This window comes from Phalacrocorax aristotelis, chromosome 21 (genome assembly GCF_949628215.1).
Source record: "Phalacrocorax aristotelis chromosome 21, bGulAri2.1, whole genome shotgun sequence".
In the NCBI taxonomy this organism is placed as follows: domain Eukaryota; kingdom Metazoa; phylum Chordata; class Aves; order Suliformes; family Phalacrocoracidae; genus Phalacrocorax; species Phalacrocorax aristotelis.
The window spans coordinates 4,931,739-5,164,555 of record NC_134296.1 but is presented as its reverse complement, the minus strand read 5'-3'; the positions used below and the strand labels follow the sequence as shown (position 1 = coordinate 5,164,555).

At 57.8% G+C, this 232,817-nt stretch overlaps 8 protein-coding genes across 30 annotated transcripts; 4 read left to right on the top strand and 4 right to left on the bottom strand.

The window, feature by feature from the left end:
* The first annotated feature begins 5,951 nt into the window (after positions 1 to 5,951).
* On the top strand, positions 5,952 to 58,490 carry PLEKHA6 (pleckstrin homology domain containing A6). Of its 8 annotated transcripts, XM_075115975.1 has the most exons (28): positions 5,953 to 6,018; positions 6,646 to 6,703; positions 37,282 to 37,362; positions 37,535 to 37,649; positions 37,743 to 37,847; positions 37,966 to 38,038; positions 38,565 to 38,665; positions 40,955 to 41,130; positions 41,361 to 41,849; positions 42,244 to 42,754; positions 43,225 to 43,311; positions 44,158 to 44,211; positions 46,427 to 46,507; positions 48,013 to 48,081; positions 48,518 to 48,598; positions 48,858 to 49,007; positions 49,511 to 49,606; positions 50,048 to 50,159; positions 50,317 to 50,456; positions 51,204 to 51,353; positions 52,726 to 52,852; positions 52,984 to 53,093; positions 53,387 to 53,569; positions 53,742 to 53,906; positions 54,156 to 54,289; positions 54,430 to 54,572; positions 56,206 to 56,329; positions 56,831 to 58,490. In XM_075115975.1, exons 4-27 carry the CDS (start codon positions 37,548 to 37,550, stop codon positions 56,319 to 56,321), a joined length of 3,555 nt encoding a protein of 1,184 aa, XP_074972076.1. In that variant the 5' UTR covers positions 5,953 to 6,018; positions 6,646 to 6,703; positions 37,282 to 37,362; positions 37,535 to 37,547; the 3' UTR covers positions 56,322 to 56,329; positions 56,831 to 58,490. The 8 variants fall into 8 exon arrangements, with proteins under 8 accessions (XP_074972074.1, XP_074972076.1, XP_074972078.1 ...); XM_075115973.1 differs by lacking the exon at positions 44,158 to 44,211 and having other exon boundaries at positions 5,952 to 6,018; positions 37,535 to 37,847; XM_075115977.1 differs by lacking the exons at positions 44,158 to 44,211; positions 46,427 to 46,507 and having other exon boundaries at positions 5,960 to 6,018.
* Positions 58,491 to 59,991: 1,501 nt separating this feature from the next.
* Positions 59,992 to 61,892, top strand: GOLT1A (golgi transport 1A). The gene is made up of 5 exons (XM_075115214.1): positions 59,992 to 60,103; positions 60,760 to 60,851; positions 60,961 to 61,139; positions 61,306 to 61,369; positions 61,555 to 61,892. Exons 1-5 carry the CDS (start codon positions 60,079 to 60,081, stop codon positions 61,591 to 61,593), a joined length of 399 nt encoding a protein of 132 aa, XP_074971315.1. The 5' UTR covers positions 59,992 to 60,078; the 3' UTR covers positions 61,594 to 61,892.
* Positions 61,893 to 67,651: 5,759 nt separating this feature from the next.
* On the top strand, positions 67,652 to 72,900 carry REN (renin). The gene is made up of 9 exons (XM_075115284.1): positions 67,652 to 67,775; positions 68,396 to 68,552; positions 68,683 to 68,806; positions 69,018 to 69,136; positions 69,293 to 69,498; positions 70,720 to 70,842; positions 71,454 to 71,598; positions 71,708 to 71,806; positions 72,229 to 72,900. Exons 1-9 carry the CDS (start codon positions 67,675 to 67,677, stop codon positions 72,388 to 72,390), a joined length of 1,236 nt encoding a protein of 411 aa, XP_074971385.1. The 5' UTR covers positions 67,652 to 67,674; the 3' UTR covers positions 72,391 to 72,900.
* Positions 72,901 to 75,605: 2,705 nt separating this feature from the next.
* ETNK2 (ethanolamine kinase 2) lies at positions 75,606 to 85,837 on the top strand. The gene is made up of 8 exons (XM_075115398.1): positions 75,606 to 75,888; positions 79,781 to 80,040; positions 80,510 to 80,647; positions 81,822 to 81,964; positions 82,074 to 82,157; positions 82,606 to 82,775; positions 83,481 to 83,554; positions 83,729 to 85,837. The coding sequence occupies exons 1-8, from the start codon at positions 75,613 to 75,615 to the stop codon at positions 83,799 to 83,801; spliced, it is 1,218 nt and encodes a 405-aa protein (XP_074971499.1). The 5' UTR covers positions 75,606 to 75,612; the 3' UTR covers positions 83,802 to 85,837.
* Positions 85,829 to 130,779, bottom strand: SOX13 (SRY-box transcription factor 13). Of its 8 annotated transcripts, XM_075115392.1 has the most exons (16): positions 111,063 to 111,223; positions 101,803 to 101,909; positions 98,424 to 98,501; positions 93,373 to 93,574; positions 92,645 to 92,750; positions 92,380 to 92,466; positions 91,840 to 92,012; positions 91,142 to 91,210; positions 90,855 to 90,969; positions 90,693 to 90,775; positions 90,451 to 90,610; positions 90,107 to 90,216; positions 89,881 to 89,977; positions 89,649 to 89,792; positions 87,785 to 88,001; positions 85,829 to 87,653 (listed from the first exon to the last, which is right to left on the bottom strand). In XM_075115392.1, the coding sequence occupies exons 3-16, from the start codon at positions 98,459 to 98,461 to the stop codon at positions 87,380 to 87,382; spliced, it is 1,875 nt and encodes a 624-aa protein (XP_074971493.1). In that variant the 5' UTR covers positions 98,462 to 98,501; positions 101,803 to 101,909; positions 111,063 to 111,223; the 3' UTR covers positions 85,829 to 87,379. The 8 variants fall into 8 exon arrangements, with proteins under 8 accessions (XP_074971493.1, XP_074971495.1, XP_074971496.1 ...); XM_075115394.1 differs by lacking the exons at positions 101,803 to 101,909; positions 111,063 to 111,223 and adding an exon at positions 130,698 to 130,779; XM_075115395.1 differs by lacking the exon at positions 98,424 to 98,501.
* Positions 130,780 to 133,141: 2,362 nt separating this feature from the next.
* SNRPE (small nuclear ribonucleoprotein polypeptide E) lies at positions 133,142 to 135,863 on the bottom strand. The gene is made up of 5 exons (XM_075115606.1): positions 135,711 to 135,863; positions 135,541 to 135,567; positions 134,491 to 134,553; positions 134,171 to 134,249; positions 133,142 to 133,429 (listed from the first exon to the last, which is right to left on the bottom strand). Exons 1-5 carry the CDS (start codon positions 135,762 to 135,764, stop codon positions 133,374 to 133,376), a joined length of 279 nt encoding a protein of 92 aa, XP_074971707.1. The 5' UTR covers positions 135,765 to 135,863; the 3' UTR covers positions 133,142 to 133,373.
* Positions 135,864 to 136,039: 176 nt separating this feature from the next.
* ZC3H11A (zinc finger CCCH-type containing 11A) lies at positions 136,040 to 155,360 on the bottom strand. 5 transcript variants are annotated; one of them, XM_075115862.1, is made up of 19 exons: positions 155,215 to 155,360; positions 149,436 to 149,491; positions 148,019 to 148,071; positions 147,434 to 147,635; positions 147,125 to 147,244; positions 146,234 to 146,357; positions 145,611 to 145,814; positions 145,168 to 145,284; positions 144,554 to 144,631; positions 143,989 to 144,099; positions 143,172 to 143,234; positions 142,809 to 142,904; positions 142,529 to 142,594; positions 141,474 to 141,974; positions 140,726 to 140,799; positions 139,714 to 140,035; positions 139,226 to 139,395; positions 138,736 to 138,803; positions 136,040 to 138,170 (listed from the first exon to the last, which is right to left on the bottom strand). In XM_075115862.1, the coding sequence occupies exons 4-19, from the start codon at positions 147,485 to 147,487 to the stop codon at positions 137,912 to 137,914; spliced, it is 2,427 nt and encodes an 808-aa protein (XP_074971963.1). In that variant the 5' UTR covers positions 147,488 to 147,635; positions 148,019 to 148,071; positions 149,436 to 149,491; positions 155,215 to 155,360; the 3' UTR covers positions 136,040 to 137,911. The 5 variants fall into 5 exon arrangements, with proteins under 5 accessions (XP_074971963.1, XP_074971964.1, XP_074971965.1 ...); XM_075115863.1 differs by lacking the exon at positions 149,436 to 149,491; XM_075115864.1 differs by lacking the exon at positions 149,436 to 149,491 and having other exon boundaries at positions 155,234 to 155,345.
* A 3,121-nt stretch (positions 155,361 to 158,481) lies between these two features.
* ATP2B4 (ATPase plasma membrane Ca2+ transporting 4) lies at positions 158,482 to 210,420 on the bottom strand. Of its 5 annotated transcripts, none has more exons than XM_075115867.1 (22): positions 210,280 to 210,420; positions 188,099 to 188,550; positions 183,462 to 183,659; positions 182,292 to 182,549; positions 181,389 to 181,514; positions 181,117 to 181,242; positions 179,221 to 179,256; positions 177,419 to 177,580; positions 177,084 to 177,298; positions 176,750 to 176,992; positions 176,389 to 176,630; positions 175,835 to 176,069; positions 174,499 to 174,678; positions 174,135 to 174,222; positions 173,886 to 173,992; positions 172,003 to 172,194; positions 171,684 to 171,897; positions 171,044 to 171,255; positions 170,565 to 170,672; positions 170,004 to 170,186; positions 167,692 to 167,781; positions 158,482 to 162,117 (listed from the first exon to the last, which is right to left on the bottom strand). In XM_075115867.1, the coding sequence occupies exons 2-22, from the start codon at positions 188,292 to 188,294 to the stop codon at positions 161,812 to 161,814; spliced, it is 3,717 nt and encodes a 1,238-aa protein (XP_074971968.1). In that variant the 5' UTR covers positions 188,295 to 188,550; positions 210,280 to 210,420; the 3' UTR covers positions 158,482 to 161,811. The 5 variants fall into 5 exon arrangements, with proteins under 5 accessions (XP_074971968.1, XP_074971970.1, XP_074971969.1 ...); XM_075115869.1 differs by lacking the exon at positions 210,280 to 210,420 and adding an exon at positions 193,806 to 193,886; XM_075115868.1 differs by lacking the exon at positions 210,280 to 210,420 and adding an exon at positions 193,110 to 193,295.
* Positions 210,421 to 232,817: the final 22,397 nt, after the last annotated feature.

Here is a 232,817-nt window from a genome sequence, read left to right as displayed (position 1 = left end):
GGGGGAAATGAAGTCTTCTAAAAGCCGTCCATTAGTCTTGAGGGTATAAAGTATTAGAGCCCATTAGTAGGAGGCATCCATCTGCCCCTCCTGCTAATGCTCACGATAAGACTGTTAGCGATAAAAACACTGGCTGCTTTGCAGCCGCCCCAGCTGTGGGAGCACATTGGATAGTCATTGCTTTCCTTGCCTGTCTGTTGTCTGCAGGACGGTATGCGGCGTTTTGCTAGGCACATGAACTGTCTTCTCCGTTCTTCCTCTTGCAGTCGCTAGGTATGTGCTTCCCACAAGAAAAAAAACCATCCAACAAAACCTCTGCCTGTAGAAATGTATTGTTTGGGGGATCCAGCTCCAGCAGGCTGGACTCGAAGTTTTGAAGCGACTGTGGGGAAGGAGGTCATTCTCAGCACTGTTTTCTGCGTCAAGGGACAAACCTGGTTTGCCCTAGCCCGCCAGCCGTAAAGTGAACCTGCTGAAGATGAATTCCTGCGATCTTTGTCACAGATACAGTCTGGACAGCTATGGATGGTGCTATCTTAAGGTAAATCTAAAAGCCTGTCTTTAGGGAAGATAGCTGCCACGACGAATAACTGATGGATGCAGAGCAGGGCAAAGAAAGGTCCTCTTGGAAAATAGGGCTTCAATGCTCGATGGGCCTGTTGAGGTTTGTGCAATGGAAGCAGCATGTTTGACGTTGCTCTGGAGCAGCTCTTCCTACCCCACTGCTGCGTGACAGCCCGGCGTGCGCTGCTCCTTGCCCCATGGGAAACGCCAGCTAGCTTCCTTCCCCATCGCCGAGAGACGAGGCACCTCATCAGAAACAGAAAATAGCTACCGACTGCAGCCTTTTTGCATGCAAAGAGCAGCCTTTGGCTGCGAGCGGTTGGGATCCGGTCCCAGGTCTCTCGCAGGGACTTTGTGCTGAGGAGAAACAAAGACCCAGTGGGGGCATTTGGATTCAGCACCTTCTCCCCTTCTCATACACCAGGCTTCTTGTTTCAGGCTTGCTGTTTCAGGTTGCTGGGGTAATTTAGGCCAGATCTGAGGTTAAGCAAGGCTTCTGGTGACGGGGAAGCAGGAGCAGGTTAAAGAGATTTCACTTCTGGAGCTGGAGGAGGGTGTTACGCTGGCACCTTTCCACGCCTCCTCCCATTGCTGGCTGGTGGGAGCTATGGTAACGAGCCGTCCATGGGTTTGGACTCCATGGGTAGATGTGGGAGCGGTGGGTTGCTGTGCCTGGTGGTAAATGTGTTACTCAGATTGGTGATAAAAGGCTGTTAAACATCTGCTTGCAATCTGGGTGTCTGGGCTGCAGCGTACCAGCCCGGTAGGATCCACTGAGCAGCACCCACCAGCGCTCCCGGCAGCGGCGTTCCCTGGCACCATTTATCAAATTACAACCAGTTTACAACCAGACATAAAGTATATGAAGCAATTAGGCTTTTTGCTTAGCAACTCCCTCTCGCTTGAGGTGGTTACTGGTCCCTGTGCTCGAGCTGGGAAAGCCGAGAGGGAGCAGCGTGCTCCCGCCTGCCCCGGTATTGCAAAGCACGGTGCTGCGATGGCCATCGTGTCCCCAGCCTGGCTCCCAGGTGGGGCCTTCGAGCAGTTGGAAGGGCAGTGTGTGGAGTAAAGGGGAGGGAGGAAGATAACAGCCTGAAGTTACGGGGGGCAGACTGCAGGCTGTTATGTATTAACAGTCGGGGAGGGGGCACAACGTGCATCTCAGGGTGCATCGGGGGGGTCCACTGGAAGCGCCTGGCCGACTCGCTCTGCAGCTGCTTTTCTGGTCTTGTTTCTGGGGAAGCTTTTGTCCAGGAGATGGTGCCAGAACCGTACGGCAGCGTGGGACTCGCAGCTGGTGATGCTGCTGGGGCCACTGCTCACCCCAAGGCACTTCTGGCTGAGTGGGTCCCCTGGCTGTCCCCCCCTCCCACCCATCCCTCCGCGGTGGCCCGAAGGTGCTCTGCCACCTTGCTCTGGAGTAAGCATGAGGGCGGGACGGGCAAATGTGGAGCAAGTGCAATAACCATCCCTTTCTGTGCAGAAACGCCCTGTTCTGTGGCATTCCTCACATCTGACCCACGAGGGCTCCACGCAGGAAACTTCCTCAGCCTTTGTTTGCCTTCCTCGGCAGGGCAGGTCACCCACAATGGGCTGGGAGCTGGGTGTCAGGCAGCAGCCGGGGCCAGATGTCCTCTCTGACCACAACTAAGCCACAGCGGTGCCTGTGTCACGCCGTTGCTCACCCAGCGCAGCCCTTTTCCGCGTGCTTCGCTCCCTTTGTCTTTTGTTCTCCGTGTGGTCCCACCGTGGCTTGAAGCGAAGGGTCAGCGCTGCGTGGATGGAGCAGGAGGTGGCTGCTCTGTGGGGACCATGGTGCCGGGATGCTCCTGGCGTGTTGGCAAGTGAAATCCTTCTGCCCAAACCTGCCTCTCACATGAAGGGTGACCTGGTGTCCCTGGAACTGCCAGCAGCCAGGTGTCTCCAGAAGACGGCCAATGTGCTGGGACTGGTTTTTGCTATAGCAGATCCATCTGCTGAGCTTCTCCGTCTCCTCCCTGTGCCAGATCCTGACACAAATTCATTTCCCCACAGGTGGGCTTCTGCTTCCAGGATGGTCCCGTGGGAGGCCGGTGGCTTCCCTGTCCCTCCGTGTCCCTGCTAAAGGAAGGACACGGTGCTCAGGGCAGAGGTGGCGGTGCCTGATGCTGCAGGAGCCTCCACGGGACCATCAGCAGAAACACTGAATATGGGTGGTTTTGTGAGGAAAGCCTCGGTGTGTGCCTGCTTGCTGTCCCCTTCCTTCCTAACCTGGGTGGTTGTGAACAAGGACCTTTTAAATCAAATGAAACAAAAAGCCCCACTGGTATTTCCCCTTTCAATTTCCATTGGATTAAGATATAAAGAAATAAGGGAAAAAAATTCTCTTGTGGAAAGCAATAAAAGCTGATTCATTTACCTGGCAGGAGAGAGCCTGGAGCTGTTCGGGATCCTTGGCTGAAGGTCCTACAAAGTCCTCCAAGAACCTCAGTGTTATTTACCCCGTGGGCTGAGCCAGCTCCTTCTGCTCTCTGATGTTAGAGTATGATTAGTCGGTCCCTTGTAATTGCCATGAACAAGCGAGGGGGACCCTGAGAATGTGTATGGTCAGGGAACTGCATCCCTCCCTGGGGGTTACTAGAGAAGGAAGGAAATCTTTTAGGATCAGATGAGCTTATATGGCATGGACCCTTATCCGGCATACCCTCGGGGTACGTGTGAGGGTAACTCCACAGTAATCGGAGAGGTTTTGCCCTGGGCTGGAAGGTGAGGGCCATGCACAGTGAGGTCCTAACCCTGGGACGGCACAGCGGGCTTCTTTGGTTCTGGTTCTCTTAAGGTTTCTGTTTCACGTCTGTATAAATAAACTGCCACCAGTTTTGAAAGCTCGGTCCTGAAAGCTGTGTGATGGTGAGATCGCAGGGGAGTCTCAGGAGCGGTGCCTGGTGTCGCTCGCAGACCCGGGAGCCCGAAATGTTTGTGCTGAGGAGTAACACCGTGTGCGAGCTGTGGCTCTGGTTAGAGGCTGCTCCCAGTAAAGAAAACCCCATCTGCAAGCAGCTGCAGAGGCAGGGTGGCCGGGACAACCCGCTGTTTCCAGTGCCGTGGTTATCCCCGCCGTGCCTCCCCCAGCACTGAAATGGGATTAGGGCAGTTTAGGAACAGAACTCTTGCTGCATTTGACTTTATAAAACTGTTTCTGCCTTAAGCCAGCACGTGCCACAAGCCATCTCTCTGGTCCAGGGCTGGCTGCGGGGATTTCCCCCAAAAAACACAATGGAAACAGTTTAACGTGGCAGCTTTGTCCACAGGTGCCTGTTTTAGGTGAGGAGTGACATGTCCTGGCTCCCAGGTTGAGCTTCCCTGGGTTGAAGCACCATCACACCGACCTGCCTGTGTTCTCCTGAGGTTTGGCCACAAGCATTTAAGCTCCCGGATTTCTTCGCTGCGGTTTGGCTGCTGCGTGCAGACCCTGCGTGGCTGCAGAGGCAGAGCGGAGGCAGGGGCAGCAGAGCTGCCTCCCTCGGGGTCATGCCATGACCTCCCCAATCTCGGGGCGCATCGCAGCATCAAAGCCCTGGGAGTTCCCGTGGTCGTTAATCGGGTGGTGATTGATGTTTAGCTCTGCAGCTGGGTTCACAGATGGTAACGTGATAAGGGTGGCAATTCCCCAGTCGCCCTGGTGTGACCGTAACCTGACTGGGGCAGGCAGGCTCAGTGCAACGCTATCTGTCAGCCCAAACCCAGGCAAAAAGCCCAATCTTTCAGAAAGCCAATATATAATGTAATCCTGGCGAGCTGTGCTCTGAGCCCCCACAGGGGTTCCCCCAGGGAAAGCGTGGGGGTCTGAGTACGTGCTCGCCTGTGCCATCCTCAAGCTGCATCCATGGCGCAGGCAGGACACGAGCTTGGCCCACGGTTTGCAGCCAAGCATTTATCCCACAGAACAGAGCTTCCCCAGGTGAACTGACGCCGAGGACCGTAGCATCGCTCTGTGTTATGCCGGGGTCCCATCAGATGCTCTCCCAACAGGCTCATTGGGACTAACCAGACATGTTTTTCCTACCCAGTGGTTCAAAGAACTATAGGAAGAGCCTTCCCGAGGCTTCAGGTGAACTGGTTTCCCCAAATCCCGGCAGGGAACCGCTCTGATGTGGGGACTGCGCTTAAGCTCGGCAAGACAAGCCCCTTCCTCCCTGCGTTAGGGACCAGCTCCTTCCTTTCCACCTCTCAGGCCTCTCCTGAACCAGCATCTTTCTCCTTGTGCCATGAGAAGCTTTGTAAAGGCGCCGCTGAGGCACGAGGGCAATTGCCTCCTTCACAGTCACCCAGCCCAGGTGCCTCCCAGACCCCACCTTTCCCCTTAAAAGACATTTAATTGACGGCTAAGAACAAGCAGAGAGAAAATACCCATTGGGCAGCTCCGAAAGTGCTGCAGATAATCATCAGGGTGCCCTACATACTGCCTCGGCTTGGCTGCGAGATCAGACAGGGAGAAGAATTTGACATTGTTTAAAATGAACAGGAGAGGGAAGTAACAACTCCATAATTACTCACCCCGAGTTAATTGACGGTAATTACACTGAGTAGGCAGTGGAGGAAGCTGTGACGGGCTAGCCCCGGAGAGTCATTTGGAGAGCCGCGCTGTGGTGCTGGGAGGGTGCCCTCTGAACCCCGTCTCACAGGCGGGGTGGCAGCCCGGCTCCGAGAGGGTTAAGTTGATGGGTTTGGTTGGGATTTTTTTTTTTCCCTCCCTCCTAGGTTATTTGCAGCAAACAGAGTCTGGGTGGAAGGTCTGAGCTGAGCAAGTGTTTGCTCCTGAGGGGACCGGGAGTTGTTTGGCACTTGCCGAGCCGGGTGCCGTCCCTCCGCGCAGCGCGGGGCCGCTCTGCGCCCGAGCCCCCCGGCTGCCGCCCCCATGGCGGATGACATCGACTGGCTGGACCTGCCGGGCAGGTGGACCTACGGCGTCTGCGGGGACGGGCGAGTCTTCTTCATCAAGTACGGTCCTGCCCGGCAGCTCGCGCGGAGTGGGGGCTGCCGCGGGGATGGGGTTTAAGCTGGGGTGCGGGGGGAGCCAGCTGCATGGCTGGGGGGCTGCAGCGAGTGGGGGGCTTATTCCGGGCTGGGAACAAAGGGTACCCCTTGCTGCAAGCCTCTGGATCTGACTGCTTTCCTATCACACATGGTCATCTCTCCTTTCCCCCCACTCCTCTCTCCTTGGGGGTCACCGCTGTCCCAGTCTGGTGGATGTTGTTCCCCTCTTTCCCTAAAATATGGTTCTTCCGTTCCTTTGGCTCAAAAAGTCACCTGTGTTGCAAAGACCCTTCCCCAGCCACAGGAAGGGGGTCCCTGGGCCCCCGCGGGTGCTGACAACCCCACTCCTTGTCTTTCACAGCGATGAGACCAAGTCCACAAGCTGGGTACACCCCGGAACAGGCTACTCCATCCAGAGCGGGCACTTCTCCTGCGCCGGTAAGGGATGGCTCCCAGGTGTCTACGTTTGCTTTCTGCCCTCCTCAGACACTGAGCAGGATGTGGAGATGTGGAGTGAAACCCTCCAGAAATGCAATGGAGTCCCCAAAAAGCTGAGCCAGCAGGAGCTGCCCTGTAGCCGGGGAGGGTTGGGGGACTTTGAATGACGTGCGAGGTAGTGCTGCATCTCTTGGGCCTGGGGTTTCTCGCTGGAGAGATTCTCAGGGGGCTTTTAAGCGGACCCCTTCCACAGAGAGACTCCCTGTGGTCTCTGAGACCTGCCGCTGATGGGGAGGAGACTCAAAACACTTTAAAAATACAATTTAAGCATATGAGAGCCAACCACAGCAGGACGCAGCACCTCATGAGCGTCATAATCATCCCGTGACTCCCTGCCCATGTGCTCCTGCCCCCCTCTAGTGCTGCTTCCTGTGAAGGGGGTCTCCACGGTTCCCTTCTGGAGAGGTGGGGCCTCTGTGCAACAGCGAGTGTTGCGAACCATCCAGCCGCAGATGCTTTGGGCAAACACTCTGTTCCAGTGCAACACCCCAGCCCGCAACAGGGCACCGGCACAGGGGCTGCGCAGGGCGAGGGAGGGTGACCGCTGCTTCTGTCCTGTCCTTCCAGGGCTGCCCCGAGGCTGGGAGGTGGACACCACAGCACATGGGGCCTTCTACTTCATCAAGTAAGTGAAAAGGGACTGGGGGGACAAGCTTCTGCCTCCTGCTCCTGCTCCCTGGGCATGTCTCTGCCCAGCGGATGCTGCTACCAAAATGCTTGCGAGTGCAGTGCAGGCTGCTGTAACCCGGTCTCGTGGAGACCCAGAGCAGTAAAGACGTGCTTTTGGAGGCTTTGGAGCATAGCAGTCGCTAGAGGATGGAGCCAGGGTCTGTGCTGCTAGTGCATGTTGGGCTTGGGCGGGTGGGTGCCTGTGGCCCTGCTGTGGCTCGTCCCACGCTGCTGCGGACGTGGCCGTGACAGTCTCGCGGCCCCAGCAGCTGAACAAACCCAGAGCTCCCGCTGGCGTGGGAGAAAGCAGCGTGTCGGGCTTGGTAGACATGCAAGGGGCCATGTCTCAGAGGCTGCTTGGATGCTGCAGTGATCGAGCCCTGCATACTTGGGCACGGTGAGCTTTGGCAGAGGGCTAAAGCTCATCCCAGCATAGCAAAGCGGGGCCAGGCTGGAGGTACCTGTCCCTGTGAGGCCGTGGCAGGCCCTGTACATGATTAGCAGGGACCAGACCCCACTCCGGGCTATGTCCTGTGCCTGGATCCTGCAACCAGCGCTGCTGGGGCAGGTGAATCTCGGCCCATCCCCTGCACCCAAGGGAGCTCCTGTGCCATGTTACCGTTTTAGATGCAAATGTCTCTTCTGAGGGCTCCAGGAGCTCCAGGGTGGCGTGGGGGAGCCAGCCAGCCCCCCGCCCTGCGTCATCCCTTGGGGAAACATCCCCTGAAGCCCAGTGGGGACTTTCTCCAGGGCCCTGCAGCACCCAGCCCTTATAGGAGGGAGCCTCGTGGTGCAAAAGGTTCCTGAGGCATGCACTGCCCAGGGCAGACAGTGCAGAGCTGGCTGTGCTTGCCGGGATAAATGCAACAGGAGCGTAACTTGGTGAAGGATCTGGCCCAAGGTGTTGCTCCGAGAGCCCCGGTTCATCCCAGCAGGTTGTTTCCCATTGCATCTTGCCCCCTCCCTGCCTCCAGTCCAGGAACCGGGACCCTGAAGGGGTGATGTTGGTGTCTAGACAGGCTGAGCTCCAGGCTGCTGCCGCCGCCTCGCCGCGCCTCGCGCAGGGCTCCAGGTCCTGCTGGGTGAGGGTGTTTCAGATGAGATCTTTGAGCCCGTCCCTATCTGGCACATACGGAAGCTTCTCTGTGTGCTCAGACAGCAGTAAACCCAGCGAGAGCAAAGATCCCAAGGTGGGCTGAGGGCTGGAGCAAAGCACCGGGATTATCCGGTCTAATCTGTTGAGCAGAGCCAAGGTGTCCTTGAATCAGCCCTGTGTCTGAGTCGTGCAGCCACAAACGTCGCTGGGAGTGGGGCTTGCTGGGCAAGGGCTGTGGTGGTGAACCTCCCGGTCAGGTGAGAGCTGCATGCCTGCAGCACGTCTGCAATGCTTCTCCATGGCAGGGACCGTCTTTCCCTGCAGTCAGCCATCACGGCGTGCTCAACATGTTACCTGTGCTTGTGGTTCCCAGTGCACCGTGCCAGCTGGGAATGCCGCAGCTGAGCAGGGAGAGGGTCGGGGCTGGAGGTGGGGGGCTCCGACTGGGAGCTGCTCCCCCCAGCCCCGGCTGTCGCAGGCTGCGCTGGCTCCTGCCTTTGCGACAGCACCCACAAGGTGGCATTGAGGCTGGCGCAGCGGTGCATGCCCTGCACATTGCTGCACACATGTGTAGGGCCCAGCTGCGGAGAAGGGGCCCGCTCGCCTGCTGGCTCCCTACGATGCTGGGCACACTCCCACCTGTGCCAGCCTGGGGTGCGGGAGGGCAGCACCCAGCCCCGTGCCCCAGCTGGGTGCTCCCCTGGGGACGCACTGCTAGTAAAAGCGTTCTTTTCCACCCTGCTCCTGCCTCCAGCTCTCTGACTGCGGAAGGAAAGGCCCCACTGTGTCTGTGCCTTCGGGCTGAGATGCGGCTGGGAGCTGATGTGGCAGCACCATGCACCTCTCATCTGTGCGAGGGGTTAGGGAACAACCAGCCCCCAGCCTGGCTGGGCTGCACACGCGGCTGGTGCTTAGGGCTGCCTGGCTCGGCTGGGGGGGGTCCCCGAGAGCAGCGCAGCTCCCCCCTTGCTCATGGGCTTCCTGGGCTGTTTTTTAGTTCTTGGGGCTCTCCTGGGCAGCAGGAGGGCAGTGGGGTGTAGAGCCGTGCCAGCGGGTCCCCACTGCCTGCGGAGCAGGGGAACGGCTGGGGACAGTGACCTTGGAGAGGGAACGACGGCGTGTAACTTTGGGGATGCGGGGGTCCCTCTGCTGTGGGCTGGCAGGGAGGGAGGGGAGGGAGGATCTCACCCATTGCTGGGGGGGAAGGAGGAAGGATGCAGGATGCGCAGCATCCAGTGAAAGCCCCTCCCCAGCCCCTAATGCCGTGTGGCTAATGGGGGGATTATAGGATCAAAGGCAGCCACCAGTTTTTCCTTCCTGAGAGCCCACGTCCCTCCCCATGCCAGCTCGGCTGCGGAGGATGAAGGGTCCCTGCATGCTGTGGTGTCTGTGCCCCCAGCTGCACGGGCTGGGTGCAGGCAGGGTCCCAGCTGTGGTGCCTGGCAGCTCTGGCAGGCAGAAATAGGGCAGTGCCATAGATCAGGGCACTGTGCCATTGCTGTAGGGCTGGAGTTTGCAGCTCCCCAGTGCCTCTGCAAGGGCCCGGCTCTGCAGGCCGGGAGTCACCCTGACATGGGCCAGGGCTGGGGGACCTGAGCAGGGCTGGGGAAGGGTCCTGCCAGCCCCATCTGAGCCATCGCTGACCCTTGGCACTGCTCGAGGGACCAAACGGTGGCCTTTGTGCTCCAGAGAACAAGCTGTGGTTGTTGAGCTGTTTTGCTGCCCGTCCTCCGGGTGCTGCATCCTCTCCCTGCGGGCAGCTCTCCCTGGGGTGCAGAGCCTGGGGGTGCTGCCTGGCCCTCTGCAGTGGGTCCCATGGGCCTGGCTCGGAGCTAACGGGCTCCCCTGCCCAGAGAGATGCAGGGTGCAGTGGGGACCGTGGTCCAGGCTGTCTCCCTGATGCTGGGGTGCAGTGGGGAGCGCGGTCCGGGATGTCCCCCTGATGCTGGGGTGCGGGGGGGGGGAGTGCAAGTCCCGGCTGCTCCCCCAGGGATGCAGGGTGTGTGTGGGGCGGGGGGGGCAGTGTTGTCCACCCCCCCAAACGCTGCAGGGGGAGCCGCACGGTGATGGCCCCCCACCAAGTGATGCTGGGGGGGGCGGTGCTGTCCCCCCCGGGGCGATGGCGGGGGGGGGCGGCGGGGCGGGGGCGGCAGAACCCCCCCCCCCCGCCGTGCTCGGTGCCAGCCCGGCATCACGTGCCGCTCGGCGGCCCCCGAGCATGCCCAGCTCCCGCTCGGGCTCGGGCTGCGGCTCCGGCTCCGCTCGGGATGGGGCTGGGGCTGCCCGGGAGGATGCTGCGCCCGTAGGAAGCGGGGGGGGGTCCCGGCCGCTGCCCGCCCCGCACGGTGAGTGCCCGCAGCGCGGCTCCCTTCCTCCTCCTCCTCCTCTTCCTCCCGGGCGCTGGGGCGGCGGGGAGGGCGGCAGAGCGTCTCCCCATCGGGGACGTGTGCCATGGGGCAGGCGGGAGGGGGGCGAGCAGTGCAGGGGGTGCTTGCTTAGGGGAGGGTGGGGGGGACCTGTGTTCCGGGGGCGGGGGTGTCACGGCCCCCCCGGGGTGCCCTGAGCCGTGCTGCATGGCCAGAGCGGGGTGCGCTGCGGGGGCCAGCACCTCCCGGCTGCCCCAGGGGCTGGGGGCCAGGCTGCCCCTGCACCCCCCCCACCTCCTTCCACGCTTTCGGTGAGAAATGGGGGCTCCCCGAGCTGTCCCCGCGGCGTGTTTGTGTGCTGGCTTGTGTCCGTGGACCCCGCTCCCGCGGGCTGAGGTCCCCCGGGCTTGGACCCGACTCTGTGCACAGGTGGGCAGCACCGAGGCTTCGGGAGAGACCCGGCTTTTGGAGCCCTGGCTCAGCACCCCCAAAACCCTGTGACTGTGACTAGTGGCTTGGGTGGGCCAGACCCCCCCAACCCTGCATGCCGGGACTGGTCCCCGTGGCTGGGCACTTTGCTGAGGTCGCAGGCAAGACGGGCTGTGATGGATGGAGCCCGAGATGTCGTCTGATGCTTCCCAGGGACCCGAGCTCTTCCTTCGGCTTCATGGCTCCTGTCTCGCTGCCCGCTTGTTAGCGGCGAGCCAGCCTCTCCCTCCTCGGCAGAGAGCAAGAGCGAACCGCCCTGGGGATGTGTGTCGCCTGCGAGATGCTGTGCTTGCTTGGCCCCCCCTGCATCGAGGTGTCTGGCAGTGCCGGAGACGGCGCGTGAGCCGCAGCCGCTACCCTGAGCAGTCAATCGCAGCTTTGTTGCGCCGCTGTTAGATCTGAGGGAACAGGGTTTGATTCATCACATGATGGGGCATGTTTAATACGCCACAAGTCTATTAAACCCCAGCGGAAGGGGCTGGACTGGCTGCCCCGGGCCATTCTCCCCCCAGGATTCAGTGGGGACCCAGCTCCAGCCACGGTGCCCCACTTCAGAGGGAGGTCCAGCCCCTCCATCTCCTCTTTGCAGGGTCTTTGCCATCCTCCAAGGGCTGTGCTGTGGCGTGGGAGGGCCGAGCCCTGTGTGCACGGTTTGATCCGTACCACCTGGCCCCACCATCCTGCCTGTGACGTGCGCCGTGGTCCCCTAGGTGCGGGGGGCCGGCTTCCCCCTCCAGCAGGCTGCTGGCGGCTGTGTAATCCCTCTGTGCAGGGAGGCAGGAGGGAAGGTGCAGCGGGGAGTGGGTGTGTGGCTATCCTGGGGTGTGGGGGGGTGAAGGCAGACCTGCCAAGGAACAGGCACAGAGGGGGCCAGGGTGGTGTTTGCTGGGGGAGACATCCTTCCAGGCAGGCAAGGCTGTTTGCGGCGCTGCGTGCTGCTCTGCAGCCGGGAATCAGCAGCACCCGTTGGTTTCTCCCACTTCTCCACGTCAAGAGCATCTGCATCTCGCTGTGCATCCCGCTGTGCATCCCCGGGGCTGAGCGCAGGGCAGGAGCTGGGACTGCTATTCTGCGCACCATCACTCCCAGTATGGCTTGTCCTGTGGTGCACAGTGTGCACAAGCGTGTGCGCAGACATGCACACACACTGGGCTGCGGCTGTGCATGCAGCCACTCTGGTTCCTGCCCCCGAACCCTGCCCGTATTTCCTTGTGGGGGAAGAGAGCTCCTGTCCTGCTCCCATCTGCACCGGTCTCTCTTGTCCCCTTCAGTCTGCCAGGAGAGAACGAGGCTTCCCCACCATGGCCCCGAAGGAGCCTCCTTCCTTCCTCCACCTGGCAGAAGCCATGGCTGAGGGACACCCAGCCCCATCACCCACCCCAAGCCAGCCCCTCGGGGAGCCAGAGCCGGGATTAGGACTCCCAGATAGGGGGTGGCTGAGGCATTAAAATTCTTGAGCGTCTGCTAAAAATCACATGGTGAGCACAAAGATTGGCCCCATTGGCTGGTCTCTGCCTGCCTCGGCTGGAGCCAGCCTGGGGGGAGCAGCCCCAGCACCCCCAGCCCATGCTGGGGAGCATGGTGGGCCGTGGCCCCCATCCTCTGGCACTGGGCCACCAGCGCCATCCTGGCTCCAAGCACCCCGTCACCCTGCCCATCTCCCCGGCTGTTCCCTCGGGGAGAGAGGCTGTGGTGAGGGGTCCCTGCTCTCCTGGGCAAAGCCAGGCGCAGGGGTCCCCTGGGCAAACCCCACGATGGGGCAGCTCACCACCTGGGTTTGGGCTGCTGGGGCTGGCACCAGCCTCACTGGAAACCATGTTTTCCTGCCGAGTTCCCATAGAAACCAACGGGAGCAGCCTCTGGGCTGGCGGGATGAGGGAGAGGAGGACGGGCAGGAGCAGGCAGGAAGGTGAGCTCCAGGCCTGGCGCTGCTCAGATGAAGCGACTGCACCGGGTGCCGGCTGCTGCGAGGGTGCCAGCAGCCGTGCCTGCCCCGGGCTGCTCCCCGCCACGGGGAGGATGCACCAGCATCACCCCATCTGCTGGCTGTGGCTCCCCGTGCCACGGGATGCGTGTGCATGGGTGCATGTGTGGGTGTGCACACCCGTGCACGCCGCTGCGCTGCTGCTCTGCAGCCAGGCCTGGCGTCGGGCGCAAACACCGACCCAGATGGGCAGCATGGGATTTAATCCCTCTCGAGGCTGCTGGGGCCGCCTGAACCCGTAGCAGCTGCGCAGGGTCTTGGGTTATTTTTTGCTCTGTCTGTGCCCCTGGGAATCAGCTGGGTTGGGCATTTCTCCTGTCTGTCTTTGCTTGCGGGAGGGGAAAGTGCAGCTCTTTAGCTGCTCCTCTCTCTCAGGCATTTGTAGTAGCATCTCCCCCTTCTGTTTTCCTTAGCTTGAAACACGATAATCCGCAGCAGGCACCAACAGTACATTGAGGAATGTGCCGTCTCCTCTTTAGCCTCATTTTTCCCTCCGCGCCTGCCTGGGGAAGCCCTGCTCCGGAGGCAGCTGCACAGCCCCTTTCCACCGCCCCATGGGCAGCACCGCGGTGTGGGGAGATGGGTGCCTTGTGCCCTGCCAGCCCTCCTCTCTGAAAACACGCCTGATTTCATGGTGCTGCTGAAGAGCATCCCCCAGCATGGGACAATGGGTAGACAGGAGAGCAGGGGTGACTTGCAGGGGGGGGGGGTGCACACACGCTCTGACCCCCCTCCCTGCAGCCCTGCTTGCTCCTTCCAGCGTCCAAAGCTGGAAAAAATCCTAGAAATGAATTGTTTCTGTGCAGGCAGGTTAGGGCCCTCCTGGTTTCCAGTATGGTTCTGGTTTTATTTCAGTTTTCACTCTGCAGCAAAGCAAAGAGCCTGGCGAGAGCCCGGCGAGGGCTCCCTGAGGAGCAGCGGCTGCAGGGTGAGGTTGCTCCGGCCGTGGTATGCAGGGAATCAGGTTGGATGATCCCGGTGGCCGGTTGTGCCCTTAATCTGTGAATTCACCAAAGCTCTTTAATAAAGATTCAAAGTCACCAACTTCTCAATTAAGGGATGAGACAGCTCTTGATCCATGTTTCTGGGTCAGCTGGAGAAAGGCCATTTAAGACCTGGGTGATTGCTTTCCTTTGATGTTTCTAAAGGAGATGACTTTTGAATAAACGCCTTGCCAGCATGTGCTGTGCAGGAGGGAGTGTGGCGTGGCCACCTCCGAGGCAGGACACAGCCTGGAGTCCAACCCTGGCTGCTCCCAAGTCACGGGCCGAGCTGGGGGAAAGTCTCTCCTCCTCTCCCTGCGGAGCGTGGGTGCTCCCTGCCACGCGGTGCTGGGTGACGTCCTGCTCCCCTGGGATGCTCCGGGCAGTGCCGCCAGCCTCGCAAGGTCCTGCCGCTGCCGTACTGCTCTCTGCAAGGTGCAGGGCAGCCTTGCAGCGAGGGCAATAGCACCCTGCCCAGCCCTGGCAGGCTCCCTTGGAGCAACCGAGGGGCTCGGGGAGGTGGATCAGACCCTCCTGGGGCTCAGCACCAGGGCCATGGGTGGTCTGCACCCTGCCAGGGCCCCCTGCTCTCTAGGGTGCTTCTAACCCTCTGTTTACCTCAACAACAGCGGTTCGCATGGGTGTTAATTGCAGGAGCTGGCAAGGGACTAATTAGGGGATAATGAGACGGCTTTTGTGTGTGCCTGGCATCCTGTCGACAAACGCCCTGCGCTGTGTGGGTGATCCCCCTGTGCCGCGTCGGTGATCTCCCTGTGCCGTGTCCCGCTGCCCCATCTCCCTGGCTGCCACGGGTGCTGCCCCGCTGCCCCAGCCTGGCAGACTGCAGCAGCTCAGGGTTTTCTTCCACCACCCCGTGTCCCCACCACACTGGGTCTCAAAACAGCCGGTGATGATGCTCCTCTGATTAAACCAGAGGAGTTCCCGTCCGGGTGGCAGCTTGGCTGCTCTGAGCCCCCAGAGTCCCACTGGTAATTAAGTGGCCGCCAGAGCCTTTGCAGCGCAGCCCTTTGTTCTCGGAGCAGGGAGGCAGGATCCGGCTGACGCGGGGCTCAGGCTGCCCCCTCCACTGCCACCGTCTCCCCTCGCCAGGTACCATCCCTCCCCATCCTCGCAGTGTCCCTAGTCCCCCAGGGACTGGGTTTGGGGACTGAGGCTGGGGACTGTGGCTTGTCCGCACGCTCGCTCGGTGACCGAGCAGAGAGCATCCTGCTGCATCCTCCCACCGCTCCAGCACCCATCTTCCTCCCGCTGCCGCCGCCGGCGCGAGAGGCTGTTGTTCCTCTCCTCCTGCCTGCAGTCGCCGGGGTCTTGGAGCCAGCGCTCGCCGCCGAGGCTTCCTTACGTAACCGCCGGCAGCGGCAGCAGCGCAGCCGCTCCGGCAGCACAGGCAGCTCGGTGCTGCCGAGGCCTGGAGCCTCGCACAGGCTGCTGCCAGCCAGGTAAGGGCCACCCCAGCACCACACTGGAAATAGGCGCGCGGCTGCCGGCACCGGTGGGCTCGGCTGGGGCTGGGCTGAGCGGGAGCTGCCTCTCCGGCTGCAGCCGGGGCAGGAGTGCCACCCCTGCCCCACAGACCTGGGGGATGATGTGCCGTGGGTCGGGCTCCCGTCCGTGGCTGGCACCCGGCAGAACAGCCAAGACCAGTCTGGCAGTGCTGGCAGCACCGGCCGCCTCCCAGGCCTGCTCAGCCGGTTCTGCACCAGCCGGCGCAGCGCGCCGAGCACTCGCTGCTTCCCGGGACACCGGCCGGGCGCCCGAGCGGTGGAGCTGCTGCATGCCTGGGAGATGCAGTGGGTGCCGGGCTCAACACCCTTCCTGGGGTGCTGGGACCCCGGCAGATGGACTGTTTTTGGTGCTGGGTGAGGATGGGAGTATGTGTGCCTGCGGCAGAGACAGTGCTGAGCACAACATCCCAGGCTGGAGGGGAGAAACTCAAAAACTCCATCCCACTGGCATCGCCCCCAGCAGCCTCATGCCCCCTGCTCTGGGCCGGGCTCCCAGGGCGGTTTGGAGGGACCCAGCTGCGGCGGGAGGCCCCAGACCCTCTGTGGCGGGTGCTGAGCTGCAGCCGGCGGGTGGGTGGTGCGGTGCCTGTGATCCGGCGGGCGAGGGGTAATTACAGCCCAGAGCCGGCTGGGTTCAAAGGGCTCTGCCGTTGCAGGTGGGGCTGGCAAGTGTGAGCCCGGCTGCAGCTCGCCGTGGGCTCAGTGCGGTTATTCACTCGTGCCGGTGGCTCAGCCCAGCCTCTCCTCCTTCACTGCGATCTCTGCCCCTTGCTGTGGTTACGGGAGGTGAATCCACCCCAGCTCTGCAGGGATTTGCTCCCAGCCCTGTAAAACCCTGGGGTGATTTGGTGGTGTGGGGGTTGTGTGCTCCTCAGGGCTGGCGGACGGGTGCAGGATGAGGCCAGGTGTGTGGGGCAGTGAGACAACGCTGCCTGTTTCCAGCTGTGCTGGAGAGAGCAGCTCATGCAGCTTTAGCATCCCCGACCCACCACAAGCGTGGCTGGATGCAGCTCAGCTCCCACTCTGGGCTTCTGCTCTCCCTTTTCACCCCCATACTTGCGGTCCCTGGAGTCACCATCGCTTGTCACTTGTCCCCGTGTCCCCCTGTGCAGCTGTCCTTGGGGCCAGGCTGGCTGCAGGGGTCCCACGGCCACGACCCATACCCCAGGGCCCTGGCAGGGGGCTGAGCTCTGCCCCCCCTTGCAGGGGGATGCTCGGGGGGTGGGAGGTCCCCCAAAGCCCCGGCCCCCGGCCATCTGCTTGATGCACTGAAACTAATTTTCTAGCCTTTATTCTTCCAGAGAATTTGAAAATGCGATTGTACCCTCAGGGCCCAGAAAGCAAAAGCAAATCAGGAGATATAAATCTGCTGGTTTCGCCTGTGTCTGATTATTTTAAAGCCAATTGCACAGTGCCAGCCTGCCAAGTCCGGGGTGTTGGGGGCTGGGGGGACCCCGGGTGGGGGCAGGGTGGGCTGACGTTCGCCAGCTCCCCCGCTGTGCCGGTCTTCCCGCAGAGTGTTCGCTGGATCTGCCGTGCGAGTGCAGGAAATTTTTTTCCCTCTTTTTTTTTTTTTTTTCCATTTTTTTTTTAAATGCATGTTTTGTGAATGTGCAAATGCAGTGACCTTTCGCTGGGGCCGCCTGGAGCTTCGGCTCTGGCTGCCGGCTGCTCTCCTGCTTGTCAGGGAGATGAGGGTTTTGAGAGCTACGTGCAAACTCCAGGGCCTCTGGGCTCCAACACTCAGTTGCAATCGTGGTGATGAGTTCCCAGAGGGGAGGAAAGAGCTCGTTTCCCATCTCTCCCCGTGTGCCCGGAGATGCCAGGCCCTTCACCAGCCATCAGCGCTGCTTCTTTGCATCCCATCCCCTTCCTCCCCACGCCTCCTCCCTGCTAGCTGCAATCTGTTATTGGTGTGACCTTGTCCCCCGCTGCCATCACAGGAGGCTCCGGTGGCAAAACCTCTCCCCGAGGGTCCCTGGCCGTGGGCAGCCGGGGACTGGCCCGTGGTGCCTCAGGGGGACGGGGCAGAGCACAGGCTACCGGTGGGGATGGTCTGGCTCCTGCCTGTGACCACCAGCCCTTCATGCTCCCAGCAAGTTGTCCCCTTCCCCGGCATCCTTGGGCACGGCGATAGGGCCGGTGGCCGCTCGGGTTGCGGACAGGCCTGCGCTAGCCCCCCGCAGATAAGGGCTGTGCCGGCGGGGACCCGACAGGAATGTTATTTATGTGGTTAAAGTTCACCTGCTGTTAGGAGCCGTACTGGGCACATGCTCAGGGGGGGTTTGGGGTGGCCCCAGAACAGGGCTGCCCTGTCCCTGGGGTGGCAAGGTGGCCCCAGTCCAGGTGCCACTATAGCCCTGGCCCTGCTGGGAATGGGTGCTTGGGGCTGCTCCGGCTCCCGGGAGGATGCTCATGGTCAGTGGGGTGGCACAGACCCCAGCTCCCAGCCCGGTGAGACCAGGGCTTGGCCAGGGGAGGGCGGCGGGATGGGGCTGGTGGGATGGGGATGCTCCTCGCCAAGGCAGAGCCGGGGTCGGTGCTTTTGGGGCAGGGGAAGCAGCTGGAAGCAGGATGCCCAAGCGCAAGTGGGGAAACTGAGGCACAGAGCCAGCATCGTGGGGATTTGAGCCAGGGACCTCTCTCAGGCCAGATGCCTCCCTCTGACACATGCTGTCTCCTCCCCGGAGAGCTCCTGAGGTTTCATGGGGTGAGCGTGCGTGTGTGTGTGCTCCTTTGCACGCGTGCACTATCTGGCACCCAGCAGTCCCATTTCCTGATCGGGGTTTGGGTGTTACCATCATATAATTAGTCTGTAATTGCCCTGTAATGAAGTAGCAATCCTGTGGCGGGGCTGCACTTAAAAGGGCTTCCCCCGCCCTGGGCTGCTCCCCACATCCCCCCCCCCCCGGCATTGCACCCAGAGCCCTGTCCTCCTCCGCAGGGTGCTGGGGTGGGTGGGTGCCTGCCCATGGGTCAACACTGGCTCCACTCCTCCTGGGAGCGGGATGGAGAGATCTGGGGCAGGACGTCCTCAAAGAGGGGTCTCCCATGTGCTTGCCTCCTCCTGCCCTGCTCCTTCCAGCTGGTGGCACTGGGAGCACTGGGAGGTAGCATGTCCCCGTAGTGCCTGTGCCAGCCTTGCAGGCTGACCCGGTGCCTATCAGCACTGCCTTTCACTCCCTCCTGGCCCCGGTCCCGCTGCCTCCAGGGCTCTTTGGGGATTTCCTCTGCCTCGCCTCCACTTGTTCCCGCTGGCACGGCCGCCCCGCTAGCGGCGCCCAGCTTTGCCCGACCTGCGGCCACCGTGCCATGCTCCCGCATTGCCCTGGGGGAAGAGCCGCCCCATCCTGACCCCATGTCCCCCCCAGTGCCACCGGGTGAGATGGGGGCTCCTCTCCCTTTGTCCCAGCCTACAGGGCTGTTTCCCTCCGGTCCCATTTAAACCCCCCCACCCCGCAGCCGGAACGGAGAGTGCTGGCTATTAATAGCCTGGCACGGATGCTGGGAGGCAAACATGCGTGGAGGGGGGGTTGTTTTGGTCTTTTTTTTCCCTCAATCCTCCTATTTTAAAGGCCAGGCTGGCTCCGCTGGAGGTGGGGGTGCCCACGCGCTGGCAGATTCCCTTTGTAGATCCTGGGAATGGGACCGAGTGTGCCAATCCACCCCACCCCTTCCCCCCGCCATGCCCAGGCGCTGCGTGGCACTGAGTTCGGGTGGGAGGGGGAAGGGGCTGGGGATGGGCGGGCACCCCATCTTTTGGGGTGGCCTCAAGAGGCGCTTTCCCCCCCATCCCCCAGGGTGGATTTGCATCCTCCCGCCCTGGGACGAGGTGCTGCCCTGCGAGGGATGATCAGCCCTGGTTCTGGGAAGCGCAGGCAGGGGTGATGCGGTGAGAGGCAGCGAGGAGGAGGAGGAGTCATCCGAGGAAGGCTCAGGTGTGTGTGCCAGCCCTGGGTAAAGTCCACATGCCCCAGCATCTCTTCTTTCAGGTTGGCTGAGCTGCAATGATTAGCAATTGTAGTTTTTATTGTGAGCCTAATGCCATCGGGTTGTGTGCGCCTCTCCCCTCCCCGTCACCCCCCGCCGCTGCTGCCAGGTTTCCCCAGAAAAATTGTTTGATTTGGGGTGTGGGTTTTGTTTCTCTCCCCCTGCCCCCCGTCAAGTGGATTGTCTAATTTGGAAACAACAAGCAACCATCGTGTGTGAATGTAATGAATCTTTTAAAACTCATCAGTGTGAGAGGTTGTGTGCGTGCCACAGAGGGGGGTTGGGGGGGGTGTGTGGGTGTTTAGGTGGTGCAGCACCCCTCAGCCTTGGGGTGCAGTGCCAGACGAAGGGCTTGTGATAGCAATGAGGCTGTGTGGGGCCTTATCTTATCCCTCCTGCGCTGGGCTTATCACCAGACATGCTTGTGCTGCAGATAAGCAGGACCTTGGGTTCAGGCATGAGTTGGCAGGGGGGAGCGATGCTCCGTGTCCTGGCACGGGTGGGCAGCAGGGATGCACCGTGGGGACCAAGTCCCCCTACTCCGGCTGGGGGCACCGGCGGGGGGGTCCCTCCGTGGCTCGGCTCCCAGGCACCTCGGTGTGCAGGGGTGGGAGCACGAAACTGCCGCGCTCCCGCCAGCGGGTGGAGGATGTGCCTTTCGTTGGATGGTGCAGAAACTGGGGCTGGGAACTGCACATCAGGTTTGACCCCGTCCCTTCTTCACTTTAAGCAAATGAATGTGCACAAACCCCATTTTTAGGCCAAGATGATGACTGTGGGCTCATCTAGCTGCTTAAGTAAAAGCGGTATATTCAAAATACCTGAGAAGGAGCCCCCAGCTTCTCTCCCCAGCCCCAAAATGTGAGTCTGTGCCAGAAGGAGCCCTGGACCTTGCTGGTGGTCTCTGCTCTGTTCCCAGTGGATCTATGGTTTGCTGGAAGAAGGCCATTTTGGGTGCTTGCTGGGCCATGTCAGTGAGCACTGGAGGAGCTGGAGAGGGGAGGTGTTCATGCAGAAGTGCTGCCCGGCGCCAGGGCTGCTTGCAGGGCACGGTGGGTGCTGTCCCGGCGGGCCAGGAGGACCCGTCATGGGGCCAAAGTCCCTCAGGGTGGCCCTGGGGAGGAAATCCCTGCCCGAGGCCGTCTCATCCCCCTCACGCCCCGTCAATCCAGGCCCTCCGAAGGCAAATTTGCTCTTCCAAAGTACCTTTGCAAGATGCTGGGGGTCAGGGTGCTGCATGGGGCAGACCTGCCATGCTGGTGCCTGTGCCGGGAAGGGTCCTCGTGCTGCGGTGGAGTTTTGGTGGGTGCCCCGGTGGCAGCCCTGCGGGGAATGAACGGCAGAGGATGCCTGGGGAGCTGCGCAGCCGGGCTGGGGATCGGCATGTCTCCAGCTCTTCCTCCCTACCGTCAGGCGGGGCGTAAGAGCTCCGGAGGCAGGTGGCTGGGGCGATGCCCTGCCTGCAGCCCGGGCCTCGTGCTGCCTGCTCGTAAACAGGCTGTTATTGTTTGTGCGCTTCACGGCAGAGCCCCCAGGCTGCTTGTGCAACCGGGGCGGGGAGCTGGCTCAGAGCACTGTGGGGCTCATTGCACCCCAGATGGAGACTCCTTGGCTGGATCCAGCTCCAGGAGCACAGGGAAACTCCCAGACATGAGCTGCCCCTTCTCAGCACCGAGCTCCCCAGCACAGGGATGCCACGTGCAGTTGTGCAATGGAGAGGTCCTCATGGACGTGCACGCCAATACCCTCTCCATGCCACAAAGCGGCTTCACCCCCAGCAGGCAAAGCAGTTTTGGGACTCCCCCTTGCTGTGGGCAATGCCCGGGACCAGCCCCATGCCCCTGAGGTGCACTGCATGGCCCTGCTCACCCCATGGGCTGGAGCTGGGGTGAAGCAAGCAGCCGTGCATGCAGCCCAGCCTCGCCGATGGTATGTGGCTGCCCCGGTTCTGGGCTGTAGGTGAGCCTGGAGAACTGGGAAAAACAGGGCAGGGTTTTGTCTTCTTGAGTGTTTCCTCCCGCTGGAGCAAGTGCAGCCATGGCAGTGCTGGTACGAGGGAGTCCCATGGTGGCACGGTGCGGCCGTGCTCTGGGTGTCAGCCACCGTGGCCCTGGTGAGCAGAGGGGTTCAGCTGCGTGCACTGCTCCGCAGAGATGGTGACTGGCACCCACCACCCTGGGTCATGCACATGGCATCACTGCCCATCGCTGCTGGGTGAGAGGCATGGAAATTGTCTGTGACTGCAGGCACCCCGTCAGATGATCCAGCGTGGTGCCGAGTCCCTCTGACCCATTTTATGAAGTTAAAAATGCACTATTTGCTTTTCCCATGTTGCTGTTTTTAGCACCCAGACAGGTGGTGCCCGGCCGGTGCCCACCGCTGGGTCCCCGCTCCTTTCCCAAAGCACAGAGCCCGCTCCCGCTGCCCGGAGGCAGAGCTGTCCAGGGAATGAAAATACATCTGAAGCACAACATAAACCAGTGTCAGGCGTCTCTCTGAGCCGGTGCCAGTGTGGTTGGGGCCAGGACTGGCAGCAAGGGGCTCTCGGGCAGCGGTGGCCGCCGGCTGGGCGGCGTGGCCGTCCCCGGTGCCTGGCGTGGCCGGGAACAGCGGGAGTGGCGTGAGAGCCGGCGTGCACTGGGGGTGTGTGTCTGTGTGTGTGTGTGTGTGTGTGCGAATGCCTGTTTATATAGGAAGGAGCCAACCTGCAGTTTCAGATTTCAGACCTCCCTTATCAGCCAGGCCTTCCCTGCTGCACTCAGACGTGGCGGCTCTCGGAGGCAGCTGACGCTTCTCCCCCTTCCCCGCCAGCCCGGGGCTCCCCACCTTGGCACCGAGCTCACTGCCCTCTCCACAGCCGGCGTTGTGGCCCCGGCAGCGCCCGGCGAGCAGGTAGGCTGTGCTGGCTGTGGGGTGCTCTGCCCTTGCAGCCTGGCCCATGGAGGGGGTAAGAGGGGGACCACGGGGATAGAGGAAGAGGTCCCAGGGCTGGAGCGAAAGCGATGGAGATGCTGGAGGGGTTTGCGCTGTGCTGGGGCAGCCAGTGAGTTGGGGCTTTGCTGGAGGACAGCCACAGAGCTGCTCAAGGGCTCACGAGGAGAGGGGCTTGTGGATGCAGCCCTGGACATGAGCATGGTGGAGGCATTTGCACCGTGCCCACAGGCGAGCAGCACATCCCACCAGGCACGGGCATGGGCATGGCACGCGGGAAAACCCGGCTGTGATCTCCCAGGGGTTAAACTCTTTGCAGGGAGCTAAATTGAAGGTGTGGCAGCACAATAAGGCTGGCACGGCTGGGAGCGGGGCAGAGGCACCCAAGCGCATACACACAGCTCTGCTTCCAGTCGGGATGTTGGGTGAGATCCTGCCCACCCGGCGGTTCATGGCTCGGAGGGGTCGTACCTGCACCCTGTGCCATGGGCTGGCTCTGAAGCCTGGGGCAGCCGCTGTCCCTGCCTTTAGCTGAGCTGGCTGGGAAATCATGCTGCGATCTGGAAGCACTGCTTAAAATCGCCTCTTCTCCTGGGGGAGAGACCCAGCTGCATCGCCTGCTTTGTTCTGTTTAAAGAGGTTTTTCAAGAATGGCTTTTTTAAAGCAACCCTCTGCTGTACCCTGCTATACCCTCTGCTGTACTCTGCCATGCCTCACTCGGCTTTCCCAGAGCCTGGAAAAGCCCCTTCCTCCCCAGAACCTCCAGCTTAGCTGCTGCTGTCTTGCAGAGCAGCGAGAGGCAAAGCGACACCAGCACCCCACAAGCACTGGAGGATGCTCCAGCACCGGGCAGCGGCGGGTGCTGCGGCCCCTGTTCAGCAGCTGGCAGCAGTACGTGGCCGTTGCAGGTCTCCTCTGGGCTTTAGCATGGGATGGCTGTGGTTTCCATCCTGTTGGCGCCCAGCCGTCTGTGGGGATGCTGGGGAGATGGGGGTGATCTCCTCGCTGCTCTCCAGCGCTGACAGGGTGGTGGGTTCATAGCTGAGCGTGAGCCTGGCACCAACCTGCTCCTTCCTCCCTATTGCTCCAGCGACGGTGGGCGAAGCACCGGCCTCCAGCCCGGAGCAAAGCGCTCCCTCCTCCCAGCAGCATGTCCTTCATTCCATCCCAGTGCCGCAGGGCCACTAATTAATTTTGTGACAAGGAGGGATATTTAGCACCTTCTGGCGATGCCCAGCGTAGCACAGAGCTGGGATGTCACCCCTGTGGTCCCTGCGTGGTGCCTGCTCTGTCCTGCTGGGGCAGGGAGACAGAACACATCGGGGCAAGTCGAGTGCATGGCTGGCTTTTTTCCACTTACTGGTTTCCTAAGGAGTTGAGGTTTGTGACCATGCACCCTTGTCCGTTCCCTTGATTCCCAGTGACTGCTGGGCCAGGTTGGGCTGGGGACACTGGCCTCCACATACGTGGAGAATTCTCCCCTGACCCAAACCCAGAGGAAAGCAGGAGCCACCGTGCTGCAGGCGCCCAGTGAAGGGATCTCCCACCTCTCCGGCACCCGACTGCTCTTTTCATGGGTATCCAGCCCTCTGGAAACTCAGCACAAGCCTCCAGCTCTTCCCAGTGCTGAGCAAACCAGTTCCTTTTAAAGGGCAGCCACCGTGCTTGCTCCTCTCCACTAACCCTGATGCAGCTCGCCGGCCCCAGCTGCCTGCGAGCATCCTCGGGGGGACGTCGTGGGCAGGTGCGTCGGCAAAGGGCTCATCTGGGCTGCGCCGGCAGTGGCAAAGGCATCGCCAAGGGCCCTCGCTGGGCCGGGACTCAGCTCCAGCACCAGCCCAGCTCAGCGACTCCCATCCCACCGGCTTCCCTCCCCGGGCATGGCAGCGGACACGGGGCTGGGGCCGGAGGCTGCGTGGCCGGGCTGGGCTGCGCTGCTGCCGCAACCCGAAGGCAGCATCTCCCCGCCGGGGCGGAGGGAGGGCTGGGGCGGTGTTTATTTACGTGATACTGGGGAAGAAGGGGGAACAGGCAACAGGCTCGCTTGCAAATGGGATTTCTGGGAAGTGGAAAGCTGGCATGCGTTCAGCCTGGAACTGTCCTGATTTCCAATTGGAAACATCCCACGGTGACTAAACTTCATTCAGGGGAAGATCTCGTTCTGCAGAGCTGACGCCGCACTACTAAACTCGCCCGCGGCGTTTGCACTGTTGCGGAGGTGGCTGCGGGGAGGGGGACGAGGAACAAGACAAGGGCTGTTGGTGGCACAGAGGCATGCCCTGTCCCTGCACTGGCTTTGCACCACCCTGTGAGACTCTGAGGGTCCAGTCTGGAGGGGTGTGGAAGGTTTGCAACTCCCTTTGCTTTTCCCCCAGCAAATTCCTTGCTTTTCCCCTGCAGCTGCCCCCTGGGGCTGCTGTCGGCTTCATGCACTAATTAGGACGTGGTTGGGAAGCTGGGAATGACCAGTGATTCACCAGGATGCTGGTGAATCTGCCCCCGCCATGGCCCTGCCACACCAGGGTGTGGTGGGCTGGAGATAGCAATAAAACCGGGGCCATCCCATCTGAGGGCGGCAAGGGAATTGCTGCACCCATCCTGGCACTGCTGCTAATGGCCGGGCTGAGTGTTTGATGGCAGGTGGAGAAGGCTAACGGCTCAATATGGCGAGCACCTGCAGGTAGCTCTTGGTGGGTATTGATAGGAACCGGACGGCATCCAGCCTGACCTGCCCGCTGGAGGCTGTGCCCCAGGATGGCTGTGCTGGAGATGGGAGCTGGCAGACCCCCCGGGGCCTTGGTCAGCTGTAGTTTACAGGACCACTGGGATTTGGTGCAGAGAGCCCTGACATGCTGATTTATCTCTGCCTCCAGAGACGCATTCTGGCTGTGTCAGTTCGGCACAGGGCTTGGGGTGTTGGCTGTGGTTGCCCCCCAGGGATGCCCTGTGCCAGAATGGTACCACTGCCAGAGGTGGAGGCAAGCTTGACAAAGGCAGCAGATGCCAAGCCTGTGCCTGGGTCTAGGGGTGGGCCTGTGCATGCTTGGTTTGGTCTGTTTGCTTAAGAACAAACCTCCTGGTTTGGGGGACCTTTGGTTCCCGCTCTGTTTGTACACAGAGGCCGGCAGTATGGGCGGCTCTGGGCCTGGGGGCTGTCGGTGCTGGGGCCAGGAGGAATTGGGGGCAGCCGTGGGTACCAGGCTCGGCTCCTGCCCATGGTGGATCCCTGCCGTGGTGGCTCTTTCTGGGCACTTGGGAGTGTTTTTGGCCGCTCCGCATGTTGCGCCCGCTGGCACGCACACAGTGGGTGCTCTCTGGGGCTGTGGACCAAGCTGCAGATGGGTGCAGGGTCAGAGAGCCTCGGCCAGCCCCGAGCTGTCCAGAGCCTGTGCTCGCCCTGTCCTTGGGAGCTATTTGGTGCAATGCACTTGCACAACTGAGACATGTATGCTGTTGCATCACAGCTCGGTTACAAGCTGTTCCAAGGCCTGCAAAGGTACAGGATCAGATCTAAAAATGGAGAGTTTCCCCATATACCGCCGTCACACCCATGCCGACGTAAGGGAGGCGTGGCATTGCGCGAGGAAGGCAACGGGGACAGCAGTTGTGCTGCTGGGGAGGATGACGGGCTGCCCCTGATGACAGCCCTGGCCGGGCGAGCTTCACTGCGGCGCAGAGGGCAGAGCTGAGCTGTTCCTGCCCAGGGGTAAATCCCCACGGGCACACGTGGCCACGCTGGGCCATCTTGCCCAGCAGAGCATGGTGAAGCCTGGGGATGCATGAAACTCTTTGCAGAGCTGTGAGCGGCCGCTGGCCTCCACCCAGCCTCGCCGCTCCGGCAGGTGTGGGGCTCCGCACCGGCACTGCACTGCCAGCTATGCCAGGAATGTGCCGAATTCGTCGGGACTTGACTGTGGGAGGTCGGGGTGCAGAGCAGCTGATGAGTCACTTGGAGGGCTGGCAGCGGTGCAGCGAAGCTCGTGAGCTGGGGCGATGCCAGAGCTGCCACAACCCCCTAAGCCAGAGCCTCCCCAAACCCAAATGCCCATGGGAAGCGTGCTGGCAGCGCTCTGCCGGGGTCTCGTGGTGGCAGCGGTGCCATGCAGGCTGGTAACGGTGGCGTTAGCAGAGCAACGCACTGTGGTGTGCCCCCTGCACCCTAGGGTGCTGCATTTATGACTTTATTTTTCATCTGTATGAGTGCAGCCGTTTGCTAAAGCACTGGAGTGAGCAGCCTGTGGGAGATGTGACAGCGGAAAATTGGTAATTTAGACAAAAACAATCAAGAGCCTCTGCAGGGAGTGGTACAACCTGCCGTGGTGATCGAGCCCAGGCTGGGGCTCGCCCCAATGGGCTCGGAGGCAAGTGGGAATAGCAGCGCCTGGCTCTTCAGAGCCCCAGGACCCACTGCCAGGAGCAGAGGCACCCTGCCCCAGAGCATCGCTGCACCCTGCTCCGGGCCCTGCGCCCTCCAAGTGCTCCCAACTCGGGGTGTTTGCAGGGAGCTTGTGGCTTTGTGTCCCGTGTGGGTGTGAGGAATGGGAAATTAAAAAGCTGTGCGGGTGTGGGGAGCCGAGCCCCGCTGCCAGTGGGTATTATCAGCCACTGTGTCTGTGCACAGTTACAGCTCACTCCCATCTGTGGGGTTTTTAGCCATTTGATGGTCTTATATCATGATTAAAACCATCCCCGCCGCAGCCCTCCGCTTTCCAGCCTGCGCGGGGTGGTGCCGTGCAGATGTTTGTCCAAGGCTATTTATGAGCGCTTGCAGCCTGGACGCCCCCGGGGCCGCAGCCGGGGCTGGAGAAGGCGAAATTCACTGCGTGTCGGTGTCCGAAAGCCAGAGCTGGGCTGCGGTGCCAGCGGGGCATTACGAGCTGTGAGTACCTCCAGACCCGTGGGAGCCCGTGGGAGCTGGAACGGGGATGAGGATGGGGACTGAGCCCCTTCTGTGCCCCTCTGCATTTGGAGGGAGACACGGCGGCTGCCGCGGGCTGGCCAAGCCGGGAGGGCCTGGCACAGGATGCTCCTGGGACAGCGGGGCCGGTGACACTGGCTGGGCTTGGGGCCAGGGGGGATAGGGGTTTGCTCCCCAGGTGCCCTCTCCCCCCGGGGCTGTGCATGGGCAGAGCAGAGCTCTACCAGCTCCTGGCAATCGTGTGGCTGGGGGTTAATCATTGAACCCCTTCGCAGGCTGGATAACGCAGCCAGTGGCAGAGGGGTGACGGGGACATCTGTCCGTCCACTTCCCAGACCTCAGACATAGCCCCTGTGCTCCTTCTCCAGCGCCGGGTGCCTGTGCCCCCTCTCCGTGGGGATGCACTTGGCAGTGATCTGGACAGCCCCGTGGGTACTGCAGCGTGCAGGAGACCCTGGTGTCAGGGTGCTGGCAGCACTGTGTGCCAGCTGAGCGGCAGCCTCGGGAGCCGAGCCGGCCCCCGGCACAGCCGAGAGAGCCAAGAGCCGCGGCTGGGTTGTAAACACGCTCAGATAAAGTTACAGCCATTGATGTTCCTTGAAAAGCCGCATGGAGGGAGAGCTCCAGGGACCCCTGAGCTGAGAGAGCCAGTCCTGCCCCAGCTCCTGCAATGAGGAGGGGGTGGATGTGCCTCCTGTCTCTGTGGGCAGCGGTGGGGGAGCAGCCCCCTGCCCCGCTCCTCTGGGGGCAGAGGGCTGTGGGGCTCAGCCCCCCGAGATGGCTGCTGCTGGCTGCGCCCAAGGATGGGGGACATTGGGGCTTGCCCGTGGCTGAGCTGCTTATGGCCCAGATGGATGCAGAGGCAGGATACGGCCCTCGGGGCTGCACAAGGACACGCAGGGCTGCTTCTGGGGCCCATGCTGCCGAGGGAGCGGTTTGGGGTGCATAGATACATGGTGCTGTGGGGACAGCTATGGGTCCATGGGGTGTGCAGAGCCCCTCGGAAACCTCTTTGCATCCCCGGCGGGTTGGGCTGCAGTGGCCTGCCGCACCGCCGTGCTGTTAAAGGGGCTTTCAGTGCGAGCAAAGGATGCCTTCCCATGCTCGTCCCGCAGCGGCACAGTGCCGAGGGGGTTAAGGCTGCCGGCAGCTGCGGTGGCTGTTAATGATTGATACCAATGACGGTCTCCGTGGGCTTGGAAGGAAATCATCCACCCTGGCCACACGAGAGGAAGCGGCGTGGACGGAGGGGACGCGCGGTGGCACCGGTGAGTGCGTGTGTGTGTGTGTGTGCATGCAGCGTCGGCGTGGAGCCTGGCCATGGCACACGTGGGCCATTGTCTGCGGCTGGTGCCCGGAGGTGGCCGAGAGCAGCCGGGGACCGGCTGGCACGGTGATGGGTGCAGCTGGAAACGTGGCTGGCGCAGAGCGCAGCAGTGAAGGCACCGCGGCGCCCGGCGCCGTTGGGATGCTGGGGTGATTCCCGTGCGCTTAAGCAGGTGCTGAGGATTTGTCGCAGCAGTGTTTCTCCAGCGCTGCTGCCATAATCCCAGCTCCTGACCTGACCTGGCTGGAGAGGGGCTGTGGCTGGGTTTGTTTTGATGCCTTGTACGGTGATTGCTTACGACAGGTAATTCTGCCCGCTGGAAGTGGTTTCTTAAAGAGCTTAGCAAGAGGTTTAAACCCTCCAGGTCTGGGTCCGGTTTGCAGCTCGGAGGCGGCGTTAGTGGATTACCTTTGGCAGAGGTGTCGCGGCGGCCCAGGCACCTCCGTACCCCCCGGCCAGGTTTTGGTGGCAGCGCCAAGCCCAGCCACGAGCCGTGGCCTGGCCACCCCGGCCCCCTGCGGCCCCAGCGCTGGGCCGAGGGAGGGGGAAGCTCTGCAGCCCCACAGCGGTTCCAGGTTTGTGGGAGGTCTGCAGAGTGTGGGGGGAGAGGCTGAAGGATTGCATCCTGATCCGATAAATGCTCTTGATGTCTCATACTCACTCACCCATGCTGGTGCCCCATGCCTCTCGGTGTCTGCCGTGGTCCGGCTTGGTGTGCTGGCATCCTCCTGCTCTGGACCCTCGCCTCCGAGCCCCACAGTGTGCATTTGCATCTGTCCACGACTGATTTCATCCCCACTGGTCCCCTGGGGGTCTGCTCCTGGGCCACCCTGCAGCTAGGGAAGGATGCTTGGCCGGTGATGCCAGAGGAGAGCTGCCAGCTGCTGTTGGGCTGCCCTGTCCCACGAGGACATGGTGGCTTGGGGAGCCTGGTGATCCCGTGCACATGGGGTTTGGCTATGCCCCCAAGAAGGGACGATGGAGCAACATGGTTAAAGCAGGGACATACGCTCAGCACTGCCAGGGCATGGACCATGTCCTACTCTGCCCTGGGTCCGGGCCCACCCTGTCACACCACAATGACACTCCCCAGATATTACCCCATGTATATGGGATGCTGCTGCGCCTGCCCCAAACCCTCCATCTCCCCCAGCAGCATGTTTTGGCCGGGCCACCCCTGCGGGCCATGCCTGTGATGGAGCCAGGGTTGCCAGGGAGATAAAACACAAACTCCCTGTGCTTTTTGTGCTTTTCCCTGACCCCAGCTGGAGTGGGAGCAGGAGACTCGCCCTCCCCGAGACCGGTGACGCTGGCTGCCAGCAGCTGCTTTGTTCTCTGGAAATCCCCTGTCTTCCCCCTGCTCCCTGCCATCCCGCTCTGCAGTGCCGAGGACAGCGGGGGCTTCTCTTGCTCTTCATCCCTGTGGACTCTGGCCAGCCGGGATGTCCCTGCTTGGGGCCGCTGCCGCTCCTGCGCCAGCCCAGCTGCGTGGCGGCGGTGACGTTGCATGCGTGCTGTGGGTGCGCGGCAGCTGCCATCTGCCCTTGTCCAGGACTTTGCCCCGGCTCAGCAAAGCCGGCACAGCAGCTCTGCTGCTTCCCAGCTGGATCCAGCTCAGGCTTTTCTGCCTTCCCTCCCAGCAAGGCTCCCATGGGGATTCGCAGGGTTGATGGCGAGCATGTGCTTACAGAAGCAGGTGGTAAAGCCTGGCCTGGCTGCAGCGCTCACTGGCTGCAGCCTCTCACACCGAAACCCTTCTGAGGTGCACTGAGCAAAGCTCTCTGGGAGGAGGCTGCTTGATCCAGGGAGGCTTTCGCCAGCATCGGTGGTGGGCAGTGAGCTGGGATGCTCTGGCACCGCAGTGGCGGCCGACATGTGCACTTTGTCACAGGGATGAGGTGGCAGAGGGGATGGCACGCTCCCTCCTGGGGCTGCATTGTAGCAGCACCCAGCACAGGCAAGGGCAAGAGACAAAATTAACCCCAGAAGGAGCTGTGCTGGAGGGGGAGCACATCAGGACCGTGCCTGCGGGCACCATGGTTCAGGGCGTGGGTCCTGCTCGGCTCTGCCCCCGTGCCGGCACCGAGCCGGGCGCAGGAGGAGGCCGTGCGTGTGCAGGAGCCTGGTTTGGTTAGCACGGAGGGCTGTGCTGCCTCCTGGCCCCCGGCCCTGATGGACGCAGTGCCGGAAACGCTTGCTCAGCTGGATGGCGGGGCCGGGATTAGGACAGGGATGAGGTTATGGAAGAGGAGCGGCTGCCGGTCCCTGCCGTGCCGGGAGCTGCGGGAGCCAGCCAGCCGGCAGCACCGTGGGGACGGGACGGAGGGAAACCTCAGTTCTCAGCATGCGGCTCTGCACTGAGGTCTGGTTTTCGAGTGCCCACAAGCAGCTTTCTTCCCAAAGGCTGATCTTGCTGTGAATCCAGCAGGCACTGGGATTTCCAGGGCTGCCAGCCGGCTCTGATGAGCCTGTGGCAGTGCCCAGCCAGGCACAGGGGCATTTCTTGCAGCTCTCCATCCCACCTTTGCCTCCATCTCTTCTTCCCCTGCAAACTTTTCTCCCTTTGCTGCCCTCTCTCAGGGCTGGCATGTAAGTCTTATAAGTCCAGGGCAATTCGACAACGCCAAGCAGCATTTCCCACCCGGTTGTGGCTCAGGCTTTTGGCCAGGGCTGGGACTGGCACAGGATGCCCCGTGGCTGGCTCAGCCCTGCCGAGGGTGTGGGGAATGCACAGGGCTAGCTTTTATTTTCTCCTGCTTGAGCCATCCAACGAGGGTTGAAGTAGCTGCAGCGATGGAGCAGCCCGGGGCCTCGCTCGGCAGAGAGCTGGAGCTGGGAATGGCCCCGCACAGAGACGCTGGAGCAGCCAAGTTGCTGGCACTCGTCCCCTGGCTGCAGCGACCCTGCCAGACCCACTCGCACTGCGCCTGTGGAATTGAATTTAAATATTTTTATTTTTTTGTTCCTGTTGCAGCTCGAGCACGCGCTGTGCTGGCCCGGCGGGGCAGAGCCAAGCCCCCTGCACCCCCTGCACCGAGCGGGGCGGCCCTAGGGGCATGGAGAGTCCATTTTATTAGTGCATTATAATGCATTTGTTCCTGCCCTGCGCTCTACTTGCAAGATGGGACTCGGCAGTTTGCACTTGCTTATCTGACAGCGGATTTTCCTCTGCCAGGCCCCTCACAGGGGCCATGGGTGATGGGGTAACCCCATGTCCCTTCCCATGGGTGCTGAGCGCTGCAGTTAACTGGAAGAAAAGTGTTTTCAAGGGCTCCGGTCAGAGGAGAGGCATGTGGCTCGGGAGGAGGGAGAGAGGTGAAGAAAGGGCTAGAAAAACAGAGGAAGGAGGCCAACACGCAGGGCGTGTTTGGCCGGTGGCCACGCAAGCCCCTTGCTTGGGAGCTGCCTGGATGCTCGCCCCGAGAACATGGGTAAAACTTCCAGATGAAGGGTTTTCACTATCGCTTCGGAGAGGGGTTGCAGGCAGCCTTGGCCGCCTGCCTCCTCCTCCTGCCCACCACGGTCCCAGGGTGGCAGAGCCCAGCAGCCGCGATGGTAACCCCTGCATCCCAGCAGACCCCCGCCGAGGGGCTGGGGCGATGGGGGCGGCAAGGCGCCTGTTGGAGCTGAAATTCGGGTTGGAGCGTGGGAGGACAAGGCGGTTGGATCCCCGTGGCATGCAGCCAGCCTGGGAGCTGGAGGGACGCTGTTAGCTGCGGCGAGCGCTCAGAGGGGAGCCCGGCAGCTCCGGCATCGTGCCCCAGCTGGTGCAGCCTGGGCTGGGCTGGTGGGCAGGGGGTGGTCGCGCACCAGTAGCCCCCCTGCCCAGCTGCTCTGCTCTGGATTTAGGGCTTGGCAGGCTCTGGTGCCTGAGCAGTGAGCCTGCGCCTCCCCTCCTCCCGCCTGCTCGCCGCCCTCACAGCCGCCAGATAACAGCCAGGAGCCCTGACGCCCCAGGGAGGGCCGCGGCGTGGGAATGGTTCCCATTGGCTGATGTCTGCTGCATGCTGTGGGGTTTTGGGGGCTGCTTGGGTGCATCCAGCCAACCAAGCTGGGCTTGATGTCTGCTTTTGCAGAAGACTCTCCCTGTGCCCCACACCAGCCCTCAACAGGCTTTTTCCAGCCCCTCCTAGTGCATCTCCCCATGAGGAGGGGTCCCAACGCAGCCAGACAGGATTCCTGCCCAACAGGAGCACAGCTGGCATCACCCACCAAAGCACTTTTGGCCCATGGCAAGCCACACTGGGGGCTCACTGCTCCCTGCACCCACTCCCCCAGAGCTGACTGCCAGCACCCTGGTTGCACCGAGCCCTGGCGTGGGCTGGAGCTGGGAAATCACTCCCTCCTGTCACCATTTCACCTGCTCCTTCCCAGCTGGGGCGGCGTTAACTCTCTCGCACCCTCAGCTGCAGCCGAGAGCAGCTATAAAGCAGCCCACCCTCCTGCCTGTTGCTCTTCTGGCATGGCTGGGTTGCCCTCGGTGCTGCTCCTGTGCTTGCCACAGGGCGATGTGGATAGGGAGTGGCACCTACACACCGTGCTGGTGAGCATGGGGGTCCTCAGGCTCTGCTTGGGGATGTGCCCCAGCTGTGGTTTGTGGCTTGCTGGAAAGCCATGACCTTTATGGGCTGTGGAAGGGCAGTTATTCCATTTATTTCCTTCTTTTACTCCTTACCTTTATGAAAATGCAAGAGGAGGTTTAGGAGGTTTTTATTTTATGTTTACCCTGAGGAAAAGCACCAGCTTTTCTGCCCCATGGCTCTCCTGGGAGGTCTAGGGGAGCCCCCCCCACCCCTGAGCTGCTGTTTGGAGCCCTGAAGCGTGTCCACTTGATCGGCTGTGGAGGATGCCGTGTCCCTCCCCACTCCCGGATACTAATGACTGTGAAATAGCCCAGCTGGCGCAGGGAGAACAGCGCCTGCTCCGGGCTGGTGAAGCCGAGGTTGGACCCAGGTTAAAGGCTCCCAGAGCAGCCCCTGAGCCTGGCGCAGTCCCCTGTGCCACTGAACTCTGGAGACAGGGGTGGTGAAACCCCCATATTCAGGGGCATGGTGCCTCTGGCAAGACTGTAGATGGACTCTGTGGCGCCTACCTGCAGCATCCAGCACACCTAGCAGCCACCTTTCCTGCTCCAGCCACCCTGTCCCCTGGGGCTGCTGTCCCTAAAAGGAGCCACAGCTTCGACTGGCGGCTCCCTTTCCTCCGCGGTAGCCCCGCCACCAGGTGAGCATCGGCTTTGTCACAGGGCAGAAGGCTGGCATGTACCCAGGGGATGTTGGGGGACCTTGACCCCGGCTGCTTTGCTGCAGAGGGCGGCAGTGATTGAGGAGCGGGTGAATTGCTGCTGGGGAGCACCGGGAGAGCCAGCGCCGGTGGGTCTGCCAGCAGTGCGGACGCAGGCGTGCGGCTGGTGCTGCCCGTGGGTGTTGTGGTGGGCAGGTTTCTCCGTGCACGCGTGTCTCACCCTGTGGCTAGTGGCCGGCAGCGTGCCGGCAAGGAGAGCAGCAGCCACACCGCTTGGCTCCTCCATTCCCAGAGAGCAGCTCCAGCCCGGGGTGCCCTAAAGGGGTGGATTTAGTAGGTTTGGGAGTGGTAATGCCGCTGCGTTGGCACATCCTCTGCCTGCACTGAGGATGTGGTTCCCGTCCCTGGTTGTTCCCCACTACCCTCCCGGCGGGGACTGCTTGTGCCAGCCGAGGAGCGGCGGGAGCATCCCTGAGCCAGGCACTGGTGCTGTCCCAGCTTGCCCCAGGCTGGCCGACTGGCATAGCTCTAACTTCAGGGCACCGGTTTTTGGGAGGAGCAGGTGATTGATGCAATGGCCAGGAGAGGCCGGGCTGGATGGGAGGGTGGTGTCCCGAGGTGGTCCCGGGGTGCTGGCGGAGCGGGGACGTGGCGTGATGGAGGCCAGCTGGCTTTCTGTGCTCTGCTTCCTTCTTTGGAGGTTTCTTTGAAATGTCAGCGCTGCCTTCCCTCCCTCCCATTATCGTAACAGTCCCCATGTATTTGCATTCGCTTTCCAAAGTGCCGTGCCCAGGCGGAGGGTGGGTCACCCCGAATCCTGCTCCCAGGGCTCCCCCCTCTTACCCTGCTGGGGTGCAAAGGGCTCCCTGGTGTTTCAAGGGTGCTGAAGCCCCGTTGCTAGATGCCTAGCAGGGTCCGGTCCCCTGCCCCTGCAGCTGCTGGGTTGTTTGGTGTCTGTGCTCCTGCCCGTCCTGCTCCCCCGGGATTTTCTCCTGGTGTGACCTGGGGAAGGGATGGCAGTGCCGGGGGCGGGGAGCGGGGACGGTTTGGGGACAGAAGCAGGGGGAAGGGATGCAGCCGGTGAATCCAGGGCAGCGGCAGAGCTCATCTCAGTGCAGCTGCCTCCCTTGCCACGACATCCCCCCCTTCCTGGGCAGCAGCCCCCTGCACACCACTGCCCTGCCGGGGTGGGGGGGGCCCGGCAGCCCCCCGTCTTGCCCCTCTCGCCCTTCGCTTGCCGCCAGCTACTCCCCGACACTGCACCTGGGCTGGGGGAGGCGGCGTGTGCAGCGCTGCCCTTCGCCTCTCCTCTGCGCGGGGACGCGAGCGGGAGCTGTTTGTCCCTGTCGCCTGCCGGCTGGCTGCCGCACACCGGGGCTCGCCAGCTCCGGCTGCACCGGAGCCGCCAGCACCCGCAAGAGCTCCGCCACCGCTGCCACCGGGAACGCCAATGCCACCGGCGCAAGGCTTGGGGGACTGGGACACCTGGGAGAGGACAGTGAGACCCTTCGCCTGCCGCCGGCTTCCCCCTGCCCGTGTGGGGCTGCTGCCCCCATGGCATGTGCCGTCGCCTCGTAGCGTGGCGGCAGGCGGCGCGGGGCTGGCTGTGCCCATCGCGGCCATGCTGGGAGCCGAGAGCTGGCACTGAGCTGGGAGGGCCCCCGGCATCATGCTGAAGTTTCGGGCGGACCGGCGGGTGAGGTAGGACCCCGGGGTGGGCTGGCGGGGGCCGAGGGGGGCCACGGGCAGGCGGTGGTGGGGGACCCTCAGCCTGGGCAGCGGCTGCTGCATTGCAGTGCTTGGGAGGCGATGTGAACTCGGGAGTTTCTGGAGCGGGGTCAGCCGGGGGAGCCGCTGCTGGGAGGGTGGTTTAAGGAGGTTCCCTGGCGGTTCCCGGGGTCTTGCCTCATCTGGGGGTGGGGGCAGACTTTGGGGGAGGGAGAGAGGCACCAGGGTGGGTGCCAGGAGGAGCCGTGGGGGCTACAAAGCAGGGTGGGTGTCCTGGGCTTGGTGGTGGGGCGGGGGGAGAATCCAGCCTGCGGGAACATAAACCTGCTGCGGTGCGGAGTTGCGAGCAGGGTTGGGGGGATGTTCCCGGCTGGGGTCCGGGCATGCTGGCAGGTCCTGGCACTTCCAGGGCTGGGGTGGTCAGGGTGCTGCTCGCTTGGCATTTGCACCCCCACCCTGTGTCAGCGTCACGGGGGGCCTGGGTCGTGCCCTGGTACCACCACGTTCTGCCCCTCCAAAGTCACCTGCTGGGGGCAAACAGTCCGGGAGTGGCTCCAGCCTGCATGACAGAGTTCCCCATTGCTGGTGTTGGAGCATGGGCTGGGCAGGCTGTCTCGGCGGATAACTCGTGCTGGTCATGGCACAGAAAAGCCCGGTGCTGGGGGGGTTTGGGGAGCAAGTGCTGCCCCTCATTGTGGGGTGCATACACATTGCTCAGGTTTTTAAGGTGACCCAAGCGAGGGGGAGGGCTGGTGGAGCAGAGCAGATCCGTGGCAGCGTGCAGGATGGGACCTGCAAGGGGGAGCAGCTCTCAGCAAGGCTTTTTTGGGCAGAAAGCAGTTAATATCTTCAGAGCCTGGCTGGAGCCCAGGTTCGGGGTGAAGTGTGTGTGGATGGGATGGTCTTGGCAGCTGCATTTTCTTGCTCAAACTTCCCTTGTTTTGCTGACACGCAGAAGTTCGGCAGCGTTCCGGGCTGTTGGTGGGTTGGTTTCACGAGTGGCTGGGGGCACCCATGTCCTGGTGCCCAGAAGCTTTGGGAAGGAGGGGTGTCCCAGGGACGGGATCCAATGCAAACTTCCCGGGATGGAGCCCAGAACCTGCGGGTTGCCCTTCTCCTTTCCTCCTGACACAGCTCCAGCAGGGAGGGCCCCCAGGAAGCAGCATGTGAGCGGGTTCCCCAGCTGGAGCAGCGAGGTGCCGGGGTGCCTGGCAATACCGGCTCTACGGGACGGGGCAGGGACATGTCAAACACTACTAGCCGAGCCCAGCAGGAGCCCTGCCTCATTCCTCCCGGAGCTGCCAGGGAGGCCTGCGCCGCTGCCGCCGGCTGCCTTTGGCTGCACCCCAGCATCGCCGAAGCAGCACCAGGGCTGGGGCCTGATCCAGCTGCAACAGCTTGTGTTGGTGGGTCCTGGGCTGATGGTCAGGGTCTGTGTGGTGCACAACCCCGCTTGCCCAGCTGACCCTTCTCTTAGCCTGACTTGAGGTGTTTTGGCAAATAGTTCTAAAAGCAGCAAGCCGAGGGGGAGGGTGTGACGCTGGGGATGTCGCTGCAGGCACAGCCCAGGATGGGCCACTGCTGCGGCTGCTTCTGCAGCAACTTCTTCTGAGGGTGGGAGTGGGGTTTATGGTAACATCTGGGATGTGTCCAGCAGAAAAAACGAGGGCTCGGCCACCACCGACCTCGTTTCAGCTCCCAGCAAGGCAAGCGCTTTCTGGGAAACGATGATGAAACATGCTGAGCAGATCTGAAGCGGGGGGTTAGTGGGGGTGTAGAAGAGGGCGATGCTCAGGGCAGGGCACAGGGAGCCAGCCCCAGCGCTGGTGCAGGCGTGGCATAGTGAAACGCTGGAGTCGGAGCAGCAAATGTGGTGCTAAAGGCAAAGGGTTTCTGATGGGGGGACAGGGATGGGAGACACTAACCACCACCCTGCCGCTGTCTCTCACAGCCACAATGAAAGGCGGAACACGTTCCTGCACCCAGTGACAGGACAGGTCCCCGAGGACAACTCAAGACTTGACTTGCAAAAGTAGGTTGGCTCCTGACTCCCCTGGTTTCAGGTCCTGGGAGCGGGTTGTGGTGGGGGACCAAGGTGGGCTGGGGTGTGGGGGGCTGGTGCCTGGGGTCTGGGTGCCAGGGGCCAGCTCCTGTGGGGTGGTGAAACACAGCTCTGCTGACTCAGCTCTCCCTCTGTGCCACAGACTGACCTTGGACATGTCAAGCAAAGTGGGTGGCAAGCGACCAGCAACCATCACCAGCGAGCCCTCCAACCACGCCATGGTGTCGGAGGTGCCCCCAGAGCGCCCCGGAGGCCGGGTGGGTGCCCAGAGCTGTGCGGCATGGCAGGCAGCAGCGGAGACGGGGTGCCGGGGGAGCCCCCGGGGACTGAGCGGCTCCTCTCCTCTGCAGGCTTCGCGCTCCTCCCGCAAGGGCATCGCCTTCGGGAAGCGCTCCAATTCCATGAAAAGGAACCCCAACGCGGCCGTGACCAAGAGCGGCTGGCTGTACAAGCAGGTACCCGAGCCCCTGCCGTACCAGGTGCCCTCCCGGGGCCGTACCATCCCCTTCCCGGGCACCTGTGGCATCACCCCCTCCCCAGGTGGGTGCTGCTCTCACTGCCCCTCTCTCGCAGGCCAGCTCAGGGGTAAAGCAGTGGAACAAGCGCTGGTTTGTGCTGGTGGATCGCTGCCTCTTCTACTACAAAGGTACGGCAGCGAGTACCTGCCTCGGGTGCCCCCTGTGGCTTGTCCCCCCTGGCAGGACCAGGTGGCCACCAGCCAGGTGCTTCCATGCAAACCCAGGTTGTTACCGTGCTCTGTTTTGCCAGTGCGGGTGAAGGGTCTGGATGTGACAGCCTGCCGGGGAGCGGTGGCTGTGCACAGCACCCCTTTTTGTGGGTGTTTGACACATCAGGGACTTTGAGGGGTTAATGCAGGCACCTTCCCCGGCCTCTCTGGCAGCAAGCTGGGCTCAGCCCTGGCAGCACAGCCCAGGGCTGGCATGAATAATTGAGCAGGCTGTTGTGCGAGAGCCCAGAGCCCAGCCGTGTGCTGGGGAGCAACAGGCAGGCAGTAGTTTCCCACAGGTGGGCTGCCTGCTTGCCTGCTCGCCTGCCCACCCATGGGAAGGAGCGATGGGCCCGTGTCCCCGCAGCAGCTTGTGGGTCTCTGCCGGGGGGCAGCCAGGGCTCCCAGCCCCTCCGTGCCTGTAACCCCCACATTTGCCCCCTAGATGAGAAAGAGGAGAGCATCCTGGGCAGCATCCCCCTCCTCAGCTTCCGCGTGGCAGCCGTGCAACCCTCCGACAACATCAGCAGGAAGCACACGTTCAAGGTCAGTGCGTGGTTGTGCCGGAGCTTGGAGGTGACGGAGCTCTGGGGCAGCGCTGGGATGGCGGTGACGCTTGCAGGGTCCCCACTGCTCCCTATTCTTGCTTTCTTGGTGATGGGGCATGGAGCAAGCTGGGGAGAGGAGTGACTGCAGTAACCCCACAGGGACCCTCTGCGCGGTTGTGCCTTCTGCCCGGGAAACTGAGGCACGCGTGGGGCAAAGCAGCGTGTCTAAGGTCATCACCCACCCCAGGCCTGAGCTGCTCCTGGGCTCTGCCCTTTGGGGTGCGCTGCTGCCCCCCAACCTGGGGAGGTGCTGGGTGCAGGGCGAGCAGCAGCACTGCCCTCACCCCTCTCCCTGCCTCACTTTCCCCTCTGCATCGCTGCTCCCAGCCAGCCTGTCCCCACCGGCCGCTGCGGTGCTTCTCAGCAGCACTCCCAGAGCCAGATGTAGAGAGGTGTCCCCAATTCCTCCTTGTTTTTTAGCCTGCTTTGACTGGCGTGCAAAGGAAAGGGAAACATATTTGCAAGGGTGTAGCCTGTAATGAATCGCTGCTCATCAGCCTGCGCTGCCGTGGGTGTTGGAGAGGAGAGCAGTGAGAGGCGGAGGGCGGCTGCTGCAGCCAGGGCTCTCCCGCGCCTGCCCCCGGCAGCAGACCTTGGTTATCCCTCGCTCGGTGCAGAGGCCGATCTTTCCCGGCACTTGTCGGCATCACCACGCACCTTCGCCGGCACAACTGCTCGTGCTGCCCGTGGTCCCTGGGAGGGTCATGGTAGCGCTCGTTTGTTGACGGATCGATGCGCAGGCTGGCTTGCGCTCGTGTACACTTGTGCAAAAACCCAGCGTGCACCTTCCTGTGCGTGAGCTGGTGCCTGGGGTCCCTGCAGGGCGCTGCGGAGGAGTTTTTCAATCTAAGGGATGGATTTTTGTAGCTCCCTCCTTTAAACGTGCATTTAAGCTGCAGCTGAGCACAATTTAGGGGCGAGTGCTGGCAAGTGGCAGCATGGGCTCTCCCATGTGCCTGTGCTGACGCTGGCAGCCAGCGAGGGGTCTCTGCCTGCGGCTTCTGCAGGTGACATCAGAGAAGTGACCTGGGGGTGTCAAAATATCTCTTAGCTTGTGACACTGGTGGGGAAAGAGCCTTACAAAGCTGCTGCCCACAAACTGAGCTCTGCAGGTGTGTGTGCGTGCCTTTCCATCTGCACATGAGAGTTTTGGGGGATGGTTTGGTTCAGAGAGGGTAGAGAGGGTCCCGACGGCCAGGAGAGGTCTCTGCTGTGGCGCCCATGCTCCTGCCATGCTGCGGCTTGACCCTTGTCTGTGTTTCCTCCTCTCTCTGCGGGCGAGGATCCCCGGACAGGAGGTCTCTCTTCGTGCCTGTCCACCATGCCAGCACCCCGCCACCACCTAGGTAGTACCTTCTTGTGTTTCTGATGCATGCAGAAGGGTGAGGGACCCGCAGGCTTGCCGGCATGCTCCGCTCCCCCAGCTCGCACTAATCCAGGGGACAAATTGGTTTGGTTTAGTCTTTTGCTCTGGCTGCAGAGCTTTCAGAGGCAGGAGTGCATGGGGGTTGCAGGAGGTGACCCCACAGCTGGGCCTGATGGCTGCATGCTCTGGGGAAGGGGAAGATGGAAACCCAAGGGAGGGTTTTAATCAGAACCCCATTTCCCATCTTTCAGGGGGAAAAACCTCCTGCTTTCTCCCTTTTCTCCCTCCTCACTGCCTCCTGTCCCTTCCCAGAGGGGGAAGGTGGAAGCTTCGAGAAGGCCCTGAGTAGCCAGACCTGCCCTCCAGCATGAGGTGGAGAGTGGGCACCAACATCTTGGACCAAGAGCGAACATTTTTCCCCAGAAATGTTGTCTGGGCCCAGAAGCCACCTTCCCCCCAGCCCTGCATGATTGATAATGCTCCATCAGGCGCTGCTGCTCTCACTGGGACATGGACCCTTTGCTGGTCCCATGCGCCCCGTGGGGACCCACTCAATGCTGGGGTGCAGCAACTGGGGTGCCGCTCCGCCAGTGTGGGGCCCTGGGGAGGGCTGGTCCCGAGCATCGCTGGGGGTGACCGCGGGGTACTCGTGGCCCCAGGGAACCCCCTGTGAGGGGACAAGGGCTGGCACTGGCTCTGCCTGTGAAGCCTTCCTCCTGCTCGGTGCTGCAGAGGATGCATGTGGGCGGGGGAGGGAAGTACCGTGCCTGGCTTCTGCGGTGGCAGGACCTTGTTCCGGGGTGGAAATGGAGCTCTCACCCTCCTGTCTGTGTCTCTCCCCACTTCTCTGCCTCCCTGCAGGTGACGGTGTGCTGGGTAGAGGAGATGCCAGCGAGTAACGAGCAGTCCCTGTCTCCCCAGGCCGAGCATGCTGGCATCCGGACTTACTTCTTCAGCGCCGAGAACACGGAGGAGCAGGAGTCCTGGATCCAAGCCATGGGCGAAGCCGCCCGGGTGCAGATCCCCCCGACCCAGAGGTCAGCACCTACCGTCTCCCTGTGTCACCCCTCTCCCCCGGGTCTTGGAGATAGGGTGGAGGGGCCGTGCATTGTGAATGGGGACCTCCTGGGAGCATGAGGGTCCCTCCGGAGAATGGAGCTGCGGACCATTGGCCCCCCAAGGCTGAGGGAGGGATGGGATATTACCAGCCATCCCAGGGGTCTTGCAAAGGGAAGGTAACCCTATCTCCTGCCTTGACACCCTCCAGGCACGAGAAACCAGACTCTGAAAACATCCCCCCCAGCAAACACCACCACCACCACCGCAACGCTACCCACCGTGAGCACCCCAAAGCCGACCCTGACACCAAGACCCGGGGGGAAGGCGATGGCCGTGGCTCGGAGAAGACTGAGAGGAAATCGGAGAGGACAGAGAGCAAGAAAGAGCCCTTGGCCAAAGCCAACGGCATCACCGGGCAGGAGGTGCCCTCAGAGCCTGGCAGTCCTTACCCCGAGGCACCCCGGGTGCCGGCAAGTGTGGAGCGGCCACCCCAGCCCAACGGCTGGCCGTACGCATCTCCCAGCCGCCCCGGCAGCACCGCATACCCCCCGCCCGATGGGGAGAGCGTGGCCCACCGCCGGGGCTTTGCCCCCCGCACCAACCCTGAGAAGATCGCCCAGCGCAAGAGCTCCATGACGCAGCTGCAGCAGTGGGTGAACTCGCGCCGGGGGAACATGCCCCCCGAGGAGCTGCGGAGGTGAGGGCTGTGGGGGGCTGGCCGGGGGCAGAGGGGGGTCCTGCTCCTTTTCTCCAGGGCTGCCCCTCAGGTGATGCTCTGGGAATGTCTTTCCCTTTCCCATCTGCTTTATCCCCTCCTGGGGTCAGAAAATCTCCTTTCCGGGCTGTCCCCACATGCCAGCTCTGAGCTGTGTGTGGGACACCCCAAAAAGCTGAGCAGGGTGGATTTTGGAGGGGGAAACCACCACGGGGTCCCTCGGAGGAGGGCTGCCAGCCAGCCAGCTTTCTGGATGCTGGTGTCGGAGCTGCCTGCTCTAAAGGTGTCCTCACCCACCAGAACACCTGGCTGCGGAGCGAGGGACCAGGCACCGCCTGGCCACCAGCCTGGCCCTCATGGCTCTCTTCCCCCCCAGCCCCACCAGGTTTTACCCCGTGTCTCGCCGAGTGCCCGACTGCTATTCCCCCTACTCACCCCAGTACCCCGAGGACTACCAGTACTACCCACCCGGGGTGCGCCCCGACAGCATCTGCTCCATGCCCGCCTACGAGCGGGTGAGCCCGCCCTGGGCGCTGGAGGACAAGCGGCATTCCTTCCGCAACGGGGGCACCTACCAGCTCCGCGACTGGAAGGAGCACCCCGGTTTTGGCCGGCAAGATGTCCCACTCTGGCTGCCCGGTCCTGGGAGGCAACCAACCTACTTGGACGAGGTGGATGCAGCCTCGGGCTCTCTGCGACGGATGTCACTGCAGCCCCGCTCCCGCTCCGTGCCCCGCTCGCCCAGCCAGGGATCCTACAGCCGGGCGCGGGTATACTCCCCGGTTCGCTCGCCCAGCGCCCGCTTTGAGCGGCTGCCACCCCGGGGAGAGGAGATTTACGCTGACCCCACCACCTTCATGATGAGGCGATCCATCAGTTCTCCAAAGGTAAATGCCCATCAGCGCTCGGGGTGCACAGGGTTGGAGCGGGATCCTCGCTGAGGGCATCAGGGCAGGGGTACTGCAGAACAGCTTGTCCCCTTTGCATGCACAGCCGGGCCTCAAAATGCCACCAAGTCCGTGGCTTGCAGCAGCTGATGGCTTTAGGTCCCCCTTCGCCATCATGCAAAGCCGCCCAGGTTGCGGTTGTTCCCCTCTGGCTACTCCTGCGCTGCTGTGAGCCCGGAGGGATGGGGCAGGAGGGGATGGGGTGGGAGCCCGGGGGTGCTCAGGGCCACCATGTGTGATGCCCTCCCAAGCAGAGAGCGCTGGTGTCCCTGTCTCATTACTGTGTGCCCCAAAGCCAGGCCTGACCCTGCTGCAGGGCCGGGGTCTGCCCTTGCATGTGCTTTTTGGCCTCTCACACACCTCTCACGTGTCTCTGGTTTTGGGGTGGGGGGGGTCTCCTCTCTTCTCAGTATGACTATCTGGGCGACAGACGGCCCATCCCTGCGGGAATGTATCCGTACCACTATCCGGCATCCCCCACTGTCCATGACAAAATGGTATGTATGCTGCTGGTGCTGGGGGGGTGAGCCCCGGTGGACCGGGGTGCACAGAGCCCCCTGGGGAGGTGGGCCAGCTCGGGGGCTCCTTGCTCAGGCTGCCGAGGGGGACCTGCTCTGTTCCAGGGGCAGCTTTGTGGGTCAGAGCTGGGCTGCTCTGGGGCAGGTCAGGAGCACAAGTCCTTTTACTGGTATCTCTGGTCCCTCCTGGCTGTGCCTGAAGGAAATCCTTGCAGAAAGGCCCCTGGCCCCTGCCTTACAGGCCCCAGGTCGCAGGGGCAGTGGGACACCCTTGGACCCCCGTACACACTGCGATGCTGGGGCAGGCTCGTCACCCCCAGGGCGGTCCCCGGCAAGGACGGGGCTGAGGCTGGCATACACCCTGCACCTCTACCCCTCTTGATTCCTCACTTCTGGCTACAGCTGCTGCTTTCTCCTGCGTTGTTTCCCCTCTGAGCGCTGCGGGGTTGGAGCTGGCGGGGTGAGACTTGCAGGTCCCCCTGCAGACCGCGGTCCCAGAACTGCAGGGCAGGACGGTCATTGGAAAAGGGAGAAGCACGAGTTACCATAAGCTACCCATGCCGCCATCCATCCTCACTAGCCAGAGACCGCAGGGAAAGGTGCCTTTGGCAAGGCACCGTTACCTGGGAGGGAGAGCCGGGAGGAGAGCGGGTCTCCTGCAGAGCACATCCACGGCCGCTCTCCCGGCTCCGTGCCAGGGAGGTGCCTCGCTTCCCCGGCCCAGAGGTCTTCACATTTCTGTGGCCTTCACCTAACCGCTTTGCTTCTTCTTTTATATGTTTTGTTGTGTTCGTTTCTTGCCGCATGCCTGCTGGCTCCTGGTAGGATGAACTTTTAGACCTTCAGTTGCAAAGAAACCTAGAGTATTTGGACCAGCAGGTAGGCAGAGCTGGCTGCAAGCCTCACACTGCTTACGTCCCCGTGTGCCCTGTCCCCAGCGGCATCCCCCTCCTTCCCAGCGCAGCATCTCTTCCCCTAACATCCATCCTCACCCTTCTTGGCATTAAAGCAGCACGAGTCACCTTTGGTTTGCTTCTTCCATCCTTCCCGTCTGGAGGGTTGCTCATTGCTTGCCAGAAAAATCCCCCTGACAGTGCCTTCTGTGTGGTCTGCTGAAGTGGTGGTGGGGTCTTGGGGGGAGCCAAGGCAACTTCCCACATGCTGAGGGCCTTGGGGAGCTGCTCCCAGGGTGCAGGGGAGTCAGCCAGCTCTGAAACCGTCCCCAGGTTGGTCTGCACTGCGCTCGCTCGGGGCAGTGTGGGACACCGGTGCACGGTCCCAGTGTGGCCGTGCTGTATGGCATGTCCCCACACCCAGCAGGGCCCGAGCCAGGCTGCTGTGGGGTTCCTGGGGCTGGTGCCCCCCGAGTGGGGGGCAGCCGGGTGAGCCATGGGGAGCTGGACGGGTACAGGGTGGTTTCTGTGATGTGCTGACCCTGTTCCTCCTTGAAGGCGAGAGGCTTAATGCAGGGCTGGGGTCAAGCACCTGCTGGGATCGATACCAAAGCAGCAGCTCCCAGGTTTTTGCATGGCAGAGGGTGTTTGAAGGAAATCTGTGAACTGACTTCATCCCGGGAGGAGGGTGGGGACAATCCGGCTGGGAGAGTCCCCCAGGACTGGTGGGGTGGAAAGCACAGGCACTGGCTGAAGTCAAAGCCAGGGACAGGAGGTGTCAGCCAGTGCTGCAGCCCAGGCGCTTGCCTGCAAAAGCCGGGCTTGCACTAAGGGAGCTGCTCCAGAGACAATCTCATTAGTCTGCAAATCTCCATCGGTACAGTAATCGCCAAGATCTGTGTCTGCCTTGGAGCAGAGCCAAGGACAGGCAGGAGCACTCGCTGCAATAAAAGCTCTCTGGATTATTTCACGGCCATCGGCAGCAATGCTCGCTCTCTGAGGCTCTTTAAAACGCTCCCTAAAAAGGCTTTGCATCTCCTCCTCCTCTCCTGCTGACCTCTGGAGAGACTAATTTGGAGTGACGCTGTCAAGTATCTCTTTTCAAACAGCTTGCTGCTTTTTTTGTTTTTCCTTCTCTCTCCTTGTTTGTCCGGTCACTGGGACGGCTCCATCAGCTGCAGCCCACCTTGCAGACCTGCCCCCGGTTGGTGTTTGGTCCCTGGTTTGTCTTTAAACTGCCATCACCCCTTGGAGCTCGAGGGTCATGGCTGCAGGGCACGAGGGGCTTCCCTTGTGTTGTTTGCTCTGGGCTGTGGGCTCCTGCAGCGCTTCCGCAGGCAAAGGCAGCGGCGCAGCTCTGGTGCCGCTGGTTTGAGTGGCTCCACCGCACAGTACCGAGGGACCCTGCAGCCGTTACCGGCTGTGCACCCCGGTAGCGGTGCACTGAGAGCAGCAAACCCCTGCGGGTTGCAGGGGTATGAATGAGCCCTGGGGTTGGGGTCTGTCCTGCTCCCCTGGAGGGCTCGGCATGGCCCGGGTCAGCGCTGCCAGCTGGCTGCAGCTCTGGAGAGATACAGGCATGCTGAACATCATTGCATCCTTGCCCTGCCTGGCAGCACGGCCGTGGGAGCACCCTGTTCCCACCTGGCTCCGCTGCTTGAGGCTGCTGGGCTGGAGAAGGGGACGCTACTGTCCCCAGCTGCAGGCTTCAGTCACCTTCCCCTATGCCTGGAGCTCATCTGCGCCTCGAGCGGGGTCATCCCAGCCCTGGCTCTGCCACAAGGACAGGGCACTGAGCCGTTTGTCAACATGAGGAGTGGGGCCTGTCTGTCTGTGTGCTGGGACCACACTGTGCGTTGCAGCCGTGAGAGTCTCTGTGCCAGCTTGTGTCTGTGTGTGCAGTTTGCTGCTGCCCAGCTCGGGGCTGGCTCGGTTTTATCTGTGTCTTCCCCTCAACAAAGTTTCCAGGGCATGCAACCAGCCCAAGACACTCTTGACCGCCCAAGACAGAGCAGCAGCAGCCCAGGGCAGCCGTCCCCTTGCGGCTCAAGCCCCTGGGTCATCTCTTGGAGGTGGCATCTTGCAGCCTGATGCCCTGAGGATTCCTGGACTGAGCCACCCTGCTCCGACAGCACCCGAGCACTGCAGCACGCGAGCACATCTCTGCTGACCTCTGAACTTTTCTTCCCTGTCTGCCGCAGATGAGTGAAAGCGAAACCCTGATCAGTATGGTGAACAGGATGGTGGAGACCTCCTCCCCTAGGGCTCAGCTCTACATGCAAGTAAGCCTCCGGCCACCTGGCCGTGCATGGCTCGTGCATGGCAGCCACGCCAGCCGCCCCATGCCTCATCCCCGAGGTCACCTCCTGCCATTTCCACTCATGCAGACTCCAGCATCCATGTGGCTCTGGCACATCACGCTCTCAGTGACCTGCTGGTCCATCACAGGCTTTGCTAATCCATCCATGAGCCATTAAAACCCGGTAAATCCTTGTGCTGAGAGCACAAGGTGGGGGTGCAGCAGTCCTGAACTCATCCTTGTTTGGACTGGACTCGGGTGCTTTGCTCACCCTCTGTTTGCTGTCGTGTGTTGATGAGGCAAGGAGAAGCTGTGGGATCACTTAAAGACAGGAATCCAGCCCAAGGCTCTTAAACCAAAGCAATAACTCCCATAACAGGGAGAGGAAACATCCTTTTACCCCCTGAGGCTCTGGCTTGTTCCGTTCCCCTGCCTGGAGAGGGCTGCAAAAGCATTGGGGTGTCCCTGCTGATGTTGGGTTGCAGCTCCAAGCAAAGGCAGGTCCCATCACCCAGGAACGAGTGTCTGGGTGCACTGCAACCCTCAGCCCACCCTGCTGCCAGCCCCGGGCAGGGGGGTCATGGGCCCCACCATGTTCCCCAAGGCACCTCCTGGCTGTGCAAGTGTGCAGCAACCAGGCGATCACTGGGGTTTTCTGATGAAGGGAAGGTGCCTGTTCCCATCTGCTGTGAGTGGGGATGTGCTGGAGGGCAAAGCTGGGGCTGCTGAGATGCTCTCGCTGGCTGGGCTCCCTGCCCGGAGGCAGCAGCATCCCCATCCGCCAGGCTCTGCCCCCAGCCGTGCTGGGCATTTCCCAGGTTCAGGTCTATTTGCATTATCCTATAGTTTTAAATGGCTCTAAAGTAGCGTCTTGCTTTCTAGCAATAATGATCCCCTTCTTCCTATCTTATGCCTTTCATCTCGAGATCTTGGAGACATTTAATTGTTGAGGTCCCATTAGTAATTCAGATTTCCAGGAAAGGAAAATGACTCTCAGAGAAGCTGGATGGTAAACAGGCCCTGATGCAGCTGCTGATTTATAGGTGTTTCCACTCTGCTAAGTGGGATTACAGCTTAATCTTTCTGCCTTTGTTTCCCTGCCTGTGCATGGTGGCAGTTATACACCAGGCAGTTAATGATTCACGAGGCATCTCTTTAACTCAGCTCTTGGCGTCCTGCAGAGAGGTTGTCTCCGGCTAATTCCTGGCCGATGGGCACTGGGGCTGGGAACAGGGAGGGAGGCTGTGCCTTCATCCGAGCCACTGGGCAGGGCCAGAGCGAGAGCTCCAGCACCGACACCCCATGCTGCCTCCGAACCGATGCCAGGGTCTCCCCAGCTGTACCAGTTGCGGGGAGCACCCGCCGCCTCCGGAGACTCAGCTCTTGCCTCTCTTTTCCCCGCTCACGGGGCTGGGAGAGAGGGACTGGGAGCTGCCTTACCTTCCCCAGGGCCTCCGGAGCCAGGCTCACCCCACGCTCTGCTTGCAGGTGACACCCTTCCCGGAGGCCTACAGGGAGACAGTGCACGCCTACAAGATAAGCGAGCAAGACACTGATGTAAGAGCAAACATCCGTCCTGCATGTCCCCCCATTCTGCCCTGTGCTGTTGTCCCTGTCCCCCACCGCAGGTCTGTGATCCCCATAGAGGGAGCTGTGCCAAGTGCTCCTGCGCAGCCGGGGTGGGACCTGGTGCTGCCCCAGGTGTGGTGCGCGCTGCTCTGGGACTAAATTCTGTGCTGAGCTTGCTGCTTGGTCTTGCCCCATGTTCAGATCTGGCCCGCGTTACCCTGCCCAGGGGTGAGGTCCCTGCAATGAGAGCAGTGGGCTGGAAACCCCTCCCCAGGACCACGTGCTGGCCCATCAAACCAACCCCGTAGGCTGTGTCCCACCTGCATGCCATCTCTCTTGGCTGAGCGTGGAGCTATCTGCGTGGGTGCATTCCATTTCTGGGCTCTCATCCTCTCCTCCTTTTCTCTTTCCCTCCTGGGAACAGAAGCTGCTGGGGAAGCTCTGTGAGCAGAACAAGGTGCTTCGGGAGCAGGAGAGGCTGGTGCAGCAGCTCCGAGCAGAGAAGGTATGTGGTGGGCAGCTTAAGCAGCTATTTGGGGACAAACCTGGCTGCACAGCAATGGCCGTGTCCAGGCAGCACCTTTGTGGTGAGGAAGTGACATGTTCTACTGCCTTGGGGACAGCTCAGCAGGGATGTTTCTGAGCTGGAAGAGATGCCTTGGCCCCAGGACTCCCCATGCATTAGTGGCCTGTTAGGGAGAGGGACTGCAGCTCCTGCACTAGCTGGGTTCTCGTGGCTGCATCTCCCTCCTGTCTCCCCGTAGGAGAGCCTGGAGAGTGCCCTGATGGGGACGCACCAGGAGCTGGAGATGTTTGGGAGCCAGCCCGCCTTCCCGGAGAAGCTGCTGCACAAGAAGGAATCGCTCCAGAACCAGCTCATCAACATCCGCGTGGAGCTGTCGCAGGCCAGCACGGTATAACCAGCAACCCGTCTGCTGTGGTCCCCGTCCCGCCAGCCCTGGGCAGCTGCTGGCTCTGTCTCCCCCACTCACCACGATCCCTTTTCTCCCTTCCTGTAAAAAAAAAAAAAAAAAAAGAAGGGAAATACCCTTGGCTGGCTGGCATCCAAGAGGAGCCAAAGTCCCTCACTGAGGACAAAACAAATTAACCCTTGTGGTGCTGAGCTGGCACACGTGCCCGGAGCCATCTCAGCTCCTGCTTCCGCCTCTGGCTCCCCTGCACTGCTGTGCCTGGGGTGCTGTCGGCACCAGGCACTCCCACAGGCACAGCTTGGCTGGGACATGGCAGAGCTGGTACCCCCCCACTGCTGGCCCCTCCATAGCTGGGGGTGGCTTGTGTTGGGTGCAGCACCCTCATGCTTTCCCGGGTGCTCCCACGCTGCGCTGGCTGGGGCTGCTGCCAGACGGGGGAGGAACCTGCCAGAGACCCCCTAACCCACCTGCCTTTCCCCTGCCAGGCCTTGGCAAATAGCACTGCTGAGTATGAGAGCCTGGAGAGCGAGGTGTCTGCCCTGCACGACGACCTCTGGGAGCAGCTGAACCTGGATATCCAAGTGAGTGGGACCCTGCCAGCCCCTGGTCCCCCACCATCGCCGTGGAGGTGGAAACGCCACGGTGGTTCCTGCAGCCCTCCGCTTCCCCCAGATAGCTGGTTTGGAAGTGGCTGCCCTGTGCTCAGCCTCTGGTGTCCAGCTTTGGCCACAGGCAAGGTCAGAGGAACCGTGGGCACATGGGTGCCATCAAGGGGCTGCAGCCCAGCATTACCCATGCTGCCTGGGCTCCATCAGCTCCCCCCAGCCTGCGGCAGGCACCTGGGGGAGCAGAGAGATGGCTCCTGGCAGGAGATGGGCTGTGGGTGTGATGGCTCAGCCCTCCCCGGGCTGTGTCTGCTTCAGCTGAATGCCCACGGGTCCCACGGCTCGCCTCGGGACTGGGGTGCAGCAGGGCTGGCAGCAGTGGGAGCCACTCTGACCACTGCCTTTTCTCCCCTCCAGAACGAAATGCTCAACCGGCAGATCCAGAAGGAGATCTGGCGGATCCAGGATGTGATGGAGGGGCTGAGGAAGAACAACCCATCCCGCGGCACAGACACTGCCAAGCATAGAGGTGAGCAGGGTCCGTCCCTGCCGTTGCACAGCACGAACCCCAGCGTGCCACAGCTTGGGGTGTCCCTGGTGCCTGTGGTGCCACCAGGCAGGTGGCAGCACCTGCTCAGGGAGATGGAGGTCCTGGTGCAAGCACTTACTTCTGCTTCTCTCCACAGTGGCCATCGGCCCCTCGGGGACGTACAGCTCCAACAGCCCCGCCAGCCCCCTGAGCTCAGCCAGCCTTACCAGCCCCCTCAGCCCCTTCTCCCTCGTCTCCGGCTCCCAGGGCTCGCCCACCAAGCCAGGACCCGGCGAGGTGAGTGAGCTGGGGTGTCCCTAGGGAGTCCTTTGCCACCATCGGGTCCCCAGCCTGGCTCCGCAGGCTGGCCCGAGCCCTCGCTCTTGAGGGACGGGTGGGCACCAGGCACAGAGCGCAGCTGGGTTTCCTCATGGCTCTGCCTGGGGGCACCGTTTTGGCCACACGCATGGACTGTGGCGTCTCCCGGTGACATCTGGGTCCATGGGCCTTGCAGGGGCTGCAGCTGGGCTTTGCAGCCTTTGGGTTCCTGCACCAAGCAGCCCCAAAGGCTGAGAGTTGCTCAGCTCCAGCCTTTGGCTTCAGGACCAGCTGCTGCTGCTACCACAGTCCCCTCTCGCTGTCCTTGCTTGGGGTCCAGCAGTGCTGGTCTCACCTTCATCTGCGTGAAGTTGAGGGTGGAATTTGGGGACTCCCCAACCCCACCTGGCTGTGCAGAGGCAATGCCAATGTCTCCTGGAGGCTGCCAGCCCCAAGCTCAGGAGCCGCTCGCCCCTGAGCCCTGCTTGGCCCTGCTGCCATGGGGGGACGTGCAGCAGCGAGGGCAGCACAGGAGGTGGGAAGTGCTGTCCCCTCTGCATGGGGACACAGAGACTGTGGGGCCCTGGGAGCGGCGGCTGGCTGCTCTCCCTCTTTTCCTTGGCTCGACGCTTCCACTGTGTGTTGTCTCGATCTTTTTCTAACTCTCTCTTCCTTCCTGGCTCTCAGTGTCTCTGCTCTCATGCCTCACGCTCCTCTCCACCCCAGGAACCAGGCCCACCTCGACCTCCCCTCCCCAAGTCCTACGTACCCCTGGAGTCTCCTCCGACCGTTCCTCCGCTCCCCGGCGAGAGCCGCCTCTGGCCGTACCCCACCTCCCCTTCCTGGCAGCAAGGTGGCGAGGCGAAGAGGGGACAGGTACCGAAACCTCTCCAGAGCAGCCCCGCAGCAGTGTCCCTGTCCTCTTCCTCCCCGAGACGTCAGCTGGCAGGGTCTGGGACGAGGCGGGTGATGGGGCTGCCCACCCTCTGCCCTGGCAGAGGGGACAGGGACAGAGTGGAGGGGGCACTTGGCATGGGGAGGCAGCACGTGGCTGGTACCTGCCCTCTCCAATGGGAGCAACGGGCAGTGTTCCCCGGCAGCCTCGCCATGGCCCTCCTGTCCCCCTGCCAGGTTCCCTGCACCCACACCCAGCACCCGCTGCACCCACTCAGGACAGGGACTGGCTCCTCCTGAGCAGCCCCCAAAGCTGCTGCAGCCCCTGGTATCAGCCCCTCTGCTTTCCTCTGCCCTCCCCGCTCTTGCTGTCCTTCAGTGGTGCCGCTCCCCACAGTACTGTCAGACCCTGCCGATGGGGGTGACCCCCCCCAGCTCCTGCCCACCCAGGGCAAGCCTGGATTTGGGAATTCCTGGTAATGCTTTGGCCGTGCTCCTGCCGGGGGAAGAGGCCAAGTTTGGATACCAGGAGATGCAAACATCCTTGCAGCTGGGGGTTCAGGATGAGTGCACATGGGGGATGGCACCCCAAAGCAGTGGCCGTGCTGAGTTGGGAAGGGTTATGGACCCCACTGCGAGTGCAAGTGGCATCTCTAACAGCCGTGCGGCTGCAGGGTAGCCCAGTCATGGCGGCATGGTGATCCGTGGGGTGTAAGGGGTGTCGGGATGTGTGATCTCCATGAAGAGCACAGGGCAGCTGAGGGGGGCACGTTGGGCTCCTCAGCTTGCTGCTGTCCCCCCCTCCATTGTACCAGCACCACTGTGCCGGTGCCCGGGCCCTGGGCAGGCCGTGTCCAGGGGATGCAGGAAGGGAAGGACCCTGAAAATGGCCCTTTGCTCACTCTCTGCTGCTGCACAGTGTCTGCCCTGACTTCTGCCCCCACGGGACCCTGTACCCACCTGCAGGCACGGGATCTTGCTGGAGCTCAGCACAGAGCCAGGGCATCCCTGTCCTGGAGGTCCTGGGTGCCACCTCCGAGCGGTGGCGGGATCATCACCCCTGCAGGAAGCTTTTCCCACACAGGAGCCTGTCCTACAGGAACAGCCATCGTTGCCCAGCCCTGATGGGCTGGGGTGTAGCGGGGGCAAGAGCTGCGGAGCCCTGCCAGCCCCTTTCCCCACACATTTGGGGTGCGCTGGTACCACCTGGTGTCTGTGTGTCTGTCCACTCCTTGGAGTGTGTCTGTGGGCTGTATTGTCACCCCGTGGCTGCAGAGAGCAGTGGGTCTGTCTCCAGGCAGAGCATGGCCCCCAGACAGGACAGAGACTCATGGGGACCTGCTTTCCCCCGCAGCCCAAGCCGAGCTTCGAGCAGAGCAAGAAAGAGGTGCAGCGAGCAGCCCCCACCGGGTCGTCTGCCGAGGGGCTTCCGCAGAGCCGGCAGGAGCAGGAGGCAGAGAAGCAAGCGGCTCTCAACAAGGGTATGGCAATGGGGTCGGCGGGTCCCGCTCCAGCAGGCTTCCCATGCTTGCCAGGGGCACCCGGCACCTTGCTGGGCCCCTGCCCTTGGTCCCCGGCGGGGTTCAGCCTGGTGTTTCGGTTTGCTCCACAGTGGGCATCGTGCCCCCCAGGACCAAGTCTCCAGCAGAGGAGGAGGTGGTGCCTGTGGCTGGTGTGCCAAGGAGGAGCACCGGTGGCATGGCCAACGGGCTCAGCTCTCGGGTAGGGCTTGCATCCAGGGGCTGGGGGCCGGGGTGGTGGGGCTGGGGGCTAGGTTAGCAAAGTGGGGGCTGTTTCACAGCCTGCAGGACTGGGGTAGGGCATAGGGGACCCCCTCTCTGCATGGCTCCACGTATCAGCATCCAGCTCCTCAGGACCCCCCGGGCTATTTCAGTGCCTTACCCTACCCCATGAGCAGGCTGAGCAGCCCCATTCCAGGGGGTTGTGGCACTGGGTGAGGGGCCGGACCCTGCTGCAGGCAGGGGTGCGTGACCGTGGGGCTGGGCTTTCCCCAGGAGAGACCAAAGAGCGCCGTGTTTGCCAACGAGACGAAGGTGAAGATGAGCGTAGAGGAGCAGATTGACCGCATGAAACGCCACCAGAGCGGCTCAATGAAGGAGAAGCGGCGCAGCCTGCAGCTCCCCGGCAGCCAGCAGCCCGACATCCCCAGCACAAAGGCACCCACCTCCTACAAGCTGGTGAGTCCCTGCACCCACTGTGGGGCTGGGGCAAACTGGCCTTTGCTTTGCAGAGTGCCTGAGGTCTCTGATGGTGCAGAGGGGACATTGGGGGCTGGGGAAGGTGGTGGGGGCTGGGGTAGGGGACAGCGTGCCATCCCCCAGGGACTCAGTGGGCTGGGGTTCCTCGCAGGTGCGCCGGCACCGCAGCATCCATGAGGTGGACATCTCCGACCTGGAGGCAGCGCTGCGCTCCGATGACCCCGGCAAGGTCTACGAGACGCCCCAGGAGGAGATCGCACGGCTGCGCAAGATGGAGCTGGAGCCGCAGCACTATGATGTGGACATCAACAAGGAGGTGAGGACGGGCTGTCCGGGGGGAACTGGCAGCCTGGGAATGGGGCATCCTTCCCTCCGCACCCTGCACTGGGGGGGTCGATCCATCCTCCTGTATCAGCCAGGATCCTGGAGCCACTGGCTGTGCCCAGCCAGGGGCTGCCCTTGCCAGGCGTGTGCTTAAGCTGGGGGCGAGTGGGGCAGATGGGTGCTGGACCAGGGACGGGTCCCCAGTGCTGGCACTTGGCTTAGCCCTTGCTGCTGTGCCCAGCTCTCCACGCCAGACAAAGTCATCATCCCTGAGCGGTATGTTGAACTGGAGCCCGACACGCCGCTCAGCCCCGAGGAGATGAAGGAGAAGCAGAAGAAGGTGGAAAGGATCAAGACACTTATTGCCAAATCCAGGTGAGGCTGCTGTGCCCGTGCCCACACCAGCCATCCTTGGGTGCACCCTGCCACCCGCCTGCACCCCTTCCCTGGCCCTCCCCGCAGGGTCTGTCCCGCTGGGGCCAGGTATGGGTGCTGACGCCGGGTGCTCTGCGCAGCCTGCAGAACGTCATCCCCCTGGGCGAGGGAGAGGTGGATGCCCCCCAGGACCCCGAAACCCAGCTGCAGGAGCAGGAGAAGAGGATAGAGATCTCATGTGCACTGGCTGCTGAGGCCTCCCGCCGGGGCCGCATGCTCTCGGGTAAGGCGCAGGGAGGGCACAGAGGTTGGATCCTCCCTGCCCCGCGGAAGAGTGGACCACAGGTAGCGTTATAGGCCGAGCGGTCAGGAGGGGTGAGGGCAGGGCAGACTGGGCAGGTTGGATGCAGAACCAGCTGATGGGCTGGACAGGCAGCAAGAGCGAGGCACCAGTACAGGCAGGAGAGCAGACTGCATCGGTCCTGGCGCAGGGCATCCCTGTGCCGTGGGAGAGCAGGCTGCATCGGTCCTGGCGCAGGGCATCCCTGTGCCGTGGGAGAGCAGGCTGCATCGGTCCTGGCGCAGGGCATCGCTGTGCCGTGGGAGAGCAGCCTGCATCGGTCCTGGCGCAGGGCATCCCTGTGCCGTGGGAGAGCAGCCTGCATCGGTCCTGGCGCAGGGCATCGCTGTGCAGTGGCAGAGCAGGCTGCATCTGTCCTGGCGTAGGGCATCGCTGTGCCGTGGGAGAGCAGCCTGCATCGGTCCTGGCGCAGGGCATCCCTGTGCCGTGGGAGAGCAGCCTGCATCGGTCCTGGCGTAGGGCATCGCTGTGCCGTGGGAGAGCAGCCTGCATCGGTCCTGGCGCAGGGCATCGCTGTGCAGTGGCAGAGCAGGCTGCATCGGTCCTGGCGCAGGGCATCGCTGTGCCGTGGGAGAGCAGGCTGCATCGGTCCTGGCGCAGGGCATCCCTGTGCCGTGGGAGAGCAGGCTGCATCGGTCCTGGCGCAGGGCATCCCTGTGCCGTGGGAGAGCAGGCTGCATGCATCGGTCCTGGCGCAGGGCATCGCTGTGCCATGGGAGAGCAGCCTGCATCGGTCCTGGCGCAGGGCATCGCTGTGCCGTGGGAGAGCAGGCTGCATCGGTCCTGGCGCAGGGCATCCCTGTGCCGTGGGAGAGCAGGCTGCATCGGTCCTGGCGCAGGGCATCGCTGTGCCGTGGGAGAGCAGCCTGCATCGGTCCTGGCGCAGGGCATCGCTGTGCCGTGGGAGAGCAGGCTGCATCGGTCCTGACGCAGGGCATCGCTGTGCCGTGGGAGAGCAGCCTGCATCGGTCCTGGCGCAGGGCATCGCTGTGCCATGGGAGAGCAGGCTGCATCGGTCCTGGCGCAGGGCATCCCTGTGCCGTGGGAGAGCAGGCTGCATCGGTCCTGGCGCAGGGCATCCCTGTGCCGTGGGAGAGCAGGCTGCATCGGTCCTGGCGCAGGGCATCGCTGTGCAGTGGCAGAGCTAGCCCAGTGATGCCAGCAGCTGCCGGGGCCCTGCCTGAAGTGCCGGCGGCTGCTCTCCCCAGTGCTGAGCGTTGTGGGATGGAGTAGTCGCTTCGGCCAGGCACAGGTTTTGGCACCTTGTCAGGCTGCAGGATGGGAGCGCCTGGCCGTGCAGCGCGCGGCGGCGCACCGTGCCTGAGCGAGTGTGGTGGCACGCCGTGCCTTGTCCATGAGGAGCCTTGTGGGGAGCTCACGTGTGCCTGCTGCGGCCAGGCGCCGCTGTGGCTGTTTGTCCTGACCGTGCTTGCTTCCTCCCTTCCTTCCTCTCTGTTTCCTCCCCTCCGCTAACCTCTCGCTGGGTCGCCTCCTTCCCCTTGCCGCTGCCAGCAGCTTGTGTTCTTCATGCCCTTCTCCCATTTCTTGTTTCCAGCTCAATGCGCTACCCCAAGCCCTCCCACCTCCCCAGCCTCCCCGACTCCACCGACCAACCCCCTCTCGTCTGAAACATCCCGGGTCGCCGACAACAGCCATTTTATGCGTGTCTGAGCCATGAAGTAAGCACCTCTTCTCTCGTACTTCATCTCATTCTCTCTCCATCCTGGGGGACCGGGTGGGGGGTGCCTCTTCTGCGCCCAGCATCTGTCCATTGCTGCTTGCTCCAGCTAACGTCTCTTGAGCCACGTCAGCCCCATCTCCTCCCATGGACCAGGTGCAAGTGTCCTCCGAGGTGAAGCCCCCCGGGCTGAGTCAGCCAGGGAGCCCCAGTGTGGGCAGTGGGGGCCCACACATGGAGCAAAAGGTAGGGTGGTCCAGGGGCCAGGCTCTGGGGGATGCCTGCCCTGGCACATCTGGATTGGTGGCTACAAACTGGGGGGGGACACAGTGTCCCCCTGCTCGGTTGGAGCTTCCCCCTAGGCAGCTGGGGGCATAGAGCTGAATCTACACTATGTTTTCTACTGAGGAGGGCAGGAAGGATCTTGGTGGGTGGGCACAGGGGCTGCCTCTCCACCAGCCACGTCCACATGTAGCTCAGCCCCACTCTCTTCTCCCTCCAGCTCAAGCCCTGGCTGCTGCTGGCACCATCAAGTTCCACGGGGCCACGTTTTAGCACCCCAATATGACACCGAACCTCTCACCATCGTTTTTGGTTCTCCCGGACCCCCTTCCCTCCCACCGATGGCGAGACCACCCTGTACAGCCGAGCAGGAAGATACATTGCCGACTGCAAAGCTTCTCTTCCCTGTCCCGGAGAAGATGTGCAGGTGACGGGAGGTTGTCCGCTGGAGCGTGCTGCCCAAGGAGCCCGCGGGCTGCCAGCTGGCACGGGGACAGATCTGCAGTGTCCTGGGCATCAGGCTTGCGTGGGCAGCCAAGCAGGCGCATCTGCAGCAGCGGCCCCCGCCACAGCAGCTGTCTCCCTGCCAGGGGAGCGTAGGACTCCCTGGGCTCCCTGTGCTGATGCGTTGGTCTCCCAAAGGTCTGTGAAGGGGCTCTTCTGGGTGGAGACCAGCCAGTCCCCACCGTGGATGGTGCTTCCACTGGACCTGGATGCTCCATCGCTGCTCCTTGGGCACCTCTTCCCCTCCCTGTGCCCTGAACCTGCTTTTAGCATCCATCTGGCTGGGGGTAGTAGCCAGCAGAGCCTGGCCTGTCCGTCGCTCCTCGCTCTGGTGGGTCAGCAGGAGGAAGAAGGAGCTGTATCGGGGACAGGGCGGCTGGAGGTGGGACCGGGGGGAGGACACGGAGGAGCCCAGGGGAGCAGCGTGCTCAGGATCGAGGTGATATGAGGCCTGCCCGGGGCACCGGTGCGCCGCTGGCACGGAGCAGGAGGTCTGGGCAGGGATGGGGATGTTGCATGGGAGCAGAGGGGCGGTGGAATGGTGAAGCCATGGGGTTGGCAGGGATCCATCTGCCGTGGATGGGGATGGTGACAAGAAGGGGAAGGAGCTTGGGAGCCAGGCGGTAGCAGCAGGGCTCATCCTTGGCACGGGGAGCAGCACCGCGGCTCCCCCGACCTTGGCGGCTTGCCCCAAGACCTTGCCATTGCACTCCAGACCCTTCAATGTGTTTGGTTTTCCTGTAGCAAGTTTAACCTTTTCTTTAGCTTTCTGGAATGAGGAAAAAAAGCTGGTTCTGCCTGGAAAAGGGGAATCCCACGCGAGGTTGTGCAGTTGGCAGGGCTGCTGTGATGGGGCCGGGGTGGACAAGGTGGATGGAGTTGAGGAGCTAGATGCCATCCATCCTGCAGCTATTTCTCTACTGGCCTGATCCTGACACCCACCAGGACGCCTGCCCCGTGCTCCCCCCTCTGCATCCCCATCGCCCCCCGCGCACCCCATCTTAGCAATACTGGTGGCATCCCAGGAGCCCCGAGTCCCACTCCGCTCCAGAGCCTCCCGCAGCCCTCTTAGCTCATAAAGCTGGCCCTTTATTTTGCTATTACATGCCTTAATATATGTTTTATGGAAATTATACATTTATAATATATATCTATATTTGTTTTTCTCTTCTTTTCTGGGAGGTACTGTTTTGTGCTAATCTCTCTCTCCGCAGGGTTGTTGGCACCAGCCTTGCCAATGAGTTACAAAAGCAGATTCTTCGCCAATTTATCAGAGAAAGAAAAAAAAGAAAAAAAAAACCTATTTAAAATATATATATATTTTCTGCTTTTATTAAAAGCAAATTTATTTAAAATAAAATATAAAGAGACTGTAAGTTTTAAGAGATGACGCGTTTATTTCCCCGTCCCTGAGCACCGGGGCGGGCTCCCCAGCTCATGTAACTGGGGCAGACCCCACTTACACCGGCTGTGGGGACACCGCCGGGGACCAGCCGGGGACCACAGTGCACGGCTGTGGCCCACGCAGGGGCTGTGCTGCCCGGCGGGGAGCCGAGGGGGCGCGCAGACCCATAGGCAGCAATTCCTCCTGTCTCTGGGGGCCGGAGGGGACGAGGAGCATCCCGGCATTCCTGCCCCTGGCGTGCTCGGAGCCGCCGGAGAGCTCCGGCTCAGCCGCGCTGCGGTGGCCGGGTCTGAGCCTTCCCCAAGGTGGGAGCACAGCCTGGTGCACCGGGACCCCCCCACGGCTGCCCTGTTGTGGAACCCGGTGGTCATTATTTGTTTTTGTTTTGGGTTTTTTTTTTCTAAAAAAACCTTAATTCTTAATTTTATTTTGGTTATTATTTTTCATAACACTTCATATACCAGTGACTTGTAACCAAGGAAGGATTTGCATCGGGAGGAAATCTATTTATGCACTGGGGAGGGTGGGAAGGGAGGCATTTGTTTTCTGGGTTTTTTGCTAGTGTTAGAGAAATAAAAGTATCTAATAAACAACAAGGTGTCACTGTCTTTTGTCTAGAGGTGACCTCAGGTAACACTTTAATACTAGACTGAGAGGCAGTGGGTGAATGGCTACAGCATTTCCCCTGTTCGGGAAGGGTCTGGCCTTGCCCATAGCTCACTCCAGGACTGGTGGCACCTTGTCCCTGTTTTGGGTGGTCGTTTTCCCAGTGGAGTTTATTTTAGCTGTTGCTGCTCAAAGGCCAGCCCTCTCGGAGGGGAAGATGCATTCATACCTGTCAAATTTGTCCAAAGCCAAGGAATAAAAGCAGCTGGTTTGTAAATGTGTGGAGCTGGCCCCTTTGGGCTTTCCCGAGGGACATGGGTGTAGAGGTCCCTGTGGGTGGCACGTGCCGTGCAGGGACCCCTGTGTCAGCCAGAGGCAGCAGGTCTGACCGAGCCATCGGCCCTGCATTGGGCAGCAAAGCCCGGGGCCAGCCCTTGGATGGGGCTGGGGCACAGCAGGTGCTGAAGCTCCCCCCTCCCATGGGGCGGCCTGGCTGTGAGCTGGGACCATCCCCACCCTGCATGATGCACTGCTGATGATGCTGCGGGGAGCTGTGTGTGCAACACCCAGCGCCATGCAGGGCTCCCTCCCAGCCGGGGGCTCACGGTGCCCCACGTACCACTCAGACACCCCAAGGGCTGCCACAGCCACGTGCATCCCCCTATTTTGGGGATTGCTCCAAGCCATCCCCTCCCAGGGAAGGCATGCGAGCTGGGGCAGGGAGGGCAGGACTGGGCAGGGACCCGCAGCCACCAGCCCCTCTATATGTCACCCTGCAGCGGTGCCCGGCCACCACATCCCCCCCAAAGGAGGTGCTGCCGCCTCGGGGCAGGCACTGCCAGGATGTTAATGATTTGCAGGATGACGTGGGGACTAAAGGCCTTTCCAAGGGTCACTGCCGAGGAGGTGCGTGGAAGGGCAGCCGGCCTCTACCCAGCCCCACCGTCTGCAAGATGGTGTCTCTGACCGACTTCCAGCGTAAGCGGGCGAGCGGGCTCGGGTGGCCGTGTCCCGGCGGCGATGCTTAGCCCCGTGGGACCAGGGCTTACCATGGGGATGCTCCACAGAGCCGAGCCGGGGCTGGAAGCTGCTGACTGGAGCTGCTGACATAGGGGCAGGGAGCGGGTGCAATGGCAAGCCCCGTCCCAGCATGGGGGACACAGCAGGAGCCCTGCCGGGACGTGGGGACCAGGCAGGGAGGTGCGTGGGGATGAGCACCACGGGTGCTGCAGAGCTGGGTTTGCTCTCACCCTCTGCCCCAGGTCTGCATCAGGAGCAGCAACTGGGGAGGTGCCTGGCTTGTCCAGAGAGCATCGCCAGCCTCTCCCACCGGCTGCCTGCACTGACACCCTTCGTGCCACTGCTCAGAAAAATGCTGGAGACAACCCTCCCATTTATTTTTTTCTTTGTGGTTTATTCTTTTTCTGGCAACACAGAGGAGTTTCTGGGGTATGCAACAGTCTCCCCAAGGCTTGGTAATATGGAAAGGCTGTTTCTAAACTTTAGAAACAGATCCAAAACACTTCTGGGAGGGAATGGTCCAGGGAGGTGCCAAGGAGAGCAACCGCAGCGCAAGGTAGGACCTGAGCTGTGTGCCTGAGCCCCCGTCTCAGCCTACCTCCTGTCGTCCACAGGGATCGGCGTGGGACTAGTTGGATTTGGCCTCTTCTTCATCTTTTTTGGGATGCTCTTGTACTTCGACTCAGTGCTCCTGGCCTTCGGGAATGTGAGTATAGTGGGGCCAGGGCTCCCTGCAGGAGGCACCGATGCCCAGGATGGAGCAAAGGGTCCGTCTGGGCAGCACTCCTCTGACCTGCTTCCCTTCATCCTCCCAGATCCTCTTCCTCTCTGGCTTGGTCTTCATCATCGGCTTCAAGAGGACCTTCACCTTCTTCTTCCAGCGGCCAAAGCTGAAGGGCACCAGCTTCTTCCTTGGGGGGGTCCTCATTGTCCTCATGCGGTGGCCCCTCCTGGGCATGCTGCTGGAGGCTTATGGCTTCTTCACCCTCTTCAGGTCCATACCGCAGCTCCTGGGTGCCCAGCGTGGCATTGGGTGCCCTGGGCTGGAGAGCGGGAGCTGGGCAAGCCTCGTGCCCTGCAGCCCTGGGCAGAGCCCCTGCTGCTCCCACCCCAGCGAAATCCTGGCATGGGGCTTAACAGAGACTTTTGTTTCAATACAGGAGTTTTTTGCCAGTGGCTTTTGGGTTTTTGGGCTCACTGACAAACATCCCCATGCTGAGCAAGGTGAGCAGGTGCTGGGCACGGTTCTCCCAGGCAGATGCGACCCTTCGGGTTTGCAGTCCTTGGGTGATATCAATCCCGATTGCTGTGGTTGGGACCAGACAGGGAAGGTCACCACGGTCTCTCCGCAGCCCCCTGAGGATGCACTAGAGGGTTTTACTGCTAATCAGGATCTGTCCCTGTTGCAGCTCTTGCAGAAGGTGGGAGACAGCAGCTCCATGGTGTGACCTGCGAGACAGGCCGAATTGCTGGAGGTGGGACGGCTCGAGCAAGCCCCGGGCCCGGCTCTCCCATGGTGAGCTGTTGCCTCTCTCAGCCCTGGGACCCTCGGCACTGGCTGGAGCCACCCACACTGCGGGCCCAGTGCCGTGCTGCCCCGCGGGGCTCCTGTGAGCAGCTCCTGAGAGAGGCTTCGAGGACCAAACGCTGTGCCAGACGGGCCTCTGGAATTCCTAGCATTATTTTATTCTTTTTATCTTCCCCTGTTGAAAGATTTTATTAAAAAGTGTGTCTGAGACCAAACTCATATTGTGCTCCTTTCCTGTTGCTCAGGGCTTGCTTCAGCTCTAGCTCCTCTTAGTGTCACCAAGAGGCATCATGGCCATGCCTGGAGGTGGCACAGGGACCTTCCCATGGCCACGGCTGGACGTGGCACGGGGACCTTCCCATGGCCATGGCCCTGCCCCTGGCTGCCCTGCCCATGAGCCCCAGCCAGCGCGGGCAGCCCTGGCTTGCAGGCAGCGGCCATGGAGCTGCCTTCCCACGCGTCCCGCGGGGATGTGGGCTGCAGAGAGCAGAGCCGGGGGAGCCGCGGGAGAGGGCAGGGGAGGTTAGGAAAACACCCATTAAACCACATTAACATTTCATGACCTGATCGGAGGAGAGTAAATCACCCTGTTCAAATTCAGCGACCATGAAAAAGCAAATGACATCTGGGGTTATTAATTAATTGAGAGATGCTGGGGTGGGAGCAGGGGCTGGAGCAAAGACACAGAGTGCTGATATCTCTGAGAATTATGGGCCAGGACTCGCATTTCCCATAGACCTGTTTCCTGCGGGATGAGGCCAGGAGGGAGCAGAGCTGGACATGCTGGCTGCTGCCTGGCAGGATGGAGCTGGTGGGAGCTACGGTGGTGGTGGGCATCAGGACATCTCTGCCAGGGTTTATGCCAGGGGAACACCTCCATCCCACCCCAATGCCGGTATGGGTGCTGGGGGGGGGGGCGGCTGCTTGCTCATGACCCAGACATCTTCACCGCTCCAGGGGAGCCTGCCAAGATCTGCAGCTTATGCCCCAGAGAGGGATCTGGCCCCATCCACTGACATTCGAAGTATCTTTCCATCTGCTGTGCATCCTCATGGCCCCAGCACACCTTCTGGGAGAGCAATGGGAAGCTGCTGCTTTCCAGCCCATTTCTGTAGGGACAGAAAGCGGCTGTTTTGGCTGGCTGCTGGGGACTCCATCACATCACATCACCCACCACGTTCCCCCTCTGTCCCTTCTGCAGCTGGTTTGGCCTGAAGAACCATTCAGGCCCAGGTAAATCAGGTGCTTTCAAACCCCACTCAAGGCAGGACCTGCTCTGCTGGATGGTCTGGAGGACAAGCATCCCCCAGTGCGAGGGGCCGGCTGCACGCAGGGTGACCTTCATGGCAGGCAAGAATGTGAGGACTGTGGAGTTCTCCTAGCTTAACATCAGATGATTTTAAAGGAGTTATTTTGTTCGGGCTGCAGAAAGTCCTCTCCCCAGGAGCACAGCCAGCACTGCCGGAGAACTGGTTGGATAACTCAGCGGGTCTGTGCGATCAGAGACACAAGCTAAATGGATGTGAGCCAGGTTTCTATGAGCACTTGGGAAGCTGGGTGCAAGCAGGAGTTTAATTAAGCCAAGGCAATCACATCAAAGCTGGTCCCTGTGCAGATACCCTTCTTAACTTGCAAGAATTAATTAATGAGTTTGAGTTAAACCTGTTCCCTCTTGATTGAAGTGCAGCCTGACTGAGCTGGTGGCAGTGCCTGTTGGCACTTCACAGGTGTCCTGCACCAGTGCCCAGGTTTGTGGTGGGCTTGCACCAGGTGAATACAGAGCTGCGAGCTGCTCTGACAGCTCAGCTGATGAGGGGTAACTCATTTGGGCACCCAAACCCCAGCCCCAGCAGCCAGGTGGAGCCCTGGGTTTCAGAGGATGAGCTCCCCCAGCAGGTATAAATCAGGGCAGCCCCTGCTAAGGCTGGGCAAGATTCTTTTGCATCCCTGGGAGATCTGGTTCAGGGGAAGCTGCTCCCTTGCTGCTGCTCCCTTGCTGCTGCTCCCTTGCTGCTGCTCCCTTGCTGCTGCTCCCTTGCTGCTGCTCCCTTGCTGCTGCTCCCTTGCTGCTGCTCCCTTGCTGCTGCTCCCTTGCTGCTGCTCCCTTGCTGCTGCTCCCTTGCTGCTGCTCCCTTGCTGCTGCTCCCTTGCTGCTGCTTTTGAGGGGGTGCCTTCACTTTGAGTGCAGATTGTAGTGGGAGGCTTTCGGAGGGGGAAGAGCTAGCACCTTCCTCCTGCCCACAGCCAAGCTTATGCGAGGAAGGCAGAGGTAGGTTCAATCCTGCTGGTAGCAAGGCCAGCTTTGATGATAAAGTGGAGGAGTTTGGAACAGAGCAAGAGCTGGGCAGCTGCTTGTGGAGGAGGGATGGGAGAGGAAGCATGGGCTTGGACATCATGCAGGTAAGTAAGGGCTGCAGCTTCCCTAACTGCAATTCCTGTCTTTGCTTCACCTCAGCTGAAAACCTGGGCTGTAGAGCAACTTTTCCTGATCAAGCTTCATCTCCAGGGCTTCACTAGAAGAAAGAGTAATGGTCCTAGAGACATCACATGCAGCAGGATAACGTGATTCCCCCTGTTTAACACCCTCATCCCCACAGCAGCAAGCATGGATGAGCAGGGTGTGTGCCCCCATTGCTTCACCCTGCTGGGAAAATCGAGTGAGGATGGAGCATCGTCCCTGGGTGGCAGCAGGGGATGCTTCCCATCAGGCTCCGACATGACCCGGGGAACAGCTGTGAGCTGCCCCTGGGATGGAGCAGGCAACAGCAAGCTGGAGCTGGAATTGCTCTCCCCAGCCTGAGTTTCGGAAGCTTATTGCAGGGCAGTGTTTTCCCTCTGGTTCAGTAAATTGTGATTTCAGTGTGCCCTGCCAGAGCAATTTTGGTTTTAAGCAAACACTTTGGGTGAAGCCCCAGCTCTGCTGACGTCAATGGCCGAATTCCCCCAGTGTCGGTGCCATCCAGAGCCTCCTCTAAGTCTTTCCTGAAAGTTGCTTTTGTGCTTGAGCTTTTTTGGTCATCCAGAACAAGGATCCTCACAAGCCTCCTGTGTTTTTACTAGCAACAAACTCACAAACTAGCAAAGTGTGTAAAATATGTGGGAAGGACAGAAATGCATCTACCTTTTTTTACTCTTTTAAAAGATCCCTCAAGAAATAAGGCTATTCAGTAAAGCTTCCTAATGGTTCTATTTAGGGAGGGAAGTACTTAAATATTTCAAATTTTATTTTAAGAAACGCGCTTGTTCAGCCCAATACTAGAGAGGAACACATTTATCTTGCAGGAAAGCATTTGTTTCTCTCTGGAAAGGATTTTCCTTGAACTCACTCTCAGCTCAATCGTTTGACTCCTTGAAAGCAGGCAGGGAAATAACTTAAGAGCATTCCCCTGCTATTTCCAGATGAGCTGCTCTTTATAGGAGGTGTAATTGTACGAAACTCCAGCCCTTTACAACAAACTGCAGCAGGTTTCCCACAGCAGTGCGGGAATCGAGCGGGGAGATTGCAGCCTTGCCTGATGCCCTGTTACCCTCAGTCATTGCAAATTCAGGTTAAGTGATGCTTTGGTTAGAACTGCCTGACACTTCGAGGCTGCGTGGGAAGAGTTATGCATCTTCCCTGAAGAGCTGGGGATAAAATCAGTGTGGTCCCAGAGCTGGCTGATGTCCCTGTGGCTGTCCTTCCCGCGCTGCCCTGCAGAGCCTGGTCCTCGGCACGGCTCCGGCTCCAGCCCTTCGAGCCAGAAGAGCGATGCACCTTCTCCCTCCCCTGCTTCCTATAACTGTGCACAAACACACCCTTTGCAGGTTATTTAAAGCCCCACGTCCGGTCTTTCCATCGCTGCTCCCATGTACCAGCTGCTCATCCCTGCTCGCTGCTGGCGGGGGTGACTAGAAAATGCCTTGTGGGGATTTTCCTTGCGGGGGGGAAGGTGCCCTGTGCTGTGGGGCATCCTCAAGCCCTGGTGCTGCCAGCAAGCCAGCTCAGGGCTAGCACTGGCCACTGCAAGGCAACAGCCCTCAGTTCTCTGGTGGGCTTGGGCAAGTTGGTTTTGCCTGTTTATGCCTTGGTTTCCTCTCCAAGGGGGTTGTGGTGCCATCCCCTTGGCAGGGAAGGGCTGTCTTCTTTCCAGGACCTGAGAGGGCTGGTGCTGCCTACCCTCCACCTTTCCCAGCTGCATCCCGTTCCAGCTGCTCCATGGGAGAGGAGTCTGTCTGTCCCTCCTAGGGGAAAGCCATGTCCAGAGCATCTAACGCTCCTCAGGGCTCCTGCAGCTGTGCCTTGCCTTGGTCCTGGGTCAAAGGGGAGCTGGAAATGGCAGAGCCCCATGGCCCCACATCGTGGGACCACCTTCCCCCAGCTGACGTGGCCCCTTTCCTTTGAAGTCACACTGCAGCCCCAGCCTCTCCTTTGGGGAATCGAGCTCAGCAAAGCTGGCAGAGTCCATGGGGTGCCCGGGAAGAGGATTTATGTCTGGTGGCTCCCTGCCAGGCTCTTTCTTGCATCGCTGCAGCTCCTGGGCTGGGCTGCTGCCTCCTGACCTCTGCACCTCGCGGCAACCTGCGCCGGGGCACGAGGCTCCCCTGAGTGACGCAGCACCGGAGCTCAGTGTGGGAAAAGACGTCAGGGCCAGGGGGGAGCAGGGCTGCGACCCACGGGGCAGAGCCACGGTGCCTGCCGAGGTCAGCCTTCCCCTGGCTCCAGGCACCACAACCAAACCCCACAGGGGAAGGAGGCGTTTAAGCCCTGGGTTTGGAGAGAAGCTGTCTGTAGCTTGTGGGGTGTCCTCCTCAAACCCCAGCACTGGTGTCCCCTTAACAAGGGTGACAGCAGTGGCCCAAACAAATCCCATCCGAAACAGGAACACACCGCCATGATTGCGTAGCTGCGGGTTTCGAGGCAGGGGCAAGTGTGTCATCAGGTTTCGTCCAAGAACATTTTTATTGTCTTTGTATTTATTTCCCACCAAGGTTCCCTCAGGTCAAGCACTGGGCTGGGAACCATGGGGCCTGATCCTGCACCCACCACCCTGGGCTGAGCACTGCTCAGGGAAACACAGCTGGGGGCCAGTGATGCACCTTGAACAAAGGAGTCCCCTGCAGCCCATGCTGAGGTTTTTGAGCAGCATCACCCTTCCAAAACACAGGGCAGGTCAGGGCACAGCAGCTCGGGCACCCAGAGCCACATTTGGCTCCTCTGCACCCTGCTTGTACAAGACAGAGGACAGACCTCTCCTCCCAGCCACGGTGTGTCTGGCCAGGCAGTGGACACTCGTACCTTGATCTAATATCATATGCAGCCACTGCAATGACTTTAGCTGTTCTCTGCCCCAGGCTCTGCTTTAAGGCTCTGCTCCCTCACTGGACAGAGCTGGGGGGCAGCTTTTTCCCCTCACTGCGCTCAGAGCAGGCCCCCTAAGGGCAGTGGAGTCTAGTGGGTTTGCAGCTGGTGTCTGCATGGCTGAGGGGGCTGTGGCTGGGTGCCTTTTGCTGTTCCTACCCCCAGACCTTTAAGAAAAACCCCGTTCCTCTGCCGCATGGACCTCAGGGACATCTCTTTGGCCAGAGTGCCATCTAGACCTGAGCCACCACCACCTGCGTCAGCATCACCCACCAGCTTTACTGACTGACACCAGCAGGCATTTGGCCTATGCCTTGCACACACTGTAAGCGACGGCTGGGTGCTGACATGCAGCAATGCTATGAACTGCAGGGAGCGTGGGTTCGTGGCTCCCAGCTATTCACAGCTCCCCTTGCCAGCCACGCTTGTCAGCCGTGCCCACTGGCCATGGGGCTCTCCTGGCTGTGCCACCCTCCGCAGGGGCCAACACGGTCAGCATCTAGTTACCTGCCCACAGTGCTGCCCGCAGGATCCCCAGCCCTCCCCCGGCCGGCGGGGAGGAGAAACCCACACGGATGCAGAAACCCAGGCTATAAAAGCATCCTCCCCTTTAGGACACACAGAAGCTGCTGGCAAAGGAGGCAGCTGCCCTGGGAGAGCACGATGCCGGCAGGACACAGCAGGAGGGTGCAGCAGTATCTGGTGGTCTTGGCCGTGACCTGGGGCGCCAGCTTCTTCCCCTCGCCAGCCCAGGCTTTGCAGAGGTAGCAGGCGTGCGTGTTGCCTACAACATTGTGGGTCTTGCATCCCCTTGGTTTTGGGTGCTTGGGCTGGTGCTGAGGAAGGAAGGACTCTCCTCCTGCGGTACCTGCTGCAGCCACGCTGGGAAACCCCCTTCCACCTCCTTTTCTGTTCTGTGCTAGCCCACCTGCTCTTCCTCGTTCCTCTTCCTCTCTCCCCTTGAGCACTGCACGGCTCAGCAGCACCCCTGACTCCCAAATAACCGAGACGAAGCGGTTCACTTGCAAAGCAAATGAGCTGAGTGTGGGGCTGGGCTCAGCCCGTGGGTGGCTGCCCCGTGTCGGTAGATGCCTCCTGCAGCAGCCAGCCCCCGTGGGGTCCCTGCCCCGGGTGGGCCGTGCTGCATCCCCCACGCGGCCGGTGTGGGGCTGGCAGTGCCGTGGGAGCAGGACCCACCGGGGCCCGGCTGGCAGCCCCACGGCGCGGGGTGTTGCGGGGAGCTGCTGCCATCTAGAGCCACCCGGCTGGATTTCCCACGGCGGGAGTGCTGGGGCGGGTGGGGGTGGCAGGGAGCTGGGGGGGTTCTCCTACGGGTGCCTGGGTGCTCCCCGGCCCCCCCAGCCCTGCCCTCGCCCCCCGGCAGGATCGCGTTGCGGAGGATGCCCTCCATCCGCCAGACGCTGCAGGAGATGGGCGTGAAGGTGTCGGACGTCTTCCCCGAGCTGAGGCAGAGCAGACGCAGCAGCGTGGCCGGCCCCAAAAACGGAACTGCTCCCACCCTCCTCACTAACTACCTGGACGTGAGTGTCTCCCTGCATGGGGGCTTGTCACCCCAATACTGCCCTGCATGCCGCAAGTGCCCCCTGCTGCACCCCACGGTGCGTTGAGCGGTGACCCAAGTGACACGCCCCACTGCCATGCCTCTTCCAGACCCAGTATTTCGGCGAGATCAGCATTGGTACCCCCGCGCAGACCTTCAAGGTAGTCTTTGACACGGGCTCAGCCAACCTGTGGGTGCCATCCTACAAGTGCTCCCCCCTCTACAGCGCCTGCGGTGAGTACGGGGGCATGTCCCTCCATCTCGAGAGCTGCTCAGAGTGGGCTGGGGTGGGTTTACCTTTGCACAGTGGGCTCTGCTGCTGCCTGGTCCCTTGGCACGGGGGCAGGGTGGGTTCATCATCCCACAGAGGCTGGGGACACCCTTAGCCCATCCTGCCGTTGCCACCTCCCTTGCTCTCTTTGATGCACGGTCTCCCTCTCCCCAGTTTCCCACAGCCGCTACGACTCCTCCAAGTCACGGACATACGTAGCCAATGGCACGGGCTTCGCTATCCGCTACGGAACGGGAAGTGTCAAAGGCTTCCTCAGCCAGGACATCGTCATGGTGAGTGCATGCTCTGAATTCACCGGCTCAGCAAGGAGATGCCCATGTATGGCTCTGCTCCCCTGTAAGACCATCCCCAGTTACCCAAAAGTATGGGGGCTCTTTGGGGGATTTAGCCCCCCAACTCCCTGCAAGGACACTTGTGCCTTTCCCCAGGTATCAGACATCCCCATCATCCAGGTTTTTGCCGAGGCGACGGCACTGCCTGCCTTCCCCTTCATCTTTGCCAGGTTTGATGGGGTGCTGGGGATGGGCTACCCCAGCCAGGCCATCGACGGCATCACCCCCGTCTTCGACCGGATCCTCTCCCAGCAGATCCTCAAGGAGGATGTGTTTTCCGTCTACTACAGCCGGTGGGTCCTGTGGGGAGCAGGCGCCGGGGCTGGGGAGGTCTTTGTTTTGCAGGACATGGGCATTGCAACCGTGGCGATGCCGGGTTTGCATCTCAGGGTTGGGAAAGAGCCATGGCTGGAGCTGCAGGACCTGGGGTGGGGAGGAGGGCATGGGCACTTGAATGATGCCTGGAGGACCTGGGGTGGAACGAGGCAGCACAAGAGGCAGAGCCTGGTGGGTGCTGATCTGGAGCTGCTGGGTAGGGAGTGCCGAGGCTGGGAGCAGCTGCTCCCTGCTCGTTTGTCACTGTTAGATTGCACAAAGTCACTAGCTCCGCTGGTGGGGCTGGAGCAGTCACCACCGGCAGTAGATTTAGTGTTTCATCTACTGGCAAAATAAAATAAAAAAAAAAAAATCTATTGAAGAAAAACGTGCACCAACAGCCAAACCTCTTTTCATTTCTTGCCCCAAACTGTTGTGCCTCAGCATCCCTCCTCCCAGCAGCACCAGAACCAGCAGGAGCAGTGGGAGGGCCCATCCTGGCACAGCAGGAACGCTGCCCCCCCACCCCAGCACTCCCCACCCACCCCAGGTACAGCAGCCTGGCAATGTGCGGTGGCAAACAGACCCACAAATGCATGCTTAAAGCAGGCACGGTAGCTCTTTACCTCAGCTAAAGGTGGATCCGTCAATAACAAACAAAGCCCAATGAAACTGGCTGCAACTGCAGCCTCATCCAAGCGCCGAGGTCCCTTGGCACCCTGGGGACACGGCTGCCCTTGAACCTCAGGCTTATGGAGGATGTCTCTCTTTGCAGGGCTTCGAAGTAAGAAGATGAGAAGCACGAGTGTTCTCAAGACAGCACCCACTAACAGTCACCCGTGCACCCTGGGGCCAGGCAGCAGACCCCGCTGCCGCTGCCAGCCCCAGGCGAGCCCTGCCCTGTGCTGGCAGTGGGGTTCTGGTCCGCAGGAGCTCACACACTGCATCAGCCCCACACTGGGCTCTGCCAGCATGCCTTACCCACGCAGGAGCCAGCACCAACCTGCTCGGAGACCTCAGCATGTGGCACCCCTCTGCTGCGCGCACTTCCACCCTGTGCACTAACTCAGGGTTTCTCCTGCTCTGTCTTGCTCTCTGCTCCTGCTAACTGGGACAGCAGAGCCTCATGGCTGGGGCTGGTCCCTTCTCCACGGTTTTTGAGGGACAGCAGCCAAGGGGGAATCACTCCACTATGTTTTGCACCCTAGGAATGCGCCTCTGAAACCTGGGGGGGAAATAATCCTTGGAGGCAGCGACCCAGCCTACTACACCGGAGACTTCCACTACCTAAACATCAGCAAGAGCGGCTACTGGCAGATCAGCATGAAGGGGTGAGGCCAGGGAGAGCCTCTGCATGGCACCGGCCGCATCCTGCAAACCACCCTGGGCATGCAAGGGTGGCCTGGGGAAAGCTTGCTGGGGGCTGGGGAAGGTGATCCATGGAGGCATTGTGTCCCCCCGGTGTTGCTGGCGGATGCTTTCCCCTCTGGAGGGGAGCGGGGTCGGTTCCTCCAGCCCAGAGTGGCATCTCCATGCCCAGCAAGGAGCCAGGAGGGGAGCTGGGGAATGCAGAGGGGGTGGCACCGTGGGTTGATTCAACTTGGAAGCCGCAAGTGGAAGAGTTTAACCCCCTTTAGTCCTGCAGGAGGAGTGTGAGGCACTGAAATAATTCTGCTTTGTTTCATTAAAAAAAAAAAATCACACATGACGAAACTTAGCTTTCAGATTTGAGAGGCTTGAAGGGAGGGTTCCTGGTACACCTGGAGAGTCTGTACTCTAAAGGCAGCAGGAGAAGCACGTGCTCTGCTTGGCCAGTACTCCCTGGACAAAGATGTGGCACTCTTGCCCATGGGCTCACGCAGCCCTGGGAGCCGAGCTGCAGGCTGCACTCAGCCGAGCTGAGTGGGAGGCTCAGCATCACCCCTCTCCCCTCCTGCTCCAGGGTGTCCGTAGGCGCTGAAATCCTCTTCTGCAAGGAAGGCTGTTCAGTGGCCATCGACACGGGAGCATCCTACATCACCGGCCCAGCCGGCCCGGTCTCTGTGCTGATGAAAGCCATCGGGGCAGCAGAAATGGCCGAAGGAGAGGTGATCAAACCCCTTCTGCCCCACTCCATGTCCCTGCCCCCTTGCTGCCCTTATCCCAGCCCATCCCGCCCCCAGCAAAGGGGCTCAGCTCTGTCTCCCCCTCCCACAGTATGTGGTGGACTGTGACCGAGTCCCTCAGCTGCCCAACATCTCTTTCCACCTGGGTGGGAAGGCCTACATGCTCAGCGGCTCAGCCTACGTCCTCCGGGTAAGCTGCATCCCTCCGTGCAGGGCGGGAGGGTGGCTCTCCCTGGGCCAGGTGTGCCTGCTGGGGACAGCGGTGCATCTTGGGGTGCAGCTCTCCTGGAGCATCCTGTGCCCTCCTGGATCCCCTAAAGCAGCTGTGATGAACCCCAGAATTATGCTTCTTGATCTTCCCCAAGCACTCCTGTTTGGCAGAGGTGTCCAGAGGAGCTAGACCAACCTGCCACTGCTTCCTTGGGCGGTTTTGGGGAGATTTGGGGAGAACAACAAAGAGCAGAGACAGGCAGGGATCCTCCTTCCTGGAGGAAGGAACGTGGAGGCCAAGCAGAGGGTGTTGAGCTGGGGATCACGGCCCTTCCTCGGGCACGCTGTAGTAGAGATCTCCCTCCTGGCACCTCCACCACTGCCTGGGTCTCCTCTTTGCAGCAATCTCAGTATGGGGAGGACGTCTGCGTGGTGGCTTTCACGGGGCTGGACATCCCACCCCCAGCTGGTCCCCTCTGGATCCTGGGCGCCAGCTTCATCGGGCACTACTACACCAAATTTGACCGGCGCAACAACCGCATCGGCTTTGCCATGGCCCGCTGATGGCCGGGGGGGCCGGGGAGAGAGCCGGGGGAAACCAGCCTGGGGGCAAGGGTACCACCAAGAAGAAACGATTTGAAGTGCGAACGAGAACAGCATTTCCTTACAGCTCAGCCACCTCCTCTCTTTACTGAAGCAACTGCAAAACCTCGCCTTCTCCCACTCCAAAACCCCCGCTTTGCTTCCCGAGAGTCTCTGCGGCAGGGGAGAACCGAGCCTTAAACACATCTTCTAGCAAGCGTATTCAGTCTGGAAATCAAAGCGGGATCCTGTGCCCGGAGTTGCACCTCCAGGGACTTTTAGGGTGATGTGCAATAGTATAACTGGCATGCAGTGGATCGCTGCTGGCGTGGGGGGGCTTGCAGGTTGCAGGCAGACTGAGGAGGGATGATCTGTTACAGTTTGTGTTATTCTCTGGATGGGAGAAAAATAATCTGGCTGTGTTTAAAAGATAGTTTTAGCTGGTGTTAACCCTACCCCTCTCCATGTCTTTAATATTAAACAATCTCAGAGCAACAGGACACTGAGTGGATGCTTTTTCTTGCAGAGGGGAGAGATCAGACACTTTTATTAGGAGAACTGGATGACGAGCGTTCCTCTGTTAGGCTCCAGCACTGCATTTATGTCCTTCCCTGTTTCGTAAGAGTGAAACACTGTTCCAGCTAGTGCCACAGCATCTACGTGTAGGCAAATTGGGGTCTTCTCAAACAGCAAACAAGCCTTTTCTCCCTTTCTGGGAGCTCATCTGCCACGTGGGTCCCCATGTCTCGACCTGCCTTCCCCCCACTCATCAGGACCCCTGGGGACAGAGGGACAGGGCTGTACAAAGGCTTTGCTGCTCTTTGGGGAGGGGAAGGTGATTGCAGGTCTCATTAAGGGTGGCTGACCAGGAAGACAGCTCTTGCTGCCCCAGTGCCTGGATCTGTTTTCATTGCTATGTTGGCTCCAGCTGACAGCTAGAGGCTTGTCTCCATCCCGGCCATGTGCGGAGATGCTCAGCAGGAGTGCGCTGGAGCTGCGAGCCCCACGCCGGCCGACCGGGCAGGAGGAGCAGACCAGTGCTCTCAGCCAGAGGCTGACATTTCCAGTTCTGCGGGAGAGCTGCGGTGCTTCAAGTTACAGCCCAGCAGCTGCGAATCCAAGCACCCCCCAATGCCAAGCGTTCTGCAACACGCTCTCATCTCCAGTTCGACCAGCTCAAGCACTGTGACCGCCGTGGTCCACAGCCGAGCTCTGGGAAATATGCCTGCACAGCAGAGCTCAGGCTTCTGGAGCAGAGCCTGGAGCAAGCCACCATCTGAGTGCAATCGCTCGCAGAAGCTTCTCATCCTCATTTCTGCCACCAGTGATGATTGCTGATGAATTCCCAGGGCTGCCTGAAGCACAGGCTGACACAAGCTGCCTCTCAGGCTGCAGGGATGTTCGGGAGAGCGATGCTCCTGACAGCACCGAAACGGCTGCTGCTGCGTGACCTTTCCAGCCAGGTAGGCAGCAGCCTCCGCTCTGCTCGCCAGCCCTCCCTCCCAGCACGGCACCTCGTCCCCTGCCCTGCCCCATGGAGTGGCAGCACAGCCTTACAGCAGAGAGGATGTGGCTAAGCGGATGTTTGTCCCTCCCAGGAGGGTCTGTGCAGCTGTGTAGCATTTAAACCTCTTAAAGTTGGGATGCACAGCCCTGGGTCTCCAAGGATGGGAAATTCAAGTCACCCAACGATGTTACTTGTTTCTCGCCATCGCCTTCTACAGCACTGATCCATCACCTCCAACACGGGGGCGAGGAGAGCAGCGGCAATGGCTCTTCGGGGCCTGGGGGTGGAGGGAAGCGGCCCCAGCAGTCAGCATATCTTGCTTTCGTCCAGTGTTTCCTGAGCACACCCGAGCACTCCAGGCAGCTGCTCATCAGCACAGGAAACCCCAGGAGCTGGGAAGCAGCCGCAGCAGAGGCAGGGAGGGCACGGGAGGGAGGGCAGAGCTGCCCAGAGACCCTTGGCGTGGGGATATCTGCACAGGTCAGTGCTGGAGCTACAGCCTGGCCTCTCTGGCTGTACAGAGATGCTGGCAAGCTTCTCCCCTTCCTTCCTACTGCAGGGAAACTCTTCAGTTGGAAATAGCTAAGCCTTTTCGCTCTATTCTACAGAGCAAAGGCTGTGGTGTGGAGAAGGCTTGAGTGGATCTGAGCTTGAAAAAGCACCAGGTGACTTAATCCCCCATGATGGCTTCTGCCTATAGCCCTCAGCTGGAAAATGGTCAGGATGGCCTAAAATAGGATGTTTTTGTGGATCCAGTTCTGTTCCTATTCAGCACAGTTGTTCCAAGCAACGGGAGGGAAAAAATGCCTGGTCTGCTTGCGGTGCCACCCCTGGGCCCCTTAAGCCAGCCTATTAACACCTCTAATCGCCTCTGCCAGGCCAATTTCCTGGTGGCTGCTGCACAGTCCTGGCTTCGAGGCACCGCTAACCCGCAACTGCCCCGTATTAACACTTGTGATCGTTATGGACGAGCAATTAGGCCACACTCAGCCCAGCAAAGCTGCGGGAACAATTATGACTATCCTATTAAAACTGACAGAACTCACTCTATATTTAGAAACACAGGGAACCGGCTGGTTTATTTTTTTTTCCCCTTTCCTTAAATGATTTTTCCCCAAGTCTCCATGGTCCATTTAGCTGGTTTCAGCCGCAGCCAGCTGTAAACTTTGGAGGGGGCATTCTCCGCTCTGAGCCATGTGCAGTTGTTATTTCCTCCGATAATGAAGCCGGGCTGGAGCGGTGTTGGCGGGCTGCAGGGGGGCTGTGCCAACGGGCGAGTCGTGCTCTATCTTTAACCATCAAACCTCTCTCCAGCCCACCTGTAAATCCCATATGGGGGTCAGCGCTTGGTGGGTGAGGTGATGGCAGGGATGGAGAGGCCAGTGCGGAGGGGATGCATCCCTCCTGGAGCCTGGGGTGCTGCTGGCACATCCTGGGGCACACCTCATGCGCGGCATCCCCATCCTTTTTATCCCAGAGCCCAAAGGGATTCGGGGAGGGGGGGTGGGGTGCAGAGCCCCCCGGGATGGCTGAGGGGGTTCTCCGGGGATGGGGAGGGGAGGGTGGAAGCATCCGGGCGCAGGGCAGCGGCGGTGGCGGGGGGGTCCCGGTGCGGGTCCCGCTGACCTCACAATGCGGGCGGGCGCTGCCGCGGGAGGCGGGAGGGAGGGCGGGCCGGTCGGTAACGGCGGTGACTCATGGCTTCCCAACGGCGGGCGGCTCCTCCCCGCGGCCGCCGGCCCCGCGGCAACCCCCGGCACATGGGCCGGGGCTCCGGCAGAGCGGAGCTGGCCATGGCCGCACCGCCCGGCTGCTGTCCCGACTGCCCGGGACCGGAGCGGGGCGGCGGCGGTGGGATCCCCGCCGTGCCCCACCTCGGGATTGCGGTGGATGAGGGCGATGTGCTGCCCGGGGCGCTGCGGCTCATGCGGGAGCTGAGACCCGCCTGGGAGCCGGCGAGGGTGAAGACCAAGGTACGCCCCACCGGGGTGGGGGGACCTGCGCGGAGCCTCCCCCCCCTTCCCCCCCCCCCCCCCCCGGGAACCGGCCATCGCAGCCCACGCACCCGCCGCGGGGGTCGTCTGAGGGGGCTGCAGAGCCCAGCCTTGGGGGGCTATAGGGTCTGCCCGAGGGGGGCTGTGGGGCTCACCCCGGGGTGCTATAGGGCCCGCTCTGGGGCAGGTATAGGGCTCACTCGTAGGGGGCTATAACGACCACATGAGGGTGACTGTAGGACCCACCATGGGGGGGCTATAGGACCTGCTAAGGAGGAGGGTGTGATGTCCTGTCCCCCACCCTCAGTTCTCCCCTCCGCTCTCAGAGGGTCAATCAGGTGTGCAAAGGTGTGGCACACATCACACCCCCACAGGCTTTGGGGACCCCTCAGGCAGTCACCGAGCAGTGACTGTGAACACAAGCGTGTCCCCAGGGTCCCTCGAGGCTGCCAAGGTGGGTGAAGGCTGGGGGGGATGCTGGGGCAGCAGCCAGCACTGCTGGTCCCCCCAGAGCCTCTCCTGCAGGTGCTGCACCCCTGCCTGCACCCCGCGCTGCCAGGCCCCTGCCCGCAGGAGTGGCTGCTCCCGGGAGCAGGTCTCGCTTGGGTTACTTGCGGGCTTGTACCTTTGCCAGCCACGCAGGCCGAGCACAGGGTCGGATGGGAGCAGGCATTCGGCGCTGGGCTCCTTGCACGGGCCGGGGCACAGCTGTCTGGAGCTGGCAGGGCTTTGCTGCGGCGGCTGGGAGAGCTGTCAGGCTGGCAGCTGCCTGGCATGGGAGTCCCTGTCCCTCTCACCTCTGCCTGGGGGTGCCAGGTTTTGGGTGGAAAAGCGAGGCTGGTGGTGCCTGTGCCCTTACCGGGCTCCTGGCAATGGGCGCGGGAGCGTGGAGGTGAAGGAGCTGGATGCACTTAAAGATATATATGTGTGTATGCATGCACACTTCCCGTGTGCCTGGAGCGTCATCAGAAATGTATTAATAGCCAAGTATAATTAAATAGAAGAAACTGCAGGAAAATACATATGAAAGGGCAGATGGCAATAGGCAGGAAGCTCGGAGCCGAGTTCCTCAGAGCACAGAGTTGTAGGGGCAGGAAGTGTCAGGCTCTGTGCAGCACCGAGCGCAGACCTCGGTGGTGATGGCTGTTTGAGAAGGGCACCAGCTCTCCGGTATCCAGGCTCCCTGCAGGCATCGGAAGGGGTCAGTGTTCAACAGCAGCTTGTGTGTGCATGCATGTGGTTTTAATTAAAAAAAAAAAAAAAAGGCAAAAAAAAAAAAAACCCTTAGGAACTGGGGGGGGGGAACATCCAGTTGCGTTTCCCTTAGCTGCTATTGCAAGGGTGTTTGGGAAGGGATTGGAGAGTGCACTGGTCCTCAGCTGGTTCTTATTAGCGTTCCTGTTCACTTTCCTCCGCGCACTGGAGCGGTGCCCGGTTCGCACCACCTCGTTGCACGGTGTCAGTGCACAGCTGCTTGCAGGGGCTGTACCAGGCTGCGCCGGTGGCACGGGAAAAATCCCCCAGCACTTGGGGCAGGGTGTGGAAGGTGTGGAGGAAGGGTCTGGGTGCTTGGCCTCCCCTGCCTGCCCTCTGCTTGCTGGGGGCTTCAACCCCCTGTGCCTGCTTTCCAGTGCTCCCGCTCCTCATCCTTTAAGCTCTGTGCCTGGGCAGAAGCATCTCTGTAGCGAGAAGGCACAGGCGGTATCAGTGAGTCAGCCAGCCATGCTCTCAGGGAAGCACGCACTCCTCCATCCCTCATCTGGCAATAAGGAGAGTAGCAGCAACGTGGAGCCAAACCCCTGTGAGGACTCCGGTGTGGCTGGGCTTTTTTAGCCTGACTTTGGCAAATAGGTGCCCTGCTGCAGTCCAGCCCCGGGCTGCCGGCCGCCTCTCGGGCTGGGCAGCGGCGCTGGGGGTGCCTGCACAGGGAGGCAGCCAACGCGACGGTGCTTTGGGGGTGCTTCGGGGTCTCATGGCAGGCACAGCACTGGGGTGTCAGATGGAGCTGCTTCACTTCAGCATCTTTGCACAAGGTTTGGGTCTTGCTTTGCATTTAATTGCCATGAGGCTGCTGATGTGGAGTTGTACTCGCTTGCCCCCCCGCTGTCACGCAACCACAGCAGGGCAGGATTTGGGCTGGTAGCAGCACCGTGGCCCTGCTGAGAGCTGGCTGCGTTTTGGATCCACAAGGAATAGCACCGGGCATCTCTCGAGCAGCTGTGCTCATTCCTTGGGAGCTGAAGGAGCTGCTGCCTCCAAACCAGGCGAGCCCCTGCGTGCGTGTGTGCAGGTTGCTGACAAACCACGTGTGACTCTCCAAAGTTAGTGGCCTGGAATTCAGGGGGGATAAGGCTCAGTAATCCTGTTAAACCCGCTGGAAAGGGCTGATCAGGCTGTCGAGCAGCAAAACAAAGCCGCGAAAGGACTCGCAGGCAAGGCAGCTGTGAGCATCTCAACACGGAGCCGTTCACCTGCGGCCGATCCGATGTGCGTGTGGCCGATGGAGGGCACTGGCCCCAGGGTGCAATGTCTTCTGCGTGGATGGGCTGTGACACCTTTTGCGTACTGGATTTTTGGCCTCTGGGGCCTGGCAGGACAAAGAGAGCTGAGCGCAGCACCGTGGTGGAAACGCAGATTATCTGGCCTGGGAAAAGCAGCTCAGTTGCTTGAGAAGGTTCAGCCCGCCCCAGCGCAGCCGAGGGGCAGCAGCCTGGGGGGACGTGGCACCTGGCTCGCTGCCTGCTGTGCTCACCCCAAATCCAACACCAGCCAGCTGTGTAACCAGGGGTGTTTAACTTTGGGTGTCTCATTCCAGTGCTTTGAGTTTCCCTCGGGAAGCTGCATGGGGAGCCCTATATATAGGCACCCTATATAGAAACGAGAGCTGCTGAGTGGGATGTCTAAAATTAGCTGTCCACCCCCAAGCACCGCTGCTGCCATAGCATGCGCCCTCGCCCCCCTCCCGATCCGCCAGCGTCACACCTGCTCCGGCTCCCCGAACCCAAAGGGGATAAAGAAATCACTCTTGTGGGAAGCAGCGGCACCCCAGCGTGCTCGGCCGCGGTGCTAAGCAGGAGCCATGTGGGGCTGAGCATGCTGCCTGCGTGGGGGATGATGGGGCAGGGGTCTCCCGTGGGGCTATGGAGACCCAAACCCCTCGGTGCACCAGAGGCGACTGAAATCACCGCGGGATGGGGAGAGGAGCCCGGTGCGGGCGGCAGCGGCAGCCCCTGCATGTGCGCGGGCAGGCGGCCAAGCCCAGGCGACGGGAGAACAAAACTCTCTTTCCATCTGTGAGGAGCCATCAGAGCAATGACACGAGACGTCCCCAGCAGAGATGTCCCTGCCTATCAGCGACCCAGCCCTGCGGGGAGGGTCGGGAGGAGGAGATGGGGTGGCGGTGTTTGCTCCGTGTTGTTTGCTGGGGTTGGTTGGTTTTGGTTTTTTTTTTTTCCTTCTTCATTTTGTGCCAAAAGATTTGCACTGACTTTTTTTTTTTTTTGGGAGCGATTCCTGGGGCTGCTCGGGTGCCAAGTGTGCTTCTGGCACATCTGGTCTGAGCTGATCCTGAGCTCCCAGGTGAAAAATGGCAGGATTTCCGCCCAAACTGCCAGCTTGGTGCAGCTGAAGCCTCGTGCTTGTGGCTCTGTGCAGAGCCCCAGTTCACACCTTGAGCCTCAAGGCCTTGCAAACTCGTGCCACTGCTGCTGTGGGCACTGCTGCTTCATGCTTTCTTTTGCCCATTGCCTGTTCCTGCTTTTGCCATGTTGCTTTATCACTGGGTCTGCTGGCAGGAAGGGGTTTCCCCCACGCCCAGCTGGCATGGCAGGGATGTACAGGCATCAGCTCTGCTGCCCTTCTCCCCCTCCAGCTCTTCACCGATGGCATCACCAACAAGCTCGTGGCCTGCTACACAGACGAGGGCATGGCAGATGCGGTGCTGGTCCGTGTCTACGGCAGGAAGACAGAGCTGTTTGTGGACCGGGAGACGGAGCTGAGGAACTTCCAGGTGCTGCGTGCCCATGGCTGCGCCCCTGACCTCTACTGCGCCTTCCAGAACGGGCTCTGCTATCAGTTCCTGCCGGGCATCGCGCTGGGGCCCGACCACGTGCGGGACCCCCGCATCTTCAGGTGTGCAGGTCCGGGGAGGAAATGCGGGACGGGGAAACCGGCAAGGGGTTTGCTCCGTGCTTCCAGCTCTCCCCCTCGCTGCCTTTGCTCCAGACAGGTGCTCGAGCATCGCTGATGTGCACAAACCCATGTGGTGCTGGGGGATAAAGGGGCCAAACTGCAGCTGGGTTTATCACCATGTTTTTAAAGCGTCTGCTTTTGGTGAATAGAGATTGCACAAGAACCACAGCTTTTATATGAACTTGCCCTGGCAAGGTGAATGCCGCTTTTGACCCAGCCAGGGTCTCAAAATGCTTCAGAGGCTCGCAGCTGAAGTGGAGGGGAGTTTCGGCTGTGCTGACCCTATGTTTTTAAACACAGCTTTCAGGAAACCCCCTGTCAAGATGCCTCAAGGCTGGTTTCGAGGAGTGCTTCTCTCGGGGATGCTGCTGCGTGCCCACCTCACCCGCACATCCGTGTTTCTTTCCAGGCTGGTGGCCCAGGAGATGGCCCGGGTACATGCCATCCACGCCAACGGGAGCCTCCCCAAGCCCATCCTTTGGCAGAAGCTGCACAAATACCTCACCCTCGTGAAGACGGATCTCAGCCCAAAGGTATCCAACCCCAGGTAAAGGCAGAGGGATCCCAAAGAGCCAGACTCTGGCTTGGGCATCCGCTGCCCACCCATCTCTAAGTCTTCCCCGTACAGGACCGGGGGGAAGAGCCCCGGTTCCCAGGTAAAGCCTCTGCAGGAGTCTAGGGTTGGTGAGTGGGGCTGGGGATGGAGTCGGGGCTGGATCTGGCCATGCAGCCCCTTCTGGATCATGATTCCTCTGCAACGAACTTGTGGCCAAGCCCCCAAGAGCGGGTGGGATGGAGGTAGCCCCATGTACCCTTCAGTGCCTTTCCTCCTGCCAGTCCGGGAGCGGTGTTAGAGCAGAGACAGCTCTAGGTTGTGTTTGTACAGCACCCAGGCAGGATCCAGCCTGAGCCAGAGACTCCCACCTGCTGTAATAATCCGCCTCCTCCTCCTCCCTGCAAATCTAAGCCTGCATTTTAAGCCTTCCGTAGAATAAGCTGAAGCTCAAGCACTTCTTATGGTGGGGATCTGAGCAGCAAGGTTGAGCTGACATTGGATGCTAGACATCCAGTATAGATTAAATCAGCCAGTTCCCACTTCAAACCAGTTCATCCCATTTCTGGGAGCCTGGGCTCACGCCAGGTGAGTGCTGGGGTGTCTGGGAAGGATGCGGGCAGCCCCAAGAGGTGGCGAATAATTAACCTGTTCCCTGAGCAGCAGTGGCAGGACGCGGGGCTTTTCTCAGCGCTCGCCCCGCTGCAGGCAGACCTTACCAAAGCCTGCACCTTCGGTGCAGCCAATTAGGTAATCATTAACTGGCTCTCTTCTTGGAATTGAAACTTCTGAGGTTACTGAGAGGGTACGTGCCCTGGCAGAGTCCAAAAAATTCCTGTTGCCTGGGGGTTAGTTGGGGGCTTTGGGAGTGAGCGCTGGGGGCTCCGTGGCTGGTTGGGTGAATTTGGGGGATGGATGTTAGTGGGGAGAAGGGCTGAGGCTGCGCCATGGCATCTGCCAGGCGCCTTGGGTGCCACGCAGCATGCTGGAGGAGATCCAAGCCAAACCTGACCTCCCCACTGAAAATGGCCTCGTTAGCCCTCACCTTGTGTCGCTGATGAGTTTGTCTATAAAATGCAAGGAGGGAAGCAAGGGGCAACGCTGCCCCTCTGCCCTAAAGGGATGTTCCCCTTGAGCACAAGTGATTCCACCCCATCCCCTTCCCCAGCCTCCAGCAGGACGTGCCCAGCCTGGAAATGCTTGAACACGAGCTGGCCTGGATGAAGGAAACGCTCTCCCAGCTGGGGTCCCCCATCGTGCTTTGCCACAACGACCTGCTCTGCAAGAACATCATCTACGATGGGACACAAGGTTTGTGGCAGCAGCTTCACATGCCTGGCGGAGGGGTCTGTCCCTCGCCCACCTCCCCAGGGGCTGGCAGCTCCAGCTCCTCTCACAGCCCCTGCCTTTGCCTCTGCAGAGCATGTTCGCTTCATAGACTATGAGTACACTGGCTACAATTACCAGGCTTTCGACATCGGAAACCACTTTAATGAGTTTGCAGGTGAGTTGGGCTCCTCTCCGTGGCACCAAAGGTCCCCCCCCTTAGTTGCAGCAGCTGTCCCGGGGTCTCCCTGTGCCTGGGAATGGAGGAGGCAAGTTGCATCCCCAGTCCCATGGTGGGAAATGGGCCAGCTCCTCCTCGGGCTGCCCGGGGTTAGAGCGATGTGCAAGGGAGGGTCTCTGCTGGCGCTGGGCACCGTGCTGCCGGCGGTGAGCGGCCTGGCTGCTGCTGGGATGCAATGCCCGCACAAGCCCAGGTCTTAACTGTGCAAGAGCCGGGTGTGTGCCTGAAATCGGGGAGTTGATCCCTGGCTTGTGCAAGCCTGGAGCTGCAGGGGTTTCGCTCAGCCGCTCATGTGCGGGAACAGCCCCGTGGGCATACTGCTTTGCCCTGGAGAAGCCCTCCCTTTTGCCCCTCTGCCTTGGGCTGACCCCGGCTCCCCTTGCAGGCGTGAAGGAGGTGGATTACCGCCTCTACCCCAGCAAGGAGACCCAGTTGCAGTGGCTGCGCTCCTACCTGCAGGCCTACAAGCAGCTCACCCAGGGGGACCAAGGAGGCATGGGGGTGTCTGAGGAGGAGCTGGAGGCTCTCTACGTGCAAGTGAACAAGTTTTCTTTGGTGAGTGGAGATGGGAAGGAGCCAGCCTCTCTCAAGGGCTGCCCGTGGGATGGGTTTTCCTCTGCTCTTGGGTGAGCCGAGACTCGGTGCTGCAGCTCGGCTGGTGAGAACAAGCCTGCAGGTACCAGCCTGGGGGTCTGGGGGCACGTGGGGCAGGAGGCTGCCCCAAAGAGCCCAGCTGCACCTCAGGCACTGAACCCCTGGGCAAGGTCAAAGACAGCGCTGGCTGCCTGCCATCCTACTGACACATGCCAAGGGACAGTACGTGTCTGATAGCTGTGGCCTTGGCCATCCCTTCAGAGAGGACAAGCAGACCCTGGGTGCAGTCAAGTACAAGGAAATCCTCTTTGGTAACGCCATGGGCAGGCAGAGCCAATCTTGTGGAAACTTAGGGCAAAATCTCGGCTGGATTCCTGGCTGGAGCTGCCAGGAAGGACATCCCGGCTGCAAACGCAGAGGCTGGTACTCTGATCACGTTGTGTTGCTGATCAGCATCCTTCCTGCTGGCATCCCTTGCCCAGGCTGGGACCAGCCTCCGGAGCATATACAAACATGCGTGTGGGCCAGCCCCAGCTGGCTGCCACCCCACGTCCTGTCGTCACAGATGTCCTTTCTGGGACCCGGCCAGGAGAGGCGCGAGCGATTCGTCCCGCAGGCAGGGATGCTCTCCATGCCCATCTCTGATCCTTGTCTTGTCTGTCGCAGGCATCCCATTTCCTCTGGGCATGCTGGGGCCTGATCCAGGATAAATACTCTACCATAGACTTTAACTTCTTAAGGTGAGTCCACCAAGGCTGGGGGGGAGCATTTGTTCCCAGGGCAGTTCAGTGCTAAATGACTGGAGCGGGAGGATCCCAATGTTCCCTCCGTGCTGGAGGGATCCTCTGTGGCCAGGGGACATGGGGCCAGGGGGGCGAGCGTCTCATGTCTGTCCCTCTCTCCTCTCTCGGCAGATATGCAAAGCTAAGGTTTAAACAGTACTTCACAATGAAGCCGTTGGTCACAGCCCTGCAGATCTCTAAATAGCATCTCCAGCCTATTTTGTCCTTGCTGCGTCCACAGCCCTCTCCTCCCCCTTCCCCACCCCAGCTGGGGGCGAGGGCAGGTCCTGATGGTGGGAAGGGGGAGGAGAGGAGCTCTGACCCAGCCACCGATTAAAGGAGACCCTGGACATACCTGAGACTGGACCATGAGATGCTAGAGAGGACTACGGCCTCAGAGAGGCCACTGCCTACGCAAGGAAGCCTTACCATCGCCTTAACGCCGAGCCCCGGCTCGGCCCCGGTGCCTGCAGGTCTGTGCTCCGTGCTGGCACTACTGCTGCTTGGCCTGGCACCCAGTTTGTTCCCTCTGTGCGGTCCCTGAGGGGGGAAGCGGGTTCCCCTGTCTGCTCAGGAGCCCCCAGAGCTGCCCAGTTGCTTTAGCTGCCCAATGCACACTCTGTGCCTGTTGCCTTTGCTGCTCCCTCTGTCCCTTCTTGCCCTGCCTGCTCGGTGCCACTTGGGCTCCCACCCCCAAACCAGCACCTGTCCTGAGTCAGTATTGATCCTGGGCTAGGGGCTGTCTCTGAGCATGGGACCCTTCTCCACAAGGGGTAGGTGCTGCTGTGCTCCAGCTCAGATGGTGCAAAGCAGCAAGGGGCAGCAAGAGCTGTGAGCCACGTGGGCTTGAGACCAGCGGGCTTTTGCTGGCAGGCGCTGGGTGCCTGCCCAGCCTGCAATGCGCTCAGCCCGTGGCTGGCTCTGCTCTTCCCCGTGGCCATTGTCTCCCAGACCGTCATTACCTCCCTGCTCCCATCAAGGCTTCCCTCGTAGCATCCTGTGCTGCTGGGCTCCCACCTCTGCCTTCCCCATCTCCCACAGGGCCATGGGCATTGGTCCTCCCCTTCCCAGTGCTCCTCTTTTGGCTATTTCCTTGCATGGGACCCCCCAGCAGGAGGTTGAATAGAGCCAATCTGCTCCATGAGCTGCACCCAGCTTCATCCCCTGTCACCACTCAGCTGCTCCCCCACCACAGGCTCTGTGAGGGTGATCCTGGCCTGCTGAGCACTGCCTAGCTCATGACAGTGGTTGTGCATCAGCTGGGGAGTGGGGTCAGACCGCCTCTGCCCCTGCCTTGGCTGCTTGGCGAGTGGTATGGGGACAAGGTGGCAATCCCATGCACAGGGGGACAGGAACCTGCCCCAGCGTGGACCGGGACTGTTGTTGCGTCTCGTGTTCATTTTGGTCCAGAATAAAAGCTGCTGGTAGCTCAAAATGGGGGGATGGCAGATCTGTGGGGACTGGTGCAGGACTTGTGCTGGAGCAGGGGCAGCATCCCTGGGACCCGGGGGTGCACTCAGCCCTTCTCCTGCAGCTGGAGGGGCCGGGGAAGGCCAGAGCAGGAGCAGAGCTGGTGGTGGACGTCTCTCCTCGTAGAGTGGGCTGCTGATGTCCCTCCAGGCTCCTGATCTCCCTTCAGGTGTTGCATGCAGCACTCACTGCCCCTTCCCTGCAGGCAGCAACTGCCGAGGATTATCCTTGTCCTAGAGCGATGCCCGGTGGTTGAAAACAGCCTCCTGCAGAGCTGTTCCCACATCTTCGTTGTGGCCCTGCTGGGCTCCGACTCTGGCAAGGGCAGGTTGGAGCACTTGGCTGCAGCGGGCATGGGCGGAAGAGGCTGAACCCCAAACCTGCTGCCATGTGGGGTGAGACCTCGAGAAAACACAGGTGAGAGGTGGGAAGGAGAGGGGAGAAGCTTGGGACACCCCACGGACAGGGCAGGAGAAAGAGCTAAGAAACAGCACGAGTGAAACCGTGGCAGGGAGCGAGAGCCTTAGGAGGGGGCTGTGCCCTGACTGTCTGGGGTGAGAGCTCCCTGCCCAGCCCTCAGCTCCCCCAGCCCCCAGGCTGGAAAAGTCCAGACTCAGAACTCTGCTCCAAAAAGTCATCTTTATTGTGCCAAGGGGTGGGGGGGGCAATTGTAAACAAGTATGTGAAATATACAGGTTAAGTTACTCGTCGTCTTATTAACAAAATAAAGCTCTATCTATATTTACAGTCTTTTTAAAAAAAAAAAAAAAAAAAAAAAAAAAAAAAAGGAAGAGCTGCATCTCTGTTGGGCACATCTACTTCCAGCCCCCTCTGCAGCACAGCCCATCCCACCCTGGGAGCCAGCACCCCTTCCCCAGGGACCCCGGCCCCAGCCAGAGCAGCACAGGGAGGGGGAATAAATAAAGCACTGATGAAGGGAAAGAGAGGAGAGAGGCGTTTGCTAGGTGGGTGAGGAGGCAGGACCCTCCCTTGGATAAACAGTGTCCTGACAGCAGCCCTGCGGGGTGCCGGGGAGCAGCACCAGGGCCCCGATGCTGCTCCAGACCCCCACCCTGGGGCCGAGTGCTTGGGGCTGCTGCAAAGCTGCCCGTTGCAGGGCTCGTCCCCCCACTGGAGCCTGGGCAGCCACGGCTCCTTCTGCACCCCCAGCAAGGTCCCCGCGGTGCCAGGCTGGAAGCCAGGCTGTGGCTGCAGCCGGAGCTGCGGTGCCTGTTTCTGGCTGTTGCCACAGGGCGGTGCACAGACCCTGTGCGTGCACAGTCAGCCCCTGTGCACAAGCAGCCAGACCCGTGCATGCACAGCTGGATCCAGTGCATGCACGGCCAGCCATGCTGCACCCCAAACACCCCTGGGCCAGGCTCTGACCGGAGCAAGGTTGTTTTGTTTTTATTTTTAATTATTTCTTTTTTTAAACTGCTGCTATTTTTCTCTCCCGCTGTGGTTTTCACGATGCAGAGCCAGGGCACGGGAGGGAGAGGTGCCCAGGGACGGATGGGGCACGTACCCACCGCAGCTGGGGCTTGTGTCTGGCCGTGCCCGGGGCAGGGGCTGGCGGAGGGCCGGGGTAACGGCACAGCCAGGGAACAGGCACCCACTTTATTTACAAAGTGGGCCAGAGATGTCAGGAGCATAAAGGGCTCCTCGGAGCCCTTGGCTGGTACTCGGGCCAGGCAAGAGCTAAAAATGGCTCCGTGGGAATTTGCTGGCAGCCTCTAAAGACCGAGCGGGGAAATGCGGTGGGGAGGTCAGGCTGGGCTGAGCGAGGGACAAGCATATCCCCATCCTGTGTCCCCGGCAGCAGAGGCTGGCAGCTGCAGGTAAGGGTCTCTGCAAGGGACCTGCAGGTTCTGGGGAGTTGGGACATGCTCTGGAGGTTTACCCGCACCTCAGTACCCTCAGGTACCTCCTGGGGGGCTCCAGGTGGGTGACAGCGCAGCAGCTGTGGCACCCACACCCTTGAGCCAGGTGGCCTCAGCTCCCCATGCCCCGCCACCAGTGTAAGGCTGAGCCAGCCCTCCCCAGCTTGCCCAGCAGGGTCAGCACATCCCGGCCATGGCCCCACGCAGCGCACATCACCGCTCATCACTCCAATGGGAAGCACCTCACCCAAAATCCTGGGACACCCGTCTTTGTGGGACCCATTTGCAGCGACTCCTGCCTGCTGGGGTAGCAGCTCTCCTCTGCTCCCAGTGCAGCCCTTCAGCCAGTCCTGTCCCATTGGGGGATACTCTGACCTCTTTCCTGGTAGCAGCCAGACCTGCCACCCCCACCCGCCGCCCCCCCAGCCCCCCCTCAGTCCGTCAGCACCACCAGCTCGCCGTCGCTCTTGTCCTCGCCCTCCGAGTCCTCCTCCTCGCTGTAGCGGTACATCTCACCGTCAGCCACCGAGTGCCTGTCATCTCCACCGTCACCCTCCTTGAGGCTGCGCGTGTTGACGATGACGGGCATGGTGGGGTCAATGCTGCGGGGCAGGTAGTGCTCCATCAGGGGGGGAGTCAGCTGCATGCCCACCGGCCGCTGGTACAGCACGTCCGAGGAGGCGGGGGGCACCTGGCTGCCCTGGGGCCTGTGGGACAGGGGAATGCAATCACTGGCTGGGGTGTGGAGGTGCTCCCCCTGCTTCCCCCCACCTCCCAGGGCACCCACCCCGCGGGCACCTTGGCAAGCCCCCTCGGATGGGAGGAAGGGGCGCGTTACCCTATCAAGTAGCCCTGCCTGGCGTCCTGCCGTCGGTTCCTCATCAGCGCCTTGTACTCGCCCACACGCAGCCGCTTCCCCTCCACGATGCAGGTGCGTTTGGGTCGGGGCTTATACTTATAGTCAGGGTATTTCTCCAGGTGCTGCCGGCTCAGCCGGGCTTGCTCCTCGTAGTAGGGCTGCTTCTCCTGGTTCGTCATGGATTTCCACCGGGAGCCTGTTCAGAGAGGAGCCACGGGGCACGCTTATCGCCTGCCCACTGTGATGAAACCTGTGTCTGGTGCTGGCTGGGATAGCCACTGCAAAAGCCGATTAATGCTCGTACCATCCCCTGTGCAAACGGCACCTGAATTTGCACACAGCTGGGGAGAGCGGCTGCATGGGTCCGTGCCGTGCCGCAGGGGGCAGCCAGCCCTCCCGGCACATGGGGACCAGCTCCCCAGCCTTGACCTTCTCCGGGCACCTCTTGGGCTACAGCTTTCGAGCCTCTCCAAGGTATGGTGAGCAGGTGCTGCAGCTAAAATAGGCTGTGCCAGCGTGTGACTCACATTCCCCCACTGGCTGACCTTTATTGTCATCGCTGCCAGTACCCGGGCAGGAGAGCAAAGCAGGGCACAGCACAAAGGCTGCTGGGCTGGGAGAGGGGCTCAGGGCCAGGCTGGCAGAGAGAAGGGATTAATCCCCTCAGCTCAGCACCTGGGAGGCCACGTGGACAAGCATCCCGTTTGGGGGAGAGAAGGACAAGCTGGAGATGCCTGGAGAACTTCAACATCCTTGGAGATGCTCAACTCTCAACAGGACACAGCCCTGAGCATCCTGATGGGATTATGGATGCGCGTTTAAGCAGAGCTTTGGGCTGGGGACCTCCAGAGACACCCTCCCATCACCTAAATCCTCCTATGAGTCCCCGTGTGCCCCTTTCTTGGGTGTTCTTCACCCGCTAGCACGGCCCATCTCCCTCAGGGAGCTCCATCTCCCACACCTGCACCACGAGCCAGGTGGCCCAGGTAAACCGAGGCACGGAGGCATGCAAGCCCCTTGCCCATGGTGCCCAGGTGTCCTCCACCAGCTGCTTCCACACACACTCAGCCCCTCATACTGGCTTAGATCCACATTTCCAAGAGCAGGAGAACACACAGGGACCGACAATCCCGCCCCCCAACCCCACCTGGGTGCATAACGGCTCTGGACCACTCATCCATCTGCAGGTATCAACCTGCTAAATTTGCACCCCCTTAAGCAGTGAGCAGCTCTGGCTCCCCAGGCAGAACAACGCCAGCTATTTAAAGCCACGGACATCTCCTGTGACAGCAAGCAGCTCACCACAGAGCGCCTGCTCCTGGACCCCCCCCAGCCATCACGGTCACAAGAGGTAAACAGAGCAGATCCTGCCCACGCACTCCTTCAAAGGGGAAAGCTTGGTGGTTGCTTCATTTTTCTTTTTTTCTTTAACGAGCAGAGCTGCTAAAATGAGTCTGTGGCAGAGCAAGTTGCAGGTAACCCACGGCGCAGCTGCATTGCACCGCTGCATGTTTACTCACGGGCCTTTGGACAGGCTCACCGGCGACCGCACCGCTTGATTTTAATAGCGACATGGCTGTGGGGTAGGGCTGGTGTGACCGAAAACCACAGCAGGACCGCTGCTCACAGGGGGTGTGAGGAGTTGGCTGGACGAAGCCCGTGCTGCTACAGGCACCTCCAAGAGCGATGCTACAACCGGGTTAGCAGCATCCTGGCGAGCACCACCCGTACAGGGGTGGCCGAGGATGAGCGGGGCAAGCAGCCGGATGGAGCTTGTGTCCCACCGCGGGGATGCAGAGGGGGGTCCTGCCCTGGCCCACCCGCCGCCATCCCCGGCACTCACCCAGGATCTTGCTGATGCTGGAGTTGTGCATGTCTGGGAAGGCCTGCAAAATCTTCCTCCTCTCGTCCTTCGCCCACACCATGAAGGCGTTCATGGGCCGCTTGATGTGGTTGTTGTTCCTGGACTCGGGGAAGTGCCGTGAGCCTGTGAGGGAAACCGCGGCTGAGGTCAGGAGCCAGGGGAAGCAGCAAGCTGTGGGGGGTCACACCACGGTGCTCCCGGCTGTCCTTACCGTCCATCTCACAGGTCAACAGAGCCTCATCCAGCCGGTGGGCAGGGGTCTCCTCCATCCGCTCCTTCACTGGGGAAGAATCAATCCCGACATGGTCCTGCAGGAGAACGGAGAGTCAGGAAGCAGCTCCAAGCCTGGGAGCCCACCCGCGGATGGAGACCCAGCTCTGGCCGCCAACGATGGGGTAAGAGAGGGGGACGGTGACCACTCGGCGAGCATCCCTCACCTTGCGGTAGGGGTTGCTCAGCGATCCCTCCATGGCCCCGCTGTGGCTGTGCAGCAGCTGCCGCGCATCGTGGATGGCTTTGGTGATGGCGTCGCCTTCGCCCAGGAACCCTGGCAGGGCACCAGCACCGGCACCCATCAGTGCCAGCGCCCGCTCCTCCGGCACCGCGCAGCACCCCATCCCACCCCAGCAATCCCAACTGCGTGCCCCAAGGGGGTGGCACAGGGGAGCAGGTGCCCACCCAGGCCACCCCAAGGAGGAGGGACCCCAGGGAGTAGAGATGTCGCCTGTCCCTGGGAGGTGGACACGGGACCATCCATCAGTGAAAGCACTTGGGAACTCACCCAGAGGCAGGTTGGACGGGCTGGTCTGCAGGTCCCTGGTGGCCCCATGACTCGGCGTGAGGGACTGGCAGCCGCTTATCTTCAAACTGGGCGAGCTGGAGGCACTGGGGAGGTCAGAACCTTTGGGTTTGGCTGTCAGGTTCAGTGGCTGCGAGGTCTCCTGTGGTGGAGGGGAGGGGGGGGTTGAAGCGCAGCCCCCGCAGCACCCCAGCCCAGGGGATGGAGGTGCTTTGGGGCTGTACCTGCATCTGGAGGTGGCCCGAGCCGGCGGGTCTCTTCAGCGTGGGAGGAGGAGGGCTGTGCAGCAGCTGCACCGGGTAATCCACTGCGGGGAGCAGAGGGAGAGGGGTTGGGGGACAAGGCCACCCCACAGGGCTGGGGCAGTCCCAGGGGGCCCGGCTCACCTGGTTTGCAGGGGATGGGCTGGATGGGCAGGGCTAACTGGGAGTCGGGAGTGACGGGGAGAGGCTGGTGGCTGGGGGTGAAGGCAGGGATCATGACGTAGGGCATGTTGACCTGCTGGAGGGAAGAAGGGGAGAGAAGCAAAGAGACCGGATAATTGCTGCGGGATGCTGCAGGCAGGTGCCATCCCCTTGCCTGGTCCCGGGAGGGGACACAAGCCCAGCACACGGGGAGGCTGGAGTCACCCAGCACGGGAAGGGGGACACAGGGAGGTGTCCCCGACCTTTACCTGGATCTGTTGCTGCAGCAGGTTGATTTTGTGCTGCTGCTGGATGAGCTGCTGCTGCTGCTTGGCGATCTGGCAGAGGGGAGACAGTGGGGCTCAGTGGCATCAACGGCAGCACCGAGCTGGCGCCGGCAGGGCTATGGCCCGGCACGAGCTGCCCAACACCAGCAAAACGGGGACAAGGGATCTGGGGGGGTCCCAAGGGCTGTGGGGAGGGCAGGCAGGGGGTGGCCGAGCTACTCCTGAGCCACCTCACGGGACACAGGGAGAGAAATGGGCTGGCAGGTATGGTGTCACCCCCACCCCGGGGTACGCCAGCGGGTGTCACCCCTGCCCTTAGCACCCCATGGGCCACCAGAGAGGAAAAGTAGGTGTTCAAAGAGCAAAGAGGGCACAGTCAGGAAGGACCCAGTGTGGTTTAATTATTTTAAGGAGTACAATTCCCATCTCCTTTGACCATTATCCTCCCGGCACCAGGGAGCAAGATGGGGAGTCTTTGGGATGGGTACAGAAAATGGGAGGGTTTCTGGACAGACAATTAAGTCCCGCTGCTCCCAGCACCAAAGCCACCTCCTCACCACTCCCAGGGGACCCTGTCCTGGTCCTGCACCCATGGCTGGCCAAAAGGATCCCTGAAGGGGTGGAATGTCCCTGGCAAATGCTTCCCCCCAAGCAGGCTGCCCACGGGGACCCGAGCCCACCTGCTCTTGCTGCTGCCGCGCCAGTTCCATCTGCTGCTGCTGCTTCTCGAAGAGCATCGCGGCCATGTTCTTCTGCTCCGAGTGGGCCGTCAGGAGCTGGTCCCGCAGCGTGGACAGCTGGTTGATCATGACGAGTAACTGGAGCTCCTTCTCTGCCAGGCTTTCCTGGGTTCCTGGAAGAAACCAAGCAGCTGTGGGTCAGGAGCTTGGGGAGGATGAACAGCATCACCACCGTTGGGTGGTCGTGGGTGATGGGTGGCCAGGGGATGGCTAATGCGTGGGGGGCATAAAGACCCCCATGTGCTGAACCATCCCCTCTGTGCAGCCACAGGCAAGCTTTCATCAGGGATGCTCACCCCCCCAAAAAAATAAAAATAACGTTTTGGCTAAAATAGTACAAATCCCTATTAAATACACACTTGCAGGCACATCTCCCTTCCTGCTAAGGCGGGAAATGCCATGTTTCCAGCACAGGCTGCCTGGGCACAGGGCGCAGGAGGGAGGACAGCGGAGGTGGGTGGCTGGGGGGGGAGACCTCACCTTTCACTTCCTTGGACTCGGCACTGTTTCGGCCCAGCAGCCGCTCCTTCCAGTCGCTGGACAGTAGCTTCTCGATGGTTGGCATTACTGCCCGTGCCGGCAGGCACCGAGGTCAGCAGAGCAATGGGAGAGGACAGGCAGGTGAGCACAGCTCTAGGCTGTGTGTCACGGTGTAGGGTGGCTCTTCCTACCCCACAGCTTTGCAAAAATGAGGGGCCCAAAGGGAGCACGGGGGTCCCACAGGTTACTCAGAAACCTTTCTTACCCTCCTTCAAGTTCCTGTTGAAGTCCAGCTTCTCCTGGCCACCGACAGCCGGCTCGAAGGCAGAGCGCCTGGGCTCCAGCGCATCGCCGACAGGCGAGCGGGACTCCTGCGACACAGACAGCATTACTCGGCACCCGCTTGATGGGGACGATGGGGATGTCCCCAGGTCTCTGGGCAGTGGACGCTGGGCTGGTGGGATGCTCAGAGCCAGCCCTGCCCAGCTGACTTCTGGACCACACTCTGCAAGGCACATTCCCCCCAGCCCAGCTTGAGAGCATCTCTTCTATTCATGCTGTTAAGACTTGTTTGCTGGAGGTTTCTACTATTTATTTAGGCTGCCCAGCTCCTCTGAGCCCCAACCCCACTGGGAGTCAGCACAGGGGTAGGGCTGAGGCTGCTGGTCAGGGGGAGAGAAAACCCAAGAGCAATGAAAAAGGGAGGCTGAACGGACAGAGCATGGCTGGAGGTGGCTGCAGAGGTCTCCACGCCAAAGGCAAAGCACTCAAATCCCAGGGCTGACCCAAGAGCATTGACAATGGCCAGAAAGCCTTGGGGAGCCTCAGGTCTCAGCTTTGTTTCCTCAGGATGAGGAATAACCACCCAGGAAACCAACGACCCCACTCTGCTGAGGGACAGAGCCTGGGGACGGAGTGGGGATGGCCACAAAGCTCTGCCAGCCCAGCGAGACCCCAGCCAGGACCAGTGTTTGTCACAGCCGTGGGACCCACCTGCGGCAGGGCCAGGGGGTCGGTGCCCTCCCTCGGCGGTGGCCCTGGTGGGTCGTTGGGACGGGGCTCGGTGCTGGGGGCAGCCCCTGGTGGGGACTCACATCCACCCTCCTTCTTCTCCTCCGTCTTGATGGTGCAGTTCACCATGCTGCCGGCTCCATCAAGCTCCAGGTGGGGAGAAACGGGGCTCCTCATGGACATCCTACGGGATGGGAGCACCGTCAGCAGAGCCATGGGGCACCCCTGGCCACAGGCACCCTTTTTCCCAGCCCTGCCCATACTGGGGCGCCCCGTGCTGCTGGTTTTCCAGGGGCAATAGTCTTGCCTTTCACCATAGCTTGGTGAAGCTGAGCCCTCGTACCTGGCTTCTTGAGACTGGGTTTTTGCAGATTTGGGGCTCAATGGCCAGAAGCTCCAAGGGAAACAAGCCCAACACACCTTTTTTCCTCCTGGCCCCAAAGAAAGCCCACCTAGAAGTGTGAGATTTAGGGCCAATATGAGCACGTACCCTACCAGCAGCCTGGTAGAGAGCAACCCAAGGGTCCCCGCAGCAGAGACCCATGCCAGACCCGAGCCAGCACCCCAGGGGTCCCTGTCTCTTGGCTCTCAAGCTGCCCCCCGCACGGCCCCAGGAGCCGTGCCTAGAAAGCCGACAGGGCGGCAGGCAGGTTTCCCGCTCCGACGGGAAATGGAAATCCTGGCCCTGCCGAACAATGGCTGGGACGGCCACCAGAATCGCTCCTCCGGGAGTCCCCGGCACGGCGCGGAGCTGGGACCGGCCGAGCCCCAGCCAGGGCAAGGGGCCAGCCCTGGGGAACGGCTCTCCCCAGCTTCAGCAGCATGGCCATGGGTGCCAGTCCAACCCCCGGTGCTGCCAGCCGCTCAGCTGGGCACCACAGAACTGACTGCGAGCTGTTACGGGGGACGAGCTGCATAAACCCAAGGGATGCCAAGCATGGCCAGAGCCGGTATTTTCAATGGGATCTGCCCCAAACAGCGTGTCACAACCATGTCCCTTGCAAAGCCCCTGCTCTGCTGCAGCCTCCAGCAGTGCCACGGCTACAAGGGCTGTATCCCGAGCGAGTGCCAGGCTCGCCGTGCCTCTGCCGAAGATGGATCAGCTGTGCTTGCAGGGATTTGCCTTCTCACGGCCACCAACCCTCACGCCACGCAGCAGGAACAGGAACAAATATTACCCTCCCAAAGCTCTCCTTTCAGGGAGGAATAATGGGAAAAGGAGGCTGTTAAGGAAGGCATTTACGCTGGCCACTGCCAGGAGCCAGGATCCGGGTTGTGGGACCACAGGGGCTGCCAAGGTGGGAAGAGGTCATGGTGGGATGCGGGAAGCATCCTGCCCAGGGTCTGGCACCCCACAATTGCGACCCCCTGAACGCTCCTCTCTCTCACCTCCCCACACCCCAATGGCTCATTGGGACCCCCCCAAAATCAGGGCTGGGGGTGCCGGCTGGGGCGGGGGCGGCTGAGCCGGGCTCAGGGCAGCAATTACGTAACAAACAAAGCCCAGCTCAAGCTGCGAATTAATCAAACCGCTGAAAATAAAACCTTCCTCTCAGGAACTTCAAACAAAAGAAATGAAAACAACAAGGCTGGCTGGGTAATGAAAAGCCAGGGCTGTGAATAGGGGACAAAAGGAAGTGGAACAATAGGGTGTTGGACAAAAGCAATAAAGTAAAGGGAAGTGTGACAGCTCCACAATAGGGCACTGTGCGCGCCAGCCTTTCTGATCTTAGCGGGGCTTTTTTTAATCTCAGTTCCCTTGCCCTCCGCTGAACAAACCATCGCACTTGCCGGGCCAGCGGGCTTCCTCCCGGTGTCGGCATCGCCCGGTATCTGCCGCATCCTGCGGCACCGCCTGCGTCTCCCCTTCCTGCCCCTGGCTCACCTTGGCCAGCCCAGCGGCAGGGAGGGTGACCCAGGCACAGGCAGCGCCCACCCGAAAACCCATCGCCTGCCTTCGACACGCCTCAGCCGGGGAGGAACCGGACACCGGACACGCTTGGCAGCGGCGTGGCGGTGGCAGGCAGCCAGCGGGGAGCCGTGCCCATGGCTCCAACAACTCACGGAGGTAGGGTTTGCCCTGCGAGGCTGCCGCCGAGCCTGTGCTCTCGATGTGCTACAGGTGGGAAAACTAAGGCACGAATGCACAGCGGCTGCAACACCTTGCCCTGGGTGCTTCCCTAACTCAGGACCTGTGGGTGTGAGTCCACAGCCGCTCCCTCCTTCCAGCCTTTTTCATTTTTTAAAGGCAAAAACCCCTGCTCGGTGCATCCCTGCCACAGGTGTGCCCTCCCTCCCTGTGGCTGGGACGCCGCCCGGCCCTGGGCTGCCTGCAGGCCCAGAAAATGGGGCAGCAGGAGCGACGCTGCAGCACAGAGCGATGCCTTCGGTTTGGGACGCACAAAAGCAACGTCCCACTCCTCGAGCATGTCACGTTTCTATTACACTTAACCTCCCGGTGCCACTGGAAGTTTACTCTTAAAATGGGGCCGGTACTTTAATAGGGGTCTGTTTGAATGAAGCCTCATTGTAGATTTATTATATGGTTTGCTGAACAAAAAGAAAAAAAGAGAAGAAAAAGGAGAAAACGGTGCCGTTATCTTGTTACAGGGCTGGTTCCAGCGGCAGCCCTGTGCCACGGGCTCAGGTGCTGGGCTCCGGGGCTGCCTGTGGCAGACAATAGGGATGGGAACAATTGCCTTGGCACTGGGAGTGTAACAGATCTTTGCCTTTAATGTTTTCCATTTAATGCAGGGTGGAGGGGAAGGGAGGGGATGGCGCTGGGATGCAAAGTGCCAGCCTGGAGGGCCAAAATGGACCCGCAGGGGAGCCACGAGTCCTTGGTGAGGGAGCAGCGACCCATGGGGCTGCTTCCTCCTGGCACGATGTTTTGGGGGGGCACAAGGTGGGGCTCATCTCGCAAGCACCGAAGCCCTAAAGTGCTGCACTGTGCAGACATCAACGTGCTCACCTGGCCTCCAAACTCCAGCCCAGCAAATACTAGAGCTGAGATTTTCAGGATGGCGACAGCTTTTCTTTCTCCAGTTGTACGCCCGAACGGCACGTCCTGCAATTCTCCCCGTGGCCGTGCCACCCTTCCTGCCTGCCAGCCGATCCTATCTGCCCCATTTGTGTTGCAGCAGAACAGCTCGAAGGGCTGGGGGGGGGCCGAGGCGCCAGCAAGCCCCCACCCTGCCTGGCACTGCAGCAGCTCAGGGAGCGCTGGGGAGATACCGAGACCCCTCCCCAGCACCCAGAGCATCTTCCCAGTCGCTTGTGCAGGCTCTGGTTTTGTGGAGAAGGGAGCTGCTGGCATTCCCCCTGTGGCACAGAGCAGCAAGGGGAAGGAAAGCCAAAAAGCTGCCCAGCAAAGGTGTGGTGCTGGCTGGACCAGGCTTTCTCCCCGCAGCAGGTCCTGCCTGTAGTCAAAAGAAAAGGGTTTCTGCTCACAGGGTGGCTGCGGCGGGAGGCTGGCAGGCGGCACTGCCCAGAGGCAGCGGGGACGTCTGCCCGCAGCTGGGGCAGGGCCGAAGCAGGCGCCGAGGCTCCATGTAACCCAAGCTCTTTGCAAAAACACCAGCGAGCGCAGGAGGACAGAAAGCCACAAACACAGAGTCTCCCGCACTGCCAGGGCTCGAGGAAGAGCCGCAGCGCTGCTCCGCTCTGGGCACAGGCACTGCGGCACGGCCACCTTCGCCGGTCCTGGGAGAGAGGATGCGAGTGCGGGGATGGTCCCACACGCCTGCCCCGTGCTGCAGCACACCCGCCCTGGGGCTGATCCTGCCCCTCGGCTCGGGGCTGATCCCACCCCAGGGGACGGCGGTGCAAAGGGCTCCCGCAGAAGGGGGACGGGGGAGAGTGTCCAGCAGGAGCTGGGCTGCTCAGATTTACAGGCTGGCCTTGTCCCCCCGCCTGCCCATCAGGTTGACCAGGGCAGCAGGGGAGGCTCCTGAGGCTTTTTTTCCTCTCTCTGCCCAAATACACCAGAAAGTTATCAGTTCATGGGTTACGGCAGACTCTTCCCTTCAGGAGTGCAGCATGGTACCCAGATACCCCAAAATGAATCCACCCATCCTGAGCAGCATGCAACCACTCGCCCCGCGGGTGTATCCTGCCTCCATGGCCAGGTAACCAACACAGCCGGGGAGAAACACACAGGGCAAAACTCTGAGGGGGAAAAAAAACACCGTACGAGCAAACACAGCAATGCCTATGAGAGCTGGAGCAGCACAACACCACCGCTGTGCACACACCACGTGCAGCATTCGCAGCCCTCGGCATCCCCTCAAGAGAGGGCAGAGGAAAAAATAAGACACACATGGACGTGTCCTTCTTTTAAGCAGGGTCCGAGGAATCCCGGCCGGCCACCGGGACAGACAATAGGCTGTCTCCTGCCAGATGAGCAGGCCGCTTTCCTGCCAGACTTGGAATGTCCTTTCGGGGCCGTTTCCAACCGTTTCCGCCCGGCGTGCCTTCGCACATAAAAGAATGGATGATTTCCTCCGCCGTGCCCGGGCAGGGATGGCCAGGGACAGCCAAGGCAAATGGCCCCAGCCAGGGAAAGTTCACGGGGCTGCCATCATCCCCCAGGGATGCAGAGCATCCCGTGACAGCAGGTTATTCCCCGGGAAGGCAAAAGCAGGCAGCCGCGGGGAGGATGCGGGCTCTGCCACCCCCAGCCACGGATGGAAGGGGATGCCAGCTCATTGGCTACATGCTGCAGGTGAAACGGGGCAGAAGGTTTAAGACCTGCTTCTGAGAAAGCAGGTTTAAACGCAGAAGACAACTGGATGCTGAATGAAACGCTGTCACCACGTGAGAGTCACAGCCCCGCGTGTCCCTGACAGACAGCAGCCATTCGGAGCAGTGGCACTTGCAGGACACATGTTCCCCCGTGGGGCTGCGTCACAGGCGTACACCCACCCGTGCTGCCCCACAAACCAGGGTGCTGCAGTAACGGAAACACTCTGCATTTGGGGGAGCACCAGCCAATGCTTTACATATCCTCAAATGCCGCATTTTTAACATCTTACCTGTCAGCGACACTCCCACGGAAAGCCACAACCTCCATCTGCCCAGAAGGCTGCCGAGAGCTCACGTTGCCGGAAAAGCTGCAAAATCAATGCCGAGAAGGGAGATCTTTGGCGGGCAGGAGGGCATTTTGGGAGGGTAATGCCCCAGAGGGGCAGCAGTAAGCACCCAGCAAGCGCAGAACTGGGCAGCAAGCCGGCACCTGCATGCTAAGCCCTGCCATGGGCAGGATGATGCCCATGGGAGCTGCCAGGTAGGTCCTGCCCAGTGGTAGGTGATGGCAGCTTCAGCGTCCCAGAGAGAGCGCCAGACCCCAGCTGCCCCTCTCTGTCCTGGCAAGAGATGGGGTCCCATGGGAAAAGCTCCAGCGTCAGCAGGAGCTAGGATTTCCCACTGTCCACACAAAACAGACCAGTCTTTGTCCAACCTCCATCCACCATCAGTTGCCTGAAGGGAATTTCTCTCCCCCCACAGGATAATGGCTTCTGGAAACATCTCTATGGGGTCAGAGCAAAGTGGTGATGCTACAGAGCATCACCGTCATCAAAACTCCTGGGAACGGCCAGCACAGGAAGGAGCAGGGGGTCACCCTTCTCCATGTGCCACCCTGAGCACCCCACTTTCCACCCAGGTCCCCTCTCCCACCAGGCGTGGTACCCCTGTCCCGGTGGTCCCCACTGGGGGATATCTCCCCCTTCACCCTTGGAAGAGTTCCTATTGCCACAGCCTCAGCGCTGCCACATTACGGCTCTTTGGTGGGGGGAGAAGCATCAATTCTCCATCTACTAAGATGAAAAGCAGCAACGCAGGTCTCCTATTACCGCACGGCACTTGGAAGATTTAACCCTAAAGCAATTACAACCAGCTAGCATAGCATTTACTAATTCTATCCAAAAAAACCCAACCTGCCTTCTTCAAAGGCCTCCAGGCCATACCCAGGACTGCTAATGAAATGCATATCTCCCTGATGCATGCCAGCAGAGAAGCCCTTCAGAAGTTCAGGGGGAAATCGAATCAATCCTGCTATTCAAAACTTGAGGAGAGAGAGAAAAATAACCCATATTAATCACTGAATTCACTTAAGTGAACACTTGCAAGACAGGGAGAAAAGGATGAATTCTCAGGCTGTGGCAGGGGGAAGAAAAGGTGCTGGGCTGCTTAACAGGATGGCTGCGTGTGCTCCATCGCCTGTGCACACCAGGAGATCCCAGCTCTGCGTAGGTTCCCTCAGGGCACCGGCCGATGGCTCGTGGGAGCACTGAGCTACAGCAGATTGAGTCCTCAGAGGGCAGCTCTGTCCTCAGAGACTCGGCTCCTGCTTTTCTAAGTCTTGTGGAATAATTCCATTTGCTGAAATCCACCTCACCCCCTCAGGGCTTGCGCCCTGCCCCTGCCCCGTCCCTGTAGCGTAGGGCTGTCCCCTGCCTCGGGACCAATGGACCCGAGGAGGCGGTGATGGAGCGGGGACACGCGGGATGCTCCGGGTGGGAATGAGAAAATGAAGCCCCCTGTGATAACGATGAGACATGCACAACATATTCCCTGTGGGTACATGGGTCCATCTGGTCCAGCCCAGCGCACATTTTAACTGGGCCACGTCCCAGCCTCCTCTTACTAACAGTTTCCAGCTTACTGGTAACTCTGGTTTCACAGTGCTTCTGAGGGGGATTTTATCACCTTGCTCTGGTGTCTTATGAGATGGCAGAGGGACACATCACTCCAAAACACTTTCCTCTCTTGGCATACAGGATTACTCAGCTGCCCCCTGCCCACGCTGCCCCTCAGCACAAGGGCTTTGCTGGGACCCCCCCTCCACTGCCCGGTCATGCCTCCGCAACCCAAAATCCAGGGATGCCGCCTCTCGTGAGCCCGGCTGCATGAGGGCGCAGCCAAAAACCAGCCAGTAGTTTTATAACTATCCAAATAATGAAATCAAATACAAAGAGTGGATCCTTCCCCGGGCGTAAACTGGCACAGGTCCACCGCCTTCACAGCCACAACCCAAACACATTTTTCCTTTACTGGGATGAGTGATAGGATGGTTTTAAGTAGAGGAAAAATTAAACTGAACCTCAGGTGGAACTTCCTGGCCGCAAGATTTATTAGACGGGGAATGATCTCATCAGGGAAGAGGAGGAAACTCCATCGTGCTGGAATTATTTAAAACCGTGCAAAGCCTAGAGGAAGAAGGCGCGGGAACAATCCCAGCGACAGCCCACGTGATGGCCGGGGACCACACTGGTCATTCCCATTTCCTGGTCTCAAGATTAGACAGTCTGCAGGACAGGGTTTTTTTTTTCTTCCACTCAATAAGACATATCAATAAGAAAAAAATCTCCTCGCCCTGTCTCCGGCTTTGCAGGCAGATGGGTTTCTTGTCCAGGGAGGGTTACGCGGTTGAAAGCATCTTTAAGAAAAGGCCTGGCAGCCGCGGCGGGTGCAGGTGTGCGCAGCGGGAGGTGGGGGTGCTCAGCAGAGGCGAGCGCTTTGCTCGGCCCCGAGCAGTGGCGCGGGCAGGGACAGCCAGGGAGGAGTGCTGAAAGAGGAAACGTCCCTTCCCTGCGGGTCTAAACTCTCCAGGGAAAAGCGCAACCCCCACAATCTTACTCTTTTCAAAGACCCCCCTCTTATTGCATCCCTCTCCCCTGCCCTTCCTTTCTTCCCCGGCATTACGAGCCAATGAAACAGAAATATCACAGCGTGTTAACCAGGGAAAACGCAGGGAAAGCAAGAGGCGGGCGGAACTCTGAAGAACGGGTGTTTACTCTTTCTTTCTTTTTTTCTGCCTCACAAATAATTCTTAAAACAAGTTTCTTCCTTTGCGCAAGGCTTTGCCTGGACACAAAACAACCGGCAGTGAAACCCGTCCGGCTCGCAGGTGCCAAGCCTCTACACCCAGCACCCGGGGTGGGTGGATCAGGCCCACGGTCCCACCGGTGCCAGCAGCAGCTGACAGTCCCCAGATCCCCGGGACCCAGCAGGGGTCCTTGGGGCTGCTCCCAAACCCACTCCCGCCACTCCGGCACACGCATCGGCTTGTTCCATCACCCCAGTCCCCAGTTTAACCCATTCGCATAAATCCATCGATTATGGGAAAGAAATTTAAAACATCCGCAAACTCAAGAGCAAATAAAGAATCCCCCCCACGCCCCCGTAGCGAGAGGCCATCAGATCCAGGAGGCGAAGGACGGGGACAACTCACCCAGCCCCGGCGGGACGGCGCGGCGATGCCAGCATGGCACGGCACAGCGTGGCGAGGGAGTGCGGTTAGCGCATCTCCCTCCTTTTCTTCACAGTTTCTGTCCTCCCCTCACCCAAAAGCGGCCCTCGGCCTTATCGGAGAGGCCGATCTCAGTGTCGTTTTTGTGTAATTTCACTCACTCAGCGTTTCCAGGCAGAGCAGAGGGCACGTTTGACTCGGCTGCTTCGTAAACAATACTTTCCTATCGCATGACGGAGGGGCGAAGACATCTGACCCTTTTCCTCTCCTGCTTAGAGAAAAAAAAAAAAGACACGGGGCTCATTTGCCTCGACAGTGATCTGCCCTGCACCTCCTGGGCTGGGGCTGCAGGGAGGGCAGGGCTTTCTGAACCCTTTTTCCACCCACCACGAGGGACCCACGGGTGAGGTTTGTGGCATGGAAGACCCTGGCGCTATTTTGGCACAGCCCCGTGGTCCATCCCAGCAGCATCCCATGGCATCGCCTGGTGTCCGTCACCCCCTACCCTTGTGAGCTTCTTGTGACACTTTATACCTTCAACTAATGTAGTTATTTTTCCAGAATGTCGTTATATTCCCAGGATTTGGGGGGGCTCCTCTTTGAGGGGAACCATCCCATCTTTTTTGCACTCATGCCTCCCCGGGTGAGCCAGGCACACATGTGAGCACCAAAACGGTGCTCGGAGTCAGCCCTGACACCTCTCCTGGCACCCAAGCCCACAGTAACAGGCAAAAATCATGGGGCCGTGCTTCCGCCTGCAGTGCCCCGTGCCCCACAGCCAGCAGCACCCTGGAAACCTTCGGGGTCCGTTTGCATGGAAACCCGAGCTGCAGCAAACAGGTCCCTATGCCCGAGCCGTCGCATGCTTGGACACGGAGGTACAAAGCCTCTGCCGAGCCACTTCGCCCTCCCCAGCTGCTGCCCAAACTCAGGGCAGGGGGGAGCTCCAGCTGCTGGGGCCGCTTGACATTTCAGCAACAGATTTTTTTGCTGGCGTGACAGGAGCTGCCCCTTGAGCCGCCGGGCCCATCATCAACCTCCCTCTGAAAAAAAAGGCAGCCTGAAGGATGGGTGCTCGGTGCCAGTAGCTGCCCATCACCTGCCCCAAATCATGACACCCTTACAAATGGCACCCCTGACTCCGCTCCTGCCGTACTTCAGCTCAGGGAAGTCCTGGCTGGCTGAGTCTGGATGCAGACACCCCAAGGAAAATGCTTTTGGCTTGACTTCTCCCCCCCTTATTAGTGTAAGCTGCGGTCGCTTTGATGATGTTATGCCGATTTAGGGTGCGGATTCAGGCTCCTGTGTTCACGGCTCAGGAGGTAGCTCATCCGCCAGTTGCTCTGTGCCCCACCGGCGAGCCAGAGCATCCAGCACCAATGGGGCTCACAACCGGCATCGCCTGCTGGGGCTGGTGGTCATGTTAACTGGGCAGGTCTCGCATTCACAAGAGAGAAATCACAGGAGGGAGCGGGGGTGTGGTTCATACCCTTCTTTATCACTACCATTATTTCGGCTCAGGGAGAAACCTCAGGCTTGTGGGGGGGTGGGAGCAGCAAATCTCCAAACCACGACCATCCTGCAAGGCTGGGTTTGCACCTCACCCCTCCTCTCCCCTCTCACTTCAGAGGAACTAAAGGCCATGAAATCCTGGTCGTGCAGCAGCTCCCAGCCAGGCTCCTCTCTTCCAGAGGAGCAGAGAAATTTGGGAACAAGCTTTTACTGGCCCGCCGGCATAGTTTTCATTGCACAACACAAACACAGCACAGAGGAGGGTTGAGGCACTCCAGCAAGAAGCTGTCAGCCCTCCCCATTTCCAAGGGGGTGTCCAATTGCCCCCAGCCAGCCCGCGTCTCCCTGCGTCCCACCACACATGCCAGCACACAAGGGGCTCTTTGTGCCCAGTGGCACCTGTCCCCCCCTCTCCATATCCTGATTTCCCCTGGGGTCCCCGAGCCCGCTCCCTCCGGCGAGGGTCTTTGGCAGTCCCTGCCTCCACGTGCGGCATCCCGGCGCGCTTCCCTGCACGGCTTAGCGGAGCTGTGGGCAGGCACGGTTGCTCTGCTGACACACGTGCTCAGGCGGGCACACGCGGGCAGGCACACGCACCCCGCCATGCCACGCACCACGCGTCTCGGGCAGCACGGGGAGGACGAGAGGGACCGGCGGTGTTTCCTGCCACCCTGGCAAAGTCACACATGGCTGCTGGAGTCACGCCGCTGCTTGGGCTGATGGCGCTGGGAGCCCTATGGGAACGTGTCAGCTTTGCGTTACTCCCCTAAATGAAGGAAGGAGAAGGACTGTAAGGGACCCCGGGGATGTCTTTTGCAGCCCCGAGGTGCTCACGGGCTGCGTTGGCTTCAAGCACTTGCAAGGCTCCTGCTGCGTTGCCCCTGAGCTGTGCCACTTGCACCAAGAGCCACATCCAGTACCCAGCCCCCAGCCTTGCTTGAAAACACACACATGCACAACCCCCCCGCCCTGCAAAAGTGTGCGGTCCCCAAGCCAGTTCCCAGGATGGACCCACAGATGCGAGGCAATGCAGCAGGAAGGACAGGGCACGGGAAGCCCAAAGGCCAGTTTTGCACCTGGAGACCCAAATCACAGCCTGAGAGACTCCAAGAAAGGCAGATACTGCAGCAGCCTGTGTGGGTACGGATGGGTCCTCCAGCCCAGGGGTAGCTGTGCCCTGGAGACCTCCCCCAAATTAACCCTCCAGCTCCTGAAATCCGTGTCACGGCAAGAAAAATGAGCAGGAAAGGTCCCAAGCAGCCGCCTCTCCCGCTCGGGAATTCACCTGCAGAGCTGCCCACGGGCAGCAGCACCCACACGGAGCCCCGCAGCCAGATCAGCCCTGCCAGCCCTGCCCGTCCCTGCCCATAAATCCCCTCCTGCAGCCCCTGCCCCAGGGGACTCGCTTTCCGGCTGGGCGTGCAAGGTAGAACAATAGGGCCAAGCCCTCTATTGTTCCAGACAAAAGATAAGCCGGGCTCTGGCATTCCCCTCCACCCTCGTGGGCAGGCAGGCAGGCAGGCAGCAGGCAGGGCCGCCACCCTGGGCCTAAGCAGAGGGTTTTCTAAACCCTTCCTACATCAGCTCACTTTTAGCCGCTGAACCAGAGCGGGGGGTGACCCTCCTGCCCAGCTCGGAGGTTGCACACCCCTGCACACACCCCTCACCCCTGTAGCCACGCTCGGCCTGCCCTGCAGGCTTTGTCCCAGCTCTGCGGGGACCCCAGTTGCTGTTGCAGCAGCTTCAGACACCCACGTGTCCCCAGTGTCAGGACTCCGGGGATGAGCTGTGTGCTCAGCGCCTGCCCAGGCTCTTTACAGCCCTCAGTCCTGTCCTCTCCCCACCCCGAGCCGCTTCTCCTCTCTGCATCCTGCAAGGATACGGTGGGGACAAAGCACCCTGCCAGCCATGGGGCGGGTGGCAGGAGGGATGTGGGTTGCGCAGCACTGGGGACTGGTTCCCCTGTGGTCTCAGCGGCCGGTGTGGGGAGCAGAGCAGACGTGCAAAAGCCCAGGACCGCCGACTCCGCGCGCGCCGGCACGACCGCTGCAATCCAACCCATCGCCATCACCTAGCTCAGCTTTTTCAAACAAGTGGCTACCCCGGCTCTGAACAAGGCTGCAAACCCAAGCTGCTCTGTGCTATCAACACCCATCCACAACAAAGGAGGAAGACTACGGGGGATGAGGGCTGCTCGCTGCAAACCTACACCCATCCAGGCACTCAGGTTGACTTTGATGGCCGAAGAGTTTTGATTTCTGGCTCTCACCCGATAGCAGCATGGGCCCCGGCGGTAGGGGAAGGCAGCAGCCCCAACACCGAGAGGGCAGCAGAAGCTGCTGCGTGGTGCTGGCAATGCCACCGGGTATTTCTATCTACCTGCTTCTACATCTTCTCCTCCTTCTCCTGTTAGGTTCTGGCTCAGCCCAACTCGCGACAACCCCATTTTACATGGGCAAAGAGGATCAGATCCCCCCACCAGGCTCACTGCTGCCCCATGTTCTTTTAATTCTCTTTGCAATATTTAATTTATAATCTTATCCCCTTTCCTCCCAACAATGAACTGCCACAAGCTGCCTTCACCAGGCAGTATTAAAAAATAACTCAGACCAGCAGATTTTAGCCCGGGCTAGTGGGTGCTCGCAGGGGTCTTCCAGAAGGCTTTAATGATGAGCCACTTTATCTTGTTCCTCTCTGATAAGGCACCCGGGGGTACATGGGGGGAGGCTGCCCGGCCTCTGCAGCCACCAGACTGCATCTTTTATAACGGTCACATGCCTCGAGCAGGCCTGGGTGGTAATGGAGCATTAAATTATGGAGAGGCAGAATTTCAAATATTTCAGATCCATCTCCCCATTTGCATTCTTCAGCTGAAGGGCTGCAAGCAGGAGCGGGACAAGAAGGCAGGGAAGGGAGCTTCCCTCCAGTACAATGTTTGCAAATGTAGCTTTCCCCTTGAAAAACAAGGCTTTTGAGCTAAAAGCAGCTGCAGAGCCATTCGGGGTCCAAGGTGCTGGCGGGTGGTTGGAGGTGAAAGGGTTGAGGCTGCTTCAGCAGAGCCCCGAATGCTATCCTCCACTTCAACCACGTACCCCAGCGCTCTTCTAAAAATGCTTTCTTGAGGCAGATTCAGCCACTTCATCCCCTACTCATATTTTTTACTGACCCATCCAAGCGGCTGAGGCGTTTCTGATGCGAGCCAGGGCCGCGCACGGCCAGCCGAGCCCCCCGCACCTCCCCAGCCTCCCTCCCCGCCAGTGCTGAGCTGGTGGGACTGGGCAGACGAAGGGCCCTTGTTCGGGGCTGGAGTGGTTCCAGCCGGGGACATGTGGTCCTGGAGCAGGTGGACACGGAGTGGGAGGGAGGGAGGGCTTCCAAGCAGCAGAAAATTTTCCAAAAGTTGATGCCTTGGACCCTGCCAACTTTCCTTGTGCTGGAGGAGCCCACGCACTTCTCAGCCGTGCCCAAGCGGCACCCAGCTTGGGGAGCTCCCCAAGGGCACGGCTGGGCCAGCGGCAGCTCTACCCGAGGGAGCAGATTTGGCCTCTGAAGTTACTCCCCAAAACATGCAGGATGGGGTAAAGGCATTGAGATATTTTCCAGCAGAACCGTCATAAGCTGCACTAATTTATTTCCCTTTTGCGTGTTCTTTACCGGGTTAAAATGGGGTGGAAATTAGCGATGCATCGTGCAAAAGTTTTGAGCTGCTCAAATCTTCCTCCCCACTGTGCAATGAAACCAAAACATCCACAAAGTTTGTGAAAAATATAGCAGCAGAGCCTAGGACAGCCCAGCTCCAGCTGGTCAGGGGTGGCAAGGGACCCCCAGCCGGGGAACACCCGACCCCAGGGCTGCCTGTCTTTCTGGGCTTTCCCTCCTACCAAGCACAGCTCCTCCATCAGCCTCACTGCCAGAGCAGGCTGCTGTCAGATGCACAAAACCAGGCAGCTTTGACCCATCAGTATTTTCAAACAGAGGGAAAATGAAATTAAAATATTTTATCACTAGTCCCCAGTTTGTAGCAATGCTATGTTCAGCAGCGCGGCCACGGGAGAGAACAAAAGAGGCCAGCGGGCTTTCTCCACAGCATCGCTGACTGTAGGTAGCAACTGCCCTGCCCACAAGTGGATTATTTTTTAAAAATAAATGCATTTTTTTTAAGGAAAATAAACAGTCCGCATTTTATTAGCACGGCTGAGAACTTCCGGGGTGTAAAAGCAGAGCAGAGCTGCACTGACAGCACGTCCCTACAATCGGTCGCAGCCGTCTGTTAAAGGTTGTCGCTTTGGTAATAAAAGCTTTTCTGATTTCTGCAATTACACGTGCACGCACAAAGCCGGCCTGACACAAAACCGCCGTAAGTGTTTACAATGGGATAAAGCTGGAGCAAGCAGGAACGCGGCTTCACGGTGGGCAGACAAAGCGGGGCTCACTGCGCTCCGCGCCGGCTCGTGCGGGACGGCAAGCAGCCACGGGCCGTGGGCTCACGGGCTGTCCTGCTGCCTCTGCCAGCCCCGGGGGTCCCCGACCCTTCCCGATCCGCTGGGTCTGCAGTGAGGGACCCCCAAAAGCTGAGCCACCAGCACTGCTGCGACGCCAGCCTGCCAGCACCACACCAGAATCCTTCAAAGTTTGTTTGGTTTCATCAAATACTGGAGAACAGGCGGGATCCCTGAGCAGCCACGGCTGCGGCGAGCACACGGGAGGGCTGGGGACAGCGTAGGTGACCTGGCTCCCCCGGCAGCAAGCGGAGCGTCCTGTACTGTTCACTGCACAGCCCACCGTATCCCACACGGATTTGCTCTGCCACCCCAAGTTTGGCTCACCAGCAAACTTCCAATCCCTGCAGCGCCCGTCCCTGCGGCCCCGAGGATGCTCAGCCCAGGGGATGCAGCTCGGAGCCGTGCCCCAGCCCGCCTGAGGCACTCTGCAACCCCGGGAGCAGCAGGCATGCAGCTCCCCCGCCATCTCCCCCCCAAATCAGCCTTAAACACTCATCTGGGGAGTGCAAAGCACGCTGCTACCAGGTCCAGGAGCCACCCTTCACCCCTGTCCCCTGACCTGCTTGCAGGGTGCGTAATGGCTGCTCGGCCCCAGCGAGTCTGGGTTCCAGGAAGGCGACAGGCAGCGAGAGCCGCAGGCTCGGGCAAGTGCCCCGGGGAGCCCACCAGCAAATAACAGATGTAAAAATAAACCCACTGAAAGACAAGATTTACTGTGCTTCTGTGCTCCCTGCAAAGAGAGGAAAAAAAAACCACCAACCTTCCCCTGCATCCCATGAACGAAATCAAAACCCCTGTAGCACATAACAAGCTTATGATGTGCTCCGTCTTCCCTACGGCCCCGCGTGCCAGGGCACAGCTCCTCCGGCACCCCCACGGAAAATGGGCATTTCGGCAGGGAGACAAAAAGTCCAGCTATTCCCCCCCGGGACATCTTGCACCCTGGCTGGAACAAACTTTGCTCGTCAGAAGGACTTTCCCGGGGGGCAGTTTGGGTGCTCCGATTTGGCAGGGGTAAAAAAAGCAACACGGGCACTGGCCAGAGGAGGTAAGCTGCCTGACGGCATGAAGAGCTTCATATCGGAGAGGAAAAAGAATTTTTAAAAATTTGGGATCACTGCTCCTGCTTATTACCCTGCTCCAAAAGGATGTAATCTCTTGCATGAGATGCCAGATCAGATGCCAAGAGTGAGCCCCCAGCCCCCCGGGGAGGGCAGCCCCGGCAGTGGCTCTGCCAGCGGTGAGCGAAACAAATAAACAACACGAAGGGAGATGCTGGTAAAAATGTGTCACTCGCAAATGATTTAGAAAACTGTCCTCAGCCTGCCCACGTTTGTCAAAGGACAGCAGCTATTTTTAACACAAAGCCTCTGAAATCGCAGGCTTTCAAAAAAAAAAAAAAAAGTACTGTATCAGTGTCAACAGAAAGGATTCTGTACAAAATTAAATTGAACTAAAAGGAAATTGCATGAATTACAAACACGAGTTATTGGCTCAATAGGAGAGTAACTGAGTGATATTATCTGCTCTGTGCTATGCAGAAAATGACATTAGCTGAGCTAATGGTCCTTTTTCACTCCTAAAATCTATTACTCCAGATTTGCTTTGGAAGTCAAGTGTTTTCCATGCTGAAGGTACCTCACAAGATGTAACTGAGACTCGAACAATATGCAGCCACGGTCTGTAATTTTTCCTGGGCAGCATCCCTCACTGGCACCAAAACCCCTGCATAAAACACTGGAAATCGTTAGGCGGAGGTGGAAAGAAGCAAAGCTTTGTATTTATTTGTGCATTTCACACAAAAACCTCTCCTTTACAGCTCCCTGGGTGATGCATCTCTCGGTTTCTCACTTCTGCCACTAACTTTGTCAGTGTTTAAGTGCGGAGGGCACAAGGGATGAGCGCCCAGCTCTCTGCAGGGGCTCCATCACCCACCTTGCCAAGGTTTACCAGCGCACGGGGGGCGAAATCCCCCAGACCCCCCACGGCTGCACCCACAGCCCCGCCAGCCACCCCGGTGCAGCACCGTGGGGCTCCCAGACTGCTTCGGGACCCCACAGCACAAGCCCCAGTGCCCGGAGGGCTCCGCCGTGCAGTGGCTTCAGCCCCCGGGGACCCAAATCTCCCCAGGATGGGTCGGACGCGCGGCTCAGAGGTACGGGCAGGACCCGCCATGGCTACCGGGAAAGACGTGATCTCAGTGACAAGGTTCATCCGCTCTCAGGTCCCAGCAAGCGACACGAGTTTAGTGCTGACCCCGGTCCCAAAACCCCTCTCTGGCCGTGCGTTCCGGCGATGCTGTCACTGCGGTTTGTTACAACAACCCCAGCCACTCTTGGACAGACAAACATCCGTGCGTGGCACCGCCGGTGAGTTTTCCTGCCCGAACCCCTTGCTTGCTTCCCAGCGGAGACGGTGCTGCGGGGCCACGGCTCCCCGGGGCCGGCTGGAGCCGTGAAATCGCCTCTCCTCGCCCAGCGCACCTCGAAGGGGTGGTGGGAGATGCACGACGGGGCAGGAGTGTCCCACCCGTCGGGGAAAAGCGACGAGGACCCCAACCCCTGAGCGCCGCAGAGTCACCGACACCCACAGACAGCCCCAAGTCCTGCGGACCCACGCGTGAGCCGGAGAGAGCAGCCGGGCCCTGTGTCCGTCCGTGCCGGCACAGCGTGTCTGTCCGTCGCCGCACAGTGTCTGTGCTGTGACCGCCCCCCCCAGTGCCGCGTCTGGGGGTGGGGGGAGGGTGGGCTGCCAGCCTTGACCCCGCTGCCCCCCGTATCCCCGACCCAGAGCACCCAGTGGGGGCCGGGTCTGTGTGCCCCGGCCGAGGGGACAGAACCCACCGGGAGCCGCGGTGACCTGCGGGACGGGGCGAGGAACCTGCCCCGGCTGGGTGGGACGGGGGTCCCGGGGAGGGGGCTTCAGCGGGGCAAGCCTTGGGAGCCAGGTCAAGGGTCGGGCGGGGGAGGGGGAGGATGTCGTCCATGGATTAAGCCCTTGCCCGCCGGCCCTGTACCCCCGGGGGGGTGGGGGGTGGGTGCCCGTGGCTTAACCCCTTGCTTGCCGGGCTCTCCCTCGCCCCGGCTGCGGAGGAGAGTTTGCAGCCCCTGAACTTTGCAGCGGGGACGGAGCCGTGCGGGGGACGGGCCCTGCACCCCCTTTCCCCTTTTTCCCTGTTTTTTTTTTAACAAAAGGGAGTTGGGGGGGGGGTGTCCTGCCAGGAGGCCCCCCCCGCAACCCCGCTCAGCCCAGCCGGAGTCGGGGACCGCGACCCGGGAGGATGCTCGGTGCCCCGGGAGGACGCTCGGCGCCCCGGGGCCGTGTCGGTGCCCCCTCCCCGCCCCGCCCCGGAGCAATGCCGGTGCCCCCCCGCCCTTCCCCCACCCCGTGCCCCTGGCCGCACTCACGGCTCCGCCGCGCTGCAGCGCTGCGCCCCGGTCCCCGCCGGTGCTGCCGCCGGTGCCGGTGCGGGCTCCGCCGCGCCCGGCTCAGGTCCGCTCCATGTCCCCAGCGCCTCCGGTGGGAGCTGCCCCGGCGCCGGGCGGAGAGAGGGAGCGAAGAGGAGGAGGAGGAGAAGGAGGAGGAGGGGAGGAGGAGGAGGAGGAGGGACACCGGTCCAGCCAGCCAGCAGCCGGCTCCGGGGCGGCCCCTCTGCCCCGTCCCCTCCCCTCGGGACCCCCTGCCCCGCCGGGGGACCCACGCGTGACACAGCCGGGAGCCCCCGTACTGCTCCCACCCTCTCCCCTGGAATCCTGTGGCGGGGTGGAGACACCCCCAAAGACTAAGGCATGACTCGGAGGAGCCTCGGGAAGCACCCCGGGACCCCCCGGCCCCCCGGTCCGTGCAGGGACCGCTCCTGCCCGGTCCCAGCGAGGGGCTGGAACGATTCCTGGCTTGCAGAGAGCACAGACCGCAGCTCCGGGTGGGGGATGGTCCCAAAACCATGGCACCCCAAGCGACAGACGCCAAAGCCCGGCTTCCAGACTCTCCTCCCCACATCACCCCCCCATTTTTGCCTTGCCCAGACCCCCACAACCAGCCCAGAGGCACAAAACCACCATGGGTCTGGGAGGCAGTGCTGGGACAGAGTAGGGAGGGCAGCGGGCAGCCAGCTGCCCTCCAGCCGGGCAGGCAGGCAGACAGACAGACAGCTTTCCTGCACATGGCGGGGGGGGACCACACACTTGTGCTGCTGGAGCGGATAACCCAGCTGGGAGCTCCGGTGTACCAACTGGGAAAAGGGGCCCTGGCAGGGCCTTCCCCGCCCTCGGAACCCCGTGCGCCGCACCCAGCACCCCATGCCCCGCATCCCACCAACGGCTCTGCCGGGAATGCCATCGCCCACCTTCCCGAAGGGAAAAAGAATGCTGAAATTTGGAGGAAAACAGTGCTGCAGCTGGAGAGGGAGGGGGTTGGTTTGGACAAACAAATGTTGACAAACAGTCTTTTTTGTATAATGAAATCTTTAAAATGTTATGTCAACATCGAAGGAGAACTGTTTACATTTTAGCAAAGGGGAAAATTCCCATTGACTCAAAGCCGGTTCCTCCCCCACACCATCATTTTCTTCCATGGGAATTTCTTTTTTCCAAACATTGTTTTCACCCAGTCCCAGGAGCAGAAGGCAAGAGTTTGGGCTCCTGGGACTCCTGGCTCCCCCAGCCACCACGCAGTAACTGAGAACACAGCGTTTCTGGAGGGGTTTGGGCACCCACACCCTATATCCACCCCAGCACGCAGTCCTCCCCCTTCCTCTGTGCCCATCAGAGAGGAATGCGGGGAGCTGGGCAGAGCCAGGCGAGAAGTTATCTGAGTTTCCCATCTGGGACCTTCACCCAGACGATTAAACACAAAGCACAACAGCGTTTAGAAGCCCGAGGCAGTGAGTGGGCTGCACCCACAGACCCCAAAAGGAAAAGGAGCTCAGTGATACATGTTCCCATTTCGCAGATGGAGGAACTGAGGCGCCGAGAGGACACGGCATTCCCAGGGCTGTGCAACAAGTACCGAACCTGCAGCAGGGCAGGATGGAAAGGCCGCTCCCCCTGCACCAGCTGCACCCCCGCAGCCCCTCGGAAGCCCCCTCCCCAGCTGGGGGGACTGCCTGCCCCCAGTGCCATCCCATGCACTGGCAGCTTCATGTGCCCACCAAAGCCGCCGGCCCCACTCTGCCAGCTGCCAACGATCCCACCCCCCTACCTTGGGAGAAGACCCCAACAGGTCACGTGAGAGAGACGGTTATCGGCAGCCAAGCAAGCGCTGAGCGAGCCCACGGCGACCTCCGCGTGCTCCTGGGGCTGTGGCTGCCCCAGCGAGGCCCCCTGTGCCGCTCTGGGGACAGGAGGAGGCGGGAGGCGCATCCCCCAAACTGGACAGGAAAACAATTAACAAAGGGGCCGAGGACCTGCACAACTGAGCCAAAAAAAGGGAGCAGGAGCTTTGTTCAGGTCGTCATGGCAACAGCCAGGCCAGAGCAGCAGCCACGGACTTTCACTTTCCTTCCTCCCCATTGCTGGTGGCCGTGGTGGCCGTGGTGGCCACGGTGCCCTTCCCTGGCAGCCCCCCCACCAGGTGCCAGCCACACTGTGATCCCAGGGGTCCAGCATCACCTCCCACATGGGTGCCAGGAGGTGGTGGCCCAACTGCCCATCCCCAGGTGTCACCACCCATGGGTCCTGTCCCCACCCTGGCTCTGCTCCTCCCTGTGTCCTCCTTTGAGCCACACTAGCTCCACCTGCACCTCCTTCTCTCCACCTCGCTGCAAGGTATCCCCAGGACCCATGGGGCAGCCGCAGGACGTGCTGGGCATCCCCAGGGCCACGGACACAAGGTGTCAGGATGAACATGATGGTACAGAGACAGTCTCCATCCTTTCAGAGGAGCTCACACGGGGCCTGCTCAGCTCCTGCTCCATCTCTCCCTACCTGGCTGCACCCAGGCGAGCAACCAGGGCTGCTCCCACCCTGCAATACCTCCCCTGAATTTCTGCTTCCCTCAGCAGAAGGAAGCTGGGACAATGGGTGGAGGGATCAGGAAAGCTGGTGGAGGCAAAGATCCCACTGCTGCCAGCGCAGGGGGCACGGAGGGGAAAAGCATGGCCAGTGCTTGCCTTCCTTTTCCCAAGCCCCCCACCCTGCCACAGAGCCTGCGGTGCTGCTGACCGCAGGAGCCGTGCCTCCTGCTTTGTGCTGGCTGCAAGTTCCAGCCTCTCGATCGCAGGATACTGGTGACTGAGTCATGGAAATGGTTCAGACAATGGCTTGGCCCCTTTATAACTGGCCAGAGGGGGCAAAGCAGGGAGAACAAATACGACCTTGCTTCCTGCACGGAAGCGGGCCCATTGTTTGGAAATGGGCATGTGCTTTGCTCCTCACCAGCCTGGGAAAGCTGCAAAGCGATAGCTAATGGGGAGCAAGCTGCATGGGTCCTGCCAGCTGCCCCGGTGGCTCCCCCACCTCATGCACTGCCTCTGAAAATCTTGGGAAGATGTGGATGAAGGTGCTGCCACTGCCCATGAGGTCACTGCCACGCAACCCCCCGGGGGGCTGTTTGGCCAGCAAGTTGCCCAGCTGGCCCACGGTAGCATCGCCTGGGCTGGTGTGGTGGCAGCACCCCAGCAAGCCATGCGCCAGCTCAGCTCCTCGCTGTATGAGAGGGGTCAGGCTCGTCAGACCCTTCTCCTGCCTCCCTTCCCTGCTCCCGTCAGAGCCCTGCTTCGCAGCACCCGGTGGGAGAGGGGGTGCTGCCCGGCATCGCACAAACACCACGGACCTCACTGAAAAAAAAAGCACGGTGCTATCATTGCACTGGCCCTGGGGATGCTGAGCACCCTGAGAGGTTTCCCCAAGGCCTCGGGCAAGCAGCAGCATGAGCGGGTACCCGGGAAAGAGAAGAGCTGAGGGAGGGAATGGACTCACCACGGGGCAGCTCGGGAGACATGGCCATCCGTGGACCGGGGAGATGATGGGGTCCAAACCTTCTCCAGCTCCTGCCTCCAGACCTGCCTCGTTCATGTCACGATATCCCCATGCATGCAGGATGAGGGCGTCCCTGCAGTGTCCCCACCGGCAAGTCGTGCCCCCTGCGCTGCCGTGGGGCGGCGGGCAGTCAGGAAGGAAGAGCTGTGCCAGGCTGGCGAAGCGAGCAGAGGGACCCAGAAAGGTCCTTTGCAACCCAGCAGGCTCAGCAACAAGCCCCCGGCCAAGAGGCTCCAAGGCTGGACGTGCCCCTGCGAGGGCAGCACCACATCCCCGGCCGCACCGTGAGAACCAGCTCCCAGGGAGCTGTACCAGGCACACGCGCTGTGGTCTCGCACGGGCCGACAGACAGACATCTGCAGCCCATTAAACCCAAGCTGATATGACAATGCTAATGGAGAAGCTCAAACCCTCTGGAACCACGGCAGCTCTGGGGCTGTCCTCAGTTCACCCCATTGTATCCGACCCTTGTGGTCCGTAGGGCCGAGGGACGCAGCACGCCAAGGGCCAGCAGCAGGGCTCCGCCAGCGACCTGTCTCGCCCAGCCCTCTGCACCGCCCAGGCGATGGGCAGCTTGTCGTGACGGCCTTGCACCCTCAGGTGTTGCCTTTCCCTGCATCTGCCTCCCTGGCAGAGCTCCTACGGGCCCTGCCTGCCTGGCCCCCCTGGTTTTGGGGCTCAGGGTGGGAACGCAGCTGGTCCATGTGCACTGGGGGATGATCGCTGTGAAAGCAGCACATCCCAAACCCTCCCCAAGCCGGCAGCTTCTCCCCCTGTCCCTGCCGGCGCCTGCCCTTGTGGGCTCCTAGCAGGGTGGTGGGTGAGCTCCAGGAATTAACCTACCACTTATTTCCACCCAAACACCACAATTTATCCTGGCCACTTCAGAGGCGTTTCCAGTGGCTGGGAGCTCCGTGCTGCCTTCCTCCCTGGCACTGGCAGTGCCTGGCTACTGCAGGGAGTCGGGGCTGTGTGAGCGAGTCCACCCGCAGCATAACAGGCTCTAATCTGGGCATAATAAAACCAAGATGTTCCAGGATTGCTCTATGGGGAGCGCACTCAGAGCAGCTCTGGTCTTAGCCAATGCTCAGAGAGAGCTCGACTGAAAAGCAAAGTAAAATTGAGCAAATAACGATTCTGCAGGAAGGCAGAGCTGGGGTGGCATGGGCTGAAATCACAGGTGAACTCCAGCTGGTGCATGAGCAGAAACACCTAGGCAGAACATTTAGAAACAACTGAAATGCTCCCTGTGGCAGGCACAGCACACGATGCTGCGGCTGCAAGTGTTTGGATACTGTGCTAAAATCCTGCGCCCCACTGCCCCAGCCCCCTCCTCGCTGAGCCGCCGGCCTCTGCGGAGGGCGATGTGCCGGTGAAGGAGGGGGGCTTTGGCCAGCACTGCCTGCGGGCAGGACATGCAGGAGCTGCCACCACCCAGCTCGTAGGGAAGGTGTGTGGCCAGGGCAGGTAATGAGAACAGACCTGGGACCAAGGCCACATTTTGGGTCTAGAAGGGGGATTTTCAGAAAGCCCCTGGCTCTCGCTGCATGGTTCTCTGGCTGCCTGAGAGCCTGCCAGATTGGCACCTCCAAAAGACACTGAAATCACCCACTGCTTCCAAAACCATCACAGCTACAAGCAGCCAAAGCACCCCAGGCGGAGTGGAGCGCCTGCTGCAGCTGCAGCTGCCAGCACCCCAGCTCCAGCGGGGCTCCTGTCCACCGCCGCCATCCTCACCCCGCGCCGGCTGCCCGACCCCGGGGGTACCCGCCGCATCCCCCCGCAAGGCGGCACGCGTAACACAGCCAGACCCATGCGTGCCAACAACCCTGCCAGGGACTTTCAGCTCCAAACAGGGATTCGACGGGGAGACGAAACAAAGCGCATTGCGTCTCTGTAACTCTCTATTCCCAACCTGAATGCCGCTGTTGTTTTTAATCCAGGCGATGCCAATCGTGCTCCCCGGAGCACAGTCCAGCAGGCTGGACCAGGCCAGCCACACACACAGCACGGGCCGACGGCTCCTCTCCTAAGGGAAAGCCATGGGGTGGGGAGGACGCGGCCAGCCTGGCAGCCTCCCCAGAGCATCCCCAGCCATCCCCATGCCACAGGGCTGGGGCGGCAGACGGGGCAGGGGGCTGCGCCAGGGTGTCTGCGGCGGGGGAACGCGGGGAGGGGAGCGCAGAGGGGTGATACTGAGCAGGCTGCGCCGGAGAGACGCGTGGGGAGGGAGGGGATGGCCGGACCACACAGCGGGATGGGAGGGGGCCGCGGCCGGAGGGCAGCGCGGGAGCAAAGCTGTGTCCCCAGGCTGCTGCCGGCCTCCACGCAGCGCCCAAGACAGCACGGCACTTTGGGGCCGAGCCCATCGCCTCCGAATCAAAGGCAAAACTGGGCTCCTGGGGCTTCTGCTCCCAGGCTCCGGCGCCCTCCGCCAGCCCGGCTCCAGTGGGGACCCGCAGCACCGCCTGTGCCACCCACCTCCCGCCGGGCCGGGACCCTCCAGCTCAGCCCCGACAGAGGGGCTTTTCTTGTCCCCTGCCTTTGTTTTCTATTTAGTTCTTTTGTTCTCCCCTCTTTGGTCCTTTGTTCCAGCTTGTCCTTTGTTCCGACGCCTTTGGTTTCTCTTCCCTTTGATGCTTTGTCACTCCCTTCATCTTGGTGCTTTTCTTTCCCCGGGTTTTTAAGCTGGCGGTTGTTTTCTCTCACCGCTCTGTGCTTGGCATTTTTATCCTTTCTCCTGCCTGGTCCACTCCTCGGGTCACATGGGCCCGGCCCGGATTGTCTTCAAATCCCCATTTGTCTTGTTTTGGTGCTTGGGTTTCCCTGCCTTTATGTCCTTTCTTAAGAGACTCTTAGCGATTTCTTCTCCTCAGTGAGGAAAGTGTGGAGGGGGGGAGTCGGGGCTTAATTAATTAGCGAGTGTAATCTTTAGATGCATGGCACTGCAGGACGTGTGGAGCATCATTATTATTATCATTAGGATGTTAAGGGTTAGCGAGGGTTTAAATACCAGCTAATTGCAGCAGAGCTCCAACTTTGCAAAATTATATCAGAAAGAGCCAGACTTGCTTTTGCCCACCAGGCTTGGGAGAAGAGTCCTAACACAGACAGGCAGAGGATGAGCAGAGGCAACACATCCCAGCCCCAGCCCCGAGGGCTGGGTGATGGTTGCAAGGGGCTGACGGGAGCGAGAAGGAGCAGGCTGATGCCCTCCCCTCTCCCGAGAAGACCAAAGAGCATCATCCTGCCTCTGGGGATTTTAAATGCAGAGATTGGTGACTCCCTGGCGTGGCAGAGCCCGAGGGAAGCAGTGTCTCAGTGCCAGAGCAAGGGGTGCGAGGGCAAAGCGGCTGCCCCAGGGGAAGAGGGGGTTAAATCCCCCGGGTTGGTGATTTTTTGCTGGTGCCCATCGCACAGTGGGGCCAATGAGCCCTTTGGAAACAGGGACTTGGAAAGGGTTTGGCCTGGCTGAGCTACTGCCACGGGCAGGGCAGGCTGCAGACCACGGGGCTGCATCTCTGGCAAGCCACAGAGGGTACGAGGGCTTTAACCTGGGGAGAACAACTGTTCCTTTGCTCGCTTTGCACCTCGAGACACAGCTCAGAGCACGTGTACAAACACAACCACAAAATCAGATACTGGGCGGTCAGGATTAGGGAACCGTTTTCCTGAGAACAACTTCAATGTAAGACGCTGCAGCTTTTCTCTGATTTAGCACCCCAAATATTCCTCCCCAGCGCCATGTCCTCAGCGTCTGGCCGTGCCATGATTCACTGGCCAGGCAGGCGAGGGCAGGATGTAACCCTGCTCACCGCGGCACCTCCGAGACACCGCATCGCTCTTGCTCACCACGGTCAAACGAAACCTGGGATCCAATTTTACGAGCACCAAACCTCCCCCCTCCCCGCTGCGACACACACCGTCCCCGCCACGCAGGTTTAAAGCAGCTGTAGCTGCACAACAGCTGTTGAACGGAGGAAGCAGCCAAACTTAGCAACAGGATGTACCCTCAGATAACATGATCAATATCAGAAATGCAGCTTTTCAAGTGAGAGCTAAACCCATCTGCTAAAACTGGGTGTCTCAGGAGATTGGCACCGATACGGGGCATCTTTGACTCTGTCTTCGCAACACCCCGATTTCTCCTCTCCCAAGTCACTTACGGTAACTGGGTGACGTCCCCACGGTTTGTGGCAGCTCGTGATGGGGTGGTGTAGGAGGGATGGCTTTCCGAGTGCAGGACCAGAGGGGGAAAGGCCACAAGCATGCCAGGATCTCCAGGAAGATGAGTAACTTGTGGGAACATCACTCCCTGCCCAAACGGATGGGTCCAGCTGGATCAGAAAGCGTGTGAGTGCTGCAGATGGGGTGCTTTGCTAACACGCCCTGCAATAAGAACCCCATGCCCTTGGTAAACGTGCTGGCACATAGCTGCATTAGCATGACCCTGGGCTTGCAATGCGGCCAACCCATTACCAGGCAGGACCAGCCATCGGGACAGGACTGGGAAGGCCCCAAAGGAGGGTTTTCCAGGCAAGAGCTGGATGAATCCTGTACCAGCTCCACTGAAGCCCAAACCATCACAGGCACAGCAAGCGAGCTCTCTGTTGCGAGCTGGGAAAGCCTGTTTGATGGGAGCAGCCACACAGCAGCTCCCATGGCACATCCCAAGGGGCCACCACTGATTTACGCCAGCTGAGGATGCGGGATGCTGGGGACAGCAATGGACCAGCATCCTGCGCAAGCTGGAGGCAAGACCGAGGGTGCAGAGCAGAGCCCCATCCTGCCCCGGCCCCGTTAGCCACGGCAAGTGCCTGTGCAGCTCCTGCCAGCCCCAGTATTACACGAGGAAAGGGGAGCCGCCTGCCCACCCTTTCCTGTGGCTCCAGGTTGGGCAAAAATCTGAGCTTGGTTGTTGGCAGGAAGAGACTGGATCCGTTGGGGGCATTCTCACCCAGAGCAGACACTCTGCTCCGGCAGACCACGGCGTCCGAGCATGGCAGAGCCGTGACCTGCAGATTAACCCCTCCAAATTGTGCTGTCACCGCTACGCATCGGGGCTGGGTGACTCACCCGTGGCCGTGGAGCAGGGAATGGGTGTGGCGGGATGCCAGGGAGCCATGCCTGCCCGCAGCCAGGCAGCTCTGCCAGCACCCAGGGAGGGGTTCTCCGCCCAGCAGGCACCTCTGTCCCTGCCCCCACGCTTCAGAGGTTAAAAACTTAAGTGCTTGAAACAAAAGCAGCCGGGAAAAGCCATCTTTCTGGTCTGCCCGGTTCTGGTTTCAGGCCTGCGAGTGCAGCTGGCCACATGCAAGGCTCAGGGCTGCCACGGCGTGCAGTGTCCCAGCCTGGACCTTGCAGGAGGTGGCATCGGCCAATGCTCGTCTGCCAGCAACACTGCACCATCCCTGGCATCGGCGGGTCAGCTCGGCTGGCTCTGCCCACACATCCCCTCGCTCTGCCCAGCTCTCCGAAGGGCTGAACCTGTTTTTATTACAGAGCTGGCACAGGGAAGGCAAAAAAAGAGAACCAAACCCCCCTCATCTCTCTATCTGCAGCCATGCAAGGAATATTGTTCAGTGCAGCACAAAAGCAACCCTGAAAATAGAAGCGCCAGGGCCAGGCCTGCCAGTGGCTGTGTGAGATAACGTCTACTTGCAAACAGTGTGCCTTTGTGCCGCTGTCACTGTCCCCATTGTTCAGGAGCCTATTGCCTCGGGGATATTGTTCCCTTCTTTTGTCTCAGCCCGGCTCCTTTTTGTTTGACTTTACTTACCATTTCATTCCTCTCCTTTGTGCTGGGGTTCTTTCTTTTGTCTCTCTCTCTCTCCCATTTCTCTGTGTGATTTGTATTTAGCAATTGTTCCCGGCCTGTTGGAAACACAATGTACTCCGGGCTCTTTTCTCTCCTCCATTCATTACCTATTCAGGTGGGTTTGTCTGTCCATAGGTAAAGTGGAGGCTCGGGGCCTCCAGGAGCTCCCACAGGGTGCAGGAGGAGGCTGGTGGTGGCCTTTGGGGAGACCAGAGTCCCTGTGTCCCCGAGGCTGGAACTGGGTTCCCCTCTTCCTCCAGGACAAATGAGCACCAGGAAAAGGACAAACAGGACCCCAGCTCGCTGCTGCCCATCTCAGCAGGTGAGCCGAGGATGCTGACACAGACACGATGGTGACCATGCGCTACAGTCACACGAGCACAGCTGGGGAAGCACGGAGAGGTGCCTGGTCCAGCACACCTGGGGAAGCAGAGGCACGGAGAGGTGCCCGGATCCAGCACACCTGGGGATGCAGAGGCACGGAGAGGTGCCCGGATCCAGCACACCTGGGGAAGCAGAGGCACGGAGAGGTGCCTGGTCCAGCACACCTGGGGAAGCAGAGGCACGGAGAGGTGCCCGGATCCAGCACAGCTGGGGATGCAGAGGCACGGAGAGGTGCCCGGATCCAGCACACCTGGGGAAGCAGAGGCACGGAGAGGTGCCCGGATCCAGCACAGCTGGGGATGCAGAGGCACGGAGAGGTGCCCGGATCCAGCACAGCTGGGGAAGCAGAGGCACGGAGAGGTGCCCGGATCCAGCACAGCTGGGGATGCAGAGGCACGGAGAGGTGCCCGGATCCAGCACAGCTGGGGAAGCAGAGGCACGGAGAGGTGCCCGGATCCAGCACAGCCGGGGAAGCAGAGGCACGGAGAGGTGCCCGGATCCAGCACACCTGGGGAAGCAGAGGCACGGAGAGGTGCCCGGATCCAGCACACCTGGGGAAGCAGAGGCACGGAGAGGTGCCCGGATCCAGCACAGCTGGGGATGCAGAGGCACGGAGAGGTGCCCGGATCCAGCACAGCTGGGGATGCAGAGGCACGGAGAGGTGCCCGGATCCAGCACACCTGGGGAAGCAGAGGCACGGAGAGGTGCCCGGATCCAGCACAGCTGGGGATGCAGAGGCACGGAGAGGTGCCCGGATCCAGCACAGCTGGGGATGCAGAGGCACAGAGAGGTGCCCGGATCCAGCACAGCTGGGGATGCAGAGGCACGGAGAGGTGCCTGGTCCAGCACACCTGGGGATGCAGAGGCACGGAGAGGTGCCCGGATCCAGCACACCTGGGGAAGCAGAGGCACGGAGAGGTGCCTGGTCCAGCACACCTGGGGAAGCAGAGGCACGGAGAGGTGCCTGATCCAGCACACCTGGGGATGCAGAGGCACGGAGAGGTGCCTGATCCAGCACAGCTGGGGAAGCAGAGGCACGGAGAGGTGCCCGGATCCAGCACAGCTGGGGATGCAGAGGCACGGAGAGGTGCCCGGATCCAGCACAGCTGGGGAAGCAGAGGCACGGAGAGGTGCCCGGATCCAGCACACCTGGGGAAGCAGAGGCACGGAGAGGTGCCCGGATCCAGCACACCTGGGGAAGCAGAGGCACGGAGAGGTGCCCGGATCCAGCACAGCTGGGGATGCAGAGGCACGGAGAGGTGCCCGGATCCAGCACAGCTGGGGATGCAGAGGCACGGAGAGGTGCCCGGATCCAGCACACCTGGGGAAGCAGAGGCACGGAGAGGTGCCCGGATCCAGCACAGCTGGGGATGCAGAGGCACGGAGAGGTGCCCGGATCCAGCACAGCTGGGGATGCAGAGGCACGGAGAGGTGCCTGATCCAGCACACCTGGGGATGCAGAGGCACGGAGAGGTGCCTGATCCAGCACAGCTGGGGATGCAGAGGCACGGAGAGGTGCCTGATCCAGCACACCTGGGGATGCAGAGGCACGGAGAGGTGCCTGATCCAGCACACCTGGGGATGCAGAGGCACGGAGAGGTGCCTGATCCAGCACACCTGGGGAAGCAGAGGCACGGAGAGGTGCCCGGATCCAGCACACCTGGGGAAGCAGAGGCACGGAGAGGTGCCTGGTCCAGCACAGCCGGGGATGCAGAGGCACGGAGAGGTGCCCGGATCCAGCACAGCTGGGGAAGCAGAGGCACGGAGAGGTGCCCGGATCCAGCACAGCTGGGGAAGCAGAGGCACGGAGAGGTGCCCGGATCCAGCACACCTGGGGAAGCAGAGGCACGGAGAGGTGCCTGATCCAGCACACCTGGGGAAGCAGAGGCACGGAGAGGTGCCCGGATCCAGCACACCTGGGGAAGCAGAGGCACGGAGAGGTGCCTGGTCCAGCACAGCCGGGGATGCAGAGGCACGGAGAGGTGCCCGGATCCAGCACAGCTGGGGAAGCAGAGGCACGGAGAGGTGCCCGGATCCAGCACACCTGGGGAAGCAGAGGCACGGAGAGGTGCCCGGATCCAGCACACCTGGGGAAGCAGAGGCACGGAGAGGTGCCTGGTCCAGCACAGCCGGGGATGCAGAGGCACGGAGAGGTGCCCGGATCCAGCACACCTGGGGAAGCAGAGGCACGGAGAGGTGCCCGGATCCAGCACACCTGGGGAAGCAGAGGCACGGAGAGGTGCCCGGATCCAGCACAGCTGGGGAAGCAGAGGCACGGAGAGGTGCCTGGTCCAGCACAGCCGGGGATGCAGAGGCACGGAGAGGTGCCCGGATCCAGCACACCTGGGGAAGCAGAGGCACGGAGAGGTGCCTGGTCCAGCACAGCTGGGGATGCAGAGGCACGGAGAGGTGCCCGGATCCAGCACACCTGGGGAAGCACGGAGAGGTGCCCGGATCCAGCACACCTGGGGAAGCAGAGGCACGGAGAGGTGCCCGGATCCAGCACACCTGGGGAAGCAGAGGCACGGAGAGGTGCCCGGATCCAGCACACCTGGGGATGCAGAGGCACGGAGAGGTGCCTGATCCAGCACACCTGGGGAAGCAGAGGCACGGAGAGGTGCCCGGATCCAGCACACCTGGGGAAGCAGAGGCACGGAGAGGTGCCCGGATCCAGCACAGCTGGGGATGCAGAGGCACGGAGAGGTGCCCGGATCCAGCACAGCTGGGGAAGCAGAGGCACGGAGAGGTGCCCGGATCCAGCACACCTGGGGATGCAGAGGCATGGAGAGGTGCCCGGATCCAGCACAGCCGGGGATGCAGAGGCACGGAGAGGTGCCTGGATCCAGTACGCCATGTGCTCTGGCTCCCAGAGCCAGGATGTGGATCTGAGCCCTGATCCACACCACATCTAAACCCAGGCTGGCCACTCTGGCCGTGGCTGCCCCAGTTAATGACAACCTTGGCTCTCCCCCCACCCCTGTCTTTTGGGAGCCAGTGAAGGGACGAGGAGAGTGTTCAATGGTAGGAAACACCGAGGCTGCCTTGCAGCAGTGTTCCCACTGCCTGGTGTCCCCTGGCATCTCCCCCAGGCTGCGTGGTGACCAGGTGCCCTCTGAGAAGCACCCTCGGGGCGGCAAGATGGCCAAACCCCACTTCCAGCCACCAGCGCCCAGGGCTGCTGCAGCCCATCTGGGAAAGGCAGGTGGGGATTCACCCCTCTGCTCCAAGACAGCCCCTGGCAGCTTCTGGGGACCATAGGAAAGCTAAGAGCACCTCAGGGTTTGATCCTTGGGGATAGTTGGGTGCATCCAGGAGGCAGAGGGAAGAGAGAAGAGACAGCTGGAAAGCAGCACAAAGATCCCTGAGGTGCTCCAGTTCATGCAGATAGTGGGGTCCCCTTGCACCCCGTCCCCTCTCCCTGCCTCCTTCCCCTCCCTCCTCCTCCCCAGGCCCACCCTCCTGCAGAGCATCTGGGGGTGTCTGCAGTGACCAGGGTGGGCACAGCCGCTGGGGTTGTTTCTTACCCCTCGAGGAGGAGGATACACGAGGAAACCTTCAGGGACTGCCATGACGGCGAGAGCCTGACAAGTGGCCATCCCTGGAGGCAACAAAGCCCCGCTGTTCTCTGGGGCACAGACCGCATGACCTAACGGGACTTTTCCAACCCTCCTGCTGATGAAAGCCAGAGGATCAAAGCCTGCTAGAAGCCATCTCCTCCTCCTTCTCCTCTCAGGCACAACCCGCGCAGATGGGGAGGCCGTGGGGACCCCTGAGACTCACCCTGTAAAGGAGGGAGACTCACCCCATAAAGGAGGGATGGGACCGTGCGGGACAGGATGGGGGGGGCAGCGAGCAGCAGCGGCGAGTCCTCGGGGATGGCGTGAGCCCCCAGACGAACGCAGACGGCCTCGGGGCCGCGGGACGGGGCTGTGGGGGGGCGTGCCTGGGAATAAAGGGAGCAGACTGTGGTCTATTGTTTCATTGTTATGGCTTCAAAGGACAATGGGGCATTGTTGTCTCTGGGGATCCCATTGTTTGCTTTCGCTGCAGATCCCAGCCGCGCAGTGGATGGAGGTTTCCCGAGGGCCAGGCAGGCTCCGTGTGTGGGACACTAAATAACGAGGCAGGCATGTTTCCTTCCCCACCCCCTCCCCACCACCCTTCCTAAAAAGGCACGGCACACTACAGCCCGCCTGTGCCCGCGCAGGCCAGGGCACGGCACGGCACAGGCAGAGGCGCAAGGACCACCCATTTGAGCGGGGAGCATGCTGAGAAACCCCCACGCCCCGCGGAGATGGGGCAAGAGCAGGGAGGTTTGGCCCGGAGGGGCTGAGGTCGCTGTCTCCATCCCTGCAGACTGCAGCAAACCTGTGCCAGCGTGAGGGGAAAAAACCCACCCAGCATTTACAGTGGGAGCCATCCATCTCTGTAGCAGAGCAGGATGGAGTTGCCGCGCTGCTGCTGGCCAGCATCCCAGGGAGGTGCCCGGACGCCAGCCCTGCTGGACGGGGCTGTGGCCCCGCTGCCTTCCCAGCAACATTTGCTGGTGCTCCCCTCTCCGTGCCCACAGGAGGGGCACCGTGGCCGCCTTGCAGCATCTCTAAGCTTTTGCTGCCTTCTCTCATCACACAGCATCCGCTAAAGACCGACGTCCCCCAGGCACGCAGAGCAAGGGGCTTTTGCTATTTTCTGCTGCAAAGCCCGACTTCTCCATCAGTACCAAGGAAAAGGTACTTGGTACCATCAAAGGGACTTGGGAAAGGACGATGCAGCCCTGGGTCCTCCCTTCACTGTTTGTGCAGCACCCCAGGCCCAGGACTTATTTGCATAGCTCCTTCCTATGTAAAAATAAATCTGGGTGCTATGCAAAAGCTGGGGGAGGGGGAAGGAGCAGGGAGCCATCTCCATCCCACAGCTGAGCCCTCCGGAGCCTGCCACTGCCCCGGCACTTCAGGCGGTGCTGGAGGTGCGCTGGGAGATTGATGGAGCAGGAAAGAGATACGCTCTCCCTAGAGACACCCTTTCAGCATGAGGCTCCTCACAACAGCTGGGGAAGGGAGTAACTCATCCAGGGAGTCCAGGCTGAGCCCCAGGAGGGGTCTGGGGCCCGGCAAAGCAGCGCTGGCAAGCTCAGCTGGGGGAAGGGGACACCCACCCTGCAGAAACTCAATCAGCATGGGACAGCTTCGCTGCTGTGCCCTGCCACCACGCAGGGAGCTGGGCTCAGACCCAGCGGAGCCCCCCTCCCCAGGGGTCCGACCATCCTCCCAGATAACCCGCTGAGAGGTCTCAGACAAGCTGGAAGAGCTGGCTTGCACGGCGCAGCCCCCCACCGCTCCCCCCGCTCCCTGGACCTCAGCCCTCTCGCTGGAGGGCTGAGAGGCTGCACAAGGTCTGGGCTCAGATCAGCTGCCGCAGAGCATCTTTCCCCACTGCTCAAATGCACCTTGGTGCTGCCTGGGCACCTGCCGTCCCCTGGTCTTGTCACCCTCAGAGCAGGAAAAGCCCAGCCCAGGCCGTTGGTAGCCCCAGACCAAGCTTGGCTTGGCAAGAACAAATAACAGGGTTTGTTTTTTTCAAAGAAAGGGAAGCAACTGCAGCTAATAAAGGTATAAATTCAACCTGGGTTTGTTTACGTTTTAATCCTGCGAATTCCCACTGCTTCTAATCAGATGCTGAGGGTGGACCTTGCCTCTCAAATGCCTCTAAGATTAGTTTCTGGAAAAAGCACTCAGGGATTTGTTTGGGGATCAATAGAAGTTATTTGGGAAAAACAGGTAAAGTGTGATAAGAGACGCTGGATCTTGGCACTGCTGCATTGCCTGCCGCTAAACAAATCCCTCGGCTTCCTGGGGCCTCACATCCCCGCCATGGAGCAAGGGGATGTTTCCTCCCTTGGGGAGCCTGGCTGCAGTTTACAGAGGTCAAGCACGCTGGGTACCAAGGGTACCCATCCCATGGGGGCTGCACCCCATGCTCTGGGAGCTCTAGATCTGCTTTGCCCGCTTCTGCTGCGATCCACTGGCTCTCCTGAGGACTCACCCTCATACTCCTAAGCTGCCAGCCCAGGGAGGTGGCAGTGACTGGCTCCCTGTCGGGGCCGGACCGACCCCAGGCCTGGTACACACAGATCAGCCTGTGTTTGCAAGGTGCCGACCCAACCCCGGGTGCTGGCAGGAGCTGGCAGCAAGCCTGTCTTGCACCGGGGGCTCTTTCATGCTCCTGGCAAGTGTTATTTACACAAATGTATGCGCACACACATACACACACACGCACACACTCTCTCCCCCTTGAATAGTGCAATTTCCTCTCAGATAAAGAGCTCCTACCACAGCCCCCCTTTCCCTCTCCCCCCAAACTTGTGCATGTCTCACGCACCCATTTCAGAGCCCACCTTGGGCTCTGATATTATCTCACTTCCTTGATATGAATATTAGCTCTGTTGTTGATTTACGATAAAGGGATGGGCTCCAAAACACTGTACTTCAGGGAGGAGGCAGTAGTGCAGTACGGTCTGCCGTGCCCCAGCTGAGAACAAAGCCTTTTCAAGAGCGGATGCCTGGTACCTGCTGTACTGCTAACTCGACAGCCCATCTCTGCCAAAGCGCGGCTCCCGTTGGCGCTGTCCTCCTGTCCCCCCACCCCCCAACACCTGCACATGGCAAGGCGGAGGGGGCCCCGAGAGCAGCTTGGGGCTGCCTGTGCTCCGCAGGGTGCCAAGCGCTCGAGGGGCGGAGAGCAGCTCCGCAGGTGCCACTGACACCAACCACGGTCAGGCACGCTGGATGTCCCTGTGCAGCGGGGGACCCTGGTGTCTGGCTCAAATGCTGGGGGTACGGCGGCCGGTCAAACTTCCCCTCTGTTTTGTAGCATCTTAACGTACAAAATGCAACTGAGGTCAAGCAACCCTTTAAGATCCCTCACCAGCTGGACCTGGCCCACTTCTAGCTCAGTTTACAAGGTGAAAAACAACCACCTGAATAGTCTCCTTAACGCTTAACCCACCCAACAGGAAGCACAGGGAAGGAGAAAAGTGTCCCTGGAAAACTCAGATTTATTTACAAACCAGATTGCCTGGCAGCAGGAGAGCCACAGAGACAGCAGGTCGGTGCACAGCGCTGTTCCACTCAGCTGAGGACATCACACCACTCCATCAGCCATCACCCCCCCAGGGGACTATTAGATATTGCTCCTGTTTTGCAGACAAGAGACTGAAGAATAGCAGATAAGGCAAAATTCTGAAAAGCAGCAGCCAGAATCAGGGCTGGACCTGCAGGAAAGCTCAGCCTGCTTTTGAAGCCCTTGCAGTGAGGCAAACCCTTCTGCAAATCTGATCTCACATGTCTTTTCTGGTGAGACAGGTGAAACCTGGAATAGGACCCGAGCGTCCTGGGTCTTAATAAATACTTGGCGTGTGAGTAAAATAAACTGCTCACATGTGAAGCTATCTCGTGGCTTCGTTTTACCACGTCTATACCCCAAATCCTGCAGTTAGATGACAGCCTGTGCCACGGAGCAGAGCTGCGAATAACGACCTCTATCTCTGCTGCAGACAAACCGGTATCCTTGCGAGGAAGCCCAGAAAACATCCACCGTGACACTGCGCTGGGTGGGAACACGGCCCAAAGACAAGTGCAGGAAAATTGAGCTTAAATATTGCAGTTCAAGGCACAGGAGAGAAGATGACCTACAGGAACAGGGTGACGGAGTTTGCTATGATGCCTTGGGCGAATTCCATCCAGGCTTTTGTCTGTGGGGAATCAGGGAAGGACAGGGCCTCCCTGAAGCCCAGGTTACCGCTGGCAAGAAAAGCAGTAACTTCGACCAACTTCAGCGAAGCAAGTCCAGCTCCTTGCACGAAGGGGCCTGCTGGTATGCGAGGCAGCGGTGCGGGGGGGCGGGCGTTGCTGCTGCTAATGTGGCAGAGTTTCCCTGCTGAGGGCAGGCAAAATGCCCATGACTCATTTTTCCAAGAGATGTTACAAACAATAGTAATGATGCCCCTGGTGGGTATGAATGTGAAAAGGCACGGCGGGGGGGCAGCCATGCTGGGCACCTTGTGTGTGGGCTGCCAACGGAGGGTACCGCCACGAACAAAACCTGCTCGAGCCAGTTTTTGACATTGTGTGCGACGAGAGCCCTTCTGCAAGGGCTTCAGGGGAAGAAGGGTGAAATGGCTGCCCGGCAAAGTCCTCTCCCCACGGCATCCTATCTGCTTGTCACGGGCACCAACCCTGTATTCAGCCAAAGAGGGGACCAGTTTTATTGCCCAGGGAGAAAAACGGCAAAAACAATCCCAAATGATTCCATCCCCATGTGGGACTGGAACAAGAACAGGGAGGGAATTTAGGAAAGCATGACAGTGCTTCAAGGCTGCTCTCCCCCAGCTCCTGCCTCTGCCCTCCACACAAGTTTTCCACATTCAGATGCTGCCCTAAGGGGACAGCTTCTAAGCCATTTGAGTCCTTGACCTTCCACTGTTGTCTGTTTGATACTATTATTTTTAGACACACAATCCTTAAAACATACCAGCACTTGAAGTAAGTTCCCAGATAATGTGCACTAAAGCTTTGGGAGAAGGGAGCTCTGTGGGATACAGCGTGGTGGCAGAGTATGACGGAGGGAAAGGTGATTTCCCCTTGTACAGCCCACACAGCTACACATCCCATCTCCCCGTTTACTTATTTTACACACTCAGAAGGTCACAGGCCTGAAGAGACAGTAAATGACGAAGGGAGCCCAAGCTCAGCAAGCAGCCACGAGCCACGCAAGGTGCCTGCTCCTGTTTGCGGTGCTCCTGCCCACACAGACCCATGTCCTGCCCAAGGATGGAACCCACTGCAGCTCACGAAGCTGGAGCAAAAGTGCGATGATGCCTTTCAAGAGCCAGAAAGGGCACCAACCTGCAGGCAGCCAGCTGGCTCAGAGGTTTGGGTTTGAGCATATCTAAAATTGTCCTATAAATCATTGCATCGTATCAAAGAGCCACAGAGAAACTGTTCCACTCTGAAAAGGCAGGACCACTCTGCCTCCCTCCTCGGGGGGCTCTTTCACAAGCACTGAGAGTCTCATCCCGCAAAAGGACGGGGCTGGGCCAGGGCAAGCAATTCCCAAGTGCAAAAGGGAACAAATGCAGCCTTTTTCCCAGAACCCCAAAGCCACAGGCAGAAAAAAATAAGGGACAAATATTTATTCAAAGCACCTTCCAGCGCTGTTAAAGGCGCTAACGCTTTTAAGAACAAACAGAAATCAAACGCCGCAGAGCCCCACCTGGATCTGAGCGGGCTCTCATCTGCCTGTCCCAGTCGGCGCAACGGGCTCAAACCGAAACGCCGCACGGTAGAGCTCTGCCCTGTGTAACCTGCGGCATCACTAGTGCAGAAGCAGGTCTCAATCACTCACTTTTTAAGAGCGAGCTCTATTTCTACAAAACAGACATTCGGTTATGGTGAGATGGTATCTAAAACTACCGTCAGCTCGATCTTTGGTGGTGACAGGTATCCAAGTGCTGGTAGCGGTAAGAAAACTTTCTCTGGGAAAGGCCGGCATAGGCACTTTGTTTCCTAGAGATGTGTGAGCACTGCAGCATGGTATTTATGCCACATGACATCCCACTGCAATAATCCAGCACGCTGAGGCACTAATAATGCCACCTCAAGGCATCTTCTTCAAAAGGAGCCTTTACAGCCACCCACCCCCTGCCCCGACCCCGCTCCCCCCACCCCTGTACTGGACGGAAAGGAATTTGCACGTTATGGAAAAGTACAATTTGCAAAAGCAAACCCAACAGGCTTCAAGGCAGCAGGCAGCCAAGCGACGGGAGTTTTCGAAACACAGAGCCCAGTTGTAAGCGTTCACTCTACCTTGCTTCTCCTCACTGCCTCTTGCTCAGCCAAAACCAGAACCTTCTACTCCTCATCCCCTTCCAGAGCAGGACACCCCAGGGTGCGGATGAGCCGGGGAAGGTGCTGGTGACCAGGAGATCCGGGCACCCTGTCCGGCCGCCACACCGTTTGAGAGCAGCCCTGCACCAAACACAGCCCAGTTTGCTTTCTTCCAGGTTGTTTGGGAGCCAATAAAGCTGCTTGAATGCTGGGGAACTCTATGTTCCTGCGGAGGCTTGTGACACTTTGCTGGAGGGGCAGGAGGAGCTGGCCGAGCCCGCAGCACCCCCTTCTGTCTACCACACTCTTTTGCAGCCAGTTTGAGTCTCGTCCTGGCACTGCACGGTTCAAGCGGTTCATGAGACGTTACCTTCTTGCTGCCTGCAGCTTGGAAACGCTCAGGAAGCTGGAAAGATTCGGGGTTAAAAAATGAGCAAGCATTTAGATGAGTCAGTCCTGTGGTTTTTATGAGGACAGACAAGTGCTTCTTGGGAAGCCAGTATGGCAAAGCCAGAATTGTTTTTGTGCCCTGTCTGTGTGCTGGTAATGCCTAGAAGCTCTGTTCTTGGACCACAACACTCCTTTGCCAGGCGCTCCTCAAACAATGGGGCTGTGTTTCCTCCTGGACATCCACGCCTGGACTCTCCTGCAGGCTTTCTGCAGTTTTCACGGCTTCCTTCTGGGGAGCTTCTCCTTTTCTTCTGCAACTCCCCCACGCACATAATTACTGCCTATTTTGGTACCTTATCATGAGATGCTTCAGAGCTGATTAGCCTGGACTTCCTTCCTCCCATCAGCAACCTACTCCAATATTGACGTTCATTCGCGCTAATTTGATAATATCAAAGAGCAGAGGAGCTTTAGGAGGCATTACGGTGTCTTGAAGCGCACAATCTGGAGACGGCTGCACCACTGCTGATAAGAACGAGCTATTACTCCTAATGTCCAATTCTTCTCAAAAAGCAGCCGCTTGCCAGCCATGTGCAAAGCAAGGACAGACCCTCGGAGGCTCCGAGACAGTTTTATTTCAGTGCCCCTGGATAAACTGGAGCTGAGCAATGTGGTGCAACAGATCCCATTGAATAACCTCTTCCTAAAGGCACACTGTTCGTGAAGAGTTACTAACACTTGGAAAGAGAAATGATTACTTCTAAGTTACTTCAGAATTACTTTGAAAAGCCTGCATTTTTATAGCATCTCAAGGCCATCACCTCTCTGTAACAGTGAAGAGACGCAGGCAGGTAAGTTCTACAGCATCTTAAATACCCCGCACTGCAACACCTGAACTACTGACTGAGACAATTCATTCCTGCCTTCCCTGAACACCTCCCTTCGTACGCCAAGGATAAGATGGAAAGCAGATGCAGGCGACCTCTTAAAATGCTGTTTTATTCTGTATTATTCCATATATTATTTTATTCCAAAGTCATCAAGCTTCTGGTGATGACTTCTATTACTAAATGACACCGGCAGGTTCTTTCTGTTTCCTCTGTGTTGAAAGGACTTCACAGCTCGTGAAGACAAATACAAAACTGCTGCCGTCAGCAGGCCGTACTGCTGGAGCTGGATTAGCCACTGCAGTCCGTCACGCTGCCTCTCGAGGCTTTCTCACCATGAACGTCTGCTGCGGTACTCCTGATGCAACTTCTTGGAAGGGGAGAAGCGTGTGGGATGATCTCTGCCAGAAGACTCTCATATTTCTATCCTTTGAAGCAAGGAATCTTCCATCTTGAATTTATCAATTTTCATGCTTACAATGATACACAAATGGAAGTTTTGAAATACTGAAACCTTATTAAATTATATGTTTTAATGTACATTGTTACAATGTACGCTAATTATACAATTATATACAATCACAGCAAAAACCTTTCTTTTTTTTCTCTTTCTTTACATCAGAAAGGCAGCAGAGGGGGCTGACAGTCCCAAGTAAGCCAGGGAACTTTTCTTCTGGTGATGTGATAAGCAACTCGGGTCTCTTGTGGGAACTTAGATAGAACAGCCAGATCCTCAAACGGACAGTAATAATAAACCAACATGATAAAAAACCAACCAATACATCTGATACCCCAACTTATTGAACAGTGCCATAGCTTAACCTAAAGACTCTGCCCAAAGAAGCCAGAAATTATAGATTTAATCCAAACCAACTGCCCTCTCTGCTTCTCTGACCTGAAGATAGAAGTTATTTTACAAGCACACCTGCCAGTAAAGTTTGTAAATGTTGGGCTGTTATACCACAGCCCCAAGCTCTCACCAGAACCATGCAAAGCTCAAGGACCACGTGTTGCTCCTGTACCCTAAACAATCTCACCGTGTCCAGCTAACGCACACGTATTTACCAGAGGCTGCTGAAAATCACTCTGAATACATTCCTCCCCCTTCTGGACTCACAGAATGGCACGAGATGGAAAGCAAGCAGATTTATGTTTAGAGTTAATGTGAAAAACGTTTATTTGTGAAATACATTGCGCATCATTTCAAACTACAATAAAAAAACCCCAAATTACTCGCACAAAGGAACGTGCGGTTTTCGAATCTGCATGCAGCTCCAGTTACACGTAACTTCCTGCCCACTAGCCGGTCCTGCTCCCACTAGCACTTTATTTACTCCAAAGCACTGTAGCCATTGTTCTAGGTGAAGAACAACAGATCCTAGTTAGAAACACTTTGTAGAAGAGTGATATTGTCCCCTTTTAACATGATCCGACCTGCAACACAGAGAAAGGAAACGGGGGATTAGAGAGATCCCAGACTCTAACGATAACCTCGCGTTTTCCAGAAACTTTAACAGGGGCAAAGGCGTTTGCAAGAAGGCACCCGCATGACGACTGACCAGGTTTTAATTGCTAATGCAGAGCCCCTTCCCACCTGGCTGCCCCGCAGGGCTGTAAGCGTGGCCGTGCAGGGCCCACGTGCACAATCCACACCACAACGTATCAGACACAATCTCCACTCCAGTGCTCAGTGTTTTAACAGCGCTCTGTCCCCGCTAAGAGCCCAAACACGGCCCTTGTCACAGGCTGCTGTTCATCCTCATCAGCAGGTGGTAGATACTAAATACCACCACTTCGGCGGTTCCCTGCTTCCACTCAGAGATGACATGGCAAGTGGCAGAATTGCCCAGGGCCACCTGCATCAGGTGTAGCTGAGAGGGGTGTGACCAGGCCCCTCCAGCCACCCCGGCTGCAGGAAAAGCGCAGCGCACTCCGTACGCTGTTACACATGTTTGAAAGGCAAAAACCGGCCTCAGGCAGAGGCAGATTCTCCTACACGTTCAAAGAAACCACCAGCTCAGGAGATAGCAGGGTCCGAGACCTAGCCAGTATCTGCTTGCTGTACTTCAAACTCAACACTCCTCACGTGCTTTGCACTTTCGAGTGTTGCTATCTGCAAGGCGCACGCAACCACGTTTCAGGCATCCCTCAGGTTACACAGACGTACTGACATACCCAGCTGCTTTCTTGATTTTGTTTTGGAGTGAATCTCCTCTGCGTCGTCCAACACCAAGTTCATATATTCATCAAAGCCCTAAAAATCAGCAACAAAAGCAGTCAGGGAGCTCAGTCCCTGGTCTAAGCTTCATCAACAACAACACAAAACTATCATTAGCCATGCTGACATGAGCTAGACAATTACAAGTATTCACTGGAGAGGCATGAAGTATTTCCACGACCCCCCACGCTAGTCAAGAAGACAGAAGAAATAGTCTTATGAATCTGAAAAGAAAAAAACAACCGAAAGAATAATAAGGGGACATCCTGACACTCACAATGATGCAGCCTTCTATCCGCATGTTCACTTGCTCGTAGAGCCACACCTGGATCCTGGACCTCTGCAAAATGATGGAAGAGGAGAGCAAAACAGGAGCATAAACACTCGGAACGATGCTGTTCTCTCCTATGCACTGAGGGATCTGGGCTACCAAGAGCCACTACAGCTCTGCAGCACTTGGAGGAGTCACTGTCACACGCGGTTTCAGTTATGTCCTCAGGTATTTTTGGGGTATTCTGGTACTTTGTAAATATTTTATGTGTTCACTGATGAACACGTAACAGCGTACATTTTAAAACTGTCACAGGAAAATACCCCCATGCACCAGATTGCCAGATCGAATGCCTATTACAAAGGTAATACCTTAACGTGAGAAGGAACCGCTGGACTCTGAACTAGCTGTTCTTGTTGTGGATCTGAATGACACCAAGTTCTTCATTTCAACAGAAAACGGCTTCAAAAAGTGAATTAATAGAATCATTGAATCACAGAACGGTTTGGCTGGAAGGAACCTTTAGAGGCCACCGAGTCCAAGGCCCCTGCAGTGAGCAGGGACATCTTCAACTAGATCAGGTTGCTCAGAGCCCCGTCCAGCCTGATCTTGAATGTTTCCAGGGATGGGGCATCGACTAGCTCTCTAAGCAACCCGTTCCATCGTTTCACCACCTTCATTGTAAAAAAATCTTTTCCTTATACCCAGCCTAAAACTCCCCTCTTTTAGTTTAAGACCATCACCCCTCGTCCTGTCACAGCAGCCCTTGCTAAAGAGGTTGCCCCCATCCTACCTACAGTCCCCTTTTAAGCACCGAAAGGCCGCAATAAGGTCTCCCCGCAGCCTTCTCTTCTCCAGGCTGAACAACCCCAACTCTCTCAGCCCGGCCTCGCAGGACAGGTGCTCCAGCCCTCGGAGCATTTCTGTGGCCCTCGATAAACGTGAAGCACCAGTGCGGTCCCCACGCGGGTCGCAGGCCCCTGCTCAAGAGCCACCTGGAGGTTCCTCACACACAGGGGGCGAAGAAGTTGCGGTAGCCCCAGCCCCGGTACTCACGTTCTGTAGGTAGCGGAAGATGAGGTTCTGGAGCGGAGCGTTAAGGACTCGGGACGGCAGCAAATCCTCAGTGACGCGGCCCTCGGGGCCCTTCGGCGCCTCACGGGCCGACGCGGCAGCTCCTTCCCGCCCGCCCCGCCCGCCCTCCAGCCCCACCACGGGAAGGATACGATGGGTTGCACCATCACCTTCTGCACCTTCTGGCCCTGCCCGCGGTACGCCATGGCTGCTGCTGCCGCCGCCGCCCGGCACGCGCTCCCGCCGCCGCTGCCGCCGCCGGAAGCTACTGGGCACGGCGGGAGCGCGCAAGGAGATGTGGGATACTGGCGGACCCGACCGCTCTAGGAGGCTGGGAGGACCGCCGTCTCTACTGCTCCGCGCAGGGGTGGAGAGCGGAGAGGGCGGACCCCGGGACCCTCTATGACCCCCTGAACCCTATGTACCCCCCCCGGACCCTACCTGGCCCCCCCACCCCACAGACAGATGATGGACTGACACCTTTCCTATGCCAGGTTTATTTAAAAACACTGTTAACTGCTGTCAGGTGGAACAGTTCAACTACCGGTGAAGGCAGAGGAGGCCATACTACATTTAATACAATACCTTAAATAGAATACAAATATAAAATGGGAGAATAAAATATTTACAAAAACCATGGCATACAGCAAATCCCGTCTCCACGGGCAGAGCCTGGTCCAGGGGTGGTGAAGGCTGACGGCAGAGCAGGAGGAGGGAAGCAGCGAGGGGAAGCCTTCCTCACTGCCAGGCTCCCTCACACTCTTCCTCCCTCCCAAAGTCACTCCCGCCCGCACGTGAGCGAGCGACCGCCGTCGGCCAAAGTCTCACCATGAGAAAGTCCTTCAGCAGACTCTTCTGGAGCCGGAACGGCAGTTTTCTACCTTTTGGTTTCAAACCTTTCCTCTAGGAACTAAGACATCACAGTGGATTATCAAAGCACACAAGTGTTTTCTTCCAAAGAGAAAGTATTTACAATCAACTCAAAAAAAACCTGCTTTTTTTTTTTTTTCTCTGCCAGCAGCAAACGCCTGAGGGCCCCTACAGCTTCACAAGTCATGGTAGGGAGCGGCCACTCTTCAGAAATTTAAGAAAATAATTCAAAATATATCTGCTAGGGAAAATGATCACTGGTGGCAGGGTACGCAATACACCCCAACGTAATACACCCCAACATCAGCTGTTTTCTGCAGGGTCACACATTCAGACCGCACGTAGACACCTGAGACACACCAGTAAGCTCCAGTCCTGCCTCCAGCGCCTACACCTACAGGGAGCTCAAGCCTCGGTGGTGGGGCGGGGGCGCGGGGCAGGCCGAAGGGAGGCTCCCCGGGGCACAGCCACCAGGGAGAGCGCGGCTGGTCCTGCAGCAGTACCAGGTTCCAAGATCCTAGGCACACGCTCCCCGCCTTGGGTCGGTGCCCATGAGGGAGCCGCACGGCTGCTGGGAGGTCAGACAAAGCCAACAGTGTTTGAACGCGAGTCCGAGCAGCCGCCGCTTCCCGGCAGAAGACGAGCCGGCAGCTCAGGGGAAGGATTCTTGGAACCAAGAGGCACTTAAACCAATTCTTAGTTTGCCAATTGACCACATCCTATGAGAGGAATCCTGACTACGCACCCCAGAATCCTGTTCACATCAGCAGAAAGCACCGAACACCCCCTAAGCTTTGGTACAGTACACCAAAACAGGAGGGGGGTACTCCAGAGCTGCTGCTTTTCACGCTGACATCATCCCTGATAATTCAAAGTAAGGCTGGATGGACTGACCCCAACCACCACCCTTGGCAGCACGTTTGGTCCAAAATACTGGAGTAATTGTTCTGCTCCCCCCCACCCCAACATCTTCATTAAGTTACCCTAAAAGATTAAAGTCAAAATGATAGCAAACATAAATAAAATTCAAGAGTTGACATAGTAACTCCAGGCTTTAGATATCAACTGTCCGAGAAAACTGAATACCAAAGCTTTGAAACACGCTGAATGTTGAGTTTTGCCAAGGGGGGGAAGGAAGGATGAAGCTTTTAGTTTAAGCCTTTAGCGCACCACAGAAGCAGTAGATCAGTTCACAACCACCACGGATCGTAGACGGGCATCTCTCTGTCCCAACATAAACAAGTGCTTTGTCCTCTGAATGTCGAAGGTAGCCACCGATAGTTACAGAATGGATGCACGGGACCTTGACTCTGACCAGCAGGGAAATTTAGGACAACTGAGTGCAGATAGTGCCAATTTCTACCAGTTCAACTGTGCTTTAAGAGTCACTGCAAAACCTCAGCTAGGAAATGATCACCTCGGGTATCCAACAAAATATAAAGTTTTAAATTTTTTTTTTTTTTAAACCTTAAGACTATGCAGTTCAGCTGTCAATCATTTCAGAAAGTTCCAGGAGGAGGTCATCCTCATCCTTCCCTGGGTCCAGGTCGATTTCTGCTTCCAGTTTGCCTCCTGAGATTTCCCAAATAAGCTTCTCAAAGTCATCTTCTACAGATAAGGGTGTTTTTCCAGACCCTGTGGAGCTCAACCGGCACGTCTTTACTGCTACTTGTGAAGAAGTTGAGCTTGAGACCTCAGACTGTGCCACAGAGTCCGCAGGGCTTCCAATGTGCAGTTCCAGACTTGGAAGAATAAGAAAGAGAGCAAATCAGTGCATGACACTCCTTGAACAGAGAGATGTTTTCTGCAAACCAGCTCTTAAAGCTGTAGCTGATCCCTCCTACACCTCAAACTTGCGCAGGGGCTGTTACTCAATTAACCTGGGGCTACTCTCAGAGCCCAACGTATTAGCAGGGATGTTTTTCAGTTAGGGGATTTCTCCGTGAAGACAGAGCATCTGTGGTCTGGCAAAGAAGGTTCAACTTTTGTAGCCAGACACACTTCGTCGCCTTTATTAATTTGACTGTAGAAAGTCAAGAAGTGTAAGACTGTATGAAGTGAACCTCTGCCAGCATTCAGAAAACCCAAGAAGTCACTGAAAAGCTGTACCAACTTGCAGCATTTTAAGAAAAGAATCTAAATAAGCACTCCCGCTAGCTGCTAGAAAAATTATTTCAGATAACTTCTTCCTTTGTTGGATTTTGGCATTAACTATCTCAAAACTCTTAACTTTTCAACATGTGACGAAACTTAGGTTTCACATGATCAGTGTGTCTTTCAAGAAAAAGAAGAAGCTGTGGTTGTTACCTGGTTTTGGGTTTTTCGCTCCCAGGTATGGAGACCAGGCTGTCCTCTGGCAAAGCAGGAACAAGGGCCTAGGAAGAAGGAAGGTAGTTTTTATGACACACAGGTAAAAGACTACTTAGCAGATTCTTCCTCCCCTGCTTCTCCTCCAGCATCGCTGAGCCTTAAACAAAATACAGAACCAGGGCACTCCTGAAGAAGAGTCAGTATTCTCTTGAAGTTTACTAATGACCTTGTGTCCTTTTTAAGAACACAGCATTAATGGATAAAATCCTTCATGCCACAGAGAAACCATAGCAAAGTATTATGTAAATGCTGCCATTCATCTAATAAAAGCAGAAAGGTACTACAACCATCCTGCAGACCACTTCGGGATTTAAAGGGAACAGAGACCATAGGACATTTCAGTTTTCCATCTTTCCTCCAAGAGCAGGGTAAAACTTGGGCATAAGTTTTACTAGGGACCCACTACTGCCTCTGCCACTGTCCTTACCACAGCTGCTTTTTTAGCTGAAGGCTCCTTCATGTCACTACCAGCGCTGCTCAATGGTTTCACAGCTGCCACAGCAGAGGGATGACTCTCAGCTGCCTTACGTTTCAGGGTCTGCTTTGTGGGGGAAGTGGCTCTCCCATCCAAAGGCTTCAGGCACACTTTAGATTTGGCTACAGTAAAAAGAAGAGAGAACTGATACAGCCTTGCTCTGCCTCAGGAGAATACAAAACAACCCAAACCAGGTTCTCTTAACTGTCCCATAATCTTTCTAGTTAAATAGATTTGTCCAGCACAATTACATTGCCGTTTCCCAGATTCTCAGCAGTATTTTCTATATAGTAAACTCTTTACCAACAAGCCATAAAAAGGAGCAAAGAAGTTACAAAAAGGAGTTAGAATGTGAACATTTTACAATGTGAAAGTTGTCATCTTCTGCCTTTCTTTCCAAACATGACCTAAAGTAACTCTAACATACAGTCAACACTTACTTTTAGCTTTCCGTTCCAGCAGCTGAGCTGCCTGTTTCCCTGGTGAGACAGCAACATCCTTTCCTGGGCCTTCAACCCCATCTTCTGGAGATCTCACCAATAACCTCTTTGCAGGTTGATAAGCTGACCCTGAAACCACGGTGGATTCAGGACTCCCTGATGCTGGAGTTTTATCCTTGATTGCGTTTTCAACAGGAGATGGCACAGCAGCTGCTTCCTTCTGAAGCTTCTCTTCTTGGTGTTTCAGTTGCCGCTTCTCCCTCATTATTTCTTCAAGGCTCTTCACTTGAACTTTAGAATTAGCTGCACTCTGATCAGAAGGCTAGAAAGAAACAAAAGGATTAGTTGGACAAAAATCTATGGAGATTTCATTAAGGAAATCTGAGCGGCAAGCGCTCTGAAATGGCTCCGTGTGGAACATATCATGTTAATGCCATTCAGATCTGACGTTTTTTCCATAAAACGTTGCCTGTAACAAGATCCATGCTTTGCTACGGAAATACTGTTTCAAAAGCTTGCGATTCCCAACACAGCAAGCTCCTTCAGCAGAGCAGAAGACTAGCTGTAATCTATTACACTCTTTTTAAGCAACAGAAAGTCGTGCAAGCTCCCCGATACAGCATTCACTGACGGACTGATCTCTATACAAAGCTCTAGCCTTTTCTATTAAAATACTGACTTCAGGATTTTAAGATATCCTTCAAGCCTGACAGACAAAGTCACTGAGAAGAGAAACATTCCCTCCACATTACCCTCGCAGATTTTATCCAGTGCTAATAGGGTTTCTTATTCACTGTCAGGTATAATCAGATTAATTCAAAGCTTGAGGATTACCATGTTGTCTGGAAATGCTATCAAAACTGACAGGACTTACAACTTCCCTGCAGCACTTACCAAATGCAGGAAGGTAGGAGCACACTCAAGCTGGGAGCATGCAGCGAGTCACAGACAAAACATAACAAAACTTATCAGAAATCGAATGAATATATATATGTCTTCAAAAATGACTCACCTCTACAGGTGCAGAGACAGCTTTGGGAGAAGGCTTGCTCAATTCCACTATCTTCTTTTCTTCTCTTCCAGGTGCTTTAAAACAAAGAAAAAATCATTTTGTCAACAGCAGAAATAAAGAAACCTGGTTACCCCTGTTTCCTTGGTGCGTTTATTTCCTCGTGTCTAATAATGGGACAGAGGGAAAGGCTACAGTAAGCAATCCGTGCAGCATTCGAGCTCTCTTTCCCTCAGTCACACTATCTCTTTTTACGTGACTTATATAATCTTAACGATGAGATCTTTAATGCTCTGTCATTTCTGACAAAAACTGGATCTCGCATTAAGAAGTTGATACATGCTTTGCAAACACGAGAGAGAGTGTGTGTATATATCTCTCTCTCTATCTATCTCAATAAATAACTACGTTACACAACACTTATGTCAAAGAGGAAAGTAAACTTGGATTCTGCACAGGGAAGATCCTGTACCACAAACAGATGGCAGAAAAAACAGACAAGAGAAATTTGACTACAAAGTTCCTCAGTGAATTAATTACATGATAGTTTTCTGTATTTCCCACTGGAAAATTAATGGAAAATAATATGGTTGCATATTCTGGCACTTTCTTGCCTTTTGACTTTGTAGTCTTAAAACTCTTCTATTCTCTAGTATACACAGAAGGAAAAAGCAAAGCGAATCCTGAGCAAACTGAATTTGCTTGATAGGGGAAGCGCTTCACCGGGGCAGGTCCCAAATCATCTTATTACCTATTAGCTTTGTGATCCGTAACAATCTCCTCCCTGTCGGGGCAGGTTCGGGTTGTGCCGGTGGAGCCGGCACATTTTCTCCGCTCTGTTGCATCCGCAGAGCTTTCTCCTGCTTGATTTCTTCCAAGGTTTTAATTCGCACTTCTCCTGCTGGCTTGGCTTTACCTGCTGGCTCTGCCAGCTGCACTTTGCCGGGCACAGACGGAGCAAGTATGCTCTGCTTCTTGGGCTCGCTCTCAACTTTTGTCTTGGTAGGAAACTCATCTGGTTTTTGCTTCTCTTCTTCCAGTCGCTTGTGTTTTTTTCCAGCCAGGGCTCCTGGGAAAGTTTTGATGCGAACTGCAGGGGAAGGCCTTGCCCCCGAGCTGGAATCTTCTGTTTTGCAATGTCCTTCAGTCTGGGGTTTTGCTTGAGGTTCTCCTCGTCTCTGATTAGCTCTCTCAAGACGAATTTCCTCCAGTGTTTTCACATGAATCTCTCCTGTTGGCTTTGCAGCCTTCTCTGCCATCATCAAAAAAAAAAAAAAAGAGAGAAGCACCAATATTTAAAGAGAGTCCGACAATATTTAAAGTCCCCAAAATTTGTCACAGTACTACGGAAAATTAGGTCTGAGTGTTCCCAAGAATGCATCTTAGGACAGTATCACTCTCCATAATATGCTCCTCCTCCTTTAAGCCACTTGTATTTTGAAAACCAGCGCTATCCAGAGACTAATGTTTTTTGTGTTGCAGCTCTCTATTTTGTTACTTTCTCAGTCTGTGTCTCTCTGTTAACATCTCAAACTCCTGCTCCTGGCAGTGGGTCTGCTCTACTTGTGCGTAAGTGTACTGCAGCTTCTGACAGTTCACAGCAGGAGCATGAAACCTTGATGAGGCACAAGTGGAAAATACACCCACACCCACACCTAGAGCCAGACTTCTGACAGTGGCTGTCAGGACAGCTTCAGCACTCGAGCAAGAGGAATCAGGCAGGGTTTTTTAAATTAACTTTTAGGGCTGTATGGAAGCTGACAGAAAGAAAAAAAGAGGAAGGCATATTTAATATTCAGTTATTACCTGTCTCTGTACTGGTCTGTTCAGAGGGCAATCCTAGCCTCTCCTTCAGAGACTTGGGGACTTGAACTACAAGACAGAACAGAAAAAGTCAGGGAGACTGCATCAATCTCCATTCTGTGTTCACACTCTGAAATGAGACAGGAGGTCACTTCACCAGCATTCAAAGTTACCTTGAGCCCTCAATCAACAACACAAAAAGAATCATTAGAAGGAAGGACAAACAGAAAACCTAAATAGAAAATCTGTGCATCAAATCCAGATGCCTGCTTAGTAGCTGTACCTCTCTTTGGTGCTTTGTCGGCATTCTCCAGAGTCTCTATCTTCTTCCCCAGCCTTTCAGCAAGGTTGCGCTTTAGTGGAAGGACGCTTTTACCAGCTTCAGAAAACGAGAAAACAAGAAATACTTTAAGAACATTTCTCTGGAGGAGGATTTTTAGAACAGTCAGCCACAAACTTCAGTTCTTCCAGGTGTATTTTCTTGTATTTGCCTTTCAGTTGCTAACAAAATTTGCCATTTCTGCAGTCAACACAGATCTCCACCAAAATGTACTTTTCCTCCCGCATGCAGCAAAAATACCCTTTTTAGGTATTACTCATGTTAGGACCAGGGTACCCAAACAACAGCTTGCTAAAAACTATTTACCTATGGAGGTTTTCCGTTTCCCCAGTCTGTCGGCAAGATTCAGTTGAACCACAGGCTCCTCCCCTAAAATACAGAGTAACCTCTTTAGTGCACAGAAACCAGTAGCCAGTAAAAGCATTGTCCTTGTAGCCCACGTCCCCACATAGTCAAACCACATAAACTAACAGCTACGAGTAGAAGTAGCTCTACAAGCTTTTTTGCTTTTAAAAAAGAATTTGTGCAGATCTAAACACCACCATTTATACGCAAACTCGTATCACACCACTGTCGTCTGCAATTGCCACTGCCAGCCTCTTCAATGCTTCAGAAACTGGCTACTTGTATAATAACTTCTTCTATAGGTCTTCCCTTTCATTATGCCCTGTTTTTCAGTTATCCCCTTATTTGCATCCTGACATTTGTTTTGACATTAGCCTCTCTCCCTGCTGCTACTGCACTTAACCCAAACACTCATTCTGTCACATGCTGTCAACACATGGGCTCATTCACAAATCTCACTCAAATTCAGGAACATGAAAGTCAAATTAAACACACTTGAGAGTCTGTAGGATGGTGGTAATATATAATTAGCTACGGCTTAATGTCAGGCTGATAAAAACATTTCTTGATCTTTTATTGCAATACAACAACACTGCAATACAATGGAGCACCTACAAACGCCATATCTTTCCAATACAACCAGGGACTTTAAGCATAAAAGCATGGATTTAATTAGAAAAATCAGCACCAGCAGACTAACACGTCTGAATTATCTTAATTATTACTTAAGCTTTCGGTTTAGGAGCCAGGAGATGGAAACAAGAGTATTCACTATCACCTTGCTTTGTCGACAGAGTCACAGTCCTCACTACTGTCCGTACGTTTTCCTTTTCTGGCACAGGAATAGTCCGAGATTGGGGCGGATGAACGGGATCTCCTGAAGGACCTTCTGATCAGAGCAAGCAAAACATTAGGATGTTTAGGAAAACAAACAAACAAACCAACCACGAAGTCCAAAAACATCAGTTATTCATTACTGTCAAACATACAGTGACCAGTGCATATGAATAAGAGAGATAAGCAGTTTCCCTGATTTGCCCTTGGAATTTCAATGTAGAATAGCAGCTGTTTGAGTTTAAGAAAACTGGCTGCATGCCAAAGTAGCTCAAGGCCCCCAGCTGAACATGGAAGTCTGTCCCTCAAGCAGCTCTCAGCTGCAACCATCCCCCAGTTTGCACCCAATGGTGCAAAAAAATTTCTTTTGTTTTGCAAATAATTGTATTCACCGACTACAACAATACCGGCTATCCAGGTATTATCAGAAGTTAAAAAATAACAAAAAGAAAAGATGAAGGTGAACAGAAGGCAGAAGGATAGGAAAGTAGGGGATATTAACCCATCACCTTGTTTTTTTGCTTTTTCCTTTAGTTTCTTCAATTTGATTTCTTCAAGTGTTTTTATTCCAAAATTTAAACTGTCATCTGAAAACACAAAATGGTTAATGAAACTATGACTTAAAGGCACATGTTGAAGAGCACAGACCCTCAAGCTTCTTACAGCTCAGAACCTTTCCAAAGTATTTCAAACAAACCCTGGCAACACTCCCCACAGCAAAAAAAGCCATAGAACGGATGGAAAGTTGGTAAACAGTTGGCACCTTTCTTCACCCCTCCTCTCACCCTTCAGGGTAAAACCTGTAGTTTTAAGCATGTTAATCCATCTACATGATATTAGATTCCTCTATCATTAGACATGGCTTTCCGCAATCTTCGGATGGACGCATTTGCAGGCATTTAACCTCCATTCTGTGGCTCTACTTTGTTCTACAAAAGTAAACGAGGAGCTGTTAACCTGCCTGACCCAGGGGACATACGACAGTGTTAGATAAGAATGACCTCATGGAAATAACTGACTCCATCCAGCTACCCTACGTTCTACCATATTTTTAGAACATACTGCTTTTGAGTTAATTATCAAATTCTCCTTCCAATCCATCCTACTGCAGCTGTTAGAATACCTTGTTTTGTAGTAGCATTGGATTTCCTAGTGGAAATTAGCCGCAATCCATTATGGGCTTCTGTAGCTGGTTGTTGGACAGGTGTTTTAGTTTCATCTCCTTCTTCAGAAAGCTGGTCTGAAAGGCAAAAATAAACCTATTCAGTTACACAGTAGGGATTAGACAAGATTTTTTACGTTTATGTAGCTCATACAGTGGCATTTCAGTCCACGTTTCATCTTTTGTTTGTATTCTCAACTACAGACATAAATGTTTATAGAAGGATTTTTTTAAAACAGCTTTATTGTCTTGATGAACTCATAAGTTGAAGACCTATACTGGGAAAAAATATTTAGGACTCCGGACCTCTCGTCTGTAGCTTTAACCACTACACGATTCAGGTGTGCTGCGATTTATACAGTCAGTTACAGCAGAAATGCCTTCAAGAAGTAAAAAATGCTCACCATCGTCGTCTTCATCGTCATCTGCAGCATTGATTACAACTGGAGGATGTGTAGGACTTGGGACATTTTCAGAGTTTTCCACTTTCATCACCCCCCTCATCTGAGGAGAGGGATTCGACTGGACAGAAAGCTTGTTTTGCTGCAGTGACAATTGAGCCATTTTCACATCCTCTTCTGCAGACTCAGGTGGACTTGGAAGCGTAGCTAGAGGAAGAGGAGGACCATCTGTAATTTGGCCGCCTAGAACTTCGACCCCAACGTTGCACTCACTGCACAGATACGGTAGATATCCCACCTGGCTTCTGAATGTAGAGTCTCCCATTCCCCACCCCTGGCTACACTATGAACAACAGCTTCCCTTCACACACAAATCTCACCGCCCTACCATCCAGAAAGGATTAAATGAAGGGAAAGCAACCTGAAAGGTAACAACCGCAAAGCACAGAGAAACTGAGCATGAAAGAAAAAATTAAATACCAGAGTTACATTCCATTTAGCTGAGAGCCTATGACTGCAGGCTTCTCCCTGCACTCAAATGAACAGTTACGTGACGTCTTCTATGGTATTGTACCTGCTCATAAATAATACTCAAAAATTATCTTTTAATAATTAGAGAAACTCACTTTTGCTTGGTGGTAAGAAGAGTCCATCAACATAACGTCCTTTTGTGTGATGAAAAGCACAGTTGGATTTTTGACAGCCTCCTGGCTGATTCTCCCAGTAGCAAGGAATCTCGCTGCGTTTTTTCTGAAGACAAAAAGAAAGAAAAGCTCATGGCAACACTCACTTTAGATTTGCAAAGGGACATAGTTCCACATCATGCCAGAGACAGGACTATCGCAGTGCAGTGCTAAAACGTCATTCCTAAGGACAATTTATCACTGAAGTATTTCAGGCCATATACACAAAGTTTGCATAAGCTGTAACAACCACGTATCATCTAGCTTTCCTACCATTCACTTTGAGAAGACGGGCACTCTCACATGTCAGTCCAGGGTGGGTTAAACTAATAGAACTTGGGATTATTCAGAGGGAAAAATGTTTCATATTGCCTAGGTTAAATTTATCTGAACTTAGCTTTCAGAGCCTTAGTTCTTTCCCATCTTTTCTCTCCCCACCCTGTACTACCCCAAGAGGTTAGAACAGCAGTACCTAAGGGAACACAGGACAGAAGAGACCCGATACACCATTATCAGGCCTTGCCTGCAGAAGGCTGGTGCAGGCTGTTTACTACCGCCCTGCTCCAGCACATTTAAGCAGTCTGATCAATGTAGTTGCTTTTGCCTCTGTTAAGAAAATAATGTCAGCCCCTAGCACAAAAATTTCTTGCTGAGATATACCCAAGACATTGATTTTTCTTCCCCAACTTCCTCCCATCCTCCTCCCAGTAACAGAAACCAGTATTGTTTTATAGCAAGTAAATCTATAAGTAAAAGCACATTCAGTCCGCCTACAGCAATGAAAAATGCCTTCAGTGATTTAGTTTGAGAACACATCTTGAGGCAAACACTCACATTGATTTCCATGTGTCTGAATCTGCAGATATTCCTGAAACAGCGGCCCTCCTGCCAGAGCGTGCAGACTGTTTCATTCCCCAGAGCAGCTTCACAGTGGCGGAAGGAACAGCTGTCTCCCTGTAATTAAAAGGAAAACAAAATAGTGCAGCCTAGAAAAAATGTCCATAATATCAGGACTGGAAGGAGAACCTAACTGCTTATTAAGTTACCAGGAATCTGTATGTCTCCTCCCACTCTTGCCCCTCCTCTCTTAAAAACTAAAAAGGGGTTAAAAAAAACACCACAGCAAAAGAAACCCAAACAAACCTTGTTACATGTGGAATAGAAGTAGAAGTAGCAGTCATCTCCTTGGTTAGACATAGCAGACAAATTCTTAGAACAAGCTCAGGTTCAAAGGGTTCACTCAACGGGGTCTTCCTCAACTCTTGGCAAGAGCTTGCTTCACTCTTTCTTGGACTGAAAGTCTTCTACTGGCTTGATCAGTGAAATCTTCTTTTTAAAAGTAACCCTAAAGAAAGGTGTAAATGAAAAATAATTAAGTAATAATTATTTGTACAGCCGCTTCCTGTTAATCAAATTAGTCTCCTGAGGGGGGCAATGTCTTGAAATCAGCTCGTCACAAAAAACCATCCCAATACTAAGTCAAACTTCTGTAAAACCACATGGGTTTTGTCAGCAAGCGTTCTCTTCTGTCTCCTTAGTAATAGTTACACGCCTTGGAGCAGACAAAAAACTACAGCGTGTGGCTGCAAGAGCCACAAGAGAGTCACTTCCTAAAAAATTAGCCACGCATTTGAGTTATCAGTCAATGATTAACTGTGGGTACTAATAATTTCTATAAAATACATTGTCATATTAAACATCATTTTCCTATCACCATGGATCACATACCTGGACAACTTCAGCAAAGATACTGATCTTCAAAGACTTCCAGTTAACTTCTCCTGTAGGCCGAACCAACACTGAATCCGTGAATTAATAATAAAGGGGTAGAAAGAATTTTCCTCCTCACATTGCCAAGGGAACCTCTCATCCACAATTCAACCATAGGATGTGCTTTTAAACATCTTACAACTAATGGAGGAAGCAAGTCCATTTGAATACTGTCAGACTGGAGACAGCCAGGGTTAGTTAGCTCTTCAAAAAAAAAAAACCAAAAAAAAACACCAACAAAAAAACCCAGGGCATTTAAAGATGAACTTGTGATTCAAAGTGGCTGCAAAAATGAGGATCCATCTTCCACAGCCGGACAATTTTTTTTTTTTTTTTTTTAATTTAAAATTCAGTAACTTGCAATTTCTGGTCTTCAAGATTTCTTCACCTATTAAGAAAACACAAAAACCTTCCCCCGTCTTTATTACCTGTACAGCAAAAACATACTTGTGCGTATAAATACACAAATATGTATATACATACACATATGTGTTTATACACACACCAAGAGTGAGTGATAATAAAGTCAGCGAGAGTGATAGTAAAAATCAGAAATTTTGGCTAGTTGCCACAAAAGACTGCATAAAAAGTGTCTCATTTGGAGGGAACTGGCAAAAATGAAAGATCTACACAATATTTTGATGAAGATGCCTTCAAGGCTGATGCTTTATAACACGAGTGATTTTGGGGCCAGCACACAGATATGCATACGTATGTACATGCATACAGTACAAACATATCTATACACACAGGCGTGCACAGTATATGTTGTGTGATATCCATATCGAGAACAACTTTTAGCCCTGATCAGACACGTAGAGTTGCAATCAATTAACAGCAGGAAGACAGTGGATCGAGGATACAGCAAGCTGTGAGAGGCAGGGAAATGCTCACTTGGCAAGTGGCATGGCTGCATGATACCAACAATTTTGAACTATTTTGAATTTGGGAACTAATTTGTTTTTTTTTACATCAGAGCAAATACTACAAATTTGCCATCACGTGCTGTTCCCTAATCCATATATCCATCATTATCCATTGCTGCAAGATCATGGAAGGTTTGAAAAGATGGCTTAGGTCCAATTCAACAGCTGATGATATTTTGGTGCCACCAGAGCTGAAACTGATCTTAGTTAGCCACAAGCAGTTTTTGTTTTTTAATGTGAAGTCAGATATTTTCATTCTTAATTTTTGAAAGACACTAAAAGCCATAAAACCTGCAACCAGACCAGATAAAGTACAAATTAAAGTGATTCTGACCCCTTTCATTAAAATGCTGCACATTTCTGTGCAAAGTATTTCTGAGTCTTTTGGACAAAACTGAATGAAATAGTTCTTACAAATTAATAATAAAAGGTTGGAACCTTTTACTCACACAAACACTAGTGATTTTTCCAGGATATTTTTTTTTGGCAGGGAATTTTCCCAAATCTAAAATAAAGAGAGGAGAAGTTGGGTTCTCATATTAGTTATTGGTTTTTTGACTGCTTGACAAAGGGAATAAAAACAGTGGTTAAGTGCAAGGTTTTCTTCCCTTCTTCAGTATCCATGTGACTATTCACTTTTGACCTTTAGCACCTTCAAAAACAGACTTTGTGTCATACAGATTCCCCTGCACCTACTTCTAAAAATTACCGGTGCTCCTTCACGTAGAAGTTTGACTAGAAACATTTTCCCAAAGGCGTCACCAATATCATTGATAGTTAAATTCAATTTCAAGCATGGTTTCTTCAGTTTGCATGAGCTCAAATAGATGGCAATTAAGGACCACTGCTTTGCTGAGCAGAGGCATTCAAATACAAATCAGAAAGAATTCATGGCACTTCTTTTCCCTAGGAAGTGAGAGACATCTGTATAATGCAACATTGCTACATCCACCACCGTAGGGGAAAAAAAGAAACCCCCTCAGATTAGCTCTTTCGAGCGCCCAAGCAGCTCAACATTTTGCTCGTTGCCTTCCATATCCCTGAGCAGACTTCAAGAGCTGGTCAGAATTTGAATGGCTCTTGTTTAAGGAATGGGGGAAAAAAAAGCAAAACTTTAAAACAAAACAATCCCTGGAAAAAACCCTCATAGTTCTAAACTCCATTAAAGTCCTTTCATTTCAAAAAAGGTTAACTCAGAAACATTTTTAAAAAAAACTGGTATCAGTTAACATGGCAATCTGAGCGCTGAACAGAAATGAACTGAACTAAACCCTGAAAGTCTGAATAAAAATGAGTAACTCTGGTGCACTCAGCAGGTCTCTGATGGAAGTTGATAAGAATTTTAAACACTTTTTTTTGTCCAGAACCCAAGTAAAATTTTTAAGACATTTTGAAATAATTTTGTAACATAATTAAATAATTTACAGTCCATTATGATGCATACATAAACCACACATCTTCATGTTGTCCAAAGCACAGAAGAATCTCTTGCTAATGCATCTCATTCTCTGTACGAAAATCTAAAGCTAAGTTGTCCAAAGCTGAAGCAGAATAGTCATAATTTCTAGTCTTTAAATTTGTTTTAGTCAATTCTAGCTGTTTTCACGGCATCAATACTGTCTAAACCTGGTCTGGGGACATGTTCTGGGACTGGGGGTTACAGCACTCAAGACCTTCTCAGAGCAAAGGCTACGAGGTTGCCAGCCATGAAGGCAAAGGTTAAAGTAGACGATCGCCTCAGCTTCCTCCACCAGCGAGTTGGGGTCACCTTTCATCGTGATCTGAGAGTCAGAGCCGTGAGTTACCCCAGCCATGAGGCACAGCTGCCCCTTGCTGGCTGAAGTAACTCTCTTTTAGGATGTGCCACTTCAGGGACCTGAATTAGGAGTCTTCCTTAAGATGAGAGGCAAATCAACTGTTGCTGAAAGGGCTGATTGGCCTGGTGTTTCTGTAATTGTCAAAGAATAACCCTGTACTGAAGCACACATCAGATCAGACACTGCTTCAGTAGAGGTTTGTCTTTAGCTTGACACATCAAGATGCAGGAGAAGGAATTCTCCAAAATGACCTTTAAAGCAGGGATCTAAAGTGGCCAAGACAAAGCGTTCAGATCTGAGCGCACCGCTCTGTAGAAACACAGTTTCAAGCCTAAGATATTTCACCCATCTCGCAGTTCCAGAGCCACAGCCACACCTCCGATTTGAAAGTCTTTCCACATGGTCTGCAAAGCCAGGACGGCCTGACTGATGGCAGTGAGTGACTAAGAACTGCAGTTCCCCACTGGCCTCCACCTGCAGGCCAAGAATCCCACACCCATCAGTCATCTGGGACCACTGGAAATAGCTGAGATAAGTCCCATTCTCCCTCCCAGCAGGATGCTGCTCCACCTTCTGCTGTTTTAAAGTCACTTTAACATATAAAAGGTAGAGAGAAGTTCCCTGAGCAGGTATTTCCTGCTTTAAGTGATCCTGTGGAAAATAGTTTGAATTCTGGAGTTCCTGAAGAATTTGATGGGGCTCAACAGAATGAGCAAGCAAATCTTTTAAGCACCTGCTAACCCATTCTCAGTGCTTCTGCGCCCAAAGTCCTGAATCACTGATTTTAAAATATAGGTAGAACATGGCAGCTGGCACCTAGCACTGCACACACAGCGTTGGCAGTGTGGTCGGAAGCTGGAAAGCCAGGGGTGTGGGGCTTAAGGGAAAGCCACACATCAATTTGGTAACTTGGTTCTTGTAGGACACTGCCTGCTGCAGAGGTTTTAGCAAAGCCGGTGGGAGGGAGCCGCCTGTCTTCTAAAAGGGAACTTCTGCTGGTGCAGCGCATCACGAGATAACCTTGGGCCCTCACTGTCAAGTAGTCCGTGGTTCGTTCAGGGTCCACGTACCAACAGTTAACCGCATATTTTTGCGTTGTGCTTTCTCCAAAGCTATGAAACTTTTTTCTTTTACAATGCTGTATAGTCACATTATAGATGGGAACTGTCTAGTGCCACAATCTGTATGAACTTCTAATGAGTTGGCACTGACAAAAAGTGCCTTCGGTAATCAATTTTGTAATAGCTTTGTTTATCTGTTACTTAAGTTCATTCTCTTATCTGAGTTTCTTCACAGCAGTATGCAGTTGAGAGTCTGAGTCCCATGGTTAAGATTTATGTCCTTTCTCCTACAGAGCACCTGCTCGGTTGGCAAAGATGGAACAGGAACACCCAAGCCTGGAGATGTTAAACCACGACTCGCTCTAAGCCTACCCGTTGAAAAGACACACTTCATAAGGTAAAAATTCATGTGGAACAGCAGAAAAATCCAGAAGTCTTCCCAAGCTTCAGGTTACCAACAGCCCCATCAGATTCAGGTCCTGGCTCAGCGTGCAGGATGTCTGGTCTGCAAGTGTTGCAAGTGCCAAGGTGAGTCCCGGCCCTGCTCAACATTTATCACAATTAGCGTGCCAGGTATTCTGAGGGCCAACTGAGAAGTTCCAATCAGTTTGTCCTAACTTCTGGCATCAAACGGCTTTTGACAGTATTGCTTCCGTGAAGAAAAATTCTATCTTCTCCAGATGCTCCAGGATCCACTATTGCTGCAGCTGCAACACCTATGCTGGTATGATCCACATCTACAGCAGATCAGCTCTTATTTACCTGGGCACATTTGCAGTCCACTCCTCCTCTTCCAGCTGAAAAACCAGCCCACTGGCTCTGCCACGCTGTCACTGCTGACGTAAGAGCTGAGAACATACGTCAAACTCCCACTACTAAAACTGCTGTCTGGGGAGGCAGCTGACACAGACACATTACAGGCATATTCTCCCTCCCTGCAGCACTCTCAGCTAAGACACCTGGCTGTTAGCCCCAGCCCGATGCACACAATGCTCTGCTCGGAGATGTCCCTGAAGAGCCAATGTCTCCAGATGAGTACCTGGCTTGCCACAGTTGATTTTTTTTTTTTTTAACCTTACGCTGGATCTGGCACGTCACATGAGCCACAGATCTGAAGTTCCACGCAATGGAAGTCTTTGCTCTTCCTCCAGGCAACAGTGCATGCTTGAACATACTGCGTTCAATAAAGAAGCTCTCTCCATCATGCTCAGTGGCAACAGGCGTGACTGCAGCACACACAGGTGCAGCTGTATCTGCAGGTCCCAAATTCTTAATAAATTTTTGGATAGCACCAATTTTTTATGTAGTGGCTTTCCCTTAATGCATAACCCCTTCTCTCCCGTATTTTCAGTGGGTGGCTCTCCTCTATCGCTTTCTCTGTCCACCAGCTTTTCCTCCTTAATGTCTCAATGGGCATAAGGAACCAATTCCAAACTGAAGGTGTTTTCCCAAAAGTGGGATCATTTACCTGGTGTGCAACATGCCAAGATACACACAGAGCCGGAGGTGTTTTATTCATATTTGTGAGAAGACGGGTGCTAGGTGGTAAGTCCACAAAGCTAGCGCACAGCACAAGAAAACTACAAGGTATTTATCTTGTTACATGTTAGTAAAAACCCACCTAAATTCATATTCATTGGTTGGTAATCATCTTCTATTGGTTAGCTACACTTTAATTAGCCTTACTAACTATGTAAATTAGCATGCATGCTCCTTACAGGAGGAGGGAGGGAGCAAGTCTTTTCAGTCCTGAATAGAGTTGGTGGTCATGATCTCCCCCTGCCGTCTTTACCTTTCCCCCAGTTCCTGAAGATTTGACTGACTTCACATTGTGTCACCCCACTTTTCCGAGTCTTCTGGGACAGGATGTTCCCTTTTATCAGTCTTTCAGTTCTTCTTCAAGGATACAGTCGTAAAACGAATGCTTCCTATCTCTCAGCTCCCTCCTCCAACCGCCACATTCAGTTTTGCAAAGCTCACATGGTTTATCGTTCTTACTTAGTGGAAAATTCCATTTTCTGTGGTATATCAGAGTCTGCTAAAGCTGCTACATCTACTCTTGGGTGAGACAGGCATACTTAAAGAAAAGACGCTCATTCTTTTTCTGAAATCAGCACCAGGACTGGCAACAATTTACTGTGACGGTTCAACTTCCTCACTGAAACGTTTAATTAAATCTCAAAAAGAGTCAATTTCCCCTGGAAGCAGCCATTTGGAAGGGTGCCATTTTAGATGAGAAGCAACAGCAAGAGTAAGTTTTCTCTAGACTAGCTTTCCTCCTGCAACACCTGGCCATCCAGCAACAAATTCAGCCTATCTGTTCAGCCTGATCAGCTTAATGTGTGTCCAATTCAGCCACATGCCACAGTGGTGGTTCTGATATCCTTTCAAAATCCCCTACCCCCAGGAGAGCTCCTTTTTTACAATCAAATAAGGCAGTGTTATATTTTGAAAGTATGGCCCAGAGCTCAATCTCGGAGTGCAGCACGCACCCCAGAGCACCCGTCCTGGGAACAGTCTGTAGGCTCCACATACTGATCCCTGCAACAGCAAAAATCACTTTTGCACTTTCATTATAAACATCAGTGTAAGAAAACAGAAACCTCTTAGACCCAATTCTTAAAAACAAAATGTCACCCAAGTGGGTTGTTTTAAACAACCTAAAGGAGAAATTAAGGTGACAACCGGGTGCACCCAGAGTTAGTCAGATCCTGAAGGCAATTCCTTTGGGGAACCAAGGAGCAGTTTGTCAGGTGACTACATTACAGCACGCCCCTTATACGCATTGCTACAAAAGGAAGGCACAAGGGTTTAACTGAAAATAATGTATACTTTTAAGGCACCAGCACTGGGATCTTCAATTTGCCCAACTGAACCTCTCCAGAGCCTGGCCAAGGACTCTGTTTGCCCGGGAGACCACCGGGATGGGGGCTGGGGGAGGAAGAAGCCGCAGCCGAGCCCTACAGAAGGGCTAAAGGCGGAGGGAAGGGCCTGGGGGTGGGGACCGGGGGAGCTGCGGCCCTGCAACGGGGGGAGAGGGGACCCTGGGCCTACCTGGGGCAGCGGGGAAGCAGCTCCCCCTCGCTAAAGTCCCGGGAAGAACACCTCAGCCCCACCGACGTCCCCGGAGGGCCCGCGCCGCCCCAGGGGTCCCCCGAACACACCCCGCCTCCCGCCCCGGTGCCCACAGACAGCCCGGCGGGGAGGGCTCGGGGACGCGGCCTGGGCCAGCCCGCCCCGCCGGGCGCCGGGGACGCGGCCTGCTTCCCCTGAGGGAAGCGGAGGGGACCCGGGCTTGGCGAAAGGCCATACTCCCCCGCCCCTGCGGTCTTACGAACGGCTCTAGTTACCGGCGAGCGGGGACTTTACCGAACCCCCGGGGGCCGCCGCTGACCGCTGCCGCGTCGCCTCGATCCGCTGGGGCCGCCGCTTTCCCCGCTACCAGCCTCAAAGATGGCGCCGGCAACATACGAGCAACCTCAGCTCGCCCGTTGCTAGGACAGCGGGCGGAAGGGCTTCACCAGGGCCTACTTCCGCCCGTTGAAACTGACGGGCGCAGCGGGCGGGCGGCACCGCCCACCGGAGTGACAAAAGCGGGGCGGGCGGCGCCCGTAAACAAAGCCGGGCGGGCGGGTTTTCTGCCCTTTCCTCCTCAGAGGGGTCCCGCCAGCGCCTCCAACCCCAGACAAAACCCTTCGCTGTAGGACGAGCAGGAGAGCGTCCCCCTTCCCGTCCACTTGTGCCCCGGCTGCGGTGCCCCGCGCCTGCCTCCCTGTCAGGGTGTGTGCCCCTGCCTGCCATGGTGCCAGGCTGTGGCCTGGGAGGTGACTGTCCCCTCCCTCACGTTGCCAAGTGCTTCCTCAGGGTTACGCTTTCCAAACTAGAAGCTATTTTACGTTTTCAGCCTGGTTTCCCGGGCCCGCAGGCACTTGCTGTGGGACCTGGGGCGGTGCTGAGCCCCAGGGAGGGAGGCCTGGTGTTGGCTGGGGGGTTTTGGGTAGCAGCCATTTCCCTGTCAGGGCAGCACAGGCCTGCTAAGCCTTCATGGCAGATCATAGAGCTAAACCTGCCTCCCTCTGCTTTTCCCCTCTCCATCCCAGTGTGCCAGTGTCCTGCTTTCCCCAGTTTGGCCCTGTGGCAGCGGTAAACAGCCACCTCAGCAGATAGAGCAGTGCCCATCCTCGGGGAGAGGGTGCCTATGGCCAGGCACAGCCATTTTCCACACTAAATGACTAAAAGTCCTGTGATTTGTTCCTTTCTTTGCATCCAGCCTGGACTAGGTTTTAAAAAATACATGCAATTGTGGCTGATCTGTTTAATAAAGAGCTGGAGGATGCTGTCAGTAGAGACACCTCCCATGAAAGCAGGAAAGAAGGTGACGTTGCACAATAAACCTTTTACACCCTGTTCATATCACTTGGCATCAGCTCCAAGGGTCACTCAGCTGAGAAGTTTTAGACAACTTTCTCACTGACAGCCTCGCCCAGCTTGATCTTCTCATTGTGGCTTTGCCCTGGAGTTATTAAAGACACAGAGAAACAACAACAGCCCCTCCAGCAAATCCAGGGAGTTAAACAGCTCCAGTGCAATCAACGTGCTTGGGAATGAGAGTATTTCAGAGGCCAGTTGCTTTTATTTCCTGTTGTCCTTCTTGTCTGAGCAAAGCGCCTTTATGGAGGCAAAATAGTCTCAGTACAGAGGCAGGACACAGCTCAAAGCCAGTCCGCGGGAGATGAAGATCACCACCTCCACCGAGCATCACCTTAGAGGCACCGCAGACACAGCGTCAGGGTAGGGGACAAGGGAGGATCTTTGCTTAAGGGCAGCTTGACACATAGCCCAGGAGCACCGGATGGCATTTGACAGCGAATTCTGGACTTTGCTCGGAAAAGGAAGAAGCCATGCTTGAGACAAAGTGCTGGGTGCAACCAGCCAGCCCCTGCCTCTCAATAGCGAGGCTTGTGCAGAGAGGGGTGCTTTTGTAGTGGTGGGGTTGCTTTTGATTGCCATCCCTCTTTCCACCCCACAGGCCCCACTTTCCCACTCCGGCTTGCTCTGAGGGGAGGCCCAGCCATTCATCCAGCGCTAGGAGAGGATGCAGGATTGATTTCACAAGCTGGTGGACACACTGAGGACGTCACAGTTACATGTGGGCACATTTTATTCTCTGGATGCACTTGCGCATTGTTTGCTCAACAGCCAAAGCTTTATTGATTCAAAACCATTACCCTTCTCCCCCACCCCCAGCACGCTTTTTTTTTTTTTTTCCCGCTATGTACCCCTTTCCCACCCCTCAACCACTCATCCGCTTCCACTTTGAATATTATCTCTGCTTGGAGTCTGTTTTCTCAGAAGAAGCCAGCTGACAATTCATTCAAAAAATTTTTCTCCCAAGAACCATATAAATTACATGCAAAACATTGTACATAGAGATTAATATCAAAATGCAATACAGATCAGGTGCACTTTAAGCTGGACTCTAGGATATGGCAAACACCAGGGTACATATTGCTTTGAAACCACCATTTATTTTTTTTTTAATGTCATGCATACCACATAATATTCAGTCTTTTGTTTTGTATTTTTCTGTTTTTATACAAAAATACCAGTGCTTATTATACTTAGTTACTGGAAAAGAAAAACTCAGATCTGCGTGCCCTCTTTGAAAGAAAGTTTTGTTGTGAGAGCATTGGATAAATATATATACACACACAAATGTTGGCTTAATACTGTGTATATATATATATATTTATTTAAGGGGAGGAAATAAACTAAAGGCAGTTTTAGCCATGGGCTTTGCTGAATGAAAAATGTATTTTTTTGTTGGGCAGGAGGATAGCAGAGGCAGGACAGCCAGGCATCAGCCAGTCTCAGTGGCAGGGGACAGCCTTGGCAGAGAGACGCTGGAGAGGAGCAGCTGGGTGCCAAGAAACACACTGGCATTGCCCCGCAGCCTCGCTGGTTGGGCAGGACCAGGAGAGCGGTACCTCCACGTCGCCGTGCCCCATCGGGGAAGAGCTGGGCTTGCAGGAGGGTGTTTTATAGGTTGCATGCTCCACCTCGATGAACTTGTAGGAGCTGGACCCAGCGCTGAGGAGCGATGGCAGGCAGGTACATGTGTCCTTCCCCCGAGAGGTACAAAAGCCTGCAGGGACTCTTCTTCGAGGTGCTTGGTCCCTGCAATCATGGAGGGCAACAGGCATTGGCAATGGCATCTTGCAGATGCCTTCCCTGGATCTGGGATGGGGCTTTTCCATTCACCCCAACGTCTTGTCACCCCGAGAAGCATTCCTAAAGGGGCTGAGCACTACAGGACACCTACTCCTCAGCTGGGGAAAGCCAAAGGCTGCCCATGCTAAAATTTTATTTAGTTTTTTTCCTTCTTGAGATTGTTTCAAAATATTCCTCAAAGCTTATTGCACAAAACCTTTGAAAATTAAGTATAACCCCTGTGCAAATCAAAGGAAACCTTATCACATAATGCAAATGCCTAAAAATGCCTGTTCAGCAATGCACACAGGACGTGGTGTAATGTCTTTGGTACCAATCTGCCAATTTATTTAACAGAAAACCACCACCACCAGAGACCCTACTGTTATTAAGAACTGGATGCAAAATTATGTTCAGAGTGTTTTAATAACAAAGCATTCCAAGGCAAGTTAACACATATCACAGGGTATGACTTCGGTTCCTGTCTGGCATGGCACTCTCCCCCGTGCACACTCGTGGCAGTTCAAACAAAGCAAAAAAATATATATATCTCCCCCTCTTTCAAGGCATGTTGCAGAGAGTCCCCGAAGTTTGTGCCGCCGACCATGCCTTTCAGCATAGAGCACCAATCTCCCCCAACTCTTTTGTAATATCCTCAATAACTTAACCCAATAGTCATCTGCTGCCAGTATATCACTGAAACTAAATAGAAAAAAATACTTTACAGGAAAGATGTATGCACAATAAACGTTTATACTTTAAGCAATCAGCCATACCAACATAATTTATATAAAAACCCATTTGTGTCATCCAACTAACATCTAGTACAAAGATGGCTGCTCAGAGAAAAGGAAGCTGACTGGCATCCGATCGCTGATACGCTGAATTAATTACCTGTCACTTTGAACTGCCGTCACAGAGTCACGCGCCGTTGCAGACGCAGGACTCAAGATTTTTTTTTTATTTTTCTTTAAACAAAATACATATGGCTGACGTAAAAATATCAGTTTCTGATCTAAAGAAAACTATATTTTTTGCATAATATTTATATATAATTATTTCTCCCCCTCCTAATATGGAAACTAGAACAACAAAAATATATCAACTAAGGAACAACCAGACCCTTGTGGCAACTTGCCAGTCACAGATTTCTGGGAGTGACTTTGAGAGCCTCCAAAGTTGGCTTTTGGTTGGTTTAAGTCTTTTCTTTGTTTTTTTTAAAACAGGTCTGAGGTAATAAAAAAATATCAAAAGAAAAAAGAAAAAAAAAATCGGTGTATCCCCCCCAAAGTATTTAATAAATATTTATGTAAGCTTGTAAGAACACGATATTTTCTTTTTTTTTTTTTTTGCAAGTATTTAAAATAGAAAAAGTGATCTTTTAAGTAATGTCACCTTTAGTACAGAACCAAACCCCAGAACCACCCCTTTTGTCTTTCCTGTCACCACTTGTGTATAACCCAAGAAAACATCCCCTGACCCCCCGGTCCTGCCCAAGGTATTTTTTCAGCTCGTGCGAAGGAGGAACAGGGAGGGCAGCGATGGGCTTGTCTGCGCGGGCAGGGGGCTTGACACTGAATTTGCAATCGAGATGGGCAGTGGTGGCAATTTCTTCTTGCTGTTGGCAGTGTACGGAGCCCAGCCTTCACCCCCTTTGCCAGCACCGAGGCAGGGGACCTGGGAGAAGGACCTTTCCTTAGCTACCTGGGGCAGGAATGGGGCAACCTCGTCCTTCCCTCCTCCCACACCAAGGAAGGGACGAGTCAGTGCTGGGCTGGAAACAAACCAAAAGACACTTGGTTTGAGTTGTCGTTTAAGGAACACTTATTTCTTGGCAAAGTACTGGGCCCTCGCGTGGCAGGTGGTGCTGCAGGCAGTGCTCGGAGAAGGCACGGGAGATTCTGCTGTGCGTTCTTAAAGGAAAGAAAAGAAGAAACCAGCCAGCCCACCCTCTCGCTAAAACCTCTCTGCTTCCAGGGATGGAGGCTGGGCAAAGATGATGATGTTGTACAGCCAGTTACCACCAGGTTCTCTCTGCTTCCAACCAAGCAGGACAAAGGAGAGAAGGCAGCAGAGCTTCCTCCAGCCCTGCCTGCCTGGGGCCAGTAACCAGGGGTGCACCAGCAAGAGCCCACGGAGAAGAAACTAATCCCAAGCAAAGCAAACTCCTGCCTCCTGCTCTGTCCCATGGCTTCACAAGAGGGTCAGTTCAGAGCCAACTTGCCCAGGACACCTGGGGTCTCTGCTCCAAAAAACCAGGACTCTCACCAAATGGTTTTAAGAGACAAAGCGGAGGCAGGACACGCAGGGTGAAGAGATGACCTTCAAAAAAAAGCATCAAGTGAGGCAAAGTCTCCATGCAGCACCTTCTCTGGAAGACCCACAGCCAACCAACCAACCTGCCACCTCTGTGAGGAATTGCCTCCACTGGCAAATCAGCTACAGAAGTGCTGTGGAAATCGAGGGTCCTCCCACTGGCCATGGAGCCTCCCTCCCCTCCACCAGCTAAAGAGTCAACCTGACTCATCCTTTCCATGATCGAGGAGTTGACCCACTGTACTGTCAATAACCCAATGCTTGTTCTCCGTTCCGCCTGCTAACACTTCAGCAGCGATGCGCAGAGCTGGTGGGCACAGCTGGAGCATCCTCTGGGGTTCCTCAGCAGTCAACCGGAGCTTGTACTCCAAGGCTGAAAGATTATTTAATCCAACAGTACAGACAAGCCAGAACAGGCAACAGTCCCTCTGCTTTTGATGGCAGGAGCCGTTAAACCTTTGCAAGGCTCTCACCAAAAGTTTCACAGCTGTTCAAGAGCTGAAGAAATGCATCTGTTAAGCCTCCCCAGGAAGGAGCTCTGTCTCTCACAGCTACGGGGTTTTTCTTCACCACCCTTCCACTGCCAGTTCACCTCCACCTTGCTTTGTAGAAGAACGAAAATCAGAATCTTTTACATCCAGCAAGGTTACAGCCAAGTCACCTTCGTTCCTTGTCTACCAATTACTGCTTTGGAAACGGAGAGAGAGAGAGTGTGCGCGCACACATGGAGGAGGAACTGTAAAGGCTAGGTACCATTTTTCGAGGTGGAAGACTGGTGTACATCCCTGTATCTATCATCCTGTGAGTAAACACCTCCCCCCTGGCTAGGTTTTATTTTGTTTGTTTATTTCTAAATTTTCGCACTAGAGTGCGAACTCCCCCACTTCCCGCTGTGAAGTTACTGGGGGCAACTCCCACAAGCAAAGAACAGAGCCCAACATTAGAAGAAAAACCCTAAAAACCACAAGTGGAAAAAAAGTAAAGTCACAAGTGCACCCCAGCCCTTGGGCTGAGAGCGTGCATGTAAGACTACAACAATTTGAGCTTTCTTTGAACATGCATTTTTTTCAAAGTGAAAACCCCCTACAGACGCATGGAGCCCAACTCTTGGAGAGGAAATAACCTGGCTGCTTCACTTGGGCGAGTACCACTGAAAATTAGGGATGGAGATGCACAATTTTGGCTTAGCCTCTCTCCTGATACCCCGGATCGTGGTACTCTGGTTCCCACTGCTAAATAATGGTAAAAAACCCCACAAAAAAAAAAAACCAAAACAAAACAGGAAAACCCCAAACAAAACACCAAAATGATATACATATGCGCAGTTTGACACGAAGTGACCGCAGTGTGTGATCAGTTACTGGTGCCAATATCACACAGGGCGAAGGTGGAGGAGGAGGGGGGGGTTCGAAGTTCTAAGGTCAAACCGATGTCTCCAAGCTGTGTAAGGGGCTTTCGGGCTCCGGGACGGTGACCTCAGCTTGATCGCTGTCCACTGCATTGTTATTTCTGTTGAGGGATGTAGATCCACCCAGGCTACCCCCACCTCGCTTTTTGAGTCCGTCAGTCTCGGGGTCGTCTTCAGCGCTGTCAAGGAATGGTGTTCGAGGCTCATCTTCCTCCAGGATGAACTCTGGGTGAGTCATGAAGTTATGGATGGAGCTTCTGGATTCGGGTTTCTCGAGGCCTTCGTACAAGGAGCTACGGAACGCATTCACCACTTTGATCTGCCGAGAGGCGAGGAGCGTGGGGGATAAACAAAAGAAGGGTTAGTAGCGGCTACGAGAGGCCAGAGCTCCCAGGAGAAAGTAAAAAATAATAAAGACACAACAGAACAAAAAGCACAACAACAACAACAGTCACCACTACTGAACAGACAGCTAAGTCAAAATGAGAGATCTATGGTGAACTAGGAGGGCCAACATGGATCAGACTCAGGCACTAGGTGTGTGATGGGGAATCAACCGACTATGGGGCGACTTCAGAAGCTGCAAGAAAAGACACAAAAAAACTCAAAAAAACCCAGATCACTTCAAATGAATGGAAGCCAAAATGCATTAGTTGTCATTACATGTGCGCACGCGTATCTGTGTGTATAAACGAGGACAAAAAGGTGGAACTACAACTCAAAAAAGAGGTGGGTTAGACAAACGGTGGGTTCACTTCAAGGCAAAACACTCTACTGTGTGAGCGATGGGTGCGTTTGTTCTATTTCATTTTTAGACCTATAGAAAGGAATGGGCTTTAAAAAGGTGCCACAAACTTTTCAAGCCCATGTGAAGCAGTAGGTCCAAGTGGATGCCATGACCAGTAAAACCAGACCAGCTAAACATGCAGGAAGGAAGCCAGATCTGTGCGAGTTTCCCCACACGGCTGCCACCTAGATCCTGGGCTGGAGCTCTGGATCCTTCCCTACACAGACATGCTGAAGACAACCCATCTGTTTCCAAAGGCAGCTAATTCTTTTGGATGCTCTGCACAAAAAAACAACCCGGAACTTTGCTAGCAAGCCCAGCCATGCACCGCACCACTCCTGTGAAAGTCACAGGCTGTCAGCACCACCAAAAGCCAGGCTCAACAATTACAAGCAGGAGATCCAAAGCCCAGTTTGGACAACCAGCGTATGGCTCTGCCACCTCCATTGCACTGGAAGGGAGAGGGCTGGAAACAAGCCCTGATGGTGGCTAGCAGCAGATTCACTGCTTCCTCCAGGCCCTCTGGAAATCCAGCCCTGAACCCTCCCAGCTCTTTCCCCTCCCTTGCAGCCAAGTCACAGCTGATCGGTTGGATGGGTGACAAGCGTCAGATCCAGCAAACAAAGGGGCAGGAGGTGGCAGCACGGTGGGGCTGCAGACGACCTCTCCACCCTGGTGCTACTGTCACACTCACTGCGGCGCCCGCAAGGCAGCGACATGCGGGTGCTGGTGTGCGTCAGACAACCAACACGTGCACCTCGGGTGCGGCAGAGCGCTCCAGCTCTCGGGGATGACTCAGGGCTAGAATCACTTCAAAGATGCCAAAAGGCATAAACTGAAGGAGAGCAATGCAATATGTGGGGCTTTTGAAGCAAAGCCAACAAACTGAGCAGCTGAAGGTCTCCCGAGCCTTAGAGGACCTGGTGGAATCACACATGTGGCACTGCCTTTTACTGTGAAGCTGAGAGCTACCCACCACACAGTGCCCTCCAAAGCATCCCTCGGGTTGCTCTGCTGTGTCTTACATCGATGCTCTCCCTGATGACTCTCTTTCAGGCCAGAGCCAGCAGGTTGCCTCTCTCCAGAGTTCTCCCCATCCTGCCACAGCTGGTCGCACCAGCATCCCCCTGGCTCGTGGCACCCTCCCAGTCACCCAGGAACTGGGCTGTCTCCTCCCTTTATAGAGGAGGAAGCTACTGACAAAAGCTGTCTGCAGGGACCAAACATCTTGCACAAGCTCTCGTGTTTTATGGAAGCAATAGAAGTCTTTCCTCTGTTAGGCAGAGCTCATCTGGGACCAGGAGACCCGCTCAACTCCTCCTCTCTGAAGGAACTGCCCCCAGACCACTGTAAGACTTTGTTCAGCAGCGCTGGGTGCAGCAGTAACACCTCCTTGTAGCAGTGCCAGTCGTCCTGCTCTGCCTCCTGCCCTGTGGAAGCAGCATTGCTACTCATGAGCTACCTTCACCTGTCCCAATGCCCAAGGCACCCAGTCCCCGCTCATGTCCCCTGCCTGCTCTCATGGTGTCACTGTGGCCTGAGGCTGGGGCACAGAAGAAGGAAGAGCCACAGATCCCACAAAAGGGGTGCTCCTCCGCAGCATCCCTGTGCTACACCCTGGAGAGCCTCCCCATCGCTCAGCTGCTGGCCAAGGGGGTAGAGAACGTGCAGAGCTGCTGGAGGGAGAACGATTCAGATATCCCCTTGCAAGCTGATGAGGCAAATAAAGATACATGTGCGTTCTGCCACTTCTTCGTGAATGGGCTGCAGATCTGGTGGGTGAACAGAGACAACACCTCTCTTCCTGGTGAGATGAGCCGGGTTAAACTGTCCACCTTGGTCTGGTACATGGCCAGGCTAGGAGGGAAGTCACAAACCAGGACAGCCAGCAAGAGCTCCCTAGTGATCTTTGGTCTCAGCACAAACAGCACTGACAAAACCAGACCAGAGAAGTTACTCAAAGAAGAGTCTTGTGCCTGGAACCCTGGAGATTTTACCTGCAAGATGTTCCAGGGTTCCCCTTTCATGAAGGATGCCCTTCTGAGTCCACTCTCCATCTGGCTCAGAAAGGTGGTGCCGCACCACAGAGCGGCAATGCGGCATCCCCCTGGCACAGGCTCAGCACATCCCGGCTAGAAACAAACAAGCCAGCTCTTGCACACACACACACACACACACACACCGGCGCACACACACGTGAGCTGGATGACAGACACTCATGAGGAGATGAGCGTGCGCCAGGTACCCCCCCCCACGATGCTGGAGCACCAGCTGGCCTGCAAAAATGGAAAGTTTATGTAGCTGGGAACAGAAATTCAGAGCTGTGTTTGCTGTGCTAACAACCACAGTAAGATCCTGGATAAATTCAATGTTTAGTGTGAATACACAGGATAAGGGAGATCACCAAGCAGGCCACCTTCTACCAAGACTGATAATCTATCACATCATCAACATCACGAGAACAGCAACTGCAAGCACTGACCAGCATGCAGCATGCACAACCAACTACAAGTATAACCAATCTGAACAAGCCGACGAGAGCCTAGGTGACTGCCAAAGCAAGTAGGTGGTCAGCCTAGTACAAGCTCAGAGGTAGGAGTAGCTTCATAGAAGCCCTCCCTGCCCCATCACCTCAGGGTCTGGATGCACACCAATGCTTATCTACCACATCACTGCCTTCAGCTCCACCAGTAAACTTCTGCTGCAGCTTTCCTCAGATTTTCTTACTTTGATTTAACCATCTCTGTCAACAACTGCTGTGAAATTCATTCAGCTGTTCCCTTGTCAAAGGAACTTAACAGCAAGGAAATGTGTTTTGAATGAGCCAGGCAGTGCAAACAAAAAATGAAGTCCTCCCCAACCAAGCTGAAAGCCCTCCCTCCTGCCCACGGCAGGCTTGCATCTTCTCTCCACCTGAAACCTTCGACAACCTGCATAATTTCCAAAAGCTTAGAATTTATTCTCATTTCACACCATCACTGCAGCACCGCAACGTGCTGGGCAAACCCCACTGCTCACGCGGAGATGGAAATTACATCTTCTGCACGAAGCCAGCATCAGCTCCACCACTGACCCCTGGCTTGCTTTGCCCAGCTCCCTCAAACCAGGGCAAAACCCTCAAGGGAGACCAGCTCAGCTCTGTGAACCGTGTCCTGAGGGTCATTCCCAAGCCCTCCCTCTCCTCCATCGCCCCAGCAGGGACACAGCAGGCGGGGCTGCCGAGGTCCAGCCCTGGAGAACTCATCCCCCAGAAGTGCAGTGGAAGACAGAGGGACACCATTAATCTGTATGGAGGGAAGTGGAGCTTTGAGAGAGAGGAAAGTGAAGCAGCAAAGAGAGACAAGTCTAGGCAGAAAACAGAGGGAAGACTTAGCGACCTGGGTTAGCTTCCGGTAAAGTTGTTTGCTGCCTGGAAGGGCACAAGCTATCCAAGTTATCTATTCCCTTGCTGCAAATCAGGGAGAATATTAATCCACAGACTGAAAAAAACCCTTGCATTTTGGTCTTGTCCACCCAGGCCCACTACCCTGAGACCTCTCTAGGTTTTCTTCTGATTACAAAGTGTTGGTGGTGCACAGATGCAGTCGGGAACAGAAGGCAGCTGTGCTGCTTCAGAAACACTGGGGTTAAACAAAATAAAATTCAAGCATCAGTGTCAGCTAAATAGAGAAAACAAAATTATCAGAAATTCTCTTTTCTCTCCCACAGTACATAAACAGCGGAGACTGAAAGCTATTAAAAAAGTCACCAAGGGTATTTCTTTAATAAGAGGAGAACACAGAAAATGACTGTGCAATAAAAAAAAAAAGCCAGTTATCCGGGAAAGACACACTACCTACTCATAGCCTGGCACAGCCCTGCAGAGAGAATGCACACTCACGTGCTCACAAGCCCATATCTGCAGCTCACAATGAACACGGAGAGGGCTTTTCTTTGGTCTGGAACCCCACAACTAGATCCAGGATCCAGCTTTGCCACAGATGTTCAGCAGGGCCGTGTTTTCCATCTCTGTCTGCATGCAGAGAGTCGCGTGTCTCTGCATACACTGAGAACCAGCGCGTGCAGAACAAGCCGGGCACTGACGAGCCGCTGCCATGGGGCAGCAATGCTCTGGCTACGACAGGGGACTAGCAGAGCCCTGGGCCGTCCCCGCAGAGCTCCAGGGCAGCAAAAGGCACGCTTACGTGCGTGGGCTCGCTCAGCTCTGTCTCGCCCAGCATGCAAGTTCACAGGCGGGACAGGGGAGGCTGCTTGCTTACAAGTCAGCTCTGAAACAGCAGGCTGAGCTGCAGGTGAGTGGCGCCGAGCAGCTCCGATGCATCACCACTGGCCAGCTGAGCCACGGTAACCGGCTGCTCTCACACACCACCCAGACTCCCAACCAAGGCAGGAGCAAACACACCTTCTCACACATGTGCAAGAGGCAGAGAGCATGCAGGCGTCCCATTACCGCAGCTCAGCCAACCCCAGTAGCACCCTAACTGCTGTGGGAAGGTCTGAGCAGCCACTCTGCCTCCAAACAGATTTACAGCTTTGCAAAAGCAATGCCTCTGCCCATCCCTGCCCTCCTGGGGCATCCTGGGGCTGGGCAGAGCCTCATCGGAAGGAAACGGCAGCTTTTGGGTGCAGTGTGCCCTTTTCACAGCAATGCTTTTAGTTGCTCATAAACACAGGGTTCTTTTAACCAGAATTGCCAATTTTTGCACCCCTCAGGAGGGTGGGCTCATACATCAGTCCTGCAAAGGAGGAGAAGAGGTAAAAATGGAGGAAGCAACAAGGAATTGGGGGGGGGGTGGTGGGGTAAGGACCACAAAGTATCATAAAGCTGTTACAGCATAGGAACTTTTTTTTTTTTTTTTAAAACGCTCTCCCGCCCCATCCTTCATTTTGGAAATCAGTGTGCAAGTCAAGGTTTAGAGGGAGAGAGAACAGGCTGGGTTAGGTTGGTGCAGGTGCTCTCTGTGGTTATTAGAAGTCATGCATTGTAATAGACTATCACTCACTGCCCGCAGGAGGAGATGCAGCAGCAGCAGCAACAGCAGAAGTGGTGGGAGTGGAATTGACGGAGGAAAGAGCTACATGGGTTGGGCTAGAAACATTTTTTACATCGTGGTGCTGGCTCACGATGGAAGGCTGTCTCCTGAGGGCTCCCTGCAAAGAGGAGGCGCCGGTCTGGAATGTGTAAACTACGTCCATCTGCAAAGAACCAGAGAGTGAGATAGCGTCGCCCCGGCTAGAGACAGGGAGAGGGGTCAGGGATGGAGGGGAGCAGGGAGGTTGGGCAGACACACACGGACAGGAAGGAAGGAGGAGGACGGAGAGGCGGGGAGAAGGGGGAGAGAGAGCCCCCCACCCCATGCTCCCGTAAACCCACACTGGGTTCGGCTGGTGTTTCTGGGAGCAGAGGAGAGGTCAACCTCCAGCCTCTGCCCCGCTCTCACAGGTATGAGAGGGGCAGGGTTCATCCCACCACCAAGAAAGAGACTCTGGTGGGAGGGAGCGATAGAGGAAACACCTTGGGTTATCCTGACAATCTGCAGGAGGAGCAGAGAAAGAGAGAGGGCAGGCAGAGATGTGAGCTGGCTGGCAGCCGGTGGTCCAGAAAATTGCACTGGGAACGTGTTTCTGGTCCCTCAGCCCAATAGGATGTACACTTGAGGGGCTGAATCCTGGGACACACCACACGCCCACAGCTCCCATGGCAGCCAGCTGTGCTGGAAGACGTTTCAACCTCTCCCCTAGGCTCACTGCTCTGCACAGGGCTCAGAAACAGAGCTGGTAGGGGCAGGCAGGGATGCAGCAAGGAAGCACCATTGGTGGTGGGCCACAGTTGTTCTGTGGAGCCACACCAAGGCCAGAGGAACTGAACAGCATCTGTGTGCCACCGTGGCTTCCCAGACACTTTGCAGCTTGTCCCCAGCCCCATGCCAGCCAGCCTGCTGGCAGAGCACACAGCCCTGCACAGCCCCAGCTCGCCCGCCTTGGCTGCACGGCTCCTCGGGAAGGGACACCTTCTCCGGACCCACGTGCAGCTCTAGTTCACCCTGGAGGTATTTTACACACTGCAGTCTGATCTCCCTTCACAAAGGGACCCTCTTTTCCCCAGCGCACAGGGAAGAGCCCTTTCCTCTCGCTTAAGACACACTGACTCAGGACAGAAGCCCTCAGGATGCTCGGGTTGGACCTGCCAGCTGCTCTGCTTGAGCATCCAGGAAAGGAGTCCCTAAAGAGGCTCCAGAACATGCCAACATCCAGGAGCGCCTTTAATACTGCAAGACCATGAGCGCATTTCAGCCCAGGTCCACCACGGCTGCGCCTTGGAGGCTCCATGCCTGGCCGCTGGTACTGCGGCTGTTCACGCCTACTGGGGCTCCAACAATCTGGACCCACTTCTGAAACAGCCCAGTGCTTCCAGCGCAGACAGGGAACAAGGCTGAACCTCACCTTGAAACCATCAAGGCAACGTTTCACAGAGGAGAAGCAAAGTTAACGTGGCACAATACGGCTGCTGTGCTCGCTCCAGTCCCTGCGTCTGGAGCATTTTTGTTACCTCCATCTGTTGGAGGGCCACAAAAGAACGAATGAAAGTAACACAGCAGCCCTGAAAGCCAGAGGCCCATGGGGGCTACAGCTTTCCTCCATGGGGCAGCTCTGCCCAGGCCTCAAGGAAAGACCAGGGGCAGTGACTTTGCTGCAGGGAGCTCTCCCTGCCCTGCCCAGCAGTCGGGGGAGAACAACACACCCTCTCAGGGAAAACTGAGTCAGGGAGAAACAGCTGATGTAAAAACTATATTAACAGACAGATTCTCCTCCTCTTCTGTGCTGTGGGGCCAAGAGCTCCAGGCAAGGAGGCTGGAGAGCTGGTAAGGAGTGGCAAGAGCCCTTGGCCAAAGGGCCATCGGGAAGGACAGAGAGCAGCAGAGGAGCAAGACCAGAAGAGGCTCTTGCGCCAGCAGAGTCTCCCTGGGCACATTCCCCACTGGGAGGGGCATCCCAGCAGCGACCAAGAGCAGCTTCAATACTGACCCACTGCACAACTCGGTAAGAGCCTGGGGGGGCTCCATGGCCCCCCAGCAGCTTCTGAGCCCCCTCCTCTGCTGTGCAAGGTGCCCATCAGCAGCACATCCAGCCCCCTGGAGACCAGCCTGGCCTCAAGCTGCAGGGTGCTGCGCTCTGCATCAGAGCAGACCGGCGCCTCCCCCCACCCTGAGCTGTCCCCGAAAGCCAGGCTGTCCTGGTTCCCCAACCAGGGCAGACCTAGAAAGGCACAGGTGGTGGGAGAAGTCTAGCCCAGGAGGCGATGGCATCCTCCAAGCAGCAGCCGTTGCCTCTTTCCAGACAGAGACCCTGGAGAGAAAGAAAGAGAAAGAAAGAGAGAGAGAAGGAAGAGCCCCACAGTACCCGCTGCCCCACAGTACCTGCGTCTGTATCCTGTTGAGACCCCTGAACCACAGGATCTGCCCACGCCGCAGCTCCATTTCAGCGTGGTCGATCTCGTCCACATCTTCAGGCAGCTCCTCCTCTGGGATCTCCTCCTTGGTGATGCCATGCCCAGCTTCCTTCAGGAACTTCAGGTGGCTGGTTGGGACAGTGCAGATGAGCTGGGGAGAGGCAGGGAGAGAGCAGCTCCTTAGCCCACAGGCGATGGCAGCGTGGAGCCCACCACCAGCCTTGACCAAGGGGGAGCATTCCTGCGGCGAGCTGCCAGGACTCAGCCAAGAGACGCCAGGATACAGCTGAGACACACCACCACTGGCTATGCCCCAACGCAAGCAGGGTGGGAATGAGGAGTAGATCAGCAGCCTCCCCTCCTCACTGCTGGGGTGGTACTGGGATGGAGCATCACACCCCCCTTCCAAAGCTGCCTTGAACAAATACTGAGGAGAATAGAGGCAGCAAAGCAGCAGGGAGAAGCAGGCTGGGCTGCAAGCACACCGTGACGTGGAGGCACGTGGTATGTTTTTCAGACTGGGTCTTACCTGGCCCCAGAGGAGCTCTCCCACTCCGATAAAAATACACCAGAACCACTGGCTCAGGGTGAGCCCAGAGCAGCTGAACGGCTTCCCACCAAACTCCACAATGATGATCTACAGCACAGGAGAGAACAAGTCACACATTGCGGAGCTCCAAGGGCTGCGTGGCACAGCGATGGGATGAAAAGGTCCCCTGGGGTCACACATCTTTTCCCCTCTCTCTGGGATCATGAGAGGAGCAAGGACCTCACATCTAGGCTAGCAACTTTACAGGACACCACCGGCATGCGGGCTGGCAGGCCCTGGCATCTCCCAACACACTCTAGACCCCAAAATTCAGGTTTCGAGTCATCAAGAAGCTGCTGGCAAAGAATAAGGGGACAGGACAGAGATGTGGGCAGTGACTGCAGCAGACACAGGTCCTGCCTGCAGCATGGTCCCCTCCCAGTCCCATCTTATTCCCAGCACTGTTCCTGCAGCCTCACCTGAGCTGCAAATGTCCCCAGCACCACTGTGCAGAAGATGGGGTTGCGGTAGATGGACTCGAAGACGTTCCTCTCCCCATGGATCTTGCGGGCGTTGATCTCGTTGAACAACTGCATCATGACAAAGGTGTTGAAGACAATGGTGTAGTGCTCGGTGGGCGGGGAGTGGAGCGGGGCATTCCGGCCACTGTCGATGTCAAAAAACTTCTCCCCTAAGCAGACAAGGGGTTTTGGAGAGGGGATGGGGAAGGGTGGGGAAAAGAGGAGAAGATGAGATCCTGCTTCTTCTGCTCTGCACTGGTGGAGGTGGAATTAGGATGCCAGGCTCTTGCTGAAAATCCCTGGACCCAGCTGGAGTCCCCCATGCTAACCTCACTGAACCCTTGTTTCCTTAAAAACATTGAAAACCTGCTGCCCTGGCTAAAACTGTCTCTGCACCCACATGCAGACCCACATGGTCAGTGTAAACCTTCTCCCTTAACACCCCTCCACTTCCCTTCCATTAAGTAAGCTCTGTCCTGGCCAGTGTGGGGTCACCAAGTGACAGCTGAGAACAAGGGTCCCCAACACTGGTGAGGCAGTGCTGGGACTCTGCCCCTCTCCTTTTCCCCTTGACATTTCCTGGGGCCTCACAGCTCACCCGCAAAAAGCAGCGTGAAAATGATAGTTAGCTGGTACACTGCGTGCCCCAGGATGTTCTTCATCATGGTGCGGGAGATGAGCGGCTTGTTGCGGCCATACGGCTTGCGCAGGAGCAGGGACTCGGACGGGGGCTCTGTGGCCAGGGCTAAGGAGGCGAAGGTGTCCATGATCAGGTTCACCCACAGCATCTGGACAGCCTTCAGGGGAGAGTCCTGCAGAGAGATGGGGAGAACACGTCACGCCACCAAAACCACCCTCTCTTCGCTCCCTGTTTCACAGAAGCCCCCTCTCTCCTGCCGAGCCCAGCGGCCCCGTACCTGCGTGATGCAGGCGCCCGTGAAGGCCACGATGACGGCCACGACGTTAACGGTCAGCTGGAACTGCAGAAACTTGGAGATGCTGTCGTAGACGTTGCGTCCCCACATCACTGCCTTGACGATGCTGGTGAAGTTGTCATCCGTCAGGATGATATCCGAAGCCTCCTTCGCCACGTCCGTGCCTGCGATGCCCTTGAGGACCAGGGAGAAAGTGATGGGGTGAGTCACGGGGCGAGCTACATGCTTGCAGTCCACCTGGCTCTGCTTCTTCCCAGAAACAGCCCCGAGAGAAAAATCTGCCAGAGCTAGTCCTGCATTTGACAGCAAGTCCTGCTGCGGCTGCATCCAGGCACCCGAGAGAGAGGAGGCTTCAAAGCAGTAAAGCCTTCAAGAACAGACACCAGCTCGGCTCCAGAGTGGGGCCCAAGGCAGCAACAGCTTTACAGCCTGTCACTGTGAGTGCCCCAGACAGGGGCCACAGTGCAGCAAAGCTGGAAGAAGCTTATAAACACACCTTACTCCTTATGCCAGGGAACATGAAGATCCCTGGTTGGGTGTGTCTGCTGCAAGCGAAGGCTGGGACCCCCCAAATGAGAGAGACAGCTCAGCAGCTCAAAGCCCCAGTGCTTTCCTGGTGGGTTCTGCCCCATCCGAGGTGGATGGCAGCCCCGCAGCAAGCAGGGCTGCCCACAGCCTCCCAAAAGTCACCTGCAGCATCTCAGCTGGCCACAGTTTCCTCTGCAGGAGCTGGGCTCGCTGCGTTTCTCACCGCTGGCACACAGAGGCGCTCGCTTTGCACTAATTAAATGCGCTGAAGAGATGCCTGTAATAAGCAGTTTTCCCTGGTGCTTTCCCAGAGGAGCTCTCCAGATATTTGCAAGACCCAACTTAGACGGGAACCCCCTGGCTGTTGCAGGGCACGAGCTTCAGAGCAAGCTGGACAGACCAGCCGAAGGTACCCCATGCCGTTTGATCCCTGCTCTCTGGAGACCCGCGGGCAGCGCAGCCCCGGTGCCTAGCCCCCAGCAAAGCCCAGTGCCTGGCCAGGGTCTCATCCTGCACAAGGGGGCAGGGAATCCCACTGTACAGTCCCCAAGAGAAGACAGACTACCTCCTGCTGTTTGTCCTAAAGGCTCCAGAATTGCACTTGGGTATTTAACACCTTTGTAAAAACCCTTCTCCCAAAAAATTTCTCATTTGCTCAAAGCTCCCTGCAGAGGCTCATAAGGCTCCACCCAGCATCTGGCTCCTGCTCACGTACCTAAACTTAAACAATTCACAGGAAACCCATTACAACCAGCAGGTTTGTTTCCTTGCTTCTTTCAGACAGGGCAAAGAAAAGCAGCAAACCAGGAGATCAGAGTTTTTCGCCATAAACAAACTCCCTGTGTCAGTGCCAGCACTGCGCTCAGAGCCTGGGTCGCCCATTGTGAGCCTGGGTAAAGAACTGCAGGGATAAACCAAGTCACACTGAGTTATTGAGCTCCCACAGCTCTCCTGGACCCCACAAGCTCAGAAACCAAGGCCTGGCAGGACCCTGCTCTGGGTGTTCTGCAAGCACTGTGTCACCTTCAGCTTGACATGGTCCCTCCAGGTGGGTCAGAGGAGCCCAGCCTTAAGCCAGACTCTCAGAAGATTGCTTCCCATCAGTCTTTTGCTGACTGACTGTATAGGACTTAGAGTATATTTAATTCTCATGAGAGAATTAAGTCAAACCTCCAAAGAAGTTTCCTTTTTTCCCTCTTTAAGCCATCCTGTATATTTGGAGAAGAGTTTCTCCAGTCCAGAAATAATATTAGTGTTAAGAATAACCAAGTGTGCCATCAGTTCTCAGCCTGGAGAGTGAAGGCCACCCCTGGGGAAAACCCACCGCCCGTCCGTACCATGGCAAACCCAACGTCGGCTTTCTTCAAAGCTGGGCCATCGTTGGTCCCGTCCCCGGTCACGGCCACCACCTGCCTCTGGTCACCAACGGTGCTGTCGATAATTCCTGAAACAGGGACAAGCAGCTCAGAGAAAGTAAGTCCTAAGGACAGGTTCCCAGCACAGATAATGCTGGAAAAGCACCCGGGCAGAGCAGACTGAGACACTTTGGTGAGAAGCAGCAGCTGGGGGAGCCGGCAGGCACTCACCTTTCACAAGTGTGTGCTTATCTGTCGGGGAGGAGCGGGCCAGCACACGCAGCTTGGGCCAGATCTTATCCAGCTGCTCCTGTTCCACCTGCAGGACAAGGCACATGTGAGAAGGAGTAGGGATGCCCCAGAAACCTTCTGCCCCACCGGAGAGCAAACCCAACCAGGACAGCGCCTTTGCCTCCAAGCACTCGGACACCCCTGTGGCTGTGCTGGCTGAGGATCCCAGCAATTGCAGGGACCAGCTGCGTTTATCCAAGGAGAGGAGGAAAACCCAGCAGGATTCAGCACCTGACAGCCCCAGCAGTGTAAGAGAAGCCACCCACACTCACTGCAGAGCAGGACCCAGGGGCTGCTCTCCCACCTCTCCCTTCTCGTTGCGGATGAGCCGGTTGAACTCCTTCCCCTCCAGGCACAAGAAGTCCTCCCCTGGCAGCAGGATGCCACATTTGGTGGCAATGGCACGCGCAGTGTTGATATTGTCCCCTGTCACCATCCGGACAGTGATCCCTGCACGCTGGCACTTCAGGATGGCATCTGGCACCTGGGGGACAGGGACACAGTTGGGGGGAAACAGGCAGGGCAGGGCGCTCAGGTTTGGCACCGGCTATCCCAGCAGCTCCTCTCCCATCCTCCCTAAAAGGATCTGGGAGTGGCCCCAATGGGGTCACAGGCCAGCAGCCCACCTGCACCCACCAGCGGCTCAGCTCGGTGCTCATACTGGGGATGAGACACTGAAGTGAAAACTTCCCCCAAGAACCAGCTCAGCCATTTGTCCCTGGGGCGCAGGCAGAAGCCAGCCGGGACTGGAGAGGATGCCCTCCTGCTCGCTGCCAGCTGCTCCTGCACTGCAGCCTCCTGCCCTCGCCACAGCTCCAGCCAGACTCGCATACATGTCCGGAGCAGCTCCTCTGGCACAGGCAGCGTGAGATCTTCCAGCCCTTGCCCCAAGGGGAAGGCAACCTCAATGCCTCCTCCTCGTCATGCCGCGGTGCCGGGCGCCAAGGCACGGCCCGCTCATCCATCACAACAGGGGCATTTTGTCCACCCCCTTGCACTGCTCCGGCAGCACGTTGCTGCACTAATGGGTTTATCTATTACGGAGCGGTGGGGGAAGAGGATATTAGTAAGAAATTAGCAAATTGAATCAACAGCCTCCAGAGCCAATGCAGACGGGGCATCTGTAATGCAATTCCCAGACCCAGATACTTGAACATCTAATCAGGAAAGATGCAAGCAAGGCAGGAGCACAGGGGCAAGCTCCAAAATGTAATCAAGAGGCAGGTATTGGAGGGCTTATTGCATTAGCCCAGCTGCCTGCCTGTCACCCCTGTGGCACAGGCAGAGGCAGAGCGGGGCAGCAAGCTGCAAGGGAGGAACCCGTTAGATCAGCCCTACCCCTCTCCAACACCCCTGCATGGTGCCTCCATGCACCTTTCAGCTGCATGTGGAAGCAGTCTGGCTTGTGCACAGGCCCCTGGTAGCAGCTGGGGGGGAAGTCTGGGTGGAAACACCCTGCCACCACGTCATTTTGTCCAGGTATGGGAGAGAAATGCCAGCACCAGGAGGCTGGTAGCATGGGGCTCTTGAGGGATGGATGCAGAGGAGCTGCTCATGCTTTCTTAAGGGGCTCATGGTCCTGAGCAGCAGGGAAAGGTGCTGGGGTGGATGACAGCCAGGGCAGAGCTGGGATTCAGTACCTCTGGCCGCACAGGGTCCTCTATCCCAACCACAGCAATGCAGGTCAGGTCAGACAGGATCTCGTTCTCGCTGTCCCAGTCTGGCTCGGCGTCAGCAGGGAAGTCACGGAAGGCCAGGCAGATGGTCCGCAGCCCATGGCAGGCCATGGGCTCTATCACCTTCTTCACCATCTCATCCCGGTCCTTTACCTTGAACACCCGAGGGTCACCATTCTTGTCCAGGATCTTGGTGCACCTAACGCAGGACCGGGATGGAGGGTGAGGGACACTGGCAGTGGCACACGCTGCTGGCACTGTCATCTGCTCCCTGTCACCCAGGTTCCCCATCTGCAAAACGGGGGCGTCCCCCATACCCACAGCTGCCTACAGCTTTACCAAAGCCACCCTAAGAGTTGCACGCTTTGCACGGCAGGACCTCCCAGTAGTCACCTCCCTGCTCCACAGCAGCTGGGCGCCCTTCACCCCGCAGCCCTCCAAAACAGCTGCACAGTGCATCGAGAGCCTAAAGCCCACAGGACAGGGAGAGGACCGGCATAGTGAGGGAGGATGGTTACTTGCGGAGGATGATCTCGGAGGCTCCCTTGCTGTACATGCGGAAGCCGCCGTTGCCGTTCTTCAGCACCGTGCTCATGGACTTGCGCACCGAGTTGAAGGTGTAGACCTTGTAGAGCTTCTCCTCTGGCACTTCGTTCCGCACAGCCTGGTAATCTTGCTTCAGGTCCAGCACGAAACCCAACAGGGCACACTCGGTCTTGTTTCCCACCTGCCGGGGTAGCCCCCCTTCCTTCTCGGGTGGCTAGAGAGGAAAAAGGAAAGGAAAAGTAGTGCCAAACCTGGGTACGGCAGGATGGGAGCTGTAGGGATGGCCAACAGTAAGAAGGCCAGAGGACGTGAGGTTGCAGTTCTCCAACTCACCAGGATCTTGGATGTGTAGGCAGAGTTGATGGCAACACCATTGACTATGAGGTCCAGGATCTTGGGCAGGATGGCTTCAGGGTCAGGGATCTGGCGGTAGTGGGTGTCCCCCACGTAAGCCTGCACTACGGTCATGCGGTTCATGGTGAGCGTGCCCGTCTTGTCCGAGCAGATGGCAGTCGCATTGCCCATGGTCTCACAGGCATCCAAGTGTCTCACAAGGTTGTTGTCCTTCATCATTTTCTGCAACAGGCACCATGACCAAGAAGGTCAGAACCAAAAGCATGAATTTCCCCATCATGCCCGCAGCAACCCTGCTGCATCATGGCCTCACCTTCACAGAGTAAGCCAGGGAGATGGTGACCGCCAGCGGGAGACCTTCAGGCACAGCCACCACCAACACAGTGACACCAATGATGAAGAACTTGACGAAGTACTGGATGTAAATGGGGGTACACTCCGCCAGCCAGGGCCGTCCTTGCACCCCAAACGTGTCGATCACGAAGTACAGCACCAAGATGATGACCGTGATGGCCGACATGATCAGCCCTGGGGGAAAGAGAGAGCAGCAGGTGAGGGGATACAGGGGAAGGGGACAGCCCCTTCTGCCCATGCTACTTCCAGCAAGAGCTCTGGGGTGACAGCTTGTGCCAGGCCACCACCACTCACCCGCCTTCCCGATCTGGACCGCCAGGCGCGTGAGCTTTCCTTGCAGCACAGACTTCTCCTTCTTGGGCACCTTCACCTTTTTCTTCTCCTTCTCCTCATTTTCCACCCCTTCCTGGCTCTTCAGGGGCTGGATTTCTAAGGCCACACCATCCTGAGTTTTAGCTACAGCCCAGGGCAAGATAAGACACCACGTGTGAATAGGAGAGAGACCAGGAAAACCTGTAGGACACCACTGAGAAAGATGGTGGTGGGAGAGAGAGAAAACCCAGACCACGAACCATTCCCGATGACACACGCATCCGAGCACATGGAAACCTCATGTCCCGGGGCCCTGCCACCTCTCTATGGGGCAGCTTTCTGCCGTCTACCTCAGCCCCATGGATACATGATCCTCAGAGCTGACACTGCAATGTGACCCCTGCACCAGTCACACCTCTAAGGCAACACTGCAAGAAACCCTCTGGCCGGGCTTTGGGGTGCAGGCAGGTCTCTTCTAGCCTCACCCGTGGGCTGCTTTACACCCTGCAGCAGATGGGGAGCACTTTGGGCTGACCCCAGAGAGGCTCCAGTCCCCCCTGTCCCCTGATGAGCATCCCTGCTCTGCGCCCCACTCCCACTCGGTGCCGCCTCTGCAGTGCTCTGTGGGCAGCTCAGCAGGAATCACTTGCCAAGGGAGGGACTGAGGGGGTGAGATGGAGGGGGATGGTTAGAAAATCGGATGGAGTTTGAAGAGGAGTGAGCCAGCTCCTTGAATTCCAGCCCTGAGCCATCCATCATGTTTTTAGGACCCAGAACAGCCAGGCTTTCAGCTGCTGTAATTGGTCTAGCCCAGCTGAAGGTCTGCACTGGGGAGACCCAGGTCAGCTGGAAGTTTTGGAGAGGGATGGGAGGGGAAGAGGGTTGGAATCACCCCCAAGAGGCTCCACCTCAGCTGTCGGGGCTGGAGGAGCAGCGGTGGCCCCATAGCTGCCTGTAGCTGCCCTGGGATCTGTCCCCTCCTGGCTGCTGCCGCTCCATGGCTCGAGATACCCCAGAGCTCACGGCAGCTCCACATCGGACACCTCCACGGTTACAACAGACCCGACACGGACAAAACAAGCACCCGGACACAGTCTGACGGGAAGGAGGGAAACTCAAACTGCTGAGAGGAGAGAGAAAGAGAGAGAGGTGGAGAGAGAGGTGCAGAAATGGGCTTCCTCCACAGCCTGCAAAGAACAGTGTGAGAAACACTGGCGAGGAGACGCTCACGGAGTCGAGGCCATGGGAGGAGAGGGTGCAACCATCGCGTTGGCCAGGCCCCGTGGGACATTCCATCCTGGGAATGGTGTGAGGGGACCCATGTCTCTCCCCCAGCCATGCCCGAACACAAACCCCACAGAGGGACAGCTTCTGTGGGGCACAAAGGCTTCAGGGGCACGAGGTCACAGCTGCGGCTCACATCAACATGGATGAGATTTTCCCCAAGAAAGGGATGCTCTGCCAGTGGTCTGGGCTGCTGGAAGAGCCTTGTCCTCTCTGCACAAAGACTTGCCCCACGTAGGGTCAAGGTGGCCATGGGGGAAGCCAGCCAGCCCCATCCCAGCTAAGCACAGCCCATGGTGGGGTGCCAGAGGGCACCACGATGCCCTGCCAGGGCCGCCGGCCGTGGGACTGTTGCACCCTCTCCCAGGACAACGAGGCGAGAGTCCCGCCGGAGCAGCAAAGAGCACAGACTAATGAGAAGAAGGAAGGAAGGAAGGAAGGAAGGAGGAATGCTTGGTAGTTAGTGTGGTGCTGGTTCAAAGGATGGAGAGGCTGGTTACCTTTGTTGCGATTTTCGGGGGCTCCGGTTTTTTTACCTGTTCAAAGAGAGAAAGGGTGGAGGGCTGAGCACATGGACCCATGTTCAACATCCAGCTGATGGGACAGCCTGAGGTCGGCCCTGTTCCAAGGGGCCACGCACCACTCCAGCAGCATCCGTGCGCAGGGCTCAGCACCCTGCGGTCACCCTCTGGACACTATGTGTGCCCTGGTCCGCAGCTCGCAGTGCTGGGGAGGCTCTGGAGCTCCCCGATTCCCCCAGGCACTGTGTCCCCAAGGCTTCACACTTCCCCACCTGCAAAGCACCCACTACAACACCTGTCAGTGCTTCAAAGGGTGCCAGCGGTGTCTCAGACCCTTGGGGAGAAGAAACCCTAAGCAGAGCTCAACCTCTGTGCAGCACATGCTGAGCACCGGTGCTCCCTGCCTCCTGCTGCCATTGGGCACAAGCAGATCCACCCAGGAGGCACAGACTCGTCCCCTTCCATGGGCAGGACCATCCCCACAGTGGGGGGCTCTGCCCCCCATGTCTGTGTTGGGCAAGGTCCACATGCAGGGCTCCTCAACTTGCCTCCACAACATGGGGAGCACAGGGCTGCTGCAACCTAAACAAGCCTTGTGCAATAAGGGGGTTATATACCTTCCTCGCAAAACCACAGTGGGGCATAAGCCAGTGAAGCCCCCTGCCCCACTTTGCACCCAAATCAAGGACTGCAAGGCACAGGGCCGGGTTTACTGTGGGGCTGAGTGACAGAGTTTGGGGACTGGGAAGACACCGAGCGCCGTGCCTGGGCACCTGGCGAGCTGCTGCTCAGCTCCAACAGCAGCGCAGTTCCCACATCTCACCCTGTACTCCCACCTCCAAGCTGGCAGCTAAACCCCAAGAGCTCCACAGCCACCAAACCCCAGCGATGCGAGCCAGCCGCCCACCGCGGGCGAGCAGAGCTGAAGAAACCCAATGCACATGCGGCCCAGCGCCGAAACGGCTGCCAGAAGAGGCCCAGCAAGCCTTTCCCCACATGGCATCGCCTCCCGGGAAGGGCTCCCCAGCACAAGGGATGCCTGTGCAGCCCGCAATGCCAGCTGGCAGCTCCCTCCTGCCAGCTCCTTGCACCTCGCTGCTGCTCCCAGCGAGCCCAGACCTGCTGAACAGGGGTGCAGGGACACAGGGGAGAGCAGGAGCTTCCTAAGCCTGGCTTGCACCGATACTGGCTTTAAAGCTGTTATCGGAGCTGGCACAGAGCAGGGGAATAAGCAGCAAGATGTGAGAGCCGAGGTAGGAAAGCATTCGAGTCCCGTAACGATCAGGAACACCTCAGCCTGCCTGGCTGCTCTCCTACCCTCCACCCCCCAGCACACAATCTCTCCTCTCCCTCTTGCCATCCTCTGCGCCTCGCCTCCTTCCCCAGGGAGCTCAGGGGACGCCAGCAGAGATCTTCAGCAAAGTCCTCAGGGTGCTGGGTGGGCTCCTAACATCCTGCGACAACCAGGACTCACCTTCCCACCACGGGGCAGGCAATGAGCACCACGGCACCGCAGGGCATCACTATCAGCCACTTTTCCCTCTGAGCCTCGACCTCCCTACCCTGTAACTCCAGGCTGCAGCCGGCTGGAGAAGAGAGAGTTGGAGCCGTGTCCGAAAGAGCTGGCAAGCGGAGGTCTGGGTGCAGGGGGGGCTTTCCTCAGGCAGCACGATCCCCACGCTGCAGGCGAAGGGGCAGCAGGGAGGGATCCCCCACTGCCGCCTCAAGATCTCACCGTACCTGCCTGGGTCACAGGCACTAACGCACAACCGCGTCCCACGGATGTGGGGGTAGCTTGCTGCACACTGTGGATGCTTCCCAGGAAAGGGTGAAAGGCAAAAGGAGGGAAAAAACAGTTTCAGTGCATCTCCTTACCTTTCTTCACCTTCTTTTCCTCATCTCCTTCTCCCGCACCCAAGAGAGTGAAGATGATTCCCGTCTGGGAGTTGATACCCACAGCAGTCACCACCATCCTGCCGGAGCCCTCCATCACATGGGTACCTGGCACAGCGGGAAGGCCACGGTGAGACAGGACACTGGTGTGCCATTCCCATCTCCTCCTCAGCACTGGGACACAGGGCTCAGGAGCAGTCACCGCTCCATCACGGCACAAACCCAGCCCGGCAAGAGCCAACTGGGATCCTCACCTGACAGCAGCATGGGGTCTTTATCCAGTGATTTCTTGACTTGGTCCGACTCCCCAGTCAGTGAGCTCTCATCTATTTTTAGGTCATTGCCCTGGATCAGGATCCCGTCTGCTGGCAAGAGATCACCTAGGAGAGGAGCAAAGAGTCAGCCCCGGCCCAGCCAGCCACAGCTCAGCCCTGCCTGAGCTGTCCCAGGAGGAGGCTTCATGTGTCACCAAAAGGACTCAAAATCCAGTCTCAGACCAAATCTAGAGGTAGGAGAAGCAACAGATGGGTATTACAAGATGATATCCAATAGCTCCCAAATCTTCGCTGGTGTACAAAAGCATTTGTTCTGAGGACGTTTGCTCAATCACACAGTACTTCCCCAATCAGGTTTTACTGAATCAGCACCACATCCTTCCCAATGCCTCCTGATACATCCAAACCGTTACACGATCCCATCATCCACGTGTTCAGGAAGGGAAAAACCCTATGTGAAAACAAACACCTCGTCGGACCCATGAGTTGCATGGGATGAGCATACCCCCGGTAAACAAGGAGCAGGACCTAGTTTAGCCCAAGGGCTACATCTTGCTAAGATGATGTTCCTCCTTGCTAAGGAGGTGTTCACCAACAGGGACATGGTTGTGAAAATGAATAATTTTTGAGACCAGCAGGTCGCTAAAGCACCCCAAACCTGTGCGCAGAGCCTGGCTTAGCTCTGCCAGCCCAGCTCTAGCCTAGCAAGCAGCAAAGTCAGTGGAGCATCTCCCATTGCTCCCGTCCATGTCATGCTGCAAAATGGAGTAACTGAGGGAGCCACACTTCCCCTCAAGGCAAAAGGACTGGCAAAGCAGAGAGGAGGAACCGCCAAGGCTTGAGGTGGAGGGACAGACCCCAGACATCGCTGCCTCCACTCACCATACTTGATCTGTGCGATGTCTCCCACCACGATCTCGGCCACCGGGATCTGAATCACCTGCCCCTTGCGGATGACCGTGAACTTCTGCTCCTGCTCAATGCGGCTCTGGAGGCCTCGGAATTGCTTCTCCTTGCTCCAGTCATTGAAGGCGGTCACCAGCACCACAATGATCACCGAAAACAAGATAGCCGCCCCCTCGATCCAGCCGGCCTGTGACTCGCCCTCGTCTTCCACGCCGCCTGTCGACTGGCCACACACTGCAGTCGGAGGGAAAAACTCATTTGCACGAGACACTTGCCTTCCCCCGAGTAACACACACAGAGCAGAGCCTGGAAGACAGTTACTCCTCCCTCCTCTTCCCTGAGCTGGTCCAAGGGCTTCCCCTGCTCTCAGGAGAAGGTTTACATCCCTGGAGGCATTTGGGGTTTTGGGTTTTTCTGTTTTGTTTGGTTGGTTTTCTTTTTTTTCCCCTCCTCTTTTTTTTACTTTTCTTTTTTGGCAGAGTTTGGGCTGAGAGCGCTGGGACAACTGGCTTCTATTTCCAGTTGCAGCACCCAGCCCTCCCTCTGCTGCATGACCCTTGAGTGAGTCACCATCTCCCTGCATCTCTGGATCCCTGCCCCTGCTCGACTCCTCCAATGATACAGAGATCCAAGGCCAGGGAGGAGAAACTTGCCCAACACTCTTGCTCAGCCACATGTGGCGTGTCACAGCTGGGAGAATCAGTCCCTGGGCAGGGGGAGGTACTGGGGACAGGCAGCCTTGTCCCTCCATGCCCAAACCAAAGAGAGAAGCCCCACGGGACTTGGGAAGCCACAAGACTAGATGGACCCCTTGGTCTCTACTTGAGGAGCATCTTTTGGGGGAGCAGCAAGAAGCAGCTCTGAGCCATGTTGTGGTGACAACTGTGCCCAGGCACGTCCATCAGTGCAGGGCCCTGGACATGGACAGGGCCATGCCAAAGACCCCAAGGATAGGCAGAAGCCACCACCTAAAAGGTGAGCAGAAGTAGCTCCCTGCTCCATCTCCACCAGGGTGGAGGGATCCACAGGGTGACCTTCCAGAGACAGCATCTGTCCCAAAGCCCTGTTCCCACACAGCTGGGCACGGTGGTTCGTGCGGGACCCCACTGAGCACCCCACTACGCCACAGGGACCCCAGGGACTCACGCTCATTGTCACCACCCGGAGGGTGGTAGAAGGACAGGCCCAGAGAGATTATGGCTGCGATTTCCAAGATGATCAGTGTGACGTCCTGGAGCGCCTCCCATACTAACTGCAGGAACGTCTTGGCCTTTTTGGGAGGAATGAAGTTCTGACCGAAGACCTGCCGCCTCTTCTCTAGGTCGGTCGGGTTCCCAGACAGGCCTGGAGAGGGGAGAGATGGAGATGAGCACAAACCCCACTGCTGACCCCCACCTGCACCAGTCGGACCCCCATAAGGAGCAGCTCCATGCCTGCACAGGGAGCTCGAGGTGCAGGCAGGGGGAAGCCAAGGCAGGGCTTTGCTCCCATCACCCATGGAACAGGGGACATCCAACCAGTGGGACAGGACGCTACCGGAGCTACCGGCAGGAAAGTGTGCGGGGGCCGGGGCGAGCACGCCGAGCCGCCTCTCCCCGGTGCTGCAGCCTCGCAAAGCACCCGAGTGCCAGTTAATGCCAGTTGGCACTGGCCGGCTTGTTTACATGCTGCATCAAATTAGCCGTAAATCTGGCACCGCGAGCAGCACTTGGAGCTGTCAGAGCCACCTGATCCCTCTCTCCTGCCAGCGCAGAGGCGCAGCCGCCGGCGCAGAGCGCGACTCGGCGCAGCGGGAGCGTCTCCGAGCTCAGCCGAGCCCCACAGATGCGTCAGGACCGCAGAGGCTGGGGCGCTGTGGCCAGGCTGGCTCCCATGGGGAGCTGGTGGAGGAGACACAGGGCTGCTCCTGCTGCTGAAAACTGGGTGGTGGGAGCGAGGAAAGGTGTATTAAAGCCATTAAAAAGCTGATGGGGTCCAAGGTGAGAGGAGCCCCCCCTGCCCAGCACCACCTTAACCGAGCCCCACGCTAAGCCCCCTGCTCTCCACCTTAAGATGGCCCATGGGGCTGTTGCCAGCTCCCGAGATGCACCGGGCAGGCGGCTGTAACCCCCAGCCCTGGACACCTCCCAGTGCCTGGAGCAGCCTGGCAGCGATGCCCTCCCAGGGGGGACCAAGTCCTCCCACTCAGGGGACACCTCCCCACCAGCTCCCCTGCATCCCAGCAGGGAAGAAGCAGCAGGATGAATCCCATTTCCCCCCCATGCATCCCTCTTTCTGCTGCGACTACGCCCTGCAGCTGCCGGGAGGGGATGCGCTGGCAGAGCAGCCCGGGCATCCCCACCCAGCTGTGACGGGGCAGCAGGATCCTGGGATCTCCCGGCCCAACGGCCTCCCCAAGCCCAACCCATGAGGGAATGCTTCCCGCCCAACGTCTCTGACAGGACGGATGGAAAATATGGCTAAGTGCCGTGGCTTGACTCATGCCAGGGCCGGGGAGGCCCGGCGTGCGCCACGGGCAGGTGTGCCGAGCACACACGTGCTCCTGCACGAGGATGTAGGATGCTGCCACGGGGCAGGGGAGGTTGCACACGTGGCTCCTCCAAAGCTCACATCCCACCTGTGGGCATGCCCCTAGAGCTGCCCTGGGGCAACTGGGGAGGTAGGGGCGGGGGGGGGGGGACACGACTTTCGATTCGTCTGTGCTGACACAGGGAGAGTTGCAAGGAGCAGAAGCTGTGCGCACGTACTCCAGGCACGCACTGCGGGTCTGGGCTGCCAGCAAATCCCTCCTGGCCAGGGCCACTGCAGGGCCTTGTAGGGGGGAACTGATTAGTGAGGGAGTGGATTAGAAATTCTGGATGGAGGCCACAAGTGACAGCAGGAGAACAAAACCCCTGCGCAGTCACTGGTCCCTGGGTAGAGGGGAGGCACTGCACCCCAGGAAAGCTGCTCCTGGGTAGCAAAGCCTTAATGCAAGGAACCCCTGGAGCAGTCTCCTCACCCCGGCTCAGGAAGGAGGCGGCAACCCTGGGAGCAGCTACCGCCAGTGGGTGAGTCAGGACAGTGTTTGCTGACACTCGTCACCCAGGGGAGACCGGGAAGGGAGACGCTCTAATTGGTGACTCACCAAAGCCGCCTGTGCTTTGCCACCACCGCCCCGCTCCCCTTCCCACCCTGTCCGGCCCCGCTCAGGGATGGGGCTGATGGAGGAGGTGGAAAGCCAGCACCCAGCGGCGAGCCACCCCATCACCAAGCCCCTTTAGGAGGAGCCCTAAGGGGCTGGGGTCCGCCGACACCTTTTAGGCCAAAAGCCAGAGCAGCAGGTCCCAGCAGACCCCCACACCAATGCTGGTGAGATGCTCCCTGAACAAACCCCAGTGCAGGGAGGTCCCACCCTACGAGGACAAACCACCCAAGGGACCCCTCAGGGTGAAGGGCAGCTGCAGGGGGACGGTGGCCAGTGTCTGCCCCATGGGGACAGTGCCAGGCTCGACCGAGGACAGCCAACGCTGCAGCATGGAATAAGGAGCAGCAGCACTGAGGGACAGGAGCCGCGTGACCGTGATGGGATCAAACCACTCCAGACACTGCCCACGACGGGCTGCAGTATTTTACATCAGGGCGGGAGGTCTGGAGGGCTCCCCGGGCAGGCCCTGCCTGCCAGCAGCCTCCTCCTGTAACACCGAGGAAGGGCACATGGCCACATGCTCCCTGCGACAGGGCAAGAGCTGTGCCCCATTCCAGCAGGATAACGAGCAGAGGGATAATGAGCATGGGGCCGCCTATTGCAACACGGAGCGGGGACATGCACCCAGTGCCTGCACATGTACCAGCGCCCCATCTCATGGCCATGGGTCCAGCAAAGCTCCTGAGATTTGGCTGGGCAGTGCCAGCTCAGGAGGGGTCTGCAGGCAGAGGGGTCTTGGGGTCAAGTCTGAGTCAGACCCAGCTCCCCGCAAAGGGCTTCCCAGAGGAGAAAAAGGCCAACACCACATGTGCCAAGACATAACTGGCATCCCTCAGATTGTATATCTTTCACTAAACCCCGGTTGGGGCATCCCACCTGCAAACACAACCTGAGCTCACCTGCACTGCGCTGCCCGGGGCAAGCAGCTGCCTGAGGACCCACTCCCTGTTTCCCAGGCTTTGCCCATGGATGTGTCAAGGCAGGGAACACGCTCTGGGCTTGCAGCTTCCCATCCTGCTGGGGTTTCCCTCGTTGTGGCACCATGGTGGTGTCACGCCGTGTATTGGGGTCTCGGGTAGGTGCCTGTGAAGAGGCAGCCCTGGCACAGCAGGAGGCAAATGCCCCACTCTGATGGGATCAGACAAAGGTGCCACAGGCTGCTTTGGGCTTTCACTTTTCTTAAAAACCCCAATTTGTAGGAAATAACCTTTCTTTGCTCTCTGTGCTCAACAAGACAGTTTGGGATAGGCAAAGCAGCTCACCTCCAGAGCAAAAGGGTGAGACAGGCTGAGGGCACAGCATACAGCAATGCCAACGAGTGCCTGGCAGAAGCGCTCAGTATCGAATGGCAGCCCTTCGCCTCACCCTCAGCGAGGCCAAGGCAGAGCCTTTTGGGTTCACTTCCCCCTTCCCTCCCACCCCCAAAGGAGCACACTCCCAGTTTGGCCAGCCCAAGCACATTGTTTTGCGACCTGGACTTGGTATTTCCACCGGGACTCCCCCCCTCCTCTAATGACATCCCGATATTGTCTCCCCTTCCGGGTCCAACTCACAGCTGGGAAACGTGCTAATCCCCAGCTTATGGCACTAATAATAACCCACAAGTTTTCAGAGCCAAGGTGCAGCCATGTCCCCCATCCCACAGAGCCACCACAGGTCGCATCCTGCTGGTGCTCTTCCCAGCCCCAAGTAAGCCCTCGATGCTCTAAGCAGGGGGTCTCTCCTCCCTGTACCGCTTTGAATGCCAAGGAAGGGGTGCATCATCGTGCAAAGCCACCTGCAGCCATGCCACGCTGGGAGCCGCAGCACCTACCCCTTGAAAGGCCAGCCCAGACCACGGGGAGGAGAGGTGACATCCTTCCACCAGAGCCCCCCAGAAGCGGCCTGGCACCCACAGGCAAGCATCACTGCTACCGCTCAAACCTGTGATGCTCAGAAGCACCCAAGCAGGTTTTACACTCCCACAGACACTCAGAAGGCCCTACAGATCTGGGGGGAGCCCACATGCACCTCGCCATCCTCAGCAGCGATCCCCTTTGGGGACGCGTTGCCTGCCCCTTGGGTTGAGATGCTCACACCCTGCAAACGAGCCCCACACAGCCCAGCCACCTCCCTGGGCACGCTCCAACCTTTACACTCTCCTTCACCCGCACCCCACGCAGCCCTGCCGTTAGCGCTGTAAATTATTAAACAGGGGAAAGGCTGACATCGACCTGTGGGGCAGCAGCTGGGCTGCAGAGAGGAGCCCCCACATGCCCCTCTTACACCCCGTCAGCTCCTCACCCCTGCCCGCATCCCGCCTCCACTCTATCCTCCCAGGGGACGTGGGGCTCCAGGCCATGCCTCGGGGGGAACCCCAGGGAAGATGCTTCTCTTTCTTCTTCCTCCTTCTCTACTTTAAATTATAATTTTATTAAGATGCGGGGAGCCATCTCCGCCAAGGCTTGCAGTGGGTGGTTGGTGCAATGGGACCACGCTTTGAGCTCAGCCACAAGACAGTTATTGGAGCCACCACCCTCCAGCCACCAGCCTTGCATGGCTCCAGCCGGAACCGAGCAGGTGGTCCCACCTTGCAGACTGCAGGACGGCCACTTACCTTCAACTGGCGACGTCTTCAACCTTTTGCAGACATTCTGCACGCCGCCGTAGGAGTCATTGAGCCGGGCGACTGCCTCAGCACTCCTCAGCTCCATGAGGTTCCTGAGCTCCACCATGGAGCAACCAAAGTCCCCCTCATGGTTGCCTTCAGCAACCGAGTTCCCGGGGTGGTGGTCGGCCACGTTGTTCGTCATCTTGCTGGCGCGGCGGTGGCGACGCCGGCTCGCGGCTCCTGCAGCGCCCTCCCTCGAGGGTCCGGCGAGGGGATGCTCAGTGCGACCCCTTCCCTGGGGGCTGCCCGGGTGAAGAGGGTGCCTCTAACCAAGCCCAACTTCTCCAGATAAAGGTGTAAACAGGATGTGCATGTTACCGCGGAGGCGACCTTAGCAACGACCAGCGTGCATCTCCCGCAGAAGGAGGAGGGCTCCCTGGATACCACAGCAACTGGAGCTGCAACAACAAGATGGGAAACAAAAATACCGGCATTAGGAGGTCTGCTAATAAATGCTTGCACCCCACAGCACGGGTGAGTGGGAGCAATGGCACCTGAGGGTGGGCACCCAAGAGAAATAACATGGTTTGGAGGTGCCAGTTCACCCGTCCCTGGGCTCAGCATGATTTGACCAAAAAACCCGGATGAGCAGAAGCTGACCTTGCAGGGAGCTCAGATAGGCTCGGCACGGACTGGGGCATTTCACAGGCACTTGGCCACGATGCAGGGAAAACCGGCGGCAGCAGCTCCGGCAGCGCGCGGGGCCGGGCAGGAAGGGCGCCCAGGTGGTTCTTCACTCAACCCTCAGCTGCCCGGCCCAGAAAAACACTCCCATTCAGTTTGGTTTAAAAATACATCTCGGCAGTGGAAAACAGCTGCTTCCTCCGCAGGCTGCTGTCCCAGGGTGGGAGCACCGGCTTACTGCACTGCCAACAGGTAAGCATCGCATCCCACCAAGCTAGCCGGCACTGATGGAAAGGGGCTCGCAGGACCCAGTGGGCTTTTAATCAGCAGAAAGATTTGGCAGGAACCAGAGAAGCTACTAAAACCTGCATGTTTCTCTAAAATAAAGAGGCTTTTGCATTAATGACCCTTTTCAGGCTGTCTCAGGAAGCCCTCTGTATTCTGCTTGCAAGCTCTCACGCCGTCCCCTCGAAGGACGAGCGGGCTCAGCCTCAGCTCTCAAAACCCCAAACCACTGCCAGGCAGGTTACACCCCAGCCCTGACAGCGAGAGCAGGCGAGCCCCAAAACCGCTTCAACCAGCAAGACCCAAGCGCTGTGGCCAGGCAGAGACCACAAGCATCCCACAGCTCCCCCCTTCCCCAAGGGTTTGGGGTCTGGGGTCCCCCCTGGCATCCCTGGCAGAGAGGACAGGCATGAAAGACAGGCAGGGACATGGAAGGAGCAGGCGGAGCAGCATGGGCCAGAGGGGGAAAGGGCTTCCTCTCACCCAAGGCACCCTCCGGCTCTTCTCCCAAGCTCAGATGCCAGCAGCGATGCTCCCAGACACCCCTCCAGCACTACAGAGGCAAAGAGTCTGCAACAGAGGCTCTTTATGGAGAGAAAATAAAGTCTTTCCTAGAGCAATATAAATAAATAACAGAAGGGGAATGGCCCCTAAGGCAGCATCAGCACTGAGACAGAGGTGGCAGAACAACTGGCTGGAGAAGCCAAGCAGCCAGATGAGAATGGGAAGAAGGAGGGAAAATGCCCGTTGCTGCTTCCCAGGAGCACATGCAATGCACCAGCCCTTGCAAACCCAATAGACGGGCACCAGACCATCATTGGGCCATCCCCGCAGCAAATGACCCTGATTCCAGCCCTGGTCACACCAGCTTTGCAACCCCTGGGACAGCAAGACCCCGAAAAACCAACCCCTCCCTGCACACCCGACCCAGGACCTGGCCCCTGTGAGCAGCTCCCCTCCCTGCCAGCAACGCTCAGGGTGGCTGCTGGCGTTATCGGGAGGCAACAGGCACCAACCAGACCTCAGGGACACCAGCGATGCCACCGCCATGGGAGGGTCCTCTCCATCAGCTGCAGGCGGCAAAGGGATGGGGAGCACAGGGACGTGCTCCCCCACAGCACTGCTGCTCCTCAGGCACCCAAACTTGCACCCTCAGGGCAGAGCGTTGCTGCTGCCCCATAAAGCAGAGATCACCAGCACCAGCTGGGGCACCAGTATCCTTGCCCATGCCCAGCCCGGTCACCCTGTGGCTCCCCAGGGAGCCGAGCTCATCTATCATTTAAAGGCACGAAAACTGCTGGCAGCGGGAGGTAGGAGATGGCGGGTCCAATTAAGCAAACTCCTGCTGATAAAGAGGGAAAAAAAAAAAAAAAAAAAAGATAATTCCCCCCACCTCAACACACTAATTTTTTCCTCTTTCATAGCAACGAACATCTTTGAGGAGAGCTCAGAGGTTAAGAGACAGACAGTTAATTAATACTGTAATGGCCTAGTCCATAATTACCCCTGACGGAGCCCACAGTGCACTGATCACCACCAGCCCGTGCTCAGCCACGAGGCTCTGCCGGTCAAGAAAGGAGGGACCGTGGCAGGGGAAGGCTCCTGCTATCCGCTTTGAGCATCCTTCCTCCAGCCCGTTTGGGGTGAGAGCATCAGCCAGGTCAGAGACCCATTCCTGGCCCGTCTCTGCCCCATTCTGCCGGCACAGGACAGGCTGCTGCGCTCCCTGGCCAGGCTGGGAAGGATCTGTCCCAGGCAAGCCGAGCGCTGCACTCAGGCTTCCCTAACAGCTAATGCTCTAACGAGCTCCTAATGACTCCAGCAGCATTCAGCAGGCTGTCCCTAACTCTAACAATTCATTTCCAGAGCCCCCAGGCATTGGAGAGAAAGAAGTGCTCCCCGAGGGTCCCCTTGGCACACAAGGCAAGAAATCACAGCTCAAGTGGGAGAGCCCGAGCAGGAGCCCGACTGCCCTGCCCTGCCCAGGAACCGGCTGCCCGGGACCCCCTGAGCACTGGCGGTGCGGCATCGCCTCCCAAATGGCATCCCGAGCAGGACAAGGGCAGCTGCAGGCATAAAGGAGTTTGGGGGTGGCAGTGGCAAAGGACACGGACCCTCTCGACCTGTGGGCCGGGGTGTGAGCTGGGGGGAATGAGCGTGCATGCTCTGGGAAGGAGGGAGCGGCTGGCGAGGAGCAGCAAAGCCAATGCGGTGCTGCAGACAAACCTGCCCAGAATAATAAACGGCTGCATTACACCTCCGTCCTGGCTGGGGAGAGCGGCCGCAGGCCAGCACTGGGCCGGAGAAGCCCTCTGCGTGTGCCTGCTCCGGGCAGCAGAGCGGCTGCTGGCATAAGGAAAGGGACCCACTGGCTTTTAAACATGGGGGAGAGGAAAGTGGGCTGCTCAGAGAGGGACGAGAAAAAAAAAAATCAGCTGGAAGTGTCACACGTGACACCTTCAGCCAAGCCACGAGTGGTCTCGGTGTCACGCCAGTGGCACAGCCCACGGCAGCGGCAGCCCAGCATAAGCCAGACCGTGGCTGCTGCCTGAGCAGCTATTGCTGGGCCACCGGGCAAGAGCATGAATCCTCCGTGCTCAGCCCAGCACTCTTGGACCGGACCCCAGCAGGCAGACGTGAGCATCACCCCGTAGATGACCAGAGACTGAGCAAGCCCCAACCAAGCTCGGGCGGGTTTTTTTAACCTGTGAAGGGGAAATCCACCCCCAGCTCAGCTCTCCCCACATCTCGCTCCAGCTGGACATCACCCACCATCCAGGGCAGAAAGCACCATGGCCAAGGAAAAGCAACACCAGCCACCGCCTCCCCTGCCCAGAGCCACAAACCCTGCCGAGCTGGCAGGGCAGCTCAGCCAGGCAGGATCAGGCGATTGAGCAAACCTCAGGCCATTGGGATCAAAGTTTATCACCTTCCCCAAGCACCTGCCCAGCTGCATCGGCACAGAGGCTGCCCGCAGCCCAGCAGCACCCGCTGAGGTTTGCCTCCTCTCCTGCTTCAGGGATGGGGTGCTCAAAACACTCGGCTGCTGTAGGTTGCCATGGCAAACTCAAACAGCATCCCTAACAGCTTTACATTATGTTGCCAAGTGGGGAGAAAAACCCCCAAACCCCAGAATTACCCTTCCTGGCCTGGGTTTAAGCTTTTTCTTTTTGGAAATTAAAAGTTGAGCTCCATCCCCAGTGGAGAGGCTGTGCTGAGCCCTGGAGCACAGCCACACGGACAGACCAATTCTCCAGACAGGCACACTGGCTCCAAAAGCAGCCAGTTAAGGCAGAAGAACGGGCCTGAAGCACCTTTTATTGCCTGCTCGCTGGGAAGTGCCCCAGGAGAGACGGTGCAGCTCTCCCAGCTCTCCTTCCCACTGCACGGACCCCACCATTGCCCAGCACCCGCCATCGGCTGCTGGGAGCTGTGGTCCACGTGGATGCTCTAATGGGAGAGAGAGCTGAAAAGCCACCAGAGCAGCTGCATCTACCAAGAAAAATCACCGAGAGAGACGTGTTAAGCGCTGCTGCTGGTGGAGGGTGTTTCGGGTGGGGAAGGGACCCCGCCAGGCAGCCGCTGCAGCCCCTTGGAGCAGGGAAGGCCAAGCATGCAAGGAGACACCAGGGAGCACGCGGGGCTCCCTGGAGCAGGGGGTCTGTACCAGGACCATCAAACAACAGACCCTGCCTGGTTTTGACAGAGACGAGATCCTTGGGCAGATGCTGCCCTTGGCAGGCACTGGGGGGGGACGGGGGGTGTGCGACTCCCCAGCTCGGCGCCTGCCGGGGCTGAGCCAGGTCCATCTCCCATGGCAGAGGCAGGACCGAAGAAAAGTGACATGCCCAGGGTGACACAGAGCACGAAGCCATCCCCAGGCCATGATGACACCGACACTTTGGTGGATTTTGAGCAGGAACAGAGCCCCCACCCACCTCCCCCTCTGCGCTGCAGCGGAGCCCCCCCCACCCTTTGTTGAGGGGGGGGGGGGGCCTGTAGCACACCCCCCACGCCTGGGATCGGGGCCCCTCCCCTGCACACTCACCAAATCGCAATGTGCAGACGGCAGTGCTCGATTCCTTGTTACAGCAACACCCATGGCAAGCTTTCCCCGCTCGCCGGCCGCACGCTTAACCCCTCCAGTGCCGGGCGGCCGGGGCACCCCAGGGAGGACACCCAGAGAGGATACCCCGTGAGCTACGGGGTGCTATCACTTCCTCGGGAGAGAGATGGGTGGAAAGAGCTGAGTCGATGACTCAGGGCGGCAAACCGCACGCTCCGGAGGGCCAGGGCTGGTTCCTGAGGTGCAGCCCGCAGCACGTTGGCGCACCCTGGGGAGGATTTTGACCCTCAGGAGCAAGTGCTTCCCCCAGCGCCTGCTCGCAGCCGAGAAGGGAGGAGGGGCAGGATCGCAGCCGTTAAAGTAAGCAGCAAAGGTCACAGCATGGGGACCCACACCCTCCACCCCAGCGCCACAAAGAGGGGCCATGCCCCAAGCAGGGGAGGGTGCAAGAGGCAAGGAGGAACAAGACCAGCCCAAAACACCCCAGACAGACTTGTGCTCCACTCACAGCACCCTGTGCCAGCACCCATGCAGCAAGGGAGCAGGATCTGTCCCCTCTTCCCCCAGTAACTCTGGCATCCACCTCTCCTTGCTCCTTCCCCTGGGCGCCAGACACCAGACGTCGTTCCCCGGTGGGGATCCCCTGGGCAGGCACCCGCGGTGCCCATGGGACGTTACCTCCTCGCCAGCACCTCCTCCCACCGCTGCATCCGCTTCCTTCCTTCGTGGAGCACGCTGCCTCAGGGCGGGCTGTGCGGCACCCCAGGGGAGGGGACGGTGGCATTTCCCTCCCCACTGGGGCCACCCCAGGGCCCGCCAGTGGGAAAACCCCAGCGACACCCATCCCACAGCTGCTGCACCCCAGGGTGCTGCACGTGGGGAAGGGTAAATGCAAAAGCCGAAGTCCTGGGATGGGGAAGACCCCAATGACTGCAAGATCCTCTCATTTCCCTTGAAATTCAGTGGGGGAAGAAGCTCCCAGCCTTCATCTTTCAAGAGTGGGGGGACTAAACGAGCCCCCTCCGGGCACTGCAGCTGGAAGAGGAGCCAGCAAAACACTCAGGAAGTGCTCGGGCCTCACACAGGCCTGGCAGACCTTGGCAGCAGCAACACCGTGCCAGGGGAAACCGAGTCACTGTCCAGAAGCGACTTAGCCCAGAGCACAGGGCCAATGCTGCAGCCGAGGAACCAGCGTTTTCACTACACAAACTCCAACTCCAGCAGGAATTCGCTGCGGGGTCAGGAGGAGCTCAGGGCTTCTGCTACACTAACCCACCAGCAGACCCCATGGCAGCACCCCGGGGAAAGGCAGCAGCATCTCCTCCCGCATCCCCACGGGGAGAACCGCCAGCCCCGCAGGCGCAGCGGCAGCTCCGCAACACAGCAAGTTAAAATTCCCAAACTCCCACGCGGTGCCAACTCCTACGCACCTCACCGTGTCTGCGAGCTAGGACGCCGGAGGTGACGCGAGGGTGGGGACACACACACACAAAAAGCACCCGGTTACCGTAGGCAACGTGTAACGCTGTCACACGCGGTCGCTGGCTCTGAGTGACACGCGTTGTCAAAGGCACGGGAAGGAGCTGCTGGCCCTGAGATGTCACCGCCACCAGCCCCAGCTCCCTGCCCTCCCCTGCCGCTGGAGCATGAATTGCACCAGCCCACGGATGGCAGAGCCCGTAGTATTTCTCCCACACACCTCCACCGAGGCACATGCTTCCCCGCTGACGGGAGCAGGACGAGCGCTCGCTTGGGTGCCAAGAGCGCAGGTAGCGTGCACGGCGTGCTCTGCGTGCGCAGCGACCGCCAGCACGCGCGCCGAGGGCTGCCGCATGCAAGGGCACAAGTCAGTGCTCATGTCCCCAAACGGGGCGTCACCCCCCGGCCAGGTTTGCACACTCGGCCCCGCACAGGGTGCACAAACACCGGAGCGACCGGGGATGGGGAAGAAACAAGAGCATCATCCCGCCCCGAGCAGCGTCACACCATTCTCCTTCTCTTCCACCTCCCACCGGGCTGTGGGGACCAAAAGGAAGGATGGCGGCTCTGAGACATGCACCAGGGACCAAGGTTACAGAGAAAGCACAAATGAAAGGCAAAGCAGAAACAACCTCCTCCAAAAGTGCATCTCCCTTTGCAGGCCACTCCGCAGGGAATGCGAGCAGCTGCCGTCAGCCCACTAATTACAGCTGCCATGGCTCCATTTTTGCTAGTATTTTGCCTCCTGTTAACGAAGGTAGGAAAACTGTTGGGTTTTTTTGCATGCCCAAGGCAGCAATTAGTTCTTGCAAAAGGCAGGGAAGAGGCTGGAGGCAGGAGAGCACCGGGTGCGCTGCGGAGGCATGGAACGAGCACGGATGCAGCCATCCATGACGCGGCTCCCCAAAACCTGTTGCACCGAGCCCGCTGCCAGCCCAGGACCCAGGGCAGCCCGTGGCTCCCGCTGCCCAAGCCCTGGCATGACGCATCCCTGTGCAAAAGCCACCGGTGCAGCCATCAGAGCCTCCAGCGCAGCCGCCTCCTCCACGCTGGGGGCTCAGGAATCTGCCCGCGCCCCTGGGCTTCCCCACGCCACAGGGTGCAGCAGCCCAGGAATTTCAGGGGGGGTGGGGGGAAAAAAAAAAAAACCAACCAGAGAAAGGAGGGAGTCTCCAGGCGAACTGTCAAGGGGAATGTTTCCATCTAAGGCCTTGGTATTTCTCTCCTGGCGCCTGCACTAAATCACCCCAGCTCCTCTCATTATTCTTTTGTGCTTTACAAGGTAGTGCAGCCGGTGGAGGAATGCAGAAGTATGCAGAAGGCAAACCCCAGCCTCTTCTGTACCAGCAAATACCTGCAGCCCTCAAGCCTCCAGCAGGGCACAGCATCCCCTCCTGCCACCCCTCTGCCAGCACCGGGCACCTCACCGAGGCAGAGGCAGCAGGTGCGTTGCAGAGCCCCAGAGCACCCAGTGCTGCCAGACCAGGGGGCTGCGCTGGACCCCGGCACGAGGCTTCATCGACCCCTTCTCCCTCCCGGCACAGGGAAACAGGTTCCTCATGGAGCACAGAAGGCACCAGGCACCCGCCGCCGCGCGATAAGGCATCAGCTAACATGTATTGGGCAACTCTTTACTGCAGCTCTTTTTTTTTTCCCCTCCTTCCAGCTGAATCTGTCTTGCAGTGCCCTGATGGGGAGGGGTCCGGGGCAGACGGCTCCTACCAGGCTGGCCCACCATGCACCCCACAGCTTCCCCACTCACAGGGGTCACCCTCTCACCTGCACTTCAGCCCCACTGCAGACCTGGTCCTGGGCTTGGCTTAGTGCTGTTTTACAGCAAACAAGTCCAAAGCAACTTGGGCAAGGTTTGGGATTCGGCTGACTTGAAACAGCACTTGATGATAGGAATAAGGCAGCAAACAACGCCTGGGGATCCGTGGTGGCTTCATCTCTCAAACCCCTCTTGCAGCACCACAGCCCTGCCTGGGCTGCTCCCGGGATGGACATCGAGATACAGTTGCATCCCAGCCCTGCGCTCAGACCGACCTGGATCCTGCCGGTTCATGGCACACCTGGATGCCCATCAGCCTCGGTGCCCCGCTGCAGGAGGGAGATGACGCCCGACCATCCCGTCAGGGCTGGTGGGCAGCCAGGGGTCCCACCCCTAGGCAGATGCTCTGTCCCTGCACAGCTTCACCCAGCTCCTGCATGGCACAGTGATGCTGGGAGGCTGGGGCTCTCCCAGCCGGCCCCTGCGGAGCAGAAGTGCTAATGCACGGGGTATGGCTGGGAGCAGCCATCCGCCCCGGCCAGGCGGCTGGAGGAGAGGGCACGGGCCAGGAGGATGGGATTAAAACCAAGGACTTGTGCAGAAAGCAAGACGGGGGGAGCCAAGAGCCCTGCGCTGAGGGATGGGTGCTTTCTGCTCCAGCGACCTTGCAAGCTGCTCCCGGGGCAGAGGCGCAGCCAGAGGACGCCAACGCTTTGGCAGGGGCTCAGGCAGAGCTGAGCCCGACCCAGCTCACCCGCAGGCCTCGCTGCCAGCCCAGCACCGTGCCACTCAGGGGAGCAAGGGGAGAGGCAGGGATGCTCCGGGAGGCTCACCCATCCCCGCTGCTCCGGCACCTGCAGATTCCCATTGGATGAGGCAGCCCATGAACAATGTGTGCAGGTGATCTCCAGCAGGTAGAGGACCTGGGTCCCCACGTACCCCTCCACCTTACACGGATGGGGAAGCTGAGGCAACACCACACCTGAGCATAGCATCAGCCATCTCCCAGCCCCTGAGCAGGGAAGAGATCCCAGCAGGCCTGACTCCCACCTTTCTACATCCTATTCAGGAAGCGAAGGAACAGCTTAGCTTAAAATAAAGTAAAAACCAGCAGGAAAGAACCAACCTACAGAGCACGAGGGAGTCTCACAAGCAGAGTAACATCCAGAGAACAAGAGCGCTATCGGCTAGGACGCATGGGTACAGCCATGATATTTTTAGCAGTATTACACAGGGACAGGGGATTCCTACCCTGAAAATCCCCGGGGGCTTAAAATAGGTCCCGTCACTTCCTCCCAGCAGCTGCTGGGAGAAGCATCTGCTTCTGGAAGCTGGGAGGAGAGGTTGAACCCTCAAGTCTCAGGGTACCACAGGGCACCCCAAGACCCACGGAGGCATCTGGGTGAGCGCAGCACTAACCTTCTCCACCAGAGCACTGTGATGAGCTGCTTCCTCCTGCCCCACCCGGAGAAGAGAAAAAGCCCATGCAAAAAAACCCAAAATAGCAGTAATAAAAAAATATCCCTCATGTTCATAGCAAGGGAAACTAAGGCAGGGGAAACAGAGCTTGTCTGACACCACGGGGAAAGCTGGCGGCTTGCTGGGTTGCATGGCCCTCCCAGTGAGCAGGGGATGCCCCAAAGCAGGGATGCACTGGAGGGGAACCCCAGCAGGGCCAGCTGTCCCTCAGCAGCCGCCGGGAGTGGGCTGGGACAGCAGGAGGGGTGACCCAACGCTCAGATCCTGACCGCGAGGCTGGCAGCAGCCCTAGGGACACAGCAAATGGCTGAGGAGAGGAACACCCCTCCTAATGCCCTCTCCATCAGGGCAAGGGGGATGGGATGGGTGCCCCTGGATCCAGGCATCCAGCACCCACAGCCCCCAACTGTTTCAGCTCCAAGGGCTCCTGTGCAGTCCAGCTCCAGATCACATCCCAGACAGCCGGCGTGCCGGGCACCAGCTAACTTCTCCAATCCCAGCTACAAGGTATCCCTCATGCCAGACCATACCAGCGGTAAATCCATATTTTTCCATTTAAAAGTCCAAGCAGAGAAGGGATTTTTTCAGGCAAAGGGGAAGAGTAAGCAGCCAGGGGGGTGCCTGTGAGCCCCCTCCTCGCCCCAAAGGGTTAAAAAAATAAAGCTGGCAAAAGTGTGTCTGCGATAGGAAAAACACACGCGCTCCCAGGGAGAGCGCGCCGGCTGCTCGCCGTTTCGCTTCCCGACATGCCCTGCTCCTGGGAAAGTGTAGGCTGTTTTCCATATATAACTGCAAACTGTTCCATGCAGTAAGAAGTCTAATTAAAGGGAGGGAGGGAGAGCGGGAGAGACACAGAAGACCGAAAGGCAATATTTATACGAGGGAAGAAAGCCTGCATCCCGGGCACCAAATTAGACCCTTGCAAGAGCAAAGCCCGTGATATCATCGGGAGATCAAATCTGGGCAAAGCAGCAGCTTTGCCGAAGAGGCAAATCAGAGCCTGGAAAATATGTACCAATAAATAAGAGGAGAGAGCCAGATGGGCCAGGAGAGCACGGGGAGGGGCTGGGGAAGGAAAAGCTAATCTGAGCCAGTTGCTGGGATAAGGCAGAATGCCCCAGGAGGGTGCACATACACCCCTGGCCCCCCGCAAGGCTCCCAGGGTCCCCCTCCCCATTCCCCACCGCCCTGTGCGTCCTGCAGCTGGAGAACCAGTTATTTAAGTAAACAGCAGGAATTGGTTTGAAAAAATAAATATTGAAGTAAAGCTGCGCACGCAGGAACGGGGCTGAGGGATGTGAAATGCCAGGGAGGAGAGCAGCACGCTGGCATGGGGCAGGAGCCAGCTGCTGTGGCGGGTGGGGAGAGGCTGCAGGCAAGGGGACACCCATCTCAGACACCCACCCCACACAAGGGGCGACCCACAGAGCACCCAGCCCTCACCCCACTTAGACACGCCAGCCCTGGCTCTCACACACGCACGTGGCTGCATCCCACCGCCCCAATTCTTCGGGGGCACCCCTTTCCGCAGCATCCCCAGCCCGGCCAGGGCAGGAGGGGCGCAGGGGGAAGCATGTGGGGCTGGACAGCCAAAACATGCACCCGATCTGCTCTTCAAAGCCTCTTTGTTAGAGCCACACATCCCACAAGCGCCAGCCACAGCCCCAAGGTAATCCACAACCAGCTAACGCATTCCCAGCATTATTACGTCCTTGGCCTACACTAGGTGTCAACAGTGTTTAAAACTGTTAACATGCTTTAATTAAGTGCCGATGTATTTAAAAGTCACCTTACCTAGGCTGAGCCCTCGCAGAGAGGCTGGCTTAACCCCCGGCCGGGGGGTTTGCTGCATCGCTCGGTGCTGGCAGCGGCACCATCGCTGACATTCTCACAGGTGTTGCATACTCTGCTCCCAATGGCAGCTGGGGACCGTCCCCTCTGCACCCCAAAACCAGAGCAGACCTGCTGCTATGCCACTGCTACCCCGACCTGGCGGCAGAGCCCCGGCGCGCTGGGCACCGCCATTCCCGGCACCGCCGTTCCCAGCCCCCGTCCTCACCTCCGTGCTCCCCACGCATGCACACACCCTTGCGCCCCGGGCGCCCAGCACCGTCCTGACCTGCCATCCTGTTTATGCAGCGTCTCAAACCCCACGCGCTCCCTCCCCCTGCGCTTCGGGCAACGCCCCAGAGGCTTCCAGCTGCACCAGTAACTCAGAGAAACTGGGATATCCCTTTCCTCAAGTGCCAGCGTGAAGCTGCTGGCAAGGCTCCCACTTCCTGCATCCCTCCAGGTGGGATGATGCCTTCCAGCCCCGCTGGCACTGACCCACACCCCATGCTTTGCCACTGCACACGTCCTTCGTGCCCATAAATTGCACCCAATAGAGCTGGGGTAGGGCAGTCTGCAGGTCACCCCCGCAAAAGAAAACCCTGCTGTTAAACCTGCAACAATGTCAAGAGTCCCAAGCTTCGGTTGAGCTCTACTTCAAGCAGAGACACTCGCTGCAGAGCCGAGACAAGATGCAACAGGGATAAGGACATTCTGCTGCATGGGGAGGCTTACACTGCCTGGCATCACCACCCCAGCAAGCGATGCCCCCCGCTAGCGCAGGGCCAGCCCCAAAGCCCTGCAGCCTCTGCCCAGCCCCCAAGCAAGAGGAACAAACCAGCCCCGCGTGGCACAGCCGAGCCCTGGGGTCAGCTGAGGTGACTGCCGGACACCAGCCGCTTGGTACTGGCTGGACCTGGAGGCGCAGGAGCTGTGGGAGACTTTATAACAGTCCCTGCCTATCACCGGCATTTATACAGGTGGGTATCTAAGCACCAGCGCTAATCTGGGGGATAATAGCAGCTTTAGCAGCGATAGGGCAGAGATTACTGCCGCAATCTGGGTGTTAGGGGCGTTTTGTTGGCAGCATGCAGCGCAGCAGGCGGGAGACAGAGCAAGGCGATCCACGGGGAATAAAGCGAGCGGCTGGTGTTGCAGCCTGGCTCCCGGCAGCTCCCCAGTGACACCAGAGCCCAGTGCCGGACTGGCACCGGGGTACGGGCAGCAGACGTGCTGGCCCGTGCCTGGGGGATGTGCTGCCTGCGATGAGCCTGCTCACGACATAGCCAGAAAAAATGCAATACCCACCCGGCGCCTGGTATTTTGCATGGCCAGGATTCCCCCTCCTCCTCCTGCCCCAGGCACCCTACCCAGGATTGCTCGGCATGCTGTAATCCCCTCCGCTCCCAAAGCTCTGGCTCCACTTCTTTGCCCCCACATTTTCCCAGCTGCCCCATGCACACGGGGGCAGATGCCCATAGTAGTGGGGTCCTTCGTCATCCTCTCCATCAACCTTCTGCACCATCCTCTGACCCCAGGCAGGGTCAGGGCTAGTGGTTTTGCTCTCTGCACAACAGGGATAGTGGAAATGCAAAAAACAAGTCTGTGCCAGAGGAACCTGCTTGGCTCGGGGTCCCCCAGCACCGTTCATGGTCCCCCAGCACAACCTGGGCTTGTTCTGCCCGGGAAGCACCCTGCTCCTACACAGCCCTGACGGGAGGCAGCCAGCCCAGGGTGAGGAGGCTGAGATTCGGGGAAGCCCCTCCCCTCTCTACCTGCCTTTCTGGGTCCCTTCTTGGTGATGCTCTGCCCAAACAGATCACCTTGAGCAGGGATGGAGCACGGCAAGGTCTCAGGGGCTGAAAAACAGTGAGGCCAGTCTCTGCAGGCAGCTGCATCCAGGGGAGCAGGAGGAGGAAGGGAGGATCCCTCATTGTTCTTTCCAAAGGGAAAAGAGACAGTCCCCTGAATGGAAGTGCCAGGCAGGGCAGGAAACACCCCCAGCCTCCTCGCTCCAGGCTGCATCTGCCCACAGAGAGCAGAGGACACCTGCAAGCAGCACAAGTCCCCCTGACCGTGCTGCAGAAGCACAATCTGCAACATCTTGCAAGGACTTGATGCATTTCACGTTCAATTGCAGGAGCAAGAGGATCCCCCGGCTGCTGCCCTGCAGAGAAACACCCAGACGCTGCAGGAAAGGGAAGGAGGAAGAAGGGCTGCACCAGGTAAAGGCAGTGCCGGATGCCCAAACTGGTGCCCAGCGAGGTGGGACCAGGCGCCCAGAAGACAAGCGTGTTTGCAGATGGCAGGCACGGATGGGGTGGTGGAAAGAGTGGGAAAACAACGCCAAGAAGGGAAGCAACAAATGGAAAGAGATAAAAGGCAGCAGGTCAGGAGTTAGCACAACAGAATTTAGCAGCGGACGCGGAGCTGGAGCATGTTGCAGACAGATTTTGGCTCATCAGGGCTTGGGCCATGGCTGCACCCAGCCCTCGAGCACATGCTGGGTACACGGGCCGTCACCTCTCCATCACCCCTGGACAAGCCTCCCCCAAAACAGGCACCTACAGAGCAACACCTCAGCACCCCGACCCATGGCTCCAGCCTCCTCCCCCAGCAGGCAAAGCAGCCGTCTCCTCCAGGAGCTGCATTTGGAACCCAGCACACGCCGAGTAATTCAAGCTGCCCTGGGAAGAGCACCCCCATGGACTTAATACGCTACAGAGCAGACGGGCGTTTGCAAGGCTGGCTCCTGGGAGCACGGCGTATCGCTGGGGAGGCCGAAGCAGGTAGCAAGATGAGGTTATACTGATGGTTTTTTCCACACACGGAGGTGAGCGGGTCTTGGCTGCTTGCTTTCTCCTTCCCCAAGGAGATCTCCTGCTCACTCGGGAAACACCCCCAGGTGCCCTGCAGCTCTCTGGGGAGGAAACGATGCCCAAGCACAGTCAGCTGTTTCAGTCCTTCCCTTCATTTTCAGGCAGTCCATTTGGGGTCAGATTTAAGAGCAATTCGTCACTTGGGAAATAACACCACTTCAGGCCTCCTCCCTCAAACAAACCTCAAAAGACATCATTTAGCCAAGCTTAATTTGGACAACTAAAAATAGCCAGCACTAGTCACACTGGAAAATGCAGGCTGCAGAGCTTCATACTTTCGTAGCTCAAGCCGGGACACAGGAGTTTCTGACTATGGGAAGGGTCCCCCCGGCTCCACAGATACATCCCTGAGTGATGAGCACAGCCCAGCTCCCACAGAGGAACAGGGTGGGCACAGCAGCACCCACCGGGGACCCATCCCTGGGGCCAGCAGGGATCCCCATCATGCTGCGATGAAAGTTTTGGGTCCCCACACTTTCCCAAGCAGGATGCGGTGACTCACAGCCACGTCTGCACCAGGACACCCAGGAAAGATCAGCCGTGCTTGCAGCTTCTCTGCAGCCAAGCCAAGTTTCTGGTCCCGGCTCCCTGCGGCTGATTCACCCCCACTTCGCCCAGCATCCCCAGGCAAACAGAGTCAGGTCTCTGCTAGCTCTGCCCGCACACGGGATAAGTCCCCTGCACTGAGTAATGCGTAGAGGTGGGTTGTTATTACAGCTTTCCTCCTGTTCTGTAGCAGCGGGGCTGTCACTAGCAATGCGACCCTTGCGAGGTACAATTCATCCCAGCAGCAGCTCGGGCTGCTCCATCACCAGCCCAGCTTTACCAACTGCCAGCATCACCAAGCCACAAATCCAGCCTGCCCTCGTTTCCCTGCAATCCCCCTCCTTGCAACAACCTCCCTGCTCTAAAGGCAGGAATAATATTTAACTCAGGTTCACACTGGAGCACAAGCTCCCTCCCAGCCTGGGTCACCCCCAGGCTGTCTCCATCCCAGAGGTCATGCCAGATCCGTGCTCCCGGCACAGCCACGTGCCCACGGGAGAGCCCAACACCAGCAGAAAGCCCCCCTGGAGCAGGCGGCGCTGGGCTGGGAACCCCAGGGAAGCTCGGCACGGTGCGCTGCTGCCTGCCAGCTGCAGCGATATGTCACGGCACGGTTTTGTACACAGCCAGCACCGAGGCGGCTCTCCCGGCGCACGGGACCGGCAGGCTGTACAGGTGCCGCACCGATCCGGGAGCCTCACACAGCAACTGAGACACCCTGCCCTGAATTTCACGGCCAGGAGATCATGCCTGTTGTCCTCCCCTGGGGTACAGCCTGGCTCGGACTGCAGAGCCAACGATAAGGTGGGGACTTCAGCCCCTACAGAAGGGAGATGAGATGGGAAGATGCTCGAGGACCAAGTCATCTTCGCGCTCATCCTCACATCCCTTGGCTGCCTGCAGCAGCGACAGAGGGCAAGATGGCATGGGCAAGAGAGTGGATTTTCCACCACCAGTTAAAAAGTATCCCTGCAGCCCAAGTTCTGCCTGGAGCAGCCAACTGCTCCAACAACCTGGGGTTACTTTTAAGTAGCTGGTGAGAAGTTGGGAAGAGAGATGAAGAGCCAGAGCACAGCAATGCTGCGGCACTAAGCCTCTAGGAGGGCTGAAGCAGAGACAGACAAAGCATCAGCATTTCCAAGCAGGAACAAAGGGCGAGAAGAAAAAAGCCAAGGGCATGCCACGGGGCTGGCCGGGGTGATCGGCACCTCCTGGGCAAGCGAGGGGTGGAAAAGGGACAGTAAAGCTCTAGCTGCTGCAGCAGGGTCCTTAATTAGCATCTTGGGAAACCGGGTTGAAAATCAGACACCTTCTGCCCGAAATCTGAGCCCAGACCTGAAAATCTGATCACTGGATCCGATGCTCAAAGAGCAAAGGTCACACCGGGTCCCAGGCAGGCCCTGTAACCACAGTGCAGGGCTGAGCTCCCCCATGGTCCCCTGCGGTCCACTCCAGCCCAGTTTTGCCCCCTGCCCACCCCCGGCCCCCCCGGTGGGAGCAGAGGCAGCACCACAAGGGCCAGCAGCTTATTTTTAGCTTGAGGAAGGCAGGAGCCCTCGAGCAGCCCTCCCGGCTCTCGCCCTTGGCACAGGGCACGCTGCTTTTACTGCTGCCACTGCTGAAGCGAGTGCCTTGGGCCTCAGCCTGGCCCACCACCCCCCAGGCTCTGCAGTGCTGGATTCAGCTCCTGGCTGGCATCACTGACCAGCCCAAATCCCTCCCCTGGACGAATCCTTCCTCTGCCCAGGGAGGAGGAGGAAGATGCTGGGATCAGCCCAGGAGCTGGCAGCTGCCACGGCCGCACGGCAGACAGACTCAGCTTATTTACAGCTCCTTATCGGACCGCGGCGAGTGAGGCAGGGCTGACCTTTCTGTGCCTGAGACAAAGAGGAGATGTCAGCAGCCACAGTGGTGGAAGAGTCGCAGGATCGGCGGTGCAGAGCCCCCCGCTGCCAGCCGGGACGGAGCAGGAGGACAGACCCACGCCGGAGCGGGAAGCCAGCTGGGGCCACGGGAAGCGAAGCGTGCTGGGATCCCAGCCTGGGAAAAGGAGGGATCGGATTCCTCCCTCCCCGTCCCCGCTGGACAAACTCTTCCGGGTAGGGACTCCTACGCGCTGCACTCTGCCCAGGCACACCAGCAGCTCGCTGCTCCCCGCAGACCCCAACTGCTTTAGCAGGGGGAAAGTACAGGAATAACGTATTAAAAAAACAAAAGGGGTGGATGGAGACTTGCCCCAGCACCCCAGCGACTGCAGCAGCGCTCAGCTCCTTTGGCTGGCGGCACCTCGGCTCAGCCCAGCTGCCGACTCATCCTTGCCATGGAAGCGTAGAAGCAAAAGTTTCCCTGTCAGCATAAAACACGGACAACTGGCCAAACCTTCGACTTGGCTTCTGCCGCCCTGGCGAGGAGTCCCCCCACTGGGGACACGCCGTGTCCCAGCTCAGGTGCCCATGATGGGCAGGGGGGTGCAGGGGTGCTCCCTGCGTTAGGGGACCGGTGTGTCCCCATGGGCTCGCCGCAGACCCTTGTGCTGCAGGGAGGGAAGGGCTTGCTGAGGCAAGGAGCTCTCCTGAGCCAGCCCTTGGCACTGCCTGGCAGGATGATCCTTCCTGTGCCCCTTCCCTTGCTCTGAAGTGAGTTAGCCACAGGATTTTGGCAGAGGACCGTATGCAGGGCCCACGTCAGAGCTGCGAGCTGGCCCCTCGCCAGCCTGGCCCCTCTCAGTCCGTACAGCGTTTAGGACTGGTTGCCATGATGCAGAAGCACAAACATCCCAAAGAACCAGCCCAGGAGCGCTCAGCATCCCACCTCACGCCCACACCAGGGTCTCTACGTCCCTCTCTGTGTGCCAGGGCAGTGATGGCCTGTCCACACTTGCGAGAGTGGGGTCAGCCCCTCACTTCGCTGCCGAGGTGATGCAGGCAGAGGGATGCTCCTGGCCAGGGCTCCCACAGCCCCAATTCCTGACCCCCCCCAGGGGGCATGTCGCTGTGCATCAGCTTCCCACGTTTAAATCCAAGACCCCTCCCAGAAGCTCGCAAATGCAGGAGGACACCAAACTCATCTGTTACTCACAGAGAGCTCTCCGAGGATCTAAGTTGCTTAATTAGTGCCTTAAAAGAGTCACCATCCAGGTGGGTGACACACCAGTGGGTTGTCATGTGCTCTGCGTGTCTCAAGCATTTGCTTTCTTCCTTTCTCTATCCAGGGTTAGCTTGCCAGTTTTTTTTCCCCCCTTTCCTTTTTCTAATGAAAAAAATAGAGGGGCAGGTTTTATAAGTCCATGGAAACTCTATTATCCCTCTGCATTAAAGCCAAAAGCAATTAATTAAAACATCAAAGTCAGATGTTTCATTAGTTCAGCCTCAGAAAGCACTGGCAGCAGGTGGCAGGGAACGTGGTTCCCATGGCCAGCTGCACTGAGTGACCCCAAGGCTGGACCCGCACCCCGAAACACTGTCCCTGTCCCGGTGTCAGTGGGAAACCCAGCAGGGAGCTCTGGGCTGGCCGCCACTGGGCAGAGAGGGGCAAGGTGCTATCGCCCACCTCTCCCTCTCCTCCAGCCGGTCACTGCTCATTGCAGGAGGTCCTTGGCATACACCAATTTTGAGAGAGGGGAGGCTGGGGAGGGGCGCACCACCCTCTCCCCATCAAAGCTGCTTCCTCTGGAAGCATCTCCATCACCAGCACCATGGGACGGGTCCTTATTCCCTCCTGGGCACAGCACAAAGGCGAGAGGGATGGGTTCAAACTCCCAGCTCACCCAGACTGATTTATTTCCTCCTCTGCACACCAGATCTCTACCTGTATGATAGAAACGACATTGTTGCCTTCATCCATCCAGACCAGGAGGGTTCTGGGCAGCCAACAGGTATCAGCCAGCATCCCTCACCCTGCCTGGGGATCCGCTCCCAGAAGTCCCCAGCAGGACAGAGGAGTTGGGGAACACCAAGGAGGTGGCACATCTTTGCACTGCAGCGGCCACCCCCACTGCATCCCACTGCCACGCCGAGCATCGCTGCATCCCTCCCAGGCTCCCACTCCCAAGCCTGATCCCTGCCGCAGCAAGCGCATCCCCTGCATGGCTGCAGAGTGGGGTCCCCACCCCACGGCTCGCTGGGGGTTTAACCCCGGTTTTCCTCCGGCTCCCAGAGAGCAGCAGTGATTTGCCAAGCGCAGCGCAGCCTTCCCCAGCAGGGAGGAGCCCCGGGCGAGGAGGAAGCCGGAGCAGCGGCCAGCCCTTCCCCGGGCCCTGCTGCAGGGAGCAGCGGATATGGGGAGCACCAGCAAACAGACATCGGCAGCGAGTCCCTGCTGCAGGGCTGCTGCTCGGTGCCGGGCTCCTTGCGTCCCCCAAAACCCCCACGGGCTCCTTCCAGTGCTGCTGCAACAGGCGTGTGCGACCACTGCAGGCAAACTCTGCTTGTGGCCTAGCGGGGAGGGGAGCGAAGAGGGAGAAAAAGAATAAAAAACAACCCCAAGAGAGGAGCAGGGAGCATGCAGGGAACCCGCAGTCCCTGCGAGGTGCAGGCAGGGAAGGAGCAGGCTCATCTCCCGGCACAGGCTGCCAGGGAAGGCCTTGGGGAAGAAGGGGAGCTCCAGGCACAGCTCCACCTCATGCTTTCTACTGCAAAACAATAGCGAGAGGAGCAGCAGCCCCTCCCTGCTCTTAGTCACCCTGCCCAAGGACCTGTGCCACCCTACCCTGTCCCTCTGCACAGGGCTGCCCCGGGGGGCTCCAGCATGACACATCCCAGCTCCTCAAGCGTGAGGCTTGGTGACGCTCCAGCCAGCAGCGGCGCATGCTAATGGCAAGAGATCCTCCGCATGCAAGAGCCGGACCCACGGCACAGGGAATTCCCTCCGTCACCATCTCAAAAAAAGAAAAAAACCAAAACAAAAACCACCACAACCCAACAACACCCTTTGCCGTCTCAAGCCTCTACCTGCAGCGCTTGCACCACCTCCCCAGCACCAGCCAGCTCCTCTCCTCTGGGGAAGGAGCCAAGGCTTTGCAGAGGTCCCTGCATGTCCCCGTGCATGAGGCCGCTCCCAGGGCAGTGCCCAGGGCCCCACCGCCGGCAAGGGTGGGATGGGTATGGAGCCTGCACCCCGAGGGGCTGGGTTCTGGAGGTGTGAAGAAGCAGAAGGTATGGGGAAGCTCTGCCTCACTGCCCTGGGCGCTTCCCTGCCCTGCTAACGCCGTCCCAGCATCCCGGCACAGGCACCTCCTCCGCTGACCTGCTTGGCACGGGGCAGAAAACCCATGTATCCGAGTCAACTGCTCCAAATAAGCTTTGGGGAAATCAAAGGGCACGGAGCTTTTGGGATGCCTCCAAGACCACCCAGCTCCCTCCATTCAGCCTGGGAGAGCCCTCCGCTATTCGGGGCCAGGGGGCACCTGCGCCACCCCTGTCCCCAGCACCCAGCCCGTGCCATCCCAAGGGGATGGGTGGTATTTCTCAGAGGGGGTAGCCTGCAGGACACGGAGCCAGGAAGGGAACCCCGTACCACTCCGGGGTGGGGCTGGTGGAATGCAGGGGCGTCAGCTTCTCTCGCTCATGATTAAATAATTCAGGTGCATTTCAGTGCTCAAGGAAGCGAAAGATTGAGGGCACTGTCTGGAGCTAGGCAGCCGGCACAAACCCTGCCTGCTGGAGCAGCCAACAGCAGAAGCATGATACCCATTTGGGGTGGGGGCACAGAACAGTGCCCCCAAGCCCCAGTACAGCTCTGGACACCCCGTCGGTAGCTCTGAGCGCTCACCTTCACCCCAGCTCACTGCCCCTGGGTCCCAGCTGGGCTGCCTGTCCACAGCTGCCAGTCCACGGGCAGAAACAGGCTGCACTGGTTTGCAATTTGCAATCCAAACCCCCACCCAACCTCAGGTCTCCAGAGATAAGAGCACAATAACCTATTGTCCCTTCTCTCTCAAGATCTCGACTTGCCTCTGGCAAAGTGGGGAGGGACCACCCAGCTCCCCACCGCCCTACGGCAGGGTCTTACCCCGGGCCCCACGAGGGGCAGGACCCCTGCCCGCCGAGCCAGGCCAGGCAGCCGGAACAGATGCTGGGAGGCTCCAGAGCCAGGGTGCAGGCAGGGCTGGGATGCAGGGAGAGTGCTGGAGGCAGTGGCAGGAGGCGGAAGAGGCCTCACTGGTTTTCTTCTTTATTCCTTTTTTCTCAAAAAAATTTATTTTCCTCCCATTCCTCCTGTTTTCTGCTGTGGATTTGATCAGCTGGATTGGTGCAGGCAGGAGGGGGGGGACGTGCCTGGTCGTGCCGTGGGCAAACACCAAGCAGCCTCCCCCTCTCCGGGGTGCGATCCTACCCTCCACCCCATCCCCGTGTCTGGATCCGGCCCCACGCACGCCCTGCCCGGGTTACCCCACGCCACACACACACCTCTCCCGGCGCCAGGCAGGGAGTAGCACCCCCTCCTGCCCCACGGATGGGGAAAACCACCCACGCAGCACCTTCCCCGGTCTGTCCTTGGGCTGCCGCAAAGCGCTCCCCCCCCCCACCTCCCCGCCTGCCTGCGCTGCCTCTGCCCTTCCCTCTGGCACCAGTGCCAAGCTGCAGCGTGGCCTGGGATGGATGGAGGCATCAGCCAGACAGAGCCCGACCCACGGTCACATCCTGCCCCCATCTTACCCCACCCCGCACTGCTACAACACGCTGCGCTTCAATAACACGCGCGACCGGGAGCCCCACGCCCCGCCACCCCTCAAGGACGGGCAACAAGTTGCAGGATACGGCCGGAGTGGGTTCCCACCCACCCCAGATGCTGGGGCGTTGGGGGGCTGCACGCCTCACAGACCCCCACGCACAAAAGCGGAGGGCCCGTGGGCATCTCCCCCAGCTCCGCGCTGCAGCGGGACCGGGCAGTGCCGGGGGGGGGGGGGGGCGCGGAGGAAAGGGAGGGCGTCACGCCAAGCCCCCATCCCACCTGCTGCACCTGGATACAGCACCCCAGTGCACGCAGCGCTGCATACTGGGAGGGACTGGAGTGGGCGAGAGCACCGCGCCCACCGCCCCACCCGCAGTGAAACCTCGGTGGTGGAACCGCGCCGTGCTTTCACCCACCTACGATAAGCCAAGCACCGAGCAGCACCCACGGGACACCCCCTCACACACCCGTCCCCCCCGTGCCCCCACGCACTCACCGGCTCAGCCCCCACGGCGCCCGGCTGGCGGCGGAGCCCCCGCGGCTGGCCATGGGATGGGGGCGCGGGGCGGGGGGACGCGGCGGAGGAGCGGTCCCGGAGCTAGCGGGAGAAAATGCTTGTCATGGCAAACCGAGCCGTGCTGAGCCGAGCCGAGGAAGGCTCGCCCCATCCCGCCGGGGGAGGGGCTCTCTTAAGGTGGCGGCCCGCCCCATCGGCTGCTTAAGGGGGACGAGAGGGAGCGGGTGGGGTCCGCACCCTCCCCAGGCAGAACCATGCGTGCACTCCCAGGCAGTGTGGGGTTCCCCCACGGGCACTACCGTGCATACACACACACGCACTCCCCCCCCACCCAGGGAAGCACGGGGACACCCCAGGCAAGGCGGTCCGTGCACCCCCCAGGCAGTTTGAGGTCCCTCCCTGGGCAGCAAAAGGACCCCCCAGGCAGCGTGGGGACCCCCTGTGCATGCACCCATCGGCTAGCGTGGGACCCTCCCCGTGGCACTGCAGTGCGTGCCCCCCCCAGGCAGTGTGGGTACCTCCCCATGGCAGTGGGGTGTGTGCACCCCAAGCAGCAGGGACCCCAAAATGTGAGGGTATCCTCGTGCACAAGGCCCTCCCCACTCTGGGCATGGGGAAAGCAGATCTCCGGAGCACCGTGAATGGTGGCAAAATTGGGGTTCCTTGCGGGCACTGTGGTTTTGGGGTTTCTCATGGGCACTGTGGTTGCTCACCCGGGGCTGACGTGTGCCCACTGGGGTGTGCCCAGCCCTGCAAACCACGGGGCACAGTCCTCTGACATCCCCTGAGAATGACTGTCCCCCTGGGTGACAGCATCACTTGGGAGGGTTGGACACACTCTTTGAACTGCAGAGGGTTGAGCATAAATAACTGCCCCTTCACCCGGGCAGACCCGACCCTCACCCTTTTTTCAGAAGCAAGCAGGAGAAAAATCTTCACCGAAACGTGCCTGAAGCGTGTGAAACGCTGTGGTTGTACTGAAAGTGCAGCGCAGCTTCGGTGCAGCAATGCTGGGTTTAGGCAACCTTAACTCAGCGTTGATCCAGTCTGTATCCCCACGTTTGGGCACGCAACACGGTTCAAGTTAAACCAGTGGAACATCTGTGCACGCACAAGCCCTAATTAGTGCTTGTAACCTTTTTTTTCCCTCCTTGAGGGCCTGCACCTCAATAATTTTGCATTCCTGAGCAGTCCCAGGGCAACATTGTGCTGCAGCAGGCGGGTCAGGCCAGGAAAGCCAAGCTCTGCCGCAGACCCCCCAGCAAACACTTAGGGCCCTTTGCTGGGGGAGTTCTTCCCCGTGCTTGCGGAGATGCTATCCAAAACATGTGCTGGTAAAATTGCTTCCATTTGGCTCTCAGGGAGTGGACCTGCCCGCTCGGGTGAGCTGGTTACGGTGCAGTTTTCCTGCACGGGCAGTTGGTTGAAGTCAACTGAATGACTTCAGAGCTGCCAGTGTTGGACGGAAGAAAGTCTCTGCCTTCTTTCAATGGTTTGCAGCACAGAAGGCATCAACCTGCTCCTGTGCTCTGCGGCAGGGAGGAGGAAAGGGGCCTGGTAACTCCTTCCTCATCTTCAGTGGTGGGGCCCTTGGCGTTTTCCTGGGGAAAATATATGTAAAATGTCTTCCTTACGAAAAAAACTCCAGGGCTGGAGACCCTCACGACAAAAGCAAACCTTGTATCTCAAAGCAAGCTCAGGCATCTTCCATTTCTTGGCTCTGCAGCTTGTCCACTACGGAAAGTGGGAGTAAACACGTGGCTTTTAGCTGCTGTTCGGCTCCCCCTCCAGCGAAATAAAAAGCAGACGGCACTGACCACATCGGGTCTAGGTGACTGCTGAACAGCTTGAAAAATAGATGGCGGTGCAGACAGCAGACAGTGCTTCCAGTGGGCTGGGATGCAAAACTGCTATTGAGACATAATAGCCTTTTAAAACAGGTTTTCTGAGCTTGGAAGGAATATCTGACCATCTGGATTTGGACTCCTGAAAGGAAATCATCCTTCCTGCCTCCGGGAACCTGTTGTTAACAGGGCAATTTGCGCGCTCAGAAATGCTGCGAATTTGCAGCCTCCTTGGGCTCTGGCTGAAATGGGGAAAGGCAGATTTTACAGCCCGGGCACTTGCCATTGAAGGAACCAGCCAAAATCCATTTGAAAAACATGCTTCCCATCCAGTGGCAGCCTGCAATTACAGAGCTGGTACTTAGCAGCTCCTGCCTGGTGTGTTTCCATTACAGTGAGAGCAACCATAAACACTGAGGCCGAAAGCCCCTTCCATTTTAAATTTAAGGAAAAGCACAGGCAAGAAAAGTCAAAAGCCTGGCTGGAGCGGGAGCGGGAGCGGGACCAGGACCAGGACCATCGCCTCTGAGTGAGCGGTCGGACCCTGCTCGCACCGACACGTCCCCACACACCACAGCAAAGTGGGGCAGAGCGAGTGAAAAGTTCCTTCGTGGAGTGTCTTGGGGTCGTACAGGCCTGTGGCTGATACTGATCTAAACCTGCTCTGAAGACCCTTCATGAGCCCCTGCTTCCCAGGATCATGCCCCTGCTCTGCTTGCTGGTGCCACCCCTCTTGCTGCATCGCGTTCGTCGCAGGGCCACCCGCTCTCCCCGTCCTGCTGTTGGGAGACGCGAGGCTTTGCCATCCCCAGAGGTGACAGAGGTGTCCCCACACTGCTCTGCCAGAGGGACAGATGATGCTCTGCCCCTCTGCACCCAGAAGAGGAGGAAGAAGGGAGCAAGCCTTGAGCCAGCAAAGCTCCCCACTCATCTCCCACGTGGCCAGCCCCGAGGTGCCGGAAGGGACCTCCCAGGATTATCCGGGGCTCCGGCTGCTGCAGCCACAGGGGTGGCAGCGGGGACAGGCTGCTTCTCGTTTGACTCTTGGCAGGCGCTCACAGGCGAGCTCCGAGGGAGACGCTGGATCCCGCTGGCAAGTCTCTGCAGGGCTGCTCTGCTGCTTTGTGCTTGTGCCTTTGGCCTCCTCGTTCGTCTTGGATGATGGCTGGATATTAATTTGTTCCCTTTTGTTCGCCCCGAACCGGCTCCGGCCACGCATGCGGGGCCAGCTCCGCACCGGGCACGCGGCTGCAGGGGCATCAGCTTTCACGGCCGGGATGTGGCCGGGAGAGGTCACGCGCCGTGCTCCGGCCGCGGGAGGGATGCACGGATGCGTGCTCCTCCCCGCTCTCCCCTCTTTGCCGACACTTTGCACTCGACGCCTGTTGCACGCGGGCAGGGCTGTGCCCGGAGAGGAGCGGGAGCCCCGTCCTCGCCCAGGAGGCATCTTTCAGCTGCTTTGGAAAAGGAGCAAAGACTCCCACAGTGACCGGCAGCATTGGAGCGCACGATCGGGGACCTAAACCCCGCGGGAAGCCCTGCTGTGATGGGAACCTCAGCTGTGATCCATATTTTGGGACCTCTTTTCTTTTCCAAATGCTTTTCTGCAGGGTGCTCTGTAAGCAAAGCAGGGACCAGCCCCTGGCCTGAGCAGTGCCCAGCCTAAAGAAGACCAGCAGCAACATAAAATAAATAACCCCAAAATAGAAAGGATCAGTCCACCAGGTTCTTCTGTAAAAATCAGGCTTCACTGATGATTTCCCTTTAAAACCAGTATGAAACTTCATAATAATTTGCCTTTAATGTCTCCCAGGCTGGGAACTTGTAGGTGGAGTTTTAGCCCAAAATGAATTGAATCAGCCAAGTTGTATCAGCCAAGTTACAAACCCATCAAAACCCGAGGCCAGATCCTGATCTCATCCCCGTGGGTATAAATCCAACATCGCTCCGCTGGAATCAACGGGGAAGATTTTTGTCATGGTGCCGGAGAGCAGAGAGCAGGATTGGACCCCCAGGATTTCTAATGGAAACACTGACTTACTCTTAAGCACACGGCAGAGTCGGGCGTCTGTAAAATCTCTCTCCATTCAAGGGCTAAATATAGGGAGAGAGAGCGCCAGCATTCAACCCTCAGTGCTCAGGGATAAATAAACCCCCGATCGCCGCTGAGGGAGAGGCTTTGTTGGAAATGCCAGAGGCTGACGGGGGTCCCGCTGCTCCGAGGTCCCCTCACACAGGGCAGGCCAGGGGGGCCCGCAGCATCCGCGTGGGGAGGCAGGGCTGGCGGAGACGCTCCCAGGTGATGCCCGCAGCCGTGCGGGGCTGGTGTAAAAGGGGTTTGGGTTTTTTTTTTTTCCTGCCTCATCTTCCCCTTTTCTCTCTGTTCAACCCTGAGCACTGCTGAGCTTCAGCACCCACAGCTGCCTGTTTGCAAGGCTCAGGCTCATGCTCAGAGCGAGGAGAGCAGCCCCAGAAATAAATACCAGAGCCGTCTTGCCATGCTATTGCTAATAAACCTCCCCTAGACCGTTCCTGCTCTCGATTACTCGAACAGCCCTGTTCAGTTCTAATTAAGCAGCTACTTCACTGAGGGAGGGGGAACTGGAAATAAAAAGCAAAACAGAAGAGGAGGGGTTTGGGCATACTTTTGCTTTATGAATGTAATTAGGAGACGAAACTGTTCACTCACCTAAGGAATTCATCACCAAACTGCCTGTGAGCTGACAGACACGCTGTGTTTTCCCTGGGAGCCCTGTGACTGACGGCGCTTTTCCTTTCCCCACCCCTACATGTTCCCATTTGGAGCTGGAGCCACAACAAGCTCTAAATCTATTAGTGCCTGTTATTAAACTCCTAATATTTGTAACAGCTGAGGAAGAGCCTCCGAGCTGCCTCTTCCCAAGCACCTGTGAGCAGGGTGAGGGGGAGCGCTGTGTCGCAGGGATGCGATGAAGTCCCGCCAGGGCTGCTGGCACGGTGGGGCTCCTTCCTTCTCCATGGAGCACCCCACCAGGGCACCCCGTGGTTAGGGCAGTGCAAGTGCCCCTCCTCCCTTGAGATCTGGGGGATCCCCCCCAGTCCCCTCCGGAGAGAGTCAGAAGGAAATAGCTAGATCCTCAGCTCCATCTCAAAATGAACATTTTTCCCTCCAGTTCCGACCTTGTTTTGTTCCTCACATCAAGGAGGAACCTTGTACTCGGTGTTTGCATCACGGTAACACCTCCGGGACCTTAGTGGGACTGAGGAAAGTCCCTGCTGCCAGGAGTGACAACGCGGTGGGTAGTGCTGAAAGAGAGGAGAGAGAAGTGACAGCGCGGGAGAGCGGCTCTCCCATCACTCGCAAGCTGTCAGTCCCAGAGCGGGGAGGCGGAGGAGCGCCCAGGCTCTAGAGTCCTACTTTGGTGCTTTCCTTCCAGAGACGGGGGGGGGGGGAAAGCCAAGCTGGTGCCAGAGGCCTCTTCCCCGGGGCTGGAGATGCTGTTGGTCCCAGGCTGGGTGCTGCGGTACCCGGCACAGCAATGCTGCAGAGCCCATGCGGGGCCGTAGTACCAGCACGCGGCAGGGATGGGGACACTGCTGCAAGGGCAGGGTTAGCTCCCACAGTCCCTTTTTGGGGGCATCTGTGCCCTCTCGCTGCCCCTCCATAAAGCTGCAGGGTTGGGAGCAGCCCTCCAAAAGGAAGGTGCTTCCCCCCAGTCCGTCTTGCTCCACTGCTCCTAAAAACCTACTTTCACAGCCCGAAGCACCAGTGAAAGCCCAGGGAGAGCAGCCGCAGGTGACTGTGCAGGCCAAGCAGCATGCAGAGCCCAGGCAGGGCTGGCATTACCCCAGCAAAGCCACCCTGAACCTGCAGACATTCACCTCCTCCACTCCCACGTGCTTCACTGCATGAAGTCAGGCTCCGGCACACCGTTACCAAAAAGGCTAAGCCTCCCCTAACCCCACATTAAGGCTGTCCATTGGGCCCCATGGCAATATAATGAAGGGGCGTCGCTGGTATTTTGCTGATGTCAATGCCACAGGGCAAAGCTGGGGTGAGCTCAGCCCCCACAAACACCCACCGTGAAGGGGAGAGAGGTGGCAAAAGCGGGTTGAAAAAGTAGAAAATGAAAAGGTGACCTCTTCCCAAAATGGTGAAAGAGGGAGAAGAGAAAACCATAAACACTGGCAACTGCGTCCACGGGAAAACAAAAAGCAGCAACTATTTTATTTGAATAACAACCATCAATAATACATTGCTAAGAAGCTGCAGATGACTGCAATTAAAAAAAGCGTTGCATTCCCTGAGCAAAATCTAAATTATTCCTCACAGCTTCTCCTCTCACTGAGTTATATTAAAATGAAGCGGTTCCTGGTGCGGCATGGCTCAGCAGAGCTGGGGAGCCCGGGTGGAAGGCATAAAAGAAGAAAAAAACCAAGGAGAAAGTAGAAGAGCCCTAATGTAGGGGGTTATAAATATTTTACAGCCGAGGAGGAGTGGGGAGCCACGGATATAGATGTGATTGCGGGCGTCCATTGTGGGAGGGAGGAATTAATCATATAAACGGAGGAGAAACTTTTCTTGAGGAGCACATGCCCACACCCATGGCCGGAGCGGCTCGGGAGGGTCCGTGGGTGCCAGGGACGGGCAGTCTGGGGTTTATTCCGGAGGGTGCAGGTGTGACTTGGTGATGATGACCTGCCTCTGCCAGGTGCCGTGGAGTGTGCTGGATCCAGGACAAGCACTGTTAATTCCTTTGGAAACACAGAGCTCAAACATTTACTGGGAAAACCCCAAGAAACCCCACAGGTGGGGCTGGAAATTCTTCCAACTGGGACCATGCCGGCTCCTTGCCAGGGCCATGCTTTACAGCCTGAGTGTAGCACAGGTCCTGCCTCCCATGGCCCTGGGACACCATGAACAACCCAGTACATGGGCTCTCTGCTGCAGGTGCTGGTCCAGGGGCTCGGGCACAATCCCCCTCCAGGCTGGGGCTGTGGGAAGAGGGTGACCAGCTGCAGCAGCCTGCAAACATCTGAGTCGCACAGGCACACTGCACCCCATAAACTCTTCTCCCAGCTGCTGCTGGGCAGGATCCGGGTGCGGGAGAGACCGTGGCTGCCGCTGCAGCCAGGGGAGGAGGATAACACCACTGCACCTTGCACCCTGACATTCACAAAGCCAACACGCAGAGCAAACACCAGCTGGCAACCCCTCCTGTCGCTATCCAAACACCGGCTCCGTTATCCAAAGAGGAGCAAACAGACCCAGGTGCTGGGCTTGCTGCACCTCACCCCCACCCTCACCTCCTGCCCCCCTGCCCGTCCTTGCCCTGGTGGGAAGGGAGCGGGGAACCAGCCCTCCAGCAAACATCACCCTCGATGGCTGTGCCAAGATTGGGACAGCAAACCCACTGTCTCCCTGGCAGAGAGCAAACATTTGCCCGGAGGCGTCTTCATCCCCTCCCCAGGAGAGCATCAGCAGAGCTGGAGCCGAGGAAGGTCAAGGCCGTTTATGCAGCTGGAGCCATTCCTTACCCTCCACAAAGTACTCCGTTCCTGGAACCAACCGCAGCCAGCATGGGAGGCTCTGTCTTATCAGAAACCGCAGTGTGTGGCAGGACCAGGGGAATCCTCCCGAGGCCAAAATGTTTTCTTTCCCTCGCAGCTCTCAGCTAGTGCTTCCCAGCCATCCCAGGCACTTTGCAATGGCAGGGACATCCCCACCCTCTCTGCCTTCTTCATCCACAGGCTGAGCAGAGGGACAATCCTGCAGGCAGCCTGGGACCCCGGTTCCCACCTCCGAGCCTGGCCTCTACCTGCCACGTATCTGTCCCAGCGTGGTCCTGGGTGCGACCGGAGTGCTGCTCAGGGCCACCAGCCCCAGCCATCTCTTCTCCCATGTCCCCATCCACACTGACTGGGAAAGCTCAGTGGCACCTGCTGGGAGCCTCTGCGGGTGTTAAAACCTCTGCACCTAAGTGCCTCCATAACAATTATAGCCTCAGTGAGAAAGAAATGAGTCATGACAGGGAGAGATGAAGCTCACGACACCTGCAAATCACTGAAGAAAGGAGAGCCAGCAACATGGCCAGGGCTGGCTGGAGCCATGACCTTCTCTGATGCACTGGGCGAAAGGGTGGAGATTAAATGGAGAGCAGCCAAAGCATGGGACACCCGACGGGGCGTGCTGGGGGAGCTGGGTATTTGGGTGACAGCCACTGTACAGGCGAAGGCACCTTCCTGGCCCTACCTCATGCGTCCCCACCAAGCTGAGCGCAGACCTTGTCTCTACAGCCCTGCAGACACCAAGCCCTGGCTCAGCATCCAGGCACCCCAGGCTTGGAAAGACAGATCCCCTGCCTCATCTGGGAAGGCGACAGGGGCCTCCCGCGACCTGTTGTGTAAAGCACTGCCCTGGCCCATGGCACCAGCGATGGTCAGGCTCTAAATGCCTCGCCTGGATCTTAACCAGCCGTCCTCGCCTGATGCTGAGTTCCATCCCCAGGCGTCCATGTGAGTGCGCAGCACGGTCAGGGTGCTCATCATCGTCATCAGCCTTAACATCAGGGTCCTGAAAGCCGCAAGGATGCCAGAGCCTCTGCTCCCCCCAAACCAGACCCAACCTCCTGGCCACCAACACTTTCTGCTCAGCGCGAGACCCCGCAACACAGCCAGCCCCAGGGCAGAAGGTAGGGTGCAGAATTACCTTGAATCCCAAACACCGACAAGCCTAACACTGCAATGCATAGTCCTAATACATGACCTGGAATAGCTTGTGCTGCAAATATGGCACAGATGTATCTCTTCTGCAAGACGTGCATGTGTCTCACAGCAGCGGTGACGCCAGCAACTTATTTCCCTGCTGACTTCTGAGATGGCTGATCCGCTCCTCAGCTGTGACGTGTGAACCTGCCCTTAATTTCCAGTGGCACCAATACGTTTTCTTCCTTCCCTTTTTTCTCTGCCAGCCCCAGTTTGCTCCATGTGGGACAGGCAGTGATAAAGCACCCCGGGTGATGCTGGGAGGCCCAAAGGCTGGCACATTCCAGGTTCCCAAGGAGCAATTAGCTAACGGAGGCCAAGGGCTGGGCTGGCCTTGCCAGGCAGCAGTGTCCCTGGCAGCTCACGGTGAACCCGGGTCATGCGTGACACATCGCTTATATAAAGGACATGTACGTATGAGTCTAGAGCAGAGCTCCCAGCAAAAAAACCACAGCATTCGCGCTGGGGAGGGAAGCCGACAGGGAGCGTAGGCAGGAGGGTGAGTGAGCATCCCTCCCTAAGCCCGAGCACACGACTGCGCCCCAGCCGAGGGGATACTGCAGCAGACGAAGCTGCACGCATCTCTGCAGGACTGGGATGCTGTGTGTTTATGTTTAAGGGTGCGTGGATCCAAGCGAGGTGTTCAGAGGCAGGATGCAAGCTGGCGGCCAGGACGCTTGTGTGCTCGGCTGAGTGGTGCGGCAGTTGCCAGGGCTGTGTGCTGTGTGGTCTGGCAGCTGTGGAGCTTTGTACGCATATTTGTAAATACATTAAGTCCATGGTTTGCAGAGGAAGACGCGAGCCAAGCGCCTGCAATTGTCTGCACGAGAGCGTAACCTTTGGGGAGCGGAGCCTTTGCGCTCTTTACTGAACTCAACAGAAATTGTTCTGCTCTGCCGAGCTGGAAATTGGCTGCAGCTATCATCACCCAGGCACTGGGTCTGAGGAATAGACTCTCCTTTCAGTCATTAGCTGTGGGCAACGCTGCAAGCAGACGGGGAGGAGGAAAAGGACTGATGCAGTCTCTCGGGTCCACCACCACAGCAGGTGGGGGCTCAGCTCTCCCCATGCAAACCCAGCTGCAGGAGGAAACGAGGCAAAGAGATGTCTGCAGCAGAGCTGGGGAGGAGGCAGAGATCCCTCTGTGCCACCAAGGAGGGCCTGGGAAGGCTTGAGCTCTCCAGCCCTGCCAGATGCATGGCCCCATCACTTATCCTTTGTCCTGGTCCCCCTCTGACTAATTCCTTCCTCCTGTGTCCATCCCTGCCCACAGCCCCAGACATCAGCTCCCCCAGCTGATTGATTGGGAACATGGCTTTGAACCCAAATCCTAGAGCAAACCAAAAGGAGACAAAGCAGCCACGGCACCAAGATGACTCCTCCTGACAGCCCAGGAGACCGGTGTCCAGCTTTTGGCCAGATCAGATGCTTTTTATCATTCATTATCAGCTGATGAACAGCACCGCAGAGCTGGGCAACAGAGCCAGATGAAGCACATCTTTGACGGTAGCATAATTCAGGCACTGCCTTTAAAGTGAAAGGGCTCCCCGGCAGCTGGAGGGGCCGGTGGCGCAGGCAGCGCTGTCTGCCCGTGATGACTAACTCACTCCCTCACACACCCTCTGCTCCAGGGGCGGTGGCAGGAACTGCTATCAGAAAGCAGAAGCTGGTTCCTTCCCTCTTGCTCCCCACTAAGATTTTCCGATCATTCTGCAGCACTAACGGAAACTTGCCCAGTCCCCAGCCATTTCTTCTCCCGGGTGTTTGGTTGGTTTTGTTGAGGTTTGTTTGGGTTTTTTTTCCACCTGTCTCTTAGCATCATCTGCCCCGAACTGACTGCCCTCATAGGACAAGCATCACCTCTGGCACTGTCACATTGCCTCTGAGCAGGAGACTTGCTTGGTTTTGCTCCAAGCATGCGCCAGCTCGGGAGACCTGCAAGGACGAGTGCCTCATTCCCCTGTGCCCAGCTCAGACATGGGTCATCGGGGGTCCCTGCAAAGGGGAGCTGGCTCTGGGCACAGCACAATGCAAACCACAGCCCGACATAAGAGCAGGGGCTGGCTCCTGCATTACGGGCACAGCTCTGCGGAGGATGGGCTCCAGAGGTGCAGCATAAGAGCAGCTGGGGAGCGGGGAGGGAGATGGATGCAGCAAGGCCCCCTTCCCTGGGATTTGTTAGGGTGAGCCAGGAATGGCAGCACAAGCTGCAGAGGAGGAGAAGGTGTCACCCAAGGGGACAGGCAGGCCAGCCTCCAGCACCCCAGCCTAAAGCACTCAGACATCCAAAAGGGTTACCCGTTACCCCTGCCAGGTACCAGCCAGGTAACAGTGGGAAATTCAGACACTCAGGCACATTTTGAGAGTCTGTGAAGCAGCTGGCAAAAGCCTCACACCCAGGTGCTGGGGGAGCCTTGCTCCAGCTCCCCAGCAGAGCCAGACCTGCCCAGCTGGGCATCCCACAGCTCCCAGCCACCTTCACACCTTCTCCTCTGGCAGCAAAAGGACTCTCAGCCAGGCTGGATCCAGCCCGGCTCCAGCCACAGCTGCCAACACGAACCACAGGAGCATCTCCAGCTCCATGACTCGCCCTCACACTAAGTCCGCTTCCTCCAGTGCACTACCTCAGCCTTAATCAACTCCTCAATTATTAATTAAAAAGACCCACAGACGGTAATCCTCAGTCCATGCTCAACTAGAGGCAACCAACAGCCAAAGAGCTCTCCTAGTGTTCATCCCCCAAATCTGTGCCTAATTAGGAGTGGACTTATCCCTGCAATTAATTGCTGGAGTTATTAATTAGGTATCACAGATGATCTGTTTGGAAAAGGAGGCAGCAGAGTAGCTAATCAGTTCATAACTAATGCAGAGAGTCTCAAAACAGTGGTAAAGCCTCTGTACCTGGCCGGGGGACAGCAGAGGCTGGAGGTTTCCAGCAGAAAGTGCCTGGCTTTGAGACAAGTGGGGTTTGAGGTTTTTTTGCACGGCTCTAAGAGTGCTACAGACACGATGCTTGTGGGTGCTGCCAGCCCCAGGGGCTGTCGCTGCAGACCAAGGAGCTGCACCCAGCGTGATGCAAAGCCAGCGTCCCGGCTTACCCCAGTCCCACATCCCCGGCTGCCCGCTCCTTGTCACCACATCCAAACCCAGAGGGGAGCTGGGACTGAAACAACCCTCCGAGGCAGTTACTCTGAACTAGCTGTTTTGACTCCTCTCCAGGTATCAGCAAGCCTTTGGGAGAGCACTCTGCCCAGTGCTGGGTGCAGGAACAACATTTTCTCCCAGGGTTCTCCCCTGAGCTGTGGGTGCTCTGCAGACCTGGGAAATCAGCAGGGTCAGCTCGTGTAACCTGGCACCAGGCAAGGGCAGGGAATGTCCCCCATCATGTGGCATCGCCAGCCTCACAGGAGACAGCAGAGTGGCACAGATGGGGCATAAGGAGAACACAAGCCCTTTCCTAACTTCCCGTCAAACCAGGTTAAGGATCTTCTGTGCCTCAGTTTCCCCAGCTCCCCACCACCCTCCTCTCCTGCACCACAGGGTGCAGAAGGCAAGGGAAGCCTGTTGGCTGCAGCCACCGCTGAAAGCGTTGGGTGCTATTATTAGCTTTAAAGGAAATGAAAGTGTTTCTGTGCCTCAGCATTTACTTTTCCCTCCTAATACAACCTGCACAGAAAAAATTAACCCCCCTACCTCCAGACCCACCCAGGAAATCACCAGCCTGCAGGTAAAAAAGCTGCAGGGCCATTCCCTGGGTCCAGAGAACAGCAGCCCAAGCCTCCCCCAGCAGGTAGAGGACACATTTATGGCTATTTTTTTGGTGGTTTTATCATAATCAGGCTGTTTTGGTGATGCACAAGCTCCATGCTCCCTCCACCACCGCCAGGTCATGGCAAGGGGCCGGATCCCTCCATGCCTTTGCTACCAGAGCAGTTCTGCGGTTTCTCAGATGAAGATACTTCACAAGAAAAATAAAATGTGTTAAGTGACAGAGGAGTTGAGCTGCATTCTGGGCTAATGGCTGGTGAAATTACATTAAAAAATGGAGCAAAGCAAACCCTTGAAGGTAGATGACTGTAAACAGCAAGAGAAACTGGGACACAACTTCTAAATGGGAATAGCTGTTTATTGGTGGTTGACAGGGGAAGCTTGGGTGACTTACACTAGCGACGACCGACCAGATCCAGCTCTCCTGGGGACTGGTTCCACTCAAGGCTGAGTGACCGGTGACCAATGCCCCGGTGACAGGCTCTGTGACAAGGACCTGGTGGCTCTTGGCCCTGCTCTTTGTGGGGACAGATTTCTGCACAAGGAGCAGCTCCAAGCCTGGGCAGCCTCACAAAACTGCATTTCCCCCAACAGCTCATCAACATCCAAATGCTTTCCAGCCACTTAAACCAGGACAGGGCTGAGCCGATTGCCTGGGGGCAGATAGGCTCTGCGGTCCATCACTGAGTCCTTAGGGGAGCTCCAAAGGGGGGTTATTTGCTGCTTCTGTCTGGCAGCTGATGAGGCAACTGGGGACAGCAAGGATACCCCGGAGAAAGCTTGGGAGAGCACTCAGACAGGGAAGCTGTGTCCCCTAATCATCCCCTCAGCCCCAAGCCAGCGCCTGGGCAGGCGGATGGGTGGCAAGTGAGATGGATTAATAGGTGGTGCAAGGAAAGCAATGAATAATGAGGGCAGCTGGGCATAAGACAGAAGCGAGCAGAGTGGTGACTGTGGAGGTACAGAGAGGCAAGCACATGGCTGGACACACGGCTGCGCGGCTGGAAAGGTGGCGTCTGTGGATGGAGGGGAGAAGAATGGACAGAGGCAGCGTGCAAGGTGCACGTGTACTTGTGCTACAGCCCAAGGAAAGCGCCACCTGATGAATAATAATAATGAATTATGATAATAAATAAGCATTCAGGCTCAGTTGTGCTTTTATGCCAGGCTCACAGAGGCTGAGGGACCGAGGTCTCTGTGGCCCTGCCTGCCTGTTACCTTCCCTGGTCCTGTGCCTCAGCCAGCCCCGAGGACACCAGGACATTAACCCGCTTTTCCACCAGCGGCTGCCGGCCACGTCAGCCAGCTTTTAATTAGACTGAGCACTTCCAAGCATCCCCCGCAGCCCGTTTGGGAAGATCCGGGGGCTGGCAGAGCCTGCACCCGAGCAAAGGCAGCGCTTGGGACTCATCACAGCTCAGTGCCAGGTCTCCAGCAGAGCTTTCTGCTCTGCCTGACACTTGTGCAACCCTAAACCTGCCCTGTCCCCCTTCAGAGGGCATCTTCTCACAACTGCTGCCTTACCAGTATTTCTGAGCATTTGTGGCTCCCCCCACCCCGAGCTGGGACGATGCCATGACCTGTGGCTGGCTGTCAGAGAAGCCAAGCTGCAAGGAAATCTGGTACATCTCCCAAAGCCTCTGCTCCCAGAGCCCTGTGATTGTGGGAATTTCTCTTTCATTTTCTTCACTTTAATTTGCAGCCTCTGTGGTTGCAGAGCTCTGCTCCTCCCAGGAAAGCAGGTCCCGGGGTGGGGTGGTGAGGGGAAGCACCCATCCTGCCAAGGCACAGAGCCCAGTGCAGGGCTCAGCCAACACAGAGCATCCATTCCTCAACCCCCGCTGCAAACAGGACCCCCCCAAATCCCAGCCAGCTATTTTCTGTGGCACAGGGCCACCCATGCCCAACTCCATGCACCTCCCGGGGGAACTTGGCAGCAGGTGCCCGCTCCTCACCAACTAATCCTGCTCCCTGCCACCAGCCAAGAGCTGATAGAAGTAAACACATCAGCCAGCCTGCTCGCAACATGCCTTTCCATAAGGGGAGCGAACCTGCTGACACCACACACTGCAGGCGGCAGCACTGGCAGAGGTGCTTCTCTCTCCCAGCTCACTTCCAGCCCAGTGGGTCACCGGGGACCAGGCAGGAAAGGGGCAGCAGGGGCTCCAGCAGAGCCTGAACCCCAGTGTCTGCTGGGCACCCCTTGCAGGGTGCTTGGGGTGCGAGCTCACTCGCAGCCCCCGTCCTCCCAAACCACCCCTCCGGTTTGCAGCATCACCTCTGGTCAGTGCAGCACCTCAGCTCAGCACCCCTGAATCCAGCAGCAAAAGGCTGACCTGCTGGTCACAGCACCGTGTGAGCTGAATGCAAAGAGGCTGTTAAATAAATTAATTAACAAGGGTGTTAATTAGAGATGAGAAGGCTCTGGGAGAGCAGGTGGGAGGGAAAGGAGTTGGCTGACTTTTGTACCCCCAGCAGAAGGGCAGCCTTGTCTGGGGGACCCCCTCGTAGGCTGCTCTTGCTGCAGTGGGGACATGAAGGGGACACGGTAGGGACACAGCGGGGGGTGGCTGGGACCCCCATGTGCTGCAATGGGTTCCAGGTGCCACCTCACCCATCAGTAGGGATGCCCCTGTGAAGACAGTGTTCAAAGCATCACTTCGAATGTCGTCTGTTTTCCCATCCTGCCATGGAGACGCCTCTTTATATAAACCCTGTTAAGTAGGACGGCCTTTTATATCTCTTTCTGCCATCGCTGCTGGTGGCTGTGGAGGCTCCAGGCCTCTGAGCCATCCTCACTGCCTGCCTGGCAGCCAAGCTGAAAAGCGACCAGAGTGCGTGCAGCTGGGCTGCCCTCACACCCAGCCCCGTGCCATGGCCGTGTCAGCGCTGGAAGGGGCTGCACCCTGCCCAGGCACTCACCAACAGTGCCATCAGGGGCATCCAACACTGTGTCAGGTCCCAGAGGGCCTTGAGATGGTTTCGAGACAGGAAAAAGGGATTGGGAATTAACTGAAGTGGCTGAGTTCCTGCGATGCCCTCCCTGGGGCAGGAGACGTTGTAGCAGAGCAGATGGAGGGGGTGAGCACACCCAGGTGCCTTTTGATCCCTCCATGCTCAGCAAGTAGGGCCCCATCACCAGGGCAGCCCCCTGCCCAGGCCAGTTGCCTGGGACCCCTAATTCATGATCCTTTACAGCTTCCTCTGGCCAGAGCATCCCCTCCTCACTGCCCACTCCATGCCTCCCCGCTGCCTTTCCTCCAGTCCTGTCAGACATCTAAAATGACAGCTTTAACAAGGGTAAATTTTTTATGAACAAGCTATTAAATATTTGTGGCCATTGCATGAGCTTTCAATTATTCAGTATGAAAGTGCAGGCAAGGTGTAGGCAGCTCCGGCAGCCGTGTCCTGGGCTGCTGTGCTCTCCCTGTGGCTGTGAAGGATGCGGAGGCTCTGTGGGACATGGATGTGCTGGGGATGGCCAGGGAGCCCGGGCAGAGCCAGCTAGAAACCCTCTGCCCCGCACTGCAGCGAAAAACCTCTGGAGACTAAACTGTTTCACTGGCTAAATCATTTTAATTCCCATGAAAAACTCTCCCAGGGAGTGAGAGGCCACTCGAGCCAGGCAAACCCTCGCTGGGACAGAGGCAATGCTGTGACATTTTGCTGCAAACTTAAATTTGCTGCCCAATTTCCACGCTTTCGTGTTTTCTGCTGCTCCCTGGATTTGCTGCTTCAGATGCGGAGCCGCTCCCGGCAGCGCTGCTCCGGGCTCGCAGTCTGTCCTCATCCTCAGGGCTTGCTCTGAGTGGGATCTGCGGGGGCACTGGGAACTGGGACACTGATACCCCCCACTCCCAAAGCTGGGCAAGGTGAAGATTTCCATTGCTCCCGTCTGTGGGCTGGTCCCGCAGAGCTGGCGGGCTGGGCAGGGGTCTGAGCTGCCTACGAGGAGAGGACAGACATCCCCGCTCATCCCCCGCCTGGGGGAGGCTTGGGAAAGGCAGGAAAAGCAGCAACATGCTGGACACTCGGAGGATGCTCATCATGTGCTCTGGACACCCAAGGCCATGGTTACATGGGCTGCAGCTCATCAGGGCACTGGTCAAAGTCATTTCTGCCCCTCCGGCCCTTCCTGCCCTGCGGGTCGAGGCCCATCACGACACGTGTGCGGCCAGACAGTGTCACCTGCCGGGACAGCAGTGGGCAGGTCCCTAAGGGGAGTACCTCAGGCCACCCTCGGGGTGCCAGCAGCTCTGCTGGGTTCCCAGCTGATGATCAAACCCTGAGCATTGTTTGAATCAAAATCACATTTTCAAATGCCATCGTTTCCCACAAAAGAGCGACGCGGAGCTGTGACCAGCTCGAGCCTGGGAACACCCCAGCGCCACATTGTTTGCAGGGGCAGGGGCATCCCGCCCTGCCTCGGGCATGCTCCAGTTTGGGTGTTTCTTGTTTCCCTACTGAAGCTGCTGCTTGCATTTCATTCCCATTGTGTGCAGAAACACCACTGAAGGATGTCTAGCAGCTCCCATGTCTCATCCCTCCTCTGCCTGCTTCTAGACTTCAGCAGAAGGATGTCAGCATCCATGGGGAGCACTGGGGAGGCGCAGGGCATCCTCAATCCCCCCCATCCCCTGCTGCAGCCTGTGTTCCCGGGGAGAGGTGCAAGTTTGGCCGCATTTTTGAGGGAGCTTCTCCATTGGGGTGCTACTTGTGAGCCAATATTCAGGGCACTGACACCACCCAAACCTGCACCCCATCGAACTGGGGCACCCGCTGTCGTGAGGCTGCTCCTGCTCAGCGCTTTGCAATCGGCCAGTCCTGGAACATACCTGGGGGAAGCAGCCAAGAGGCATAAAATCCCTGCTGAGCCTCTGCCAGCTAGAGGAGCGGCAATTAAAACAAAATGATTAATCACAAACAGTGAGTGGCTATAAAACTTTCCAGTAATAAGAGTCAGAGTGGGATAAGCAGTTCAGGAGCTGAAGAGGCTCCCAGCTGTAGCAGGGGAGCGGTGCTGTGCTTCCAGCAGGGTTTAGAAGCAAGCACCATTCCCGCCGAGGGGAGGGACAGTCCCCAGTTGCTCACAAAGTGCTGAGTTCCCTTTTGGCTTCAGAGAGAGACAAACTACTTGGCTGGAGACATCCCCTTGGCCAGGAGACGGCGATGCTCACTGGGCTGGATGCTCTTCGCCACGGCATTGCCGTCTGCTCGTGCTGGGGCTGCTCTCATTCGGCTGGGACGAGGGAGAAGGCCAAGGGCTGGATCTGCCCAGGGTCTGGTTTCTACTGATAGCAGATGCTTGCGCAGGGAGCATTTCAGATTGCCTCGCCCACAGCATCGCGTTGGCTGCATCCACTCACAACCGCATCCCTGTTTGCGGTATGCTCAGAGCCCAGGGGAGCATCCAGAGCTCAACCCCGTTGCTGCCCTCGATCGTCCCCACCCGTGATGGGGAAGGCAGGGTCGCGGGCAGGGGTATAGTGCAAATAAATAACCAGTGGTCCCAAAGGGGAGGACTGACCCTGCAATGCCATGCAGCTGGATCGCCCAGTGTCAAGTGGCAGTGGAGACCAGAAGCCAGGTGCTCTCCCCCTCCTCGGGACAGATTCGGTTTGCATTTACTCCAGTGTGTGTGTGTGTGTGTGTGTGTGCGCACACACGCGTGGGAGGGCTGGCAGCGCAGAGACCCAGCATCCCGCCGGGCTGCTCACGCCTGCAGTCAGGTAGGCAAACTTTCTTCCCTTTGAAGAAAGGAAACCCAAGTATTAGCCAGGCTCTTTCATTGCCATGACAACCCTAAAACGTTTATCAGAGATAATTTCTGAGAGGCCAGATCCTGATCTACTCTGGGCACAACGCTGCGGCGGGTTGCCTCCTGCCCCACTACTCCTCTTGTCTTTGAAACCTGCATCTTCTGAGTATCCCCATCCCAGCGCAGCTGGGCTGGAAACTGCAAGCAGAGGCCTCGGATGCCGTCCCTGACACCCTCCCATCACTGGGAGGGCTGGAGCAGGGCTCCCGCAGGGGCTGAGGGATGCTCTTTCCACTTGATACACTGGCTTAATATTGAGGGCATCCATTCTCCCTGAGAGCCCACCTGCGGCAATCGAGCTGCATTGCTCTGGCAGGAAGGAGAATCCATTTCCAACGCTTTATTATTCTTATTAATAATAATTTTTAAAATTGCCTTAAAATGGTGGTGCTGACCTTGGCACAAAGTGTGTGCTGGGACACAGCACCGTTTGGGGTAAATGGGATTTTTGGATTCATCTCAAGTCATTAACTCCTCCCAGCGGTCATTAATCCCCAGGAAATGCCCTATGACTTGGATCATTGCTGCTTAATTAATACAAGCTCCCATCCCTGGGAGCTCGGGGCCAAATCCTGAAGTCATTCTGTGCAAAGCTTCCCCTTGGCTGTGGAAGCTGCTCCCCAAGCCCATGGTGTCCGTGGTGCCAGCAGGAGCCACGCCGATGCTGAGGGAGGTGGGTGCTGCGGGATGCAGATGCTGGGGGATGCGGGTGCTGAAGGGTGTGGGTGCCACAGGTACTGTTTGGGCCAGCAGAAAATTACCCACAGACTGGAACCAGGAACAGCGTTTTGTGTGGGTTTGTACACAACCAAGCATCGTGCCATGGCCGGGACAACCTCTCTGAGGCACGAGCGTGACACTGAGCAGTGCAATATATTATCCTAATAATGCAGAGTCTCATGGGAAGCCTTCACACACGCTCCTGTTCCCTCCAGCCCTAGCAAGGGACACACGGCAAACACTTGTTTCTTCCCCTCTCTCCTCAAACAGCTCTCATGCATTTAGCTTTATCCCCCTTAACTTGTCAAAAATAGAAAACGCAACACCTCCTCTTCCCCGCTCTCCCCTGCCCTGGTCTTTCATGATCCCTCTTCTTAAAAGAGAAATAAAACCCCATTCATCACAGTAATGATTTTTATTTCCAAGCGTTGCTGGTGATTTATGGACCTGTTTCCCGAAGCTGCTCTCTCCCGCAGCAGAAATAGATGAATGTGTTTAGGGGTGGGCTGGGGGTGCCGGTGGGGGAGCGGGGACGGGCGGGAGGGAGACGCAGGGACACTGTGGGCGGGCACGTGCCAGCGAGTCCCATGGCAGCACGAGCTGGAAGAAAGGCTTAAAATAAAAGAGGTGGTCTGATAGGAAAGGGAGGTGTCATCCATCCAACAGCCCAAAACGAGCCCCTGGTGCCACGCAGATGCAGGAGCATCACGGGATGCAGGACAGCGTGCGCCGTCCTCACCGTGCCCTGCGGCACACGCATGGGCTGGGCAGCGCTGCCGACCCCGCTGGCATTTCAGGCTGCGGTGACAAACGAGCCTGTAAAAACCTGAGTGATGTGGGGCCATAAATCCCCCGCACGAATCCACAGAGCCTGCTGAGGAAGGTCACGCTTCCTGGCATTTCCCACCACAGTGATTACCGGTGAGCAGAGGTGATGCGGGCCTTAAAATTCATCATGACTTCGTTCAGGGAGCGGTTGCAGCGCTGGGCAGCCAGGCAAAATCCCACCAGCCCCATCCCATGAGTCTTGCCACCACTGGCCCTCAGCCCCCTGGAAACCTTTTGAGACAAACCTTTACCAGCCCCATTGCAGATGCCTCCAAACCCAGACCCTTCCCAGAATCACTAGTTGCTTTGCAAATTTAGGCTGCCTGTATATTTATTTTTGCCTGCATTTATTTGCCTGCATCTCTTTTTTTTCCCCCCTGTTTGTCTGAAGTTATGGCTCAATTTCAGGAGTTAAAGAAAACTCAGTTTATAAATAGTTTGCTCAAAGCATCACTTTCCAGAAACAACAGAAGTCAGCTCCCAGCAAGCGCCGCTTCCCCAGGGGAGAGTCACCTCAAGGGGAGGGGGGATTTTCATCTTTCCCACATCATCTCTGCAAACATCTAACCTTCCTGAGAAATCTGGTGGAAGTATTTTAGGCGGCTGCTCACTGGCGCTGGTATCGCAGCCAGGACTTTTCCCTGCTCTGAGAGCGACACGGAGCTGCGTTGGCCGGGGACAACCCAACCATAGCAGCACTGTTCCTGCTCTGCACAGGTCACATCGCCCCGCTTTGAGCAGGGGAGATGCCCCCAAGCTGGGATGGGACGCTGGTTCTGGGAAAGAGATGCAGAAAGGAGGAAATTCTTGGGGAATTGTCACTGTTGGAGTGTCGCAGCCTCTCCTCCCAGTGTGGTGCTCCTCCTGAGCCGCGCCGGTCACACGAGAGCTGGGCTGCTGCTCTTGTCACCCCTTTTAAGGCTGTCACTGTTGTCCTCGGAGCTGCCACGCTGCAGGGCTGGGACCCGCTCCAGGAGGCTGGAGGAGGGCGGCTGCGTGCCCATCGCCCCGGCTGAGGCAGGGAGCCAGCCCGCGTTAACCTGCAAGGCTGTCCTCGGTGGGGCTCCCTCCAAACCCTCGGGCAAAGCCTCCCGGGGGCCCAGGGAGACCAAACCCCCCCGCAGGAGAGCAGGCTGGGGCGGAGGAGCCCGGCTTGCTGCCGCTTGCCTCCCAAGCAGGTCTCTTGCAGAGGGCGAGGAGTGATGCAGCCAGATACAGACTTTTAAAGGAGACTATTTCTTCCAGGACAGGGTTTTTGGGTAACCTTTGGAAACAAGCATCTAGAGCCAGACACCATGTGCTGCTTCCTGAAGGGTTCAGCCCCGGGAGGCTGGGATCCAGCCCTGTTGCCTCCGCTGAGCACGCAGGCAGGGTCTCGCAGCTCCTGGAGCCCTTAGGGACGAGCCAGGAGAGGCACAGCTGCTCTTACCCTATTTATTTCCTTTCCCCTTCATGGGCTAAAAAGCAAAAGCAGGTGTATCATTTTTAATTTACTGGGAGGGGGGAGTGCGGAAAAGTCACATCATTTGGATGGGGTTTTAAGGACACAAGTCATTGGGGCCATGCAGAGTTGATGAGAAACATATAGCGTTTTGTCAAAGAAGAATTTATGTCAGTGTGACTAATGGGAGCAATAACGAGAGTGTTCGGGATGAATCATTTAGCAGAAGCAGGACGGAGGGCATTGCTAATGGGAGGAACCTATAGCTGAGATTTTGGGAAGAACAGGTTCATCGCAAAAGCCGATTGATGCTGGAGAAAGCCAGGCAGATCCAGACAGCCCGGTGCTCTACCAGCCTCTCCACCACTAGCCCGGCATGCCAGGACACTGGCACTACTTGTACAGCCCATTTTTCTTCTGAACCATTTCCTTTGCTCAGATTTACTGAGTTTCTAGGAACCAGGCTGGCGTTTCTCTGGGCTGAGGACCCCAGAGGTATCTAGAGAGCAGTAGCGGTGATAGGCAGATGCTGGCCTTGGGCTGTTGGAGCTGTTTTTACGTTAATCAGCAAGGTGGCCTCTATTTGAGTTCTTTGCTTTATTTTTTGGATGCTGCTAATGGGCACATCAGCACCAGACAACCACCCAGCACATTCACAGATAAGGATAAATCCTAAAAAACTGAGGGCTGAGACACCAAAAGCTCTTCATAACTCTGCAGGGTGCCCTGGAGAAACTCTTCCCAGGGCAACCATCTCATCGCTTCAATGGTGCATGGAGAGCCAGCGCTGCAGGATGGGGACCATCACCCCCATGTGCTTCCAGAGCCTTACCCCATGCAGACCTTGATTCATCGGGACCTCTGGTTCTTACAGCAATGCAAAAAATAACACTACTCATAACCAGGACCACGACTTTCCAGGCAGCAGAGATCGCTGCCCAGCACCCTATAGGACCTGACCCAAGATCCCCCCGGGCACCCCTCAGTGCACTTTTGCCTCCGGTCGAGCAAAGGATGCTGCAGGGCGAGCGGGACCCAGAAAACCCTGGATCTGAACATCTCTCCCTCCCTCTGCAAAGCTTCAGACCACAGCTCCGCTGGCAGCTCTCAGCTGATTTCCCAGCCCAAAAGGCAGCACCTGACACCCATCTGTCCTGGTCAGTGTTTCACCACAGCTCCAGCTCCCGGTGCCCTGAGGCTTCATGGGGACCTTCAACTTCTAAACCACATTTCTGGCTCTCTGGCCCCTGAAGCAAGCAAGCCAGGAAACTCACACACCAAGGCAATAAAACCCCTTAAACATCCATATTTCGAGGCACCAAACGCACGAAAGCTGGCTCCCAGCACCCCTTGC

Bases quoted from the DNA above. Each gene is read 5' to 3' on its own strand.
- PLEKHA6 (XM_075115980.1), top strand. From the start codon at position 37,548: ATGTCAAGCAAAGTGGGTGGCAAGCGACCAGCAACCATCACCAGCGAG. The intron at 41,131-41,360 runs GTCAGCACCTAC...GACACCCTCCAG, and splicing joins CAGATCCCCCCGACCCAGAG to GCACGAGAAACCAGACTCTG. The intron at 51,354-52,725 runs GTACCGAAACCT...TTTCCCCCGCAG, and splicing joins GCGAGGCGAAGAGGGGACAG to CCCAAGCCGAGCTTCGAGCA.
- GOLT1A (XM_075115214.1), top strand. From the start codon at position 60,079: ATGGTGTCTCTGACCGACTTCCAGC. The intron at 60,852-60,960 runs GTGAGTATAGTG...TCATCCTCCCAG, and splicing joins TGCTCCTGGCCTTCGGGAAT to ATCCTCTTCCTCTCTGGCTT. The intron at 61,370-61,554 runs GTGAGCAGGTGC...TCCCTGTTGCAG, and splicing joins ACATCCCCATGCTGAGCAAG to CTCTTGCAGAAGGTGGGAGA.
- REN (XM_075115284.1), top strand. From the start codon at position 67,675: ATGCCGGCAGGACACAGCAGGAGGGTGCAGCAGTATCTGGTGGTCTTG. The intron at 69,137-69,292 runs GTGAGTGCATGC...GCCTTTCCCCAG, and splicing joins TCAGCCAGGACATCGTCATG to GTATCAGACATCCCCATCAT. The intron at 71,599-71,707 runs GTGATCAAACCC...CCCCTCCCACAG, and splicing joins CAGAAATGGCCGAAGGAGAG to TATGTGGTGGACTGTGACCG.
- ETNK2 (XM_075115398.1), top strand. From the start codon at position 75,613: ATGGCTTCCCAACGGCGGGCGGCTCCTCCCCGCGGCCGCCGGCCCCGC. The intron at 81,965-82,073 runs GTTTGTGGCAGC...TTGCCTCTGCAG, and splicing joins CATCTACGATGGGACACAAG to AGCATGTTCGCTTCATAGAC. The intron at 83,555-83,728 runs GTGAGTCCACCA...CTCTCTCGGCAG, and splicing joins ATAGACTTTAACTTCTTAAG to ATATGCAAAGCTAAGGTTTA.
- SOX13 (XM_075115388.1), bottom strand. From the start codon at position 101,658: ATGCTGGCATCGCCGCGCCGTCCCGCCGGGGCTGG. The intron at 92,013-92,379 runs GTGAGGTCTCCC...GGTTTCTTCCAG, and splicing joins CGAGTCCAAGGAAGTGAAAG to GAACCCAGGAAAGCCTGGCA. The intron at 89,978-90,106 runs GTGAGGGATGCT...GTTCTCCTGCAG, and splicing joins TGAGCAACCCCTACCGCAAG to GACCATGTCGGGATTGATTC.
- SNRPE (XM_075115606.1), bottom strand. From the start codon at position 135,764: ATGGCGTACCGCGGGCAGGGCCAGAAGGTGCAGAAGGTGATGGTGCAA. The intron at 135,568-135,710 runs GTATCCTTCCCG...GCTCCGCTCCAG, and splicing joins AGGTGATGGTGCAACCCATC to AACCTCATCTTCCGCTACCT. The intron at 134,250-134,490 runs GTGAGTGTCAGG...GCTGATTTTTAG, and splicing joins GGATAGAAGGCTGCATCATT to GGCTTTGATGAATATATGAA.
- ZC3H11A (XM_075115862.1), bottom strand. From the start codon at position 147,487: ATGTCTAACCAAGGAGATGACTGCTACTTCTACTTCTATTCCACATGT. The intron at 145,285-145,610 runs GTGAGCATTTTT...TTTGCCTTTCAG, and splicing joins TGACGATGAAGACGACGATG to ACCAGCTTTCTGAAGAAGGA. The intron at 141,975-142,528 runs GTAATAACTGAA...TGATGATGGCAG, and splicing joins ACAGACCAGTACAGAGACAG to AGAAGGCTGCAAAGCCAACA.
- ATP2B4 (XM_075115867.1), bottom strand. From the start codon at position 188,294: ATGACGAACAACGTGGCCGACCACCACCCCGGGAACTCGGTTGCTGAA. The intron at 181,243-181,388 runs GTGAGGATCCCA...CCGCTGTGCCAG, and splicing joins AGACCCCATGCTGCTGTCAG to GTACCCATGTGATGGAGGGC. The intron at 176,993-177,083 runs GTGAGGCCATGA...TGCCTGTTGCAG, and splicing joins CCCTGGCTTACTCTGTGAAG to AAAATGATGAAGGACAACAA.